The sequence below is a fragment of the Elephas maximus genome, chromosome 3 (genome assembly GCF_024166365.1).
Source record: "Elephas maximus indicus isolate mEleMax1 chromosome 3, mEleMax1 primary haplotype, whole genome shotgun sequence".
In the NCBI taxonomy this organism is placed as follows: Eukaryota; Metazoa; Chordata; class Mammalia; order Proboscidea; family Elephantidae; genus Elephas; species Elephas maximus.
In genome coordinates, this window is record NC_064821.1 from 206338572 (window position 1) to 206626929 (window position 288358).

Sequence of the window (288358 nt, forward strand, 5' to 3'; positions counted from 1 at the left end):
TGGAACCTCAGGTCCAAAGACACGCTCTGCTCTTGGCACTGCTTGGTGGTATGAGGCTCCCATGTCTCTCTTATCACATCTTTCCTTTATATCTCTAAAGAGATTGGTTTAACACACTATCCAATCTTGCAGACCTCATCAGTATGATTGCCAATAATCCAGCTTATAACTTCATAGTGATAGGATTTACAACACACAAGGAAATCACACCAGAAGATAAAATGGTACACAATCATACAGTCATACAAGGGAATCATGACCTAGTCAAGATGATAGATATTTTGTGGGGACACAATTCAATCTATGACATTCCACCATTTGGCCCACCAAAATTCATGCCCTTGCCACATGTAATACCTATTCAACCCATCATATCATAGCAGAAGTCTTAAATCAGCTCCAAGTCCAAAATGCAAAAATTCCTCTTCATCCGTGATATCCAGAATACAAGTTATCTGCTTCCAAAGTACAACGGCAGAACATGCACAACCTAGACATTTCCATTACAAACAGGAGAAATTGGAGAGAAAGAAGGCATAATGGGCACCAAGCACATTAGCAGAACACATTACATTAGCCCTAAAGTCTTGAAATAATCCTCTGTTCTCTGAGACAATTTACAAAATGGCCCTGCCCTCCAGACTCAAGGTATTGGCCACACTCCCCTGATTCTGAGTGGGGGCCCCTCGGCCCTGGGCTTCAGCTCCCGCTTCCAGGCCCACTGGGAGAGCAACTCTGCTCCCTCAGCTTTAGGCACACAATTCTCCTGGAACATCTGAGTGGCGACTCCACCCTTAGAAACACCAAAGGCCATGGCTCCACCCTTCGAGATCCCAGAGGTCAAGGCCATATCTTTTGAGGCTGAGGCAACTCGGCTTCCTGTGTTTCTTGTCTCTTCAGCTTCTGCTTCCCGGTTTCTTGGCCTCTTGGCCCCTGGGCTTCATGCCTGCATCTGCCCTGCTGGGGCAAGTGTTCCTAAGTTCAGTATCTCCACCGATAAGTGCCCGGAGGCACACGACTTTGCCAAGAAGCCTTCTGCACACAGGCACTCAGCTCTCTGGCTCTATGGGTCAGCAAGCCTAGCTCCACTGATAAGTGCCCAGAGGCACCTCACTCCACCAGGAAGCCTCCTGTGCACAGGCATTCAGCTCTCTCACTCTGTGGGTAGGCCCCAGCGCTATCTCGCGATGGTCTCCTGGTTCTGCTGCTGCCGGTTCTCTGTTGCTGCTGCTTCTCTTCTACTGCAGGTTCTCTACTGCCCTGGTTCCCTGCTGCTATCGCTCCTCTATTGATTCAGTTTCAAAACCACTTCCATATTTTAGGTATCTGTTACAGCAGCACCCCAATCCTGGTACCAAATTCTGTCTTAGTCATTTAGTGCTACTATAACAGAAATACCACAAGTGGATGGCTTTAACAAAGAGAAGTTTATTCTCTCACAGTCTAGTAGGCTACAAATCCAAATTCAGGGCGTCAGTTCCAGGGGAAGACTCTCTCTCTGTTAGCTCTGGAGGACGGTCCTAGTCATCCATCTTCCCTCAGTCTGGGGGCATCTCAGTGCAGGAACCTCAGGTCCAAAGGACATGCTCTGCTCTTGGCACTGCTTTCTTGGTGGTGAGAGGTTCCCATGTCTCTCTGCTAGCCTCTCTCTTTTATATCTCAAAAGAGATTGGCTTAAGACATTATTTAATCTTGTAGACCTCAATATGATTGCCACTAATCCAGCTTATTACTTCATGGTGGTAGGATTTACAACACAAAAGGAAATCACACCAGAAGATAAAAAGGTAGAAAATCATACAATCATAACAAAGGAATGGTGGCCTAGTCAGGTTGACGGATATTTTGTGGGGACACAATTCAATCCATGTTAGTTGTTGGTAGGTGCCGTCGAGTTGGTTCCAACTCATAGCAACCTTATGCACAAAAGAATGAAACACTGCCCGGTCCTGAGCCACCCCTACAATCATTGCTATGCTTGAGCTCATTGTTGTAGCCACTGTGTCAATTCACCTTGTTGAGAGTCTTTCTCTTTTCTGCTGACCCTGTACTCTACCAAGCATGATGTCCTTCTCCAGGGACTGATCCCTCCTAACAACATGTCCAAAGTATGTAAGACACAGTCTCGCCATCCTTTCTTCTAAGGAGCATTCTGGTTGTACTTCTTCTAAGACAGATTTGTTCGTTCTTTTGGCAGTCCATGATATATCCTACATTCTTCGCCAACACCACAATTCAGAGGTGTCAATTCTTCTTCAGTCTTCCTTATTCATTGTCCAGCTTTCACATGCATATGATGCAATTGAAAATACCACGGCTTGGGTCAGGTGCACCTTAGTCTTCAAGATGACATCTTTGCTTTTCAAAACATTAAAGAGGTTCTTTGCAGCAGATTTACCCAATGCAATGCGTCTTTTGATTTCTTGACTGCTGCTTCCATGGCTGTTGATTGTGGATCCAAGTAAAATGAAATCCTTGACAACTTCAATCTTTTCTCCGTTTATCATGATGTTGCTCATTCGTCCAGTTGTGAGGATTTTTGTTTTCCTTATGTTGACGTGCAATCCATACTGAAGGCTGTGGTCTTTGATCTTCATTAGTAAGTGCTTCAAATCCTCTTCACTTTCAGCAAGCAAGGTTGTGTCATCTGCATAACGCAGGTTGTTACTGAGTATTCCTCCAATCCTGATGCTCTGTTCTTCTTCATATACTTCAGCTTCTCAGATTATTTGCTCAGCATACAGACTGAATATGTATGGTGAAAGAATACAACCCTGATGCACACGTTTCCTGACTTTAAACCAATCAGTATCCCTTTGTTCTGTACAAACAACTGCCTCTTGATCTATGTAAAGGTTCCTCATGAGCACAATTAAGTGTTCTGGAATTCCCATTCTTTGCAATGTTACCCATAATTTGTTATGATCAACACAGTCAAATGCCTTTGCATAGTCAATAAAACACAGGTAAACATCCTTCTGGTATTCTCTGCTTTCACCCAGGATCCATCTGACATCAGCAATGATATCCCTGGTTCCATGATCTCTTCTGAAACCAGCCTGAATTTCTGGCAGTTCCCTGTGCATATACTGCTGCAGCCATTTTTGAATGATCTTCAGCAAAATTTTGCTCGCGTGCGATATTAATGATATTGTTCTATAATTTCCACATTCGGTTGGATCACCTTTCTTGGGAATAGGCATAAACATGGATCTCTTCCAGTCAGTTGGCCAGGAAGCTGTCTTCCGTATTTCCTGGCATAGGCAAGTGAGCACCTCCAGCGCTGCATCTGTTTGTTGAAATATCTCTATTGATATTCCATCAATTCCTGGAGCCTTGTTTTTCACCAGTGCCTTCAGAGCAGCTTGGACTTCTTCCTTCAGTACCATCAGTTCCTGATCATATGCCACCTCTTGAAATGGATGAACATCGACTAATTCTTTTTGATATAATGATTCCGTGTATTCCTTCCATCTTCTTTTGATGCTTCATGCATCGTTTTAATATTTTCCCCATGGAATCCTTCACTACTGCACCTCGAGGCTTGAATTTATTCTTCAATTCTTTCAGCTTGAGAAATGCCGAGCGTGTTCTTCCCTTTTGGTTTTCCATCTCCAGCTCTTTGTACATGTCATTATAATACTTTACTTTGTCTTCTTGAGAGGCCCTTTGAAATCTTCTGTTCAGTTCTTTTACTTCATCAATTCTTCCTTTTGCTTTAGCTGCTCGATGCTCAAGAGCAAGTTTCAGAGTCTCCTCTGACATCCATCTTGGTGTTTTCTTTCTTTCCTGTCTTTTCAGTGACCTCTTGCTTTCTTCATGGATGATGTCCTTGATGTCATTGCACAACTCATCTGGCCTTTGGTCACTAGTGTTCAATGAGTCAAATCTGTTCTTCAGATGGTCTCTAAATTCAGGTGGGAAATACTCAAAGTCATACTTTGGCTCTCATGGACTTGCTCAGATTTTCTTCAGTTTCAGCTTGAACTTGCATAGGAGCAATTGATGGTCTGTTCCACAATCGGCCCCTGGCCTTGTTCTGACTGATGATTTTGAGCTTTTCCATTGTCTCTTTCCACAGATGTAGTCAATTTGATTTCTGTGTATTCCATCTGGCAAGGTCCATGTGTATAGTAGCCATTTATGTTGGTGAAAGAAGGTATTTGCAATGAAGAAGTCATTGGTCTTGGAAAATTCTATCATTGGATCTCCAGCATTGTTTCTATCACCAAGGCCACATTTTCCAACTACTGATCCTTCTTCTTTGTTTCCAACTTTCGCATTCCAATTGCCAGTAATTATCACTGCATCTTGATTACATGTTCGATCAATTTTAGACTGCAGCAGCTGATAAAAATCTTCTATTCCTTCATCTTTGGCTCTAGTGGTTGGTGCGTAAATTTGAATAATAGTCGTATTAACTGGTCTTCCTTGTAGGCGTATGGATATTATCCTATCGCTGACAGCATTATACTTCAGGATAGATCTTGAAACATTCTTTTTGACGATGAATGCAATACCATTCCTCTTCAAGTTGTCATTCCCAGCATAGTAGACTATACGATTGTCCGATTCAAAATGGGCAATACCAGTCCATTTCAGCTCACTAATGCCTAGGATATCGATGTTTATGCTTTCCATTTCATTTTTGATGGTTTCCAGTTTTCCTAGATTCATACTTCGTACATTCTAGGTTCTGATTATTAATGGATGTTTGCAGCTGTTTCTTCTTATTTTGAGTCTTGCCACATCAACAAATGGAGGTCCCGAAAGCTTTACTCCATCCACGTCATTAAGGTCAACTCTACTTTGAGGAGGCAGCTCTTCCCCAGTCATCTTTTGAGTGCCTTCCAACATAGGGGGCTCATCTTCCAGCACTATATCAGACACTGTTCTGCTGTTATTCATAAGGTTTTCACTGGCTAATGCTTTTCAGAAGTAGACTGCTTGGTCCTTCTTCCTAGTCTGTCTTAGTCTGAAAGCTCAGCTGAAACCTGTCCTCCATGGGTATCTCTGCTGGTATCTGAATACCACTGGCATAGCTTCCAGCTTCACACTAACGCGCAAGCCCCCAGAGTACAACAAACTGACAGTCACATGGGGGTCAATCCATGACAGGTCCTTAATAAATGTTTGTTAAATGAGCAAATGAATAGTAATTCAAGACAATAAGGAGTGTTATAAAATTGGACTTTGAAATCACCACCCTGATAAAGATGGACCTTGAAACTAGCTAGTTATCTCTACTTGGAGGCTCTAATCTTTTTTCATTTCAACAGTTTTCCTGGCTACAGTAGTCATATTTTTAAAAATAAGTTTAATGTATAAATTTCAGGTAGCATAAAACAGCGTGTGGAAGTGTTCTAAAAGTTGTAGAACACTATACAACTGTAATAACAGTAATGTTCATAGCTTTGGGCGCCCTTCTTGTTTTTTTAAAATGAAATTCAGAGTCATCGACTTTGGGATTTGTTCTTAGAGCTATGATGCCAGGAAGTTGAAGACTATTGACCTCAACTGTTATCTGAGAGGGCAGAGTTATATAGAGACTGTTTTATTCCCCCCTCCCCTTTTTTATTGAGCTTTAGGTGAAAATTTACAGCTCAAGCTCATTTCTAGTGAAAAAACGTATACACATACTGTTTTGTGACATTAGTTGCAATCCCCACATTGTGATGGCACACTCCCCCTTTCCACCCCGGGTCCCCTGTGTCCATTCAACAAGTTCCGATCCCTTCCTGCCTTCTCATCCTGCCTCCAACCACTCATTTGGTCTCGTGTATCTGATTGAACAAAGAAGCACACTCCTCACATATATTATTTTTTTGTTTTATCACCCTATCTAATCTTTTTTTTTTTAAGAATGGGCTTCAGGAATGGTTTCAATTCAGAGCATCTGTGGGCCACAATTTTGGGGGCTCCTCCAGTCTCTGTCAGACCATTAAGTCTGGTATTTTTACGTGAATTTGAGTTCTGCTCCACACTTTTCTCCCACTCCATCAGGGACCCTGTTGTGTTCCCTGTCAGGGCGGTCATTGGTGGGAGCTGGGCATCATCTAGTTCTTCTGGTCCCAGGCCAGTGGAGTCTTTGGTTTATGCAGCCCTTTAGTCTCTTGGGAAACCCTGGTGGAATAGTGGTTAAGTGCTATGGCTGTTAACCAAAGTGTCAGCAGTTCAAATCCACCAGGCGCTCCTTGGAAACTCTATGGGGGCAGTTCTACTCTGTCCTGTAGGGTAACTATAAGTCGGAATTGACTGAATGGCAACAGGTTTGGTTTTTTAGTCTCTTGGGCTAATATTTTCCTTGCATCTTTGGTTTTCTTCATTCTCCTTTGCTCCAAATGGGATGGGAACAATTGATGCATCTTACATGGCCACTCGAAAGCTTATAAAACCCCAGACGCCACTCACCAAAGTGGGATGCAGAACATTTTCTTAATAAACTTTGTTATGCCAAATGACCTAGATGTTCCCTAAAAGTATGGTCCCCAGGCCCCAGTCCCAGCTACTCTGTCCCTCAAAATATTTCGATGTGTCCAGGAAAATTCTTAGCTTTTTCTATAGTCCACTTGTGCTGACATCCCCTGTATTGTGTGCTGTCCTTCCCTTCACCGAAGTTGATTGTTGCCTGTAATCTAGTTAGTGATTACACTCCCTCCTCACACTTATAACCTTCAAAAAATGCTTTTTTCTGTGTTTAAACCTTTTCTTGAGTTCTTATTATGGTGGTCTCATATGATATTTGTCCTTTTGTGACTAATTTCATTCAGCATAATGCACTCCAGATTCATCCTTGTTGTAAGATGTTTCACAGATTCATCATTGTTCTTTATCATTACAGAGTCTTTCATTTTGTGTATGACCATAATTTATTTATTCATTCATCTGTTGATGGGCATCTAGGTTGTTTCCATCTTTTTGCTATTGCGAATGATGCTACAATCAACATGGGTGTAGATGTCTATTCATATGACAGCTCTTATTTCTCTAGGATATATTCCTAGGAGTGGGATTTCTGGATCATATGGTACTCCTATTTCTAATTTTTTAAGGAAACATCAAAACATTTTCCAAAGTGGTTGTACCATTTTACATTCCCACCAGCAGTGCATAATTGTTCCAATCTCTCCACAACCTCTCCGACATTTGTTATTTTGTGTTTTTTGGACTAGTGCCAGCCTTGTTGGGGTGAGATGCTATCTCATTGTAGTTTTGATTTACATTTCTCTAATGGCTAATGATCATGAGCATTTTCTTCTGTGTCTGTTAGCTTACTGAATATCTTCTTTGGTGAAGTGTCTGTTCATATCCTTTTCCCATTTTTTAATTGCATTGTCTTTTTGTTGTTGAGGTGTTGCAGTATCTTGTAGATTTTAGAGATTAGACCCTTATCGGATATGTCATAAAAAATAGTCAAAATTTTTTTCCAAGTCTGTAGGTTCTCTTTTTACTCTTTTGGTGAAGTTTTTTGATAAGCATTTAAGTGTTTGATTTTTAGGAGCTCCCAGTTACCTAGTTTCTATTCTGGTGTTTGTGCATTGTTAGCTATGGTTTGTATAATATTTATGTTATGTGTTAGGACTTCTAGCATTGCCCCTATTTTTTCTTCCATGATCTTTATTGTTTTAAATTTTATGTTTAGGTCTTTGTTGAATTCTATTGGCTAGAATTTTGTTCAGGGTTTTTGCATCTATGTTCATGAGAGATATTGGTCTATACTTTTCTTTTTTTTGTGGTGTTTTTGGCTGATTTTGGTATCAGGATTATGCTGGCTTCATAGAATGAGTTTGAGAGCATTCCTTCCTTTTCTGTGTTCTGAAATACCCGTAATAGTAGTAGTAGTAGTCTTAACTCTTCTCTGAATGTTTGGTAGAATTCTCCAGTGAAGCTGTCCGGGCCAGGGCTTTTTTTCATTGGTAATTTTTTATTATTATTATGTCTTCAATCCTTTCTTTTATTATGGGTTTATTTAGTTTCTCTACCTTGGTTTGTGATAGTTTAGGTAGATAGTGTGTTTCTGGAAACTTGCTCCTTTCCTTTAGGTTTTCAAATTTGTTGGAGTACAGTTTTTCACAGTACTCCGTTATGATGCTTTTTATTTCAGTTGGGTCTGTTGTGATATCGCCCATCTCATTTCTTATTTGGGTTATTTGCTTCCTCTCTTGTTTTTCTTTTGTCACTTTGGCCAATGGTTTAGCAATTTTGTTTATCTTTTCCAAGAATCAACTTTTGGTCTTGTTGACTCTTTCAATTGTTTTTCTATTCTCTATTTCATTTATTTCTGTTCTAATCTTTACTATCTCCTTTCTTCTGGTGCCCAAGGGCTTCTTTTGCTGCTCTCTTTCTGTTTGTTTGAGTTGTAGTGTTAATGTTTTGATTTTGGCCTTTTCTTCTTTTTGGTTGTGTGCATTTATTGCTATAAATTGACCTCTAAGTACTGCTTTTGCTGTGTCCCAAAGATTCTGGTAAGATGTGTTTTCATTCTCATTTGATTCTATGAGTTTCTTTATTTCATCCTTGATTTCTTCTATAACCCAGCAGTTTTTGAGCAAGGTGTTGTTCAGTTTCCAATATCTGATTTTTTTCTTTGCTGTTTCTGTTGTCGATTTCTACTTTTATGACTTTATGGTCAGGAATGATGCTTTATAATATTTTGATTCTGTTATGTATTCTGTTAAGACTTACTTTGTGGCCTAAAATGTTGTCTGTTCTGGAGAATGTTCCACATGTGCTGTAAAAGAATGTGTACTAGGCTGCTGTTGAATGGAGTGTTCTGTATATGTCTATGAGGTCAAGTTGATTGATTGTGGCATTTAAATCTTCTGCGCCTTTATTGAGTTTCTAGATGGACTGTCCTTCACTGAAACTGGTGTGTTGAAGTCTCCTACTATTATTGTGGAACTGTCTATTTCTCTTTCAATGCTGTTAAAGTTTATTTTATGTATTTTGGAGCCCTGTCACTGGGTTCATATGTATTTATTATGGTTATGTCCTCCTGATGTATTGACCCTTTAATCATTACATAGTGTCCTTCTTTATCCTTTGTGGTAGATTTTGCTTTAAAGTCTATTTTGTCAGGGATTAATATTGCCACTCCTGCTCTTTTTCGATTGTTGTTTGCTTGATATATTTTTTCCATCCTTTGAGTTTTAGTCTGTTTGTGTTTTTGAATCAAAGGTGTGTCTCTTGTAGGCAGCATATAGAGGGATCACATTCTTTTTTAAATCCATTCTGTCATTCTTTGTGTCTTTCCTGCTGTTTTTAGTCCATTTGCATTCAGCATAATTATTGAGAGGTATGAGTTTACTGCTGTCATTTTAATATATTTTGTTATGTGTTGTTGACAGTTTCTTTGTTCCACTTAATGTTGTGTGTTGTCGTTTTTCTTTATGTATTTTCTTTTCATCTTTTTCATTATTGTTGATTTTGTGTTTGCTGAGTCTTTATGTTTTTCTTCTGTTTTATTTTGGTGGGTAGATTTGTTAGCTTCCTTTGTGATCACCTTAAAATTTACCTTTATTTTTCTAAGTTTAAACTGATCTTTTATTTCTTAACTTCCTCTCCATACAGAAGTTCTATGACTACACTACGTATTCCTTCTTTTTTGTTTCAACCTTGTCCTCATTTACATATTGATGTCTCTGTTTCCCTATTTTCAGGCTTGTAGCTTTGACTTGTTTTTCTGACTTCCCTATCTGGGTTGATAACTCGTTGTTCTGTCCTGTGTTCTAGTCTTGGGTTGTTGCCTGATATTGTTGGTTCTCTAACCAGAGGATTCCCTCTAATATTTCTTGTAATTTTGGTTTGATTTTTACAAATTATCTTAACTTCTGTTTATCTGGAAATGCCCTAATTTGACCATCATATTTGAGAGGCAGCTTTGCTGGATACATAATTCTTGGCTGGCCATTTCTTTTCCTTCATGGCTTTAAATATGTCATCCCATTGCCTTCTTGCTTGCATAGTTTCTGCTGAGTAGTCAGAGCTTAGTCGTATTGGTTCTCCTTTTAGGTGACTTTTCATTTATCCCAGCTGCTCTCAAGACTCTATCTTTGCCTTTGGTTTTGGCAAGTTTGATTATAATATGTCTTGGTGACTTTCTTTTGGGATCTACCTTATGTGGGATTCAATGAGCATCTTGGGTAGATATCTTCTTGTCTTTCATGATATCAGGAAAGTTTTTGGCCAGCAAACCTTTGACAATTCTGTCTGTGTTTTCTGTTATCTCCCCCTGTTCTGGTAGTCTGATCGCTGTAGATTTTTCCTCTTGGTAGTGTCCCACATAATGCTTAGGCTTTCTTCATTTTTTTTTTAATTCTTTTTTCTGATTTTTCCTTGAATAAATTGGTTTCAAGGGATTTATCTTCAATCTTACTAATTCTGACTTCCATTTCCTCAGTTCTCCTATGACCTTCTATTGAGTTGTCTAATTCTGAAATTTTATTGTTAATCTTTTGGATTTCTAGCTGCTGTCTCTCTGTTGTTTCTAGCAGCCTGTTACATGTGTCTTTATGTTCTTATATTGTTTTCCTGAATTCCTCTATTGCTTTGTCTGTGTGTTCCTTGGCTTGGTCTGAGTTTTGCCTGATCACCTTCCTGATCTCTTGGAGAGCTCTGTATATTAATCTTTTGAATCTTATCTCAAGTAATTCCATGACCTTATCTCCCTCTGGGAGGTTTCCTGGTTCTTTATTTTGGTTGCCTGCTGGAACCATCTTGACCTGCTTCTTTATGTGATTTGATATTGACTGTTGTCTCTGAGCCATCAATAAATTATTACAATTATTTGTTGTATGTTTGTTTTCTGTGTCCTAACTTTTTGTTTTGCTTTGTTTTGGTACACTCAAGTAGGCTGGGCAAGTGAGCTACTTTGGTTATTGGCATCTTTGAAGCTCTCATGTCCTGTCTCCAGGAGGTTAGGACAGCTACTAGGTGTGTGAGCGCAGGAGTCTTTTCACTTTTCTTGTGCAGGTGCAGTACAGGTGTCCATGTCATCAGTCACTGAGTGTGTGGTACAGTCTTACCTACAGTCCTAGATGGGCAGGGCTACATAGGGGTATTTTGAGCAGGCAGAGGTATCTGGCTGCAGTAGGAGGCTATGTGTGGAGAAAGCAAGGGACTGACAGCTCCCCCCAGATGCCTGTGTGGAGGACGTGTCCCTGTCTCCTAGAATGCATGGGGGGAGGTGGGTATTGCAGCTGGTCCTCAGGCCCCTGATGTGGGTGAGTGAGTGAGATCCCTGCTTAATGGGCAGGGCGGTGTCAAATGTCACAAATCTGCATCTTTCCCTCAGCTGCTACAGTTGAAAATAGGCTTCAGGTGTATGCTCTGTTGTTTTATGCTAATAAGGGCATGTGGTGTTGAATTGGCCCACACAGGTCTAGGTAGGGGTGAAGGGCATTCCAAGTCCGTGGACTCCTTATGCCAGTGGCTGGGCCAAGGGGCAGGGCCTCCCCACCCACCCACCCTGAGTTCCCAGCTTAGGGGCCATGGTGTTTTTTAAAAAGTTGCGAGACTGGTTTGGGCACGTATAGCCCTGAGTTCTGGCTTAGGGGGAGCGGCAGTTGTTGAATACTGCCAGACTGGTGTTGGAGTGGAGCAGGGTGGGGGAGTAAGTGAGGGGAAAGAGGCACTTCTCCACTGTGAAACTCTTGAAGGGGGAGGGATTATTTTGTCCCCACATGGTAGGTTATATGCTTTTACTTAACTTTTGCAGATCCAATGCTTCTTCCACTTGGTTCCAGAGGCTTGTGCGGACTCACCACTGCCCAGCCTCCTGAATGCTACTGCTTGCCCCAGCCCGCGTGCGTAAGTTGACCCAGCAAGCTGGGTGATAATAACCTTGCAACTAGCACTTCTTTGCTGCATTTGAGTTGTCTTTCCATCCCCGTGCCACTCATTTTGACTCATGAACTTTGTCTTTGATGATCAGGGCTCCTAGACTGTCATATATAATTGATTCACTTGTTTTTTTCAGGTCTTCATTGTAAGAGGGATGGCAGAAAGCATCTGACTATTCTGCCGTCTGGGCCTCACCTCTAGTTCTTTCTAATGTATAAAAGGTATATCAATAGTTGCATCAGTGTTTTTTCTAGAATCTAAGAGAATTTTGATTATTTGTGTGTATAGAACATGTATCAGGTAAAAACAAACTTAAAAAATTAAACAAGGACCTCTCTACTGTTTTTGCAACTTCTTGAGAGTCTATAGTATTTTAAAATAAGGTAGTTTAAAAAATTATACAGGAACAACTAACACAGCCTTGACCAGACTGAGCCCAGAACAACTAGATGGTGCCTGTCTACCACCACCAACTGCTCTGACAGGGATCACAATAGAGGGTCCTGGACAGAGCAGGAGAAAAATGTAACAAAATTCAAACTCACAAAAAAAGACCAGACTTACTGATCTGACAGAGACTGGAGAAACTCTGAAAGTATGGTCCCCAAGCACCCTTTTAACTCAGTACTGAAGTCACTCCCAAAGTTCACCCTTCAGCCAGAGATTAAAAAAACCCGTTGCCCTTGAGTTAATTCTGACTCATAGCAATTCTATAGGACAGAGTAGAATTGCCCCATAGGGTTTCCAAGGAGCTCCTGGTGGACTCGAACTGCCAACCTTTTTTTAATAGTTTTAGCCTTTAACCACTACGCCACCAGGGTTTCCAGCCAAAGATTAGACAGGTCTATAAAATGAACAATAACACACACGAGGAATGTGCTTCATAGTTCAATCATGTATACAAGACTAAGTGGGCACTCTGCCCCAAAATCAAAAATGAGAAGGCAGGAAATGACAGGAAAACTGGATGAATGGAAACAGGGGACCTGGGGTAGAGAAGAGGAGAATGTTGGTGCATTGTGGGGTTGGCAGCCAATGTCACAAAACAATTTGTGTAATAATTGCTTAATGAGAAACTAATTTGTTCTGTAAACTTTCACCTAAAGCACACACACATGCACAAAAATTAACAAATAGCTTGACCATTTCAGTGCTTAAAATATGAAAGAAAATTCTGTATCCCAGACTTTTTGATCATAAAGTGTAATTAAGATGATCCAGAATTTATTTACTATATTAACTATTTTTAGAATGTATGTGTGTGTGTGTGTGTACCTTCAAACCTGTGAATCCCCAAGAAAATTTCATCAGGACCACATGAACCACAGCCTACACAACCCCAAGACCAGAAGAACTAGATGGTACGTGGCTACCACTACCAACTGTTCTGACTGGGATCACAACAGAGGGTCCCAGACAGAGCAGAAGAAAAATTGTAGAACAAAAAATCAGATTCACAAAAAAGGTCAGACTTACTGGTCTGACAGCGACTGGAGGAATCCCTGAGACTGTGGCCCTAAGGCACCCTTCTGAATTGGAATTGAAGCTGTTCCCAGAGACCACATTTCAGCCAAACCATCAACAGCCCCATAAACTAAATAATAACACCTGAGAGGAATATGCTCTTTAGAACAAATCAATTATATGAGATCAAAAGGGCAACATTTGCTCAAAAGCAAAGATGAGAAGGGAGGAAAGGTAGAAAATCAGGGTGAAAGAAAACAGGGAAGCTAGGACAGAAATGGGGAAAGTGCTGACACATTGTGAGGAATAAAACCAGTGTCATGAAATACTTTATGTACAAACTATCTAATGGGAAACTAATTTGCTCTGTAAACTTTCACCTAATGCACAATAAAAAAATTAAAAAAAGAAAATTTCAAAAAAAAATTAAATTAGGAACACATACTCATTACAATAAAAACTTAAAAGTAATGATCTTTAGAAAGAAAATTAAAACAATCATTTCACCACTCAGAAAAGATGTTAATAACTATAGTATTATATTTTATTATATTATCTCATTTACTCCTCAAAATGATAATAGGAGGTAGTAACTTCTATCCCTGTATCACGGATGAAGCCGAGGTTTGTCAAGATTGAGTAAGGGCAGACAGTCAAGTAAGAGATAGAGCTGAATTTGTCCACATGGCTTAATTGTTTTCTCAGGACAGAATCCTACAAGTGGAATTGATAGATCTCAGGTTATTCATGTTTTTAAAGCTTTCGATACCAATTTGCAGGCAGCTTTTTTTACAATCAACCATATTGAGTATAGCTTACAATTAATAAAATGCACTCATTTCAAGCAGACAGTTCAATGAGTTTTGACAAAAGTATATACTCATGTAACCAGTGCCTCATTAAGGATGTGTAAGCAGTTTATTTTTTGTTATGACTATGTAAATATTAATCACCATTATGCCAACTAGTATGTTTTAAATATGGGTCCTTTCTTTCACAATTTTTGGTTTTTCCTGGAGTTCATAATTGCTTCTTATTTTCACTTGCCTAGTATTCTAGAAATACCTAACTAAGCCTTTCCACACCCTTCAGGAGCTCTGTAAAACAATGCTCAATATAATTCCCACAGGTCAAACCTGTTAGGTAAGCTATTTGTTCTGTTTCTGTTTTTTCCCTGTGATATTTGCATTGGAGCACCTTGACCTGCTCATCTACTCTACACTGGTTGCTCACTAGACAGTTGTTGTCCTAGGAAATCCCTTTGCTGTTATCCTAAGCACTCCTTTTATTTCTGCCCTGTGGTATTTCCTGCTTCCTGTCTTCCTCTTTCGTACTGTGTTCTCTTATTTTAACAGAACATGTCTTCTAGAAGTATCTTCCTGAGAAAGGCTACAGAAAAGGTAAATATTTTTAGATTAGCCTGACTGAAAATTTTTCATTCTGTCTTCACAAATGATTGATGATCTGGGTGGACGTAGGGAGTATAGAATTCTACGCTGAAAATAATTTTCACTTAGAATTTTGAAGGTTATACTCCATTCTCTTTTAGTTTTCAATATTGAAACGTCTGATGCATAGGCAGTTTTTAATCTGTCTTTTCCACAAAAATTTTTTCAGGACCTGCTTTGCATGGCACATTAATTAAAAAAAAGTTTAATTAGATATTGGGAAAATAACCTGAATTAGCCTAGAACATAGTAAGAACTCAATAAAGAGCTGATAGTCTAGCCATCCTCCAAAAGATAGTCTCAAATAATCCCTATCTCCTGGTAGTCACAGTTTTGTCCCTCTCATGCTGTGCCAGTGTTGGTATGTGAGCCCAATAAAATACAGCAGGAGTGATGGTGATGGTTCAAAATGGTTTCAGCAGTACATCAACATGTAACTGCCAGAAATTCAAGCCATATTCTAAAGAGGATGTGGAATAAGGGATATCATTGCTGATGTTAGATGGATCCTGGCTAAAAACAGAGAATACTAGAAAGATGTTACCTGTGTTTTATTGACTATGCAAAGGCAGTCAACCATGTGGATCACAAAAATTATAGATAACATTGCAAAAAATGGGAATTACAGAATGCTTAATTGTGCTCACGAGAGTCCTGTATTTAGATCAAGAGGGAGTTGTTCCAACAGAACAAGGGGATACTGTGTGCTTTAAAGTCAGGAAAGGTGAGCGTCAGGGTTGTATCCTTTCACCATACTTATTCAATCTGTATGCTGAGCAAATAATCTGAGAAGCTGGACTATATGAAGAAGAATGCAGCATCGGTATTGGAGGAAGACTCATTAACAACCTGCAATATATACTGATGACACAACCTTGCTTGCTGACAGTGAAGAGAACTTGAAGCATTTACTGATGAATATCAAAGACCACAGCCTTCAGTATGGATTCCACCTCAACATGAAGAAAACAAAAACTCTCACATCTGAACCTATAAGCAACATTATGACAAACAGAAAATATTGAAGTTGTAAAGGATTTCATTTTACTTGGATTCACAATCAACACCCATGGAAGCAGCAGTCAAGAAATCAAACAACACATTGCATTGGGCAAATCTGCTGCAAAAGATCTCTTGGAGTGTTAAAAAGCAAAGATGTCATGTTTGGGACTAAGATGCTCCTGACCCAAGCCATGATATTTTAATCGCCTCATATGCATGTGAAAGCCGGACAATGAGTAAGGAAGACCAAAGAAGAATCAATGTCTTTGAATCATGGTGTTGGCAAAGAATGTTAAATGTACCATGGACTGCCAGAAGAACAAACAGATCTGTCTTGGAAGAAGTACAGCCAGAATGCTCATTAGAAGTGGGGTTGGCAAGACTTTGTCTCACGTATTTTGGACATTTTATCAGGAAGGACCAATCACTGGAGAAGGACATCATGCTTGGTAGAGGAGAATGGTGCAGGACTGGGCAGTGTTTCATTTTGTTGTACATAGCATGAGAACTGACTTGACAGCACCTACATAACAACAATTATATATATATATGTGTGCGTGTGTGTGTGTGTATGTATGTATGTATCTGGAGGTGAAGGAGAGTAGCTGAAAGAAAGCGATTTTTCCCTGTGAAATAGGAGATATTCCCTATTGAACATGAGGAGAAAGAAAAGCACTGTAAACTTCAAATGGGAGATAAAGATTTGGAATATCATTTTTGGAAACTAAAAAAAGATTGCTAACTAAAAATTAGTAAAAAGGTTGTTGAGTAGAATTTACTTAAGAGTGGAGTAATGAATAGCTTTTTCTCCATCTTTACTCAGTGGCCTAGGAGAAGAGTAACCAGGTGTTTGAATTCCTCTATGGTTAAGGATTGATTGATGAGGCAGATGAAGAGGAACACAGGAAGGTTAAGGCCCTTGAGAGAGAGTTGTGGAATGATAACTATATTGGGTTTGGAAGAAAAGGACACTAGAGCAAAGAAAGAAGGATGGGAAAAATTAAGGTTCTGGAGGTTTCCAGGATGTGTGCATCAGTAGGCTTAGTGGAATATAGAGATGGAAGAGTTGGAAGGGCAATAGGGTATATTCAAATGAAATTTCTACAGTTAAGATTTTGGAGTTTAGGTGGTGATTACAGCAAGAGTGTGACAAGGGAATGAATTACTGGGGTGAACTGGAGGAATATCCAGGAATTATAAAGTGAATTGACAGGCTGTATCACGTTGTGAGGAGACCTGGTGGCAAACTGGTTAAGAGCTCAGCTGCCGATGAAAAAGTTGGCAGCTCGAATCCATCAGCTGCCCCTTGGAAACCCTATGGGGCAGTTCTACTCGGTCCTATAGGGTTGCTAAGAGTCAAGATTGAATCAATGCAGTGGGTATGATGTAGTGAAAAGAGCAAGGGCTAGCTCCAAATTTTGGCTCTTTCCACAAATAACAAATGAATTAAAAAAAATTCTTTGATGCTCTCAGCTTCTGTTTTGTTATTTGAAAAAGAAGAAAATGCCATAACTATCTGGCAGAGGCAATGGGGGAAGATATATGTAAAACATTTGGAAAATCGGGCTCAATAAGTAGTCGTGGTTGTTAGGTGCCATTAAGTCAGTTCTGAATCATAGCGACACTATGCGCGACAGAAGGAAACACTGCCCGGTCCTGCGCCATCTTTACAATCGTTGTTATGCCTGAGGCCATTTTTGCAGCCGCTGTGTCAGTCCATCTTGTTCAGGGTCTTCCTCTTTTCTGCTGACCGTGTACTTTACCAAGCATGATATCCTTCTCCAGGGATGATCCATCCTGACAACATGTCCAAAGTTTGTAAGATGCAGTCTTGCCATCCTTGCTTCTAAGGAGCATTTTGGTTGTACTTCTTCCAAGACAGATTTTTTTGTTCTTTTAGCAGTCCATGGTATATTCAATATTCTTCACCAACACCGCAACTCAAAGGCATCAATTCTTCCTCGGTCTTCCTCCGTATTCACTGTCCAGCTTTCACACGCATATGACGTGATCGAAAATACCATGGCTTGGGTAAGGCGAACCTTGGTCTTCAAGGTGACATCTTTGCTTTTCAACACTTTAATGAGGTTCTTTGCAGCAGATTTGCCCAACAACATTCGTCTTTTGATTTCTTGACTGCTAATTCTATGGGTGTTGATTGTGGATCCAAATAAAATGAAATCCTTGACAACTTAAAACTTTTCTCTGTTTACCATGATGTTGCTTATTGGCCCAATTGTGAGGATTTTTGTTTTCTTTATGTTGAGGTGTAACCCCTACTGAAGGCTGTAGTCTTTGATCTTCATTAGTAAGTGCTTCAAGTTCTCTTCACTTTCAGCTAGCAAGGTTGTGTCAGCTGCCTAATGCAGGTTGTTGATGAGTCTTCCTCCATTCGGGATGCCCTGTTCTTCTTCATATAGTCAAGCTTCTTGGATTTTTTGCTTAGCATAGTGATTGAATACATATGGTGAAAGGATACAACCCTGACGCACACCCTTCCTGATTTTAAGTCACTCCATATCCACTTGTTCCCACTGAACAGATCTATGTACGGTTTCCTCATGAGCACAATTAAGTGTTCTGGAATTCCCATTCTTTGCAGTGTTATCTGTAATTTGTTATGATCCACACAGTTGAATGCTTTTGCATAGTCAATAAAACACAGGTAAAACTCCTTCTGGTATTCTCTGCTTTCAGCCAGAATCCATCTGACATCAGCAATGATATCCCTGGTTCCACGTCCTTTTCTGAAACTCGCCTGAATTTCTGGCAGTTCCCTGTTGATATATTGCTGCAGCCTCTTGTGGTATTTCTGTTATAGCAGCACTAGATAATCAAGACCCTGTGTGTCCGTCAGCTTGTCATACTGTGGGGGCTTGTGTGTTGCTGTGATGCTGGAAGCTATGCCACTGGTATTCAGATACCAGCAGGGTCGCCCATGGAAGACAGGTTTCAGCTGAGCTTCTAAACTAAGACAGACTAGGAAGAAGGTCCCAGCATCTACTTCTGAAAAGAATTAGCCAGTGAAAACCTTATGAATAGCAGCAGAACATTGTCTGATATAGTGCTGGACGGCGAGCCCCCCAGGTTGGAAGGCACTCAAAAGACAACTGCGGAAGAGATGCCTCCTCAAAGTAGAGTCAACCTTAATGACATAGATAGAGTAAAGCTTTTGGGACCTTCATTTGTTGATGTGGCATGACTCAAAATGAGAAGAAACAGCTGCAAACATCCATTAATAATCAGAACCTGGAATGTATGAAGTACAAATCTAGGAAAATTGGAAATTGTCAAAAATGAAATGGAAGGCATAAACATTGATATCCTAGGCATTAGTGAGCTGAAATGGACTGGTATTGAACATTTTGAATCAGACAATCATATAGTCTACTATTCCAAGAATGACAGCTTGAAGAGGAATGGTGTTGCGTTTATTGTCAAAAAGAACATTTCAAGATCTATCCTGAAGTACAACGCTGTCAGTGATAGGATAATATCCATACGCCTACAAGGAAGACCAGTTAATAGGACTGTTATTCAAATTTCTGCACCAACCACTAAGGCCAAAGATGAAGAAATAGAAGATTTTTATCAGCTCCTATAGTGTGAAATTGATTGAACATTGTCTTAGTCATCTAGTCCTGCCATAACAGAAATACCACAAGTGGATGGCTTTAACAAAGAGAAATTTATTTTCTCACAGTCTAGTAGGTTACAAGTCTAAATTCAGCTCCAGGGGAAGGCTTTTTCTCCCTGTCAGCTCTGGAGGAAGGTCTTTGTCCTCAATCTTTCCCTGGTCAAGGAGCTTCTCAGGCACAAAGGACCCCAGGTCTGAAGGATGTACTCTGCTCCTGGTGCTGCTTTCTTGGTGGTACGAGTTCCCCCACTCCCTGCTTGCTTCCCTTTCCTTTTATCTCTTAAGAGATAAAAGGTGGTGCAGGCCACACCCCAGGGAAAATCCCTTTACACTGATCAAGGAGCAGACCTGTGTAAGGGTGGTGTTTACAACCCCACCCTACTCCTGTTAACATAAAATTACAATCACAAAATAGAGGACAACCATGCAATACTGGGAATCATGGCCTAACCAAGTTGACACATATTTTGGGGCGGACATAATTCAATCCATGACAAACATGCAATCAGGATGCATTAATAATTACTGGTGATTGGAATGCAAAGTTGGAAACGAAGAATGATCGGTGGTTGGAAAATATGGCCTTGGTGATAGAAACAATGCCAGAGATCGAATGATAGAATTTTCCAAGACCAACAGCTCCTTCATTGCAAATACCTTCTTTCACCAACACAAATGGTGATTATACACTTGGACCTCGCCAGATGGAACATACAGGAATCAAATCGACTGCATCTGTGGGAAGAGACAATGGAAAAGTTCAATATCATCAGTCAGAACAAGGCCAGGGGCCGATTATGGAACAGACCATCAATTGCTCATATGCAAGCTCAACCTGAAACAAGAAAATCAGAGCAAGTCCATGACAGCCAAAATACAACCTTGAGTATATCCTACCTGAATTTAGAGACCATCTCAAGAATAGATTTGATGCATTGAACACTAATGACCGAAGACCAGAGGAATTGTGGAATGACATCAAGGACATCATACATGAAGAAAGCAAGAGGTGATTGAAAAGATGGAAAAGAAAGAAAAGACCAAGATGGATGTCAAAGGAAACTCTGCAAACTTGCTCTCAAACATGAAGCAGCTAAAGCAAAAGGAAGAACTGATGAAGTAAAAGAACTGAACAGAAGATTTCAAAGAGTGGCTCGAGAAGACAAAGTAGAGTATTAGAACGACATGTGCAAATAGCTGGAGGTAGAAAACCAAAAGGGAAGAACACTCTCGGCATTTCTCAAGCTGAAAGAACTGAGGAAAAATTCAAGCCTCAAGTTGCAATGGTGAGGGATTCTATGGGGAAAGTATTAAACAACACAGGAAGCATCAAAAGAAGATGGAAGAAATATACAGACTCATTACACCAAAAAGAATTAGTCAACGTTCAACCATTTCAATAGGTAGCATATGATTGGGAACCGAAGGTACTAAAGGAAGAAGTCTAAGCTGCACTGAAGGCATTGGCAAAAAATAAGCCTCCAGGAATTGACGAAATATCATTGCTGATGTCAGACGGATCCTGGCTAGAAGCAAAGAATACCAAAAATACATTACCTGTGTTTTATTGACTATGCAATAAACTGTGTGGATCATAACAAATTATGGATAACATTGAGAAAAATGGAAATTCCAGAACACTTACTTAATTGTGCTCATGAGAAACCTGTATTTAGATCAAGAGGGGATTGTTCCAACAGAACAAGTGGATACCCAGTGGTTTAAAGTTAGGAAGGTGTGGGTCAGGGTTGTATCTTTTCACCATACTTATTCAATCTGTATGGTGGGCAAATACTCCGAGAATCTGGACTGTATGAGGAAGAACAAAGTATTAGGATTGGAGGGAGACTCATTAACAATCTACATTATGCAGATGACACAACCTTGCTTGCTGAAACTGAAGAGGACTTGAAAAACTTACTGATGAATATCAAAGAGTACAGTCTTCAGTATGGATTACATCTCTCTTTAAAGTGTTAAAAAATAAAGATGTCACTTTGGAGACTAGGGTGTGCTTGACCCAAGCAATGGTGTTCTCTTATGCATACGAAAGCTGGATAATGAATAAAGAAGACTGAAGAAGAATTGACACCTTTGAATTATGGTGTTGGTGAAGAATATTGAATATACCACGGACTGCCAAAAGAACCAACAAATCAGTCTTGGAAGAAGTACAGCCAGAATGCCCCTTAGAAGCAAGGATGGTGAGACTACATCTCTCCTACTTTGGACATGTTGTCAGGATGGGTCAGTCCCTGGAGAACGACATTATGCTTGGTGAAGTAGAGGGTCAGGGAAAAAGAGGAAGACCATCAATGAGATGAATTGACATAGTGCCTGTAACAATGGGCTCAAGCATAGAAATGATTGTGAGGATGGTGCAGGAGCAGGCAGTGTTTTGTTCTGTTGTACATAGGGTCACTATGAGTCAGAACCGATTTAATAGCACTTAGCAACAACACTTTCATAAAAAGGCAAGAATAGGTTTACACAGAGAAAGCAAAGTTCTTTGATGGTTACCAGAGAAGGGAGGGGAATCCCTTACTAGATAGTAGATATATGTTCATCCTGGTGAAGGGAAAAGCAATACACAATATGGGGGACGTCAGCACAATGTGACCAAGGTAAATGAAGACACTGAGAGGTACACAATAATAAAAGACAGCTACAGCAAATGCTAGAACATACACAATTCTGAAACAAAAATAATGACAACCAAAAATTTGTGTCTGGTTACATAGGTAGATATGTATGCTATATAGGTGTGGGAGGGCATATGGGGGTACATGCTTGTGCATATATAGGTATAGTTTTGGGCATACATATTTGTATGTGCTGCACATGTATTCATATATAAACAGAACACATAGTAGGCACAGTTATGGAAACTTCTTAGACGTGTCCAAACACCTGTACTTCTTCCAAAACAAATTTGTTTGTTCTTCTGGTAGACAATGGTATAGTCAATATTCTTCACCAACACCATAATTCAAAGGCATCAATTCTTCTGCGATCTTCCTTATTCCTTGTCTAGCTTTCACAGGTATATGAACCGGATGAAGACACCATGGCTTGGGTCAAGCGTACCTTAGTCCTCAAAGTGACATTTTTGGTTTTTAACGCTTTAAAGAGGTCTTTTGCAGCTCATTTGCCCAATGCAACGTGTTGTTTGATTTCTTGACAGCTGCTTCCATGGGCATTGATTATGGATCCATATAAAGTGAAATCCTTGACAACTTCAGTATTTTCTGTTTATCATAATGTTCCTTATTCATCCAGTTATGAGAATGTTTCTTTTCTTTATGTTGAGGTGTAATCGATACTGAAGGCTGTGGTCTTTGTTTTTATTGTATTTATTTATGTACTTTTTATTGTACTTTAGATGAAGGTTTACAGAACAAACTAGTTTCTTATTAAACTGTTAGCACACATATTGTTTTATGACATTGGTTAACAACACCACAACACATCAACACTATACCAGTCTGACAGAGGCCATGGTAGATGTTTATTAGACCTTTGGGCTAATCTTTCTCTTGTATCTTTAGTTTTCTTCATTATCCCTTGCTCCTGAAGGGGTGAGACCAGTGTTGTATCTTAGATGGCTGCTTATAGGCTTTTAAGACCCCAGATCCTAATCACCAAAGTAGAACGTAGAACATTTTCTTTATAAACTATGTTATGCCAAGTGACCTAGATATTCCCCAAGACCATGGTCCCCTCAGCTCTCAGCCCAGCAATTCGTACCCTCAGGGAGTTTGGATGTGTCTATGGAGCTTCTATGACCTTGCCTTGTACAAGTTGTGCTGGCTTCCCCAGTATTGTGTACTGTCTTACCCTTCATCAAAGTTACCACTTAACTATTGTCTATTTAGTGTTTTTCCACCCCCACTCCTCCCCTCCCTCATAACTAGCAAAAATTGTTTCTTTTTGTGTATAAACTTTTTCATGAGTTTTTACAGTAGTGGTCTCACACAATATTTGCCTTTTTGTGATTGACTTATTTCACTCAGCATACTGCCCTCCGGATTCATCCATGTTGTGAGATGCTTCACAGATTTCATCATTGTTCTTTATAGTTGAGTAGGTACCATAGCTTGTTTATCCACTCATCTGTTGATGAGCATCTAGATTGTTTCTATCTTTTTGCTATTGTGAACAATGCTGCAACGAACATGGGTGTGCATATGTCTATTCATGTAACGGCTCTTACTTCTCTAGAATACATTCCTAAGAGTGGGATTGCTGGGTCACATGCTATTTCTATGTCTAGCTTTCTAAGGAAACACCATTATCATTTTCCAAAATTGTTGTATCATTTTGCATTCCCACCAGCAGTGCATAAGAGTTCCAATCTCCTTGAAGTCCCTCCAACATTTGTTATTTCCTGTTTTTTTTTTTTTTTTTTTTTTTTGATTCGTGACAGTAATGCCAGGGTGAGATGGTACCTCATTGTGGTTTTAATTTGAATTTTTTTCTAATGGCCAGTGATCACAAGCATTTCCTCACGTGTCTGTTGGCCATTTGTCTTCTTTGGTAAAGTTTGTTTATTTCCTTTGCCCATTTGTTAATTGGATTATTTGTCTTTTTGTTGTAGAGGTGTCAGATTTTCTTATAGATTTTAGAGATTAGGCATTTGTCTGATTTGTAATAGCCAAAATATTTTTTTCCCAGTCCGTAGGTTCTCTTTTTACTCTTTTGGTACAGTCTTTTGATGAGCATAAGTGTTTAATTTCTAGAAGATCCCAATTATCTAGCTTATCTTCTGGAGTTTGTGTGTTGTTGGTTATGGTTTGTATCCTGTTAATGCCCTGTATTAGGACCTCTAGCATTGATACTACTTTTTCTTCTATAAACTTTACAATGTTGGGCTTTATATTTAGGTCTTTGATCCATTTTGAATTAGTTTTTATATATAGTGAGAGGTATGGGTCCTGTTTCATTTTTTTTTTGCAGATGGACATCCAGTTTTGCCTGCACCATTTGTTAAAAAGACTGTCTTTTCCCCATCTGATGGACTTTGGGCCCTTGTTGATGATCAGGTGACCATAGGTGGATGGATTTACATCTGGGTTCTCAATTCTGTTCCATTGGTCAATGTATCTGTCATTGTACCAGTTTCAGGCTGTTTTGACTACTGTAGCTGTATAGTATGTTCTGATGTCAGGAAGTGTGAGTCCTCCTACTTTATTCTTCTTCTTCAATAGTGCTTTACTTTTGGGGGCTTCTTCCCTTTCCATATAAAGTTAATGATGAGTTTTTCCATCTCTTTAAAGAATGTTGTTGGATAGCAAAAATATGGAAGCAACCAAGATACCCATCAATGGATGAATGGATAAATAAATTATGGTATATTCACACAATGGAATACAATGCATCAATAAAGAACAGTGAGAGGCGGGGCCAAGATGGCGGACTAGGTGGACGCTACCGCGGATTGCTCTTGCAACAAAGACTCGGAAAAACAAGTGAATCAATCACATACATAACAATCAACGAACTCTGAACAACAAACACAGACTTAGAGATGGAGAACGAACAAATATGGGCAGACAGCAATCGTTTTCAGAACCAGGAGCCAGCGTACCAGGCAGGTGACCTTCGGAGCCCGATTTGGGGCAGAGCCCGGGGGGCAGATGGCACAGACAAGGGGCCCAGCCCTAGCCCCTGAACTCATCCCGGGAGGGAGCCTAGCCAGTTGGCGCGGGCAGCGTAGTGGCGCAGCCGGTGGGAGAAGTCCCCGGGAGGCAGTGACTGATCTTGGAGCGGGGAGAGCAGCGTCCCAGCTGGGGAGCCGTCCCTCCGGGAGTTTGGCGGGGAGCAGGCGTGGCGCGAGCGTGGGGATCAGCTATATTTCCCTAAAGCGACCCGGGGGGGGGGGCCCAGACGTTGGTGCGTGCGACGCCCACCCAGTTCGCGCATGCGGCGTGGCGCACTGGAGGGAGAAGTCCCCGGGAGGAAGTGACTGGTCTTGGAGCGGGGAGAGCAGCGTCCCAGCCGGGGAGCCTTCCTGCTGGGATTTTGGCGGGCACGGGCGGGGCGTGAGTGCGGGGACCAGTTATACTCCCCTGAATTGACCCCGGGGGTGGGCCCAGTCGTTCGTGCAGGCGATGCCCACCCAGCTCGTGTGAGCGGAGCGGCGCGCCGGAGGGAGAAGTCCCCGAGAGGAAGTGACAGGTCTTGGAGCGGGGAGAGCAGCGTCCCAGCCGGGGAGCCGTCCCGCCGGGATTTGACGGGCTCGGGCGGAGCGTGAACGCGGGGATCAGCTCTATATTCTGAGGCGCTACACTCCTAGCTCTCTGATCCCTCCCCCACCCTCCCCAGGCGGCTCCATTAACATCCGAATACCCTGAGCCAGAGGGAGAATTCAGATAGGGATCTGACTGCATTTTTTCTTAGCTGATTACCTGGAAAAACTAGTTTCCCAGTGATGGCTCGGAGACAGCAGTCCATATCAAACCACATAAAGAAACAGACCATGACAGCTTCTCCAACCCCCCCAAACAAAAGAATCAAAATCTTTCCCAAATGAAGATACAATCCTGGAATTATCAGATACAGAGTATAAAAAACTAATTTACAGAATGCTTAAAGACATCACAAATGAAATTAGGCTAACTGCAGAAAAAGCCAAGGAACACACTGATAAAACTGTTGAAGAACTCAAAAAGATTATTCAAGAACATAGTGGAAAAATTAATAAGTTGCAAGAATCCATAGAGAGACAGCATGTAGAAATCCAAAAGATTAACAATAAAATTACAGAATTAGACAACGCAATAGAAAGTCAGAGGAGCAGACTCGAGCAATTAGAATGTAGACTGGGACTTCTGGAGGACCAGGGAATCAACACCAACATAGCTGAAAAAAAATCAGATAAAAGAATTCAAAAAAATGGAGAAACCCTAAGAATCATGTGGGACTCTATCAAGAAGGATAACTTGTGAGTGATTGGAGTCCCAGAACAGGGAGGGGGGACAGAAAACACAGAGAAAATAGTTGAAGAACTCCTGACACAAAACTTCCCTGACATCATGAAAGACGAAAGGATATCTATCCAAGATGCTCATCGAACCCCATTTAAGATTGATCCAAAAAGAAAAACACCAAGACATATTATCATCAAACTTGCCAAAACCAAAGACAAACAGAAAATTTTAAAAGCAGCCAGGGAGAAAAGAAAGGTTTCCTTCAAGGGAGAATCAATAAGAATAAGTTCAGACTACTCAGCAGAAACCATGCAGGCAAGAAGGGAATGGGACGACGTATACAGAGCACTGAACGAGAAAAACTGCCAACCAAGGATCATATATCCAGCAAAACTCTCTCTGAAATATGAAGGAGAAATTAAGATATTTACAGATAAACACAAGTTTAGAGAATTTGCAAAAACTAAACCAAGACTGCAAGAAATGCTAAAGGAGATTGTTTGGCCTGATGACCAATAATATCAGGTACCACCACAATACAAGGTCACAAAACAGAACGTCCTGATATCAACGCAACTCAAATAGGGAAAGCACAAAAACAAACAAATTAAGATTAATTCTAAAAAATCAATAAATAAACAAAATAATACACATAACAGGAAATCATGGAATTCAATAGATAAACGATCACAATAATCAAAAAGAGGGACTAAATATAGGAGGCATTGAACTGCCAGATGGAGAGTGATACAAGGCGATATAGAACGATACAAGTTAGGTTTTTACTTAGAAAAATAGGGGTAAATAATAAGGTAACCACAAAAAGGAATATCAATTCCATAACTCAAGAAAAAAGCCAAGAAAAACGTAACGACTCAACTAACATAAAGTTAAACATTATGAAAATGAGGATCTCACAATCTACTAAGAAAAACGTCTCAGCACAAAAAAGTAAGTGGAAAAATGAAATGGCCAACAACACACATGAAAAGGCATCAAAATGACAGCACTAAAAACTTATTTATCTATAATTACGCTGAATGTAAATGGACTTAATGCACCAATAAAGAGACAGAGAGTCACGGACTGGATAAAGAAACACGATCCATCTATATGCTGCCTACAAGAGACACACCTTAGACTTAGAGACACAAACAAACTAAAACTCAAAGGATGGAAAAAAATATATCAAGCAAACAATAAGCAAAAAAGGAGTAGCAATATTAATTTCTGACAAAATAGACTTTAGACTTAAATCCACCACAAAGGATAAAGAAGGACACTATATAATGATAAAAGGGACAATTGATCAGGAAGACATAACCATATTAAATATTTATGCACCCAATGACAGGGCTGTAAGATACATAAATCAAATTTTAACAGAATTGAAAAGTGAGATAGACACCTCCACATTTATAGTAGGAGACTTCAACACACCACTTTTGGAGAAGGAAAGGACATACAGTAAGAAGCTCAATAGAGACACGGAAGACCTACTTACAACAATCAACCAACTTGACCTCATTGACTTATACAGAACTCTCCACCCAACTGCTGCAAAATATACTTTTTTTTCTAGTGCACATGGAACATTCTCTAGAATAGACCACATATTAGGTCATAAAGCAAGCCTTAGCAGAATCCAAAACACTGAAATATTACAAAGCATCTTCTCTGACCATAAGGCCATAAAAGTGGAAATCAATAACAGAAAAACTAGGGAAAAGAAATCAAATACTTGGAAAATGAACAATACCCTCCTGAAAAAAGACTGGGTTATAGAAGACATCAAGGAGGGAATAAGGAAATTCTTAGAAAACAACGAGAATGAAAATACTTCCTATCAAAACCTCTGGGACAGAGCAAAAGCAGTGCTCAGAGGCCAATTTATATCGATAAATGCACACATACAAAAAGAAGAAAGAGCCAAAATCAGAGAACTGTCCCTACAACTTGAACAAATAGAAAGTGAGCAACAAAAGAACCCATCAGGCACCAGAAGAAAACAAATAATAAAAATTAGAGCTGAACTAAATGAATTAGAGAACAGAAAAACAATTGAAGGAATTAACGAAGCCAAAAGCTGGTTCTTTGAAAAAATTAACAAAATTGATAAACCATTGGCTAGACTGACTAAAGAAAAACAGGAAAGGAAACAAATAACCCGAATAAGAAACGAGATGGACCACATCACAACAGAGCCAAATGAAATTAAAAGAATCATTTCAGATTACTACGAAAAATTGTACTCTAACAAATTTGAAAACCTAGAAGAAATGGATAAATTCTTGGACAAACACTACCTACCTAAACTAACACATTCAGAAGTAGAACAACTAAATAGACCCATAACAAAAAAAGAGATTGAAACGGTAATCAGAAAACTTCCAACAAAAAAAAGTCCTGGCCCGGACGGCTTCACTGCAGAGTTCTACCAAACCTTCAGAGAAGACTTAACACCACTACTACTGAAGGTATTTCAAAGCATAGAAAATGACGGAATGCTACCCAACTCATTCTATGAAGCTACCATCTCCCTGATACCAAAGCCAGGTAAAGACATTACAAAAAAAGAAAATTATAGACCTATATCCCTCATGAACATAGATGCAAAAATCCTCAACAAAATTCTAGCCAATAGAATCCAACAACACATCAAAAAAATAATTCACCCTGATCAAGTGGGATTTATACCAGGTATGCAAGGCTGGTTTAATATCAGAAAAACCATTAATGTAATCCATCACATAAATAAAGCAAAAGATAAAAACCACATGATCTTATCAATAGATGCAGAAAAGGCATTTGACAAAGTTCAACACCCATTTATGATAAAAACTCTTACCAAAATAGGAATTGAAGGAAAATTCCTCAACATAATAAAGGGCATCGATGCAAAGCCAACAGCCAATATCACTCTAAATGGAGAGAACCTGAAAGCATTTCCCTTGAGAACGGGAACCAGACAAGGATGCCCTTTATCACCACTCTTATTCAACATCGTGCTTGAAGTCCTAGCCAGGGCAATTAGGCTAGACAAAGAAATAAAGGGTATCCAGACTGGCAAGGAGGAAGTAAAGCTATCACTATTTGCAGATGACATGATCGTATACATGGAAAACCCTAAGGAATCCTCCAGAAAACTTCTGAAACTAATAGAAGAGTTTGGCAGAGTCTCAGGTTATAAAATAAACATACAAAAATCACTTGGATTCCTCTACATCAACAAAAAGAACACCGAAGAGGAAATAACCAAATCAATACCATTCACAGTAGCCCCCAAGAAGATAAAATACTTAGGAATAAATCTTACCAAGGATGTAAAAGACCTATACAAAGAAAACTACAAAGCTCTGCTACAAGAAATTCAAAAGGACATACTTAAGTGGAAAAACATACCCTGCTCATGGACAGGAAGACTTAACATAGTAAAAATGTCTATTCTACCAGAAGCCATCTATACATATAACGCCCTTCCAATCCAAATTCCAATGTCATATTTTAAGGGGATAGAGAAACAAAATCACCAATTTCGTGTGGAAGGGAAAGAACCTCCGGATAAGCAAAGCATTACTGAAAAAGAAGAAGAAAGTGGGAGGCCTCACTCTACCTGATTTCAGAACCTATTATACAGCTACAGTAGTCAAAACAGCCTGGTACTGGTACAACAACAGGCACATAGACCAATGGAACAGAATTGAGAACCCAGATATAAATCCATCCATGTATGAGCAGCTGATATTTGACAAAGGACCAGTGTCAGTCAATTGGGGAAATGATAGTCTTTTTAACAAATGGTGCTGGCATAACTGGATATCCATTTGCAAAAGAATGAAACAGGACCCATACCTCACACCATGCACAAAAACTAACTCCAAGTGGATCAAAGACCTAAACATAAAGTCTAAAACGATAAAGATCATGGAAGAAAAAATAGGGACAACCCTAGGAGCCCTAATACAGGGCATAAACAGAATACAAAACATTACCAAAAATGATGAAGAGAAACCAGATAACTGGGAGCTCCTAAAAATCAAACACCTATGCTCATCTAAAGACTTAACCAAAAGAGTAAAAAGACCACCTACAGACTGGGAAAGAATATTCAGCTATGACATCTCAGACCAGCGCCTGATTTCTAAAATCTACATGATTCTGTCAAAACTCAACCACAAAAAGACAAACAACCCAATCAAGAAGTGGGCAAAGGATATGAACACACATTTCACTAAAGAAGATATTCAGGCAGCCAACAGATACATGAGAAAATGCTCCCGATCATTAGCCATTAGAGAAATGCAAATTAAAACTACGATGAGATTCCACCTCACACCAACTAGACTGGCATTAATCCAAAAAACACAAAATAATAAATGTTGGAGAGGCTGCGGAGAGATTGGAACTCTCATACACTGCTGGTGGGATTGTAAAATGGTACAACCACTTTGGAAATCCATTTGGCGTTATCTTAAACAGTTAGAAATAGAACTACCATACAACCCAGAAATCCCACTCCTCGGAATATACCCTAGAGATACAAGAGCCTTCACACAAACAGATATATGCACACCCATGTTTATTGTAGCTCTGTTTACAATAGCAAAAAGCTGGAAGCAACCAAGGTGTCCATCAACGGATGAATGGGTAAATAAATTGTGGTATATTCACACAATGGAATACTACGCATCGATAAAGAACAGTGACCAATCTCTGAAACATTTCATAACATGGAGGAATCTGGAAGGCATTATGCTGAGTGAAATGAGTCAGAGGCAAAAGGACAAATATTCTATAAGACCACTATTATAAGATCTTGAGAAATAGAAAAAACGGAGAAGAACACATACTTTTGTGGTTACGAAGGGGGGAGGGAGGGAGGGAGGGAGGGAGGGAGAGGGTTTTTTATTGATCAATCAGTAGATAAGAACTGCTTTGGGTGAAGGGAAAGACAACACTCAATACAAGGAAGGTCAGCCTAATTGGACTGGACTAAAAGCAAGGAGGTTTCCGGGATAAAATAAATGCTTCAAAGGTCAGCAGAGCAGGGGCTGGGGTCTGGGGAACATGGTTTGAGGGGACTTCTAAGTCAATGGGCAAAATAATTCTATTATGAAAACATTCTCCATCCCACTTTGAAATGTGGCGCCTGGGGTCCTAAATGCCAACAAGCGGCCATCTAAGATACATCAATTGGTCTCAACCCACCTGGAGCAAAGGCAAAGGAAGAACACCAAGGTCACACGACAACTAAGAACCCAAGAGACAGAAAGGGCCACATGAACCAGAGACCTACATTATCCTGAGACCAGAAGAACTAGTTGGTGCCCGGCCACAATCGATGTCTGCCCTGTCAGGGAGCACAACAGACAACTCCTGAGGGAGCAGGAGACCAATGGGATACAGACCCCAAATTCTCATTAAAAGACCGTACTTAATGGTATGACTGCGACTAGAGGAATCCCGGAGGCAATGCTCCCCAGACCTTCTGATGGCACAGGACAGGAACCAGCCCCGAAGACAACTCATCAGACATGAAAAGGACTGGTCAGCGGGGGGGAGAGAGATGCTGATGAAGAGTGAGCTAATTAAATCAGGTGGACACTGGAGAGTGTGTTGGCAACTCTTGACTGGAGGGGGGATGGGAAGATAGAGAGAGAGGGAAGATGGCAAAATTGGCATGAAACCAGAGACTGAAAGGGCTGACTCAATAGGGGGAGAGCAAGTGGGAGAAGGGAGTAAGATGTATGTAAACTTACATGTGACAGACTGATTGGAATGGTAAATGTTCACTTGAAGCTTAATAAAAATTAATTAAAAAAAAAAGAACAGTGACGAATCTGTGAAACATTTCATAACATGGAGGAATCTGGAAGGCATTATGCTGAGTGAAATTAGGAAGTTGCAAAAAAGGACAAATATTGTACAAGACCACTATTATAAGAACTCGAGAAATAGTTTAAACAAATAAGAAAATATTCTTTGATGGTTATGAGAGGGGTATTCACTAATTAGATAGTAGATAAGAACTACTTTAGGTGACGAGAAAGACAACATGCAATACAGGTGAGGTCAGCACAACTGTACTAAACCAAAAGCAAAGAAGTTTCCTGAATAAACTGAATGCTTCGAAGGCCAGTGTAGCAGGGACGGGGCTTTGGGGACCATGGTTTCAGGGGACATCTAACTCAATTGGCATAATAAAATCTATTAGGAAAACATTCTGCATCCCACTTTGGAGAGTGGTGTCTGGGGTCTTAAACACTAGCAAGTGGCCATCTAAGATGCATCCATTGGTCTCAAACGACGTGGACCAAAGGAGAATGAAGAACACCAAGGACACAAGGTAATTACGAGCCCAAGAGACAGAAAGGGGCACATAAACCAGAGACTACATCAACCTGAAACCAGAGGAGCTAGATGGTGCCTGGCTACAACCGATAACTGCCCTGACAGGGAACACAACAGAGAACCCCTGAGGAAGCAGGAGAGCAGTGGGATGCAGACCCCAAATTCCCACAAAAAGACCAGGCTTAATGGTCTGACTGAGACTAGAAGGACCCTGGTGGTCATGGTCACCAGACCTTCTGTTGGCCCAGGACAGGAACCTTTCCCAAAGCCAATTCTTCAGACAGGGATTGGACTGGACAACGGGTTGGAGAGGGATGCTGATGAGGAGTGAGCTTCTTGGATCAGGTGGACACTTGAGACTATGTTGGCATCTCCTCCCTGGAGGGGGGATGAGAGGGTAGAGGGGGTTAGAAGCTGGTGAAATGGACACGAAAAGAGAGAGTGGAGGGACGGAGCGTGCTGTCTCGTTAGGGGGAGAGCAATTGGGAGTTTGTAGCAAGGTGTCTATGAGTTTTTGTGTGAGAGACTGACTTGACTAGTAAACTTTCACTTAAAGCACAATAAAAAAAATTTTTTTAAAAGAACCTCTTTGGTATTCGGATCGGGATTGCATTTATTTGTAGATTGCTTTGGGTAGAACTGTCATTTTCACAATGTTGAGCCTACTTATCCATGAGCATGGTATGTTTTCCTGTTTATGTAGGTCTCTTGTGGTTTCTTGCAGTACTGTTTTGTAGGTTTTTTTTGTATAGGTCTTTTATATCCCTGGTTAGATTTATTCCTGAGTATTTTAATTTTTTAGAGGCTATTATAAACAGTATGGTTTTCCTGATTTCCTTTTCATCATTCTCTTTATTGGTGTATAAGAATCCAACTGATTTTTTATGCTTATCTTGTATCCTGCTACCCTGCTGAATCTTTCTATTAGTTCCAAGTAGGTTTGCTGTGGAGTCTTTTGGGTTTTCTATGTATAGTATCATAGCATCCACAAATAAGGGCAATTTAACTTCTTCATTACCGATTTGGATGCCCTTTATTTCTTTTTCTTGCCTTATTGCTCTAGCTATAACTTCCAGCAAAATGTTAAATGGAAGTGGTGATAAAGGACATCCTTGCTTTGTTCCTGTTCTCAAGGGGAATGTTTTCAGCGTCTCTCCATTAAGAATGATGTTGGCTGTTGGTTTTGCATAGATGCCCTTTGTTTTGTTGAGAAATTTCTCTCCTTTATCTATTTTATTGAGAGTTTTTATCAGGAATGGGTATTGGATTTTGTTAAATGCCTTTTCTGTGTCAACTGAGATGCTCATGTGATTATTTTCTTTCCTTTTATTTATGTGGTGGATTACGTTGATTGATTTTCTAATATTGAACCATCTTTGCATACCTGTTATGAATCTTGGTTGTGGTGTATTAATCTTTTGATATGATGTTGAATTCCATTGGCTAGAATTTTGTCGAGATTTTTTGCATCCGTATTCATGAGAGATATTAGTCTGTAATTTTCTTTTTTGTGGTGTCTTTGCCTGGTTTTAATATCAGGGTTATGCTGGCTTCATAGAGTGAATTCAGAACTATTGCTTCCTTTTCTATGTTCCGAAATAGTTTGAGTAGTACTGGTATAAGGTCTTCTCTGAGTGTTTGGTAGAATTCTCCAGTGAAGACATATGGGCCAGGGCCTTTTTTTTGCTGGGAGTTTTTTTTTCCTAACTTTTCAAACCCTTCTCTTGTTATGGGTCTGTTCAGACTTTCAACATCATTTTGCATTAGTTTGGGTAGGTAGCGTGTTTCTAAAAATTTGTCCGTTTGCTTTAGGTTTTCAAATTTCTTGGAGTTTTGCATAATACTCTCTTACGATGCTTTTTAGTCTGGTTGGATTTGTTGTAATGTCCCCCATTTCATTTCTTATTTGGGTTATTTGCATCCTCTCCTGTTTTTCTTTTGTCAGTTTGGCCAGTGGTTTGTTGATTTTGTTGATCTTTTCAAAGAACCCACTTTTGGTTTTGTTGACTCTTTCTGTTGTTTTTCTATTCTCTTTTTCATTTATTTCTGCTGTAATATTTATTTGTTCCTTTCTTCTGGTAGCTGTGGGCTTTTTTTTTTTTTTTTGGTTGTTTTCTTTCTATTTGTTCGAGTTGTGTAGCTAGTGTTTTGATTTTGTCCCTTTCTTCTTTTTTTTTAAATAATTTTTATTGTGCTTTAAGTAATTTACAAATCAAGTCAGTCTCTCACACAAAAACCCATACACACCTTGCTACACACTCCCAATTACTCTCCCCCTAGTAAGACAGTCTGCTCATTCCCTCCACTCTCTCTTTTCGTGTCCATTCCGCCAGCTTCTAACCCCCTCCACCCTCTCATGCACACCCATGTTTATTGCAGCACTGTTTACAATAGCAAAAAGCTGGAAGCAACCAAGGTGACCATCAATGGATGAATGGATAAATAAAATTATGGTATATTCACACAATGGAATACTACGCATTGATAAAGAACAGTGATGACTCCGTGAAACATTTCATAACATGGAGGAACCTGGAAGGCATTATGCTGAGTGAAATTAGTCAGTTGCAAAAGGACAAATATTGTATAAGACCACTCTCTCATCTCCCCTCCAGGGAGGAGATGCCAACATAGTCTCAAGTGTCCACCTGATCCAAGAAGCTCACTACTCACCAGCATCCCTCTCCAACCCACTGTCCTGTCCAATCCCTGTCTGAAGAGTTGGCTTCAGGAATGGTTCCTGTCCTGGGCTAACAGAAGGTCTGGCGACCATGACCACCAGGGTCCTTCTAGTCTCAGTCAGACCATGAAGTCTGGTATTTTTATAAGAATTTGGGGTCTGCATCCCACTGCTCTCCTGCTTCCTCAGGGGTTCTCTGTTGTGTTCCCTGTCAGGGCAGTCATCGGCTATAGCCAGGCACCATCTGGTTCTTCTGGTCTCAGCATGATGTAGCCTCTGGTTCATGGGGCTCTTTCTGTGTCTTGGCCTTGCAATCGCCTTGTGTCCTTGGTGTTCTTCATTCTCCTCTGATCCAGGTGGGTTGAGACCAATTGATGCATCTTAGATGGCTGCTTGCTAGCATTTAAGACCCCAGACGCCACACTTCAAAGTGGGATGCAGAATATTTTCTTAACAGATTTTATTATGCCAGTTGACTTAGTTGTCCCCTGAAACCATGGTCCCCAGACCTCTGCCCCTGCTACGCTGGCCTTCGAAGCATTCAGTTTATTCAGGAAACTTCTTTGCTTTTGGTTTAGTCCAATCGTGCTGACCTCCCATGTATTGTGTGCTGTCTTTCCCTTCACCTTGAGTAGCTCTTATCTACTATCTAACTAGTGAATGCCCCTCTCTCACCCTCCCTCCTTCCCCTCTCTCGTAACCACAAAAGAACGTTTTCTTCTCAGTTTAAACTATTTCTCAAGTTTTTATAATAGTGGTCTTATACAATATTTGTCCTTTTGCAACTGACTAATTTCACTCAGCATAATGCCTTCCAGGTTCCTCCATGTTATGAAATATTTCACAGAGTCATCACTGTTCTTTATCAATGCGTAGTATTCCATTGTGTGAATATACCATAATTTTATTTATCCATTCATCCATTGATGGTCACCTTGGTTGCTTCCAGCTTTTTGCTATTGTAAACAGTGCTGCAATAAACATGGGTGTGCATATATCTGTTCGTGTAAAGGCTCTTATTTCGCTAGGATATATTCCAAGGAGTGGGATAGCTGGATCGTATGGAAGTTCTATTTCTTGCTTTTTAAGGAAGCACCAAATCGATTTCCAAAGTGGTTGTACCATTTGACATTCCCACCAGCAGTGTATAAGTGTTCCAGTCTCTCCACAGCCTCTCCAACATTTATTCTTTTTTGTTTTTTGGATTAATGCCAGACTTGTTGGAGTGAGATGAAATCTCATTGTAGTTTTGATCTGCATTTCTCGAATGGCTAATGATTGTAAACATTTCCTCATATATCTATTAGCTACCTGAATGTCTTCTTTAGTGAAGCGTCTATTCATATCTTTTGGCTATTTTTTAATTGGGTTATTTGTCTTTTTGCAGTTGAGTTTTTGCAGTATCCTGTAGATTTTAGAGTTCAGGTGCTGATCAGAAATGTCATAGCTAAAACCTTTTTCCCAGTCTGTACATAGTCTTTTTACTCTTTCGGTGAAGTCTTTGGATGAGCATAGGTGTTTGATTTTTAGGAGCTCCCAGTTATCTAGTTTTTCTTCTACAATCTTTATAATGTTTTGTATACTGTTTATGCCATGTACTAGGGCTCTTAACGTTGTTCCTATTTTTTCTTCCATGATCTTTATCATTTCAGATTTTATATTTAGGTCTTTGATCCATTTTGAATTAGTTTTTGTGCATGGAGTGAGGTATGGGTCCTGTTTCATTTTTTTGCAGATGGATATCCAGTTATGCCAGGACCACTTGTTAAAAAGACTGTCTTTTCCCCATTTAACTGTTTTGGGGCCTTTGTCAAATATCAACTGCTCATCTGTGGATGGATTTATGTCTGGATTCTCAATTCTGTTCCATTGGTCCATGTATCTGTTGTGGTACCAGTACAAGGCTGTTCTAACTACTGTGGTGGTATAATAGGTTCTAAAATCAGGTAAAGTAAGGCCTCCCACTTTGTTCTTCTTTTTCAGTAATGCCTTATTTATCCGGGGTCTCTTTCCCTTCCATATGAAATTGGTGATTTGTTTCTCCATCTCATTAAAGAGTGTCCTTGGGATTTGGATCAGAATCGCATTAAATGTACAGATCGCTTTTGGTAGAACAGACGTTTCTATGATGTTAAGTGTTCCTATTCACGAGCAGGGTATGTTCTTCCACTTATATAAGTCTCTTTTGGTTTCTTGCAGAAGTGTACTGTACTTTTCTTTGTATAAGTCTTTTACATACCTGGTAAGACTTATTCCTAGGTATTTTATTTTCTCAGGGGCTACGGTAAATGGCATTGATTTGGTGATTTCCTCTTCGATGTTATTTTTGTTGTTGTAGAGGAATACAACTGATTTTTGTTTGTTTATCTTGTATCCCGATACTCTGCTGATCACTTCTATTGGTTTCAGTAGTTTTCTGGAGGATTCCTTAGGGTTTTCTGTGTATAAGACCATGTCATCTGCAAATAGAGATACTTTTACTTCTTCCTTGCCAATCTGGATGCCCTTTATTTCTTTATCTAGCCTAATTGCTCTGGTTAGGACTTCCAGCACAATGTTGAATAAGAGTGGTGATAAACGGCATCCTTGTCTGGTTCCCAATCTCAGTGGGGATGTTTTCAGGCTCTCTCCATTCACGGTGATGTTGGCTGTTGGCTTTGTATAAATGCCCTTTATTATGCTGAGAAATTTTCCTTGTATTCCTATTTTGCTGAGAGTTTTTATCATGATTGAGTGTTGAAATTTGTCAAATGCCTTTTCTGCATCAATTGATAAAATCATGTGAGTCTTGTCTTTTGTTTTATTTATGTGGTGGATTACATTAATTGTTTTTCTAATGTTGAACCATCCCTGCATACCTGCTTACTTGGTCATGATGAATTATTTTTTTGATATGTTGTTGAAGTCTATTGGCTAGAATTTTGTTGAGGATTTTTGCATCTACATTCATGAGGGATATAACAAATAGGTCTATGATTTTCTTTTCTTGTGGTGTCTTTACCTGGTTTTGGTATCAGGGATATGGTGGCTTCATAGAATGAGTTTGGTAATATTGCATCCTTTTCTATGCTCTGAAATACCTTTAGTAGTAGTGGTGTTAATTCTTCTCTGAAAGTTTGGTAGAACTCTGCAGTGAAGCTGTCTGGGCCAGGGCTTTGTTTTTTTGGGAGTTTTTTGACTACCTTTTCAATCTCTTCTTTTGTTATGGGTCTGTTTAGTTGTTCTACCTCTTCATTCAAAAACGGCTGCTGCAGTATATCCAAATGAAACTGTCAGAAATTCAGTCTGGTTTCAGAAGAGGACGTGGAACCGCAGATATCATTGCTGATGTCAAATGGATCCTGGCTGAAAGCAGAGAATACTAGAAGGATGTTTACCTGTGTTTTATTGACTATGCAAAGGCATTCAGCTGTGTGGATCATAACAAACTATGGATAACACTGCAAAGAATGGGAATTCCAGAACACTTAATTGTGCTCATGAGGAACCTTTATGTGGATCAAGAGGCAGTTGTTCAGACAGAACAAGGGGATACTGATTGGTTTAAAGTCAGGAAAGGTGTGCGTCAGGGTTCTATCCTTTCACCATACCTATTTCCTCTGTATGCTGAACAAATAATACGAGAAGCTGGACTATAGGAAGAAGAACACGGCTTCAGAATTGGAGGAAGACTCTAACAACCTGCGTTATGCAGATGACACAACCTTGCTTGCTGAAAGTGAAGAGGACTTGAAGCACTTACTAATGAAGATCAAAGACCACAGCCTTCAGTATGGATTATACCTCAACATAAAGAAAACAAAAATCCTCACAACTGGACCAATGAGCAACATCATAATAAACAGAGAAAGGATTGAAGTTGTCAAGGATTTCATTTTACTTGGATCCACAATCAACATCCATGGAAGCAGCAGTCAAGAAATCAAAAGACGCATTGCATTGGGCAAATCTGCTGCAAAGGACCTTTTCAAAGTGTTGAAGATCAAAGGTGTCACCCTGAGGACTAAGGTGCATCTGACCCAAGCCATGGTATTTTCAATCACATCATATGCATGTGGAAGCTGGGCAATGAATAAGGAAGACTGAAGAAGAGCTGACGTCTTTGAATTGTGGTGTTGGTGAAGAATATTGAATATACCATGAGGTGCCAAAAGAACGAACAAATCTGTCTTGGAAGAAGAGTGGCCAGAATGCTCCTTAGAGGCAAGGATGACGAGACTGCGTCTTACATACTTTGGACATGTTGTCAGGAGGGATCATTCCCTGGAGAAGGACGTTATGCTTGACAGAGCACAGGGTCAGAGGAAAAGAGGAAGACTCTCAATGAGGTGGATTGACACGGTGGCTGCAACAATGAGCTCAAGCATAACAACATTTGTGAGGACTGCGCAGGACCAGGCAGTGTTTCGTTCTGTTGTGCCTAGGGTCGCTATGAGTCGGAACTGACTCAATGGCACCTAACAACAACAAACAACACCTTTGTTTGTGTTAGTTTAGGTAGGTAGTGTGTTTCTAGGAATTCATCCATATCTTCTAGGTTTTCAAATTTGTTTGAGTATAGTTTTTCACAGTAATCTGATATGATTCCTTTAATTTCAGTTGGGTCTGTTGTAATATCATCTATTTTATTTCTTATTCGGGTTACTTGCTTCCTCTCCTGTTTTTCTTTTGTCAGTTTGGCCAGTGGTTTATCAATTTTGTTGATTTTTTCAAAAAAGCAGCTTTTGGTCTTGTTAATTCTTTCAATTGTTTTTCTGTTTTCTATTTCATTTAGTTGTGCTCTAATTTTTATTATTTGTTTTCTTCTGGTGCCTGTGGGTTTCTTTTGCTGCTCTCTTTCTATTTGTTCAAGTTGTAGGGATAATTCTTTGATTTTGGCCCTCTCTTCTTTTTGAATGTGTGCATTTATTGATATAAATTGGCCTCTGAGCACTGCTTTTGCTGTGTCCCAAAGGTTCTGATAGGAAGTGTTTTCATTCTCATTGGATTCTCTGAATTTCTTTAATCCATTCTTAATGTCTTCTATAATCCAGTCTTTTTTGAGCAGGGTATTGTTCACTTTCCAAGTGTTTGATTTCTTTTCCTGTTATTGATTTCTACTTTTATGGCCTTATGGTCAGAGAAGATGCTTTGTAATATTTCAGTGTTTTGGATTCTGCTAAGGCTTGCTTTATGACCTAATATGTGGTCTATTCTAGAGAATGTTCTATGTGCACTAGAAAAGAAAGTATAGTTCGTTGCTGTTGGGTGGAGTGTTCTGTATATGTCTACAAGGTCAGGTTGGTTGATTGTGGCATTTAGATCTTCCGTGTCTTTATTCAGCTTCTTTCTGGATGTCCTGTCCTTCACCAAAAGTGGTGTGTTAGTCTCGTACTCTTCTTGTGGAGCTGTCTAACTCACTTTTCAATGCTGATAGAGTTTGTTTTATGTATCTTGCAGCCCTGTCATTGGGTGCATAAATATTTAATATGGTTATATCTTCTTGGTGTATTGTCCCTTTAATTATTATATAGTGTCCTTATCCTTTCTGATGGATTTAACTTTAAAGTCTACTTTGTCAGAAATTAATATTGCCACTCCTGCTCTTTTTTGGTTGTTGTTTGCTTGATATATTTTTTTCCATCCTTTGAGTTTTAGTTTGTTTGTGTCTCTAAGTCTCAGGTGTGTCTCTTGTAGGCAGCATATAGATGGATCTTGTTTTTTAATCCATTCTACCACTCTCTGTCTGTTTATTGGTGCATTGAGTCCATTTACATTCAGGGTAATTATGGATAGGTATGAATTTAGTGCTTTCATTTTGATGTCTCTTTTTGTGTGTTGACAGTTTCTTTTTCCCATTTGATTTTATGTGCTGACTAGATTTTCTTCACATATTGTCCTTTCCTCATATTCATTGTTGTTGATTTTGTTTCTGCTGAGTCTGTATTTTTCCCTTGTATTTTATTTTGATGAGTAGGATAGTTTGTCTCCTTTGTGGTTACCTTATTATTTACCCCTATTTTTCTAAATTTAAAACTAACTTTTATTTCCTTGTATCACCGTATCTTCCTCTCCATATGGAAGGTGTATGATTACATTTCTTAGTGCCTCTTTATTATTTTAATGTTGTCTTCTTTATATAATAACATCGCCATTACCCTGTGTTGGGCTTTTTTATTTTAATCTTGCTTTGTTTTTCTGGATTTCCTTGTCTGGGTGGACTTCTGGTTGCATTGCCCAGTGTTCTAGTCTTGGGTTGATACCTGATATTATTGATTTTCTAACCAAAGAACTCCCTTTAGTATTTCTTGTAGTTTTGGTTTGGTTTTTACGAATTCCCTCAACTTGTGTTTATCTGGAAATGTCTTAATTTCACCTTCATATTTAAGAGACAGTTTTGATGGATATATGATTCTCGCCAGGCAATTTTTTCCCTTCAATTTTTTAAATATGTCATTCCATTGCCTTCTTGCCTGCATGGTTTCTGCTGAGTAGTCCAAGTTTATTCTTATTGGCTCTCCTTTGTAGGTGACTTTATGTTTATCCCTCGCAGCTCTTATAATTCTCTTTATCTTTGGTTTTGGCAAGTTTGATTATAATATGTCTTGGTGACTTTCTTTTAAGATCTACCTTATGTGGAGTTCGACGAGCATCTTGGATAGATATCTTCTCATCTTTCACAATATCAGGGAAGTTTTCTGCCAATAAATCTTCAACAATTTTCTCTGTATTTTCCATTATCCCTCCCTGTTCTGGTACTCCAATCACTTGTAGGTTATTTCTCTTGGGAGAGTCCAACATGATTCTTAAGGTTTCTTCATTTTTTTTAATTGTTTTATCTGATTTTTCTTCAAATATATTAGTGCTAAGTGATTTATTCTGAGTTCAGAAACTCTAGCTTCTACTTGCTCAATTCTGCCCCTCTGACTTTCTACTGAGTTATTTAATTCTGTAATTTTATTGTTAATCTTCTGAATTTCTGATTGCTGTCTGTGGATTTTTCCAGCTTATTAAACTTTTCATTATGTTCCTAAATAATCTTTCTAATTTCTTCAGTTGCTTTATCTGTGTGTTCCTTGGCTTGTTCTGAGTATTGCCTCTCTTCCTTTCTGATGTCTTGAAGGGTTCTGTATATTAAACTTTTGTATTCTGCATCTGGTAATTCCAGGAATGCACTTTCATCTAAAAGATCCCTGGAGTCTTTGTTTTGAGAGCCTGTTGAGGTGATCATGGTCTGTTTCTTTATGTGACTTGATATTGACTTTTGTGTCCGAGCCATCTATAAGTTATTGTATTAGTTTATGCTTGCTTACTGTGTTGTAGCTGCTTGCTTTGTTTTGTTTTGGTACACGCCTATGGGTTGCTTGAGTGAGCTAGCTTGATTATTTTTGCTTTTGGAGCTCTAGTGTCCTGTCCCCAGCTGGCTACAGCTGTTATCAGGTATATCAGTCTAGGAGTCCATTCAGTTTTCTTGTATGAATTCAGCTCAGGTTTCCAGGTAGCTGATAGCAAGTGTGTGGTACAGGCTCTGTCCTACAGTCTTGGAGGGGCAGGGGTGATTGGTGTATGTACCGGTATCTGATTGCAACAGTGGGTCATGCTCTGAACAAGGCAGGGGGCTGAGAACTGACCCCCAAGGGTCTCTGGAAAACACGTCTCTGTTCCCTAGAGTGTGCTGGTGGGTGGGTTCTGCAGAGGGACCATGGGCACCCAAAGTTTTTGGGTGTAAGGACTGGGAGGTATCAGTTATCTTCGGACCCCTGTCATGGGTGGCTGGGTGACCTGAGTGGAGCTAGCAGTCCTTAGGTCCCTGATGTGGGTAGGTAAGGACCTTGTTTAATAGGCAAAACAATGTCAAATGTCAAACACCCACATCTACACCGCACAGCTGAAATGGTTGGAGTTTGCTATCAAGGGCCTATTCTCCCAAAATAGGCCCACACACGTCCATGCAGAAGGGAAAAGTGCTCAAGGTCCATGGACAGTTTATGCCTGGACAGGAGCCACTTTTGTCCTGAGCTCCCCTGGTTAATGGAGCTAGCAAATTATCTTTTCCCCCCGTTGCAAATTTTTTCCTTCCCCAAGGTTGGGAGGATTGCTTTAGGTGCTCACCAGGGTCTATCTCAGGCCCAAGGAATCAGCTGCTGTAGCTGGCTTGGGGGTGGGGGGGAGGGTAAAATATATGTGAATACTTAGCTTTTGCCAAGAACACTGTTCTCCTCAGGTTCCGGAGGTGTGAGTGGGCTGCGTGGCTGGCTGCTTTTCCCTGAGGAAACTGCAGCCCAACGCTAGTACCAGCCCGCCACCGCTGCCGCCACAGCTCCGGGAATGGTGCCTGAGGGATCCCCATGATTCAGGTCTGGTAACTCCTCTCCACTTCTGATCGGCCTCTTCCTCCCCCTGCCCCTCAGTTCGTTGTCTAAGCTTGCCTTTGTTGCTCAGGGCTCCCAGCTTGTCACAAATATACTTGTTTCACTTGTTTTTTCAGGTCTTTGTTGTAAATAGGGTTCGATGGAAGCGTCTGTCTATTCCACCATCTTGGCTCTGCCTCCTCCCTTTCTTCTTTTTTGACATGTGCATCTATTGCTATAACTTGACGTCTAAGGACTGCCTTTGCTGCGTCCCAAAGGTTTTGGTATGACATGTTTTCATTCTCATTTGATTCTAGGAATTTTTTAATTTGATCTCTGATTTCTTCTGTTACCAAGCGGTTTTTAAGCAAGGTGTTATTCAGTTTCTATGTAGTTATTATTATTTTTTTTTCTTGCTCTTCCTCTTGTTGATTTCTACCTTGCTGGTGTTTTGATCAGAGAAGATACTTTGTATTATCTCAGTGTTTTCGATTTTGCTGAGGGTTGCTCTGTGGCCTAAATTGTGGTCTGTTCTGGAGAACATTCCATGTGCATTAGAAAAAAATATGTACTTTGCAGCTGGTGGGTGGAGTGTTCTATATATGTCTATGAGGTCAAGTTGGCTGATTTTGCCTTTAGCTCTTCTGTATCTTTGTTGAATTTCTTTCTTTCTATTCTTTCCTTTATAGAGAGTGGTGTGTTGCAGCCTTCTACTATTGTCATGGAAGTGTCAATTTCTCTTTTCAGTGTTGTTAGAGTTTGTTTTATTATTTTGGAACCCTTTCACTGGGTGCATAGATGTTTATTATGGTTATGTCTTCATGATGGATTGTCCCTTTAATCGTTATATAGTGCCCTTCTTTGTCTTTTATAGTGGATTTTGTTTTAAAGCCTATTTTATCTGAGATTAGTATTGCCACTCCTGCTCTATTTTGGTATGTTTCCTTGATGTGTTTTTTTCCATCCTTTGATTTTTAATAAATTTATGCTCTTGTTTCTAAGGTATGTCTCCTGTAGACAGCATATTGATGGATCTTGTTTTTTTTTTTTTTTCCATTCTGTCACTCTCTGTCTCTTTATGGGTGCATTTAGGCCATTTATATTCAGTGTAATTATTGATAGGTATGAATTTTTTTTTTTAATGAGTTTATTGCTGTCGTTTTGTAGTATTTTTTTGTGAAGCTGACATTTTCTTTGTTCCTCTTACCCTCCTGTACTGAATTCCTTTCATCTGTGGATTTTTTTTTTCATTTCTTTTGTTTTTGTAGATTTTGTGTTTACTGAGACTTTATGTTTTTCTTTTTTCTTTTGTTGAGTAGGTTTGTTAAGTTTCTTTGTGGTTACCTTGAAATTTACTCTTATTTTCCTAGGTTTGAACCAGTCTATTATTACTTGGTATCCACTCGCTTTCCTTTCCATTAGAAAGTTCTGTACCTACACCGTTTATTCCCTCTTTTATTGTTCTGACGTTGTTGTCATTTACAGGTTAATCTTTCTGGTTCCCTTTTGTAATTCTTTTGGTTTTGGATAGTCTTTGAGAGTTTGTTTCGTAGGTTGGTATCTGGCTGGTGCAATCTTGTGTCCTAGATTCAGGCTGTATTCTGATGTTGTTCGTTCTCAGACTGAAGGACTCCCTTTATAATTCTTGTAAATTTGGTTTGATTTTTACATATTTCCTTAATTTCTGTTTATCTGGAAATATCCTAATTTCACCAACGTATTTGAATAAGAGTTTTGCACGTTATATTATTCTTGGTTGGCATTTTCTTTCTTTCAAGATTTTTTGTATGTTATCCCATTGCCTTCTTGCCTACATTGTTTCTGCCAAATTATCGGAGTTTGATCTTGTTATTTCTCTTCTGAATGTGACTTTTCATTTTTCTCGAGCTGCTCTCAGAATTCTTTCTGTCTTTCTTTTTAGTGAGTGTAATTATGATATGCCTTGGCGATTTTCTTATATGGGGTTTGTTGAGCTTCTTGGATGGTCAGCTTTTCATCTTTCATGTTATTAGGGAAGTTTTCTGTCAGCGATTCTTCGGTGATTCTCTCCGTGTTTTCCATTTTCTCCCCCTGTTCTGGAACTCCGATCACTTGCAAATTTTTGCTTTTGATTGTATTCCACATAATTCTCAGTGTTTCTTCATTTTTCTTTGTTCTTTTTTCTGATTTTTCCTCCAATAGAGTTGTATTCAAGTGTTTGTCTTCAACGTCACCAATTCTGTCTTTCATTATTTCAAACCTGTTCCTCAGCCCTTCTTTGACCCTGTCCATTTCTGAAATCTTGTTGTTTATCTTTTGGATTCCTAGTTGTTATTTTTGTGTGATATCTAGCTGTGAATTCATTTTGGCATTTTGTTCCTGTATTATTTTCCCGAATTCTTCCTTTTTTTTTTGGTCTGTATTTTCCATGAATTTTTCTGCCTTTTCCACGAATTTGCCTATTTTTTCCTCATTTTTGTCTGCTTTTTGCTTCAACTCTTGGCTATCTCTGAATATTAGAGATCTGAATTCCCTGTCAGGTAGTTCTAGTGCCTTTTCTTCTACTGGAAATTCAGCTGGTGTTTTATTTTGGATGCCTACTGAAGCCATCTTGTCCTATTTTTTTTTTAGGTTTTGATATGTCTGCTGTCTTTGGGACATTCAGGAGTTGTTTTCCTCATTTACTGGTTGTAGATTTGTTTGTTTCATCCTGCTTTTTTGTTTTATTTCGTTATCTCTGAATAGGCAGGCTGTACATTCTTTGTTGTTTGCTCACCTGTGGGCACAATACTTTTTACCTCCTTGTCCAATGGGCAAGGCCATATGCTTGGCTATGCTGCCACAGGTATGTTCAGCTGAAGGCGAGGGGCTGGGATAGGTTGTTTATGGCATGCACTATGGGAAACAGGGTGGGCTGGGAATCAGTGCAGGGCAGGTTCCCATAGGCCGTGCTTGTGCTGCTCAGGGTTGTGATGTTCAGCTTACGATGCTGATAGGCAGGTAGGAGGGTAGAGGTTGTAATGTATGGAGCTAAGATGGGTATGGGAAAGAGGAGAGAGGGGATAGAGAGACAGGAGCCAAAAAAAAAAAAAAAAGTGCTAAGGGAGCTTGCTGTTTGAGTGGAGAGATAAGAAAGGGAGAAATGGAGGAAAACAAAAGAGGGGGGAAGGAAAATAATATAATAAATAAATAAATATTAGAAAAGAAAAGCCTCCAGGGTTCTCACTGGCGCAGCTGCAAAGCCCATGGAAGTGGCTCCCAGGCCATGCAGTACAGCCTGGCTAGAAAGGATACAGATGTCACTCAGAGCCCACTGATGTGCCTGTACAGACTGGGAAAGTGGCTCCCAAGCCACACAGTACAGCTCCACTAGAATGGGCTCCCACGCCTTGAACAGAAAAAGAAAACAAACAAGCAAAACAAACAAAGAAAGAAAAAAAAGCCCCAGGGATCCCACCAGTGTGGCAGCGGGCTGGGAAGCTGTTCCTCAGTGGAGCAGTGCTCCACAGTCTTTCAAGAAGAAGCTAAGATGGCACATGGAACTAGGTGTTCGAGAGAAAGGAGGGTGAGAGGCAGGGAAGAAACCAAAAGAAGCAGAAAAAATCAACATCAGCAACAAACAAATGGCACTCCAGGGGCCGGCCAGCATGGGTGGGGCAAATCCAAGCAGCAAGAGGCCAAAGCCAGTGTTTCTCATCCAAGAGACTGCAGCTGGAGGAAAGTAGAGGAGGCTGAGCTGCAGAGAGGAGAAGGATGGGTGTGGGAAAGTGCATATCGCTGGTTACCAGGTGCTCTGTCTCCTGCTGGGAGCTCCTGGAAGCTGCTTTCCCCTACTCCCTGCCCACCGATCTCTGATGCTGGTGAGGCGAATCCAAGAGGCAGGGACCTTGCACTTCCTGGCTGGCTGACCTACCGCAGCCAGCTATGAAGCAGGGGAGGTGGAACAGGTGGAACAGGTCTTTGCTGTGGAGGGACAGCATGGTGCTTCTGCATATAGTGTCATGTTGGCTGGAAGCCCTCAAGGCTGTTGTCTTTATCTTCATTAGTAAGTGCTTCAAGTCCTCTTCACTTTAAGCAAGCAAGGTTTTGTCCTCTGCATATCTTAAGTTGTTAATGAGTCTTCTTCTAAACCTGGTGCTACATTCTTCATATAGCCCAGCTTCTCCTTGGAATATTTGCACAGCATATGGATTGAATGAATAACTATGGTGAAAGGATACAACCCTGATGCACACCTTTCCTGACTTTAAACCATGCAGTATCCTCTTGTTCTGTTTGAAAGACTGCCTCTTGGTTTATGTACACGTTCCTCATGAGCACAATTAAGTGTTCTGGAATTCCCATTCTTTGCAATGTTATCCATAATTTGTTATGATCCACAGAGTTGGATGCCTTTGCATAGTCAATAAATCACAGGTAAACATCCTTCTGGTATTCTCTGCTTTCAGCCAGGATCCATCTAACATCAGCAAAGATATTCCTTGTTCCACGTCCTCTTCTGAACCTGGCTTGAATTTATAGCAGTTCCTTGTCAATGTACTGATACAGCCACTTTTGGGTGATTTTCAGCAAAATTTTGCTTGCATGTTATATTTATGATATTGTTTGATAATTTCCCCAGTTTGCCCTGGTGGAAGGTCCTTGTCAATCTTCCCTGGTTGAGGAGCTTCTCAGTGCAGGGATCCTGGGTCCAAAGGACATGCTCTGCTCCCAGCACTGCCTTCTTGGTGGTATGAGGTCTTCAAGTCTCTCTGCTTGCTTCTCTCTTTTATATCTCAAAAGAGATTGACTTAAAACACAACGTAATCTTGTAGATACTGCTGCTAATTCCACTTCATTAACATCATGGAGGCAGCATTTACAACACACAAGAAAATCACATCAGGTGACAAAATAGTGCACAATCACACAATACTGGGAATCATGGACTAGCCACATGAACGCACATATTTTGGGGGGACACAATTCAATCCATAAGAATTACTTAAAATTTTTTTTTTTATTTATAAGAAGGGAGGTAAGGTACTATAGACTGATGAAAGAAGTCTGAAAAGAAGAGAGGGTTTTTGAAATATAGAGGAAGTAGAATGGGTAACTAAGAGAATGTCAGCCCTAACTCTTGGAAACAGCAGCTGCTGCTTAAGAGAGTTGTTACTTACCGTGTATTATCAGATATATTCATATAATTGTATATTTCCTTCAAGTATATATTATAGATACATGCATGTGTATATGTGTGCGTGTGAATGTATGTCTATATCTATCCCTTTTATAAGAAAGCCAGGATTTTTAGTTAAAGTGGCAGGAGTATTCTAGGATAAGGTTGAGGATGTAGCAAAGTCTCTGCAAAGAATAGGGCCTGCAGAAGACTCAGTGGACAGAACTAAATGACAGAGGAAAGGTGAGCCAGGGAAGAAGAGGGACTGGACTGAATAGGCTGTAAGAGGAAAGACAATAGTGACGGGGCCAGCAGGATGAGGGAGGTAAGGGGGTTCAAAGACTCTCCAGGGAGACCCTCTGGGGTAGACCTGCACTCTTTCCTATTTTTAAGTGTGTCACCATGCCAAGGTCCCTGGGTTGCATAAATGGTTTGCACTTGACTAATGACCTGAAGGTTGGTGGTTCCAACCCACTCAGCAGCCATGGAGAAGAAAGGCCTGGCAGTCTACTTCCCTAAAGAAAACCATATGGAGCAGTTCTTCTCTGTAACTCATGGAGTCGCCATGAGTTCAAATTGACTCAAGGACGATGGTTTTTTGTTTTTGTCATGCCAAGGGGGAAACAAACCTCTTTTATTGTTTATTTGTTGTTTGTTTTTCATGGAAGTATACTGACAAACTTGAGGAGTGAAAAAAAAAAAAAAAGGAGAGTCTAGGAATGGGAAAATGTGATAATCCCTGTGTCTTCATGCTCAGCTATAGGGAGGCTTCTCTTGGCCACATTAAAGTACCCATTCGAGAATCTTCTCATTGTATGATCCCCTCTTCTCTGCCTCCCTTCCCCTACATAGTGGATAGGTGGCTCCAGAACAGAGCTCTTCATTCCCTCAAAGAGCCCCTCAAAAAAAAAAAAAAAAAAAAAAAACCCACTGCCGTCAAGTCCATTTCGACTCATAGTGACGCCACAGGGTTTCCAAGGTTGTAAATCTCTACGGAAGCAGACTGCCACATCTTTCTCCTGTTGAGTTGCTGGTGGTTTCGAACCGCCAACCTTTTGGTTGGCAGTCGATCACTTTAACCAATGCGCCACCAGGGTTCCAGGGCCAATTACCCCCACTAGGTGGCACCATCACGTAAGCAGTAGGTTGAGTGGGCAGCAAAGGAGTTTCAAGAATGAGATCCCGTATATTCAAATAAATATCACGTTTTTGAGATCTTTACCACCAAGGTACTTTTTTGGTGCCCAAAAGCTTGAGGCTAGGTATTTGGTCATAACGATAGGAAGAAATATTCCAGTACAAACCAAACCAAAAACCAAACCCGTTGCCATCAAGTCAATTCCGAGTCCTAGTGACCCTATAGGGCAGAGTAGAAGTGCCCCATAGGGTTTCCAAGGAGCTCCTGGTGGATCCAACTTTCTGACTTTTGGTTAGCAGCTGTAGCTGTCAGCCACTATGCCACCAGGGTTTCCATTCCAGCACCAGGTGGCAGCAAATAGCAAGATAAATAAGAGAGGCTGTCAAACCATAGAGCTCTTTTCTTTCTTGAATGGCCTCTCTAAATCATGGCCACACCCTTTTAACATTTGTAACCTATTCAAAAGCCATTTCTTCCTTTTTCAGGCTTGCAGAGCCTCAATTTTGTTCCAGTGTCTAACACCCCCCACACATGGCTCAGGTAAATCAAGACTAGACTAAGTCAACCAGGATATCTTACTCCCCTTGGCACTGACTGGTTTAGGGATAGGCATCTGACCCAGTTCTAGCCGATAAGCAGTGAAGAGGCTGGGCGTCTTCTGGGAAAAGATTTCTTAGCTCTTTTAAAAAAGAAAAGGCCAAATAAAGCAAAAAGCACTTTCTTTCTTTTTCCTGTCAGTTGAGAAGAGAGGTTTGCCTAAGCAAGGAAGAGGTTCTTGGAAGGGTTAGAGAAAAGGGAGGAAGAGTGTCTTTTTTTCAATGGGGGTGGGAGGCAGTGGAAAATAGAAAAATAAGTGGATGTTCCCTGCTGTGGCTAAGCTGCAGTGAGGGCCCCAGGCAGGTTCAGAACTGTGTCAGAGCAGTGGCTGTGTGGCCCTCTTCTCTCTCCTCCTTCCACCGTTTTCCTGGTCTCTCCTAAGGTGCATGGTGTGGAGAGGATGCTGCAAGGGCAAGGGTCCCAGGTAACCTCAGGACTGATTTCCTGGAGGCTAAGCAAGGACCCTGGCTCCATGGAGCTCTTCTTGCTTCTCCCCTTTCCAGCCTCTTGTAAGATGCACTGTGTGGAGGGAGCAGCCAGCGAGTGCACAGCTTTCTCCTGGGCTGGCAGCCTCTTAACTCAGCCCCAGCCATATAGTCCCAGGGACCCCATGGACCCAGATGCCGTACATCAGTTCAGTGACTTGCTTAAGCTATTCTTCAGCCTTTAAACAAATCTAAGTTCCTCTCATCTAAACATAACAGTCCCCTTCAACCCTATCCCCCTCTCCCTGTAGCTACAAACTTATAGCTCCTCTTCACTTCACAACCGGTAAACAGTAGACCTGCTGTCTACACTTGCTGTCTACTCCTTCAGCTTCCATTCACTTAACTCTCTGTAATCTGGCACCTCTCTACACCACTCTAATGAAACAGCTTTGGCTAAGGCTACTAATATGCTCCATGTTGCCAAATCCAATGGATGTTTTTCTAAATCTGTCATATTGACTTGTTTGTGGCATTTACACATTCATTCATTTAACAATTATTTATTTTTCTACTATGCACGCTTTAGGGTTGCTATGAGTCAGAATTGACTCTACGGCAATGGGTTTTGGGATGGACCAGCAGGAGCCCTGGTGATGTGGTGGTTAAAAGCTCGGCTGCTAACCAAAAAGTCTGCTAACCGAAAGGTCCACAGTCCAAATCCACTGGCTGCTCCATGGGAGAAAGATGTGGCAGTCTGCTTCTGTAAAGATTTACAGCCTTGGAAACAGTATGGGGCAGTTCTACTTTGTCCTATAAGGTCTCCATGAGTGGGAATTGACTTGACAGCAACAAGCTTGGTTTTTTGACACTCCAGGCATTGTTGTAAGCACTGAAAATATATTAATGAGGAAAACGTTTCCAGATCTCTGCCTTCACGAAGCTCACATTCTAGTGGGAAGTGACAGACAAAGTAAATTAATAAGAAAATTATATGGTACATCAGAAGGTGTTAAATTTTGTGGAGAAAAATAAAGCAACAAAAGTGATAGCGAATGCTAGAAGGATCTCAGTGTAGAGTGTTGCTGTTTTAAGTAAGTGGGCCAGATAGAGACTTCCTAAGATGATCTCTGAGCCAAGACCTAAAGGAGGTGACGGAGAGATCCACGCAGAAATCTCAGGAGAAGAGCTTTTCAGGAACCATAAGGGCAAAGGCCCTGGAGTGGAGTGTGTGTGGTGTGTTGGAAGAACAGCCAGGAAATTCTGTGTCAGGAGCAGAGTAAATGAAAGAGAATAATAAGGGATGCAGTCAGAGAGTAAGGAGAGGTTGTGGTGGGACAGGTGGACACATCTTATAGGATCTTGTAAAGGTCTTTGAAAAGACCTTGGGGTTTACTCTGAGTTGGGGAGCCAATGAGGGTTTTGAGCAGCAGAGTTACATGACCTGGCTTGCTTTTTAAAGGAATCACATGTTGCTGCCATGTTAAGAATAGAAGAGTAGAATCAGGGAAATCAGTTAGGATGCTAATGTAATAACCTAGGAGACAGGAGATGACAGATCCAGGTGGCAGTCTGGGTAGAGATGACAAGAAAAGTTAACCCAACAGAATTTGCTGACAGATTGGGTGTGGTGTTGAGAGAGAGAAAGTAGAATCAAGAGTGCCCAATTCTTAAAACTTGCCTCATCTTCAGCTCATAGCCTCCTTCGCTTCTAGGTTTTCTCCTTGATCTGTGTAGACATCTCTGCTTCTGTTCTTTAAATGATAATTTTCCCCAGGATTTGGTCTTCTTTCTTCACAATCTACAGATTCTCTTGGTGGATCACAACCAAACCTGTGACTTCAACTTTCACTTGTATTCTGATGACTCCCAAATACCTAACTCCATCTTTGATTTCCCTTCTGAGCCTCAGAAACATATAACCAGACCCTATTAGGCATTTCCACTTTGCTATCCCACAAGCTTCTTCTATTCATTTTGTCAAAAATTGGGTTCATGGTCTTTTCCCCAAAGTGTGCCTCTTCTCCTGTATTTCCTTCAGTGTACCTGAGAAGTCGAAAGGTAGTTTCAGTTTTAGGGATGGTTAGATCGAGGGACTCAAATAGTGTTGTCAAGGTACTCATTTTCTTTCTCTGATCTACATGTTTACTGGATTTATTCTCAGGTTCTTGCCATATTTCAGGAAAGTTGGCTGTGGTTCAAGCCTACCTGCCTGTTGTTGTTGTTGTTGTTGTTGATGTTGTTAGGTGACGTCAAGTCGGTTCCAAATCGTAGCAATCCCATGTACAACAGAACAAAACACTGCCCAGTACTGTGCCATCCTTGCAATCATTGTTATGCTTGAACTCATTGTTGCAGTCACTGTGTCAATTCACCTTGTTGATGTACTTCTCCAGAAACTGATCCCTCCTGACAACATGTTCAAAGTTTGTAAGAGGCAGTCTTGCCATTCTTGCTTCTAAGGAGCACTCTGGCTGCACTTCCAAGACAGACTTGTTCGTTCTTCTGGCAGTCCATGGTATATTCAATATTCTTCGCCAACACCACAACTCAAAGGCGTCAATTCTTCTTCAGTCTTCCTTATTCATTGTCCAGCTTTCACATGTATATGATGTGATTGAAAATCCCATGGCTTGGGTCAGGTGCACCTTAGTCTTCAAGGTGACATCTTTGCTTTTTAACACTCTAAAGAGGTCCTTTGCAGCAGATTTACCCAATGCAATGTGTCATCTGATTTCTTGACTGCTGCTTCCATGGCTGTTGATTGTGGATCCATGTGTCTGTCAGTTTGTTGTACTGTACAGGCTTGTGTGTTTCTGCAGTGCCGGAAGGAATGCCACTGGTATTCAGATACCAGCAGGGTCACCCATGGAGGACAGGTTTCAGCTGAGCTTCCAGACTAAGACAGACTAGGAAGAAGGACCCGGCAGTCTACTTCTGAAAAGCATTAGCCAGTGAAACATGCCTATTACTCATGATCAAAGAGGATGAGAGTCCCTCTCTTTCCTAGCAAGAGAAAGGATATCAACATATCAAATCTCAGAGTAGTTCCTGATTGGTTTTGTTCGGCTTATGTGCCCATTCTGTAACCCAATAACTGGGGCCAGGAGGATAGAGCACTCTAACTGGCTAGTCTTGGTTATATGTCCACCTTTTGGGAAAAAAAGATAATGTGACCGATAGCCCTCCAGGACCACATGGAATAGGGGAGGTATAGTTCCCTAAAGGAAAACCAGGGTACTGTTTTCAGATAAAGGACTTTGAGCAGACAAGAAAGAATAGCATAACCCCTGAGGGAGCAGGAGAGCAGTGGGATGCAGATCCCAGATTCTCATAAGACCAGACTTAATGGTCTGATTGAGACTAGAAGGACCCTGGTGGTCATGGCCCCCAGACCCTCTGTTGCCCCAGGACAGAAACCATTCCCGAAGCCAACTCTTCGGACATGGATTGGACTGGAAAATGGGTTGGAGAGGGATGTTGGTGAGGAGTGAGCTTCTTGGATCAGGTGGACACTTGAGACTATGTTGGCATCTCCTGCCTGAGGGGAGATGAGAGGGTCGAGGGGGTTAGAAGCTGGCAAAAAGGACACAAAAAGAGAGCATGGAGGGATAGAGCAGACTGTCTCATTAGGGGGAGAGTAATTGGGAGAGCGTAGCAGGGTATATATGGGTTTTTGTGTGAGAGACTAACTTGATTAGTAAACTTTCACTTAAAGCACAATAAAAATTATTAAAAAAAGAGTATATAAGCACAGGAAAAAAAAAAAAAAAAAAAGGCCATGAGGCAGAAAGGAGCATGATAACATTAAAGGAAAAAAAAAAAAAAAAGGAGGGAAAGAAAGAAAAGGCCAGGGTGGTGCAGCCAGGGAGCAGCGGTCAACAAGAGAGGTGAAGTTGGAGCGGTGGACCAAGGCGAGAGCCTGCAGGGCTCCAGCAGTCCTATTCGCAATCTTGGCACTAGTCAGAGGCTGCTTTATGGTATTAACTTTCCTAGACTGTGTTTTGTGTAGAGATCCTCCAAGTCAGGGACTATCATGGATTGAATTATATTCCCCCAAAAATGTGTGTATTAACTTGGTTAGGCCATGATTCCCAGTATTCTGTGGCTGTCCTCCATTTTGTGATTGTAATTTTATGTTAGAGAGGATTAGGGTCACATCCCTGATCCAATGTAAAAGGAGTTTCCCTGGGGTGTGGCTGGCACCACCTTTTACCTTGCAAGAGGTAAGGACAGAGAAGCTGGCAGAGAGTTGGCAGCCTCATACCATCAAGAAAGCAGCGCCTGGAGCAGAGGGCATCTTTTGGGCCTGAGCTTCCTGCGCTCAGATGCTCCCAGACCAAGGGAAGACTGATGACAAGGACATTCCTCCAGAGCTGACAGAGAGAGATAGCCTTCCCCCTGGACCTGGTGCCCTGAATTCGGACTTCTAGCCTACTGGACTGTGGGAAAATAAAATTCTCTTTGTTAAAGCCAAAAAAAAAAAAAAAAAGAATAGCAGAGATCCACTACAGTCACACTGGCATATTCTCTCACAGTATCTATACTTGTCATGGACTGAATTATGTCCCCCCAAAAGTATATCAATTTGGCTGGGCCGTGATTACCATTAGAGTATGGTTGTCTTCTATTTTGTGATTGTACTTTTATGTTAGAGAGGATTAGGGTGAGATTGTAACACCCTTACTAAGGTCACATCACAGATCCAATGTAAAGGGAGTTTCCCTGGAGTGTGGCCTGCACCCCCTTTTCTCTCTCAAGAGATAAAAGGAAAGGGAAAGCAAGCAGAGAGTTGGGGACGTCATACCACCAAGAAAGCAGTGCCGAGAGAAAAGCGCATCCTTTAGACCTGGGGTTCCTGTGCTAAGATGCTCCCAGACCAAGGAAAGACTGATGCATCACAAGGACCTTCTTCCAGAGCCAACAGACAGAGAAAGCCTTCCCCTGGAGCTGGTGCCCTGAATTCACACTTCTAGCCTACTCAATTGTGAGAAAATAAATTTTTCTTTGTCAAAGCCATTCCACTTGTGGTATTCTGTTATAGCAGCACTAGATAGCTAAGAGAATACTCTTTATTTACTTATTTTCTGTAATTATGTGTTCATTTGCCTGAGTATTTGTTTGACATCTATTTCCTCCACCAGACTAAAACTCCATGAAGGTGTAACTATGAATACTACAGTATCCCCTGGTTCATGGTAGGCACTTACTAAACATTTGATGAATAGATGAATATCCTCCTAACAGGCCCAAAGGCTTGCCTTTTTCTAATCTATGTCCACCTTACCACCATAATGGTCTTCTTAACATGTAAATCTGACAATATTACTTTCCAATCAATGGTGGAGATTGCAAGCTAAACCTCATAGTTTTTCAGGAATTGACCATTGTCTTGAGTAAGAGCAAGTAAACTGAGGCATTTGACTAAAGTAAAAATGGCTGCTTTAGGGTTTAGGGTCCTACTTCATCTTGCCTTCCTTTTAAAATATGCAAACCCCTGGAGGCAAAGCCAACATGGTGCTATAGACAGAAGCACCATGCCATCCCTCTGCAGCAAAGTCTCGAAAAACTAAGTACAACAGATACAAACATCAATCCTGGAACCCTAAGTGTCAAATAAAAAGATAAAGAACTTGATCCAGCCCTGAGTGGAATAAGAAACTGACAAAGAGCAGAGAATAAGAGAAGTTAAAGTGGTGACTTTGGCAAAGGGTCAAACAGTTCACAATACTGAGGAAGTCAGTACAACTTGACCAAGACAAAGTCATAGAAGCTTCATAGACACATCTGAGCTCCCTGAGGGCCTGAATTACTGGGCTGAGGGCTGGGGACCATGGTCTCAGGGGACCTCTAGCTCATTTGGCATAACATAGTTTATAAAGAAAATGTTCTACCTTCTACTTCGGTGAGTAGCATCTGGAATCTTAAAAGCTTGTGAGTGGCCACCTAAGACACTCCACTGGTCCCACACTGTCTGGAGCAAGGGAAAATGAAGAAACCAGAGACACAAAGGGAAGATTAGTCCAAAGGACTAATGGACCACAACTACCACAGCCTCCACCAGACAAAGTCCAGCACAACTAAATTGTGCCCAGCTACCACCACCAACAGATCTGACAGGATCACAAAAGGAGGTCCCAGGCAAAGGTGGAGAAAAATATAGAACAAAACTCAAACTCACACACACAAACAAAAAATACCAGACTTACTGGTCTGACAGACTGGAGAAACCCTGAGAGTAGAGCCCCCAGGCCCCCTTTTAACTCAGCACTGAAGTCACCCCTGAGGTTCACCCTTCAATCAAAGATTAGACAGGCCCATGTAACAAACGTTAATATCCGTAGCTCAACCTTTTATACAAGACTAAATGGACAAGCCAGCCTATGGGCAAGGACGAGAAGGCAGAAAGGGACAAGGAAGCTGGACGAATGCAAATGGAGAGCCCAAGGTCTAGAAGGGGAGAGTGTTGACATGTCGCAGGGTTGGCAACCAATGTCACAAAACAATGTGTGTATTAATTGTTTAATGAGAAACTAATTGACTCTATAAACCTTCATGTAAAGCACAATAAAAATAAATAAATAAATAAAAAGCAAACCCCTGACTTGATCTTTAAGGTCTGTAACTAAATGTAAACTAAAGAAAGTTTTTTTTTTTTTCCTCTTTTTTTCTGTGGTTAAGCTGAAAGAATAATCAAGACCATTCCAGAAACAATGCCTCAGGAAGAAGACCTTGATGCTGACTCTTGTCTGGGTCTCTTACTGGACAACTACTGACAAGAAAAATTTCATTTGAGCAACCTGTTTCTAATACGGAAATGTCCTGTAACCCCCCTCCTAGCCCCTGATTCTAGTAAACCCACCTTGTGTTGATCTAAGTTTGTAATGTCCAATCAAAATAGTGTACCTCAAGTTTTTTGTTTGCCATTTTGGAAGCATTTGTTCACTCTTAAATCAGACTTTTTCTGCAGTCTGGACTGTTATCAAACCTTCAATAAGTCTTCTCGCTTTACTTTAACAGAGTAAGTATTTATTATTCTTAGATAGTCTACCTACTAGCCTCATAGCCTGGCACTTCCCCAGGTATCCCCAATGCTCCAGCCATCTAAACTACTGGATTCTTGCCTTCTTAACTTTTGCATACATTATTCTTCCTGTCTATAATGTTTATCCTCCAACGTTTCCCTGTAGCCAACTCCAAAAAATCTTTCAGAATTTGATGCTTGTCACCTTTTCAGAAGTCTTTCTGGTGCTCGGTCTGTTAAATATCCTCTTCTGTGCCCCTATAATGTATTGTGTTCCTTTCTGTATACCAGAGTTTCTTGGTTCATTTAAATTTCTCCTCATCTAGACTATAATCTCCTTGAAGGCCAGGGTTTTGTTTTAGTGATTTTTGCTGACATGGTACCCAAAATCCTCCTCAAACAGAATCAATGGTTTCCTCCTGTGTATTTACCAGTGTTGCAGTATATACCACAATGTTGATGTTTATCTCCGTTGCCCTAGAGAACATTATGCATTATTAATCTCTATAATTTTTTTTTTTTTTTTGTATAGCCTGGTGCCGTTGAGTTGCTCTGACATGACTAAGGAGGATCATGATGGTGAGATGATATTCATATTGCCAGAACTCTAAAAGATTGAGGCATATCAGAGTTCCAGGGATTATGACTTCTATATCTGTGGTCATGTAATTTTTTTACAGTAGAGATAATAGTATTTTGTGTTATTTTGAAGTCTTTTGGGTGCTTTTTAATCTTTATTGTGCATCAATAAATCCTATCTACTGAGATAAGCAGGGGATGTGTTTTATTGTTTATTTTTTTTATTGACGGAGAAGATAAGATTTTTAATTAAATGGTGTGCCTTAAGTTATCCAGTAAATCTGGGTGAAACCAAGACTAAAAGGAAATGAAATTTGTTCATCCACAAGTCTGGCACTTTATCAGCAAGATTTCACTAGATAAAGCTAAAAGCTTTCAGACAAACGAACTTTAGAAAAATAATCTTCTGGCTCTAGCCTAGAGTCATTACAGATTGATGACTAAAGGGAGGAAAACAACAACAAATGGTCAAATAGTTGCTTAGTGCAAACAGAAGCAAAATAATTGGACATTTCACTATTCAACTGTTTTTAGCAAAGTCTCCTTATAATTTATGAAGTATCTTTATATACATTATTCTCATTTGATCTTTATAACAATGTTATGAGTATTCAGGTTACTGCAGAAATTATTGTCCTTTTATTGGATGAGGAAACCAAAGCTCACAGTAGCCAGTAGTTGTTTTTCAGCCCAGAATCCTACTCAATTCACGTTTGTATCCACAATGTCCTGGCACAGGATCATGCACAAAGATGGTGCTCTGTATGTGCTTGGTGAATGGGTGAATGAATGTATGCAATTTTATCCTGATACTGATGTCAGGTTCTTGGTGTTTTTCTGGTCTTCCTAGAAAATTTGCTGTTCTGATTTTTTTTCACTGGCTAACATAATGGAGTCAAAGTCTTAAACCCATCATACAGAAATATTGCCCCAAATTTGACTTCAGCTTAAATGCCTAATTCTTCAAGTTCCAAAGTGATCTTTCACTCTTCCTCTTCAGAATATCCACCCCCCCCAACTACCTGGTGGAACCCATTAACCAAAAAAAAAAAAAAAAAAAACCCTAACCTGTTGCCGTCAAGTCGATTCGGACTCACAGTGACCCTATATGACAGAGTAGAACTGCCCCATTTGGTTTCCAAGAAGAGCCTGGTGGATTCGAACTGCCGACCTTTTGGTCAGCAGTTGTAGCTGTTAACCAGTACGCCACCAGGGGTGAAACCCAGCAGTGGGTAGTAAATTAACTTGGGGGTTGTGATCAAAATTAAAAGGAAAAATAAAATATCAGAGTGCATATAATAAGTGTAAGTCTTTATTTCTGAAACTTCTACAACAGGGTTGGAATGATGAAATGTATTCCTTACCATGGGTTGTGGTCAAAAAGTTTGAATATTATCCTGCTTGAAAATGTAAAATTTTCTCTAGAATGGAACTGATGGTCTGTCACCATATTGATAGCCAACCAGGAGCGGCATAGCCGTTATCAAACAAAGCCTTAAATGACAGCACTGGGTGTGGCTCAACTGGGAGCTGCTCAGACCAAGGGGAACCTGCCCCTCCTGTCCCTTGTCCTGAAAGCTCTGGGTGTGGCTCAAACCATTCTTACCCAGTTTACTAGCCGAAAGAAAAAATTTATATGCCGAAGGAAAAAATTCAATTTGTTTTATTGCACCTGTGCACCACGATAACCTATGTAGTCCATAATGTTTGTATATACTTCCTTGTAAAAGTCAGTGTAAAAGGTTCTGCCTCCCTTTGTTTGGGGAGCTTGATTTGAGGTATACACCTCCTTGCTCCTTGCCTGTGGGCTTGCAATCAAGTGCCCTCCTCACTTTGGTGTGTCTTTATTGACAAGAAGCCGAACCTAGCAGGACCTGCTTTGGGTAAGAATATCAAGCAGGTTTCAGAGTTTTTCAACTTTCTTGACATGACCTCTATTTAAGATGAACTCTGCTCACAAATAGTTGGAATAATTATACACCTAAACATCATTTTTGTGTATTAGAAGGCCTTTGTTTTAAGAATTTCTTGAGCAGTCAGATGGGCCTTGGGTCCAAAAACAATTTTCTGAAATAAAAAATGTTTAGTCTCCATCTGCAGAAGGCCATTTAAAATATCATCTCGTGGTAGACTTATGTTCATCCTCTTCCTTGCTCATCTGGTGACAGCTGGGGAATCTTCTGATTTAACATTTCAAAAATTTTTTCTAAGATTCAATAAGTTTTGCTAATAAATAGCATTCAGTTGGTCAAAGAGGAATGTGAGGAAGTTTTGAAAAAATAGAACAGAGGCAGTGATAATCATTTAAATGATATTCTCTGGGGAGCTCTGATTTGTTTTACATGAGGACATTTTGCATACAAAGGGTCCAGATGGGTTTCAAGTTCAGCAATTTGACATGGTAGCCCCAATGGGTCAGTACTATTGGGTGCTGTGGTAGAAAGAGCATGGACCCTGGAACTTAAGATCTGGGTTTTTCCTGGTACTGCCACTTACTTGTATCCAATCTTGGCTAAATCACTTAAAATCTCAGAGCCTGTTTGGAGATAATAAAAAGATAGCTTATCTACCTCATACAATTGCTCTTTGAAGATCAAATGCTTTTACTATGGCAGGTATAATGTCAATTGCTTTATATAGTCCATGAAAAATATTATGTGGTAAGAAACCCCTTTATCTGACGTGACTGGAACCAGTAATTTGTACATTTATCTAAAAAGTCAAAGGGTGGAAATGTTACCAGGTGGAAACCCCAGGTTCTTGCTCGGCATGACTTGTATTGGCCAATAAACGAGAGACTGAGGTGGAAGAACAGAAAGGGAAACTTCACTGTGTGGTACGAGGAAATGGAGTCAGTTGGAGCTGCTGCTGCCATGGCTGTTAGCCAAGGGGGTGCAGGCAGATTACTTGGAAAGGGGTTGACAAGTAGGGAGATCATAAAAATCCCATCAGAAACAGTCTTAATCATGTTAAGTAGGCGCAATGGGGTTTACATATAACCTCCAAGCAAAAGCAGGGTTCAAATGCAAAGCTGGGGTAAGGGGAGAGGAAGCCTAACAAAGGGAACCAAACCCACTGCTGTCAACTCCGACTCATAGCGACCCTATAGGACAGAGTAGAATTGCCCTGTAGGGTTTCCAAGGAGCACCTGTGGGATTCAAACTGCCGACCTTTTGGTTAGCAGCCACAGCTCTTAACCACTACGCCACCAGGGTTTCCAGCAAAAGAAAACCAGATTTTTAAAAAATACAACATGTTGGGGAAGAAGCCAGGCAAAGAAAACATGATTTTTAATACAGCACTGTGGGGGCTCTGTCTCAGAATCATGAAATAATATGTACTCATTTTTATTTTAATCTAAAACATACAAATATATACCCATTCACTTCCGATGTAGGGCTAAGACTTTTTGCTTGAGTCTATTGATTGGAGTTTTTTTTCTGCATAAACTCAACCCAAAATGTGTCACTTCTGATGTCCAGTTTTGTTTCTTTAGAGTATGAACTAAAACACCGAGAAAGGATCTGAATGCTGAACTTTCTAAATTTTTATTACTTTTTTAGTCTCTGTTATTTCACCCATGTTTAAAAAAAAACAAAAACAAAAAAACCATTGCTGTCAATTCTGACTCATAGCAACCCTATAGGACACAGTAGAACTGTCTTATAGGGCTTCCAAGGAGCAGCTGGAGGATTCGAACTGCCGAACTTGTGATTAGCAGCCTGAGCTCTTAACCACTGCGCCACCAGGGCTCCACCCACGTTAGTTAACAGAAATTATTTTTAGCAACTTGTTTCTATTATTTCAAACCATTCAACTCAGTTTTCATAGAAATAACACTTTCCACATTCGTATCTTATTAATTTACACAATATTTATATAATTAGAACATTAGAATAACAAAAGAAGTGATGTTGTACAGTCCACTGATGGAAGCTGGGCATAGGCATGGCTGAGATCATTCAGTGTGCTGTGGGTAGGCCAACGTGCTTTTCAGAGGGGAGTCCTTTAAGTGTAAGTTAGATTAAACCCATTTTCAGATGAGGCAACTGAGGCTTAGAAAGTTAAGAGACTTGTTCATTTCTTATTAATTATTCATATATGAAGTGCTCAGACAGAGATACAGGGAGGGGAAACCTAATCCAGCCATTAAGCGTTACAGAACGTTTTCAGGAGGGGTGATGCTTGAGCTGGGTTAAGAATAGGAGAAAATCACACAAATAAGAAGAATATTTCAGGTAGAGAAAACAAAGGTAGCAAAATCCAAAAAGAATATGAAAAATGCAGAATTTGTTTAATAAAGCTTCTTGACTAAAGCTTAGGATGTATGGGGGTGGGGAAGGGTGGGAAAAGGTGGGGAAAGACTGGAGATCCAAATTGGGGTGATTTTGTGTGCTAAATCATTTAAATTTACTGAAAGGCTACTGGGAGCCGTGGGATGACTTGAGAGCGGCATCACAATCAGATTTATATTTCAGAAAGGTCATTGCCACAGCAGGACAAAGGATGGACTGCAATGCTACTGCAGAGAAATTAAGGGAACGCTTGGTGTTGGTGACATGGAGGCCACATGGAATTCTCTTCCCCCTGATCACCTCCCTTTAGCCAGCCTTTCTTCTTTAGTGGGAAAGAAGAAAGGGACGATGTCTTCATAGACAGCGTTCCTGCAATCCCTACTATTGGTTTAAAATAAGATAGAATTGTTTCTTGTAATATCCTGTACCCGCCTATCTTTCCACACATTATGTGCCTTATGAATGGGGTTACACCCATAAAAGAAGTATCATAAAGGGTGATTAAATGCCCATCTCTATGTAGGCTAATTGTGTTTTTGTGGGCTAGACTGGAAACCCATTAAAATACTACATACCATTTTTTTAAATGAAAAAGCAGCCCCTAAATATTAAAATCAAACAATGAACACAAATGTATATGAAGTTGGTGGCATAACTTCAAAAAAAGAAACTATTCCAGGTAGCTTGAAATCTCAATAATTTGACTGTGAACTTATAGTGGTATGTACCCTAAAGACAAAAAAACAAAACACCAAAAAACTTGAAACTGCAATCCTATTATTGGTGTACTGTTGGTGCTGATATTCTGAGACTTTGGGTATATATTAAGGGATTACAGTAATAAATAATTATGTCATATTCTATTATTCCTGGTTTTGAGAACTGGTTGGTATTCTTAGTATGGGCTAGACATAGATCAAAGAAATTAAAAAAAAACTCTGCGGCCTTGAATTTAAGCGGGTAGTAGTATAAATTCCTGATATGTTTTATCTTAAAAACACACATACAATGCCACCACCAACAAAGCACATTACGTACTAAAACAAACCAAACCCGTTGCTATCACGTCTTTCTCCCATGGAGTGGCCAGTGGATTCGGACCATACGGACCATGGGCCTTTCAGTTAGCAGACCTTTTGGTAAGCAGCTGAGCGCTTAACCACTGAGCCTAGAAACTGTGACTAAGTAGTCTCAACGAGCATCCTGAGAGCTCTGATTGCAGTTTCCAAATACCATTTCCCAGTAAAAGGAACCAGGCCTCCTCAGAGAAACTCTTACCTCCAGGTCAAGCAGGAAATGTACAAGTTGAGCAGGTGGGGTTACAGATGATCTAAGATTGGCTGCCAGTTGGTAACTGTTGAAGCTGGATGATGCGTACTGGGTGTTCTTTATACTATACTTTTTACTTTCATATATTTTCGAGATTTTTCCCTTCTAAAAAGTTTTTTTAAAACTCAAAAAGTAAGCAGTAAATTAAAACAAAATAAAAAACTGTAACTTAAGCGGAAGTAATTCAAAGAGAAAGTACACGGTACTTTTATTGAAGTGCGGCATTGAAATATGCAAAATAAAGTATCAGTATGTTGAAAAAAAATGATTATATACCAGTACGTGGCAAAATGCTTCTGATGTTGATGTAGGGAGGATCTGGTTACTCTATCAATCCACTGATATTTAGGCTTAACCTTACTGATCAGGTGTCTTCCCCTTCTCTTCTGAGTCATTTTTAAGTCTCTGACGCCAATGAAGAGGATGGCTTGCCCTAGTAGGACAGGGATCACTGCCTGGTCAAGGGCGTGTGAGCACCTATACACATTTGCTTTCCAGTTTCCAAACTGGCTTACCTTTTGGAATGCAATCTGTTAATAAGTTCAAGTTTACCTACATTTTTTAAAGTTTGCTCCTTTAGCACATGACCACAACCGGAGTAGCCTAATGTAGACATTAACAACACTTAGTTTTTTAAACTACAAAAGGTAAAGTCTGTGCCTTACGTAGGCAAAGGAGCCCAATCAAATGTTTGGAGAGATGTTCAGAGATCTCTCTGGCTTGAAATGTCATCTCCAATGATTCAGCGTTGGTCTGGATCTAGAGTGCCATCCAAATAACCAGTCTTGAAAAATGTTTAGGGTAGGTCATGTTTTAAAAACTGATTGTGAGGCTGCAATAGTCCTTAATATCTCCTTGAACTTAATCCCTGTGATGTGACAGGTTTATTTCTCCTGTAATATAGCCTTGCTATTGTGGCCTTTTAGGAACAGGGTGAACAGATGCTATCTCTCCTTCTTCCTTTCCCTTTTTACTTCTCCCTCTTATTCACTCTCTTCCATGGAAACACTTTTTAAAAATGAAAGCCTGGTCCATATGAAATCTACTTAGACAGCAATAGCTTCAAAGCTTCAGGGTACAGATGGTAGAGTAGGTTTAAGATTCATTATACATTCTCATTTTTACAAAAATGGTGGTGGAATTTTTAATGTGGTTCCTTCTCTTGGTATACTTTTAGATATTCCATCATTTTCGTCATCATTGTTATCACAAACTTCACTTTTTCATTATCATTCTTTTATTTATTGTTTTAGCTGGGGTAGTTGATGACACGGAGAAAGACAATTAGAAGTCAGCTCTATCCATTATCAGGCATCCTTTCTGATTAAAATAACCTCAAAATAAGGATTTCTGTTCCATTTTATCTGCTTTTAGTGAGCTTTTGCTGTGTTCCTACTCAAGTTGACTACTTTGAGGAAACAACAACAACAAAAAGACAAGGCTCCAACTTCAGAAAGCTCACAGGTAAGAGAAAAGATATATATATATATCACAGTCACAGTCACGTTTGTTGGGTGCCATTCTAACGATATCCAAAAAAATTTATACACACATGCACACACACACACTCAATCCTTGTTATTCCCAGACTCTGTATTTGCACATTTATTTGTAAACCTGAAATCAACACTCCTGGAGCTTTCACAGTCATTCACAGACATGCACATGCACAGAGCCATGAAAAACCTGAGTTGCCTGGTGCAAAGGCTGGTTTCATATTCATTAAATCAGTGTCCATGGGTACTTTATAGACCATAACTACCATGAATAATGAGAACTGACTATATGTATAAAAAACACAGTGTGTGAGAGCCTAAACTATATGGTTTTAGGCTGCTTGGGTTCAAATCCTGACTCTGCCACTTACTAGCAATATGATGTTGAACAAGTTACTTGACCCCTCTTGCCTCAGTTTCCTAACTGTTAAATGAGGGTATTGTGTTGTTGTTGTGTGCCACGGAATTGATCTGGACTCACAGCAACCCCATATGACAGAGTAGATCTGCCCCATAGAGTTTCCTAGGTTGTAGTATTTCCGGGAGCAGATTACCAGGTCTTTTCCCCTACGGAGCCACTGGTGGATTCAAACTGCTGACTTTTCCGTTAGCAGCCGAAAGCTAAACCACTGCACCACCAGACCAAAAAAAAAACCAAATGCAGTGCCGTCAAGTCGATTCTAACTCATAGCGACCCTATAGGACAGAGGAGAACTGCCCCATAGAGTTTCCAAGGAGCGCCTGGTGGATTCGAACTACCAACCCTTTGGTTCGCAGCCGTACCACTTAACCACTACGCCACCAGGGTTTCCCTGCACCACCAGAGCCTCTTCAAATGACAATAAGAACACTAATTCCTCACGTGGTTGTCATGAGATGTCTTAAACAAGATGACTATAAAACACTTACATTTATCCAAATATTTTATCAATTTCTGTGTTGACCATTTTTTCTTGTACCTGGGTGGTGGTTTTTTTTCCTTTCCCTGAAATATATCCTCTAATAATTTGATTATCTTAGTTTTTGTATGTCTGAAAATGTTTTTATTTTGTTCCCTATGCCATGGTTTTGCTATGTATAAAATCCCAGGTTGGTACTATTTTCTCTCAGCACTTTGAAGATAATACTGCACCATCTTCTAGTCTTCACTATTGCTGACAAGAAGTTTGCTATCAGTGTACTGGTTGTTCCTTTGTGTCTTTTCTTACTGGTAGATACCTACATGTATATGTTTATTGCCAGAGTTATCTACACAGGACTTCTAATTGCATTGATTATGGGGAGGATCATGGCATAAGTGTCTTCCTTCCTTACGAAGGAGCACGATAGGAACGGAAGGCCATCGTAGCTAAAAAGACTTTCCATAAAATAAATCACATGTAAATATAACCTTGCCTCCAGGGAGGACCTAAGTGTGCCCTCACAAGAATCCCATAGTCTGCATTAAGATATGAAAGGAACTGCTGAGGACCTTCATTTTTATACTCTCTCCTGTGAACTACTACTTTCTTTTGTACTCTTGCTTCCAAATTCCAATACCAGGACGACTCTGTATTTTGAGCAAATGAGGTGAGTACGATAGAACAGTCTATTAAATTTTTTTATTTTAGACCTTCCTGGCCAATGTCTACCCTTTTTTTTCAGATTGCTAAAAACATGTGGCAAAGTAAAACAAAACAGATCTCTCTTTTTAGATGAAGTAGTTAAAAATTTGGCCTCTATTAACTTCTAGTTATATATTTGGCTTGAAAAAAATCAAATACAACAAATAGCTCCAATTAACTATCTAAAGAACTAAATTTTTCCCTAGCTCTCTAAATGCTCAAGGAAAGCCAGCTTCCCTGGTAGCTGGCACACAGCACAGTCTTGTGGATCAGTCCCACAGAAAATATTTGTGTGAGCAGAACAAGAAAGGTGCCATTTGTTCTTCATTACACAAACATCACCTAAAGTTACCTAATCAACATGCTCATTAAAAAAAAAAAATTACCTGTGACCAAAAGCACAGTCATGTTTGTTGGGTGCCATTCTAAATCTAATCATATGCAAAAAGCTAGAAATGACTCAAAGCTAGAAAGTGGCCTGAGTGCTAAGGCTGCCTGTGGCTCTGGTTACAAAACAGTTGCCAGCCTGATGTGAGTATCTAACAAGAATGAAAGGAGATAAGTGGTTCTGCTTGATTTCAGGAGAACTTCCCAGAAGGAGGTGGAGGGCCAAGAAATCCACCTGCCTGCTTGGTGGCAGCTCGCGAAGGGGCAAGGCCAAGAATCTTCTGGATGTTCTGTGGAGAAAATGTAATAAGAATTGCGTCTTAACATGAGATACTGAGAAGTGTTTTAAATAGATCGCAAACAAAGTGACTGCATACAAATTAAACGTACCACTATGACCTGAAATAACCAGTGTTATTTTTATAAAAGCCTACAATGTTATAAGATCATAGATCAGCGAAAGCCTTCTTATCTGATGGGAATTTAGTCTACTAACCAAAGGAGCTGATTTCTGCAAGTGGAGAATCATAAAAAGAAAGTCTTTTACCTTAACATATATTCATTAGTCATTTCTTGTAGTAGGGCCCTTTTTTTTGAGTATGGGTGTTCTAGAGGGTATTAGTCATTACTGTACTGTCAACAACTTTCTGTTTCAATTGCCTTAAAGTGGTGAGAGAAATTAAGAGATCTGCAAAGCAACCGGGGTCTAGAATCCTCGTAGATTTTTATCATCCCCCGCCCCATCTTTTTCAGTTGTGTCACCCATATCTAATTCAACAGGATTTCTTTTTAGAAACTTACCTTCATTGAGTCTTTTCAAACTTACTTCTTATAAAACAACTATTTTTACACTCAGGTTTCATTAGTTAATATGCATTTAATAAAATTCATATAGATAAAACCCGTTGCCGTGGAGTCGATTTCGACTCATAGTGACCCTACAGGGCAGAGCAGAACAATGAGTAAAACCAGGATAAAAAGGATAAGGATAAACACAATGGACTCTTGAAAGGCAGTGACTCCACTGGTGGGAGCAGACAAGCACAGGCGTATTAAAGAGCAGTCCTGAGTGGAGTGTGGCATGGGGTCAATTGGTATGCTTCAAAGAGGGGAGGAGAGGGTTTATGAATGTGAAGAGGATAAGTAGAGATCAGTGGTTAAGAGTTTATACAGCATTTTAGAGATCATCTGATTCTTCCTGCTCAATTCCTTATTTTATATTTGAGGAAACTAAAATTTGGAAAAAGAAGATGGGTTGTCCAAAATTACAGCTAAATTAAGAATAGAGTCAGGATTAAAACACATGTGCTTTGATTCTTAATCTAAGGGTCTCTTACACAGTACCTCCTGTGAAAATTCTGGTCTTCAGAACAAACTCCATCCTGTGGTAGGCAGGTTAGCATGTATGCGTTCATTCACTCATTAGTTATTGAGTACCTGTTGTACAGGAGGCACTGGGAGCTACCCACACCCCACCCCCAGGCCTAGTCTTAAAGAATGATGATTGCTACAGACGTGAATGTGTATATTTCTGAGATAACTCTGTCAGAATATAATGGAACGTTTAAAGATGACAAATAGAACTTGAAGAATCATTTGTATTTACCATAAAGTATCATATATACATATTCATTGCATAATGCTACAGCTCATGCTTTACTTTGAAAAGAAATCTGAAAACAGGTTAAGAAGAAAAATCACCAAATGGGCAATACCTGCCCAAAAGCAAAGATGAGAGGCAGGAAGGGCCAGGAAACCTGGATGAATGGACACTGAGAACCAGGGTGGAAAGGGAAAGGGGAGAGTGCTGACACATTACAGGGATTGCAACCAATGTCACAAAACAACTTGTGTATAAATTTTTGAATGAGAAACTAATTTGCACTGTAAATTTTCACCTAAAGCACAATAAAATTAAAAAAAAAAAAGAAGAAGACTCGATAACTAGATCAGGGTTCCTCTCCTTAGTAAAGCTGGAGAAAGGTCTGAGTATATGTATTACTCATAAAAAAATACCTGCTTCATGTCCACCTCTAAAAAATCCACCACACAAAGCAATAAGAAGACCAAATGATATTTGCTTTATTTAATCAGTAAGTATTTACTGAGCATCTACAAGCTGGCATTATGAAAAGTTACTTTAAAGATAAAATTTGAAATGATAAGATATTACAGAATTAGCTGCTGATAAAAATATTTTCCACTTAGCAAATACAGTATTACAGTCTACACAAAATATACAAGGGCTCCTTGCTCTGTTATTCTGCAGAGACAGGGGTCAATTAAATGAGTCCTTATCCTTTTAGAGATAAAGTACCAGTACAAAAACTTCTGGTAGCCTTTAAATTACAGGTTTACTGTGATTTAAAGAAGACAACTGAAAGGAAAATGATAAATTGAAAATATTTTGAAGACACAAGGTAAGAGTGTTGATAGTTTCACTCACTAAATTAAAAACACACAAATGATCACTGCGTGCAAGTCACTGCTCTACAAGAGAATAATTCAAACAGCAGCAACAACAAAAAGCATTAAAACTGAGGCACTCTGGCAATGTAGCTTGTAGATGCTCAGTAAATACTCATTGATTAAATAAAGCAAATTGGAAACTAGTGAGATCATATTATTTGGTCTTCTTATTGCTTTGTGTGGTGGATTTTTTAGAGGTGGACACGAAGTAGCTTTTTTTAAATAAGTTTATTACATATACTCAATCATGGTCAGAGTTCGTGGAAATCCAGGCAGCTCTATACTTCGTTTTCTTGTGGCTCTTGCCACAGCTTCTGTGGGGGCACTAAATTAACCGTATCCATGTTACATTACTCCAGTATTAAAATACAAATACTTTGCACTTACTGCATGCAATCCTATCCTTTAGCGAAATTCTTAACAATCTGTTTAAATTCCTGTAGTCTTATAAATGAAGCCCAGGTCTTATGACCGTTTTTCTTCCACACAATTTTCCCCGGTTTCCTGTTAGTGAAACCTGTTCCTCTTAATGCCTAGTAGGAGCTATCAACGTTTACCAAAAACCAAAGATGAGAAGGCAAGGAGGGGCAGGAAAGCTAGATAAACTGAAACAGAACAAACAGAATGGAAATACGGAAATGCTGACATATTGCAAAACTTGTAACAAATATCACAATGTGTATAAAAATTGTTAAACGGGAATCTAATTTGCTGTGCAAACTTTCACCTAAAACACAATAAAATATTAAAAAAAAAATACATAGTAAGAGCTGATGGTCTTAAGATGCAAGAGACCTAGGAAAAAATGAAAGGCCACTATTCTCTCCACAGAATAACACCCTATATTTCTAAGCACTTTAAAGTTCCCAAATAGTTCTCAGGACTAGATACTAGTTCCCAATTATCCCCACTTGGGAGATGTGAAAGGTGAGGCAGAGAGTACAAGTCAGGACTCAACTCATAGTATAGTATTTCTCTATTAAACCACCCTTTGCAAGATCTTTATCTGTAAGAATCTCTAAAGCTTTGTCTTAGAGATGAAAATCTTACAGCAGAGCCTATAAGATACATCAAAATTATGAAGACTATGTGAGCATACCGTAGAAAAATACATATGTACTATTAAGTCAATAAATGTGCCCTCTCTCTGTATATATATGACTTATATGTGTGTGCATAAAGTATACATGCTAGACTCTATGAATGCACAGCAAAATAATAGCTGTATACCCTTTTCTCATTCCCTGCCTCCTTCAACTTTTTGAAATGTTGCTGAACAGGATACTTTAAAGAAAACTATTTCTGTGGGTGCTATCTCAAAGTGAAGGTCATAGCATGAAGCTTAAAGAAGAACAGTCATAGTTAATAGTCACTGAGTACTTATTCTGTGCTAGACTTTGTTCTAAGCACTTCACACATATGTTCTCATTTATATCTTCACAACAATTCAACGAAGCAGTTGCTATTATCATTATGCCCAGATAAAGAAAGGGAGATACCAGTGGTCACAAAATTCAGTAAATACTTACTGATTATGTTAACGGAGAGGAACAACTCAGAAAAGGAGGGTGAGAATGGTTGCATGACCCAAAGAATGTAATCAATGTCACTGAATTGTCTGTAGAAACTTGAATTGGTATATGTTTTGCTGTGTATATTCTCAACAACAAAATAAATAAAACTTGCAAAGTAAATAAATACTCACTGAGCACCCTGCTGTTCAGCAGGTACTGTGTATATATCACCTCCTTTATATCTTTCTATAACCTCATCCATTCAATCTGACCTGACTGGTTTCCTGCAGACTCTTAATTCTCTTCCTTGACGTCAATTTTTCCGGCCTTCTTAACTAGCAAAATTTAGTTCAGAAAGATGCATTTTGTTAGAAGACAGGACTTTTAGTATGTTATGAAGATGCCATGGAAGAAAACTTAACAGCACAAATGCAAAATGCTGTAAGATGTCAAAAGATTTTAGAAGAACATAAAAGAACTATTTTGAATTTTTGTCTGGCCTGTGTAATAGGGTAACATCTGAAAAGTGTATGTCAGAAGGGAAAAACAAAGGAAAAACATTTTCCCATAATTATGCCTTCTGTTGGCAAGAAACCCAGAGAAATACCACTACAGGATTTGCGTTCCTTCCTCTTTGGTAAAGGGTAAGAACTGGTGATCAAGAAAAGGAAGCTGTTGGTTGCTAACTGGATATTTTGGGACGACCCAGGTCACTGGCAATAAACACATTCTGCTGAACTTTATTTCTTAGTCATTTAGCAAAAATAACTTAGCCATGGCAACCGTCAATTTGCTCTCTGTTAGTTTCTCTGGCAGCTGGTAACCAGCCTTCACTTCCAATTAACCACAGTTTCTCATCAGATTCCCCTAACATCATCCTCACTGTACCCACAAAGGTGTGCATAAAATCTAACCACACCCAACAGTCTCTCTCAACATTCCTGAGGCTGTCATTACATCTGAATAAACTGTCTAGGAGAATGACTTAGAGACTAAATATTTACTGGGAAAAAAGGATAATGCAACACTGGTATACTTGACACGTCACTGGGTTCAAAAACCAAAAACCAAACCCAGTGCCGTCGAGTCGATTCCGACTCAAAGCAACCCTATAGGACAGAGTAGAACTGCCCTGTAGAGTTTCCAAGGAGCACCCGGCGAATTTGAACTGCCGACCCTTGGGTTAGCAGCTGTAGCACTTAACCACTATGCCACCAGGGTTTCCGTCACTGGGTTAGCAGTCAGAAAATTTAGGTTCCAGTACTGGCAAACTAAGCAATAAACAATAGGTAATGTCTTCACTTTACCAAATCTCAATTTCCTTACTCTTAAAAAAAGGGGAGGGAGTGGTGACTAGATGAGTAGTTTTCCTACTTAAGCCACAGAATTCTTTCTTTAAACAAAATCTGTGAAAGCCCAGTACAGAGAGAAGATAAAATAGGGTCGAGGACTTGAAGCTCCCTGGTAGGCCCTTCTTTTGCCCCTTCCTCCCCACCAAGGGCCACAGTTCCCCATGGCTCTAACATTCTAGGATTTATCTATGTTGTTACAAATCATATTGTAGACTTCAACACATATCTTGCAAAGTGAAAAGCAAGAGTATGAAAGGAGGATGGGAACGTCAAATCCGTACAAGGTAATGCCAGTTCCTCTGTAATAGTGAATATTTGTCATAGCTAGTCCAAAGATCTCCTTTGTACTGAAAGTGTTTTCTGCAGGCGTAAGAAGAGACGGTATCTCTTTTTTCCTCTCTCAAATTATGTCTCTTTCTCTTTAACCTATTTTATCTAATGAAAATTTCCCTAGACAGTCTCTTCTTTGAACATCAGTCATCAGAATATTGCGAATTTTAGTTTAATGGAGGAAAACTTGATTTTTTTTTTTTTAAATCTCACAACGGAGGACAGAACCTAGTCAGCACCATGTCTAAAACTCGGAATGAAACTGAAGTCTTACTGGCTTGAAGAACCAAGGACAGGGTTCAGGGCAACCATGTTGTTGTTGCTGTTGTTAGGTGCTATTGAGTGGATTCCACCTCACAGCGACCCTACAGGTCAGAGTAGAACTGTCCCATAGCATTTGCAAGGAGCAGCTGGTGGATTCCAACTCCTGACCTTTTGGTTAGCAGCCGAGCTCTTAACCGCTACACCACCAGGGCTCCATAACAGCTGAAAATTTAGGGAAAAAATTCTAGAAGAGAAAGAGCCAACAGAGGGGGAGCCCCAAATTCTGCATATAAGTTCAGCCCAAATTTCTGGCTGACCCTTAAGCTGTGCATGTGTGGGGTAGTCTCCAAGGAGCTCAGCTAAGATTAAAATAACAGATTTCAGCTGCTGCCTACCAAAAAGGAGACAGTTCAGAGTTTCAGCCCAGTCAAGTCAACTGCCGCTTAAACAAGACAAAACAAAACATCAACACTCTTCAAATAACAGAATCCAGAGACTCTACAATCTATCATTTACAATGTCCAGGGCACAATTCAAAATTACTAGATATACTGAGAAACAGGAAAAACGACTCATACTTAAAAGAACAAGCAACAGGTGGAAACCTAACCCGAGACGATTCAAATGTTAGAATTAGAAGATAAGGTTTTTAAAGCAGCTAAAAACTATCCCTAAACCCTTTGCTCTTGAGTCAATTCCAACTCATAGTGACCCTACAAGACAGAGTAGAGCTGCCCCATAGGGTTTCCATGGAGCAGCTGGTAGACTTGAACTGCCAACTTTTTAGTTAGCAGCCAAGCTCTTAATCACTGCACCACGAGAGTTCCCCTGGCAACATAGTGGTTAAATGCTACGGCTGCTAACCAAGAGATCAGCAGTTCAAATCCACCAGGCGCTCCTTGGAAACTCTGTGGGGCGGTTCTACTCTGTCCAATAGGGTCACTGTGAGTCAGAATCGACACTATGGCCACAGATTTGGTTTTTGGTTTTTTAAAAACTAACCCTGAGGACATAAAAGAAAATATGCTCATGATAAATGAATAGTTAGGAAATCTCAGCAGTGAAAAAGATACCCCCCCTCAAAAAACATGGAAATTCTGAAACTGAAAAATATCTGAAATAAAAATAAAATTTATTGGATGGACTTGGGGTTAACATAGATTAGAGATAATAGAAGAGTCAGTCAGCTTGAAGACAGATCAACAGTAATTGTCCTATCCAAAGAACAGAGAGAAAAAGATGTAAAAAAAAAAAATGAACAGAGCCTCAGTATCCTGCTGAAAAATACCAAAAAAAGACTAACATATATGTAATTGGAGTTCCAGAAGAAGGATGGAACAAAAAATAAGAAGAAGACACAACGGCTGAAATGTCCCCAAATTTAATGCAAACCACAAACCCTAAGCCAGACAATCTAAACATACAAATGCACACAAAAACTGTAAGCACGTCATAATCAAATTGCTGAAAACCAAGCTTAATGACAACATCTGAAAACAGCCAGAGAAAGCAACACATTGCCTACAGGGGTACAAAGATATAAAACACTTCTCATCAGAAAAAATGGAGACCAGAAGACAGTGGAAAGACATTTTAAAATGTTGTTGTCAGTTGCCACTGAGCCGATTCTGACTCACGGCGACCCCATGTGTGCAGAGCAGGACTGCTCCATAGGGTTTTCAAGGCTGTGACCTTCTGGAAGCAGATCGCCAGGCCTGTTGTCCGAGGCACCTTTGGGTGGGTTCAAACCACCAACCTTTCGGCTAATAGTCAAGCACTTAAGCGTTTGTGCCACCCAAGGATCCCTTAAAATGCTGAAAGGATTAAAAAAAATTAAAAAACAGCCAACACAGAATTCTGTATCAGATGAGCAAGTCCTTCAAGAATGAAGGTGAAAAGTGTTTTCAGATAAATGAAGATGAAGAGAGTGCATTACTACCACCCTTGTACTATGAGAATTGCTTTGGGGGAAAAAAAAATCACTTAATCCTGTGGTGTGAGGGACAGACATTAAGGCAGGCCTCCTCAGTGACATGCTCCGCCTCCTGGACTCGCCTCACCACACACTCGCATGCCTCCCTGTTTTCACTCATACTGCTTCCTATGCCCGGAACACTATGACAGGATTGGAAAATCACTACTCATCCTGAGAAACACAACTCAAATGGCCTTGCTCTATAAAATCTCAGAGCTAATTCCTGTGGCTACTGCGCTTCCGTAGCATGTTTTTGTTTTTTTTGTTGTTGTTGTTTGTTTTTTTTAACTCCTATAGCATTTGTCCATTCACACATACATTATGCTGCTGGTCTGTCTTCCCACCTCTGTATTCTCAGCCTTAGGAGCCCCTGGGTAGGGCAAATGGTTAACGTGCTCATCTACTAACGGAAAGGCTGGTGGTTTGAGTCACCTTGGAAGAAAGGCCTGGCGATCTATTTCTGAAAAAATCAGCCATTGAAAACCCTATGGAGCACAGTTCTACTCTGACACATGTGGGACTGCCATGATTTAGAATTGACTTGACAGCAAATGGTTTTATTCTCAGCATCAGAGAAGAGTTCCTGGCATCATATAAAGACTGGAATCAATCTTCAGCAATGACAGGGAACATTCTAAACAATACCTTAAACTCAGGTACTGAAACAATTCACAAAGATATCAGGTTAAGATGATGCCTGATAATCTGTTCTTTTCAATTTGGCTATGGATTTCTGAACCACGCGCATTCTGTAATTGATTTGCAGATAAAACACTACAAATGAAAACCTTTGTGGGTGAGTTACCCAAGCACTAATGAATTAAGCACTAAGCCTGAAATAAAGTGACATAAACTGATGACGAGATTCAGGAGATGGCAGGCATTTGGTCCTTCGCTCATTTTGAGGACTCCAAGATATGCCGTCACCAATATAAAACAGAACAAGTTTTCATACACTCAAATGGCATATGAAGATTCTTTGCCCTAGGAAAGCAAAAGTCCAAGAAAGAATAAAATGTACTTATTTTTTATCACTGTCACAAGCGCACATACCTACTGCAGGAGACAATGACGAGATTCCCGATACACTTGCAGATTATAACCACACACACAGAAAGTTATACATTAAGATGTGGTGACTAAGAAAAAAGGTAAGACAGTCTTTCATCCCCTTTTCCTCAGGAAGCACTAATTCTTCTTGCTTTCAAAGAAAAGAAAATCTATCCATAGCTTTTACGTTTGTGTAAATTTATAAGAATGGATCAGTTTTCCCTTTGCAGAGTACCCTTCACCATTTAACAGGTAAATCTGCTTGGGTTTTTGCTGAGATTAAAGCACTTTGTATAGAGATCGGCATTTACATAATCAACTACTGACTCATAATAACCATGACAAATAATGCTAGTCTCCTGGTAGTTGAAGAAATTTCTTTTTATTCTTCAATTCCATCACTACTCTGGACTAACTTGACAATTCTGGTGGAAGCTGGCAAACCACCATTTCTGTTGCTACAAATTCACACAAAGGGAACAGTTGTGATGTGAAGGTCAAGGCGGCTAATTAATATTAAGGAAGTAAACAAAAGTTAAGGAGAAAGATAAAATGAGGAAAGGTAGTTAGATTTATTTTAAGTTGATATGACTTATCACCGTAGTTCAATCTGTACAGAGAATCTCTGTTCTATCTTGGACTGGGGAATAAATATGAATTTTAAAAAAGACTCCGGAAGTGGAAGAGGGAAGGTTAATTGTTTTTTGTTTTTTTTTTTTAAGTGAGACCTTAAAAACAACTACTAACATTTCTGGGATCATTCTCATCTGATTATCATAATACAATGAGGTTTACACAATATCCCATTTTACCTTTGTAAAAACTGAGACGTAGGTTGTATGGCTTTCTCAAAGACACCTAGCCAGTAAGTAGCAACAAGATTCAAACCTACTATGTTTCCTCGACCTTATGATACATTCCTCCTCAGTCCCATCATTTTTACATTTCCAAAGTATGAGTATGTCTTACAATTATTGTATGACCAGTATAGTATTATTTCTACTTTTCCCTAAAAGCTCTTGAGTCAATAGTGGGTCATATATCCAATATGACATCCTAGAATTGGAAAAAATATATATAATAGAGGAAAACCAGACTCACAAATACTTATACAAATTAGCAATGTGTCATAAAATTGCCTTAGTTTGGGTTTAAAGTTTAAACCTTGCTTAATCTGCTTCTACTCGAAATGATTAGTATAACAGAAATAATTTTAAATGTACTTCTACACCTCCATATTTGATAATGATTTTAAGAAAGTGAAGCTATAGGTGGGAAAACTAAATTTTTTATTTCAAAAAAAACATAAGTTCCATGGGGGTAAGGACCATTATGTCAGTTTTGTTTACGACTATCTACCAAACACCCAGCACAAGGCTTGACTCACACATGCACTCAATTTTGTTGAACGAATAAATGAACAAATAGACAAGTCTATCAAAGAATTATTACTAACATGATAGTAAATTCTGTTCTGAAGAAAGGGGGAAAAAAAACCTGGTTAAAACAGATGGATACCCTTTATTCAACGTAAATTATATTTTCATCTAATAATAAAAAAAAAAAAGTCCATGTGCCACTGTACGACTCCCAATGATGGTGACCCCACGTAGGTCAGAGTGGAACTGTGCTTCACAGGGTTTACACTGGCTGGTTTTTTGGCAGTAAATTACCAGGTCTTTCTTCCTAGGTGGCCCTGAGTGGACGCGGACCTCCGGCCTTTTGGATGGCAGCTGAATGAGTGAACTGTTTGCACTACCCAGGGCCTCCTCATCATAATAAGGGGTATTATTATCATGAAGGCACAAGTGCTGATTGGCTTACTTACACCAACACTCACACTTAGTAAAAGAAGTGGATTCTGGCTGATACTATAGAGATGTTGTTAACTCGAATATGTAAATACAGCCGCAATCTTTTATAAATAAGATTTTAAAAACATAAACTATTCAGGACACCTGCCCAAAAAATTACCTATTCACTTCGGCAATTAAACTCTTGTCATTCTAAAGGTACTAATAACAGAAATGTTTTTCATTCTCCTAGTGCTATATTCTAAGATCTGCCCATTTAAACAAACAAGGCCACCTTCATTGTCAAAGGTAACCTGCATAAAATGTACATTATTTTTCATGTTTAGCATAAATTATTACCATAGTTGAACAAATCTATGGTTTTCAGTCACTGAAATAAAAACATGAGAAATTAGATTTCTCAGAATTAGGTTAGTATTACAGACCAACTTACATCCTTTAAAAAAAGGTCTCAAGCCAGTAGTGAATTGAAGCCTTAAGCTTAACAGCACTGGAATTACTAAATACAGGAAATCAGAAAGTTGGGCATGATAGAGGATTGGCTTGAGAACCCCTCAGGAAAGCTGCTATCATGGGCAGTCACTCCCTGTCCCACTTCTCCACATTCTTTTACTCTAAGGGTTTAGATTACACTGCCTAGCCCACCTTAGGGTCCTATTGTTAGATGCCCTAGAGTTGGCTCTGACTCAATGGACCTAATGCTTAATAAGAAGAAACATTGTTGCATCCTGAGCCATCTTCATGATTGTTGGTATATTTGAGTCCTCATGGCCCTCCAACATGCCAAAATACCTGATTATCTAAACAAGATGTGAAGAAAGAGGAAGTGCCCCAATTAAATACATGTTACTGTGATGTGAATAGATTGTCAGATTTCAAAGATGAGTTTAGGCAAGATAAGACTATGTACGGTCAAGGAGTGCTGATGGCACAGTGGTTAAAGCACTTGGCTGATAAACAAAAGGTCAGAGGTTTAAACCCAGCTGCTCCGCTGGAGAAAGATGTGGCTATCTGCTTCCATAAAGATTGTTATTGTTGTTAGGTGCCATCAAGTTAGCTCTGACTCATAGCAACCCTATGTACAATGAACGAAACACTGCCCAATCCTGCACCATCGTCACAATCATTATGTTTGAGCCCACTGTTGCAGCCACTGTGTCAATCCATCCACTGATTTTTCCTTGGTTCGTATTTTGTACATTCCACGTTCTGATTATTAATGGATATTTGCAGTTGTAATCTGTAAAGAATACAGTTTGCCCTATGGAGCAGTTCTACTCTGCTCTATGTGGGCACTATAGAGCAGAATCAACTTGATGACAACAGGTTTGGTTTTCTTTGGGTAAGGCTAAGGTCAATGAGGACAGAACTTCAGGGAAAATATTAGTCTACTAGTGACAGGGATTCATAGCATTCAAATAAAGCACATGAGCTTACTACATTGTTTTAACTACCTGGTTTCTTAACTCTTTGAAAACAGGGGTAGGCAACCTATGATCTCAAATGAATCTGATATTTTCCCCCCTAAAAATCACATAAGATTTTGCAAAGTACAAGACGGCAAAAAAATAGTAAATGAGGTACATCAGGATAAATTCCAAATGGATCCATGATTTAAATGTAAAAAATGAAACTGTAAAAGTACTAGAAGAAAACATGGATAAATTCCTTTTTTTATAACTTTGGAGTGGAGAAGACCTTTAACCATGACCCAAAATCCAAAGCCATAAGACTGATAAAAATTCAGTCAAGGAGAAAAAAAAGAGTGAACAAAATTTTACACGTAAAAATCATAAGTAAAGTAAATGAACAACAACGAATTGGAAAAATATTTGCAACTTACAGCACACACAGAGGGCTAATCTCCCTAAATAAGTAAAGAGCTAAACATTAAAAAAAAAAAAGCAAACAGTCCAATAAAAAAATAGGCAAGGACATTATCAACTGTGAAAAGAAAAGAAAAAAATAAAGCTCTTACAGGAAATAGAGATGTTCAATCCAAATGCAAATTAAAACCACAATGAGATATGAATTCTTACCTATCAGATTGCCAAAAATTGGCAAGTTTGACACTTGCCAATGGTGAGACTGGGGGAAATGTACACTCTTGTACGTTGCTCTCAGGAATAAAAAATGGCATAACCCCAATCGACAAATTTATATTTTGGTTTTGCATTAAGTGCTCACTATTTTTTTTTTTTTTTTTTTTTTATAGCCTACTATACACAGGTAGTTTTAGGTATATAAAGGCAATTATGTAACTGGAGGTGTGGCCAAGACGGTGGAGTAGTCAGACACTTCCAGTGATCCCTCTTACAACAAAGACCTGAAAAAACAAGTGAAACGATTATATTTATGACAAAGTAGGAGCCCTGAACATCAAAGGCAAAGTTAGAAAACAGGCTGAGTGACACGGGGAGGGAGAGATGGTTCAGAAGCAGAGCGGAGCTGCCGGATCTGAACTGCCGGGAACCCTCAGGCACCATTCCCAGGAGTGACTGCAGCGGGCTGATGGTAGCGTTCGGCTCCAGTTTCCTCAGGGAGAAACAGCCAGCTGCAGAGCCTACTTACACCTCTGGAAACAGAGAAGAATGGCGCTCTCGGAAAAACCTAACTTCTTGAGTATATCTTACTGTACCTCCATCCTCCAAGCTGGCTGCAGTGGCTGCCAATTTCCCTCGGCCTGAGCTAGGTCCTGCTGAGCGCCTGGAGCCATTCTCCGTGCCTTGGAGGAGCAATAAATTCATAACTGGGGGAAAAGATAATCTGCCAGCTCCACTAACCTGGAGAGCTCAGGACAGAAGCGGCTCTTGTCTACGCATAAACCATCCGTGGACTTTGAATACCTTTCCTCCTTGCATGGACCTGTGTGGGCCTATTTCAGAATAGGCCCTTGTTGGCAGACTGCAACTGTTTCAGCTGTGCAGTGGAGAGGTGGGTGTTTGATGTTTGACACCGCTTTGCCTATTAAACAGGGTCCTCATCTACCCACATCAGAGGCCTAAGGACTGGTAGCTCCACTCATGTCACCCAGCCACCTGCGACAGGGGTTCAAGGAAAACTGGTACCTCCCAGTCCTTACAACCAAAAGCATTGGGTGCCCACGGTCTGTCTGCAGAACCCACCCACCTGTGCACTCTAGGAAACAGAGATGTGCTTTCCTCACAGACACTCGGGGGATAGTTGTTAGTCCCCTGCCTTGTTCAGAGTGTGACCCCTGCCGCAACCAGATACCTGTACCTTCACCAATCACCCCTGCCCCTCTAAGACTGTACCACACACTTGATGACCAACTACCTGGACACCTGAGCTGAATCCATATAAGAAAAGTGAATTGACTCCTAGGCTCGTATACCTGATAACAGCTCTAGCCATCTGATGACAGGATGTTAGAGCTTCAAAGGCAAAAATAATCAAGCTAGCTCACTCAAGCAACCTATTCGGGCATATCAAAACAAAACAAAGCAAGAAGCTAGGATACAGTAAGCAAACATAAAATAAACTAATACAATAACTTATAGATGGATCGGAGACAACAGTCAATATCAAATCACATAAAGAAGCAGACCATGATCACTTCAACAAGCTCTCAAAACAGAGAATCAAGGTATCTTCTGGATGAAGGTGACTTCCTGGAATTACCAGATGCAGAAAACAAAAGATTAATATACAGAACTCTTCAAGACATCAGAAGTGAGATCAGGAAGGAGATCAGGCAATACGCAGAACAAGCCAAGGAACACACAGATAAAGCAGTTGAAGAAATTAAAAAGGTTATTCAAGAACATAATGAAAAATTTAATAAGCTGCAAGAATCTATAGAGAGACAGCAATCAGAAATTCAGAAGATTAAGACAATTATGTAACCACTACCTTAAAAGGGCTGGAGGGGAAAGGGGAAATAGACAGGATGAAAATAAACACTGGACAAAAACAAAAAACCCTGTAATGTAAGGTAGATCTGACCAATCATTATGGAAACTTGCTGAGTCATTTTATCCTGATCTCCCCATCACTCATGCTGCTTGTACAACCCAGAACAAAACAATTTCTTTATAGTCTCTTAAAATTACTTTATACTACAGTGTGTGTCTGAAACCAGGTGGCCTATTTTTTTTTTTTTTTTTGGTCTAAGGATGGCTGTAACAGGAAAATCATAGTACGGTCTATAATTTGAGTTTCTGACATCTTCATATTTTATTCCTGCTAATTTCAGACATCTACATACTCCCCTATCAGGTAGTCTAAGATCCTAAAAAGCAAATGAAACAAAATAATAACAACAAAAACAAAACATGGAGATAGTAGGCTAATGTGCATTTTGAAGAAAGCGTACATTGCATAGTAACTGTCATGGATTGAACCATGTCCCCGTAAAATATCTGTCACTTAGCTGGGCCATCAGTCCCAGTATTGTGCGACTGCCCACCCTTTTATGTGGTTTCCCTACATGTTGTAAATCCTATCACTGTGATGAAATGACATGGATTAGTGGCAGTTATATTGATGAGGTCTACAAGATTAGGTATTGTGTCTTAAGCCAATCTCTTTGAGATATAAAAAGAGAGAAGTGAGCAGAGGGACATGGGGACCTCATACCACCATGAAAGCAATGCTGGGGGCAGAGCACATCCTTTGGACCTGAGGTTCCTGCAGTGAGATGCTCCTAGACCAAGGGAAGACTGATGACAAGGACCTTCCTTCAGAGCCGACAGAGAGACAGAAAGCCTCTCCCTGGAGCCGGTGCCCTGAATTCGGACTTCTAGCCTACTGGACTGTGAGAGAATAAATTTCTCTTTGTTATAGCCATCCACTTTGTGGTATTTCTGTTATAGCAGCACTAGATGACTAAGACAGTAGCATTTCAAATGCTAGTATTTGTTCATAATCCTTGTGCATGTAAGTCAATAATTAGTGAGTAACAGGTACAGAAACAATTTGCAGCTAGCAAAATAAAAACTATAAAGGCAGGTCATTTCAGCAAAATTTTCAAGATTTTGAAAAACTTGTATAGAATTTAGGCAATAAAATTTGCTGCCCAAAATGACTATCATTAAGGTTGCTGTAGCAAGGTAGAAGCTAACCTAGATTTTGATCTGTATACCAAAAGAATAAATCCTGCAAACACAATAGTTTTACAATAGCTGGGAAATACTATTGCTCTTACGTACTTTCCTCTTAGTAATATCCGAGCATAGCACTCGACAACTGGAAATCAAAGGACTTGGTTTCCTCCTTGGCTGAAAACAAACATGCTGAATTGTTGTTTTTTGCTGCCGTCCTCCCCCTTTTTTTGTATTAAACAAGCATTTATTTCATACGGTTCCACCAATCTAGGCTCTGTGGATTCTCCTATTTTAACTTGACAGCATATATTTTATACTTTGGCTCTCAAGGGACAAGCACCTATGGCCTGCAAGCCAAATTTAGCCCACCACCAGTTTTTGTAAATAAAGCTTAATTGGAGCACGGCCACGTTCAACGGCTTACATACTGTCTCTGTCTCCTTTCACATGAAAACCACAACAGCAGAGTTGAGTAACTGATACTGTATGGCCCACAAAGCCTAAAATATTTTCTATCTGGACTGTGTTAGTTTTCTGTGGCTCCTATAACAGATTACCGCAAACTGGTAAAACAACAGAAATGTATTCTCTCACAGTTTTGGAGGCCAGAAGTCTGAAATCAAGATGTTGGCATGGACATGCTCACTCTGAAGCTTCCAGGGAAGAATCTTTCCGGGCCTCTTTCTAGCCTCTGGGGGATGCCGGCAACCCCTGGCTTGCAGATGTATCACTCCAATCTCTGCCCCATCATCACCTGCTGTTTTCACTGTGTATGTCTGCGTTTCTGTGTCCAAATCTCCCCCTTCTTATAAATCCAGTTATGTTGGATTTAGTAACCACCCTAATCCAGTATGACTGCTTCTTAACTTGATGACATCTGTAAAAACCCTATTTCCAAATAAGGTCACATTCTCATGTTCCAGGTAGACGTGAACTTTTGGGGGACAATCTTCACCCCAGTATGCAGACCCTTACAGGAGAAGTTTGCTGACACCCAGCGCAAATAAGCATTGCATTCCTGACAAAATTAACTCATAGACATACGCCTTATCACATCTTCTAAAATAACTGAAAGTAAAGACCAGATTGAGTGTTCTAAACGAAAATTCTTAATATTTAATTCATTTTCAAAAGTCTACAGTTTTGTTTTCTTTTTAAAATGCTACAGTTTTTCTACAAGACACTACTGCAAGAAACCAAAAGAGACCTACATAAGTGGAAAAACATACCTTACTCACGGACAGGAAGACTTAACATTGTAAAAATATCTATTCTACCAAAAGCCATCTATAGATTTAATGCAATTCCTATCAAAATTCCAATGACTTTTTTTTAATGAGATGGAGAAACAAATCACCAACTTCATCTGGAGGGGAAAGAGGCCCCGGATAAGTGAAGCATTACTGAAAAACAAGAACAAAGTGGGAGGCCTGACTTTACCTGATTTTAGAACCTATTATACTGCCACAGTAGTCAAAACAGCCTGGTATTGGTATTACAACAGATACATAGACCGATGGAACAGAACTGAGAATCCAGACATAAATCCATCCACATATGAGCAGGTGACATTTGACAAAGGCCCAAAGTCAGTTAAGTAGGGAAAAGACAGTGTTTTTACAAATGGTACTGGCATAACTAGATACCCATCTGCAAAAAAATGAAACAAGACCCATACCTCACACCATGCACAAAAACTAACTCATAATGGATCAAAGACCTAAATCTAAAATCTAAAATGATAAGATCATGGAAGAAAAAATAGGGGCAATGCAATTCTAAGAGCCCTAATACATGGCATAAACAGTATACAAAACAATACTAACAGTGCAGAAGAGAAACTAGACAACTGGGAGCTCCTAAAAATCAAACACCTATGCTCATCCAAAGGCTTCACCAAAAGAGTAAAAACATTACCTACAGACAGGGAAAAAGCTTTTAGCTATGACATTTCCGATCAGCATCTGATCTCTAAAATGTACATGATACTGCAAAAACTCAACCACAGAAAGACAAATAACCCAATTAAAAAATGGGCAAAGGATATGAACAGGCACTTCACTAAAGAAGACATTCAGGTAGCTAACAGATATGTAAAGAAATGTTCACAATCATTAGCCATTAGAGAAATGCAAATCGAAACTACAATGAGATTCCACCCCACTCCAAAAGGGCTGGCATTAATCCAAAAGACACAAAATAATAAATGTTGTTGAACTTGTGGAGAGACTGGAACACTGATACACTGCTGGTGGGAATGTAAAATGGTACAACCACTTTAGAAAGCAATTTGGCACTTCCTTAAAAAGCTAGAAATAGGAGTACCATACAATCCAGCAATCCCACTCCTTGGAATATATCCTAGAGAAATAAGAGCCTGTACACAAACAGATATATGCACACCCATGTTCACTGCAGCACTGTTTAAAATAACAAAAAGATGGAAGCAACCAAGGTGCCCATCAATGGATGAATGGATAAAATAAATTATGGTATATTCACACAACGGGATATTGCACGTTGATGAAGAACAATGATGAATCCATGAAACATTTCATAACATGGTGGAATCTGGAAGGTATTACGCTGAGTGAAATTAGTCATTTGCAAAAGGACAGATATTGTATAAGACGACTATTATAAGAACTTGAGAAATAGTTTAAACACAGAAGAGACTATTCTTTGACGGTTATGAGAGGAGGGAGGAAGGGAGGGAGGGAAAGGGTTTTCACTAATTAGATTGTAGATAAGAACTATTTTAGGTGAAGGGAAAGACAACACGCAGTACAGGAGAGGTCAGCACAACTGGACTAAACCAAAAGCAAAGAAGTTTCCTGAATAAACTGAATGCTTCGAAGGCCAGCATAGCAGGAGCAGGGGTTTGGGGACCATGGTTTCAGGGGACACCTAAGTCAATTGGCATAATAAAATCTATTAAGAAAACATTCTGCCAGGGATTGGACTGGACAATGAGATGGAGAGGGATGCTGGTAAGGAGTGAGCTTCTTGGATCAGGTAGACACTTGAGACTATGCTGGCATCTCCTGTCTGGAGGGGAGAGGAGAGGGTACAGGGGGTTAGAAGCTGGCGGAATGGACATGACAAGAGAGAGTGGAGGGAAGGAGCAGGCTGTCTCATTAGCAGGAGAGCTATTGGGAGTATGTATCAGGGTGTATATAAATTTTGTGTGCAAGACTGACTTGATCTGTAAACTTTCACTTAAAGCACAATAAAAATACATTAAAAAAAAGAAAGAAAAACATTCTGCATCCCACTTTGGAGAGTGGCATCTGGAGTCTTAAACGCTAGCAAGCAGCCACCTAAGATGCATCAATTGGTTTCAAGCCACCTGGAGCAAAGGAGAATGAAGAACACCAAAGACACAAGGCAATTATGAGCCCAAGAGGCAGAAAGGGCCACATAAAGCAGAGATTACATTAGCCTGAGACCAGAAGAACTAGATGGTGCCCAGCTACAACCGATGAGGGCACCAACAGGGAACACTACAAAGAACCCCTGAGGGAGCAGGAGAGCAGTGGGATGCAGACCCCAAAATTTTCGTAAAAAGACAAGACTTAATGGTCTGAGTGAGACTAGAAGGACCCCAGAGGTCATGGTCCCCAGACCTTCTGTTAATCCAAGGCAGGAACCATTCCCAAAGCCAACTCTTCAGACAGGGATTGGACTGGACTATGGGATAGAAAATGACACTGGGGAAGGATGAGCTTCTTGCATCAAGGAGACACATGAGACTATGTTGGTATCTCCTGTCTGAAGGGGAGATCAGAGGGTAGAGGGGGTCCGAAGTTGGCCATATGGACACAAAAAGAGAGAGTGGAGGGAAGGAGTGTGCTGTCTCATTAGGCGGAAAGCAATTAGGGAGTATATAGCAAAGTGTTTATAAATTTTTGTATGAGAATCGGACTCGATTTGTAAACTTTCACTTAAAGCACAATAAAAATTAAAAAGAAAAAAAACTCTACAGTTTTTGATGGTGATTTTTAAGTAGCAATATCCATGTAGCAATGCAAATAAGGCGTCTGAAACGACCACAGTGAGTCACCAAAAATACAGTAGTGAAATCTGCAGGTAATTAAAATATAACTTCTCTTTGTCACTTAATGTGAAATGTACACATTATTGTGTATATTTTTTTAACTTTTCTATCTAAGCCACAATTAAAAAATTTCCAATTTAAACAATCAAATTAAAGAGCAACATTTTATCGGGATCAGCAATCCTCTGTTAAACCAACAAAGAGATCTGTGTTGTCATTGTCCTGGTTTTCACTTTTGGAAAAACCAAAATGTTCCATGGCAGAGAATTTTCAACATGTTTAGGGGTAACACACACCTCAGCTACACCAGAGTACAGCTTCCTGCTGGACAGACTGACTCAGCTGCTCCACCAACACCTCAGCACGTCTAGTGAATCTATTCTTCTTTCTCCTTTTCCCAACCTCTTAATGAAACTATCCTCCACTTAGTCGCCAAAGCCAGAAACCTGGGAGTAACCTTCTCCTTCACGTTAAACCAATCATTAAGTTCTCCGGGTTTTACCTTCTATGTGTTTCTCAATTCTGTGCCCCCTTCATCTTCTCACTGCTGTTGTAGTTCAGAACATAATTATTTTTTTGCCGAGACTACTATGAATTGTCCTCTAACCGGTATTTCTGCACCCAGCCACGCCCTTTCTACGTCTACCCTTCACAATGCAGTAAGAGTCAGAAAATGATTCCTGGAAGCCTTGAAATATAGTTGCATTTAACAGGCAGACGGGGGAGTGGGCATTCTAGACAAAAGGAAGGGCATCAGCAAAAAGTGTACTTGGGTGAGTGTAATATGGAAACTGTCAGGCAGGCCAGAATGGCTGGCGCGCTGTTTGTGGGGATACGAAGAGAGGTAAGGTGGGAAAGTATGATGCAACGTGGGCTTAAAGATCTCCGTGAGCTTCAAACTATTACTCCATTTCCTACTGATTTTCACATGCCAAGTCAACCAAAAATCTGCTGCCATAGATAGTATTCAGAAGGGGGAAATAAAGACGACTCTGAAAGAATAATTTCTGTAACAAACAGTGAAAGAATTATGTTTACATTCTTTGTATGTGCAACATCCCCATTGCAATGCTTGCTGAATGGTAGTATTTCAGAAACTAAAGAATGCCCTGAAATATCAAGAGTTCTTGAGCCAGGGACTTTAATTAATCCCTTTCATTTTTAAAGTCCTATCTCGAAAGCCACTTCATCTCTAAGCCTTTCTGCCTGAACCTTTCCCTACTGACCTAGTGTTAGATCTCTCTCTTCTGGGCTCTCACAATTCTGTCCTTCTCCGGTAGCTCTTACTCTTTTTCACTGTGAAATGTCAGGTCATCATGTTGATCACCTGTAAATTCCATAGCCCAGGTTTTATCTCAACTGTGAATAATTTAAAATTGCCAACTTATCACACTTACTTGTGCCCTGAACTGCCAAAATGAACTGGTCTATAACAAAGAAGAAATGATACTGGGAAGAACAACCCACTCTTTTATAGCTTTAGGGAGTTGCACTGAAGAAGGAACCTGAGAGCTCTGAGAATAGGGTGTGGAAACCACGTTTGGTTTTATCACTATTTCCCATCCCTAAGGATCAGTTATGTAGACCTTTATACCTTTAAAGCAGTTTCCGGGTGATATACTGGAATTCTAAAGCAAGCAACTGACAGATCTCAGTAGCAGTGAGTAAATGCTTCCAGTACTACGGAAGTAAAAACTAATTTAGGATATGACAGCAGGAAGAATACACATAGTCAGCGGTGGATGTGGCCACTCACCTGCCGAATCGACATGGTACAGAGAATGTACAGGAAGATGAAGGAACAGTCTGTGGTGTCATCTCCCAGCAGGTTTCGATGAGACAGCCCTTGGATGTAGGAAAGGGGGGTGAAGGGAAGCTTTGCCACCACTCTACCATCAAATCTAAAAAGGAAAAAACAAATCATGTTATTTTTGGAAGACTGACAAGTTTCATGTTTCCAGAGAAGAATCTGGGACCGAAATAGAACTTAGTCTCTTGATCTCTGGAAAAAACAAAACAAAAAAAAGGGTAATGTGCTAAAAAGAGATCTAAAGTAAAAGGATGTAAGGAAGGGCCTAGACTATTCCCATCAATCTTTTTCTAAACTAGTGGTTCTCATTTTTCTTTAGTATCAGCACACCTTTACACTCTGAAAAATTTTGGGGGACCCTAAAGAGCTTGTTTATGTAAGTTTATCTATCTATATTTCCCATATTAGAAATTAAAAATAAATGTTAAAATATTAGTTCGTTTTTAAAAATCAGTGAGAAGACTGGCATGGTTTTGCATTTTTGCAAATCTCCTTGATGTTTAGCTTAATAGAAGCCAACTGAATTGTCACAGCTGCTTCAGCACTCAGTCTGCTGCAATATCACACACATCATGAAACCTCTGGGAAGCTCCACTGTATATTTATGACAGAAGGAGAGTAAAAAAGACAAATAATATCTTACAATTATTGTGAAAATAATTTTGACCTCAAAGACCTTCTGAAAGGGTCTCAAAGACCATCAACGTTCTCCAGAATACACTTTGAGAATTGTTCTTCTAAACCATGATATAAGACTTGAAGGATTCTTTTCCAAGTCCCAAAGACCCCAAATATATACATTAAACAGGATAAACATTTCTGAATAGGAGTTCATAGAATATATAGTGGCCATGAAAAAAACACATTATTAAACTGTATATACATTGTGATCTAAATTTTTCTAAATCAGAAAAACTAAGAAAAAAGCTGAAAGAAAATATGAATCAATGTTTATGTCGAAATGCCAGGGATATGAGCTTTTTAAATACCTCTCCATGAATTAGTTGTGTAATTAGACAATAATGAAAATTATAAAGTTAATGTAATTAAGGGCCCATAAAAAAAAACCATTGCTGTCGAGTCAATTCTGACTCACAGTGACCCTATAGGACACAGTAGAACTGCCCCATAGGGTTTCCAAGGAGCGCCTGGTGGATTTGAACTGCTGACCTTTTGGTTATGAGTAGTAGCACTTAACCACTATGCCAGTTAAGGGTAGGGATACTTATTTAAACTATAATATTACAGAGAAACATGACAGCATTAGCTGAATTATCAAAATAAAGTCTATAATTCCATTTAGAACAGTTCTAAGTCCCTCTTAGAAAAATACTTGGTATTTAGGATGCTCCCATAAGGGGAAGGGGAAAAGGTAAACAGCAATACATCTTTTTAAGGAAAAAAAAATGTGAATATCCAGATAAACTACTGTGGTTCTTCCAAGTTTCCTGTTTTGCTGTATGCCAAAGAATATTAAAAGACTGATTCTGACATCTTCTATATGTATAACTATCCATGTAATACTCTAACCGCCTGCGTAGTATATATTTACAGAGGGAAAGAGCTCAGTAAGGAGGGGACTTATATTTGACAAAAAAAACTTAAAGATCTGCTTGAGGTAAATACTGTCATTCTTTTCTACCAACTTCAAAAAAGCAAAAGTAATAATTTTTCCAGGAGGAAAATTATTTAAATTGATATACAATTAAATTGATATAAATTTTAATAATCATAAAAAAAGTATTAATTTGGCCATGTCTGACACATGGTACTCAATAATGGTAGCTATTTCTGCAATAACTTAAAAAAATATATTAAATAAAAAGACCCACTGCTGTCAAGTTAATTCCAGCTCATAGCGACCCTATAGGACAGGGTAGAACTGCCCCATAGAGTGTCCAAAGAACGCCTGGTGGATTCAAACTGTTGACCTTTTGGTTAGCAGCCATAGCACTTAACCACTACGCCACCACGGTTTCCATTACATAAAAGTACCCCAATATTTTCTGATCATATCCTGTATACAATATGCTGTTCTAGTCATGCCACTCTGATCATCCATCCGCCTGTAGAGTTAACCGTGAGGTAAATAGTCAAAGATGTTTATCCTTCCTTATCGCTAGCATGCACACCAAACATGATTATATAATCATTTTATTGCTTGTTATTTTCAACTAGAAACTGTAACCAAAAACCTCTTATATTCTGTCAGTTACTCAGTTATGTGAAACCAGATATCTGCTATGTATGAGACTTTAAACCAGCAACAAATATAAAAAAAAAAATCTTCCCAGAATTCTTACTTTTACTGAATTAATATTTTCCAGAGGACTAGAAGTTTGCCATATAAGGAATGGCTGAGAGAAGTGGTGCCTAGCCTAATAAAGAAAAGAGCTGGAAAGAGAAGGAGGAGAAACAAAGAGAAAGATAGTTTACTATACCTAGATTCTTTCTTGAAATGCTGTTGGGTACACTTATTCTCTGTAATTACAGAGGGCAGAACCACTACTAATGAGTAGCGGTACAGGGAGGCATATTTTGACCCAGTAAAAGGAATCACTTTCATACCCTAAAAGCTATTCAATAAAAGTACAAGTTATCTCAGAAACCATCAAGCTCCTCATTGCTGGGAACGAGGATGGCAGATTATCTGCTAGAAATATTATTGATAGAATTCCTGTAATGGGACAGAAGTTAACTGTTAAATGACTTTCCAGATCTCTTCCAGGGATCAACTCAAAAAGGCAGCCTAGTCAGACACACCATGCCATTCCTCGACAGCGAAGACCTGAGAAACAAAGTAAAATAGATTCAGATGACAACCTCAGAACCCTGAGCATCAAATGAAAGGATACAGAATTAGTACAAACACCGAATAGAAAAAGAAACTGAACAACAGCAGTGAACAAAGAGAGATACACAGAGGTGCTCTGCCAGACAGACCGGCACGGCGGGGGCGTTCTGAGACAAAGTCAGCACCAACCCTGGCTGAGGAGCACAGGAGGACAACATCACAGAACTCCCAACAGGAGACACAGAAACCGTGTTGACATACTTGGAGTGAAACAAGGTGAGCGGGATACGTGTTGTTGCTGTTAGGTGCCGTAGAGTCAGTCCTGACTCATAGCAACCCTGTGTACGACAGACCAAAACAATCCTCACAATCGCTGTTATGCTTGAGCCCACTGCTGCAGCCACTGTGTTAATCTATCTTGTTGAGGGTCTTCCTCTTTTTCGCTGACCTTCTACTCTACCAAACATAATGTCCTTCTCCAGGGACTCATCCCTCCTGACATGTCCAAAGTATGTAAGACGCAGTCTTGCCATCCTTGCTTTTAAGGAGCATTCTGGTTGTACTTCTTGCAAAATAGATTTGTTCTTTCTTTTGGCAGACCATGGTATATTCAATATTCTTTGCCAATACCACAATTCAAAACTGTCAATCTTCTTCAGTCTTCCTTATTCATTGTCCAGCTTTGGCATGCATATGAGGTGACTGAAAACACCATGGCTTGCGTCAGGCCCACCTTAGTCTTCAAGGTGACATCTTTGCTTTTTAACACTTTAAAGAGGTCCTTTGCAACAGATTTGCCCAATGCAACGCGTCTTTTGATTTCTTGGCTGCTGCTTCCATAGGTGTTGACTGTGGATCCAAGTAAAATGAAATCCTTGACAACTTCAATCTTTTCTCTGTTTATCATGATGTTGCTTATTGGTCCAGTTGTGAGGATTTTGGTTTTATGTTGAGGTGTAATCCATACTGAAAGCTCTGGTCTTTGATCTTCAATAAGTGCTTCAAGTCCTCTTCACTTTCAGCAAGCAAGGATGTGTCCTCTGCATAACGCAGGTTGTTAACAAGTCTTCTTCAATCCTGATGCCGTGTTCTTCTTCATACAGTCCAGCTTCCTGGATTATGGAGCAGGATATGAACTGGATCTAAAGAGCGGAAGTACAGGAAGGAGGACGAGAGCTTCAATGATCCCAGCATACACAGAGTAGGGAGGGAGCCAGGACCTAGAGACAGGGTGACTCTCCAGTGGCAGTACCTGACTGGTAGGCGGGTGGTGAGGACGGAACAATAAACAAACGTCCCTTTTTCTCTCTGCCTCCTTTTTCTCCCATCACTCCCCACTTGCTGCCTACTGCCATACCACTCAACCACCAGAGAAAGCATCTGCGAGACCCCTGGCTGGCCGTCTCTCCACCACCTCTCCACTGCCGAAAAGAGCACTTATGAGAGACCTCCTCCCCTCTCCCCGTCACTCACCCTGCCCCTCCCCTGCTAGAGGCAGTGCCTGGCAATCCCCGGTTGCCCACCCCACCACTCTGTCTCTCAGATACAATGACGAAATTAGGACATTCCCAGATAAACAGAAATTAAGGGAATTTGTAAAAACCAGACCTTCTTTACAAGAAATATTAAAGGGAGTCCTTTGGATAGAGAAAGACAGCAGACAACAATGTGAGAGTAAGCCATATGACTGGCATCATCAACATGCCTAACCAGACAGAGAAATCTCAAAAGTAAAATAAAGATACAGAACTGAAAACAGGGAATCAGAGATGTCAATCTGAAATCAACAACTTCGAAACAAAAAGGGGGAATGAATGGTGTAGTTACAGAACTTCCATATGGGGAGGAAGTCAAGAGGATATCTACAGATAACAGACTTTTAAAGCATAGAATGATAAAGGTAAACCACAAAGTAACCACAAAGAAAATTAACAAACCTACCCACCAAAATAAAGAAAATATAAAACTCAATAAACATAAAATCAACAAAAATGAAGCAAATGAAAGATAATTCCAATCCAAATTCCAAAAGCATTCTTTAACAAGATAGAAAAACTAATCACAAATTTTATATGAAAAGGAAAGAGGCCATGGGTAAGTAAAGCATTACTGAAGAAGAACAAAATAGAAGCCTCATGCTTCCTGATCTCAGAATCTAGAACACAGCCATGGCAGTCAAAACAGCTTGGTACTGGTACAGTAACAGACACATAGACCAATGGAACAGAACTGAAAACCCAGAAGTAAATCCATCTAGCTATGGACAGTTCATCTTTGACAAAGGTTCAAAGTCCATTAAATGGAGAAGAGACAGTCTCTTCAACAAATGGTGCCGGAAAAACTGGGTATCTGTAGAAAATATAACAGGACCCATACCTTACACCATACACAAAAACTAACTCAAAATGGATCGAAGGCCTAAATATAAAACCTACAACTATAAAGACCACGGAAGAAAAAACAGAGGCCAAACCTAGGGGCCCTAATACATGGCATAAATAGTATACCAACCATAACTAAAAATGCACAAACAGCAGAAGATAAGCTAGATGAATTGGGCCTTCTAAAAATAAAACACTTGTGCTCATCAAAAGACCTCTCCAAAAGACAAAACGAAAACCTATACACTGGGAAAAAATTTTTGGCTATGACATATCCAATAAAGGGCTAATCTCTAAAATTTATAGAAAATTTCAATCTCAACAATAAAAAGACAAAAAATCCAAATGAAAAACAGGCAAAGGACATAAACAGCCATTTCTCCAGAGAACAGGCAGCTAACAAACACGTGAAAAAATGCTCGCAATCATTAGACATTAGATAGATGCAAATTAAAACTACAATGAGATACCATCTCACCCGACATCAATGGCACTAACGAAAAAAACATAAAACAACAAATGCTGGTGAGGTTGTGGGGAGACTGGGGCTCTTATACACTGCTGGTGGGAATGCCACTATGGAAAACAATATGGCGTTTCCTTAATAAGCTAGAAATAGAAATACTGTATGATCCAGCAATCCCATTCCTAGATTATACCCGACAGAAATAAGAGCTGTGACAGGAATAGGCATAAGCACACCCATGTTCATTGCGCATTATTCACAATAGCAAAAAGATGGAAACAACGGAAGTGCCCATCAACGGAGGAACAAATAAACAAACTGTGATACAAACACACAATGGAATACTATGCAACGATAAAGTATAACAACAAATCTGCAATGCATCTCGGAACATGGACGAATTTGGAGAACATTATGTTGACTGAAACAAGCCAATCACAAAAGGACAAATATTGTAGGAGACTACTATTATAAAAAAAAACAAGAAAAGGTTTACACACAGAAAAAAAACATTCCTTGATGATTACCAGGGAAGGGAGGGTAAGTGAGAATAAATCACTAAAGAGACAGAAGACACGTGGGAATACTGGTGAAGGGAAAGGCAATACACTATACGGGGGAAGTCAGCTCAACATGATAAAGGCAAAAGGGAAGACACTGACAGGAACACAAGAACAATGGGCAACTACAGCAGTTGTTGAAACACAGACAATCCTGCAACAACAGCATTAACAAAAATAATTTACGAAGAGATACACAGGTAGAAGGAAACCCTGGTGGCACAGTGGTCAAGACCTACGGCTGCTAACCAAAAGGCTGGCATTTCGAATCCCCCAGGTGCTCCTTGGAAACCCTATGTGGCAGTTCTACTCTGTCCTGTAGGGTTGCTATGAGTCAGAATTGACTCAATGGCAGTGAGTTTGTTTTTTTTTTTTTTGAGACACAGGTAGATAGGTATGCTAAAGAGGCATGGGAAGATGTAAGGGAGCATACCAACCTGCAGATACAGGTTAAGTTGTGGATATCTCTACATACATATTGTAGATGTTGCATGTATACTAATACGGACAATAGAACACACAAGGGGCACCGTCATGGAAACTTTTTATGCCCAACCAAACAACTCCTGGGATGAAGATACTAGGTTTAAAGGCTAAGGACCATAGACTCAGGATATCTATGTCCACTGGCGTAACACAGTACATAAAAACAAAGTTCTACACTCCACCCAACAGCTGCAAAGTATACTTTTTTTTTCTAGTGCACATGGAACATTCTCTAGAATAGATCACATATTAGGTCATAAAACAAACCTTTGTAGGATCCAAAACATAGAAATATTACAATGCATCTTCTCAAACCATAGGCCATAAAAGTAGAAATCAATAACAGAAAAAGCAGGGAAAAGAAATCAAATACTTGAAACTGAACAATATCCTGCTCAGAAAAGACTGGGTTATAGAAGACATTAAGGAGGGAATAAAGAAATTCATAGAATGCAACGAGAAATGAAAACACTTCCTATCAAAACCTCTGGAACACAGCGAAAGCAGTGCCCAGAGGTCAATTTATTTCAATAAATGCACACATACATAAAGAAGGAAAAGCCAAAATCAGGGAACTGTCCCTACAACTTGAAGAAATAGAAACAGAGCAACAAAAGAATCCATCAGGCACCAGAAGAAAACAAATGATAAAAATTAGGGCAGAACTAAATGAATTAGAGAACAGAAAAACAATTGAAAGAATTGACAAGCCAAAAGCTGGTTCTTCGAAAAAATTAACAAAATTGATAACCCAGAGGCCAGATTGACTAAAGAAACATAGGAAACAAATAACCCGAATAAGAAATGAGATGGGCCGTATCACAACAGACCCAACTGAACTTAAAAGAATCATATCAGATTACTATGAAAAATTGTACTCTAACAAATTTGAAAACCTAGAAGAAATGGATGAATTCCTAGAAACACACTACCTACCTAAACTAACACAATCAGAAGTAGAACAACTAAATAGACCCATAACAAAAAAGAGATCGAAAAGGTAATCAAAAAACTCCCAATAAAAAAAAGCCCCAGCCCGGATGGCTCCACTGCAGAGTCCTACCAACCTTTCAGAGAAGAGTTAACATCACTACTACTAAAGGTATTTCAAAGCATAGAATAGGATGGAATACTCCCTAACTCATTCTATGAAGCCAGCATAACCCTGATACCAAAACTACCTAAAGACAGCACAAAAACAGAAAATTACAGACCTATATCCCTCATGAACATAGATGCAAAAATTCTCAACAAAATTCTAGTCAATAGAATTCAACAACATATCAAAAAAAATAATCCACCATGACCAAGTGGGATTTACACCAGGTATGCAAGGTTGGTTCAATATTAGAAAAACAATTAATGTAATCCTCCATATAAATAAAACAAAAGACAAAAAACTACATGATCTTATCAATTGATGCAGAAAAGGCATTTGACAAAGTCCAACACCCATTCATGATAAAAACTCTCAGCAAAATAGGAATAGAAGGAAAATTCCTCAACATAATAAAGGGGTTTGACAGCAGTGGGTTATACAAACCCAACAGCGAAATGGAGAGAGCCTGAAAGCATTTTCCTTAGGAGCAGAAACCAGACAAGGATGCCCTTTATAACCACTCTTATTCAACATTGTGCTGGAAGTCCTAGCCAGAGCAATTAGGCTAGATAAAGAAATAAAGGGCATCCAGGTTGGCAAGGAAGAAGTAAAATTATCTCTATTTGCAGACGACATGATCTTCTACACAGAAAACCCTAAGGAATCCTCAAGAAAACTACTGAAACTAATAGTTCAGCAGAGTATCAGGTTACTAGATAAACATACAAAAATCAGCTGGATTCCTCTACATCAACAAAAAGAACATCAACGAGGAAATCACCAAATCAATACCATTTGCAGTAGCCCCCAAGAAGATAAAGTACTCAGGAATAAATCTTACCAAAGATGTAAAAGACCGATACAAATACTGCAAGAAACCAAAAGGGACCTACGTAAGTGGAAAAACTTACTTTGCTCATGGATAGGAAGACTTAACATTGTAAAAATGTCTATTCTACCAAAAGCCATCTATATATACAATGCACTTCTGATCCAAATTCCAATGACATTTTTTAATGCGATGGAGAAACAAATCACCAACTTCATATGGAAGGGAAAGAAGCCCCGGAAAAGTAAAGCATTACTGAAAAAGAAGAACAAAGTGGGAGGCCTCACTCTACCTGATTTTAGAACCTATTATACTGCCCCACTAGTCAGAAGAGCCTGGTACTGGTACAACAACAGGCACATAGACCAATGGAACAGAATTGAGAATCCAGATATAAATCCTTCCTCATATGAGCAGCTGATATTTGACAAAGGCCCAGTGTCAGTTAATTGGGGAAAAGATAGTCTTTTTAACAAATGGTGCTGGCATAACTGGATATCCATTTGCAAAAAAATAAAACAGGACCCATACCTCACACCATGCACAAAAACTAACTCCAAGTGGATCAAAGACCTAAACATAAAGACTAAAATTATAAAGATCGTGGAAGAAAAAATAGGGACAATGCTAGGACCCTTAACACAAGGCATAAACAGAATACAAAACATTACTAAAAATGCAGAAGGGAAACCAGATAACTGGGAGCTCCTAAAAATCAAACACCTATGCTCATGTAAAGACTTCACCAAAAGAGTAAAAAGACCACCTACAGGCTGGGAAAAAATCTTCAGCTATTACATCTCCGACCAGTGCCTGATCTGTAAAATCTACGTGATTCTGCTAAAACTCAACCACAAAAAGACAAACAACCCAATTAAAAACTGGGCAAAGGATATGAACAGGCACTTCACTAAAGAAGACATTCAGGCAACTAACAGATACATGAGAAAATGCTCTCAATCATTAGCCATTAGAGAAATGCAAATTAAAACTACAATGAGATTCCATCTCACTCCAACAAGGCTGGCATTAATCCAAAATACACAATAAATGTTGGAGAGGCTGTGGAGACATTGGAACACTTATACACTGCTGGTGGGAATGTAAAATGGTACACCACTTTGGAAATTGATTTGGCGTTTCCTTAAAAAGCTAGAAATAAAACTACCATAGGACCCAGCAATCCCACCCCTCGGAATATATCCTAGAGAAATAAGAGCCTTTACATGAACAGATATATGCACACCCATGTTTATTGCAGCACTGTTTACAATAGCAAAAAGATGGAAGCAACCAAGGTGCCCATCAACGGATGAATGAATACCTAGATTATGGTATATTCACACAATGGAATACTACGCATCGATAAAGAGCAGTGAGGAATCTGTGAAACATTTCATAACATGGAGGAATCTGGAAGGCATTATGCTGAGTGAAATTAGCCAGTTGCAAAAGGACAAACACTGTATAAGACCACTATTACAAGAACTCGAGAAATAGTTTAAACTGAGAACACATTCTTTTGTGGCTATGAGAGGGAGGAGGTAGGGAAAGTGGGAGAGGGTATTTACTAACTAGATAGTAGATAAGAACTACTTTAGGTGAAGGGAAGGACAACAAACAATACAGGGGAGGTCAGCACAACTGGACTAAAGCAAAAGCAAAGAAGTTTCCTGAATAAACTGAATGCTTCAAAGGTCAGAAAAGCAGGGCAGGGGTTTTGGGACCATGGTTTCAGGGGACATCTAAGTCAATTGGCAAAATAAAATCTATTAAGAAAACATTCTGCATCCCACTTTGAAGTGTGGCATCTGGGGTCTTAAATGTTAGCAAGCGGCCATCTAAGATGCATCAATCAGTCTGAACCCATCTGGATCAAAAGAGAGTGAAGAACACCAAGGACACAAGGTAATTATGAGCCCAAAAGGCAGAAAAGGCTACATGAACTAGAGACTACGTCATCCTGAGACCAGAAGAACTAGATGGTGACCGGCCGCAACCGATGACTGCCCTGATAGGGAACACAACAGAGAACCCCTGAGGGAGCAGGAGAACAGTGGGATGCAGACCCCAAATTCCCATAAAAAGACCAGGATTAATGGCCTGACTGAGACTAGAAGGACCCCACGGTCATGGTTCCCAAACCTTCTGTAGGCCCAGGACAGGAACCGTTCCCGAAACCAACACATCAGACATGGATTGGACTGGACAATGGGTTGGAGAGAGATGCTGATGAGGGATGAGCTACTTGCATCAGGTGGACACTTGAGACTATGTTGGCATCTCCTGTCTGGAGGGGAGACAGGAGGGTAGAGGGGGTTAGGAGCTGGCAAAATGGTCACGGAAAGAGAGACTGGAAGGAGGGAGTGGGCTGTCTCATTAGGGGGAGAGTAAGTAGTAACGTGTATGTAAGTTTATATGTGAGAGACTGACTTGATTTGTAAACTTTCACTTAAAGCACAATAAAAATTATTTTAAAAAAAAGTTGTCCATCCTACTTTGGTGAGCAGCATCTAGGATCTTAAGAGCTTACAAGCAGCCATCTAAGATACAACCAGTGGCCTCTTCTTGTCTGGAGCAAATGAGAGTGAAGAAAACCAAAGACTCAAGGAGTAATTAATCCAAAAAACTAAGGGATCACGTGCGCCATAGCCTTCACAACCCCGAGACCAGAAGAACTAGATGGTGCTTGGCTACCACTACCGACCACTCAGACCAGGACCACAACAGAAGATTCCAGACAGAGTGGGAGAAAAATGTAGAACAAAAAATCTAATCCATAAAAAAAGACCAGATTTACTGGCCTGAGACTGGAGGAACCTCTGAGACTATGGCTCTACGACACCCGACTTGGAATCACAGCTGTTACTGGAAAACAGTTTCCAGTCAAGCAACAGACAGGCCATATAAAATAAACAATAACACCAAAAAAGAAGTGTGCTCTGTAGAACAATTACAGGAGACCAAAAGGTCATCATTTGCCTAAAACCAGACATTAAAAGGCAGGAAGGGGTAGGGAAACCGGAGGAAAGTAAAAGGGGAACTCAGGGTGGAAACACGGAGAGTGCTGACACAGTGTGGGGATTGCAAATGCTTTATGTACAATTTGTTGAATGCGAAACCAAGTTGCTCTGTAATCTTTCACCTAAACACAATAAAATATTAAAAAGCCTACAAATAAAAAACGAAGCAAACAAACAAACAAACAAAAAACCAAGGGAAAGCTTTTCTTACTGCCAATAGTTGTCTTTTACAAGAAGGTAAGCCTAATAATAAAATTCTTCATATCATTTTCCTTCTAAGATACTCCATTTGACTTTTATAGCAAGGAGAACTTATAGCATAAAACAAACAAAAAAAAACCATTGAATGATATTTTATCTTGTACTGATGAACTGTATAACTTATTTGTTGAGTACCTGTTATATCTTTAAGTCTGTTAAAAATCATATAGGACATACATTTTAAATAACAGCTATTGACATAGAGCTTTAGTAGATGGCAAATAAAACAAAAATACATAACGCACTGCAGAACACATGAGAGATGACCATTCAGTATTAAATGGTAATATACAGGTGATAAGTGCTACGAAAATTCAGAAAGGAATATACGGGGGCTCTGCTGACTAGGAAAGTAATTTTGTTCCCAACATTTTCTTGCATATAACTTTGAAATCTCAGTCCTCTACAAACTTCTTAAGTATTATAGTGGTGACATAAGCATTCTCTTCATGTCCTCCTTATCTTTATTGGTACCTTCTATTTTTCATCATTAAGTATTTAACCCTCCTCTGGTTGTTCTAATTCAATATAAATTAGAATTACAGGGGGGATGGAAGGGAGGGAAGGAGAAAGAGTGAGAGGGAGGGGATTTGGAAACAATGAGACAAAATTATTTGTCTGATGATATGCTTATCTATCTAGAAAATCAGAGAATCAAGTTAAAACCTACTAGAACCTATTATGGTGTTGGCGAAGAATATTGAATATGCCGTGAACTGCCAGAAGAATTAACAAGTCTGTCTCGGAAGAACTACAGCCAGAGTGCTCCTTGGAAACAAGGACGGTGAGACTCCATCTTATCAACTTTGGACATGTTATCTGGAGGGATCAGTCCCTAGAGAAAGACATCATGCTTGGTAAGGCAGAGCATTGGCGAAAAACAGCAAGACCCTCAATGAGATGGACTGACATGGTGGCTGCAACAGTGGGCTCAAATATAGGAATGGCTGTGAGGATGGCACAGAACCTGACATTCTGCTGTACACAGATTCCCTGTGAGTCTGAGCCAAATTGATGGCACTTAACAATAACAACAGCAGAAACCATAGGAGTTCAGCAAGATGGCCAGTTAGAAAATAAAATCACAAAAACTGATTATTTATATACCAACAGCAACAAGCTAGAAAAATAAAACATATGTAAGATTTATTTGGAAAAAAGTACATAAAAGTAGATTTAGCAGAAATACCATGTTCCTGGAGGGAAGATTAAGAATTATAAAGGTGACTAATAAACTCAAAATTAATGTATTAGGTGATTACGAGGGAAGGGAAGGATGGCAAGTGGAAGTCACTAACTAGATAGTAGACAAGTTAACTTTGGTGAAGGGAAAGACACACAATGTAGAGAAAGGCAACACAACTTGACCAAGGCAGTCATAGAAGCTTCTTAGACACATCCAAACACCTTGAGGGATCAAGTTACTGGGGCTGTGGGTTGGGGACCATGGCCTCAGAGGGCATGCTAGGTCAATCGGCATAAAGTAGTTCATAAAGAAAATTCTACATCTTACTTTGGTTCATAGTGTCTTGGGTCTTAAAAGCTTGTTAACCGTCATCTAAAATACAATTATTGGTCCCATCTTGTCCAGAGCAAAGGAGAATGAAGAAAACCAAGGACACAAGGAAAATATCAGTTGAAAGGACTAATGGACCACATAAGCCACAGCCACCACCAGCCTGAGTCCAGAGGAAATAGATGGTGCTTGGCTACCACCACCGACCGTTCTGACAGGGATCACAATAGAGGACACAGACAGAGCTGGGGAAAAAAGTAGAGCCAAATTAAAATTCATACAAAAAGACCAGACAGCAACTGGAGGAACGCCCAAGACTATGGCCCCCAGATGCCCGGCTAACTCAGAACTGAAGCCAGTCCTGAGTTCCACCTTTCAGCCAAAGATTAGACAGGCCTATAAAACAGTAACACATGTAGGGAACATGTTCAGTCAAGTATATGAGATCAAATGGGCAACACCTGCCCAAAAGCAAAGATGAGAAGGCAGGAAGGGAAAGGAAAACTGGACAAATGGACAGGGAGAATCCGGGGTGAAAAGGGGAAGGGTTTTGACACATTGCAGGGATTGTAATCAATGTCACAAAACAATTTGTGTAGGAATTTTTGAATGAAAAACTAATCTGTGCTGTAAACTTTCACCTAAAACACAATAAAATTTAAAAAATATACTAAGGTATAAATTTAACACAATTTCAATCAAAACTCCAAAGGGATAATTTTAAAGTGACACTTGACCGATTTTAAAATTCATGTGAAAAAATGTGTTTCCAAAACAGTGAATAGTGCACTAGAACAAAGTAATTTGTAGGTAGTGAAAAGAAAAAAAGCTTGAAAACGAGCTGGTACCAAAGCATGGAACGCCCTGAAAGTCAGGGTAAGAAGCTTGACTTAAGTCAGTAGTCAGAGACACATGGTGACAACAGCATGGACTTTAGAGTCAGCAAGTCATGGGTTAAATTCCACTCAACATCCACTAGCGTTGAGACCTCGGGCAAAGCAAATAACCGGAGTTTCACTGCCTTATCTTTAAAATAAGGATTATAATCCCTATTTCAGAGGGAGGTTAAGAGAACTAAAAGGATAACATATGTAAAACGTGCCCAGCCCTGTGACCATTCAATCAGTAGATGTTGTTCTGAGTAACAGGATTCTGAGGATGGTCAACTTAACAAAGTTGGAGAGACTGGAGAGGAGATATCAACAGAAAGGAGAGCAGTTAGGAGGCCACTGTAATACTCAAGTTAAACAAACGAACAAACAAAAACCCAAAGCAGTTGCCATAGAGATGATTCCAACTCATGGCAGCCCAATGTGCTGCCGAGTAGAACTGCGTTCCTCAGGTTCTCATGGCTGTGACCTTTCGGAAGCAGGTCACAAAGCCTTCCTTCCAAGGCATTTCTCGGTGGGTTCAAACCACCAACCTCATGGTTAGTAGCCGAGTTAGGTGCCGTCAAGTTGGTTCTGATTCATAGTAACGCCATGCACAACAGAACGAAACACTGCCCAGTCCCGTGCCATCCTTACAATCGTTGTTATGTTTGAGCTCATTGTTGCAGCCACTATGTCAATCCACCTCGTTGAGGGTCTTCCTCTTTTCCGCTGACCCTGTACTCTGCCAAGCATGATGTCCTTCTCCAGGGACTGATCCCTCCTGACAACATGTCCAAAGTATTTAAGACGCAGTCTCGCCATCCTTGCTTCTAAGGAGCATTCTGGTTGTACTTCTTCCAAGACAGATTTGTTGGTTCTTTTGGCAGTCCATGGTATACTCAATATTCTTCGCCAACACCACAATTCAAAGGCGTCAATTCTTCTTTGGTTTTCCTTATTCACTGTCCAGCTTTCACATGCATATGATGTTGTTGTTGTTAGATGACGTCAAATTGCTTTCAGCTTATACCAACCCCATGTGACAGACCAGAACTGCCTCATAGGGTTTTCTAGGCTATAATCTTTAAGAGAACAGATTGCCAGGGTCTTTCTCCCAAGAGGCTGCTGGGAGGGTTCGAACTGTCAACCCTTCCTTTCATAGCCAAACAATTACTAGAGGGGGAAAAAAGAAATGAGTGCTGGAATGAGGATGGAAGCTGGCACTAAGATGGACAAAATAGGGCATGGATATGCGGTTGGACGGATATGCGGGCGGAAGGATACACATACGCAGATGGCTGGCTGGCTGGCTGGATGGCTAGACATACAGAGGGAGATAGAATGAACAGGAACCGTTAACTGATGGAATAGGGAGTTGAAAGTATTAGAGGTAACTTAGTGCCTAGAATTAAATTTGGCATAGGGCAAATAATAAATGCTGAAAGAAAGGAACAAGGAGAGGGAGGGAAACAATAAAGGTTTCAATTGCAGGTGACTGAGAGAATTGAGTACACCCGAGAGACATAAATATAAGGGATGAGTGCTGCTTTGGCAGGGAACAAAATGGACTCCAAGAAAGTCCCAGTAATAACGTAAAGAAAAAGAACTTCTCAAGGCCCAGAGACAGGCTCTTCTCTGTTGCCAAGAAAATGAAAAGTAATTGGGAAGTGAGTTATTGTTACACAATCTCTCCCTTTTAAAGAGACCTCTATAATGGAGCGTCTACAAATTACAAACGCCCTATACATAGAAAAGAAGAGCAAATTTTCAACAAGTAAATCAATGTTGCCTACTCTAAGGCAATAAGCACCTTGAAGGGTTGGCCTGAGCAATTTTCTTTTACCTTTCACAATGTTGGGCACACACAAACATAAATGCATGCAGCCTTTTAAATGGAATAAACAAAAAATTAAATACTTGAAACTTATATAAATATTCACGTACCATAGTCAGAGAAAATTCAAAACTGGAACGGGAAAAAATCAAAGGATGAAAAGCAAACAAAAATGACTACTGACTCAAAGAGGGAAAAAATAAATAAATTATTATACTTCGTGGTTGTGTGATTCTATCATTTAAATAAAATATATTAGCTTCATTTGGTAACTAAACCACCTATGGATTCAAACCAAACTATGTGTTAAAATCTAGTTTTAACCACAGAAAAGTATCAGAGAATTGGCAAAATCTTCGAAAAATGTGAACATTCTCTCCTATCTGTGAATATGAACATAAGCCAAGATGATTCATTTCCATGTTTCACAACTTAGTTCACTAGGGTGAAAAACAAAAAAGGGTGAAGGAGCCCTAAAAATCTAGGTGCTTGGCCTAAGGAGAGGCTTCTGCCATAGATTTAGCCCTGACTCCATTTTTTTTTTTTTACTGCTTATTCTGAGCAGACTCTCAAAAGTCAGCTAGCTGAAATACCTCAGGGAGCCTGTAGGTTCCTTCCCTTCCTTTCACAGTGTGCTACCGGGACGGGTACTCACTCAGACTGCCCCCTCCAAAATCCATCAAAACAATGCTTAATGGATCTTGCAATTGTCTGGTGTCTATTAAATCATGATTTTATGAATATCAACCAATCAGAATTTTTTTTCCTTTTAAGTTCCTGGATTTTCCTACACTGGAGTACTTTTGTGAATTCTCACAAAGGCTGCCCGACCTGGATCTTTCTATTCCTTCGATAAATCTCTTTAATTTTAACAGAAGCTCCAGTTTGCTCTCTGACACAAGTCAAGACTTCTCCCTACTCATATCTAATGTCAATCCCCCCACCCATCGTTAAGGAGATCATAGCTGTGAAAATTAAATTTACCTTACTGACTTGCCAACATCTGCTGCCATCAAGTTGATTACGACTCTTAGTGACCCTACAGGACAGAGTAGAACTGCCCCATAGGGCTTTCAAGGAGCAGCTGGTGGATTCAAACTGCTGACCTTTTTTGGTTAGCAGTAGAGCTCTTAACCACTGCGTTACTAGGGCTAGGATGCATAATTTTGCATTATTTTTCCCAACACTGTTGGTGGATTAATAGGGGATTTAAACTGTCAAGATTTACTGCTAGGATTAAAAAAAAAAAAAAAAAAATTTTTTTTTTTTTTTGCTAGGATTGGTGCCACGACTAGCCTCTTATAATTGAAACTTTCGAGCTATCATGGACTAAAATAAAACTATATCCTAAGAGCTGGTAAAGACATTTTTATCAATTAGATGCTCATAAATTTGAGAGTTTGTTCGGTTCTACTGTAACTGGTTCACTAATATTTTCATAAAAGATCTTTGGCATCTTGGAAATCAGTAATTGCCATTTAAAATTTTTGATTCATGTTTCAAATATAGTCAAAGTCTTACTTCAGCACAGTACAGGTAATATGACTGAGGAAACAGGGCTGTGCACTTGTGCAGTAATGAATCGCTTTACAAAAAAAAACTTCACCTTTGTCCTTAGTTCCTAAGGGACAATTCTTGGACTCACCTGAGTGACTGAGGTGCCTTTATTTTCTAAAACCTCCAGGCCACACCTGAGGATTTGTGCTAATGATGAGGGGGCTGCCAGACCAGAAAGGCCACCTGGTAGTCCCGCAACAACCAACCTCAGGAGGCCTGATTTAACCTATCATGCATATACGATGAGACCTCAATCATGACTATGGTAATGAAGCCAATAAAAGCTCTGAACGCAGAGGCTGCGAGAGCATCCTGGTTGTCTGCCCTCTTTGAGACATGGAAGCTTTGCATTGGTTGTCATGCCCTCTGTGAGACATGGAAGCTTTGCATCGGTTGTCATGCCCTCTGTGAGACATGGAAGCTTTGCATCGGTTGTCATGCCCTCTGTGAGACATGGAGGCTTTGCATCGGTTGTCATGCCCTCTGTGAGACATAGAAGCTTTGCATCGGTTGTCATGCCCTCTGTGAGACATGGAAGCTTTGCATCGGTTGTCATGCCCTCTGTGAGACATGGAAGCTTTGCATCGGTTGTCATGCCCTCTGTGAGACATGGAGGCTTTGCATCGGTTGTCATGCCCTCTGTGAGACATGGAGGCTTTGCATCGGTTGTCATGCCCTCTGTGAGACATGGAAGCTTTGCATCGGTTGTCATGCCCTCTGTGAGACATGGAGGCTTTGCATCGGTTGTCATGCCCTCTGTGAGACATGGAGGCTTTGCATCGGTTGTCATGCCCTCTGTGAGACATGGAGGCTTTGCATCGGTTGTCATGCCCTCTGTGAGACATGGAGGCTTTGCATTGGTTGTCATGCCCTCTGTGAGACATGGAAGCTTTGCATTGGTTGTCATGCCCTCTGTGAGATATGGAAGTTCTGCATTGGTTGTCATGCCCTCTGTGAGATATGGAAGTTCTGCTTTGGCTTATGCCCTCTTTGAGACATGGAAGCTTTGCATTGGTTGTCATGCCCTCTTTGACATATGGGAGCTTTGCACTGGGAACCCTCCCAGGCCTTAACCACGTATCTCTTCCCTACGATGATCCTCATTTGTATCCTTTCACTATAATAAATCTGTAATCGTAAATACAGTATGTCCTGTGAGTTGTTCCAAAGAACCCAAAGGAGTAATGGGAGCCAGCAAGTGAAACGGAGGGGGTCCAGAGGAGGTCCCCAGGTAGGAAAATCCCAGATATGCAGCCAGCAGGCTAGAAGTAAGGGTGTCATGTGAACCCGAGTTTGCAGCTGGCGTCTGTATATATGGCAGTCTGAACGACAGTGTCCTTCTAACTTGTGAGCCCTGGTCTAGTTTCAGATCCCTATAGGGGCAGAGAGAGGGAGAACCTTGGGGTAGCTGGTGTCAGAGATGATTGACAAGTGGGAAAGTGGGGATTTGATTAATCTTCACATTCTGGGGATTGGATTTATGTTGATTCTTATCCATGAAGCACTTATAAATATTTTTATTCAGTCAACAAATACCTGTGCCAGGCCCTGAATCCTAAGGACATATAAATTACTACATATAAAGACTGTGAAAGACTTAGTCTATTAGAGGGAGACAAACATAAGTCTGGTAAAGAAGGAATCATGAAAAGTTTCGTAGAGGAAGTAAACCTTGATGTGAGTTTTAAATAGCAAAAAGAGATCCTATAGGACAGTGGAACTGCCCCATAGAGTTTCCAAAGAGCAGCTGGTGGATTCAAACTGCCAACCTTTTGGTTAGCAGCTGTAGCTTGCCATAGCTCTTAATCACTGTGCCACCAGGGCTCCAAAAGGGAGAAAGAAGGCTAGGAATATAGAAGTGTGCAATAAACTGGGGATGGAGTCAAGAAGAACACTTCAGCAAGAAATGAATCAGAATGCAGACAGGACAAACCTGTGGAATCATCTCCTCTATAAAGCCCTTCTTGGTATCTTCTCTAGGCCTTCGCCCAGCTGAAACCAACCTCTCATATAGTAGGCACTTCACAGGTGGTGAAAGAAAGAAATGCTGGGGGTAGGGGGAGAGGGCAGAGGGAGAGACAGGCAAAAAGAAAGGGGAAGGTGGAGGGGCGGAAGGGAATGAAATTCTGGTATGCGTGCGATGGTTCACGTTAGTTCTGGAAAGGTAATAAATGACTGTCATCCTTGGATATTTTCCCAACTTCTATCAAAAGTGGTTCCATAATTACTCAGATCAGCTATATGTTAGTTTAGACAATAGTAACTTACCTTATCATTAAACAAGATTATAGTTGTTAGGACTCTATTTTAAGAGTCAAAACATCCTTACATGACTACCTTCATTTTGAGGTAGCATGCCCATAAGCAACTTAAGAACAGAGGAAACGTATTATACTCTTTTTAGAGGCCCTATAATGCCTAAGCCTTTGCCTCATATATAAAATATCTCCAATATTAAAAGGGTGAAAAATTTATCATATAATTGTATTCTATCGAAATTAAATGTTCTTGATTTTGATAACTGTATTAGGGTTACAGAAGAGAATATCCTTGTTCTGAGGCGATACACACTGAAGTAATTATGGGCAAAGGGGCAGGGTGCCTAAGAAGTATGGGTTAAAAGGTCAGGATATGCTCCAATTATTCAGAAAAATACATAAATAATGTATATGAGTAAATAAATGATATATAGAGAGAGCAAGAGTAAGAAAGACAGTGAAACAAAGAAGTAAGCCAAGTTTGTTCCCAGCTTTTCACTGACTAGCTGTGTGACCTCAGGCAAGATATTCTGCAGATGATGGTGCCCGGATACCCTACCAACTGCTGTGACTGGGAACACAACAGAGAGTTCTGGACACAGTGGTAGAAAATTGTAGAACAAAAAATCAAATTCACTGAAAAGACCAGACTTACTGGTCTGACAGAGGTTGGAGGAACTCCTGAGATTATGGCCCTAAGATACTCTTCCAACCTGGAACTAAAGCCATTCCCAGAGACCACCTCCCAAACAAACAATAGACTAGCACAAACAATAACACCCGAGAGGAATGTACTCCTCAGAACAATTGATTATACGAGATCAAAAGGGCATTATCTGCCCAAAAGCGAAGATGAGAAGGCAGGAAGGGATAGAAAATCAGGACAAAAGAAAATGGGGGAATCAGGGCGGAAATGGGGAGAGTGCTGACACACTGTGGGGGATGAAATCAAAGTCACGAAATACTTTATACACAAACTATTGAATGAGAAACTAATTTGCTCTGTAAACTCCCCCCCCTCCACCCCACACACACAAAAATCAGGGAGGCTGGGAAAAAATAGAGGATAATCTGCAAATGAGAGAGAAAGCAAATGGGGCAAAATGTTGACAACTGTGAATGTGGACAATGGATATATGTACTATCCTTACAACTTTTCTATGAACTTTGAAATTATGGAAAATATTAACAAAAAAGTTAACTGCCCACATACACAGAGTAATAGTTAGGCAAAATAATCTAAAAATACTCACATGGAATTGAACATTCCCATTAGGGCAGTAAAACAAAAGCCAATTGCAAACATGGATTTCATTCGAACCTGTAAAGAGACCACAAATTGTCATTTTACACTAAACAAAAAAAAAACAAAAACTCCAGCTACTAAGACACACCCCCAAAAGTTTTGGTTTCATGTCATTTTTAAAAGGGCACCCTTTAGAAAAAAAGCTGTTTGTCAGCTAACCCACCCTCCACTCCAATACCTCTTCTCCTTGCCACCTCATAATATTGGGGATGCCATGTGACCTAATTCTGATCAATGAGTTTTACGTACAAGTACTGGATGGAGCTTCTGGGGGGGAAAAAAAAAATTAAGGGACAAGCTTGGATGGCATCCCCTTAGGACTTTTGCTCATTCTTCCTCTTGCCTGAAATGATGAATGTAACACCTGCAGGTGAGGCAGCCATCAGACAACCAAGAAGACAAAAGTCTTAAACTAAGGCTGGCAAAGCTCAGGTCCTTGATGGCATTAGTGGGCTGCTACACCAGCCCAGGACTGCCAACATGCGGACTTCTTGCATGAAAACAAGAAACCTTTGCCTGTTTAAGCCAGTATATCAGTCTTTAGGTATTCTGTTACTGGCAGCAAAATCCTTTCTTAGTTATATAAATTTCTTAATGTATAAATATATAAATTAACAAGAGATTATAAGGATATAAGATTAACAGTTGTTATCTCTGGATGGTGTGTTTATGGGCAATTTTTTATCTCTTCTTCCTTCTATAGCTTCCAAATTTGCTATGGCGAACACATATTAATGTTATTTTTTATAACATGCACTCTTATAATCTTAACAAGAATTTCAAGACCTCTGGGTGAGTGAAAGAGCTGTTGCACAGTTCAGACATCCTGTGTTAACTACACAGAAGTAGGAACTTAGTCGAGCAATGTTAATTAGCCTAGCTTTGTACCTTAGAAGGAGCCCTGGCAGTACAGCGGTTAAGAGCTATGGCTGCAAACCAAAAGGTCAGCAGTTTGAATCTACAAGCCGCTCCGTGAAAACGCTATGGGGCAGTTCTGCTCTGTCCTATAGGGGTCGCTATGAGTCGGAATGAACTCAACAGCAAGAGGTTTTTTTATACCTTAGAAAGACAAGCTTGACTGAACCCTATCTATAAATAATGAGTAATGAAATCATATTTCCTCACTCTTTGACATGTCCAACGCTCAGAACAAAACGCACTAATAAAAGCCACCTATAATATTCCAACTTCTGTGCTGAGGTTACACAGGTCAGCATAAAACCAAGGATTCAGTATTAATAAGGGAGAAAAAGAAAATAAACTACTTTGTTTAAAAACACAATAAGGAAACTATGCAAGAAATGTGTGAAGAGGATAAATTATGACCCCGAGACAACCTGAAGAGGCTATTTGTGTTATTAAAATGAAGTTTAAGAGAAGTAGCATATTTTTACTTCTGTGCAGTCCAGGAGCACTCATATATTATGCATGGCATACACAGACTACACACCTCTGAAGAGGTGAGTGCAACGCGCTTGATGCAAATCAGGGTCCTTTGCTGAAAATGTTAAGTGGTTCACCACAAAGTTATATTCGGGACTCTTACCATTGATAGATCTCTGTTGTTATTTTTCAGTTTCTCTTCTTGCCTCTCTGAAAAGAATTAATGAAATGCTTAATATACGCAGTACTGAGCACAGAGCAGGTGTTAAAGTGTCACTGACTGGTGATTACAAAAGCACTTCTGTCTTAATACCACTTAGTAAGATGAAGTGAAAACCTGGAATCTTGTGTGCTTTGTACTAAAAAAAAATTCAAATATACCAGAGCATCAAAATATTTCAATTTAAACAAATAAAAATCTGTAAAGTTTAATTGTGAAAAAAAGTGCCTCTGGTATTAAACACCTTAGCTCTCTAAGATACTTTTTATATCACACCAATGGAAATGGCCTATCAGTTGATCCTTAAATGTAAGGATATGACTGTATGTAGGTGTCTCAAATATTAAGTACCCAAGACTCCCAAGAGGGTTGTAATTCCCAGTCTCTTCCACATGTTATGTTGACATGTGATGAAAATGTGTTCTATACGTCCTTGGGGGTCTGGAAATTAAGAGTACCAGAGCCCTGGTGGCACAGTGGTTAAGAGCTCAGGCTGCTAGCCAAAAGGTCAGCAGTTTGAATCCACCAGTCTCACCTTGGAAACCCTATGGGGCAGTTCTACTCTGTCCTATAGGGGTTGTATGAGTCAGAATCGACTCGCTGGCAATGGGTTAAGTTGTTCACACAGGTACTTCATATTCAACATGTTCAAACCTAAAGCCATCTTCTCTTTCCTTCCCCACTCTAATCTAATCTGCTACTCCTCCAACAATTCCTCTCCAGATCAGAAATCTGGGCCTCTTCCTAGACTCATCCCTCTCTCTGTATCCTACAGCTAGCTAAATGTCATCACGTCCTGTTACATCTACCTCCTGCATACCTTTTGCATCTAGCTGGATTTTTCATAATGTGCCTAATGGTGCAAATGCCAAGGTGAAATACAGTAAAATAATTTTATGAAGTCCAAAATAATGTACCTTAGGTTTACAGAATTCTGATAGTCTGGCTTAATCCAAGAGTAAAATTTACCTGTCTGTCAGTTTGTCCTCCTGGGTGGCTTGCATATTGCTATGATACTGAAAGCTATGCTACCAGTATTTCAAACTCCAGGAGGGTCACCCATGGTGGACAGGTTTCAGCAGAGCCTCCAGACTAAGACAGGCTGGGAAGAAAGCCTGGCAACCTACTTCAGAAAATTAGCCAATGAAAGCCCCATGGATCACAGAAGAATACTGTTACTTTTTGGCTGCAGCATCAGGAGAGACCAACTGCTAGAGAAGGATGTCATGTTTGGTGAAGTGGAGGGCCGACAAAGGCAAGGGAAATTCTCAATGAAATGGAATGACACAGTGGCCACAACAATGGGCTCGAGCATGCCCGTGATCACGGGGATGGCATGGTACCAGGAAGCGTTTTCTTCTGCTGTACATGGGATTGTCATGAATCTGAGCTGACTCAATGGCAACTAATAACAACAATAAGAGAACAGATAGGTTGTGGGTCCTTCAAGCAACTCTTCATAAATATTATGTCTTGTGACTTCTGATAAGATTTTGATAAGTAACTCTTTATAAATGTCATTTCTTATAAGTTCTGGTGAAATGTTTTTTGGTGAGCAAGCAAGCAATCAATGTTGCATTCCATGTTAAGATAATTTGAATGAAGATATTTTGTACTGTCACTTTAAGGGCAGAGGGTAACCTGCCTTCCATTTTTATATCCTCCCTATCTTTTATAGCAAAGCTACTTTAAAGAGCTGTCCATATGCAATGCCTTCACTTCCTCCCCATGCATTATCTTAATCCATAGAATCTGGCTTCTGTCCCCATCATGTCACCGGAACTGTTTTTGCTAAAATCACTTAGGCATTTAACACCTACGCTCAGATCCTTCCTCCCTTATGAAATGCTCCCTTTAACTTCTCTAAAAAAAAACTTCTCTGGCAACACTTTTTCAGAGCTCCACTTCTTCAACTACCCGTTAAACTCCTGTGTTTCCCCAAGGCTCTCTCCATCTTCAACCCTCTGCTCTTCTTGCCCTATATGATCTCATTTACCCTGCTGACTCAATTACTACTCACAATCATATTATTCTAAAATCAATCTGTAGCCCTTATCTATCTGCCAGTTCCAAAACTGTATACCAAGTATTTCTACCCTACTGTCACACAGGTGGAGCCCTGGTGGCACAGTGGCTAAGAGCTCAGCTGCTAACCAAAAAGGTCAGTGTTTCAAATCCACCACCTGCTGCTTGGAAACTCTATGGGGCAGTTCTACTCTGTCCTACAGGTGTCGTTGTGAATCAGAATCGGCTCAGTAGCAATGGTTTTGGTTGGTCACACAGGTACTTCATATTCAACATGTTCAAACCTAAAGCCATCTTCTCTTTCCTTCCCCACTCTAATCTAATCTGCCACTCCTCCAACATTCCTCTCCAGATCAGAAATCTGGGCCTCTTCCTAGATTCATCCCTCTCTCCATACCCTACAGCTAAGTGTCATCAAGTCCTCTTGCTTCTACCTCCTGTATATCTTTTAAATTTGTACTGTATACTCCGTTCCCACTAACACTGACCAAATTCATGCCTGGGATACTTAAAGAGTGTCCTGACTTCCTTGCCTCCAGAACGGTCCCCACTCCAATTTATTCTCCAAATTATTCTCAGAATTATCTTCCTTAAACAAAATTTGTCAATTCTCAGCTAAATCCATTAGCGGTTGCCTGATGCATTCTGGATACCAGTTAAATTTCTCAGTTTAACTTATGAAGAACTTTATGGACTAAAACAATCAAACAAAAAAATCCAAACCCATTGCTATCAAGTTGGTTCCAAATCAAAATGACCCTGTAAAAAAGAGTAGAGCTGCCCCATAGAGTTCCAAGGCTGTAAATCTTTATGGAAGCTGATGCCTACGGAGTGGCAAGTGGGTTCAAACCTCTGACCTTTCAGTTAGCCAAGCACTTAATGACATATTTCTCTAGCCTCATCTGCCTGAAGTTTACACATACCTTTTGTCATATGAAACTATTTTACAATGCCTTTGTATATGCCTAGCCTTCTACCTAGAATGTACTTTAAAAATGGGGACTCAAGAGTCATAAATGATGAGGTTCAACTCTCATATCTATCACTGACTAGCTGGTTAGGGCTGACCTTGAGCAAGTTATCTAACTTAAGCCTCAATGTACTCATCTATAAAAATGGGATCATACTGTCTCTTCCACACATGACTTATGAAAACTTTAAAAATACGTAAAGTGCTTGGTATAGTACATGGTAAGTAATCAATAAATACAGACCAGTATTATTTTTTATTTACATTCTTAGCTAGCTAATTCACACTAAAGCTTCAAGATTCAGCTGAAGCACTACCTCTTCAAGGACACCTGATCCCCTAGGTCCATTTGGATATTCTTTTTCTCTCGTTTTATAAGACTCAGAATATCTCCCTATAAGTGTACTTATTACACTGCATAGTGATCATTTATTTTGTGCTCTGTTTTCCCTCTCTAGACAGAACGACTAGAAGTCAGAATCTTTTTCTCCTTTGTTTCTCCAGTGCCTAACAGTTACTGACACATACAGAATAGATGTACAATAACATCTTACCACAGAACTAAATGAATGGGTCATTTAAGAAAGTCTGACACCCCTGCGCTAAACTGAGAAACTTTAATGGAATACGCATTGCAACAGTTTAGCGTGGTGCAATTCTCCCCAGGGGTATAACAGCAGTGATCTTGGTATGACGACAACAGCAAAAAACCCAAACCCGTTGCCGCTGATTCTGAATCATAGCGACCCTACAGGACAGAGTAGAACTGCTTCATAGGGTTTCCAAGGCTGTAACCTTTATGGGAGCAGACTGCCACATCTTTCTCCCACAGAGTGGCTGGTGGGTTCAAACCGCTGACCTTTTGCTTAGCAGCCAAGTGCCTAACCACTGTGCCACCAGAGCTCCTACGATCTAGGAATAGAAACATATTTTCTAAAACAAATACATAATTTCATAATATTTTTCTGATTTCAGAATCATAAAGTAGTACAAAATATAAATGTAATTCATACCTACTTATTTACAAATAATCTTTTTGAAACAGAATTACTGAAATTCTAAATGACGCTGAAAAAACAAAAACATATGGTCATCATTTCTCAGACTTGATAAAAATTACTCAGTAGAAAATCTCCTACCCCTTGGTGGGTCCCCATTACTAGTCAGTATTCAGTAAGGAAGCCAGGGCAACAACAAGCATAAGGAACTCAAGGTTGACTAAAAATAATCTTCTCAGATGTGGAAAAGAATATACTTTACAAACTGCCAAGAACCCTCAGCCAAGTTCAATAGCCACAACTGTCAACAACATTTTACTAAAACTGAAAATTTCAAAGGTAAGAACAACAAAAAAAAGAGCAGCTGCTTGAACTTATCTACCTCACAAAGTGGCTGAGAGAATCAAGCGAGATAATGTATGCACGTGCTTTGTAAACCGTAAAATTATACAAATGTGGATTACCACTATTAACTTTTATTTTCATCATCTGAAAATTTATTTATTTTGAAGAAAACCTAAATTTTGTTCAGATCAATATCTCACCTCACCTATTTTCTTTTTCTGCTGCCGACCAGCTGACTCTGTTATCGTTTCCTTCTTCTTTTCCACTGTAAACAACATAGTAATATAGGAAAAATTAATTAAGCATTATGCTAAAAAAGCAAAGGATGCTTTACAGCTGCTGAACCAATGAAAGAAACTTAAAAGATATAATAAGCTGACTTTGATTATGGCCCTCATTAAGTCAAGTGGCCTGCTCCCAAACCTGCTGACAGTAAACGGTAGACAGGACAGTCAAAGACTAAAACCACAGTGTAAGCATTGGTAATCAAACACCATAAAGCACTGTATTAAGTCATAATCATAATCAAAGCTGAGATGATTTCCAGACCAGCAGCTGAGGATGGTTACCTCAGGTAGAGTCTAGGCACAATTTTCAAATTCTCTCAGGTTGCTATGGCTAATTGTAGTCCTTTCTCACATTTACTATGGAAGGTAAGAAGTCATTCATTCTGTCATCCGGGACCTAAATAACGGGTACTGTTCTAGATAGATAAAAAGATAGGACACGATCCTTGATCTCTAAAGACCAATCCAGTGAGGGCAGATAATCAAGTAACGATTATAGCATAGAAAAGTGGCAAGACAGACATATGCAAGGGGTAGGAGAATGAGGAGAGTAAAAAAAAAAGCTAAGACCAACGTTTCCTGATGCATTTCAATTACTATGACAATAGAGTAACAACGAGTTTTTGAAAAGGAATAGCGTGATGCTTTATTTTATATTTACTCTGTCTGGTCACCTGGGAATGGACTAGGAATAGATATGTCAAAAGCTGCCTTTACTTAGTATATTTACATTATATCTTCCCCATATTATCTTAATATAGTTACTTTGTGAGCAAAGAGTTCCACGCATATATTATTTCTAAGAGTTGCATTAAAGAGAATTGACAGGTAGGACTCTTTCACTTAATACATTAATTATGCTGCCTAAATTCTAAAAGTAAAACTGGTATTACTGCTTTGTTAAGAAGATATAAAATTCAATTTGACTCCCTTATTTCAAATAAAATATTAAAGAGCTGACTAAAAGTTATATGTGTGTGTGTGTGTATAGAGAAGATAAGTTTTAGAATGAACCTACTTGAGAGAGGTCATGGAAAGAAATTAAGTCAAATTCCATGACACTGTTCTAAAAATAATTTTCTTAATACAAAATACACAGGAAACATTGAATGTTTTACTTGTTATCACTATTATTAAGCAAAGAAAGAAAAATATTTCTTTCCTACCCCAGAAGGATTATAACATAACAAGTTGGCATTTAACAACGGCTACATAAAAAACAAAGGCAAAAAAAAAAAAAGAAAACTAAAGAATAGAAACATAAGATGATACCATGAACATTAACCTAGTCTTTTAGCAGGCTGGGTTTTTGAGACTAAATAAATATTTTCTAGGGATAAGATAAATTAATCTAATGTTTTTCAAACTTGATGAGATTGTGAAGAAACCCTTTAGGGTTGATATTTATTCACCAAAACCTCAATTCCATAACAAGAATTAGAGATGTCAGGGTTGACGAAAGTAAAACATGTCTACGATGAAACACATCATTGCCCATGACTTCCCACTGCTTCAAGCTGAATTCCACAGTTGTGTCAAAACAGTTTATAAACTACTCCAAAAGCTTTATCCTGTTTTACTATAAACAGAAATACCTTTATACTTCACAGTAACTTCTAGTTAATAAATTCTCTCAAATAACCTTGTTATAAGAATCAAGTTAGATACACTTTAATCTTTCTCATTTACTAAAGTGTTCTTTTATTAATCTATTTTATAGCAATAACACAATGAGAGAAGTCTTACCAATATTCAAAGCACACCTATAAGCCTAGAAACCACCTGAATCAACTAACTTGGGACCTTGTGAGAAAGCATATCTTTCAGCAGGACTGCTTTTTGGATGATACCACTATTTTCCAAATAATGACAAGGATCAGATCAGCAAGAGGAAAGAAAGCTAGATTCAATTCTGACTTAAACCCAGTTGTATTTTTTTGTGTTCATCAAAGATTCTACAGACTTCTCTTGCCTAGATCCATACCAAATTCTGAATACAGAATGTCAGAAAAGACTAATTATATGGGTTCAAGAGATCTCTTTAAAACGTTAAAAAGCAAAGATGTCACCTTGAGGACTAAAGTGCATCTGACACAAGCCGTGGTGTTTTCAATCGCCTCATATGCACGCAAAAGCTGGACAATGAATAAGGAAGACTAAAGAAGAACTGACGCCTTTGAACTGTGGTGCTGGCGAAGAATAATGAATATACCATGGACTGCCAAAAGAATGAACAAATCTGTCTTGGAAGAAGTACAACCAGAATGCTCCTTGGAAGCAAGAATGGCAAGACTAGGTCTCACATACTTTGGACATGTTGTCAGGAGGAATCAGTCCCTGGACAAGGACATCATGCCTGGTAAAGTAGAGGGTCAGCGAAAAAGAGGAAGACCCTCAACAAGATGGACTGACACAGTGGCTGCAACAATGGGCACAGCAACAATTGTGAGGATGGCACAGGACCAGGCAGTGTTTCATTTTGTTGTGCACAGGGTCACTATGAGTCGGAACTGACTCGACAGCACCTAGCAACAACAACAATAATATCTGGAATTAAAACTTCAGTGCATAGAGGGAATTCATCTTATATTCTTCCTTTTAAATATCCCCCATGCTAAATACAGTTTCCACTTGATTATCAATTCCTAGAAGATAGGATCTATGCCTATTCATTTTGTACTGCACTTATCACGGTAAATATTACATGTGTAATATAAATACAAGCAATCAATCATATTTGTCAACTGATCATATAAATGAAAATAGGACATACATATTGAGTGTAGATAGACTGCCTAAAGTAGAGAACGTAAGAACATAAAACATGCCATGAGTCATTCCAGTTATCACCAACCTACTTCACACTTATTTTCAAAGCATACTAAGCAATTATATTAAAAATTACAATTATGAAAACTTTGCCTGGCAACTATAGTACTTTGAATTTAGGTACAGAGGGAAAGAGACTTTTAATTTATTTCTACAATGCAGATAATTAAAGTCACTAATTATCTTTAATTAGTGGGACACTAAATAAGCCCAACATCTTGAGGGCAAATCCATGTTTATATAAATAATAAAGTCTAAGGATATTTAGCCAAATTTGAAGCTAAACTCGTTTTGTATTTTGTGAGACTATGCAATGATACCTGTGACATGAAGAAACTAGTATTTGCATGTCATTGCGTACTGGCTAATTAGCATATGATCACAGCAGAAAAACCTCACAAAACATATGCAATGTTACACTATAGACAACTTATTCTTCATTCAGTAAACTTCTATCAAGTATCTAATTTATACCAGGCACTTTGTTACAGTACAGTGGGAACACAATGGCCTTTCCCTCTTAGAAACTGCAGTTTAGTTAGAGAGACACTATTCTAATAATCATCATAATCATACCAAGGTGAAATTGCAATTATCACAAGTGATCTAAGGAGAGGCATATGGATAAATTAAAGTCTATGGCAGGAAGATAGGAGCCTATCTGGGAGGCTAGATAAGGCTTTGAGATCTGCAGAATGAGTAGCAGTTTACTAGGCAAAAGGAGAAGAGAAAATTATTCTAGAGAAGAGTAAATACAAGGCTCCACAGTAGAAAAAAGCAAGACCAATACAAGGGATGGAAAGAGAGCCTGAGGGACTAGACAACAGAGAGCAAGGGAGAGCATGATACAAGATGTGGGTAGAGAGGGAGGGAGGAGCCAGACCATACTGGGCATTGCAGGCCACATCTTTATCCTAAAAACAAGGGGAAGAAATTGAAGGGTTTTAAGAAGCGTAACTAGCATAATCAGATTTGTGTTTTGAGAAATTACTCTAGTTGTACTGTAGAGAGCAAATCTGAGTGAATGCAGGTAGGCAAGTGAGGAGGCTATTGCAGCAAATCAAATGAGACATGACAGAAGTTTGGACTCGGTGGTGATGGCAGAGATGGAGATGCGGAAAGATTTGAAAACTATTAAGGAGGCCAATAGTAACAGGGTGTGATAACAGACTGTTTATATGGAGTGAGAGAAGATTCAAATCAGCAAATATTTATTAGATCTCTACTCTGTGCCAGGAACTATTTTGGGTGCACGGGATAAATCAGAAGAAGAACCCTGAGCTTTCATTCTAGCAAGTGGAGATAAACAATAAGCAATAACACAATAATAAGTACATGATACAGCACATTAAAAGGTGATAAGAATTATAGGAGACCAGGAGTAGTAAATGGTAGAGGAGATGGGCAGGTCGCAGTTTTAAATAGGGTACTCAAGTTAAGTCTCGCTGAGGGGAGCTTTGAACTGATTTGAAGAAGGTAAGAGGGTTAGTCAAGCAGATATTGTAGGGAAAAAACATTGCGGGCAGACGGAACAGCCAGTAGAAAGGCCCTAGCACAAGAGTGTGGCTGGTGTGTGGTAACAAAAGCAATCAGACCAGTGTGAGTGGAACAGAGTGAGGAAGAAAGAACATCAGAGCAATAGGAAGAGGAAGCTTTGCAGGCCACTGTAAGGACTTTGGCTTTTCTTCTGAGTGAAAATGGGGCATCATCACAGGGTTTTGAGCAGAGGTGTGACATGATCTGATAGCCTTTTAAAAGGATTATTCTGCCTATTATCTTGAGAAAGGACTTCAGGGAGAAAGTGATACCTATTGGAGGGTACTGCAATAATTCAGGCAAAAAATGATGGTGGCTTAGACCACGATGGGTAACAGTGGAGATGGTGAAAATGGTCAAATTCTGTACATATTTCAAAAGTAACTCAACTGTATTTACGGACAGACAGGAGGCAGTTTGCGAGAGAAGAATCAAAGACAAGTACACAGGGATTGCAGCCTGAGCAATCAGAAGGGCAGAACTGCCATTGACTGAGATGAAGAAGGCTGCAGAGAAAGCTGGCTTGGAAGCGAGGAACAAGAGTTCAGTTTTGGACATGTTGGGCTTCAGATGTCTATTAGACATTCAAGTGGAGATAACAAATTGATAGTTGGATATTTGAGTCGTATATAGAGGAGAAAGAGGTAGAGATATAAATGTGTGGGTCACTGGCGAATAGCGTACATAAATGAATGCACCAAGACAGTGAGTACAGAGAAAAAAACCTAAAGTTTAGGTCACCCCAAAACAGGAGCTCAAGGAGAGCAGCCAACAAGGAAATTATAAAAGAATGACCAGTGAGATAAGAGGAAAACCAAGAGAGGGTGGTGTGCCCTGGAAGCCAAATGAAGAAAGTGTATCAAGGTTTCTGGCTGGCGTTACTGGAATCTTTAAGCTAACACTCACCAAAACAAGGAAATCCTGCAAGAAGATCTCATTCATGGAGGTGAAGATCACAAACTTGGTTTTAAATATGCTGAGGAGCATTATCAACATTGAGTAATAGAAGGAATGGAAAACTGTAATTTAAAAACTGAGTTTAGTCACTAATTCTTTGCTTGCCCTGAGAAGTCATTTAACCTTTCTGAGCCTCAATCTTCTTTTATAAATATAAATCTCCTTTTACAAATATAAATGTTTATATGATTACTACAAATGGCTCTTGTGTGAATCAAATGAGATGCTTTAATTAAGAAAATTTCAAATTCTTATGCAGACATACAGAAAAATCATAGAATACAGAAAGCCAAAGGAATTTTTAAAAGAAAAGGGTAATCATTACAAGGAATAAAAACAGTCAAAGCCAAATTGGGCCTAGGAAGAATCTTTCAAATTATACCCCTAACTACCCCTCTGATCAGCCCCTTCAGCTGTGTCCTGTGGAATTCCTGTTTTATTTCAAAAACAACAAGGTCTATTTCTTCTTAAATTTTTCTTCAAACACACCTTCAACCTCCTTAAACAACTGAAACTTGGCTTCTCCCTGAAGACACCACTTTTCTTGACATGGGTCATAAGGAACTGTCATTCTCCAAACACACTTTGTACGTTAAAATTTCCACATTTTTACTCATGCTATTTCTGTTGCCTGGAATTTCCTTCCCCCACCTCATTATTCAAATTCTAATGGTCCATGAAGGGCTACAAGACCATCTGCATGGTGAAAGCTTCCACGGTCCCTCACAAAGGAGTGGGATTTCTTCTTCAGAACCACTACAGCACAAAATATGTACTTCCCATGACACTTAATCCTTTTTAGTTTGTATTATATTTTTTTGCATACAAATCTTATATTTTTAAACGGACTTCAATTCGAATCTGATTCATCTCTGTATTCCTGTAAAGTTCTTTATCAAAGTTGGTGCTTCTAAAATATTTACGCTGAACATGCACTCAATAAGTTTGACATGTTGAAACCGTTTTTAAAGGATGTGGCCATACTCACATTTTTTACTCTGCTTTTCCACTTCTGCCTTCAGTCTCTTGTATTTGTCTGTCCTGTAAACCAGGACCCAAGTTATGCCTGAAAAATAAAAGTAACATGTTCACAGGGAACTATCTGGGACTGTCACGACAAACTGTTAACAGCGGTCACCGTTAGGGAAGGAGGGATATCAACTTTTTGCTTTATGTTTACCCGTTGTTAACTTTTTTCAAACGTAAAGACAACTGACTTCCAAACCAAAACAACTGTTAACATGATGTAAAGGTGTCTACACATACAGGGAAGTGAAACCTACCCACGACCAAAGAAATTAGGCACAATCAATTTCACACTACCCCTCCTGCTCCTGCTCAGGAGTTGCCCCGAGGTCCCCTGCAGTACAGTACATGAACTTCCCAAGCAAGAAAGGGACGCGACCTTACTTCCCCGGTGACACGAGGGTCCCCCGACCTAAGATCCTTCCCCCCGGGGAGGGACCGAACGTCAGAGAAGTAGCCGTTCTCACCCTCAGCGAGAAGAGCCGTACACACAGAGATAAAAACGATGAGCAGTGTGTCGGCGAACATGGTGCTCATCTTGCACCTCCGTCCCTGCACTCCCACCCGCGAGGAGGGAACCACTCTAGAGGCAGGAAAAGTGAAGCTAAACGACTTCCCTAGACCACCGAGTAGCACACCGACTCTGACAGCTTAGACACCCCACTTCCGCTTCCGGGGCACAGTGCCGGAAGCACTCGTTCCGAAGACTTGTGTGGCTGCCGCTTAGCTAGCGGAAACCAGCCCCCAGCATCTGGAGCGGAAGAACTGGCGCTGCGGCGTGATCTCGCGAACTTTGAAATTGAGCAACTGAGGGCGAGTTGGCGGCGACGGTGACATCTGCCGGTGGCATTTACTTGTGGTTTTGCTGCGTCGCGCCGCCTTGTCGGCCCCAGTCCAGTTATTTGGGCTGGTCTGGACTTCTGTCTCAGCCCCACTTCTGGGGCCGGTTCAGCCTAGGTTTGCCGTAGTAAAGTAGAAAGATAGACTTCCGCAAGCACGTCCTGAAGGCCTGAGTTAGGTACCAGGCCACCGACTTGGAGCTGGGGACGGGAAAAGGAAGTCATCGTGGACTGCTGGATTCTAGGAGCTCACGTCCTAGCGAAGCAGAGAATCTTGTACATGCGGTGTGATTAGGGTTTATGATAGAGGTATGAGCAGAATGCTGCGCTGGCACAGCTGAGAAAACACTTCACTGGTGGGAAGGAGGTGCTCAGAAAAAACTAATGAAAGGAATTGAAGCAGTGCCTTAGAGTAGGAGTGACTTAGGAGAAAGAAAAGAAGGACTTTCCAGACAAAGAGGAAGGCAAAAACACGGACGCTTGTGTAATAAGCAGTGAGTGGTGCGTCTAGAGAAGAGGCCGGAAACCCAAATGCCCACAGTAGTGAGATAATGTAAGTGACGTCCCCTGTGGTGTAGTTCCCTGCACGCTGGGGGTCGCTATGAGTCGGAATCCACTCCGACGGTCCCTAACAATTTCATCTGAAAGGAGCAGTTGATATCCAAGTCCAACCAATTTCCCTGGGGGAATGAGCACTCAGTTTTGAGATGTTCCCATTTTTCAAGAAAATCCAGAAATCCAGATTTTTATATGAACATTCACATTATAACCATTCGAACTTTAAAATACTGCGTAGGCTAAAGAAAACGTGTCAGTCAGCAGCTTAGTTTGAGCCTATATAGTTTTCAGCCTTTTCAAACTGCTTGTGTGTGTGTGTATGTATATATGTTAGCCAGCTGAGCTGTATCCCCTTAACTTGTATTTTCTATCATTGGTTCCTTTCTCTTAAGCTCCATTATGCTTTATGTGTAGTTCTGTGACACTACTTTGGACTGCTTGTAGTTATATGTGTTTCTTATCTCCTCTAGACATAGCAGAGACTCTGTCTTCTTTTAATAGCCATTGTGGAACTTTTATATGTCAGGAACAGTGGTAGGCGCTCTGGGGTCTAAGAGGGTGATTAAGGTACTATTCCTGACTTCCAAGATTCCCCATGCAGTTTCTACATTATAATGTATAATAAAGTGGTATTCAGAGAATGCTATGGGAGGACAGATAAGGAAAGATTGCTTCTTCCTGGAGGAGTTAGGAAGGCTTCACAAAGATCAGAGTTCAGCTGGACCTTAATTTGAGTAGAAGTTCAGGCAAGTCTAGGTTTTTATTCAACTTTGTATCACCCAAGGTAAATGTTGAGATACAATAGGAGTCAGACCTTTGAAGGCAGACCTGATTTTGAATTCTAGCTCTGTGACTTAATTGATAGCAATCTTTGAGCATATTTAACATCTTTGAGCCTCAGTTTTGTAGTCTGTAAAATGGTGATAATAACACCAGCTGCATAAAACTGTTGTGAAGATTAAATGAGAGAGCATATTTTAAGGCATATAACACCACGACTGGCACAATTCTTCAGATCCAAGATGCTATTGATTGTAAAATGCACCTTTATTTTATATACTGCTGCTAAAAAAAAAGGAAAAACAAAACAACAACAAAAAAAAAACGCTAATTAAATCACAACACACCATTGATTGTAAGATACATTCCGTTCAGAGATGTTAAAATCTGGAAAATAGAAAGTCTTAGAATGAGTGAAATACAGTAATAAAAATCATTTCAGTTATTTGTGTATAAATATTGTCTATTACCAGGAACTATGTAGCATAACATTTTGTTCTTTAGGGCAATGAAGTCATCATCCTATGTCCATCGATGAAGAACATTGCTAGGAGCAAGTTCAGTTAACATCTCCTTTTCTACCTTCCACCAGTTTTCTTTATCATATTTCCAACTTTTTCTAAGCTCTTAGCGTACTATCCAATTTTTAGATTTCAGAGTTTTCCCACGAAGACCACTCTCCCAAAGCTGTCTGTCCTGCCTCAATCTCTAGAACTACTGTAAGGCTTTTGTTCAGTGACTTCCTTTTATTTTTCTGTAGGGTGGGATTCACTATTTCTTGGACTTAGATCTTCCTCCTTAGTTTATACTTTATTTATGCTGTTCTGTGTTCTCAAGTAATTTCCAGTGAAAGGTGAGTGAGAGCTAAACTTTCAATGTTCTCACATTGTTAATATAAATAATAATAATACTGTTTAAACAAATGTTTAGTATTAGGCTAGGTATTATAAGGAAACCCTGGTGGCGTAGTGGTTAAGTGCTATGGCTGCTAACCAAAAGGTCGGCAGTTCAGATCTGCCAGGCGCTCCTCGGAAACTCTATGGGGCAGTTCTACTCAGCCCTGTAGGGTCTCTATGAGTTGGAATCGACTCGATGGCAGTGAGTTTCGTTTTTTGTTTTTTGGTTCAGGCACTGTAAAAGATGGTAAGAAAAATTTAAATCCCTGTTTATACTCTAAGGTGTGAAAAGATGGGCTTTAAGTTTGAATCCTAGTCCCGCTACTTGTGAGCTGTATTGCTTTAGCAAGTGATTTAATTTCTCTGAGCCTCTTCTTTTTTTTTCTAACCTGTACTGTTTATATAAAAACACCTACCTTCCAGGATTGTTGTTGTTCTGTGCCATCAAGTCGATTCCAACTCAGCAACCCCATGTGAGTGAGTAGAACTGCCCTGGGGGCGGGGGGGTAGGTTGGTGGTACTTTTTACAGAAGCAGATCCCCAGGCTATAGTTTTTACAGAGCCACGGGGTGGGTTTGAGCTGCCAACTTTTCAGTAAACAGCTGAGCACTTAACCATTGCAACACCAGGGATCATCCTGAGGTTTATCTAGGGTTAAGAACAATGATCTGGAGTCACGCTACCTGTGTTCAAATCTCAGCTTCACCACTCAACTAAATGTGTAATTTTAGGCAAATTACTTCATAGTACCGGGCCTTGGTTTTCTTGAATGTAAAATGGCATAATAATAGAATACCTTTAAGACCAAAAAGGTTGGGGTTTTTTTTTTTTTTTAAAGATTAAGTATGCAAAGTGTTTAGAGTGGTACCTAGTCCATGGTAAGGCATAAGTGTTACATCGAGACCACCTGGTCTTCATGGGGAAAACTTTGAAATGTAACTATTACTGTGATTGGTTTTAATAAACCACTAAGTACATAAGCCTTTAACTAATTTTCTTCTCAGGCTATTAATTTTCCCGGTCATCTTATTCTTTTCAATAACTTTAGTTACCGTCTATCTACCGATCATGTGCAGAATAGCATCTGTAGCCCAAGTCTCTTTCCTGAGGTTCAGACCTACTAGCTAACTGCCAGTTGGGCATTTCCATTTGGATATACTAAACTGAACCCATCTTGTTCTTTTCCCTAAATTCCAGTCTTCTTCCCTTTTTCTCTGAATGATTAGCACCACCCTCTACCAGGTTTTCCAAGCCAGAAATAAATGAACTAAAGTAACTGTCCTCAATAACTCCCTCTCCTTCATCCCACACTACCAGTGACCAAGTGTGATAAATTCCACCTCCTTTATGGCTCTTTTTTTCCACATGTTTCGATCCCTTCTTATAGACTTTAGTTCAGATCACCATTGTCTTCACTTGCATTACAGCCTTCTAAATGGTCTTCAGTTTTATACCCAACTCTTTCTCCTCCAGGCCGTTCTTCTCATGTAACCATAGTGATCTTTCTCAATTACGAAGATCACTGGTTATGGAGAATTAAGATGAGGAAGGAGTTCAGGGCAGCTCCCAGGTTTTTATCTTGGATACCTGAATAGACTCACATTAGAGAAAACAGGAAGAGACGTTTTTAGGGAAGATGATTTTTTACCCCCACTAGGCTAGCAGGACTAGATGAAAACCTTTAGAAGCCATAAGCACTGAAAAAGTTATAATGCCCCTTTCCAAACTTTAATTAAAAATAAAACTGACTCTAAAGTAAATTATGAGTTTAATTTTTGTTTTTGAAATAATTTATGGTGGTAACATACACATAACATTTGCTCTCTCAACCATTTTTACTTGTGTAATTCAGTGACATTAGTTATGTTAATCACATTGTGCAACCATAACCACTAGCCATTTCCAGATTTTTTCATCACCACTAACAAAGTCGGTACCCCTTAAGCAATACCTCCCCACTTCCCCTCCCACCCACGCCTTGTAACCACTAATGAACTTTGATCTATATGCATTTCCTCATCCTGGATATTTCATATCCCAGCCTCAGTGCCGTCGAGTCAATTCCGACTCATAGCGACCGTATAGGACTCATATAAGTGGGATCATACCATATTTGTCCTGAAGAGCCCTGTTGGTACAATGGTTAAAGCGCTTGGCTGCTAACCAAAAGGTCTGCTGTTGGAACCCACCAGCCGCTCTGAGGGAGAAAGATGTGGTAGTCCCCTTCTGTAAAGCTTACAGCCTTGAAAACCCTATGGGGCAGTTCTGCTCTGTCCTGTGCGGTCACTATGAGTGAGAGCCAGCTAGACAGCAGTGGGTTTGGTTGCTATGAGTTGGAATCGACTCAACAGCACTGGGTTTCTGACTTATTTCATTCAGTATAATGTTTTCAAGGTTGATCCATGTCGTAGTATAGTCAGAATGTCATTTCTATTCATGGCTGAATAATATTCCATTATATGTATATACTTTTTAAAAAATCCATTCATCTCTTGATGAATAGACTGAACGCTTGGGTAGTTTCCACCTTTTGGCTATTGTAAATAATGTTGCAATGAATACTGGCATACAAATATCTAAGTCCCTGCTTTCAAGAGTTTTGGATATATACCTGGGAGTGGAATCATTGAGCCATATGCTAATTTTATGTTTCACTCTTGAGGAATGAAGTATCGTATTTTTACAAATAATGTTTTCTTTCTGTGTATGTATGTGTGTGTGTATGCCCCAAGTACATGGTTAATCTGAGTGTTGAGTAACCTAGCACAGTTCTTGAGGTCAGATATTGTATCTTTTTCATTGTGTCCCTAGCTTTTGGAACATAGCCCGGGAGAGAGAAGCTGCTGAATATATATTTATTGAATGAATGCTATTGTTAGAAAAGTTTGTAAGTTGGAGGAAAATCTTAGAAGAAGTAAGGATCTTAGTTTGGGCCTTGAAGAAAAGTAAAATTTAGAGGCAGAAGAAACAGTGATTGAAAGCCTTGAGTTGGGAATGATAAAGCAGTAGGATATGGGAGCTGGTGGGTAGTGGAATCAACCAAAATGGCTGACAAGGATACTATGTGTTCAGTAGAAATAGGATTGACTAGATATGGTGAGGAGCCTTGGTGGTGCAGTGGTTAAGCGTTTGGCTGCCAACCAAAAGGTGGGCAGTTCGAATCCACCAGCTGCTCCTTGGAAACCCTATGGAGCAGCTCTACTCTGTCCGGTAGGGTCACACTGTGAGTCGGAATTGACTTGATGGCAACTGGTTAGGTTTGGTGAATCGAATTATATCTCTAAAGCGTCCATGACTGAACTTCAGGAGATCCATAAATCTCCTAATCCTCCTCCTGTGTGTGAAACTTCGTATGGGCATTTTTTTCTAAGTCAAGGCTTCATAGTTTTCATTAAATTCTCAAAGGAATCTATAAACAAATAAAGGTTAAGAATCATTTATGTTGTGCATTCGAGAGACTGATAGAATGGCTTAAGCTTGATGACCTAGCCAGTTTGTCCTCAAAAATTTCCTACTATAGTACCCCTTAGGAGCAGAAGAGAGGAAATGGGAGCCCTGAGAGCTGTAGATGGAGTCTGAACCCTGGGACTTCAAGTTTCATATTTATCCTAACATCAAAGGTGACTTTTGCCTTAAAAAAAAAAAGGGACTGGTAATTAACGCTTCCCCTTTAGGACAGTGGTGGTTATGTTTTTCTTTCTTCTTTTAAAAAATAACCTTTACTAGGCTAAGGAAGTTCTATTCCTAACTTACCAAGATTTTTTAACATAAATTTACATGAAATTTTATCAAATGCTGTCTTAGTTATCTAGTGCTGCTATAACAGAAATACCACAAGTGGATGGCTTTAACAAACAAAAGTTTATTCTCTCACAGTTTAGCAGGCTAGAAGTATAAATTCAGGGTGCCAGTTCCAGGAGAAGGCTTTCTCCCTCTGTTTGCTCTGGGAGAAGGTCTTTATCATCAGTCTTCCCGGTCTAGGAGTTTCTCAGCGCAGAGACTCAGGGACCAAAAGACATTCTCCGATTCCAGCGCTTCTTTCTTGGTGGCATGAAGTCCCTCTCTTCTCTGTTCTATTTTCTCTCTTTTATCTCAAAAGAGAGTGTCTCAAAACACAACCTTAAGGATGCTTCTTAGCAGGCCGCATTCTGGGATCCCATGAATGTTGCCTATTCTCCGGATACACACACTTACACACCCACACAACCTAATCTGGCACACCAACTTAATAGGTACCTGAGCCTTTTATGCCCTCAGCAGTCAATTTCTCCCACTTCTTGGGACTCTTCTAAGGCCTTACCTGGGAATTACAGTCTAATCCTGTAGGCTGAATCCTTTGTCATTAACATAATACCTCTAGTACTGCCTCATTTATATCATAGAGGTTAGGATTTACAACACACCGGGTAATCATATCAGATCAAAACACAGAGGACAACCAGACAATACTGGGAATCATGGCCTAGACAAGTTGACACATACTGAGACAGAGCCTGCACAGTGCTGTATTTTTCACCTGGCTTCTTCCCCTACAGTGTTGTATTGAAAAATCATTTCCTTTGCTGGGCTCCCTCCGACACCCCCACTCTAGCTTTGCATTTGAATCCTGCTTTTGCTTGGAGGTTATTTGTAAACCCGATTGTGGCTGCATAGTATGATTAAGAATGTTGCTGACATAAGTTGTATGAACTCCTTACTTTTAAACCCCTTTAAAAGTACTTGCCAGCCTGCCCTTGGTGAGCAGTCTTGGCAGCAGCAGCTCTGACTGACTCCATTTCCTTGTAGAATGAAATGAAGGTGCCTTTCTTGTTATCCCACCTTGGTCTCGTTTACTGGCCAATACAAGTCATGCTGAGCACGAACCTGGTGTTTCTACCTGGTAGAGTTTCTGGTGAGCCAGCCAGGAGCCATCTGCTCAGTTCCTGAGGTAGATCAGAAAACAGACTGGCCCCAATGTCTGGCGTCCCCAGGAGATTTCTCCTGGAGACATCGGAGTAGCTCTGAAAACTGGTCCCCTCTGAGACCCAAACGATGCTCTGTGAGAGACACGAAATATACCTGGGCTGTTTGGTAAGCGCATAGGTTAGTTCTTAGAAGAGTCCGGAGAAGCGGGAGAAATTGACCACTGAGGGCATTAGGAATCTGAGGTTATTTGGTAAGTGACAGGGTAATTCCCAGGTGAGGCCTTAGAAGAGTCCCAAGAAGCAGGAAGAATTGACCGCTGAGGGTAAGTTGGTGCACCGGATTAGACTGTGTGAGTATATAAGTGTGTGTATCCAGAGAAGGGGGAACATTCAAGGGATCCCAGAATGCGGCCTGCTAAGATGCATCTTTAAGAACTGGGAACAGAGACTCAGACAGACGTGGCTCAGGCAGCATCCTTGTCCCTGTCCTACTTTTGCCTCTTTAAATATATGCCAAATAAAACCTTCCTTTTGATTTACTAAACTTTGTGGTGTTTTTACCCTACAAGAGTTAATGGTGTAGTTGGTGCAGGGATCCTAAAACCACGAATCCAGTCGACCTCGAGGAGACCTGGACTGCGGAGCAGAAGCTGGCAAAAAGAGAGGTCCTATGTTATGGACCTAAGTATTCGCACTCCACGCCCCTTCAGCATCGCACGGTGAGCGGTTTCAGAAAATGAGCCTTTGCTTGTTCTCTTTCTCATGTTTTCTTAAGTTTTGTTTGGCATATTTGTTTGAAAAACTGGTTGATTGATTAAAGAGAATCTTTCTTAGATTTTTGCTTGATCGTTTAAGAGTGATACCTAGTAACTCTTGGTGAGCTGCAGTTTAGGTCTGGATTTCGGTGTTTGAAACATTAAAGAGGTAATTCTATTTTCAAAGAGCTCTGAGCCACTATCAGCTGCAAAAATACAGGCACGGTCTGACCAGTAGAAGCCATAAGGATGGTCGCCGGCACTCATTATGAGCATTAAAGATTCCCGTGACGGGATAAGGTGGTCGTGAGACAGGCTAGAGCACTAGGCTGCCTGCCACCCACAAGTAAACACTCGTGCAATGAAGGTACACATTGGACTAAGCGAAACACTGTCCAAACCCCGTGGCATTCCTCGTTATGTTTCTTTTTGTGGCTCAGAGAAAACCTGGAAAATAGTGCTCTATTTTGCCAATTTGCAGGGGGAGGTGGCAATTCCCAACCTGTTTTGGCAAATTCTCAGAGAAAGGTGTCAGCTCCTGAGCTGTGTTATGAAATTTGCAGGGAGAAGTGGCAGCTCCTGACCTGGTTTATAAAATTCTCAGGGAGAAGCAGTAGCTCCGTACCTGTTTTATGATATGGTTTCTCAATAAAAAAATCACAATAATATTCCTCCATCTGACACTCTGGCAAGTTAATAAGTTTTATCTAAAACCTGTTATTTCCATTGAATTGAGTTGATCTTACCAAAATTGCTATATACACTTTAGAAACTAGACTTTCCATATCCTTATTTTATGTGATATTGTTTGGTGAATTTATGTGGTCTTTCTGTCTTGTTTTGTTCTGAGAGCTTGCTTCTGATCTAGAGTGTTGTGTCCAAGTTTCTGTCTTGTATCAGGTTAGAGACTATGGCTGAGAATTGCTGTTTTTTGGTAGGCCTGTCTTGGGACCTCATTTCTTTCCTCATCCAAGAAAATCTGTCTTCTGTCAGTCTTATGGTGTAGGTTTTTAGTAGCTACACTGAAGAACTTTGTTTAAGTCAGTCTTAAAAGCAAAGCCTGTCTAAGTAAGTTAAGCTAGATGTTATATGAAATGTGTTATGTGAAGAAAAAAAATAATTTTGTCTTAAAGCAAAACCAGAAGTTCCAGAGTAGATAAAAAAGAGACAAAGGACAAGCCTAAGGGGAGAAAAAAAAAAAGGCTAGCTAAGAATTGGTGGGTTCATTTACAAAATCCCTAAAGAGCATTGATGTTTACTGGGTAGATAGCCTTTCAAAATGCCTGGATCAATTTAAACATATGTAAATAAATCAGAATGGCCTAATCGTGTCTTCTAACATGAGTCAAAAATAGGGGGACGGGGCAACATCAAGCCTCCTAGGTCCCCAGTCTCTAAGGTCATATAGCTTCAGAAAGCTTACTGTAGTTATCAGAAATTGGGTGGATCCCAATCATAAGAGAACTAAAAACAAGTTCTGTCTATTGCTAGGGGAACTTTAAGATGCCAAAAAATAGAAATCACAATGAGATATACCTGAAATGGCCTGGGAAAGTGTTTCCAACCCTGGTCGGACACTTAAGGTTTTATCCATATCAGTGAGTTGGTCAGTAGAGCAGAGACTTTGTGATTTCCAAAGTCAGCTGATAAAATCTTTAAGGGCTAAAATTAGATTGGGAAAATACGAGAAATAATAAAAGTTAAATGAAAACTTAGAATGTTTAAACAGACTTTCTTTCAACGACAATTATGTTTTATAGTATACAGGCTTAAAATAATTTCTAAGGCCTTTAAGGTAACTTACTGATGTTAAATTGAGTTGATTTATATTTTTCATAATTTAAGCTTATGTACTTTTGCTTTTTATGCCACAAAAGGATATATATGCATACAAACATATATGTGTCTACTAATGAGTCTGTTCATTTTTGCCATTAAAAAAAAATGTTCTATAAGAGATATGCAACAAAGACAACATTTAAGAGGTTCATTAAAAAGAAATTTATTCGATATGATCAAAAGGGAAACCCTGGTGGCGTAGTGGTTAAGTACTACGGCTGCTAACCAAAGGGTTGGCAGTTCGAATCTGCCAGGCACTCCTTGGAAACTCTATGGGGCAGTTCTGCTCTGACCTTTAGGGTCACTGTGAGTCGGAATCGACTCGACGGCACTGGATTTGGTTTGTTTTTTTTTTAATAGTCAAAAGTTTTATCTGTCTGACTAAAGTTTAATGGTTTAATTTATGAGATTTTTAGGAGCTTTAACTTTAAATGAAATATAAAAGAATTGGGTTTCTTGCTGTTAAAATAACAAAATTTTCTTTGATTTCTGAGTTGAAGGGTTAATTTATTTTTTGTGCCATCTGCTTTGAAGGCAAAGGCTTGGCATCTCATTAGAATAAGATTCCTGAGTCACTGTATGGCTTTTAGAAAAAAAGCTGAAGTTTTTTACTTTAAGATCTCTGGTTAAATAACTTACAGTAGTGTTTCATGGTGACCTATAATAAACTCCTGACAACTCTGAAACTTCTTGGAAAGCCACAAAAAACTTTTATGAAGGAAAAGTACTAGAAAGTCTTATTTAATAAATTACATCAAACATGTTGTCAAAATCAGGAGAAACGTCTGATTCTCTTTGGGTTAAAATTTTTATGTTAGTATTTCCTCCTGTGTTTTTGCCTAATATTGGACAGCAAATGCGTATGTCAGAATTTTATCATTATTTCTTAACTGCTAACTTGGTCGCAACCTTATCAAAGCCATTGGTTTGACTGGGAATTCACATCACTTACCTATGAAGTTTTCTTTTATTACTATTCAGGTATTTAAAGATTTGATAATCTTGCTATATTCTTGGCACAGCCTGACTATGTGGTATCGTGTCTCAAGATTATTATGTATTATATCTGAAGCTCTTTAAAAATACAGTTAATGGTTGTATTTAGAACTATTTTTATCTGAGTTGTTTTTAACTGATTTTATTTGGCCTTTATGTTATGCTTGCGGAAACCCTGGTAGCGTATCGACGGCAGTGGGGTGGGCGGGTGTTATGCTTGCAATTAATTTCTATCAGGCCTTTCACTATAAGAATACTATTTTTATAAGTTAATCATGGCCATGTTAAGTTTTGTCATCTGCAGATAAGTTTTTCCTTTGCTGATTTGATGAAAACTTTTGACCAAAATAAACCAACAAAAAGATAGACTATATTGGACTAGTGAAAAATACTGTGACTAGACTGAATAAAATTTCCAGAACTTGTATGCAGAAACTGACGGGTTCATAGACTGTGGCTAATCCAGAATCACATGGAACAGAAATTAACTACAGAAGACTGAGTAAATGAAAGGAAACTTTGGATTTTATTTGGGAGTATTGCTGATGTTTTAAGGTCCTACTTTCTGGGTATGAGAAACCGTTTTCCTTTCTCCTAAATTATTTAACAATGGGTTTAGATATTATAACTCTTGAATTAGAGGTTCTTTTCTCCTAAAAATGGTTTTATGATACTTCTGCTTCTGAGAAAGTGACCCATGACTTAATAGGTAAACCAAGGAGGGACAGCTTGTCCTCGAGAAGAACACATAGTATGCTTTAAACAAATTAACTGAAGACCTCCAACAGAAGAGGTCCATCCTATATTATGTTGTTAATCATGTATTCTCTAATGAAAAACTGGTTGTCACATGTGAAATTTTTTTACGTGTTCTGTTTCTCTAGCCCTTTCCAACTGACAGTGAGTTTACATGGGCAGTCCCTTGTTTAGATTCCTGGTGAATGCATGGGTAACACACTTTGAAAATTTTAAGTTTGCCTTTAGATATTCATAATAATGATGGTAGTAAATATTGAAAAGGTAATGTTAAATTGTTATATATTATAAATTGAGAGTCAAAAAGAAACCCATTGGTCCAACACTCAGGGTGTGGTTGATAGCTTTAATTCCAAGTTATGGGATGGTTAAATTAGAGAAATCTCTAAGATATTTGTCAGTCATTTTGGGACAAATAGATGAAGTTGCTAATGAGATAAAAACACAATAGAATCTCTGACCTCATTAACCAAGGTGACATGAGATAACAAAATACCCTTAGATTTTTTTATTAGCCCAAGAAAGTGTAGTCTGTGCTATAACAAATACCTCTTGTTACTTTTAGATAAATAACACAGCAAAAGTAGAACAAGGTATGCATAGAATTAGACAGCAAGCTACTTGGTTACACACTGTAACACCCTTACAAACACTAGATTGATTTGGCTGGTTACCATTGGGAATAAGTACATGGGCCAGATCACTACTGCATGGGATAGTAATGGTTTTAGTCTGCATCTTGATAGTATTGGGCATAATAAAACTTATCTTCGATTGTCTTACACACTTAAAAAAAGCCTCGGGCTAAAATATTGATGTACACTGAGTCTGCTCACTTCGGCAATGCCATCGTTGGGAACATCGCTCTTACGTAAGACCCTGGTGAAGAACCAGATGGTAAACCAGCACTGTGAGTTTAAAGAGCCTGCCGTGGCCACCATCTAAGGGTTCAGCTAAGTCCAGGTATTAATATCTCCAATCTGCAATCAAAAGAATAAGAGATAATATTAGAGCCATTTTTCCCTGTCCTCAAACATAAAATGTGACCCAGCTAGAACTGGACGCAAAGAGACTCATAAAGACACATCAGCTGAGCCCTGAGGTAGAAAGACAATAGCTAAGACAATCTGGAAAAAAAAAAAAAAAAAGAACCTTTTAGAAAGACGTTCACATAAACAGGGCATAAAAACCACTCTTTTTCTTTTAATATTTGGTAAATGATTATAAACCAATAGCCACAATCAAAGGCCTAGGTCCGGTATTTGCCCCTCCCCAAAAACACGCCAGACAGTTCCAAGCTGGGCTGTAATTCAAAATGGACACTGGTCTTAAATGACCAATGTCTAAAAAGAAATGGGAGGAGTGAGACAGAGCCTCCACAGTGCTGTAGTCTTTACCTGGCCTCCTCCCCTAAAGTGTTGTATTGAAACATCCTTTCCTTTCCTGCGTTCCCTCTCCCTCCCCACCCCCCAGCTTTGCATTTGAACCCTGCTTTTTTTTTTTTTTTTTTGGCTTGAAGGTTGTATGTAAACCCCACTGGGGCTTCGTAGTGTGGTTAAGAATGTTACTGATACAACTCGTATGAACTCCCTACTTGGAAACTCCTTTAAAAGTAGCTTGCGTTCCCCGCCTTGGTAAGCAGTCTTGGCAGCAGCAGATCTGACTGACTCCGTTTTCTTGTACAACGAAATAAAGGTGCCTTTCCTGTTCTTCCACCTTGGTCTCAAGTTCATTGGCTAACACGAGTCACGCTGAGCAGGAACTTGGGGTTCCTGCCCAGTAACAATATCATGGGGGATACGGTTCAATCCATGACAAATGCTTTTTGCTTTTTCTGTACTATTAAATATTCATAGTTTTTTTTTCCCTTCTTTAATCCGTTAATGTGATTGTATTTCTGTATTTTCTAACATGAATCCATCCTTGTATTTGTAGTGTAAACATTCCTCGATCATGGTACATTATCTTTATGATAGACTATTGAAAACCGGAACCAGGATACTTGTACAAGTGTTTTTATGAGCACACCCTTTACTACCATAACCTGAAACCAACCCAAATGCCCATCAGCAGGCAGAGGAATAAACAAATGAATTGGGATGTATTTACACAGCAATTTAAATGAATATCTTACAGTTAAATGCCGTAATATGGATGAACCCTAGCAATATGATATTGCCTGAAAAAAGGAAGTTGTTAAAGATCGTGGACAGCATGTTATAGACTTTTTATAATGTTATTAACACTTAAAGCCCCCTAAAACACTCTTTTTGGAGTGCATATGATATGAAAAGGGAAGGCTAGGGAGCAATGATTTAGATAGCATTCAGAACCCAAAACCAAACCTGTTGCTGTCGAGCAGATTCCGACTCATAGCGACCCTATAGCATTACACTGAATGAAAAGAGGATGGGTGATAAAGTGGAGGACCAAGAGGTGAATGTAAATTATTATTAATGTTTTAGTTTTCATATTGGTGGTGACTTCATGGATACTGCATGAAATGAATGAATGAGCACTTGAGGGCCTTTGATACACCAATGAGGAAATGTGTTGTAGACAAAGAGTAATGATGAACCCCATTCTCTGTGTCTGAGCTCGGAACTTCTCTTCTTTTTGCATTCAACTCTAGCGTAACTCTTTGACTTAATCTAAAAGTAAGGGGCAGAAAGAGTAGGGGGATTGATGTTTTAAATTACTTGCCATCAAGTAAAATCAGTACTCTGGGAAAAGTGTCATATTTCTCCTAAGTCTTCAAGCACCCCCTGACTGATGGCCACTTTTAGTTTTGGAAGACTGCTGACAGTGGGAAGTCACTGAAGTATCTTGAGCTTCGATGGGATTTTGCAAAATAAGCAGTATTAAAAAAAAAAAAAAATCTCTGGCAGTGCTTGTGTATTACATAGGATAGATACATTTGAGAGGGAGATTACCATCAGAAAAGTCAACTAACAGGCTTGTCACCGAGATGCAGTTTTCAAGTGAGGAAGTCCTAAACTAAGTAAGTGGTATCAACAGAAATGGAGATTAAAGAGCAAAACCAAGTACATTTTGAAGGATTAATAGTAGTTTTTAGGCTTAAATAAGAAGAGTTGAATAAGAAGAATACATAAGTAATTCCAAGGTTTCTACCAGGGCATTTCTAGGTTTTATGAGTCCTGAAGATTATACAATTCTGGAAGCTTTGTTTAAGAAAATCACCTCCCGTCTGTCAGTTTGTTCATGCTGTGGTGGCTTGTGTATTGCTATGATACTGGAAGCTATGTCACCAGTATTTCAAATACCAACATGGTCACCTATGGTGGACAGGTTTCAGCAGAGTTTCCAGACTAAGACAGACCAGGAGGAAAGGCCTGATGCTCTGCTTTCAAAAATTAGCCAGTGAAAACCCTATGGATCACAACATAATATTGTCCATCATAGTGCTAGAAGATGAGCCCCCTAGGTTGGAAGCTGCGCAAAATACACAGTGGTCACAACAATGGACCGAAGCATACTAACCATTTTGAAGATGGCTCAGGGCCGGGCAATGTTTTGTTCTGCTGTACATGGGTTCTGCATGAGTTGGAGTCAACTCAATGGCAGCTAACAACTTTTAAGAAAAAGAGTGTAGAATCACTAGTCAAAATAAGATATAAAAGTAAGTATTTATTTAGAAGGGGCCAGGGCAAGTAGAAGTAAAGGGCAAGTAACGGGGAAAGATGTGGCAGTCTGCTCCAGTAAAGAGTTACAGCCTGGGAAACCCTATGGGGCAATTCTACTCTGTCCTGTAGGGTCGGTATGAGTTGGAATTGATTTTGATGGCAATGGGTTTGGTTTTTTAGGGCAAGTAAGAAACTCCAAAGCTTAAGTTCCATCAGCTTCACAGTAAATCTGCCTCTGAATTGTATGTAACCTGATACAGTAACAAACCTGGCAAAGAGTGGTCGGGGAAGGCAGCCTTTTCATAGGAGAGGAAAATATAAACTTCAAGCAAGATTTTGTTGAAGATCATTCAAAAGTGGCTGCAGCAGTATATCAACAGGGAACTGCCAGAATTCAGGCCGGATTCAGAAGAGGACATGGAACCAGAAATATCATCGCTGATGTCAGATGGACCCTGGCTGAAAGCAGAGAATACCAGAAGGATGTTTAGCTGTCTGTTATTGACTGTGCAAAGGCATTCGACTGTGTGGATCATAACAGATTATGGATAACATTGCGAAGAATGGGAATTCCGGAACACATAATTGTATTCGTGAGGAACCCGTACATACATCAAGAGGAAGTTGTTCGAACAGAACAAAGGGATACTGAGTAGTTGCAAGTCAGGAAAGGTATGCATCGGGGTTGTATTCTTTCACCATACCTATTTAATCTGTATACTGAGCAAATAATATGAGCAGCTTGACTCTGTGAAGAAGAATGGGGCATCAGAATTGGAGGAAGGCTCATTAACAACCTGTGTTATGCAGATGACACAACCTTGCTTGCTGAAAGTGAAGAGGACTTACTGATGAAGATCAAAGACCGCAGCCTTCTGCATGGATTACATCTCAACATAAAGAAAACAAAAATCCTCACAACTGGACCAATAAGCCACATCATGATAATGGAGAAAAGATTGAAGCTATCAAGGATTTCATTTTACTTGGATCCACAGTCAACACCCATGGAAGCAGCAGTCAGAAATCAAAACATGCATTGCATTGGGCAACTCTGCTGCAAAAGACCTCTTCAAAGTGTTGAAAAGCAAAGATGTCACCTTGAAGACTAAGGTGCACCTGATCCAAGCCATGGTATTTTCAATGGCATCATATGCATGTGAAAGGAGGAAAATGAATAAGGAAGACTGAGGAAGAATTGACACCTTTGAATTGCGGTGTTGGCGAAGAATATTGAATATGCCATGGACTGCCAAAAGAACGAACAAATCTGTCTTAGAAGAAGTACAACCAGAATGTTCCTTAGAAGCAAGGATGGCGAGACTGTGTCTTACATACTTTGGACATGTTGTCAGGAGGGATGAGTCCCTGGAGAAGGACTTCATGCTTGATAAAGTAGAGGGTCAGCAGAAATAAGGAAGACCCTCAAAGAGATGGACTGACACAGTGGCTGCAACAGTGGGCTAAAGCATAACAGTTGTAAGAATGGCACAGGACCGGGTAGCGTTTCGTTCTGTGGTACATAGGGTTGATATAAGTCAGAACCAACTCAACGGCACGTAACAGCAACACGATGTTAGAAGGGGCCTTGGAAAATACTTGAAAATCTAAACAAATACACATTCCTTTACTCATGTGGAGTCTGGCAGTGATATTAGAAGCCTAAAATCTGAGATGAGTTTGAATGCCACATTGTCACTCTTACTCAGTGTTCCCACGGTATATTGCAGGCCAGTAATCCGCTTTTCTTCACTATTTAGACTCTTACCCTTCACCTTAGTGATTCACTGTACTGCCAAAAAGACATAAATGCCATAACTTCACGTCCCTGGCTCTAGACCTTTTCAGGAGCTCAGTCTCAAGTTGACCTTGTACACCTAACACAGGGCCTGTTCTATCATGGATGCTCAAAAATATTTGGAAAAGGGATGAAATAGAGGTTCTGCCTAGAAAAGCACTCCAGTGAAGTAAATACATTTTTAACTTTCCAGCGCTGTGGTACAGACCACTTACTCATTCCCAGGCAGAGGGGAGCTGCTCTGCACAGGGCTAGCCTTTCACTCACTTCAATATGATTCTCACCCATTTTTCTGTGGTCTGTTTTCATGTTCTCTCTCGAACCCCATGTAAACAATTCATTCCACAGGCTCTAAACATGGAGAGAGTTCAGCTGGTTATTTCAGGTAAAACCTCCTGATGTGACCATACCCTAGTGATCTTGCATCCATCTGAGGTCTGATTTTTAAAGTTCAGAAATGAGTATGTGGATTCACCTGAGGGTGACCTGCCTCCTTGAAGTGTGATTGACAGCAAGTGACTTTATCCCTGCCGTCTAGACTAGAGCTTGCCATGTGCTCACTAAATATTTGATAAATTAATAACTAAAGAAAGATGCAATATAATGAAAGTTATTTGGGGTCAGCAGATAATTTAGTATAGCTTTATCATAAGACTTAAAAAGCTGAGAAAATTAGTAGGACTTTGAATTGCAGATGAAGCCACGTCTAAACTATTCAGAAACAGTGGGAGTGGGGACTCTGAAGATTTTAGAGCAAAAATTAAAAAAATGACCTGATCAAAGTGGTGCCTCAGGAAAGTGCATTTGGCAGCACAATCCCAGATGGATGCAGATTAGTTAAGAGACTTTCACCGGAGCCTAGGCACAAAGAAATCAGAACTAGGGTGCTGTCACTGAAAAGAAAGATGAATACCAGAGAAACAAGGAAAGTAATTCATAGGACTAATTTGATATAACTTGGAAAATTGAGAAAGGAGAGAAATGGTGAAAATTATTCTGGTGTTTCTAGCCTGGCTGATGTGAGGATGGATCTGTATGGAAAACCATGTTATACAAACTCAGCCTGGTCTTACGTGCTCTTTGCCATTGGAACTCCAGGTTCTAGCACTGTCCCAGTATCGCCCTGGCACTAGCCTGATGCTTGTCTGGTGCTGACGTTTTTATTCCACGTGGTAGAAGAGGGTAAGCAATCATGTGCCCAGTCCAAATGGCAGAGAAAGAAAAAGAAATGTTCGCACAGAATATCCATTTTCATGATACTGGCCGTCTTATTCTCCAGGCTTCCATTTCCTCGGTTCAGGACCTGCTACACCTCCCACCGAGGGGTTCTTAGAGTGTTTATGTTATGTTTTGGGATCTGGCAACATCCTGCTTGCTTCTATGGCATCTTCACAGCTGGGTTCCAAGAGGCAGCCCACAGCCCATAAGTTTGCCATCTCATCCCTGAAAGGGTCAATTTTGAAAGATACTTTCCTTTTGAATCCTCTTCCTTTCCGGTAATTTCCTTGTGAAATAGCTTATGCCACTACCCTTGCCAATTTTCTCTTCTTCAGCTTTAACTCCTCTACTTCCACATCACCCTTCTCTTTGTCAGTGGCTTTGCTTGTGATTTGAGCAGTAACCACTGCACCACCAGGGCTCCGTAGTAAGCCTTATATGAGTTAATGCCTGTGAAGCGTTCCCGCTGCAGGTAGAGGTGATGACTTAATCCTTTGTCTGCCACTGTTTACCACGATACCACGTCACATAGCATTACAGTTGCTAAGTTGTTTATGTCCGTATATTTCCTAAGAGTCTGTGACTCCTAAACCCAAACCAAACCCGCTGCCACTGAGTCGATTCCAACTTATAGTGACCCTATAGGACAGAGTAGAACTGCCCCATAGAGTTTCCAAGGAGCGTCTGGCAGATTTGAACTGCCGACCTCTTGGTTATCAGCCGTAGCACTTAACCACTATGCCACCAGGGTTTCCAGTGTGACTCCTAGAAAGTAGAAATGGTTTCCAATTCATCGATTTAATTAACTGAGTAAGTGAAGGAATGAATGAATGGATAGCTCCTTCATCTTTTCCTTGTTACAGTAATATATCTCAAGAGTATCTACTCAACCTTCCTCAGAAGTCATTTCTTCTAGGCCCTGAAACAACTTTGTCCTTTTAATTTAAAATGAATTTTTTGAATGTACTGAGAGGTCCTCCAAGATGCAGTGTTAAGTGATAAAATGCAGTACATTCTTTAAACAGGATTTAAACAGTGTTTAAATTGAATTTTTATAAGCAAATGCTTATTTCTAGGCTTGCGTTGTGATACGAGAGGAATGATTTTTGTCTTCATCCATCAGTTCAACAAATGTATGTGGTTGCAGGACTACTATAAGCAGGGTGCCGTTAGGCTCTAAAATGGACGCGAAGGTTAATAAAGTGACCTGTAGCATTTGGTACTTTTTTTTTTTGAAGTGAGGAGAGTATTATACATACACACATTCATAGGTATATGTATGTATGCATATGTGTTATATCTGTGTGTATATGTATATATGTATGTATGTGTGTGGTGCAGCAGTTAAGAGCTCAGCTGCTAACCAAAAGGTCAGTGGTTCAAATCCATCAGCTGCTCCTTGGAAACCCTATGGCGTAGTTCTCCTCTGTCCTATAGGGTTGCTATGAGTCAGAGTATATGTATATGTCTGAATATACACACACACATATATGTTATGTTCATAAACTATCGAAGGATATGTGAGAAATCAGTAAGAGTGACTGCCTCTGGAGAGGAACACTGGGAAACACGGGAAAGATTGACCTTTTTACTATATACTCTTCAGTGCTGGTTAATTTTTTAGCTTGTGCATATATTACCTATTTAAAAATATTATACATTTCTGAAATTTTACATTACAATTTTTTTTCTTTTACCATTTCTGAAACTTAATAACTAGTAACCAGAAAGACTGGAATGATGTTGCAAGATTATGAATTCAAGTTAGATAAGTATTCAGATACGGGTTTATTACATGCATATGTAGAAGCATTTTATAAGAGTTTAGAAATATGTTTTCTATGCCTTCATCTACCCAGAAGCTTACGTGTTGCACCTTTCAAGTTGGCCTAAGGATTAGAGGTAAATAAAAATGGGATAAGATTTAACAGTTACACTTTTTGTTTTTTCTAAATAATTTCCATACTTCTTATCATGTAATTTGGGTTTTTTTTTTTGTTAGAACCTTGCATCTCTGGCCACACCAATTTAATTTCTGTGACTCTTCATACCTTTGCATGTTTAACCTAAAAATAGGCTGAATTATCCCAAATTAAAAGAACTGTATATAATTTAAGATTGCTTTCTAAAATATAACAAGCTGTCAGTCCCCTACCCACCGTTGGGTCAGACTGTTGTACTTAAGACCCCCGACTCTGGGCTGCCTGAGGCCTCTGGCAGCAGAAGTCCTTGCCCCTCCAGTGAGCCCATCTGGAAATACACCGAATGATGGCTTCTTGGGAGCAGGTCTCTGCCAATGACTGACAGGGCTGGTTTCTAAATACCTGGCTCGTCTCCCAGGTGGGATAGCACTGAGGCCCATATCTACACTGACTTTTGGAGTTCAGCTACCCACAGTAATAAGTGGCTTAATAAATTGGTGGCCTTCCATTCCCTGTTCTACTTTCCGGCAACCCTACTGGTATTTTCTGGAGTCACCTCTCAAACTGTTTGCAGTCAAATCCTTATCTCAAGGTCTGGTTCTGGGGAAACCCAAACTAAGGCATAGTGGCTTAAGTCATGTGGGATATTAGAGTCCCGGGTGCTTTTAGAGTTGTATAATAACTTAAGGAAACCCTGGTGGCGTAGTGGTTAAGTGCTACGGCTGCTACCCAAAAGGTCAGTGGTTCATATCTGCCAGGCGCTCCTTGGAAACTCTATCGGGCAGTTCTACTCCGTCCTGTAGGGTCGCTATGAGTCAGAACCGACTCGATGGCAGTAGGTTTGGTTTTTTTTGTAATAACTTAAAAGCCTTAAAGATTGCTTATTCTGATTACCCCACTGTGTTTAAAAAAAAAAGATTGTGTTTAAACTGAATTTTTATAAGCAAGTGCTTATTTCTAGGCTTGCATTATAATATGAGGGGAGTGATTTTTGTCTTCATCCATCAGTTCAACAAATTTATATGGTTGCAGGACTACTATAAGCAGGGTGCCCTTTTTGGCTCTAAAGTGGACACAAAGATTAATGAGATGACCTGTTGCCCTGAAAGCATTTATAGGCTAGTGTTGAGAATAAAATTCTGCAAGGCAGTATGCTCAGAGGTGCAAACAAAATACTGTAGGTGGTCTAAGGAGGAAAAATACATGCAGTTAAGAATCATGAAGGAAGTAACATAAATGTCAATTTCAAATAGGTGGCGATGAAACGAAGGCCCTCTGACAATCATGGGAAGCAGCATGAGCCCAGATGCAGGGGAGCACTGGTGTGTGTAGGAAATGGTAAGAGTGACCCAGTTGGGCTGGAGTGCTTGTATGTCTAAGGAAGTTGTTTTTAGGTGCCATTGAGTTGATTTATAGTGACACTATGTACCACAGAAGGGAACACTGTTCAGTCCTGCGCATCCTTACAATCATTGTTATGCTTGAGCCCATTGTTGCAGCCACTGTGTCAGTCCATCTCATTGAAGGTCTTCCTCTTTTCCGCTGACCCTGTACCTTAAGAAGTATGACGTCCTTCTCCAGGGACTGATACCGTCTGATAGTGTGTCCAAAGTGGATCCAAGTAAAATGAAATCCTTGACAACTTGAATCTTTTCTCCATTTATCATGCTGTGGCTTATTGGTCCAGTTGTGGGGATTTTTGTTTTCTTTATGTTGAGGTGTAATCCATTCTGAAGGCTGTGGTCTTTGACCCTCCTCAGTAAGTGCTTCAAGTCTTCTTCACTTTCAGCAAGCAAAGTTGTGTCATCTGCATAAAGCAGGTTGTTAATAAGTCTTCCTCAAATCCTGATGCCCTGTTCCTCTTCATATAGTCCAGCATCTTGGATTATTTGCTCAGCATATAGATTGAATAGGTATGGTGAAGGGATATAACCCTGACACACACCCTTCCTGACTTTAAACCATGCAGTATCCCCTTGTTCTGCCTCTTGATCTATGTAAAGATTGCTCATGAGCACAATTGAGTGTTCTGGAATTCCCATTCTTCACAATGTTATCTGTAATTTGTTATGATCCACACAGTTGAATGCCTTTGCATAGTGAATAAAACACAGGTAAACATCCTTCTGATATTCTCTGCTTTTAGCCAGGATCCATCTGACAGCATTGTCTGATACAGTGCCGGGAAATGAGCCTCCACAGGTTGGAAGGCACTCAAAAGATGATGTCTGAGGAAGTAGTTAAAGATAAAGCTGGAAAGGCTTAAATGCCAAACTATGTAGTTCGTTCTTAATTTACTAGGCTTTGAAGGCAATCAGAGCCTTCAAAAAAGAGTCAGGCTGGAAAGCTTGAAATTCTCTTAATCAATACTCCTTAATTTGAATAGATATCTTCTAATATTCTTCTGTGTAAATATGGATTTTGGGATGTACAACTAAGTTTTCTTAAAGGAGAATACTGAAAAATAAGCAAGGAAAAGGTTTTAAGGGACCATATATACTCTTGCACACTGCTGGTCGAAGCCTGAGTTTAAACTTAAAAGCAATTCAGCAAGATGTGTCAGGGGCCTTAATAATGTGCATACCCTTTGATCTAAAAAAAAAAGAAATAATCAGACAGATGGGCCAAGAAGTATATTTAAGGATGGTTTTATATCCTTACCTAATTAAAAAAGCAGAATACCTAAATGTTAAAAAAGAGGACTGGTTAAATATAATAAATATATTGTATGAATATATTCATTGGCAATTATGTGTTACTACAACCTTTCCTTCTTAGTGCAATCTCTTAACTCTAGGGGCTTGTCTAATGAGACTGTGGGTAAAAAGAGCCTCTTCTATTTTTTAAGCATAGAAAAACCATCTAGAATATTGAGCCATAAAGAAAAAAAAGAAAACAGTTGCCTTGGAGTCAATTCTGACCCAGAGCGACCCTAGAGGACAGAGTAGAACTCCCCCATAGGATTTCCAAGGAGCTGCTGGTGGGTTTGAACTGCTGACCTTTTGGTTAGCAGTCATATCACTTAACCACTGTGCCACCAGGGTAATTTTTAGATCTTGCATAGGACGGCATATGTTTATTAGACTGTTAAATAAATAATAAATAGGGCCAGGGGTGAGAATGCGTCACACAATAAGGGTTGTGATTATCCCAAATCTGTGTAGTTGAAGTTCGTTAAGAAAATAAAAGAAATGAGAAGAAGCATCTAGGAGGTTATACACTAAAATGTTAACAGCAGTTGCCTCTGACTGGGGACCTTAAGGGTGATTATATCGGTTTATTTTCTTTTTACTCAGAGTTTCTAATTTGTCTATAATTCTTTATGATTTTTATAATAGAGAAATAATACAAGTCAAAACTATAAAATTTAAGATGAGAAAACTACTCAACAATAACAAGGAAACCTTCCTCTCAAATACACAAAAGACCATTGTATGTGCTGGCCAATTACGTTCCTTGGCAGGGAACGCATCGCACTGATTCATGGGGCGCTCCACGTAGACTACTGCCGAGACGTTCCTGTGAACAATGCATAAGTTATATGTGTTGGGTTTGACTCACTTCACCTATGCCAGGACACTTCTCTACAATACCTGGAGAAAATGCAGGGTTGTTTATCACCTACTGTAGGAAAGGAAAGAAGCAGTTCCCCAAAAAGGAAAGAAGCAGTTCCCCAACTACTAGGAATTATAAATCCATTTGACAAATAGTTTCTTTAATTGCAAGGTGTTATTTATATGGAGCCCTGGTGGTGCACTGATTGAGAGTTGGGCTGCTAACCAAAAGGTAGGCAGTTTGAATGCACCAGGCGCTCCTTGGGAACCGTACAGGGCAGTTCTGCTCTGTCCTATTGGGTCACTATGACTCAGGCTTGACAGCAACAGGTTATTTATAGAGAAGTTCTTGAATGTACCTACATTTTTAGGGAAAGGAGAATTTCTAAATGTTACTACATAGTTTAATTATTTTATTATTATTATTAGTTTAATTATTTTAAGTAAAGGAGAGCTGTAGGTATAACTTATTTAAATTTTTGCAAGTTTCAAATAACCAAGCCAAAGTTTATTTTAAAAAGTTGAACTTGCTCTGTGACTTGGTTAGATATCTCGCTATATACTCACTAGTACTTTCCATAGCATGAATTTTATTGTCATTGCTTGTTCAAATGCCTTCCTTTCTTTCTGAATTGTAAGCTCAATAAGAGTAGCAGTGATATTGGTCCTACTGGTGCATAATAGGGACTTAGTATTTAATAAGGTCCTTTGCAGCACATTTGCCCAGTGCAATGCATCTTTTGGTCTCTTGACTGCTGCTTCCATGGTGGTGGTACGTAGGGTCGCTATGGGTCAGAACCAACTCAACGGCACATAACAATGTTTAATGAAAGGATGTATAAATGCATGAAAGGATAGAGATCTGATTTAGAGATAGGAAGTAAAGGGTAAAGGTTTTTCAAAAGCACAACACTTGATGGGGAAATGTATATTACATTTAAGATTTGAGATTTTAAGGTGAAACATTTTTGTTTGCTGTTGTTAGGTGCTGTAGAGTTGGTTGTGACTCATAGCATCCCTGTGTACAACAGAATGAAACACTGTCCAGTCCTGCACCGTGCTCACGATCATTGTTATGCTTGAGCTCATTGTTACAGCCACTGTGTCACTCCATCTTGTTGGGGGGCTACCCTGTACTTTACCAAGCATCATGTCTTTCTCCAGGGACTGATCCCTCCTGACAACATGTCCGAAGTATGTAGGACACTGTCTCATCATCCCTGCTTCTAAGGAGCATTCTGGCTGTACTTCTTCCAAGACAGATTTGTTCATTCTTTTGGCAGTCTGTGGTATATTCAGCATTCTTCACCAAAACCACAATTCAAAGGTGTCGGTTCTCCTTTGGTCTTCCTTATGCAACGTCCAGGTTTCACATGCATATGATGTGATTGAAAATACCATGGCTTGGGTCAGGGGCACCTTAGTCCTCAAGGTGACAGCTTTGCTTTTCAACAATTTAAAGAGGTCCTTTATAGCAGATTTGCCCAATGCAATGCGTCCTTTGATTTCTTGACTGCTGCTTCCATAGCTGTTGATTGTGGATCCAAATAAAATGAAATCCTCGACAACTTCAATCTTTTCTCCATTTATCATAATATGGCTTATTGGTCCAGTTGTGAGGATTTTTGTTTTCTTTTTGTTGAGGTGTAATCCATACTGAAGGCTATGGTCTTTGAACTTCCTCAGTAAGTGCTTCAAGTCCTCTTCACTTCCAGTAAGCAAAGTTGTGTCATCTGCATAAGGCAGGTTGTTAATGAGTCTTCCCCCAATCCTGATGCCATGTTCTTTTTCATATAGTCCAGCTTCTCAGATTATTTGCTCAGCATACGGATTGAAGAGGTATGGTGAAAGAGTACAGCCATGTTGCATGCTTTTCCTGACTGTAAACCACACAGTATACCCTTGTTCTGTTCATATAACTGCCTCTCGATCTATGTACCAGTTCATCACGCGCACAATTGTTTTGGAATTCGTATTCTTTGTGATGTTATCCATAATTTGTTACGATCCACACAGTCGAATGCCTTTGCACAGTCAATAAAACACTAGTGAACATCTTTCTGGTATTCTCTGCTTTCAGTCAGGATCCATCTGACATCAGCAGTGATATCCCTGGCTTCACGTCCTCTTCTGAATCCAGCTAGAATTTCTGACAGTTTCCTGTTAATGTACTGCTGCGGCCGCTTTTGAATCATCTTCAACAAAATTTTACTTGCGAATGATATTAATATTGTTCGATAATTTTTGCATTTGGTTGGATCACCTTTCTTTGGAATCCGTTTGTAGTTGACACCAACTCCAGTAAAGAAACCTTAGGGGTCAGTGAGTTTATGTTAATGAAGGAGGAACAACTCAGAGAAGGAGGGTGAGAATGGTTGCACAACTCAAAGAATATAATCAGTGTCACTAAATTGTACATGCAGAAAATGTTGAATTGGTATATGTTTTGCTGTGCATATTCTCAACAACAACAAAGTCAATAAAAGAAGAAAAAAATGCTAAGCTAAAAGCATACTATTAAAAGTTCCTATCATAAGAATATAGAGGAAAGTGCAGATAAGCTACCATGTTATATAAATTTAGAACTGGGAGGGGCCTTAGGACATCTAAAAGTCTGTCCTCCATTTTATAAACAAATAAGTTAAAGCCAATGCAATTTAAGTAACTTATAGGTCACATTTATGGCAGTTTTGGGGTTTTTTTTTGTTTTGTTTTAATAGGTCACATAGTTAATTACTGACAGAAACAAACCTTGAGATAAGTCTCCTGACTTACTGGTTTAGTGCCCACCTTAATGGTGGACTTGGGTGATAAATCAGAGAGCTGTGACAGACAGGAGGAGAAGGGAATTGATATTTATTTAACAGCTACTAAGAAAGGCCTTGCAACCTGCTGCTGTAACGATTCCAGCCAAGAAAACCCCACTGAGCAGTTCTACTCTGTAACACATGGAGGCGCCATGAGTCAGAATCAACTAGAGGACAATGATTTTTTTTTTCCCCAATGTGACAATACATATTCATTAGTTTCACAACCATGCAACCAGGCAGGTATCATTTAACTGTTGAAGAAACTGAGGATTATAGAAAATAAGTAACTTGTCAAAGGCTACAAAATAATAAAACAAGGATGTAATATACGGTGGTTTTCCGACTAGAACTACTTAATGTTCTTTTCACTAGATCAATGATTCTCAGGCTTTAGAGGGCACCAGAATCACCTAGAAGGCTTATAAAATACAGGTTGTTGGACTCCATTCACAGGGTGTTGGGGTCACTATTTCTAGTGTGGGGACCAAGAATTTGTGCTCCCAGCTGTTGCCGTTGCCGCTGGCCTGGAGACTGCACTGTACTGTGCTGCCCAATGGTATCTGAGAGCGTGATTAAGATAGATGTTAAAGTAGGTTAATATCACCCGATCATCTTTTCAGAGTAGTGCAGGTAGCCCCCGACTGATGGACGGGGTTCAAACGACTTTGTCATAAGTTGGTTCTGATCTAAGTCAAATAGCTCATTTCTTTTTAATTTTCATTATTATTGGCTTTTATTATCAGTGTCTTTATAACTCCTATCTTTATTTGTCTTTGTGGATTGGAAATATTATGCATAAACTTACAGATAAATTTAAATATATATACACATAAAAAATATACAAATCATAAAAATTTACTCTGACGCCGAAGAAGAGTTGGCGGGCACTGGCATTTTGTCAGTTGCGGTAATAACTCCACTTTGTGGAGGTTCTGGATGATTGGAGCATCTCTGGGAATGGGGGATCGCGCTTCTAGTCAGTAAATTAGAGTTGTCTGTGGTGCTATGAGTTGGAATTGACTCAACGGCACGGGGTTTGGTTTGTTTTTTGGTTTTTTGTGGTGCTTTTCTTTTTTTCTTCATATACTTTGTGGTAACATCTCATTGCTTCTCAAATCTGCCTACTGACTTTAGCAAAGTGATCAGTGTTTGGGTCCATGATTTCATGCAACGGAAGCCGCTGATTTAGTTTAGAAAAAACTCCAGCTAATCCTTTCCCTGTAAAATCTGTTGACAGCATCTCTCCTTCCTCTTCCTAATTATTTTTCTTCAGCATTTCTTTCCTCTTCAAAATCCATTAAGTCCTGATCTGACAATTCCCCTTCTTCATGACTTATGAGCTATTCCACATTGGCGATATCAAGTTCTAAATTCAGCATTTTTACCATATGGATGGTTTTCCACCAGTCTCTACCATCATATTATTCTGATCAAATGCTTGAAATGTGTTCACATAACTCAGCAATTTTTTACATCTCCCCTGCATGCATTTTCCTGTATCTTCCCCCCAGGAATAAGTTGTAAACTGGGGACTACCTGTACTTGTAATCTGTCAGAGTATTTACTGAATGATGAAAGGTGGGCAGTAGTTAGAAAGGCAATCCGGAGACTTACATGCTTCAGAGACACACTGGAGTGTGATGACATCTATTTTTCTGGCTTGGAAAAGAGATAAGCAAATAGAGAATAGACCATGGTGCATAAAGCACCTAGAGGTAGAACATTTCGGATGGAGAGGTAGAATGCAGCGTTCCTTGTCCAGTTCAGAACGATGGCTCCTGAAGCAGAGAAAGGAGGCAGACCAAGGACTGTCCGTGTCAATGCCTTGTTGTTCTTTGGCTGCAGCCGCAGTTGCATACTGATGCTGCCTTCATCCCAAATGTGAACTGGGCCAGAACTTAATCAGACTGAAATCTGTATAAAGTAACCCACGTGGCACAGAAGCAAAAGAAATTATCACAGAGACTGAGAAAATGTATTTCCTTGAATCAGCTCTAACTGAATCTTATTAAACACATTTGATTTTTTTTTTTTCTTAGTGGGAGGGGAAGAGGACAGCTCAAAATCAATTCAGAATCTGCAGTGTGATTGCTACAGTATGCTTGCATGTGATTTGAACATCCCTAGCTCTGGGATTTGGTCACCAGGCTCCCAAGAGAGAATGACACAGCACAGGGAATAGCGTAGGCAGCTTGTCTTGCTTTGTAGAGAGCAGAGATGTGAAAGTCCTTGTTGAGGTCACCTTAATAATTTAAATGAACACGGGCAGCTTCTTTATATGTAGGTAAGCCAGCCACAGGGATGGGTAGGAGGAAGGAAAGGAGTAAAATGAAAAATAAGGAGTGTCATCTGCTAAAAAGACATTACCTTTAACAGAGTGCTTTTGATTTTTTCTGAGCATTTTTATGTATGGAGGTCAAATATTATTTATTATTAAACAAGGTATAGATAACTTTAATAAGGTAGCTCATTAAATGAGTTAGCTCAACTGGTTAATTGACACACTAGGACTAGATATAGACAGTTATTCTCGGACAGAAAAACAAAACATTCAGACATAAGAGTCGTAACCAACTAAATAACCTTCCCATCCAAAATGGTGAAAATGAGGTCCGTTTGTTGGTGCTTTTCTGCCTCTTCCATATGAATTCATTTGTTCATTCATTCATTCAACAAACCTATACTGAATGCTCCCTACTTGCCAGGCATTCTGCTCAGTGGGCCTTGGGAATGTGGAACTGACACATGATGTCTCTTCATTCATTCAGCAAATGCCGATTGAGGGCCTACTATGGGCCAGAAACAGACCTAGGTGCGGGGGATATAGTAATAATAATAAAGAAAGCAAGAAATACATGATCCAGTTCAGAAAAAGCCACTCTAAACTAACAAAGAAGGGGGAAATAAATACTATAATAAAAATGTTGTGATGGCTAGAGGGATGGACCGATGCATAGATGTGTGATAAAGCAAGTAGAAAACCAAAACCTAACCCATTGCTGTCGATTCCAACTCATAGTGACCCTAAAGGACAGAGTAGAACTGCCCCATAGGGTTTCCAAAGAGCAGTTGGTGGATTTGAACTGCCGACCTTTTGGTTAGCAGCTAAGCACTTAACCAGTACACCACCAGGGCTCCTTAAAACTAGTACAATGTTTCAAGCAGAATCTAGGTGGTGGGTATATGGGTGTTTACCATAAAATCTTTAAATGTTGTGTTTGAAATTTTTATGATAAAATATTGTAGATAAAAAGTTATAGGAGTGTTAAGCATCAAGGATTAAATTATGTCCCCCCAAAAATGTGTGTATCAATTTGGCTGGGCCATGGTTCCCAGTATTGTGTGGTTATCCTCCATTTTGTGATTGTAATTTTATGTTAAAGAGGATTAGGGTGGGATTGTAACACCCTTACTAAGGCCACAGCCCTGATCCAATGTAAAGGGAGTTTCCCTGGGCTGTGACCTGCACCACCTTTTATCTCATAAGAGATACAAAGAAAGAGACGGAAGCAAAGAGCTGGGGACCTCACACTGCCAAGAAAGAAGCACCAGGAGCAGAGCGCCTCCTTTAGACCCAGGCTTCCTGCGCAGAGAAACTCCTAGTCCAGGAGAAGATTGACAAGAAAGACCTTCTTCTAGCGCCAACAGAGACAGAAAGCTTTCCCTGGAACTGACACCCTGAATTTGGACTTGTAACCTACTAGACTGTGAGAGAATAAGCTTCTCTTTGTTAAAGCCATCCAGTTGTGGTGTTTCTGTTATAGCAGCACTGGGTGACTAAGACATTAAGGAAGGTGGGGAGCTGGGAAAAGTTCATGGAGAATGTGGCTACCTACCTAGTATTCCTATTCCCTTAACTAGAGTCCCAAGGTGATACAAATGGTTAATAAACTCAGCTGCTAACCAAAAGGTTGGAGGTTCAAGTCCACCTAGAGGCACCTATGAAGAAAGGCCTGGTGATCTACTTCCGAACAAGCAGCCATTGAAAACCCTGTGGAGCACAGTTCTACTCTGACACATGAGTCCGAGTCAATTATACGGCAACTGGAAGAAAAAAAAAAAAAACCTTAACTCTATGAGGCCATGAAGCCCCACATTCCAATAAGCCCTATCTTGGGCTATAAAGAGTTCTGCAAAAGTCCTTGAGGATTTAAGTGGGGAAAAGACTGTTGGCAAAGTGGGGGCAACTCAAGGACAAGCTTCTGTCCTCCAGCCATTTGGTAAAGCACCCTCCTAGATAACCTCTCCCAACTGCCTGTCTCTGGGCACCAGGTAGCTGCTCTCCATCTTAGTGTCCTGCCTGAGCTTCTGTGGAGTTTGGTTTTGGATGGCTACACGAAATACTTCAAAAGTGAAAAGAACGTTTGCGTTTCCTGAGACTCTTACATTTCTTTAGTAATTTTTTTTCACAATTACTGTGAATTTATGGTAATGTATTAAGTTTTTAAAAGAGAATGCTATTGACTTTAGTTCTCTTTTTAGGTCTGGGATCCCATCAGCTCATTGGTACCAGTCTCAGGTTCACAGGATTGGAGGCGGGGAGTTATTAGTTTAGGCCTGCCTCTCTCTCTGCCCCAACAAGACATCCATTTCCAGTTTTAGCCCTCTAGAGGCCTTTTCTTTTCAAACATTTATATAGGGTCTACACTATGCCAAGCGCTATCCTAAGAGCTTTACATATAATAAATCATTTAATCCTGACAACAATTCTAGGATGCAGTTACCATTATTATTCCCATTTAACAGATGAGAAAACTGAGGCACAGGGAAATTCAGTAATTTGCTCATGGAGCTGAATGTGAATGCAGAAATCTGGCAGCAGAGGTGGAGGCTGCTGTTAGTCACTAGAGATACTGCGGATACTACCTTTCTAATTGCCAGTCTTTGGAAAACCAGTCAAGTTAAAAGGTATTAGTGGGTCAAGATGCGTTGTGTTATTTTAATGCTCCCACAAACACACAGGAACCTCCTGAGGTAACCACCGTGGTTTGGAAGGGCGGTTGATTTTCAGCGGCAGGGCACCCTTCAGATAAAACCCAAAAAACCCCGCAAAATTACCCCGCTTTAGGGAATCACAGGAGGAAAGGCCGGCTAAGGGAGATGGGACTTGGGGTTTTCCAAGACAGGAAATGTCTAAAGCCAGCGACTGACATTATTTTGGCATAAAGGGAGGGGTAAAAAAAATCTCATTTTCTGAAATGATCAGTTTTCAGCCTGGATATCGGGTAAACGGCATTAACTCTTTGCGTCACCATAATTTTCCAAGCTTGTTCTAATTTTGCTTCCCAAACGTGGGGCATTTGCCCATTATTTGATCTGCCTATTAATAGCTTCAAGCTTTCTCCCTCCCTCACCCCTTTTTTGAGATAGATGGTAGCCTACCAAATTAAACACAAAAAGGATGTTTCGCTTCCCTTGGGTCCGCCTAAGGTCGTCAGGGGAAGGGTTAATCGGCCGGGTGGGGAGCAGGGAAGGCCGGGCTCACACCTTTCCCGGAGCCCTGGGGTGGCGTGGGCCGGGGAGGGGCGGAGGCTAGGGCCAGACGCCTCGCCGCCTCCGCCTCGGCGAATAGCAGCACGCTGCCCGCCCGGATTGGAGCAGCAGCATCACGCTGACCTCTGCCTGGGATGTAAACCCGGCTGGCCGCTGCGGGGAGAGGAAAGCGCTCGGCTCCTCTGAGAAAGCCAGCCCCACCACAGGGCTCGGAGCAGCTCGCAGGGAGCGGCGGCCACTCGACCCCGGCAGCGCTCAGCGGCGGCCGCGGGAAGCGGAGGGCGGCTGACGGGGGCGCGGGCGGGGAGCGTGCTGCTGTGCGCACAGGCTGCGGAAGGGGGGCGGCGCGAGCCATGGCCGGAGACAGCGAGCAGACGCTGCAGAACCACCAGCAGCCCAACGGTGGCGAGCCCTTCCTAATCGGCGTCAGCGGGGGCACCGCGAGCGGCAAGGTACGGCGCGGCCCGGGCGCGGGGTCCCCTGGCCGGCCTGGCGGTGGCGGCGGTGGCGCATGTGGCGGGGGCGGGCGCCGGCCGAGGCAGTTGCTGCAGTCACCGCGTGGCCGGCGCGGCTCTCCACTCCCCGCCGCGCTCCGGCGCGAAGTCCCCCAGCGCATCCTCTGGGCGCTGCGGCGAGGGGCGGGCGGGGACTCGGGAAGCCGAGGATCCCGGGGTGCGCCGGCCACCGATCACGTGGCGGGCGGGCTCGCTCCCCCTTTTTGTCCAGCGGCGTTAAGTCTGGCCGGGGTCCTATGGGGGAGGGGCAGGAAAGCGGCTGCTTATTGTTTCGCAAGTCCGAGCCTGGGGACCAGGGCTTTAAGCAGAATCTCCAGTGAGCCCCCGATGCAGACAGCCCCAGCCCCCACCCCTGCACCGATGTGCTGCTAGCTCGGTGGCGTGGCATGGCCCGGTGCTGAGAGCGGAGCAAGCCGGGAAGCCCCGCCGGGAGGGCTGCGAGGGCGGCGGGAATCCACGAGGCGGCGGCCGGGGGGAGGGAGCCGCACCTGGCCTGGACGCGGGGACTGGGGTATTGCAGAGGGCTCCGGATGGAAACCAAGTAGATGCAGGGAAATTATAATAGTAGCAGCTTGTGGTTTTCTATGGTTTTAAGAAGAAACGTGTTCGGCTGCAATGAGAAAGTTGTCCTGGCCCCATGCCCTTCAGTCTCCCGGGCATACGCGCCACGTACCCACGTAAAGGGGTCGCCCTATGGGTGTCTGACACCCCTGGAAACATGTTTTCTTTGTTTTATCTGTAAGGCAAGGAGAGAGAGGGAAGTGACTTCCTAGCTTTACCGCAGGTGGAGAAGGGTGGAGTCTTCCCAGATGGTTCTTTTTTTGCTCCCCTAACTGCCTTTAAGATGTGGCTACTTGTTTCCTCTACCGTTTACCAGCCTCCAACTTCATTTGGAGCCAGGGCTCCTCAGGGGAGCTGCATGTTGGGTTTTGTGAGGCAGGATGATGCCTCCAAGAGCTGGGGCGAGGCAGAGCAGGAAGGCTGCTTGGCGCCATGAGAAGCGAGCCACGAGGTTTGCGCTCCCGAGGTGACTCCTCGTAGCCCCTCCTCCATTTTGGTTTTTCATTTTCCCTCCAGACCTGGACTACTTGGGCGCAAGGGGCGCAGGCACCGACTCTGTGGAACTTATTTATAGACCAAGTTTGGTCCCTGGGTCCCAGGGCTCGGGTTTTGTGCCTCCCTTTAGGTCCTTGAAGTTTATGGTGCGTTTTCCCCTGGCTGCATGAATTTTTTTTTAACTTTCATATGTGACTAAATGTCTAGTAATTCAAAGCAAATCCGTGGTACCATCTCCTTCAGGAAGCTTTGCTTGTTTTTAGAATTAATCTTGCCCTCCTATTTTCCATAGCATATTCCTATTGGATGGGACCTTTTGTTGTTTCATGGCTGGAGCTCCAGCACTCCTAACACGATACCGGGCATATAGTTGGGGCTCAAATATTAACTGATGATCTGAGGTCTAGTCCTACAATAGGGAAGGAGACAGACAGAAACAAAATTACTTTGGTATTCAAATAATTTAGTAACTACAGAGGTGAGAATTGAGACCCTAAATAGGGAAATGACTCCGATATTTTTATTTTTGTATGTTTCCCAGTCATTACCTGTTCTCAGTGTTGGTAATTAGTATAATAAGATGTGTTACTTAGGTAAGATGTCAAGCGGCAGCGAGTAGCTAACCATTATGGGAGCAACTCCGCTGTCCTTATTTCTCGTGAGCCCTGGTGGTGCAGTGGTTAAGTGCTTGGCTGGTAACCCAGAGGTCGGTGGTTTGAACCTACCAGCCAGCCGCTCCAAGGGAGCAAGATGTGGCAGTGTCTTCTGTAAAGATTGCAGCCTTAGAAACCCTGTGAGACAGTTCTGCTGTGCCCTATAGTGTCCTATAAGTCCTTGGCATTGGGTTTGGTTTTTTTTGGTCCCCATTTCTCACCAAGGAGAGAAAGGTTCTGGAAACTCCCAACAGTCTGTTTTCAGGCATGTTGTACATTTTGGGCAAATGACAAATAGTTTGTCATTGTTTAAAATTATAAATTTTTTTGATTAAAAGTCCAAAGGAGCACTGGACTTTCAAAATCCATGTTGTAATCAGTTTGCTGCAATTATATCTTGATTCTGTTATTTGGGAGTCCCCAGATGGTACAAATGGTTTAATGCAGGGCTTCAAATGGATTTGTTGAGGTTTGAACCCCTGCTGATAATTTGCATTTCTAACATTTCCCTGCTCAGAATTTGAATTTCTAACATGCACCTAGGAAGTTATACATAAGAATCACTTTGGGGATCTTGTTAAAACATAGTTTCTGATTTAGTATACCTGGGGTGGAAATGCAAATTCTCAGCAGGGGTTGGAACCAGTTCAAAGTCCTGGTTTAGTGTGCTTGACTGTTAACTGAAAAGTTGGAGATTCAAGTCTACCCCGAGGCTTCTTGGAAGAAAGGCCTGCCAATCTACCTCTGAAAAATCAGCCATTGAAAGCCCTACCGAGTACCTTTCTGCCCGGGCACGCATGGGTTTGCGTGACTCGTAATTGACAGGATGGGAACCGGTTTTCTATTATTCCAGTCCTTGTTGACTTTAAAGAAGTGAAAGATTTTTTTTTTTGCAATGGTCAGCATCAGCAAACTGGACCTCATTTGGAAGTCTCAAGCCTGAACATTGTGATACAGTAGGGTGTGGAAGCAAGTTAGACATCTTGGTTGGTACTCCGCTCCTGGGTATGTTATGTACTTATTAAAGGAATTTGGAAGAAAACAAAGACCAAAGAGGATCATAAAAGACAATTTAAGAGCTAGAAGGAACTTCAGAGCCTCTAAAGCCCAATACTTAGGTTGTATTGAGAAAAATGCAGCCTGAGTTAATAATGTATTCAGGTCAGGTATTTGCTGGCCATTCCAGGGCTGGAACCAGTGCTGCTCTATCTGGTATTGACCGAAACGTGACTGCCATGGGTGGCTTGGAAAGGGCTATGGCACAAATGTTGGTTTTCAGAAGTGCTTGACCTGAAAGGAAATGGAAATGCAGATTTCAGAGTGCAGATCTATATACTGTAGCCCAACAGTATATAGATCTTTATTGTTTTCTCCCCTCATCTCTTCCTCTGTAAAACAACCACCACAAAAACCTAAAAACCCAGTCTCCCAGTCGAACTCCTTTGAGGGCTATGTGGACTGTTCTTGTGTGGGTTCTAGTTTGTCACAATGTTGTGGTTGCACTGAGTACAAGTATTGTATCTCAGACTAAATTGTTTTGGTGTGGTAGAAGGCAAGAAGAGTGCTTGCAACTTGATACAGCACATTTTAAGTTTGATTCATAAATGAAGATGAATTAGAACTTCAGAGTAAGCTTTGCTGGGCTGATAGGACAGGTCATTGTTCAAAACTCATCTTAGAATTGTGGTGGGTTGAGAAAGTTGTCCTGATTTTGTTAAGAGCCAGTTTCTCATATTTCATCCTGAAGATAGCATGATCCAGAGATAGCAGGAAGTAGCACTGGAAGGAAAAAAATCGGTTCAAAATTCTGTGCCTGCATCCCCATGACTTTTGAGTGCTATTCATTATTGCTGTTACTGCCCTTGTAAACCCTGGTGGCGTAGTGGTTAAGAGCTACCAGAAGGTACCAGAAGGTCGGTAGTTCAGATCCACCCGGCGCTCCTTGAAAACTAGATGGGGTAGTTCTGCTCTGTCCTGTAGGGTCACTCTGAGTTGGAATTGACTCCACAGCAGTGGTTTTGGTTACTGCCCTTTAGACCTCTTCATTGGCCGAAACGCTGATGGTGTAGTAGTTAAGAGGTATGGCTGCTAACCAAAAGGTTGGCAATTCAAATCCCCCAGGCGCTCCTTGGAAACCCTATGGGCAGTTCTACTCTGTCGGGTCGCTATGAGCCGGAATTGACTCGAAGGCAACAGGTTTGGTTTTTTGTTTTTTATAGCTGGGTTTACTTTCCTGCTCCTTAATGCTGCCACCAGAGTGGTCTTCCTTAGGTTCGTCTCTGACTGTCACTCCTCTGTTTGGAAACCTTCCATGACTCCCATTGCTCATAGAGTCAAGGTCAAATACTAAAGCATAGCACAAATTCCCTTGGCCCCCAAATGCCCCAAATTTCATTTCTCTACCTGTCTCCCTCGATACCTCCCTCCCTGTCTTAGTTTCTTAGTGCTGCTGTAACAGAAATACCACAAGTGGATGGCTTTAAAGAACAAAAATTTGTTTTCTCACAGTTCTAGGAACAGAAAGTCCAAATCAGATTCCGTCCTTGTCAGTAGCCCTGGACGTGCCTTGGCTCTTGGCAGCTCTCACATGGCATTTGTCTTCCTCAGTATGTGCTCACATGTCTGTGTGTCTGTGGTGTTCTTTGTATAACTCAGAAGTGATTAGGTTTAGGATCCACCCTACACTGACATGACCATCAGTTGATTACATCACACTGTGTTATGGAAGGTGATTAGATTAAATCGCACCCACAGGTGTAGGGGTTAGGACTCCAACACACATTTTGGAGGAACACAACTCAATCCATAGCACTCCCTCACATCTAAGCGCATCTTATTGAACGTTGCTTTAACTTACACACTTTTGCTCATGGTCATGTTTGGAATGGCCTGTAGACCTTTTAAGGCTCCACTCTGCTAATAGTTCCTCCAGGAAGCTTTGTTATCCATCTCCTTAGTCAGAATTATTTTCTCTCTCTTCTGCTTCCATAGAATTACCACGTTTTGCCTTGTACTGTGGTTGTTTGTGACTGCTTCTGCATTAGAATATAAATTCTATAAGAACATCTTATTTTTTTGTGCCTTAATGCTCATTATAGTGTTTGGTACACTGCTGGTGTTTGGTGCTTGTTGATCTGAGGTAAGCAGAACATAATTTATAATACCTTCTTTTTATTTTTTAATTCATAAAACTATTTAAATTAGGATTTGAAGCCATATTCAACCATGTTATTCAGGTTGCATTGACTAAATGAGCAGTCCTTCCAGCCCCAATACATTGGCTGGTGGCTGGTCCTTAAACAGGGCCGCTGTGAGTTGGAATCGACTCGTCAGCAACGGGCAGGGTAGGGGTAAGCATATTTATTTGTTGAATAGTTGTGCAGATGACTATACTTAGTGCTGGGGTTGAGGGGAAATCAGGATATAAGGAAATATGAGAAAAGATATCTGTCTTTAGTGTTTAGTTATAACCGATTTTCTTGTCCATTAAGCCAGTTTATCACTAAAGCATTTGATTACCTTCCCCCTTTGAGGTCTGCCGGACAAGCATCATCCCTGTTTTATAGATGGAAGATAAGGTTATAGATGAAAAATGAGGTGAGGAGAACTTTTGACTTGCCTAAGCTCACGTAGCTAGAAAGTGATAGAACCGGGATCGGAGTCTAGATTTTTTTCATCTCTAAATCTATCCCTGTTTTGAACTTTCTCCCACAAGCAATGACCACTTCTTCCAGGTATTTTTAGGGAGGTTGGAGTGACTGTGTGTGAATAATATGGGGCAAGAGAGGAAACTGCAACCCCCTCAGAGGTGTGGGCTGTCGCTTCAGCTCAGCTTGATCATGAGTCAGCTTGTGCTTTTGGTGTGCTGTGGAATGTGCCCTGGACCCACATCTCCTTGGCTCCCATTCTCCTGTTCCCTGGAACCTCAGCAGCCTTCCCCATCCGGGATAGATCACTCATTCCACACCCTCCTATCAGTTGCCTCTGCAGCCTAGGAGGGGCCTGGCCCTGTCTCTTTCTCAGAACTGACGTTGCTGGCTTTCCACTACGCCGCTAGCTGCTGTCCGCCAGGCCCCGTGTAATCTGGCCCTGCTGAGCTCCTGTCACTCTTCCCATTGCTCTCTCTATCCAGCCGCTCGGCCGCTAGACATGCCATGTTTTCTTTGCCCCTGCTCAGGGATCCCCGCATTTGCTGTTTGCTCAGTCTGAAATGCTCACGGCACTGGAGCCCAGCACAATCCTGAAAGAATGAAGAAGACTCAGCAGCAGGCCCGTCTCCCAGTCTCCAGTGCCTCTCCTGCTGCTGCTTTTCCTCAGGCCGTGGCTGCGGTTAGCTGCCTCCTTCTTTATTCCCTGTGTGTCTTTGAAGTGTTGTGTTTTCTGATGCTCACTCTGTCTTGTGGTCAGCTAACTCCGGCTCACTCGAGAGCATTGGCTTAGGTGCTCTGCCTATTGTCATTACTTTTTTGTCGGTTCTTGTGTTTAGCAGCTTCTGTGAAGGAGACAGATTGTGTTTGGGAATCTTACTGCTGAAGAAATGACCTTTTTACTGATGGCTTCTGAGATGGTGCTATTTGAACTGCTCGATGTCACTAAATCTTTTAGATCTGTCTCAAATTTTTAAATCAATAAAGTCTTCAGTGTACACCTAATATGTATTATAAAAGGATGAAAAAGTGAAATAATCACTTATAAATTGGGATTTTTTTATTAAAGGTATAAAACTTGATTATCACAAGAATATTTTAAATTTGTGATTAAGGAATGTTTTATTTTTTTTTAATCTTATTTAATATTTGGTGCTGTTATAGTCTTGGTAATAATACGAGACTGAAGGTCCAGTTCTCAGTTTAGTCTTTTGAATCTTGATTTAATGACTGTCATTTGTAAAAGCCACCCTATAAAAAGATCCAAATAGAAGATACACACCCTTTGCAGTGCCGACTAAGTCACTGTTTTCCCGTCCACCAATTAAGCAATGGCTTTTGTTAAAAATCAGCTAGAACATTTTCATCTTCTTTGTTATCAATCAGTTGTTATTGCAACAAGTAGATTCAAACCCCCCTGAAAATCCTCACTTGGAATATTTTACAACAGGTTAGAAATTTCAGTTTACAAGTTTCTGAAAATGCAGAAGTTTTCCAGATATATCCTCAGAAGACTGGAAATCTTACACCGGTGTTCATTGCAGCATTATTCGTATTCATTATTCACAATCCACCTTTTGAATGCATAATAAAATGTGTGGTGTGTTCGTACAATGAAATATTACTCAGCTATAAAGAGAAATGAAGCCCTGATACATGCTATGACATGGATAAACCTTGAACACACTATGCTGAGTGAAGTAGGTCAGGCACAAAAGGAGAAATACTGCATGACCCCACTTATATAAAATACTTAGAATAGGCAAATGCATAGAGACAAAAGTGTATTTGTGGTTACCAGGAACTGGGAGGAGAGAAAAATGGAGTTATTAGTTAAGGGATACTCATAACGACCCTATAGGACAGAGTGGAACTACCCTATAGGATTTCCAGGGAACAGCTGGTAGATTCAAACTGCCAACCTTTTGGTTAGCAGTCATAGCTCTTAACCACTGCGCCATCAGGGCTCTGAATCTCTGTTAAGGGTAATAAAAAACATTTGAAAATGGGTAGTGGTGATGGTTACAGAACATGACGAGTGTAATTAATGTCACTGAACTGTACACTTAAGGATGAATAAAATGGCAAATGTTTTGTTACATATATTTATGACAGTTAAAAACAAGTGTAGGGGCTTCATAACTGTACGTATAGTTTTTGGCAACAACGCTGCTTACAAATGGAAACATTTTGAAATATCTTTTTTAGTAGATAATTTGAGTTGAGTTGATAATTTGATAAGTGTTAATTTCCTTTCGATTCTGTATAAAACAGCACGTCAAAACTTTTATTTTTGAAAGTAAAATATTTCATATGGATAAGCAGTTGTGTAAAATTTACATGATAATAAAAAAGTCTTTCTTAAAAAACAAAATAAAAGGTGGAATAGTTGTGAGGTATTAATAAAAAATACTGATTAACATTCAGTTCCCACAGAGAAAGCCAGAGTATTTTTTATAATTTGTTTGTTGCTGAGGATATACAGAGCAGAACATACACCAGCACAAGTTTCTATATGGACAATTCAATGAAATTGGTTACATTCTTCAAGTTATGCAACCATTCTCACCCTCTTTTTCAAATTGTTCTCCTCCGTTAACGTAAACTCACTTCCCCCTAAGCTTCCTATCCAGGCCTTCGAGTCGCTGTTGTCAGTTTGATCCCATATCGCATTGCCGTTAAGTAGACGTTGACACAGACGTTGACTCACAGCGACCTGTAGGGTTGCTATGAGCTAGAATCTACCTGACAGCCACGTTTTTTTTTTTTTACTCCCCATGAAGTTGCAGAAAAAGTATTGGGGTGTCTCTGGGAACCCCTCACAGTTCCTGTAGTAACCTTGGGTACCCAATGGGACAGACGGCTGGCGATACCTTTTCTTCCTGTCCGACATGGTCACTTCACTTTGGTAGAGTGTTCAATTTCACAATAAAATAGAGATAGAAGGTTCTGCCATGTGCCGTTTGTGTGACTTATAGCATTTCCCTGAAGGGCTTTTGTAAAAATTTTACCTGGTATATAAATGATGAAAATGGTTAAAGGTTGGTGGTTCAGACACAGCCAGAGGCACCTTGGAACACTGGCCTGGCTATCAGCTTCTGATAGGTCACAGCCTTGAAAACCCTATGGAGCGATTCTACTCTGCACACATGAGGTCACCATGAGTGAGAGTCAACTCAGCTAACAATGGCTGTTGAAGTAGAGTCATACTTCTTTTTTGCTTTTTCAGTCCATTTTACTTAATGCTATCTGGTCTGACACTTTGGCCATCTTTTCTCCCAGCTGACTGGCACGGAGCGAGGGCCATGTTGGCGGATCTTGGCAAACACGCCCTAGGCTTTGTAAACCCTGCCCTTGACCATCCTCTAAAGTCCAGAATTCTGCTGCTGTCCCTCAGGTTGCCGCCTTGTTGATAGTGGAGGATGAGAACTGTCTTTGCCCTGTGCAGGCTTGTAGCCTTGCTCAGGCTGGGTAGAGAGCTTGGGGTAGGATGCGGATCTGGGAAGAGTGCTGACCCGTGAATTTTGGACTGTTGTCTTCAAATGTGTTTGCACTCAGAAACCTCTAAGAGGATTTTCAAGAATTCTTTATCCTGTCATTGCGTATTTTAAAGTTGACTTCAATTTTTTCATGACATGAATAAAGGATGTAGTTTCTGATATATTGTAAATATTGACGTTGTAAAATAGTACTGTTTCATTACTCTTTGAAATGTATCCAGTGGGCTCTAAATATTGCAGTGGCTTGACCTGCTGTCATCCATTAAACAATACACAAGCTCTTACTCGAGTCAGAAATGTTCGCTTTTCCTTTTTCCTCCCTGAAAGCTTATTTTAATCCCACGTCCCCCCAAATGTTATTTATTTTTATGCTTGAAAATGTTTTATTGATCATTCTTTTATATACTTCTGCAGCAAAAATATGTATATAAGTTGAAATGATTGTATTTCTTGTTCTCCTAAAGTGTTAATTTCTTCTGGATTGTTTTAGTATCATTAGTTCAAAATTAATATAAGACAAATATATATGTTTACTTGATTAAATGTGCTTTACTTTTTATGTGGTGTTTAACATAATTATGACTTAATTGGGAAATGAAATCTGTCTTAGCTTAAGAGAGAAGCACAAAGACATTTTTTCTGGACAACAGACTTTGGCATTTTAAGACCAAAGGAACAATTTTACAAATAAATATATTTTTTGGTAAGAAAAGAAGGAATTTTGTTGGAAAGCATCTTGATGAGAAAGATGGAGCTTCGCCCTTCCCCAGTCATTTCATGGATCTTGGATGTGCTAGAGTAAGATTTTCATTTGTGTACATCTGTGCTTTGAGAAGCCCTGCTGACATATGTAAGTAGATGGGCATGGAAGAACTTCGTTATATTAAGGCCATTCCATTTTTACCTTCCAAATTATATGTCAGAACTTATGTAGTGATCTATCACCAAATTATTTTTATGAACCAACCAGCTTGCTATTCACTTCCTTTAATTCTGTCAAAAGGAGAAAACTGGAAACCACCAGACTTGTAAAAAGATTTGTTTCCCAGTTATTGAGTATCAGTACCAGTATGCATTTGTCTATGTCATGTAAGTGGGATCATACAATATCTGGCCATCTGTAAACTATTTCTGATTACCTACGAGAGATGAGGTAGCGTTCCACAGCTCTAGGGCCTACCGAGACCTGTATGACTCTAGGAACTTAAGCTTGTGTAGGAGATACATAAATAGGGAAATAAAGCCTCCATGTGCCTAGCAAAATCCTACTGGTCCTTTAGATCATAAATGGCCTCCTCGGAAGCTCCCTAAGCCTCCTTCCTTGCCCCTGAAAGAAAAGGTCCATGTCTTCATTCATTTGTACGTTTAGTGGATATTTCTTGATTACTTACAATGTGCCAGGCACGCTCTGTTAGGTCCTGGGAGTACAATAGTGCGTTAGATAAGCCCTTGACCTGGAGCTTACATGTCTAGATCTAACTTACCTTCCTTGGCCTGGTGTCTAACATAGTATCAGGCCACATACCAGAAAACCTGTGACCATTGAGTCAATTTGGACTCATAGCAACTATATAGGACAGAGTGGAGTCCTGGTGGGGCAGCAGTTCAGTGATGTGGCTGTTAACTAAAAGGTCAGTAATTCGAATCCACTAGCTGCTCTTTGGAAACCCTATGGTTTCTACTCTACTCTAGGGTCACTATGGGTTGGAATCAACTTGATGGCAATGGTTTCTTTTTTTTTTTTAAGGCAGACTAGGACTGCCCCATAGGGTTTCCAAGGGGCGGCTGGTGGATTTGAGCTGCTGCCCTTTTGGTTAGCAGCCAAGCTCTTCACCACTGCGCCACTAGGGCTCCTTAGACCGCACAAACCAAGCCTGTCACCGTTGAGTCAATTCCGATTCATAGCGACCCTATAGGACAGAGCAGAAGTGCCCCATAGGGCTTCCAATGAGCAGCTGGTGGATTTGAACTGCCGACCTTTTGGTTAGCAGCTGACCTTTTAACCACTTCACCACCAGGGCTCCAATAAATGTGTCAGACTGGGCTAAATATACTCCCTTTTCTGTTCCCTCATAGCATTTACCCTAATGTATCCTGGTCAGCTGTTGAAACCTCTGACTTCTAGATTTCAGAATCCTGGAATACGGGTTATACAGCTTCATATCCCTTGTGTGTTTCACAGGGAGGGCTTCAGTCTGTCTGTTAAAGGAGTGATAAATGCCAAGTAAGTGGTACCGTCACAGGTCAAGAGGAGTTGGAAGGTGTTAATGGCTGTGGGAAAGCTTTTATTGCTAAAAAAAAAAAAAACACCAATAATCTAGTTCCTAAATCCCATTAAAGCTACTGATTGGTTTTCTTACTTTCTGTAACATTTGACAGTGACCATTGCCTCTGGGAAACTTTTCCTGGTTTCCCCACACTTGGCTGGCTTTCTTTCTGTTTCTCTTACTGATTCTTAGTCCCTTCTGTGGGTTCTTCTCTGCCTGTGAACGTTGTCATGCCTCAGAGTCCCTTCCTTGGTTCCCTGGCTTTCTCCTTCTCCATTAACCTTATCTTTCTTTCACTTGCTGATGACTCTCAGGTCAGTTCGTTCCCACCCTGAGTCCTTTCCTGGGCTTCTTTCCCGTTTATTCAGCTGTCTCCTGGGCATTTCCACTTGAGGTTTTTGACCTGAATTTATCTAAAACTAGACTCTAAGTAACAACCTTCCCCTTCCCCAGGCACATACCTGCTGCAGTCCGGTATTTTCTCTACACAGATGTACAGGCCAGGAACCTTGCAGCCACCTTTCCTTAGCTCCCACATCATCCAGGCTCCTTCCTGGGCCCGCCAGTTCTACTTTCTGAATTTCTCTTGAGTCTGCTTGCTTCTCTCTCTCTCCCTGCATCCACCATTTCTTGCCTGGATAACTCTCCAGTGACCAAGTACCTGGCCGACAATCTGGACCTCCTCCAGAATATTGCTGCCGGAGAGATCTTTTTTAAAAAGGCAGCTCTGATCAAGCCTGTTCTCCCTTCAGATTCTTCAGTGGCTCTCTTCTTCAGTCTTGCTGTCTACATTGTCTCAGCTGAGCTCTGAAGCCACTCCCTATACCTATCCTTTTCCACCCTAACTGGCAGCCAGAGCGCTCGCCTCCACGCCTTCGCACATGCTGTTGCTTCTGCTTGACATGCTCTTCCACCTACCCCCTTTCGTCTGGGCTGCTTTTACTCATCCTTCAAAACCACTGCAATCTGTGTTTTTCTTCTTCTAGCTCCCTGTGCTGTTTCCTTGTTTGTCTGAGTTTTAAGGTCAGTGTCTTACCTGGAGTCCCTGGGTAGTACAAAATGGTTAATGCCTTTGACTACAAACCTAAAGGTTGGAGGTTCGAGTTTGTTAAGAGTTGCCTCAGAAGAAAGGCATGGCCGTCTACTTCCATAAAAGAAGTCATTGAGAATCCTGTGGAGCGCAGTAGTTCTCCTCTGACACACATGGGGTCACCAGTAAGGCCGAATTGATTCAAGGGTAGCTTTTTTTTGTTTGTTTTACTGTATTCAGGGTGTGGTGAAATGAGTTCCTTTATACGGCCTTTCACCTTGGTTCTTTGGAAAAACCGCTTGAGAGCTTTTTCCCCTAAACCCTGAGGGATCAGTTATTTTGCCCGAGTTTGCTATCCCTCAGGGTTTGTTAACTTTTGTCCAGGTTGATTGACATTTGGTACTTTTTGTCTGGCCCAGGGCTGCAACCTGCCCTGTCATTGATATGTATCTTGCAAGGAATGGTCAATAGACTATGCAAATGAAGAGAGTGTGGCCTGCTGAAAGGGGATTAGTGAGTTTGTGCCCCCCGCTGTGGCTTGAAATTGACAAAACCAAAACAGTTGCCATCAAGTGGATTCCACTCTATAGGACAGAGTAGAACTGCTGTCCCATAGGGTTTCCAAGGAGCAGCTGGTGGATTCAAAACCGCTGACCTTTTGGTTAACAGCCAAGCTCTTAACCACTGTGCCACCAGGGAATTTGTTTATATATGCAGTCAACCTGACAGAGGTTTTGGAAAGAAGTAGAAAGAAGCAGCAGCAGAGAGGAGGCAAGGAACCTCCTAAAAGCGCTGCAGCATGGGTCAAGGGCTGTAACACTGAAGGGAGCGACAGACCCGGTAGGGGCCGGCCCTGCAGCAGAGTTGGTGGTGATGGCAGAAGCTTGCTACTAGGAATGCAGCTAAGAGAGCTGACAAAGCTTCTACACTGGCTGTGAGCTGGACCAGTTAGCAGTGGAGAGGCTGAAGGAAGAGAGGCCTGTCCTGCGGGGGCCGAGAGGAGTTTTGCACCGCTGAGAGGTGGCATGCAGGACTGAGAGAGGGCCTGCTTGATTGCACAGCAGAGGGGAGCTGAGAGAATTGTCCTGCGCTGAAGGGATGTGCAGGGCGGAGGCTTTCAGACTTCGCCTACATGCTTCCTGGTCCTGGTCCCGAGTTGTACCCTGTTACTTCCTTAATTAACACTTAACCGTAAGTATAGTTCATGAATTCTGTGACGCGTTGCAGAATTGGTAGAGGCTTTAGCTAGGTGGGGAAACCCTGGTGGTATAGTGGTTAAGTGCTGCGGCTGCGAACCAAAGGGTTGGCAGTTCGAATCCACCAGGCGCTCCTTGGAAACTCTGTGGGGTGGTTCTACTCTGTCCCATAGGGTCGCTATGAGTCGGAATCGACTCGACGGCACTGGGTTTGGGTTTTTTTGTTTTTTTTTTTTGGTTTAGCTAGGTGGGGAGCTTGGAGTCACCACTGATGACCTGTAGATATATGTTGCTATGAGTTGGAATCAACTCAGTGGCAGAGGGTTTGGTTTTGGTTTTAGGTATATGTCAGCATTTTTTCTTTTTTTGTTTTATATATATATACATATATGAACCAACACTTTACTGTCGAGTCAATTCCGACTCAGAGCGGCCCCATAGGACAGAGTAGAACTACTCAATAGAGTTTCCAGGGGGCACCTGGAACTGTCACCCTTTTGTCTAGCAGCCATAGCTCTTAGCCGCTGTACCACCAGGATTTCTTGTTTGTGTGTGTGTATATATATACATATATATATAGCAAAACATTTGCCAATTCAGCAGCTTTCACATGTACAGTTGAGGGACATTGATTATGTTCATCATGTTGGGCAATCATCATCACCGCCTGTTTCCAAATGATTCCACCGTCGTTCAACTCAGTGCCTCCTAAGCAGTGGCTCTCTCCCCCTCCCTCACACCTGGCAACTGCTAATAACTTTTGTTCTCTGTATATTTGCCAATTTCATATAAGTGCAATCATATAATATTCGTCCTTTTTTGGCTTATTTCACTCAGCATGATGTTTTCAAGGTTCATCCATGTTGTGGCATGCATCCGGACTTCATTTTTGATGAATATTTCTGAGTAGTGTGCAGTCGTATGGATATACCACATTTCGTTTATCCGTTCTTCTGTTGATGGACCTTTAGGTCACTCCCACCTTCGGGCTGTTGCGAGTAGTGCTGCAGTGAACATTGGTGTACAGGTTTGCGTTCCTGCTTTTAATTCTTTTGAGCGTATACCTAGGATTGGAGTTGTTGGGTAATACGGTAAATCTATGTTTAACATTTTGAGGAACTGCAAAACGGTTTTCCCCAGTGGCTATACCATTTTGCATTACTGCCAGCAGTGGATGAGGGTTCTGATTTTTCCACATCTTTCTGATGCCCTTTTTTTTTTTTTAATTGAACTTTAGATGAAGGTTTATAGAACAAACCAGTTTCTCATCAGTTAGTACACACATTGTTGTGTGATGTTGGTTAACAACCACACGACATGTCAACACTTACCCTTCTCAACCCTGGGTTCCCTGTTACCAGCTTTCCTCTTGCCTCCTACTTTCCAGTCCCCACCCCAGGGCTAGTCTTGTTTTGTTCCATGGGCCTATTCAATCTTTGACTGAAGGGTGAACCTCAGAGTGACCTCATTACTGAGCTGAAAGGGTGTCCGGGGTCCATACTCTCAGGGTTTCTCCAGTCTCTGTCAGGCCAGCAAGTCTGGTCTTTCTTTTTGGATTTCTCCACACCTTTGACGATACCTATTATTTCCCGTTTTTCCGATCATAGCCATTGTAGTGAGTGTGTAAGCTTTAGATGCTAGCTGCCCATCATTTGTGGATAGAGAGCCTTAATCACTTTGAGAAAATATGGCCCATCACAGGAAAGCATAGAGATGGGACTGTCTATTTGGATATGGAACAAAATAAGCCCAATGTGGAAAAAGGCAAGTTAATATGATTATTGTTATTGTTCAGTGCTGTTGAGCTGATTTCAACTCATAGCAACACCATGTAACAGAGTAGAACTGCCTTATAGGGTTTTCTTGGCTGTAATCTTTATGGTAGCAGATTGCCAGTCTTTCTCCTGTGAGCCCCTGGGTGGATTTGAACCATCAACTTTTCAGTTAGCAGCTGAGCGTTTAACTGTTGTGCCACCAGGACTTCTATTAATATCATTATGAAATGCAAATAAGGAAAGCTCTCTGCCTGGTGCAAATGGTTACACACCACCCAGAGGCACCTTGGAAGACAGACGGCCCTAGCAATCTGCCTCCATAAGGTCACAGCCTTGAAAACCCTATGGAGCAGTTCTAATATGCTCACATGGGGTTGCCATGAGTCGGAATTGACTAACAACAGTTGGATGTGGAACAAAATGAGCCCAGTGTGGGAAAAGGCAAATTAATATGATTGTGGAATGCAAAAAAGAATGATGGTAGGAAAGACCAAAGGCTTCTTGAAAGTGTGGTTAACAAAAGAATTAGGTAGATTCTTATAGCTGGAATGTCAATATTGGTTTACTTGGTACAATGTACTTTGGGTGGCAGGAGGGGAAAGAGGATAAGGAAAAAGGGGGAGTTGTGGTTTTGTGGATCAGATGTTTACCAGTGAAGCAGATGGAGGAGTTTAGTGAAGTACTTCTGATGGGAGAATCCACACTGAAGGCAGAACTTTGTGTAATACATGGCGAAGTGGTGGTTCTGGATCCGGGAGGGAGCAGGGGAAACCCAGAACCAAAGCAAAGGAATAGTCTTGAAGTGATCCTCTCAGGGACTTTCTGGCTTCTGAAGTGTAGACTGGAGGGAGGCAGGGCAAGTAGGGGTGGGGAGGTGAAGAAGTGAGATGGAGAAGCCCTTCCCTCTCGAGGTAGCCACTGCTCGGGTACTGATGACGGTTTTACACAAAACGGTGAGATCTAACATGAGAGAAACATGAAATTAATTTCTGCTCAAAACAGTTTCTTTCCCCCCATCTTTGCCCGTACATTTTTTGTATTGAGAGTAAGTGACCCATTTGGGAGGGTGATTGTAGTGGGGGAATCTGGAAGACCTGTGAAAACTGGAAAAGCTAGCTTTAGACTAGGTCAGTGTATCTCTTGGAATGAGTAGCTGAAGTTTTTTTTTGTTCAAATTTTTTCTTCCTTTTTCGCTCTCAGTGCATTGCATAACTTGTCACAGTTTTGATTCAGCCTTTACCAGGTGTTGCTGAGTACCTGCCAGCAAGTCTTGAACCTCCATCTTCTGTGTAAAGGAGATACAGTTAATAACACCCATTATAGGTAGTCCCCAACTTAGGACAGGGTTCTCTTGTAAATCAGTTCAGGCATAAGTCGAATGCCTTTTTTTTTGTTTTTTAGTTTTCATGATTATTGCCTTTTATTATCACTATGTTTATAAATCTGATCTTCGTCTCTGGGGGTTACAGGTATATTTTAGTACATACATACATACACAAAAAAATACGCATTAAAAAAACTCACAGTGTGAAGTGCATTGGAACTCAGGACTACCTGACTAAGACACTGATAGGATTAACAGGTAAGAGATTTGGTTGGTGTGATCCAGAAATAGTATGGTATACTGAAGAGTCTTCCTCGTGTGTGAGATGAGGGGATTGGATTAGATGGCTTTGGAAGTTTCTTCCAGATCAGAACCTGTGCCTTTGGGAAGGCAGATACAAGATTCTGTTCTCCTGTTATCTGTAGCTCATCCGTGTACTTGGGTATCTCTAAGATCATATCCCCCAGGGGTAGCAGGAGTCAGATATGATGTTAGAGTTGGCATCGTGATTTTTCCTTTTTATGGTTTATCCTTTGTCTCTTGACCTCACCTACAAGCTCGCAGATGCTCAGCCTCTTTCCTTAGTTTCTTTTTTTAATTTTTTTAAAATTGCGGTGAAAATATACACCCAACAATTTCTACATGTATAATTCAGTGAGATTCATGACATTCTTCAAGTCGTATAACTATTATTGCTATCCTTTTCCAAATTATTCTACCACCATTAACATAAAGTGTGCCTCCTAAGTAAACCCCCCCTTTCCAACCCCTCCCACACCTGGTAACCACTAATAATTTTTGGTTTCTATATTTGCTTATTTTATGTGAGTGAGATTATATAGTCCTTGTCCTTTAGTGACTGACTTCTGCTCAGCATAATGTTTTCGAGGTTCATCCATGTTGGGGCATGCCTCAGAAGAACTTCATCTCTCTTTATGACTGAGTACTAATTCCACTGTTCGTATACACCTCATTTTGTTTATTCTTTCATCTGTTGAAGGACATTGAGGTTGTTTGCACCCTTTTAGTTTCTGTTTTGAATGTTTAGAAACCTACTTTTCATGTGTTCCTCTTTTCCTGGGTCTGGGTGTGATTCTCGGTACCCTCAGAGCCCAGCCCAGGTCCCTTAGTACATCTGACTTAGTGCGAACATTCTGAAGGGACCTCTTATCAGTGATGGGCAGTAAAGGGAGAAAAAGAGTGAAGTGGGTAAAAGCTGCTGCTATTGCTTTGTGTACTCCTTCCTCCTCCAGGTATTTAAAAAGCCAGCCGCCTTACAGGGTAGCCTGAAGCAGCTTGTGATCTTTTAAAGGCTTGTAGAGGGAGACCCGTATTTTCTGTCCACCAGCTCCCATCGCCTGGCACCTGTGCTGATGAAGCCTTTCTCCTGGCCTTGGGAAAGGGGGAGGCATGTTAGGTAGGTATGTTCATTTTGTGGGTTGCGGTCGAGTAGATTCCAATTCATAGCGACCCTATAGGACAGTAGAACTGCCCCATGGGGTTTCTGAGGAATGGCTGGTGGATTTGAATTGCCGACCTTTTGTTTAGCAACTGAGCTCTTAACCACTGTACAACCAGCGGATAGGATGGACAAAGAATGGATGGATATGTGGATAAGCTGGGCTGGGAAACAGGTGGCACGGGAAATGTTGCCACAGCTCTGTGGAAGTGACTGGGATTGTATAGAATTAGTGAATAGTCAGCCCTCTCTCATAGATCAAAGAGAAGTCTCCCTTTTAAACATCATTGTTCCCAAGGCTGTCCCCCTTCCAGTGTCCTGGCTCTGGTTCCTTTCTTTTAACTTGCCTCTTTTGTTGTGTGTTATTTGTCGGTTGAGTATCAGGGTCCTCATCCTCCCTCCCTGTGAGTTCTGAGGGGCTGTCTTCCAGCAGGGTTTCCCAGGATCATATGGGTCAGAACAGACTATAAAACTGGACTGTCAGGAAGAACCAGCCTACTGAGGTGGTCTTTCCCAGACTTAATCAGAGACTGGGGGAAAACGAGAAATGGAAGCTGGGGAGCAACTCATCGCAGAGCAGATCAACTCAGTGACTTCATTCTCTCCATTAACAAAATGTGTCTTTGCTAATAGTACTTTGTTGTTGGGTACCATCGAGTCAGTTCTGACTCATAGCAACCCCGGGTAACAGCAGAACTGCCCCAATAAGGTTCTGTAGGCTGGAATCTTTACAGGAGCAGATCACCAGGTCTTTTTTCCATAGAGGTGCTAGATAGGTTCGAACTGCCAACCTTTTGGTTAGCAGCCCAGCACTTAACCGCTGTGCCGCCAGGGCTGCCTTCATCTCCATTATTTTAATGTCCACATACATTTAAAAAAGGAAAGGAGAGAGGTATTTCCCTATTGCATTTCCCATTTTTAACTTTTCAGGCATATTTATGAGTTTCGTCCTCATAGAAACTAAATAAAACATGCCAACTATACCAAATATTTATTTTTTAAAAAGTTGGCCAAGTATTACATCTTCTTGCTATATTCAGTGACTTCACTCTCACCCTTCTTCTTCAACCAGGTGTTTGCAGAAAGGATCTTTATAAAAGGAATTTTGGACATCCGAGTTCTTTGCTTATTAACCTCCATGCCTTCCTCTTTCTGAATGTCACCCTGCCCTTGGTCAGAATATGCTTCACAGATACTGTCTCCTCTCCTCTGCTTTCCCTCCTCCCCTTGGTGCTTATTACCAGGGAAAAGAATGGAAGGCGTTTGTTTTGGGTTTCTGGTGTTAGCCAGATTTATGTACGAGCAATACCCTGCAACTTTTTTCTTTCTTATCTCCATGCCATAGTTGTGCCTCCATTTTTCAGTATTTCTCAACTGGTGACAAGTGAGTTATCTTTTTGGGAACTCTTAAATTTTCAGAACAGGCTCTGGAAGAACTCTCAGGGTTGTTAGAATATCATTCATGGGGACAGTTGTCTTTGGTCATTGAATGTAGAGATGTCTTATCTTTCCAAGTTTTTTCCTTAGGAGCCTTAGATCTTTGACCAGTCTTCTCAACTAGTGCTGTCTAGTCAGAGTTCCATGTTCTCTGGGAAGTCTGAAAGCTGAAGGGCCATATATATCTCCCTTAGATTTGGAGTTCAGGCTGAGAGAATGCTTGTTGAGGGTTCCTGAGGGAGAGGGTAAGAAGCACTCAATTAGCGTCTAGCAGGAGAATCTAGAATAATTTCCCCCTGGCTTCTCATTTAGTTGGGGCAGAAGGTGGGAGCGTGGTAGTGGGGTTGAGAGCGTTTGCACCATCAAATAAGGTGGCTCTGCCTCCCAGAATACCCTGTGTGCTGCTTCACCTGCCATTGCTGGAAGTCTGTGTGGTATTTGGGGTGCTACAACATGGAGGAGTGGGGAACAAATGGTGTCAGGTCCTTGGACGTTGGTTAACTTTTGTGCTGGTGATTCCCAGGTATCTTATGGGAAAGTAAACTTTGGTGCCTGGTTTCCCTGGAGGACCTGATTGATTTCTCAAATGCTACAGAGAACTGACAGGTGGTGGAAGGCCCCGTTATCAACCCAATATCCTGTTAGCATGTGGGCTGTTCATTGAACCATGCCCCCTTCCCCAGCCTTGTTTCTTAGACTGTATCATTGCTAACTTAGCCTCCTTTAAAATAGAAAAAAAATTTTTTTGAATCTCTTTAGTTTTTTAAAGTTCTGTGTTTGATTTCCCATGTTTATGGCCTGATTTTCTTGTGTTTTTTACCTCAGTCCTTCACTCTGAACCAGCTCCCCAATCTCCCCACTTACCTCATAACTTTCCATATCTTTTCTATAAATACTTGCTTACATTTTTTTTTCCAGTCCTCGAACTCTTTCTTTATCCTGCCTTTTATTTTTATCTACGTAACTATTTTTGCTGTTGTCGAATTGATTCTGAGTCATGGTGACTCCAAATGAGCAGAGTAGAAGTGCTCCATAGGATTTTCAAAGCTGTGACTTTGCAGAAGCAGAGCCTGTCTTCCAAGGCGCCTCTGGGTGCTAGAACCACCAGCCTTTTGGCTAGTAGTAGTTGGGTGCTTCACTGTTTACGCCACCCAGGGACTGGAATTCTTTCCTTTATACTTCTGTTTTTCCTACTGATCCCCAAGGCTTACCGAACTGTACTTGAGGAGAAGATAATTGAGAAGATTTCACAATTTACTGGGTTAGAAAAATTAACAAAACTCTTTTACGAAAGTGTAATTGGTAATTTGCTATATACCTTGCACACAGGGGCACTGAAAAGAGAAGGAATAGAATCTATGAAATCGCTCACCCTGGCAAAAAATACCTTTGCCACCTCGCCAGCTTGGACAGTAGCTGGTGCAAACTGTTTGCAGGCCTAGGCTTTTTTTCTCCTTGTTCTAAACCATTCCTACCCTGGAGGTATAGACACTTGTAAAGTGAATGAAAAGGACATTCTTTAGAATGATGTAGCTCAGAAAGGACAGGTGCAGCTAGCTCTCTTCAGGACTTCTTTCCAGGGGTAGGAGGCCTTAGTGGGTGAAGGTTATTTGCAAAGCGAAGTCACCTTCTTAATTCGTTCCACAAACACCTATCCCTGATCTCCATTTATTATGCCTCAAAGATGTTCTAAAATAAGACACTTATAGGAATAGATTCTATTTCCCTGCATCCTGTTTTCAGAACGGAGTCCCCAGGTGGCACAGATGGTTAAGTGCTCAACTACTCACCGAAAGGTTGGCAGTTTGAACCTACCCAGAGTCACGTCGGAAGACAGGCTTGGCCATCTGCTCCCGAAAGTCTCGACATCGAAAACGTTATGGAGCAGTTGTACTCTCTGCCCACGTGGGGTTGCTATGAGTCGGAATCAACGCAATCGCAACTGGTCTTTTTGTTTGTTTGTTTGTTCCAGAACTGCTCATGACCATTTATCAACATTTCACGAGAAGGAGATTCTACTGGGGTAGGAAATAGGACAGTTTTTATATATTTTTGGTCACTTCTCAGTTTTTAGATTTTTGTCTTGCAGGCTCCTTCTCTCTAACCGGGCCCCAGCGTCTGTCAGCGGAATTGCGCGTTCTGGGGTTTTAAACTGTTGATGTCTGCACACACAAAGGGCGGTAGAATAGGTGGTGCTCGAGCGGTGCTTTGGGGTGATCTGCTGGAAGTGCCTGTGTCTGCGTAGTGTGTAGTAGCAGGCACCACTTCGTAATGTAGAGCTGGAGGTTCCAGGAGTGCGGGTGGGTACAGGGCGGGGACCGAGAGCTTGTGCATCACAGAGCCAGCTGCTGGAGTGGAGACTTGGAACTCTGTTTCCTTGACCAGAAATGGCATGGAGCACTGGGAAGACTTGCAGAGTAAATACGGAAGGCTGGGTCTGTGCTCTGCTCAGCTTCTGTATGCCCTGGTGCGGGCTGACTAACCTCGGTGATTCTTGTTTCTGTAAACAGGAAGGGGATTTGCCTTGCCTCTGGCGCCCAGGTGTTGTAAGAATGAAATGTGAATATAGGTATGAAAATATCTTCATAAAGAGCTCTCCATGATAAAGTGTAGGCACATGTCTACCAGAGTACACAGTATTATATATTTCAGGTGTTAGGTGTATTTTGTTTGTTGACTTTTTTTATTTAAAGTTGTTTCTCCTAAGCAATTTGTAGTAGTTTTTAAAGGTATTATGCGGGCCTCCCTCTTTCCCTCCCTCCGTCCCTATCTTTAACCACTCTACTTTTTGTTCTTCCTCTTAACTTCTTAGTTTGACATTCCTGTGTTTGTTTATACTGCAACTAGCCAGAGGGGTATCCCTTAAGAAAAGATAACTGGACTGATGTCAGTGACTCAGCTGAGGAATTATGACAAATATTCTACCAATTGCTTGTGTTTAGTTTGCCAGGAGGGGATTTAACTGTTAACCTTCCTAACTCTTAGGCCTTGGGCTTACCTAGTGAGACCTGAAAAGCTTTAATAGATAAATTAATTGGAAGACACTTCGAGAGTTAACGTCACTTCTTTGACCACTACAGATTTCAACTAGGACAAGTATTCAGAGCCTGAGAATTAAGGGTGTGTGTTAAACAGAACCCCCATAGGCTCTAGGGTTTTCTTTTTACCTGTTGGCAACATGCAGACATAGATGATACTCAGAAGTTAGTCATACACACGCCTCTGGCTTCCTTCTCTGCGGAAAGAACGTTTAAGGGGTCTGGGGAAGCTTTTGATTTCTAAGAGGGCGGTAACAGTTACTGGAGTTCTCTCACACCTGTTATCTCAAGTGATCCTCAAGTCCACAACAGTCTTGAAGATGATAAAGCTAAGGCTCAGAAGTAAAAGTGCCTCCCCCAAGCTCATACAGCTAGTAAATGTTACAGCCAGTACTCGAACCCTATTCTCTCCAAATCCTTTCTGTTAAGTTCCCCAGGGCCCATCAAAGCAATGGGCACCTGTGGTTGAAAGTATCATCTAGTCATTTATTCAGGGAGCATTGAGCACCTATTGTGTCCCTAGTACCTGGCCTGTGAAGATGAGTAAGGCAATAGAGGAAGACAGATAACTGATATAACCAATGACAGTGCATGATATGGAGTGCAGAGTGTCTTGGGAACACCCATGAGGGAGGCATAGCTAGTTGGGGTGGGAAGTTGGAGAAGGCAGAGCAGAAGAGGTGATAACTGAGTTAGAGTTCCAGGATGAGCCGGGGTTAGCCAGCTTGGAGAGGGGGATAGAAGGTGTCTTAGGCTGGATTTTCTAGAGAAGAAAAACCAGAACCAAACCCATTGCCATCAAGTTGATTCCGATGCATAGTGACCGTATAAGACAGAATAGAACTGCCCCATAGAGTTTCCAAGGAGTGCCTGGTAGATTTGAACTGCCAACCTTTTGGTTAGCAGCTATAGCACTTAACCGCTATGCTAACTATTTCTAACTATATATATATATATATATATACATATATACATATATATAAATATGTAGAGAGATTTATTTCGAGGAAATGGCCCACACGGTTGTAGAGGATGGCAAGTCCTAATCCGTGGGTAAGGCTGGCGACTTCTCCTGACTCAGTAGCTGCAGGACCTGATGAACCCAAGGCTGGCAAATCAGAGAGCAGGCTGCTGGCTCACAGGCTGTGAGGGCTAACTCAAGTCCCAAGAAGCAGAGGTAAGATGATGACATGTAGCATGCAGGACCCAGAGCAAACAAGTGAGTATTGCCAGAACGTACATACATGTATTGGATGTAGGCCACACCCCTGAGGAAACTCCCCTTATTCATTGGCTGATCACATCAGATCACATCATGGTAGATGACTACATCATTACATGACTGCCAAATTACATCATTACATAACTACCAAACCGCTGAGAATCATGGCCCAGCCAAGTTGACACACAACCTTAACCACCACAGGAGGAATGCAGCACTTGAGTCAGTAATGTGGTCACAACAGGACATAGCAGGACTGAGAGGAAACAGCAGCTTGAGACCAGCTTGACTGCCCTGTGTTCTAAGCCAAGGCAGCTGCTTGATGTCCATAACCACTGTACACCACATGTCCTTCATCTGCTGCTCTGGTTTTAATCTGACTGTCTATGTCCCCCCACCCTCACCCCCTCCAGTTGCCTTTCTTTCTCCTTTTTACACCTCTCAGCTTTTGCCTTAGACCATCAGTGTCAGCTTTACACGTCAAAGGGTTAGGTGCTCTCACCAGTTCTAGGAGAGACTTCCCTAGGTCTGTATCTGCTGGAGGGATTGAGAGAGTGGTAGAGGAGTTGGAGGATCTTGGCATCTAGAATTAGCACGCTGAGAAAGTGGAGGAGGTAAATGTGGTAGTAGCATTGGAAATGGGTTCATTGCACCTGGACCAGATGAAAAAAAGCTCAGAGTATGTCAGGTGGGTGTATGAGGTAGGCCTGTGAGGCACCACCAGGTTTTCTTTTTTAATGTTGTAGCTGTCGTGTGAGGTGCACATAAAGTTTGATAGCTTCTTGTGAGGCGCAAGGTGTTGGTTCTCTACTGCAGAGGAGGGAGGCTTATAGAGCTTAAATGATCATCCAGCGTTGCTCAGTCAGTGAGGGATGGTACCAAGGGTTCGTGTGTGGGTCTGCCACCCCTTCCTCTGCACCCTGCCTGTATAGATGAATCTGTTAGTAGTGCTTTGGGTGTCACGCAGAGTGACTGTGTTTCCCAACCAGACTCCTTGGCAGCCTTGCCTACATTTGCTTGATTTGCTGACAGATGAACAAGCAAGCAGCCAGGTGCTCGTATAAGCCTGGGAACCTATCCCTGGAGAGAGTGGCCAAGTCCAGGAAGGCTATGCCAGGGCTTGCAGCACAGTATCTGGACATGTTGCAGAATCTGCTGAGCCAGCAGCACCCGCATTATATCCATTCTGTAGGGTGTAGGGGTGGCCCCTACGCTGACTTCCTGCCTGGAGCTCATCTCTCAGCCCAAGAGAGGCCCAGTTGGAAGAGGAGAATTTCAGCAACTTCACCACGTGCACCACAGCAACTTTCCCTTCTCTTCCCCACCTCTGAGAAGATGTTCACAGTGGCCAGGCCTGAGACCCTTCTTGCAAGAATAAAGCTTCATTGGGAAGAGATGAGGGCCAGTAGGAGTGGCCCAGCATTCTGGCTGTCCACAAAGCTTTTCTCTATATTCACTATTCTGAGACCCTCAGGGATTGTTTGGGTAGCAGCCAGCATCTTGAAAGGGCTGGGTGTAGATCGGCATCTGTTAGAAAAATCCCGCTGCTGGATAAATCCTGCTGCAGGGGTTGCTTTTTTGTCACTCCAGTACACTTAATAGCCATGTGTTTTGAAGAATGAAAAAGATAAGACAGTTTACTAAGTTACAGTATTTATCACCCAGGGAATTGAGGGCTATAATTAAATCTGTACAAAAAGGCCATGCTTTCTTTTCATCAGTACTTTGAACTTCCTGGGGCACTTCCAAGTGGATGCCATCCTCCCTTGCTGAGGAGGCTCCTGGCTGCTTGAAAGAGCAGAATTTGACACCAATTGCTTCCCCTGCGTTTTCTGGATGCTTAGAAAATGTGCCCCTCTGTCTAGTCCAGAGCTACCACCTTCCTCCTGGGTTAGAGGTGTACTCAGCACTGCCCGCCCCGTCTTTGGCTGCTGTGGGAATTGTTTAACCTCAGCTGAACCTGCTGTGGTCTCTTACTCTCCGTGTTACATGTGTTCCACCTCTCAGTGAAGTGTGTTCTGCCCTCTGTTCTCAGATCCCCAAACCTTCCCCTGCATTTCAAACCTAAATAGCACCCTGTCAAAAAGATCCAAAAAAAAAAAAAAACAACAAACTTGTTACCATCGAGTTGATTCCAACTCGTAGCGACCCTACAGGACAGAGTAGAACTGCCCCATAGTGTTTCCAGGGAGCGCTAGGTGAATTCGAACTGCCGACCTTTTGGTTAGCAGCCGTAGCACTTAACCACTATGCCATCAGGGTTTCCATCGATAAGATCGTTTGGGTTGAAAGTGAAACTATGCAGGCCCGTGCCCTTTCCAGGGTCAACTTCTTAGTTTTTCTTTTTACTCACTTTTATACCCCTTCTTCCTCAGAGTTGACTCTTAAGGCCGCATACTACCACCTTCTTCTCTATCAAAGTCTTCCTGCTTTCCACTGCGGATAAAAGGAGGAGGGGACTGTGACCACAGGACTCCAGCTGCCTACCTCTCTGTGGAGACACACGGTGTTCATACAGAGTAAACTCTTCATCTCATCCATTGTCTATTCACTGTTTTTTTTACTCCCTTGTTTTGTTGGTATCCTTGAAACTGTGATGGTGAGCTCCAAGAGAGCAGGGATGATGCCTGCGTGATTTGCCTGGAACGCCTGATACATTACCAGGTATGCGGAAGTGCTCAAAACTGCTTGTTTAACAGAAAAAGAAAAAAAGTAACTTGTCAAATATGATTTGTCATAGTGGTGGTAAAGCTAATTAGCTATGATTTTTATATTATTGAATGTTTACTACATGGTTGTAGGGTAGGTCTTTCCCACCTGGTCATCTAAGACTGAAAGGTTAGCCCTTTGTCTGAGGTCACACTGCAGATAGTAGTGGCCACTTGTGGATTCAAACACAGGTCATTGTGACTCAAGCCTCTACCTTCTCTTCATTGCAACTTGACATCCTTGTCATACCACTTTGATAGTTTTGGTAAATTATTTTATCGTTGTCAGTAAACTGGTAATAATAGGTTGGTCTTTGTAAGGTGGGGAATTGACTCGATGGTGGTAGGTTTGGTTTGGTTTCGTGAGACAGAAGCGGTTCTGATGGAGGCCTGCATAGTTTTTTCTTCTTTAATGATTCTTCCTTGAAAGTCCTTGCTTATTGAAAAGAAAGTCGTAAAGTCCTCCTGTAGCCCTAAGTAGACATCCTTACTAAATACCTGGCTAGAAACATTGAGATCCCGTGGTTTGCAGTCTCCATCATTCACTTCACTCATTCATGACCTCTTAATCACTGGCTTTCTGTCCTTCTGAGTAGTTTCAGATGGTAAGTCTCTGGGCTCTAGAGTGGCTTCCCCGGCCACATTACAGAACACTTATTGAAGAACTAGGTGGCTTCTCCTGTCACATTATAGAATGCTCATTGAAGAGCTAGGTGGCTTCTCCTGCCACATGACAGAACACTCAGTGAAGAGCTGAGCTTCCCGTGCGAGGCAACCAGGGCTGAGACAGTGCCACATCCATGATCTGAACACTGCCACAGGGCCGTAGCCTGTCCAGCTCATCACTGACCAGGGTCTTGGTGCATGAGGTAAAGATGGATGGAGATGACTGGCAGTATGAGGCTCACTGGTGTACAGACCCCATCTGCTGAAAACCTCGAAGTGAGCGGTGTTTCAGATAGTCCCTTTAATTTTTAGTACTTGGGAAAACTTTAGAGAGTAATTATTAAAGTATACCAAGCACTCTTTTGCTTCTTTAAGGGGACCCAGTGAATGGACTGTCTGCAGTCAGTCCTGTATCAGCTTTTTCTTCTTTGACAGTATGATCGGGCATGTCTGCTGGCTCCTGGCGGTGAGACTGTGTCTGCTGAGTTTAGAGCCAGCCAGGTGGAGTCTAGTTTCAGCTCACAGGCCCTATGTCATTACTGAGTCAATTTGACAAGACACTTAACTCTTAATTTCCTCTTGTAAATAAGAATAAAAAAAGCGCCTGACCCACAAGCACTCACCAAATTTAGTACCTTTCCTTTTTCTGGTATAACCTGAAAGAGCAGCTTGTTAGACTTTTGTGTAAAAATCAAAAGTAGTTGTTAGGCGCTGTCGAATCGGCTCCAACTTGTGTGACCTTGTACATAACAGAAGAAAACATTGCCTGATCCTGCGCCATTTTCATGATCATTGTATGTCTGAGTTTTTTCGTTGTGGCTGTTATGTCAGTCCATTTCATTGAGGGCTTCCCTTGTTTTCGCTGACCCTCTGCCAAACGCGATGCCCTTTTTTTAGCAACTGGTCTTTCCTGCTGATGTGTCCAACGTAAGCGAGCTTCTAAGGAGCATTTTGGTTGTATTGCTGCTAAGACTGGTTTGTTCATTCTCCTGGCAGCCCACGGTATACTGAGTCTTCTTCACCAGCATCACAGTTCGAATGCATCAGTTCTTCTTTGGTCTTCCTTTTTCATTGTCCAGCTTTTGCATGGATATGAGGTGATTGAAGAGACCATGGCTAGGGTCAAGTGGGAAACCCTGGTGGCGTAGTGGTTTAAGTGGTCTGGCTGCTCACCAAAGGGGTCGGCAGTTCAAATCTGCCAGGTGCTCCTTGGAAACTCTATGGGGCAGTTCTACTCTGTCCTTTAGGGTCGCTATGAGTCGGAATCAACTCGATGGCACTGGGTTTGGTTTTGGTTTAGGGTTAGGTGTACCTTAAGTAACCAATTGAGGATCTTCCTGTGTATAAAAAGCCAAACTTTATTTAAACCAGAGACTTTGACTAGAGTTTGGCTTAGAGATCATTTTTACGGTCTGATTTCAACTGCTCTTAACCAGACCCAGAATATAGGAAACATGTCATTATGTGTGAGCCTAGGGCCCAGGGGAAAAAAAAGGGCAGCTATTCTGATATCCTTCTAAAGTCAGGGGACACTGACTCCTATGTTAGGTGCCTGGGGATGCTAGAGGTCTGCTTTGCAGATCGATTCCTGTAGGGATTTGCGTACTCAAGGACTCGTCCCTGGGGACACAGAGAAAATTAGTAGGGCAGACAAGCTTAGAGTAGAAATGTCTGGAGGGATTGGAGAGGTTGTATGCTGGAAGACAAGCCACTTGGGCCATTTTCTTGAATAGCATGAAGGAAAAAAAGCTTCAGTTTTAACTGGTGTTCTTTTTTACTTCAATTTTGGAATTGCAGCAGTATTTTCTCCTTTTTTAAACAGGTATCAGTATTTCATCAGTAGTGTGGGTTAACTAGGCGCTAGAAGTTATGCTGGGAACTCACTTGTTTGTGTGGAAAGTGTTCTAGGTTTGACTAACTAGACAATAGATAAGTGGTAACTTTGGTGAAGGGTAAGACAGGACATAATGCTGGGGAAGCCAGCACAGCTTGACCAAGGCAAAGTCATAGAAGCTTCATAGACACATCCAAACTCCCTGAGGGGCCAAATTACTGTGTTGAGGGGTGTGGACCATGGTCTCATGGGACATCTAGCTCAACTGGCATAACACAGTTTATAAAGAAAATGTTTTATATCCTATTTGGGTGAGTAGCGTCTGGGGTCTTAAAAGGCTTGTGAATGGCCATCTAAGATACTCCACTGGTTCCACCCTGCCTGGAGCAAGGGAGAATGAAGAAAACTAAAGACGAAAGATTAGTCCAGAGGACTAATGGACCACAACTACCAGGCTGAGTCCAGCACAACTAGATAGTGCCCAGCTACCACCACTGAGTGCTGACAGGGATCACAATAGATGGTTCCGAACAGAGCTGGAGAAATTGTAGAACAAGATTCAGACTCAGAAGAAAAGACCAGATTTACTGGTCTGACAGAGACTGGAGAAAATGCGAGAGTATGGCCCTTGGACACCGTTTTAACTCAGTACTGAAGTCTCTCATGAAGTTCACCCTTGAGCCAAAGATTAGACAGGCCCATAAAACAATAATACATGAAGCTCAACCTTGTATACAAGACTAAATGGGCATACCAGCTCAAGGGCAAGGACAGACGGCAGGAGGGGACAGAAAGCTGAGCAAATGGAAATGGGGAACCCGAGGTTGAGAAGGGGAGAGTGTTGACATGTCGTGGGGTTGGCAACCAGTGCCATAAAACAATATGTGTATTGTTTTATAAGAAACTAAGTTGCTCTGTAAACCTTCATTTAAAGCACAATAAAAAAGTAAAAGTGTTCCTCGTTTGCACAGCCAGTGAACATTCTGGTGGCAATGTGTGCGTAAGTTGGAGACTGCCCATAGGGCGTTTCATAAAGGAGGAAATGCTCTTTAAAGCTGGGAGTTTCCGCTGGTTAAGGGAAGGTATCCTTGGAACCATATGTTAAAAGAGTGTTGGACTTGACCTTAGTTGAGCTTGAATAACCTGGAGTAAGGTGTTCTAGATATGGGATATGAGTAATGGCATTTTAGAGATCATTTTGTGGTCCCTGATTGCTGGTGTACGGGCTGGTTTGGTCTGTGGTGAAGGTTAAACAACAATAAAAAGCCCAAACCTGTTGGCTGTTGAGTGGATTCCGACTCATGGCGATCCTTATAGGATAGAGTAGAAGTGCCCTGTAGGATTTCCAAGGCTGTAAATCTTTATGGAAGAAGACTGCCACATCTTTCTCCCACGGAACAGCGGGTGGGTTTGAACCATAGGTTAGAACCAAGCCCTTTAACCCCACTGTACCACCTTTGTTCCTTGTGATGAAGCTTAGGGTTTCTAAAATATAAATAGAAGGCATATATGGTGTATAAAACTACATTGTGTATTTGTTAAATATGCCAATCACTTTACAAGTGTTATTAAAAATCATCTATTTTTTAAAAATAGTTCTTGCCTTCTTTTTCCAACAACCGGGTAAGTGACCCCACATATCAGGGTACTGGATCTGCTTGCTGCCCTGCGTATTTTTTGACTTTTGTAGTAGTCAGACTCAGAATGCCAAGTGAGGATAGGAAACTGTCTTAGTTATCTAGTGCTGCTATAGTGGAAATACCACAACTGGATGGCTTTAACAAAGAGAAATTTATTCTCTCACAGTTTGGGAGGCTAGAAGTCTGAATTCAGGATGCAGGCTCTAGGGGAAGACATCCCTCTGTCAGTTCTGGGGGAACGAAGTCACTTCAGCTTCTGGTTCTTGGAGATCTCCATGTGGCTTGGCATCTATCTTCCCCATCTCTGCTGCCTAATCTGCTGGTATACATCTTAAAAGAGTTTGACTCAAGACACATCCTTCACTAGTCCTGCCTCATTAACATAACAAAGACAACCCAGTCCCAAATGGATTATAACCACAGGCATAGAGGTTAGAATTTACAGCACATATTTGGGGAGGACATAATTCAATCCATAACAGAAACAATAAAATTTTTCCATCTCTGCCTGAGTGCTACTTATCCTAATGATAATGGATTTTGAAACATCACTAGAGGACACAGCTTTTCTTCTTAGCAGCCATGTCAAGGACTGGAAATAAGACTGATTTTTAAAATTGCCATTTTAGAAATAAATGGTGTTTTGTTAATTTTATGGGTTGGACCTCTTCCTGTCTGAGCCTTATTCTTGGGTATAAATAAAATAATTAGAATAGTATAAGGAAGAAAACAATAATTTGTACTTCCATCACCCAGATATAAACAGTGATAATGCCGTTATCACTTTCCGTAAATTATTTTATTAATATTTTTGTGTATAATGGAGACTCTATATATAGTTTTTTTTTTTCATTTAAAGTAACCTGAAGATTTTCTCGTATTATGAAATAGTCTTTGCACACATGCCTTTAGGTGACTGCGTGTATAACATTACACCATATGTGCGATGTACTGATTTATTGAACTAACTGCTGCCTGCCCCATTGTTGACTATGTAGGTTGTTTTCAACTTTTTTTTTTTTTTTTGCAGTGATGAAGGTTTTCATTAAAAAAGTATTGTATTCCTCTTTAAATATTTCCTCAGGATAAATTTTTAGAAGTGGAGTTGAAAGGATGAGCATTTTCCATACTCTTTATTTTCTGTGCTGCTGGAAATGGAGTGGTAACCAGTGTGGGGAGAGAGAGGAAGAAAAGGTGGAGTGGGGAGCAAAGCTCAGCCAGGAAGTGATCTTCTGAATGTTCCTGGAAGAAGAGTATGTGCTTTTAGCATATACCGGGAAGTAAAGAGCTCTTCAGAGCCTGCCTCAAAGCTGGTAACTAGTAATGCAGGTGTAAAAATGGCATGGTGGGGCATCTCACCTCCTCTAACTTCACAAGGGGGAAGGACAGTCAAGATCAACAGCTCGAAGCTGATTCCTACGAAGCAGAGGTCAGACATGTCTCCATCTTCCAAACTTTTTATCGATGTTGACATCAGCCCGCCCTCCTACAGCACTCTACTTCTCTGCTGAGTTCCGTAATTCATTCCATTGGCCACACAGAACTCACAAAGCATACTTAGAGTTTTGGGGTTTATTAGAGAGGTAACAGGTTACAATTCAGGATACAGTTCTTTGATCAGTACAGCCTCTTCTCAGCCATGCCCATGGGCATGCCTCGCTGACCCTCGATCCATCCTCTGCCCTGCTTGGGCAAGTGCTACAAGCTTTTGAGCTCCACTGATAAGTGCCCAGAGGCACCCCACTCCACCAGTAAGCCTTGGCCCAGAGGCGCTTAGCTATATAGCTCAGTGGGTCGGCAAGCCTAGCTCCACTGACAAGTGTCCAGAGGCAACCCACTCTGCCAGCAAGCCTCCTGCCTGTGGACACTCAGGTCTCTCGCTCTGTGGGCTGGGAAGCCTACCATACCATCTCCTGGTTATCTCCTGGTTCTGCTGCTGGTTCTCTGCTTCGCTTGCCACTGCTTCTGGCCGTCTTGTGCTGTCACTGGTGTTACAGCTCTCTTTTGTCTCCTGGGTCTAGGAGGTTCTCGGCACAGGGGCCCCACCCTGGGTCCAAAGGACACACTCTGCTTCTGTCTCTTCTTTCTTGGTGGTACTGAAATCTCCCCTTTCTGCCTCCGATATGGCTCACTTTAAGCCTAGCACAATGGGAAAACTGACCAAGCCCCTCATTAGGGTTCCATACACCTTATTTGCATGGCACCACCCCCAGAAGGGAAACCCTGGTGGCGTAGTGGTTAAGTGCTACAGCCGCTAAACAAAAGGTCTGCAATTTGGATTTACCAGGTGCTCCTTGGAAACGCTACGGGGCAGTTCTACTCTGTTCTGTAGGGTCGCTGTGAGTCAGAATTGACTCGCCGGCAGTGGGTAATGGTTTTTACCCCCACAAGGTGTCATACTCCTTATTTGCATTATTAGCAAGCTGTTCCAGCACCTTGGTGGGGCACAAGTGCCTTATTTGCATAGTTCCACCTAATCCTTTGGTGGGAATTCCAAGACCATGACGAGAACGGCCATATAAAAGCGATCCATTGCACCACACAGGTTATTGATTTTTTAATTATTTATTAATGAGTGAATATAACCATCGAGAAGAGGGTTATATGACAAGTTTCACTCATCCTCCCCTTCCACCCCCCACCATAGTTTCAAATGCTACTTTTGAGCAGTCTAAACCTGGAAGACATTTTGGTTTTGAGATCTCTACCTGAGAAATGTCACTTAGGTTCAACATACTACCTTTATTGGGGGTGTGACACTGGGCTAGGTGGTGAGGTTAGTAAGATAGGATTCCTGCCTAGAGATTAGATAATTTAGTGTTGGAGAGGGCAGTAGTTCTACAAGCAGGTAATTCTTAATGTAATACGAAGGAAGATGCTTAGCTGCTATTCACAGGCGTTACTGGGCCACAGTCTCTGGCAAGAGGGGTTCGGTTCGAATGATATGGGGGGAAGGTACAAGCCTCTTGCTTCCCTGTGGAAAGACTGCACATCACTGGAAGCTTCCTGAAGGGGACTTTTCCTGTGTAGTTTTCTAGGATCTGCAGGAGCCATTTCAGGTGAGATGGAGGAGGGAGATTATCAAGGTCAGATTAGAAACACATGGTATTTGCTGTGCTGCTCAATTTTCTCTCTTTAGCTATATAGTTGGATAAACCAAAAAAAACCTGTTGCCATTGAGTCGATTCCAACTCACAGCGACCCCATAGCACAGAGTAGAATTGCCCCATGGGGTTTCTAAGGAACTGCTGAAGGATTTGAACTGCTGACCTTTTGGTTAGCAGCCTTAGCTTTTAACCACTACACACCAGGGCTCCAGATATGGCTGGATAGCTATATATTTTATAGAAGGCTTATTTGAGCTAAAATCTCCATTACTTTTGAGTTTATGTATTTTGGGGGGGGGGGGTTGTCCTTTTTTTTTAGCTCTTTGTCGTGGAAGGGAGACAGGATTTCATCTTAACGTTCCACGTGGGTGTTTTAAAGAAAAATAGCTTTAAAAATGTCCTTCATCTATGATGCACTCCAAATTTGCTGCACATTTCTGCTCTTAAAGCCTGGCTCCTTAGAATGTGTACAGCTGTGGGCCACAGCGTGCTCGCTTTCCTGACGTGTTCCAGAAGGACACAGCTGCAGGTTTTTCTGTAGTTCTTTGTGTATGCACAGGAAGTTCCTCACAGCCAGCTCTTTTAGATCTCACTTCCTTTCCGTTCTTTGCCCTCTGTGCTCCCTGAGTGCCTGACCCATCAATTCTAGGTTCAAAGAGCTATTGGATTGGTGCCCTCTTGTGGTCCTTTGATCTAGTTGGCATCTTGGATATTTAAGACAAAGAAAGGGTGAAAGGGCCACTGCGCAGTAAAGAAGGCATGAAATTGAGAAGAGCACGTAGAGGATTTTATTAAAAACCTGTGAGTGAAAAGTCCTTTCTAAATATAACATGTGAAAAACATTAGAGGATTAATAAACTTAACTACATAAAAATAAAAATTTACTTTAGGAAACATCATTTTAAAGTAAAAGGATGGTTAACTGGAAAGACTGTAATACCTGTGTGAAAGTACCAGTAAAAAAAACCCAAAAAACCAAACCCGCTGCTGTCAAGTCGATTGCGACTCATAGTGACCCTATAGGACAGAGTAGAACTGCCCCACAGAGTTTCCAAGGAGCGCCTGGCGGATTCGAACTGCCGACCTTTTCATTACCAGCCATAGCACTTAACCACTATGCCACCAAGTTTTCCGATAGGACCAGTGCTCTTTAATAAATAAAGAGCTTTTATAAACCAATAAGAAAAGACCAATAACTTAATGAAGAAATGGGCAAAGGACATCAACAGACAGGTTTTAGAAGGACTTTTGGGCGTATAAAAGGTATCCACCCTGACTCAAAAGAGAAAGGCAAAATAAACAGATCAAAAAGTTAGATATTGTTAAGGAGATAAGCGTGTTGACCACATTTATCTCTGGGTGATAGGATTTAGTCATTTGTCTCTTTGTTTAATTTTTTTTCATGCATCATTTTTTTATAATGAGAAAAGGCCACCCTTTTCCATCAAAGTCTTTGCACCTTCTTTTTCCTCTACTCCTACAACTCCCAATGCTGAAACTCTTCCTTCCATAGGACCCTCTTGGACCAGAATCACTAAAACCGCCATATTCCTGACCTCTTTGAATATTCCTTTATCTTTTTTTCCTACCAAGAACTTGTTCTCTTCATTTCCATTTTCCCAGCAGCCAGCCCTCAGGGGGAAACTTTCTTCCTTATCCTTTTTACCTTTGGACCTGGGGGTGGGGTTGAAGGAGCTTGCTCTCCTTATCGTTACTTTCAGATCCTTCTCCTTCCCTCCCAGCTTTGAATCTCAGATCTTCAGAATGTAAGACCCACTACCCCTCCTTATAACAGCTCTGTTAGCTCCTGAGCATTCTGCTTTACTTCTCCAGATTTTACCTCCTGTTTTTAATTTTTGGGATTTTCATTGTAAACATTTGTGATCTGTTTGAGCCACTAACGCAACCCTAAAGCTTATTATTACCAATAACTACAGTCCTTCCATAGCCTCAATTTCATGCATTCTGTTCCCTGAGCACAATCCTTCTTTCTAGCTTTCCAGTTTACTTCTAATATCTCTATTTAATTAAAAAAAAAAAAAAGATGGGGAAAGTGGCAGCGTGAATTCTGTCATTACATTTCTGTAATGACAGTGGTTCTCAAAGTCTCCTTGCTTGAGTCACCTAGGGCCGTTGTTCCTCTGCAGTTTTCTGGGCCCTGCCTGCTTCTTGACTAAATGCTTCATGATTTGATTGTATAGAAAAATGTCATCCGCAAAAGAATTGCTTTCTTCTTCACTATACATTGTTTAATGGAGGATTTTACCAGCCAGCTGAATGGCATTGGAGTTGTTTGGCAGAAATGGGTTTAGAGGAGAGGGTACTGGCCCTTGCTGGTGGCTGTGGTATGAACACTGAATATATAACGAACACTGAATATGTAAGGAGGCGGATGCTTCTGGCAGTCCATGATATATTCAATATTCTTCACCAGTACAGTAATTCAGAGGCATCAGTTTTTCTTCAGTCTTATTCATTTTCCAGCTTTCGCGTAAGGCACCTTAGAGAAGAGAATTAATTTTTATTGGACATCTATTTTGTGCTAGGCACTATCTTATGCAGACTACCCCGTTAACACTTATTATGCCTTTGTGGAATGAGTAGCACCCACAGGTAACGATAAGGATACCTAGGTTCTAAGAAGCTGAGTTGCCTCAGTTATAACTGGCATGGTAGAGTCAGGGATCAGACCAGCTCCTGTGTTCCTAGCCTGGCTCTGAAGCACCCATATTTTGCCTTTTGGGACTTTTTTGGTAGATGGGTTGTTTTTGTCCGTTTTGCTTGCCTTTTTTTTCCCCCTTATCCATCTTGCTCAGAAGTTTATTGAGTATTTCTGTGAAAACTCAAAAGTGCTATGAAATGACAGTTTTGCCCATCTGCAGCCTGATGATCACGACTCATTTAGAAGACCCCAAGTCACACCACTGAATCTGGAAGCAACTTTTCAGGTACCACAGAAAGTTTCCTAAGTCCAGTGGTCAGTTTTACTTTTGTGTGTGTGTGACTATTTAAGAACAGTTATTTTAAGACAGCTGTATATATATCATAAAATTGACCCATTTATGGTATACGATTCAATGATTTTTAGTGTATCACAAATATGTGCAACCATTACCACGGTCAATTTTCAAACATTTTCATCACCTCAAGAAGAAACCCTGTATTCTTTATCTATCACCCACGTATCTTGTCTCCCCCAGCCCTAAGCAGTCTACTTTCTGTCTCTATACATTCCCTGTTGTGGACTTCCATGTGAATGGGATCATTTCATGTGTGATCTTTTGTAACTGGCTTCATTTCACTCAGCAAAATGTTCCCAAGGTTCATTCATGTTGTAGCATGTATCAGTACTCCATTCCTTTTTATGGGTGAATAATATTTCATTGCAGAGCTATGCCACATTTTGTCTATCCATTTATCTGTTGATGGACATTTTGCGTTCTTTCTACTTTTCGACTATTGTGAATACTGCTGCAGTAAACATTCATGTACAGGTTTCTCTGTGGATATATATTTTCATTTCTCTTGGGTATATACCTAGGAGTGGAATTGTTGGGTCACATAACTCTAGATGGAGTCCCTGGGTAGTGCAGATGGTTAAGTGCCCAACTATTATCTGAAAGGTTGGTGGTTTGAACTCACCCAGAGGCACCTTAGAAGACTTGCCCTGGTGATCTTTCAAAAGGTCACAGCCTTGAAAACCCTGTGGAGCGGCTCCGCTGTGCACATATGGGGTGGGGGTGGGGGTGATCCATGAGTCGGAATTGACTTTAGGGCAACTAACAACAGCAACAAAGGATGTTTAATCATTTGAGGAAATGCCAGAGTGTTTTCCACAAGTGTCTGGATCAGTGTACCAGGGTTGTGATTTCTTTACATCCTCGGAACACTTGTGATGTAACTTTTTGATTTTAGCCATCCTTGGGGGGGTGAAGTGGTATGTTATTGTGGTTTAGATCTGCATTTTCTCTGAGAACTAGTGATGTCAAACATCTTATGTGCGCATTGCACATTTGTGCATCTCCTTTGGAGAAATGTCTGTTCAGATCCTTTGCCCGTTTTTTAATTGGGTTGCCTTCTTATTGATAAATTACTAGTAATTTATCAATTATTATTGGATTGTAAGAGTTCTTCATAATTCTCGATGCATGTCTGTTATCAGATACTTGATTGACAGTTTCTCCTTTTCTCTGGGTTGTCTTTCGCTTTCTCGATGGTGTCCTCTGAAGCACAAAAGTTTTTAATTTTGATGAAGTCCAATTTATTTATTTCTTTTGTTGCCCCTGCTTTTGTTATCATATCTAAGAATTTTTTGCTGAATCCAAGGTAGTGAAGATTTACCCCTATGTTTTCTCCTGCAATTTTACTGTTTAGTTGAAGTCTAAAAGTTAGTTGAGTCTGTTTAACATGTACAGTAGTTATTAACTGGAATATTTGATGAGGTGGACACTCCTATATGCTGGATAGCAGCAGTTTAGTATTAGAGCATACAAAACACAACAGGAAAAACTCTCTAGGAAGTAGTTGTAAAATGAAATGATGTATCTTCATGACATATATCCTTGGAGAGAAGGAAAAAAATCTATGTTCAGAAATATGCGTAAACACAAGTTAAAAGAAAATGCTCGTATCCGCTGTGACTTAAAAAAAGGGAAATTGAACTGTGCATCAAGAAATGACAAGAGTATTAATTCCTAGGGCTGCTGAAACAAATTACCACAAACCCTGTGTCTTAACACAGCAGAAGTTTATTCTCTCACGGTTCGGTAGGCCTGAAGCCTGAAATCACGGTGTTGCCAGTATTGGTTCTTTCTGGAAGCTCTGAGGAAGAATCTCTTCAGTTCGTTGCACCTAACTGCGGGTGGCTCAGGCAGCCTTTGGTGTTCCTTGGCTTGTAAACACATCTTTACATGGCTTTCCGCTGTGTCTCTCTGTGCCTCCTAATGAGGACATTGTTGTTGGATTTAGCGTCCACCCTAATCCAGGAAGATCTTGCCTCAAGATCCTCACCTTAATTACCTGTGCAGAGACCCTTATTCCAAATAAGGTCGCACCTGAGGTTCTGGGGGTTAGGACCTAGACATATCTCTTTTGGGGCCACAATTTAACCCACCATGGTTGTTGTGTGGCCCCCAAAATCCATGTCTGTTCCATATACAGAATACAGTCACCCTATCCCAATTAATTATTAAGTAACAATGGTTTATGAGGAAAAAAGAATTATGAAAGGTGAGAGGTTGAATGTCTGGAATTTAAAAAAGACCGTCTCTAGATAGTAAAAGACAATTGTTATTTCTGGATGTGGGAAATATAACATCAAATTTGGGTGAAGTGTGCACAACTTGACCTGGGTGGATGATGTCACTAGCAAGTACGCAAGAAAAAAGGATATTTTTGTTAAATGCTGTGATATATACTCATATATATGTATATGTATATAGGGTCGCTATGAGTTGGAATTGACTCGACAGCACTGGGTCTGGTTTTGGTTTTTGCTGTGATATATTCAACTATGTAACAGCAACTAAAAAAATAGGAGTGTGGTAACGTGTGTGTATGTATGCATGCAAGTGTATAGATGTGCATACGTGTGTATGTGCAGTTGTATATATATTTAAGTGTATGCATCCATATATACTTGTATATAGAATAAAGCACATGGGGGCACAAACACTTCTTAGACTTAACCAAACACCTTGCAGGATTGGTTTATGGGGTCTGAAGGCTTAGGACTAAAGTTTTGTGGGACAGCCCAGTCAATTGGCATAATAGTAGTGTATAAAGTTTATGTTCTACATCCTAGCTTTGTGAGTAGCATCTGGGGTCTTAAAAGCTTGTGATACAATTATTGGTTTCTACACATCTGGAGTAAAAGAGAAAGAAGGAAACCAAAGACTCAGGGTAGAAACTAGTCCACAGGACTTAGTCTACATGAACCATGACCTCATCTCTCCTGAGACCAGAAGAACTAGATGGTGCCTGGCTATCACTGCTAACCATTATGATCATGAACACAATAGGTGGGTCCTGGTAGAATGGAAGCAAAATGTGGAAGAGAACTTAGATTTTTAGAAAGTCTAGAATTGCTGGACTGGTCAAGACTGGAGGACTCTCTGAGACTATCGCACTGGGATACTTTTTAAACTTTGAACCAAAACTATTCCATGAGGTCATCTTTTAGCTAAATAACAGATTGGCTCCTAAAGTAAACAATATCTTTTTTAAATATTATACTTTAAAAGATTGTCTATATGAGCCCCGATGGTCAACATTTTCTTGAAAGCAAAGAGGAGAAGGCAAGGGGGGCAGGGAAATTAGATTACTGGAAATAGAACAACCAGGATGGAAATAATGAGAAAGTTGACACACTGTGAAAAAGATAACCAATGTCACTGAACAACTCGTGTAGAAATTGTTAAATGGAAACCCAATTTGCTATGTAAACTTTCACTGAAAACAATAAGATATTTGGATTAAAAAAACAAAAGACCAAACAGCAGAAGGTGGATGGTCATTGATTTTTTATTTTAGTTGAACTTTTTATTTTGCAATAATTGTTGATTCACATGCAGTTGTAAGAAATAATAGAGAGGTTCTATATACCCTTTACTCACTTCCTCCCTATGAAAATGTCTTACAAAACTAGTACAGTATCACTGCAGGATACTGACGTTGATATAGTGACGACACAGAACATTTGCATCACCAGGATCCCTCATGTTGCCCTTTAGTAATAGCCATCCCTACCTCCTCTCACCACCACCATCTCCTCTGGTCCCTGTTCCCTGTTAACCTGTTTTTCATTTCTGTAATTTTGTTGTGTGTGTGTGTATGTGTGTATATGTATATATATCAGAATCATATACTGTGTGACCTCTTGGAAGTGGCTTTTTTCACTTAGCATATTTTCTGGAGATTCATCCAGGTTATTGTGTGTGGCAGTAGTTCCTTTTTATTGCTGAGTAGCTTCCCATGGGGCCCTGATGGTGCAGTGGTTAAGTGCTATGGCTGCTAACCAAAAGGTCAGCAGTTTGAATCCACCAGCCGCTCCTTAGAAAACCTTTTTGTCCTATAGGGTCGCTATGAGTTGGAATTGACTCGACAGCAATGGTTTTGTTTTTTTCTTTTTGGTTTTTTGGTACCAGTTTTTGTATGAACTTCAGTTTTCATTTCTCTAGGATGAATGCCCAAGAGTACAATTGCAAAACTCTGGTGGTGTAGTGGTTAAGTGCTACAGCCAGCTGCTAACCAAAGGGTGGGCAGTTCAAATCCACCAGGAGCTCCTTGGAAACTATGGGGCAGGTCTGCGCTGTCCTATAGGGTTGCTATGAGTCAGAATCGACTCAATGGCAGTGGGTTTGGTGTTTTTGGCTTATGATAGCACATGTGTAGTTTTGTAAGGAACTCCCAAACTGCTTTCTGGAGCTGCTGTACTGTTTACGTTCCCACCAGCAGTGCATGAGTGATCTAGTTTCTCCACATCCTCACCGGTGTTTGGTGTTTTCACTTCAGCCATTCTGACAGGTATATAGTAATATCTCATTGTGTTTTTTTTTTTATTAACTTTTATTAAGCTTCAAGTGAACGTTTACAAATCCAATCAGTCTGTCACATATAAGTTTACATACATCTTACTCCGTACTCCCACTTGCTCTCCCCTTTTTGAGTCCGCCCTTTCAGTCTCTCCTTTTTCCTCACTGTGGTTTTAATTCACATTTTCTTAATGGCAACTGAAAAACTGAACATCTTTTCATGTGTTTATTTACCATCCTCTGATGAAATGTTATGTCTTTTGCCCATTTTCTATTTGGGTGGTTTGTTTATTTTACTGTTCATTGGCTGTATATATTCTAGCTATCAGTCCTTTGTCAGATATGTGTCTTGCAGATATTTTCCCCCAGCCTGTAGCTCGCCTTTTCATCCTCTTAAGACGGCGTTTCACAGATCAGGTTTTAATTTTGATGGAAGTCCAGTTTATTAACTGTAGTTGGGCATTAGACATCGGTACCAGAAGAGACTAAAAGAGGACTTAAAAAAAGAAGAGAAAGTCTTTTGATAACCAGATATTTTGTCTTTTGGTTTTCTGCAGCTTGGATAAGGACTCCTGGAAAAGAAGAGTTAACTAATGTAAACTTTGTACGACAGAGCAAGGCTGTGCGATCAAGTCCACATTAATATTTACCCGATATGTGGCCTTCAGTTTGGGAAGGTTCAGCAGAGGATCCAGCTGGCACAGTGTGCTCTCCTTTATCCACTCGCTTTTAAAAACAGACAGAAAACATCGACTTTATTTTTGTGCCTCTTACCCAAGACATCAAGCTCTAGGCTGTTATTTCTGTGATGGGCACGATATTCCTGTTCAGTAAGTCAGACTGTAGCTGGTGGGTGGGTTTTGGTGTGCCTCCTAGGACAAGGGGCTCAGTTTGCTGGATCCTTCCACTTACCTCACAGCCCTCCAGCAAAACGGGAAGGAAATAGACCCAACCCCACCCTCGCCCACAAGACAGAAATGAATTGACCCTCCAGCAGGCCCCTGTTCCTTTTTTTTGGAGAGGGGTTCGTAAGCAGCAAATTCACCAAAGCTAGCAGTAAGCCTAGATTGATTCACTTTTCTTCCTTTTTTCGGTGTATGTGTGTGTGGGGTGCCTTTGTGCTTGTCTTGCGGAGAATACGAAGAGAAGTATCCACAGATTCCATATCCAGGCCCAATCAACAAGAGGAGGCTGAAATTAATTGTTGTTTTCTACTGAAGAATTTTAATTCAGTTGTGAGGCCTACGTACGTGTTCACCTGAATACCAGGCACAGTCCTGTCTTGATGTTTGCTTTCATGTGGTGGCAGCTTTTAACCAGGCTGCAGGTGAACTTATAACTTGGCTGCGCTTGAGGGGTGTGGGCATCCCTATCCCCGTACGACGATTTTTGTTTTGGCCCGATTTACCTTGAGTTTTTCCCCCTCATATTTACCCGCACCTTGTACATGGTTGTAGGTTGTAGTCATAATATACATGCCAACTTGTATTCTCTCACATATTTATTCATGTTACTGATAAAACTGAGTTTGTTATGGTCAGAGGGCAGGAATGTTGTTAGGATTCTTACTTTGTACTGTTTTTGAAAAAAGAGTTCTGCTAGTTGATAACAACAGCCAGTGTGAGTGTCCCTGTTCAGATGTGGTGAGAGTCTGTTCATTTCTGTCCCGCACACCTGTCCTGGGTTCCCCCGTTTCCCAGAGTACCTGCCTCAGCCACCTTAAGCACGTACTTAGACGCCATTTTCTACCAAGAGCATATTGCAGTGGATTACGAGCGAATTGTTGTCTTGCTCTTTTCCTAGTAAAATACTTCTCAGAAAAATTAACTTCCAAGCCTCTGCTCTCAGGGCCCGCAGAAGGAGTGAATTACAGAGCCTTGCTGAGTCGTTCTGCTCCTGGCAGCACCTGTATGTTCGGTTTAAACATTGCTGACATCACACCTCTGTTTATTTTTAGGGTTGTGCGGCTCTCGGAGAGATAGAGGTTTCCATCTGATTATGTGGCAGGGAAAGGGTTAGCGGTTAAGAGCATGTGTTCGGAAGCTGGCCTGCTTGCCTCTGAAGACTGGCCCAGCTGCTTACTAGCTGTATGATCTTGGGGCACGTCACTTAATCTGCCTCTTGGTGCCTCAGTTTCGTCCTGTGTGAAATAAGGTAATAGAGTTGGTTTGAGGATTAAATGAGGTAGCAGTGGGTGTTATATGTGAGGTGGCATATGGTATGCTTGTAAGTGTTACCTGTTGTTCACTGCCTCTGTGGTTATTCTGAACCAGTTTAATTCCATGACTTAGCGCTTTTTAGAAGTTTCTCGTAAGTGCTGGAGACTCTAGCCAAACACGCAATTTTATGAACCCAGATGTGGATTTCAAAAGTATCTTGGCAATTTACCTGTAAATTCTGGGAACGTGTTTCTGTTGATCAACTGGAATATTTCTCAGATGCGATCAAATACTTGGATTTTTCTAGGCTGGACAACTTTTGCAGCACTCACATAAGGATCAGGAATTAAAAGTGGAAACTTCTGTTGTGGGGAATTTTCCATCGAGTACTATCTATGGAAAACCTGGTGCCTTAGTTAGGTTAATAGCTACTGCTGCTAACCAAAAGGTCGGCAGTTCAAATCCAGCAGGCGCTCCTTGGAACTGTATGGGGTAGTTCTACTCTGTCCTATAGGGTCGGTATGAGTCAGAATCGACTCGGTGGCAGCGGGTTTGTTTGTTTTTACACTATCTATAGTCCTTTGGGTTTTTCCCTTCTAGGTCTTGCTTCCTCCATGGGGAGCTTGACCTGCAGCTCAAGCAAGTGCCAAAAGATGGGGAGGGATGTTTAACTCTGGTCTGATGCCTTTGGGTCCACATGTAGAGGCCACCAGGTAGCAGAGAGCAGAGAGAGGCACTCAGTGGTCTGAGGTCACTGAGCCGGGCAAATGCTCCTCCCCACCCGTTCAAATTCGTATGGCAATCAGTTGGCAGATTAGTTGCTTGTGGCCTCTGTGATGAATAAGGTAGCCTTTGGCCCAAGAAATGAGGATATCCCCAGCCTTCATAGAGCATTTGCATCGAGAGTCTTACAGTGAGGTATGCTGGGTATGTGGGCGTTAACATCAGTATTAGTTGAAAGTGACAGAAAAGCTCAACTAGCAGGGTTTATAAAAGATAATTTACCCCACTCTCATTCCTGTCTCAGCTCCGTGAACTCAGGTTCCTTTTATTTAGCTACTCTACTACCTTTAGCATGATGTGGGTGCTGCAAGGTGGCTGCTTGAGCACCGGCCATCAAGTCTTCATTCCAGCCAAGAGGAAGGAGGAAGAGTCAAAAGAGGGGGCAGTTATCCTTTAAGGAGGTTCCAGGAAGCTAACACTTAACACCTGCTTATCTCATTGGCAGAACTTAGCATGGTCACAATTAGCTGGGAGAGAGAGTCATTTGCCTAGCTAAAACTCAGGGACTCTTACGCTGAGGAAGAAGGGGAGAACTGAGATTGGGGTACACAACTAGCTGTCTCTGCCCAAGGCTCTTAGGTACTTTGGGATGAGATCCTTGGGAAAGTAACCTAAGTCAAGACTGAGCAGGGCCAATTATATCTTTGGAATTCTGGGTGCGAAGAAAAAAGACTTTTTAAGACATTTCCTGTGATAATCTGTTGCACAAACGTTTGCGTGAGCCCTTAGCTGCCAAGTCTGCCGGGCTCTGGGGATAAAAGCTGGGGTTATTGGGTTGACCTGTGGCTACTTTTTGGTACCCAACCAACCAGCTGCTGCAGAGTCTGTTCTGACTCATGGCAACTCCATGTGTATCAGCAGAACCGTGCTCCTCAGGGTGCTCAGTGGCAGAGGCTAGGAAGTAGATCATCAGACCTTTCTTTTGAGGAGCCTTGGTGGACTTGATCCACCAGCCTTTTGGTTACCAACGAGTGCATTAATTATTTGCACCACACAGGGACTCCTTTTTGGCATCTAAGACCCTTATATTACATAGCAATTTAGTGCATTTCTCATTTAGATACCTGTGTGAGTGTGTGGTGGTGGTGATGGTCAATTGTAGCTGGAACCCACTCAGCAATGAATGGGCCTGGGGCCATCTATAACTCCAAGATGAGGTGGCCTTGCAGATATTCCCAGGGAAGGATTTGAGTGACAGCTCCTTATTGATGCCACCCACTCAGTCTGTTTGATTGAGAGTCGAGTCAGCAGGTTTGAGCTTCCTTCTCAGTTTCACCTAGGTTTGGTTTTCTCATGCATGTAAACTAGAGCTTCTGAGCCTTGTGGGAACAACCCCTGCCCCCAAAGGAATGATGTAATGTCTGGGGGCCGTGGTGGTTTCCCCTAGATAGGCACCATATAAATTAGTGGTGTGCTTATTATTTAATGTCAGGGACAAGGAAAACCTCTGTCAAGTGTAATTGATGTGACTTGTGCACAGTCCCAGAGGGAAGGAGCTAGATGGGGTTTCCTGCCTAAAGCGGCTAAGCGTTTGGCCTTCTAGCACTGTTAGCTGCTGGCGCCTTGAGAGTTCAGAGCAGGTGTTACATGAAGTCTGCAACCCATTCTGAAGAGTGGGGAGGAAGTGAGAATCAAGAGACTCCTCACCTGGAGCTAAGGAGTCCTGGTGGTGCAGAGATGAAGTGCTTGGCTGCTAACTGAAAGGTTAGTGGTTGGAGCTCGCCAGCTGCTGCTCGGGAGAACGGTGTGGAAGTCTGTTTCCATAAAGATTACAGCCTTGGAAACCCAGTGGGACAGTTTTACCCTGTCCGATACGGTTGCTGCATGGTTCAGAGCTCCAAACCTGTTTGTTCCAGTTCAAACGGCTGCTGAGAATTTCCATTTCTAACAAGTTCTCAGGGGAGACTAATGCTGCTGATTAGGGACCAATTCTGAGAACCACTAGGAGAGCCTTGGTTCTCAAAATTTATTCTACGTAAGAATTATCTGGGGATCTTGTTAAATCAGATTCTGATTCAGTATATCTGGGGATGGAAGTGCAAATCACCTGCAGGGGGTTGAACTGGAATGAGTCGGTTCGAAGCCCCAGTTTGGTTTTTTTGGGTCTCACTTGGAGCTGCTTAGCTATTTAAGCTCCAGGCTGTGTAGTTGCCAGGTTTTCGCCCATCGGAGGAGTCCTCTCTCTGATGTTGAAGCAGCTCACTCAGGGGGTGACAGTTTGATAGAATCCTGAAACACTGGGCAGCATGGCTTAGTCTTTACCCTTCTGTAAGCTTGCACATGGGAAACACCATCTCATTGCCCTAAGGATATGCCCAGCCCAAAGGAAACCTCCTGAGGGCCAAGTTATGCTGCCCTGAGCTGTCCAGCCCTGTGCTCTGCCCAAGTTCCGAGAGGTTTAGTGTTGGTAGTGGGGATATATGACCAAGAGGCTGGTTGGTTGGTTGGCTCACTCATTCAGCAGTATTGGAATTGGAAAAGAGGGTCTTAGGATTAAACCCAAAAGATATACACCACCTTCCCTGAGAAAATGATTTTAGAGAAGTAATACTTTCTATAGCAATGTATGACCTCGACAGCTGCCGCTTTGGAAACTGCCAGCTGGAGGGCATGTTGATTAGATGTTGAGTGCCCTGGGGACTTCCTGAATGGGAAGTGTCTCCGAGAAACCAGCTTTCATTGTTCAGCACATCTGGTGGACTGGACTTTATTGTGAAATAGAATGTTGGCATGTTCTCAGAATTCCAGCACTCAGAGGAATCCCAAAGCCGTTGTAAATTGCTCTCCTTCACCATGGATGTTTGTGAGATTTAATCCTATAGGTTTTTCTTAAAAGGATTCTCTGGGCCCCATACTTACTAATTCCTAACAGCTGGGCTCTTTTGAACATAATCCAGATTTAGAGTCCAGACACTTACAGTAGGTTGTATTGTGTATGGTTTTTGGTTGTTTACTCTTAGCTTTCTTTTTGATACACAAATCCCTTGCTTGCCTTTAGTTACATGAGATTCTATGAAATTTAATATAAATGTTGGCTTTCAGTGATGCAGTGAGACAAAACAGTTTTTCTAACCAGTCCCCTCCCTGCTTCCCTTCGGCTATCATTGTTCTCTGGAAGTGGAGTAAATTTATGGGTAACACTGGGGCTGATACCATAGCTTCTTCAGCTGGGTACAGCGAAAAGAACTGTGCGTTTGGAGTCGCTGGAGCTGGTTGGCAGTTTTAAGCCCTGGAGAAGAGCTTGGGTGGAGACTCAGCTCTGTGACTTTGACCGAGTCGTCTAACTTGGTTGATTGTCTGAGTTTCAATTTCCGTATGAAAAAATAAAATAACATCTTCTGTAGAATTAAGTAAGATAATGTCTTCAAAATGCTACACAAGGGAAGAAATTTTAAGTCACCTTCATTGGTCTTCAGTATGATTTGCTTTAGTGACCTGGTATTAACTTTCTGTTCAGACAAGAACCCACTGTCCCAGCAAGCTATTTCCTTCCGCCTCCCCCACACTCTCAAAGATGTGCTAGAAGTGGCCGGATATATTCTGGGTACACTGCAGTAAATACGAGAAGAAGACGGAAGAAGAATTGTTGCCTTTGAATTGTGGTGTTGGAGAAGAATATTGAATATACCATGGACTACCAAAACAATGAACAAATCTGTCTTGGAAGAAGTGCTACCAGAATGCTCCTTAGAGGCAAGGATGGCAAGACTACATCTCCCATACTTTGGATGTGTTATCAGGAGGGATCAGCCCCTGGAGAAGAACATCGTGCTTGGTAAAGTAGATGGTCAGCAAAAAGGAGGAAGACCCTCAGCAAGATGGATTGACGCAGCAGCTGCAACAATGGCCTCAAGCATAACAATTGCGAGGATGGCACAAGACTGTGCAGTGTTTTGTTCTGTTGTACATGGGGTCGATATGAGTTGGAACCGACTCAATGGCACCTAACAACAACAACATGGACAACTAAATTTAGCTCCCGCTCCAGCAGGCAGTGTCAGTTTGCCTGTGGGGTGGGCGGTGCAACAGGTAAGGGGGTGGGCTTTGGGCTTGGACTGCTTGGGTTAGAATCCTGGCTCCAGTGCCCTGTGCCCTGGACAAGTCATTTAACCTCTCAGACTCAGTGTTCACCATCTGTAGAGTGAGAATAACACCCATCATAGAAGGCTGTACTAAATAAATGAGATTATTTAAAGTGTGGCGTTCTTCCTAGCACATACAAAGACAAGACACTGCTCATTAAATGTAGGCTGTTGTTACAATTATTATTTTAAATTTTACCTTACCATAGCAATTGGCACTGCTTCCTATTTTTAGCATTCAGTAGAATCAAGATTTTCTGCCTTCACAAACTCATTATTTCCTTTCTCAAGGGAACAAGATGACACCTTGCAAACCCCTTTCCTTCTTTAGAAGAGGGCAGGGTTGGGGAAAGAGAAACACCTAAATGAAAGTGAAGGAGATGAAGAGGGAGGGTAGTAAGTAAGGAAAAGACCATCCGCTCATGGCAGAATGAAGCTCCTTCCTTCCTCCCTCCCTCCCTCCCTCCATCCCTTCTTTCTGTCCTCCCTCCCTTCCTCTCTCCCATATAAAATTTCAAGCCTACACAAAAGTAGAGAGAACAGTATAATGAACTTCTGTGTACTCATCACCCAGGTCCAGTAGTTATCAAGATTTTTTCAGGGCTCATCTCTTTGAGGGACCAAGAGAAAGAAAATAACAGAGAAATCTAGGGTGATCTGGAGACAGGTGCTTCCTTGCTTATTCATACAGTGGTATTTATCTCCTGAGCGATAAAGAGATTATCCTGTCTTGAAACCTTTTTATATCGTTCGGTTGAGGAAAAGAGAAATCAGGATTGTACAGTGTTAAAAGCGAACCAAATCAGTTTGTGTCAAAGTTGATCCCGACTCATGGCAACTCTGTGTGTGTCAGAGTAGAACTCTACTCCGTAGGATTTTCTTTTTTTATTTTGTTGCTGTTGTTAAGAATATACACAACAAAATGTACCAGTTCAACAATTTCTACATGTACAATTTAGGGACATAGATTTTATTCTTCAAGTTGTGCAACCATTTTCACACTCCTTTTCTGAGTGTTTCCCCCGTTGACATAATCTTAATGCCCTCTAAGGTTCCTGTCTAATCTTTAGAGTTGCCGTTGTCACTTTGATCCCATGTAGATAGTTTTTAAAAGAGCATACTGCTCAAGGCAGACCTTTTTTATTAGTTAAGCTAAACTATTTTTTGGTTTTAAGAAGACTTCAGGAGATATTTTTGGTTTAAGGTTTAAAGATCTCAGGGCAATAGTTTCAGGGGTTCATCCACCTTCCATGGCTCCAGGAAATCTGGATTCCATGAGAATTTGAAATTCAGTTCTGCATTTTTCCCCTTTTTATCAGGATTCTTCTATGGACTCTTTGATCAAAATGTTCAGTAATGGTAGCCAGGCACCATCCAGTTCTTCTGGTCTCATGACAAAGGAGGCAGTTGTTCATGGAGGCAGTTAACCACGCATTCCATATCCTCCTCCTATTCCAGACTCTCCTTCTTCCTTTGTTTCAGGTAAATAGAAACCAGTTGTGTCTTGAATGGCTGCTTATAAGCGTTTTAAGACGCCAGGCACTACGCATTGAACTAGGAGGTAGAACAGAAACATTGAACATGTTATTAGGCCAGTTAACTGGGATATCCCATGAAACCATGACCTTAAACCTCCAAATCAAGGAACCAAATCCAATGAGATGTTTGGTTGTACATAAGCAACCTCAGCAGCTACTCTTTGTTGTTGTTGTAAATATATCTGTCACACGGCTTTTGCCAATTCATCGTTTCACAGGTGTACAACTTATTGACAGCAATTATAGTAATCGACTATGCAACCCTACCCTTAACACATTTTCTCCATAGGATTTTCAGTGGCAGATTTTTCAGAAGTAGATTGCCAGGCCTTTCTCCCAAGGTGCCTCTGGGTGGACTCAAACCACAACCCTTCCAATTAGCAGTAGGGCATGTTAACTGTTTACACCACCCAGGGACTCTGTTCAGTTTTATGAACGTCATTTAACTCTGCTTCCTCATCCATGAAGGATAACCTTTGTGATCTCCACTGGTGGCTGTAATGGAGCACTTGGAATAAGGCCTGACACCTAGTAAGTAATCACTAAAAAGTTAGCAGTTGTTGTTGTCGGTGGTGTGTTTGCTCAAAGGAAGGGTCACAAGCAGGACCCTAAAAACACGGAACCGAGACGTGCAGCTGTGACCAACAAAACAGCCTTACTTTCTCCTTCATGGAGAATTGTGATGAGCACTGTTGCTGTTATTGGTTGCCGTCAAGTGGATCGTGATTCATCGCGACCTCATGTGACAGTGTAGAATTGCCCCATAGGCTGTAATCTTTACGGGACCAGATGAACAGATCTTTCTCTCGCAGAGCTGCTGGTGGGTTTGAACCACTAACCCTTCAGTTATCAGCCAGGTGCCTATCTGATGTGCTACGGTGGCTCTTTGTGATGAGCCTTAAGTTTGTAGAATTGCACCCACTATATATCTAGTAACCCGATGTTATTGGCCATAACACAGCCTCTGTCCTAGATTGTGTCTGGGTTAAGGGAAATTATTGGTTATCTGCTAAACTAGGCAACATATTTTTTTCCCCAAATTTCCACCTATTTTGGTGGTAGTGGGATTACTTTTACTTAAATTGATGACATTTATGTAAAAAATATTTGATAGGTTTTAACTGTAAATAAAAACCACCATGACTTTAGAAGAACCATGTAGTTTTATATACATCTGGCTTCATGAAAACGTGGACCTTTCTTTCATTTTCATTCTTCGGACGTTTAGAAGGAATTCTATCTACTACTAGAGGTAACAGGTGTAGACTTTGCCCTCCTACAGCCTTAGGATGTGGTGGGGAAGGGGAACCTTAACCCATTGCTGTCATTAATTCTGACTCATAGCAACCCTAGAGGACAGAGTAGAACTGCCCCATAGTGTTTCCAGGGAGCAGCTGGTGGATTTGAACTACCAACCTTTTGGTTAGAAGCCAAGCTCTTAACCACTGTGCCAACAGGGCTCCTAGGACGTGAAAAGTAGATGGAAATTAGGAAAAGGAAACTATGGGTCTACAGGTTTTTAAAAATTAGTTTATAATAGCATGAACCGGAAAACCAAACCTACTGCCATCAAGTCGATTGTGACTCAAAGTGACCCCATACGACAGAGTAGAACTGCCCCACAGGGTTTCCAAGGAGTGCCTGGTGGATTCGAAGTGCTGACCTTTTGTTTAGCAGTCATGGCTCTTAACCACTGTGCCACCAGGGTTTCCATAATAGCACAGAGCCTTTGATTTTGTTGTAGCGTTTTTATTTTTGACTCTAGTCTGATTTATGTGCAAGTTTTACCTTCTTGTGATTTTATTATTTTATCAGCAACTCCAAAAATCCTAAGTCATTTTAAATGCTTTTGTGTATTCACATGCAAAAATGTTATGAAAAGAAAACAAAGTAAACTGTCTTCAAATATCAACAGCCGAGTCAAAATCTTACAGTTCTTTGAGGACCCTTATTTGGTCGTGTGTCACAACTTGTACAGCAGAGCATGTTGTGCAAAGCAGTCCAATTCGTGTTGACTAGTACAGCAGGAACAACCAGTTTTCCTTACGCTCAAATCAAGTACACAGCTTTAACAGTTTTTTGGTTTTCCCCTGTTAAATCCGGTTGTTAAAATAAGTTCAAGTGTAAGGTTCCTAAGGTTGAGTCCAAGAAACCTCTAAATAACGTTAATTTTTTCATGTCTTATAACTAGGTCAACCAGTTCTATAAGCAGACTTCTAGCTTCTAGAGTGTTTGTAATTTACACCTTAAAATTCATCTTTGTATCAACTGAGAGGAAGAAATGAGTTACTTGGTAAATACAACCCTTTTCTTCACTACCTCATTTCTTTTGAATTTACTTATTTTTATAATTCTCTTTACAAAGAGTCTGTGTTACTGGAGAGAAAAACAGGCAGATAAACATATTACAGACAGCATAACACAAAGCACCTAGGTTTGGGTTCCTTTGGAACTGCTTTCCCCAGTCAGTTGGGATGCCCTTTGTTTTAAGTGTTGACGTTTTTGTCCCATGTCTCTGAGAATCCAAAAATGGTGGCATACATTTGTGAAAAGGCTTACCGTAAGGGTGAAGAGGAAGCCTGCCCTTCCTACAGAGTAAAAAGTAAGCAACACAGCGAAAGCCAGATGTTGGTCTACGGCTGACCAGCTGAGCTCTCAGGCTGTGGCTTTGGGTTCTGTTGACATAAAGAGAAGTTCAGGAGCCAAGGAGTGTCCCATGGCTGTACAAAAAAAAAAAAAAAACACACCGGTTGCCCTCGAGTAGATTCCGACTCATAGCAACCGTATAGGACAGAGTAGAACTGCCCCATAGAGTTTCCAAAGAGCACCTGGTGGATTCGAACTGCTGACATTTTGGTTAGGAGCTGTAGCACTTAACCACTACGCCAACCACTATGCCATCAGGGTTTCCATGGCTGTACAGTCATGTCTTTATTATCCAGAGACCCAGTGGCCCATCAGCACTTCACCAACATGTCCCTGTTGTACCAGGGCACAAGGAGGGCAGAATAAATTAAATCTAGGTTACCTTTTATTAGTGGCTTTGGGAAAGGTTTTTATGGAAGAGGAAGTAGAATTTACTGCCCCCTCAGCTGCCAGTCACTACAGATACATGCGAGGAAGGGACTTGCGGGTCCTTTAGGCTCCCTCTTAGCAGGTGGATCCTTCTCCTTTAGCTTTGTAATTCATTATCAAAATGGCAGTCTTTGGGCTCTTCCAAAAGGCCCTTGCTCGAGGGGGGTCTGCGTTGGTCCAGCACCCTGGACTTGCTTTCTTTCACATGCGCTCCCTTTCTCTTATTCCTTGGTGCTCTCTTCTGTCCTTATAGTCTTCCGTTTGTGCCAAGATTGTGCAGCTCCTGGGTCAGAATGAGGTTGACTGTCGCCAGAAGCAGGTGGTTATCCTGAGCCAGGATAGCTTCTACCGTGTCCTCACTCCAGAGCAGAAGGCCAAAGCCCTGAAGGGCCAGTTCAACTTTGATCACCCGGGTGAGTGGGGGATCCGAAGGGGTGTGTGTGCGTGCGTGCGTGCGTGCGTGCGTGCGTGCGTGCGTGCGTGCGTGCGTGCGTGCGTGTGTAGGGTAACTTTGATCTGTTCATGATCTGTCCCTGGGACTGTGTCCTCTTATAAAATGAGGGACCATTAATGACTTTGCAGGGTCATTATGGGCTCGTATGAAAGAAAGAATTCTGAAACGCTTTGTGTTGCGTTTGGTTCATCGAATGCTAAATCAATCTGTCTGAGTAAGGGTGACGCTGTATGATCTTTTTACTCATGGTGGGCCATGACACGGGATAGAACACATGCAGGCTGTTTCTGCCTCTGCTGTGTTACCGAAGCAGCCTGTGGGATGCCCCCACGCCCACCCCACTTGTGTGTGCACCCAGCATGTGTGTTAGTCTCACTGATTAGCAGAAAGGGAGATGGGAGGGTCTGTGGTGGCTGCCAGGATAGGTTTTGCTCTGACAGTCCCAGAATAGCTCACTCTGCTTTAGTAGATTTGTGGTTTGGGTTTCTTATAATTTGTTGAAATCAAAACTTCTCAGTATGGGCTTATCACCTGGCTTTAGTCATGAGTATGGGGGTCCCTGTGGTGCAGACGGTTAGCAAGTTCAACTGATAACCAAAAAATTAGAAGTTTCAGTCCACCCAGAGGTGCCTTTGAAGAAAGGCCTGATCTACTTCTGAAAAGTCAGCCACTGAAAACGCCGTGGAGCACAGTTCTACTCTGACACACACGGGTTTGCCGTGAGTCAGGATCAGCTGCAGGGGAACTGTGTTTTTTTTTTTTTTTTTTTCAGTTTTAAGTACAATGCCCAGGACAACAGCTGAGCTTAGAGTGGAGGAGAGAGATGTCTGAGGCCAAGGATGGCAGTGTAAAAGGAGAAAAAAGAGTTCAGTGTATCAGAACTGACTCCTGAATTCCATTCTGGGACACAGGGACTTTTCTTTCTGCATTGGGCAGACATCTGTCTTTGAGGGATGTCCTCCAGGTTTCACGGTGGGATTGCGAGAATTCCCCGTGCATGACTGCAGGAGAGGTCATTTTAAAATTATGAAGCATATTAACTGCTTGGTTTCCTTCAGATGCCTTTGATAATGAACTCATCTTCAAAACACTCAAAGAAATCACAGAAGGGAAAACGGTCCAGATTCCCGTGTACGATTTTGTCACCCATTCCCGGTAAGTGAGTTGTTGGGGGCCCAGGATTGCTACCCTTTGCTCCCCCGAGGCCCCAGGTGCTCTAAGACCCCTGCCCTCATTTCCTGCCTGGTACCCTCTCGGCCTGCCTCTGAAAGGGCAGGGACAGCGGCATGCACTGTGGGCGTGCTCGGGTTGAGGAGGTCATCCAGGAACTTCCTGGAACAGTGTGGTCATCACGTTCCATTAACTGGAGGTTCATGAATTTGGGCTTGGATGAGGGACTGATCATTTGTTCTGATCTGCGTCCTTGAGCTGTGGTTCCTGGAATAAGACGGAAGGGGGCAGGGTTAGAGGAAGGGCAGGAAGACAACAAAGAAGACTGTTCTTTCTGCTCCTGGTTTACTCACAGTGGGATGGTGTGGAGAGGTCTGAAGCCTCTGAGGTCACCATAGACTCTGATCTCAGGATCAGTCTTCCAGAAAGCATATTTACCTCAGTCAAATCAATTGGCTTTCCCCAGTGAAGCCTCTCATTTGATGGCCCTGTTTAGGAGTAGAGGAGTGGCTCGACCTCTGTTTTCGTTCCCTCTGAGTGGTGGGAATAGGCTTCTGAAGGACTGCCATTCCTGCTGGCCAGGCTCTCGAGGCCCTAGACTATCGAGCCCCCTTCTGAGCTGTGTAGAACTCCTAGCTTACTCTTGGTTTTAATATTACATCTTTTGGGACTTCCCAGCCAGACTCTAAACTCCTAAGTGGTATTTTGTACCAAGTGTGATGCCTTGCATTTTCTTGGCCGGTGGTTGCTCAGTAAATGTTGTATTTAGCTCTGGCGTGTTTCTCCTACAGGTTTCTGTTCTTCCTTCCTTATCCCTTAATTTCACTCTTATGAGTATAATTTTTTTTTTTTTAATGGGAAATTAAATCTCATATTTCCTCTATTAGCAAGTGTGTCTATTAGTTTCCGTTAGTTTTATCTCCTGGTCTGCCTTTAACACAATGCGCTGCACATCTCTCTCTCTCATGAGCCAGATTTAGTCAGAGGGAGGTGATGAGAGGACGCTCGTCATATGGAGTGGGGCTATTTGCTTCCTCACCTTCATTCCTCACCTGCATCTTCGGAAGTACTTCTTTTATGGGCCAGACTCTACTGTGCTGGAAAGTCAAGGAACAAGATACCATACATCACTCCTTCAGTATCAGTCTATTTTCCTAACCAAACCACTACACGTATTGCAGAAGTGGAAGTAACGTGAACATGGAGGGGCTGGGAGAGTGACTCTGGAAGGCTGCAGCCAGATAATCCGAGAAAATAGTTCCCACTAACTCCAGCCTCAGGCGCTTGGTGGGGCTCAGGCAGGCACTGGAGCAGGAAGAGCTAGAATTCTTGGAAAAGCCCAAGAAGCTACAACATCTGGGCCTGCAGCCTTCGAGTTGGGAGCTTGTGGCGTGATTTGCAGAGTTTCCTTGTCTGGCTATTAGGATCTTCTGAAAATTTGGGGGTTATTTTCGCTAGCATCTTCCAAATCTCTCACAAGCTCTTCTCATCAGCAAAATACCCTGGAGCTGTATAGGGAAAGTGGTTCTGGGAAGTGCAGTTTCTGGCTTCAAGAGGGGAGTGTGGTGGTGTCAAGTTGATGAGAGATGGTCCAGCCTACCATCTCCCAGGGAACTCATAGTCCAGGGTGGAACACCAACTGAAGAACTACAGTGAAGCATGGTAATTAAAGTGAGTTACACAGAGGAGGAAGGGATGGCTGGCAGATTTAGAGCAGGCTTCATAGAGGAGGCAGTATTTGAGCTGTGTATTGTTAAGCATAAGATGTTGTTAGGGAAAGGACTTTCCGAGGTAATGGGTAGGAGGGCATTTGAGGAATAGGCATGGACAAGCTTGGTGGGGGATTGCAGTCGTTTAGGTATAGAGGGACGGGGTCCTGGTATGTGGGGGAGTGGCAGGAGACGGAGGTATCTGGGGAGGCAGGCAGGCCTCTCACGTCATCAAGGGCTGTGGAAGTCAGGACCAGGTGCACACATATTTGTGGTTGGGAGCCACAAGTGGCTGTCTGTGTAGGAGAGGAGAGATCATTCTGGGATGTCACTTAGGAGGCTTTGGATTCACCCAGGTGAGAGATGGGTAAGGGCCTGAGGTAACGCTGGAAGTGAGGGTGGTGGGCGGGAGTCGGGCCTGAGCCGGGTGGAGCTGAGGAAAGATGTGGTGAAGGGAGTACCTTATGCAGCATGAGTTCCATGGAGTTATGTATTAATCAGAAAAAACCCCAGCAGAATTCCCACTAGAGAGATGCTTCACTTTTTTTTTTCCTCGTTTCTCTTACACCTTATATTTCAAAACCTTATTCATTAGTGGCATATGGAAATTTGGCCGATCACCCTAGATCATAGCACCCCCTACCCCACACATACACAACACACTCGCTCTCTGAAGGGCCTCTTGTTTGACACTCGTCTGTTCAGGGTTAACTGATCCCACCCCACAGATTGTTGGGTGGAGACTGGGAACACAGAAGACGCCCCCTCACTCAATCATCCATTTCTATTCTTCCCCTTCTCATCAGCCAAATGAGAAGGCTGGACTAAATTCTCTCAAATGCCCCCGCCAGCTCATGCAGGTTTCTTCTTTGGACTTCCAGCCAGACTCTAAACTCCTAAGTACTATGTGTGGTTCCTTGCAAATTCTGGACTAGTAGTTGTTCAGTCGATGTTGTTTTTAGATCCGAGTTGTTTTGAAAGTTTCTCCCACCTACACCTCCATGTGGACTTGGGAAATAAGGCATTCCAACTTCTTGGAGCACCAACAACACAGAAGGCAGCTGTGTTCTCCTTCCTTTCCCAGGAGGCACTTCTGTGGAGTTGGAAAACCACTGGCTCCGTTTTAGTATTTATCAGTTGGGCATGCTGACAAACGTTTGATGTAACGTCAGTACACGTGCACCTAGCACAGCCACTGTCTGTGGTGTGTGTTTGAAATGGAGCCTTAGGGACCTCACAGTACATTCTCTGTGTTTCCCAATGGAGCCTTCTACTGTCGCCTTAGCCCACAAGGAGTTGCTTAAAGTGGCTCATTTCACTCACTCATTGATCCTTTTTTTCCTATCCATTTGCCTTTTGAAGTCTCCCAACTTAGTGCCTTATCCTAAACCACAGTGGGCACCCTGTTTTCTGGCAGCTGACGTTCCTCTAGACCAGTGATTCTTAGCCCTGGCTGATCATTAGGAATACCTGGGGAGCTTCTAAAAAAATACTGCTGTTCTGGCTCCACCCTAGACTAATTAAATCAGAACTGCTGAGGTGCAGGTCGAGATGTATGTCTTAAAAAGCTCCCAGGTGACTCTGATATCCATCCAGAGCAACACCATTCTGGATAGTTCCAGGGAGTTTCCTAATCTCACCCAGTCTTTTTCTCCTGTCTCCCACACTCCGTATTCTGCTACCTTGATGGTACCCCAGCAGTGCCTGCCTTAGAATTTAGATACCAACCCAGAATCCAAGCTAATAAGAAGTCACAAGTGTTTGTGGGAGAGGAGGAAGTCTGAATGGAATCCTCTTTTGTTGGCAGCTGCTTCTGTTGAGTTCCTTGTGTCGGCACAGATAAACTTGTTGTCCTAAGGAACTTGAAAAAACATTGTTTTCATTGGTGTTTTATCCAACAAATGTTTGGTGGTCTGCTAGTCAGGGAGAGCAGTAAACCCTGCAGTGGTAATTGTTACCTCCCTTCCAGTGAGTTTTGAGCAAGAGACATTGGGTGATGTGTAGGTGGTTATAGGACAGAATCAAAGGATAACAATACAGGTAGTCTCCGACCTGTGGCATATTCTTGGGACCATCCATGGTTCCTTATTTTTTGTGGATCTTATCATTAGTAATACATACTATATACAGTGTTACAGCATGTAATTTGCTGATGTTATCATTCTCAGATATAATATTTCCAACCCCGAAAGACAAAGATGGGATTTTATAAAGACACTGATAATAAAAGGCAATAATAATGAAAACTTAAAAAGAAACCCCCAAGGTATTCAGAACCAACTTATGACAGAGTAGTTGTGGGAACAGAACCCATCATAAGTCTGGGGATGGAACCCTACCATAAGTCAGCGACTACCTGTGCCATGAAGGGTGGAGGCAGGGCAGAGCTGGACCATGCAGGCACCATCTGTGAGAGGCCCTGCACTTATCCATTTTAGCAACATTTCACCCTCTTGGCTTTTAAAAATTTTAATTTTATTGTAAAATGTTTATAGCAAAAAAAAAAAATTGCCATTTTAGTCATTTTTATAGCTCAGCAACATTAATTACTTTCACTGTGTTGTGTCTCCATCACCATTGTCCATTTCCAAAAGGTTTACTTCCAGCAGAAACTCAGTGCCCTTTAGCAGTAACTCCCCTCCCTCCCTCCTCTTGTCCCTGGTAGCCACTAATAAACTTTTTTCTCAGCATTTGCCTCTTCTAGATATTTTATGTGAGGTGGTATCATACAGTGTCTGTCCTTTTGTGTCTGACTTACTGCCCTCAGCCTGTTTTCAGGGTTCACCCATGTTATAGCACATATCAGGACTTCATTTTTCTTTAATGACTGAGCAATATTCCATTGTATGTATGTTCTACACTTTGTTTATCCATTCATCTGTTGATGGACGCTTGGGTAGTTCCTACCTTTTGGCTATTACGAAAAATGCTGCAGTGAACCTTGATGACAAGTTACTGTTTGAGTCCCTGCTTCCAGGTATGTTGGGTAGGTAGATACCCAGGAGTGGAATTGCTGGGTCTTACTCTTGGAATCGGCTCAGCGGCACTGGGTTTGGTCTTTTTTTTTTTTTGGACTCCTCCCTGCCTTTTGAAAAGTCATGTTTACATCAGTATCTGCCTTATACTTCCCACCCCGAGGGAAGGGAAGGTGGATGAGGCAGTGTATAGCCCTGTTTTATGGATAAGAAAGAGGAGCCCTAGGGAGCTTAGGGTGGTAGAGCCAGACCAGACACCACTCTAGATTCCTTACTTCCTTTGAAATGCCTTCTTGTCTTTATCCTCTTTTGTGGAAACTCCCTTTCCTCTCTCGTCTCTCTCCCTCCCTCCCTCCTTTCTTCCCAGGGCTGGATAAGGAGGTAAGCATGTTGAGAGAAAACTAAGTGTTTTTGAAGTGCAGATCAGAACAGTGTTAGGTTCCATAGATGCCAAGTATGAGGGCATTCCTGGAGACACCCTTGGAGAAAAAAAGAAATTATATCTGCTTTTGTGTATCTGTGTTCTTCATTCAGCAGCAGGCTTTTTATTCCAAGGAGAAGGATGTCTGCCCTCTGTTTCTGCTTTTTGGTGAAAGCTTAGAAGACTCTGGTTGTGAAGGAGACCCTTGCCACCACTTTGGGTGACATGTAGGTGGCATGTCACTTTGCCCTTTTTGGGTCTTCAGTGGTGGTTCGAAGGCTTTGTCAGGTTGTGTTAATGAAACCCTCTCATACTGCTTTCAGCCTGTGGGAAAAGGGGTGTGTGGGAGGTTGGACGTGGAGAAAGGAGCTGCAGCAGAGAGTGGCACTTGAGTCAGCCTCATGCTCTGTTCTCATCTCCCTTGCTAGCCCTTGCCTGGCTTGGCCTGTCACCTCTTCTGTGCTTTGCAGGAAGGAGGAAACAGTGACTGTCTACCCTGCGGATGTTGTGCTCTTCGAGGGGATCTTGGCCTTCTACTCCCAGGAGGTACGAGACCTGTTCCAGATGAAGCTCTTTGTGGATACAGACGCGGACACCCGGCTCTCCCGCAGAGGTACGTTCTAAACATCTCAGGTGGCCCTGTTGTCAGCTACCCCGGGGTCAGGGGAGCCGAGGCTTGCATGCCTCCCTCATGTCTGAAGCCTGTGCCTGCCCTGAGGCTGCTGCCTGGCTGCCCCGCACGGCCTGTACGCCCCGCAGAGCTGAGTTGCGTCAGTGCTACCCCAGGGTGTCATGCTGCCCAAACGCTTGGTGACACTCAGTGACATCTGAGACAGGATTAGTCACTTTACTCTTTTGGATAATGAAAGGGTTATCCAGAGGTCACTGAGATGAAATAAGAAGTTGACGTTCTGGTTTTGCCGGGAAAAAGTTTTGATTAACTGTTCAGTTCCTTATGAATTTTCCACAAGGGCATCGGAATCAAGATGGGAAATCACCTGAGGACATTTGGGGCAAGAATACCCCCTGCCTAGGGTGCTGGGCAGCCCCTCCCAGTGCCTCCTTTTCTGGGCCTTTATCATCCGGAAAGCTTTATGGAGGTGTTGTCATTCTTTCCAGCCAACTCAGGAGCCTAGTCGGTCGTTCCCTCTGCTGGCCTTCTTAAACGTGTGCTGCAGTGACAATGCAGATGCTTACCAGTTGGGGGCTGAGTCTGGGGTTAACTCTAGAGGTCGTCGAGCAGAGAATTGGCTTCTGCTAGGAGAAGAGGCTTCACAGAGGAAGTGGGTTGGTTCTTAGATGTGGTCAGGTAGACTGATGACATAGATACCTAAGTAGGTGAACAGTGCAGATCTAGACAGTCAGTGGCCTGCTCCAAGAGCAGTGGTGGCTGGAGCTTAGAGAGGGTTGTTCAGAGAGACACTAGAAAAAAACTTGGGGACTGGGGGCTGAAGACTTTGAGTTGGTTCCCTGTAGATGATGTGAGCTATCAAAGGACTTTAAGCACAGGAAGTGAAATGACCACTGCGCTGTGTTGGAAGATGATCCTGACAGAGGAAATGTAGGTGAAGGCTGCAGTGGGGGAGGTGTTTGAAGACTGTTCTGGACTAGAGTAGAACTCTCATCCTTTGGGAGGGGGGGCGCGGGAGGGGAATGAAGGGGTGGAGTGAAATGAGAAAGGTATTGGCAGTAAGAATTGACAGGGCCCAGCAAGGGTGGTCTGGGGGTGGGGGTATTGGCTGAAGAGAGGAATGAAAGGGTGATCAAGGTTTTGAGTCCTTATTATATGGATGAGGGAGTAGACACAGGGAATGACAGTGATAGTGCCTAGCCACAGAGTAAATGATTGGCAGATTCAAGTTTCGTAAGTTCCAGCCCAGAGCCTGTGAAATTCTCTTCTTGGTTCATGAAGTAACTGTAGTTTTTCTATTTCGGTCCTGTTATTACAAGAACTGATGGAACTGGTAGGATATGAACAAGTTCCTGTGTGCTGCCCTTCTAAGTAGTGTACAGTCCATACTCTGTGTTTTTTGATCCCAAACGGGGTGGGGGAGGGGTAGTGTTGTATAGTGGAAAAAAGTATTGGAATGGGAATTGAAATTTAAAACAAAATCCATTGCCATGGAGTCAATTCTTATTGCAACCTTAAAGGGCAGAGTAGAACTGCCCCGTAGGGTTTCCAAGGCAGTAAGTCTTTACGGAAACAGACTGCCATGTCTTTCTCCTGCGGAGAGGCTGGTGGGTTTGAACCACCAATCTTTCGGTGAGCAGCCGAGCACTTAACCACTGCACCACAGTACTCCCAGAATGGGAATTGGGAGGCCTGTATTCTAGTCCCAGCAGACCTTTGAGCTAGCTTGGTGACTTTGTGACCTCCCCAGGCTTGGGTTTCTTTATGGGTAATGTGGGGAAGACAAGCCTGCTTTCCTAGTGCCATGGCTTCGGCTGGACAGAGTTCCCTGGTCTGTTTTGATAGATAATTGAGCCGGCCACAACCCATGCTTCTGCCCCAGCCCGGATCTGTCACCTGAATCCACAATCACCAGTCTCGACTTGCCGAGCAGCTTGGTGTCCAGAAGACGTTGTCAAAATTGGGAGGCAGCCTGATATAATGCAAAAAACAGAGCATATGGAGTCAGGTGGGCGGGGCTTAAGTCATGGTTTCATCACTTACCGGCTTTGGGCAAATTATGTTTTAACCTCTTGATTGTTGTTACGGGCTGTTGATTTTCCAATTTATAGTGACCCCATGTGACAGAGTAGAACTGCCCCGTAGGGTTTTCTGGACTGCCATCTTTATGAGAGCAGATTGCCAGGTCTTCCTCCTGCGGAGCTGGTGGGCGGATTTGAACTGTTAACTGTTAGCACTTAACCATTGTGCCATCAGGGCTCCTTTTACCTCATTAAATAATAATTACGCTAAAAGTGATTAATGATTTAGTACCTCTGGAATAGGTGTGAAAGTCTTGTGGGTAAAATGCCCGACAGTGTGGTGGCAGGTAGGAGATCATCGATAAATGATAATTGATAATTACAGATTTATTAAGAGCATGGTAGATACTGAGGGTCAGAAATCCGCTTCCCCCGAGGTGATAAATGCTGTTCTGTTTCTTGTCAGAACCTCTGAGTGAGATTATCACCTTGAAGACTGGGACTCCCTCCAGTCATGTGAGGAACCAGTGGTACCTGGGTTGGTAATAGTCTAGCAGGTGGTGCCAGAGTCCCAGGGGATGCAGTAATGCTCAGGGGAGGCCGTGCAGGAGTGGATGCAAGATGCTGCCCAGGAAATTAGAACCAAGTTTTGAGTAGTAGTACTTGGAAATGGAAACCCTGGTTGCGTAGTGGTTAGTAGCTACAGCTGCTAACCAAAAGGTTGGCAGTTCAAATTCACCAGGTGCTTGTTGGAAACCATATGGGCCAGTTCTACTCTGTCCTATAAGGGTCACCATGAGTCAGGATTGACTTGACAGCAGTGGGTTTTTTTTTTGTTTAACTTGGAAATAAACTGCTTCTTGGTCCCTAATTCAAGTCGATAATCATGATGTAGATTAAACTAAAAATTCTCCGTCCCTTTCTTGAACCGGGATCCTTCTGCGAAGTTGGGGAGATACGTGAGGTAATTGTGGCCTCTTTGGTGGTTTCTTAGGCTCAGTTATGCAACCCTTCCTGCCCTGATGCTGCCTTGGACATAGGCTGCTACTTTCTCATTTCACATCTGTGTCTTTACATGTCACCCACTGAGAAGTCACCTTCCTGGTAGACGATGGAACTTCTCCAAATGCTATTTCTATAAACGCATTCTGTCCCCACATAGGACAAAAAGCACGCATAGCATGTGCTTTGTGGGGGTGGTGGTGGCGGTGGCATAGGGTGAGGGGAAGAGAAGGGTTAGTCAGGAGCTGCTATTACACATGAAGACATTCCAGGAGACTTCAGGTAGGTAGCTCCATAATTCTGTCCATCTATTTGCCATACTCTCCTGGACATTTGACCCTCAAAGTCCAAGTTGCAGCTCACGTGGGAAAAATCTGTCTCGGAGGGATGAGGCCCTGGAGAGACTTACCCTGCCCTTGGGGGATCCCTGTGCTTCTCAGAACTGATTTCCAGCAGTGCGTGCCTTCTCCTTCCCTCTGTGTGTGTTAGTCACCCTAACTCACACTTACGTACATAGGCAGGTGAGGAACAGGGGTGAAGTAGGACGACTCAGGACTGCTGACACCTATTCTCTCTCTGCCATAAATCTGTCTGCCTAGTTCACATAGAATTAGGACTGCGGCAGCTCTGCAGGGATATTTACTATAGGGTGGTGAGTTTCCTCACCTAATTTCTAAAGCAAATTGACTTAACCACTGAGGATTTCTCTTTATTTCTGGTCCTTCTAAATTTTATTCTCAGCTTTGGCTAACCAGAAAGAGCATGGCTGGATTTGGACAGGCCGAAACAGAAGGCCAGGCGGATAATGTGTGTAGACTTGTAGCTTCCTGCCCTTTACCCCATCCTGTGGAAGGGCCTGTGCTGGCCAAGCAAATGTGCTGGGGGCAGATGGATGATAGTAGAGCTGATTTAACTCCCTGGAGTTTGCAGTTTGTGCCAAGACCTTGTTCTGACTCAGTCACTGGCTTGACCCTGTTTCCTGACTGGCCTTGAGGAACAGGCTATATTCTATAGGGGACTGGCTGGCTCCATGTAGTCCTTTGCTCAAGGAGGGAGTCCCAGTCTGTTCAAGGTGATAACTCTGTCAAAGGCTCTTGGGGATCAGAGGTGGGTGCTGCCCTTTTTTTTTTTTTTAATCTTAATTATGCATTTGTTCTTTTTTAAAAAATTTTGTTGCTGTTGTTGAGAATACATACAGCAAAACATACCAATTCAGCAGTTTCTGCGTATACCATTTATGGCTATCGATTACACCCTTTAAGTTGTGCAACCATTCTCACCCTTCTTTTCTGAGTGCTTCCGCCATTAACACAACCTTACTGCCCCCTAAGGTTCCTGTCTAATCTTTCAAGTTGGTGTTGTCAATCTGATCCCATGTAGATAGTTCTTAAAAGAGCATAATGCTCAAGGCAGACGTTTTTTACTTGTTAAGCTAAACTTTTTTTTTTTTTTTTTTGGTTTTAAGACTTCAGGGGATATTTTTGGTTTAAGGTTTAAAGATTATCTCAGGGCAATAGTTTCAGGGGTTCACCCACCCTCTATTGCCCCAGAAAGCGTGGAGTCCATGAGAATTTGAGATTCCCTTCTGTTTTTTACCCCTTTTTAGTAGGTTTCTTCTGTGGGTTCTGATCAAAATGTTCAGTAATGGTAGTTGGGCACAATCCGGTTCTTTGGTCTCAGGGCCACTGATTACCTTCTTCAGCTGCAAAGGAGGCAGTTGTTCTTGGAAGCAATTAGCCACACATTCCATATCCTCCTCCTGTTTCTGACTGTCCTTCCTCTCTTGCTTCAGGTAAATAGAGACCAATTGTTGTACCTTAATTGGCCGCTTATAAACTTTGAAGACCCCAGGCATTATGCATTAAACCAGGAGATAGAACAGAGGCACTAAACACATTATTAGGCCAGTTAACTGGGATGTCCCATGAAACCACGACCCTAAACCTCCAAACCAAGGGACCAAATCCCATGAGGTGTTTCGTTGTACATAAGCAGCCTCAGCAGCTACTCTTTGTTGTTGTTGTAAATATATCTATTACACAACTTTTGCCAGTTCAGCTTTTTACAGGTTTATAACTTACTGACGGAAACCCTGGTGGCGTAGTGGTTAAGTGCTACGGCTGCCAACCAAAAGGTCAGCAGTTCAAATCTGCCAGGCGCTCCTTGGAAACTCTATGGGGCAGTTCTACTCTGTCCTGTAGGGTCGCTATGAGTCAGAAGCGACTCAACGGGACTGGGTTTGGTTTGGGTTAACTTACTGACAGCATTGCAATAATCAGCTGTGAACTCTACCCTTAGTTAACACAATATTTCCATCACCATTAACTCCCCCTTTTCCCACTCCTTCACACCCCTGGTAACCACTAATAAATTTTGTTCTCTATACATCTGTCTTTTTTTTAATTATTATTTAAATGAGGTCATACAAAATTTGTCTTTTTGTGATTGACTTATTTATCCATTTATTTGTTGATGAGCATTTAGGTTGTTTCCTCCTTTTGGCTGTTGCAAATAGTGCTGCAATGAACATTGGTGTACAAATCTTTACTTTCAAGTATTTTCGGCGTATACCTAGGAGTGGAATTGGTAGGCCATATGGTGGTTCTGTTTTTAGTTTTTTTTGAGGAACCGCCACATTGTTTTCCACAATGGTTGTATCATTTTGCATTCCCACCAGCAATGGGTAAGTGTCCAATTTCTCCACGTCCTCACCAACATTTGTTTTCTGGTTTTTTGTTTGTTTGTTTGTTTTTAATCTTATCCATACTAAATAAAAAAAAACAACCAAGCTCGTTGCCATTGAGTCAATTCTGACTCATAGGGACCCTAGTGGGAGTGAAATGGTATCTTGTGATTTTGATTTGCATCTCTCTGACAGCTAACGACTTTGAGCATCTTTTCATGTCTTTGGTGGCCATTGGAATGTCCTCTTCGGTGAAACGTTTATTCAAGTCTTTTGCCCATTTTATGATTTGGTTGTCTTTTTGTTGGTAAGTCGTTGAAGTTTTATATATATTTTGGTTATTAAGTTCTTGCTGGATATATGGTTTCTGAAGATATTCTCCTAGTCGGTAGCTTGTCTTTTAACTTTTTTGGAAAAGTCTTTTGATGAACAACAGTTTTTACTATTTGTAAGGTCCCATTTATTTATTTTGTCTATTGCTGTAAGTGCTTTTACTAAATAATCCATTGTTAAAAGCTAGGCTTGACAGTGTTGCCCCTGCTTTTTCTTTTAAGAATTTATGGTTTTAGTTTTTACATTTAGTTCCTTTTAATCCATTTTGAATTTGTTTTTGTATGTGGTGTGAGGTATGGATCCTGTTCCATTTTTCTGCATGTGGAAATTCAGTTTTCCCAGCACTGTTTTTTAGAAGAGACTTTTCTTTCCCCATCGAATGGACTTAGCAGGGTTGTCAACAATCAGTTGCTCATAGATGTGTGGGTATATTTCTGGACTCTGAATTCTGTTCCATTGGCGTGTGTGTCTATTGTTAAGCCAGTACTAGGTCGATTTTTGTTTGTTTTTAAACAGAAAGCATTGTTAGACCAGGCTGTTTGGATTACTGTAGCTGTATAGCACGTTTTAAAGTCAGGAAGCGTGAGTCTTCTTACTTTGTTCTTCTGTTTCAACATTGCTTTAGCTGTTCGGGGCCTCTTGCCATTCCATATAAAGTTGAGGATTGGTTTTTCTATTTCCGTAAAGAAGTCTGTTGGAATTTTGATTGGGATTGCATCGAATTTATAGACCGCATTGGGTAGTGCAGTTGTCCCTTGGTATCCGTGAGGGATTGGTTCCAGGAACCCTGCGAATACCAAAATCTATGGATGCTCAAGCCCCTTCTATAAAATGGCATAGTATTTGCATATAACTTACACAATATTCCCGTATACTTAAAAACATCTCTAGATTACTTATAATACCTAATACAACATAAATGCTATGTAAATAGTTGTTATGCTGTATTGTTTAGGGAATAATGACAAGACGGTAGGTGAACAATCCTAAAACAGTGAGTGCTGGACAGAGACTGAGGATCTATGAAGTGGTGGGAGGCTACAGCAGGGTATGCCTACACATCATTTCATTCGTGTGGATTCAGCTTAGTGCTTTCTGCACAGCAAATTCAAGTTTTCCTTTTTGAAACTTTTTTTTTTCCTCTCGACTATTTTCTTTTGATTCGTGATTGCTTGAATTTGTGGATGCAGAACCTGTGGATTGGGAGGGCCAACAGCATCGACATGTTAACAACATTAAGTCTTCCAATCCATGAATATGGAACATCTTTCCAAGTCTTCTTTAATCTCTTTCAGCAGTGTTTTATAGTTTTCATTGTATAAGCCATTTTTGGATTTTTTTTTAAGCCATTCATGTCCCTGGTTAGATTTATTCCTAGGTATTTTATTCTCTTAGATGCTGTTATAAATGGAATTGCTACCCTCGTTTCCCTTTCAGATTTCTCATTGCTGGTGTATAGAAGCCCAAACTAGTTTTGTTTGTTGACCTTGTACCCTGCAACTTTGCTAAATTCCTCTGTTAGCTCTGGAAGTTTTCTTGTGGACACTGGGATTTTTTATGTCTAGGATCATATTGTCTGTGAATAGAGATAAGTTCACTTCTTTTCCAATCTGGATATCTTTTATTTTTCTTGTCTTATTGCTCTGGCTAGAACTTCCTAATACAATATTGAATAGAAATGGTGAGAGCAGGCACCCTTGTCTTATTCCCCATTTCAGGGGGAAAGCTCTCAGTCTTTCTCCATTAAGTGTAATGTTGGCTGTTGGCTTTTCATATATGCCCTGAATCATATTGAGGAATTTCCCTTCTGTCATGGATTGAATGTCCTCCCCAAAATATGTGTCAGCTTGGTTAGGCCATGATTCCCAGTATTGTGTTGTTGTCCTCCATTTTGTGATTTTAATTTTATGTTGGAATGAATCCCACTTGGTCATGGCGTATGACTCTTTTAATATGCTGTTGGATGGGCAGTGCCTTTTGGTTTTTATGTTCTCAACATCTGTTTTCTGTTTCCTTTTCCAGGGTGGGCAGTGTAGTATGATTCCTCTTCATACCTTCCCTATTTTTCCTTCTTTTTCTGATGTCTTTCCATGTGTTTCTACCCTTCTGCCACTCTCCCACTGTGCCCCAATCTTTCAGCTGCTCTTCACGACTCCCTCTTCTTCTCCTCACTGTCCCCTCTCAGCTGAGTCTGCTCCGTTGACCTAAGTTCATGGTTTCTGCCCAGCCTGGGCTGGTCTGCTTCTAAAACTTCCTCAGGTCCTGTTGCCATTGTAATAATCCTCATGGAAACTCATGTTTATTGGATATGGGCTATGTGCCAGCTACTGTGCTAAAGCGATTTATGTGGATGTCCCTGTATTTTTCTATTACTGTCCCTATTGTTTTTTTAATAATATTTTTGTTGTTGAAAGTATACACAGCAAAACATAAATACCAATCGAACTCTTTCTACATGTACAATCCATTGATTACGTTCTTAACGTTGTGCAGCCATTCTCACCTTTTCCAAATTATTCCTCCATCATTAACATAAGCTCACTGCCCCCCCCCCCCATAGCTTCCTATCTAACCTTTCGAGGTGGCGTGCTGTCAGTTTGGTCCCATATGGACAGTTATTTACGAGAGCATGATGCTCAAGGCAGTGTTGTCCATATTATACAGTTAAGGAAACAGATTGAGAGAAGTGAAGGCACTTGTCCAGGATCACAAACTGTGTAGTTAGTGGGCTCAGGACTCAAACTCAGGTCAGTCTGACCCTGTGGCCCATGCCCACTAAATGGTAGAGTAAAATGGCTACAGAGCAGATTCACGGTGACTCATCTCCTTTGCCTGCTTTCTCTGTGAACATTTTCTCATCTTCAGTGATATAATAGATGAAGCTGCCCAGTCTGGCAAGATACAGGGAGCTGAAGGCCTGGGCTCAGGGTGGTAGGAGAGCCCTGTGAAAGACATTTGTGTGGGTGTGGGTGTGGGTGTGTGCGTGTGCGCGCACGGGGGCGAGTGTGTGTTGGGAGAATGAAAAAGGTTCCTACAGTGCTAAAGCCTTCAGCAGTTCTGTGAAAAGCATATCTTGTGAAACAAACCCAGCATCGGATGTTCACAGGGCTTTTTAAGAAAAAGCTGCCAGAAGTTCGAGCCCGTGTTTATTTTTTCCCAGCTGTGATACTCTTTTGCTCTGGTTTCCTTTTCTCTTTTGACTTTATCTGGAGACGTGTGAAGAACTGGAGGCCACCCTCGATGTGTGTTTTGGCCAGGCTGAACTCATTAACTACGAATGCCTGTGCCAGAACTCTGAGGGCTTGCGGGGTGAGCCACGTGGCAGCTCTCCGTGGCTCCTGGCCTGAGCCTCCCTGGCGGAACTGCCGGGGACTCAGTCTGGGAGTGCTGGGCGAGCCCGTTTTCTGACTGGAGAAGGCCCTGCTGCTGGCCTGGGCGGGCAGTCAGGAGGCACTGTGGGGCAAATCTTGACACGTTAGAGACCAGCCTAATGTTCTGTTGTGAAAAAAACTCTTTTTAAGTTGAGGTGCTGGAATAAAAGTCAGGTGGTGGTAACATTATTATCTGACTCTTGGAATGTGGACTTCCGGACCGTTTTCTAGCCTTCTGATCTTCCAGGCTTAATGTCAGCCTGGATCATAACCATGACACCCTTCTTATCTCCCTCCTTCCCTGCACCCATGCATGTGTGTGTATGAAAACCCAGACTTATTTAGAGATGTTTTTTCCAGAAATGTTCACAAGTATTACCTATATTTGTTTACACCCCCACACCTGAGCCTGTTACCTGAGAAATGGTTGAGGAGCTGAGGGGCCATCACAGATGATTGTAGATGGATATGATACCATTTTGAGGTAAAGGGAATAAGATTTAGCAGCCTCTGATAATAAGATTTAAAGTGACAAGTGTAATGGAGGAGCTGTTTTGATTGAGACTGTCCTGCCAAACACACAGAAGCTCCCATATCTTCTCTGAGGCTCAGAAAGGTTGGTTTATAGTGGCAGAGCCAGGATTTCAGGCCCTTAGGCGATCAGCCTCTTTTTCTATTTTTTGACAAAATAATAAGGAAAAAAATGTTTTGTGAAAGTTCCTAAGTAAAACTGACTGGGAGGAAGAAAGTAGAAAAAGGTGAATATGGTTAATCTGGGCTTCTTCACAGTCCCAACCCACAGTTCCTAAAACATGGTATTCTAATCTCTAAGTGATTTTCAGTTTGCAAAGCTGTGTGCTTATGTAGGTAGGCAGGAATCGCTAACCATAACTGGATCCTCTCCCTCCCCTCCCCACACCCCATAGGGGCTGGAGTGTGGGTGGGATACAAGAAGGGTGAGTTTGCATATCAGCATTAGGTGGCTGGATTTCAGACCGCAGGCAGGTAAGTATGCGTTAGGGGGACAGTATCCAGGTGAGCAAAGGAGAAAGTCTAGCAATGTCACGCTTGGGCCAGGAAGCCACAGTGCCTCAGGGCCAGACTTCCACGTCCTGTTACAATGGACTTGCCAGGACTGGCCTGCTTTATTTGTTGTTCACACTGAAATCTTGTTTGGGTTAAATGTTGCTTGGAACAGGAAGGCTGTTGGCCTCAGCTGGCAGCCTTTTGTTTCAGAGAGCAGTTTGTTGTAGCAAAATTAAGATGTAAAAACGTAACTTGTTTTTTCCGAAGCTGCCGTTGACCTGCACTTGGTCGAGTCTCTCAGGAACCCGACTTGTGAATCACCCGGAGTGACTGTGGAGCTGCGTAATGCGAGTGAGAGCCCGCTCTGCTGCAGGAGGGGCCGGCGCATGTAGGCTCATGGACCACTTACTTGGATTCTTGTTTTTCCTTCTCTTATAGTATTGAGGGACATCAGCGAAAGAGGGAGGGACCTTGAGCAGATTTTATCTCAGTACATTACGTTCGTCAAGCCCGCCTTTGAGGAATTCTGCTTGCCAGTGAGTTGTGCTCCTGATTTTTTTTTTTTTGGTCACCCAAATTTTAAATTCCATGACACAAATGAAGGTATGTAAATTGACAGAGCTCCCCAGATTGAATCTCGCTCCTCTCGCAGTGATCCTTTATCTGGAAATCCTGAGAAAAGGTAGCCTTTGGCATTTTGTCTGCCACTCTGGTCTCTGGAAGCTCTATCCTGCCATTCTTGCTTGGGGTAACCCTTTAGGATCCTGCCAGACCTTAGGTTAGTTATGATTCCCAGTCCAGGTCTACCCTTCTCTCTTGGTGGGATCATGATGTGGTGTGAGACCCCTTCGTGGGGGTGTGTCATGTCTAAGGTTAGTTAGTACTCAGCCTTTTGATCTTCAGAAGGTCTGTGATGGTTAAGTGCTAGTGCAGGGTTCTGCCACAGGGTGGTCCTTGCTTTGGCCCCTGTCTTAAGTTTCCATTGTGAGGAGTTGTTCCAATCTGGAATAAGCTTCCCTACCTCCTCCCTGGCACAGACTCACCTGTCCTCCCTGTGGCAACTGGGAGTTCTCGAGTGAGGGGCCTTTTGGAGAAGGAAGGAAAGGAAGAAGGGGGCATTCTCAGTGTTTAGCGAATCAGTCCAGGAAACACCCTCTGCATCCTGGGGCAAGACAGAAAAGGGAATGTTGAGGGCAGCCTCCAGAGACAAGAGGGAGGGGCGGTGTGGCAGGGTTCTGGTAGAGGAACATGGCAGGTGGTGGGGATGGCCTAGTCTTGGAAGGAGATGTATTAACTCCGGAGAATCCTGCACTTGTGTCACCATGTCTTCTCCAGTTTGGCCAAACCACTGCCTAATTCCCTAATGAGTGATTATCAAGCTCTTAGAGGGGGAGAAGGAGGGACTGAGACTTAGCCTGGTCTTGGAGATCCGTCTTTTGGGAGTCTGGAATCTGAGGGCATTGAGACTAGGTTTAGAGTGAAGCTGAGAATAGGGCTTTCTCTCTTTATCCTAATAATTATCTTTCTTATCTCTTGGAAAAATGTGGTCCCCAAATGTCTTTGTTTCTTTCAGCTAGTTAGTAGGTTTTGCTTCAAACCAGGCTTGATTTTTGTTTCAGACCAGGGACAGGTGGACTTTCCGAGTCAGCCTGAGTAACCTTGATGACCCATTCTTTCCCCTGGAGGGATCAGGTAACATTAGGTTTCTGGAGAAGATAAAGAGGGGACTGAGGAGCCTGAAATTCTGTGTACCCATCTGAGGACCTCTCCTGCTCTGTTAAACTTAATAATAAAAACATAAAGTAAACTTACTATTGAGCAAAAATTATAGTTAAATCCCAGTTCTCTGCTGTTTGGCTTAGTTGTGATGAAGCTTAAAATTCTGGATGTTTTCTGGATTGTGTCTACTTAACAAGGAGCCCTGGTGGTGCAGGTGGTTAGGTGCTCAGCTGCTAACTGAAAGGTCAGCAGTTCAAACCCACCAGCTGCTCCATGGGAGAAAGGTTTGGCAGTCTGCTTCTGTAAAAGATTTACAGCCTTGGAAATCTATAGGGCAGCTCTACTCTGTCCTACAGGGTTGCTGTGAGTCAGAAACGACTCGATGGCGATGGGTTTTTTTTTTTTTTTTGAGTTTTGGTCTGCTTTACACTTCCCACTGCCCACCTGCTCTGAGCTCAGGGAAGACCACCTCATTGCTATGTAAACTCTGAACTTGGACCACATAAATTGTCTGCTTGGTTCGAGTTGAGTGTGGGTCTGATACCACTGCATTTCAGCAGTTTGAGCGTGGAAGTAGCACACTTATGTCTGTTTACTGCAGGCATTGTCTGTGTTATACACGGGGACGCAGTTATTTATCGGATGGCCCACAAAATCTCAGCAAATTAAAAAAATACATGTTTTTAACTACTGTGGGCTTACTTTTTTAATAGTGTAATAACAAAGCCAGTGAAAATACTAGTCATAGGAATTATTTCTCTGGGTTCACCGTTGTGCTAAGTCAGAATCGACTCGAACAGCCACAGGTTTCGGGTTCCCCTTGTGCTAGGAATGAAATCAGGCTGTGTGTAGAAGACCAAGGTGAACTGTGCACCCTCCTCCCCCTGATTATTGATGAAAAATATACATAACAGAAAATGTACCAATTTAACCATTTTGGTGTGTACTGTTCAGTGTGAGCCCCTTTTAAGTTTGGGTTTCTCTAATTCATATTTTTCGTAGTGGTGAAGAGATAATTAACTGTATGCTTGGTTTCAAAGCGCATGCTCTCTCTGCAGGCTATATTAAGTTGAAAGTGTGCCAAATGTTCACAATTGTAAGCGTATTAGAACTCACGAAAAAACTAATTTCTTATAATTTAGATAAAGCGAATGAAAATCCACAGTAGATTGAATTATAAATTGGGTTTGAATTAATCACTCAATCTGGACCACTTTCCCTCAGCCACATGATCAGTAAATCTTCATTTATTACATGGTTTTCTACCCTGCTCCCTTTCTCACACCCGCAGTTCAACTAAAGAAAGCACTTCATTAATTTCTACATGCCTTCACCATGAAGTCGTAAATAGTATTATATTTGAGGCCTTAAGCCATCGCCTGCTGCAGACAATAGCAGGAAGGCTGGCCCCTTCCCCATATTCCCATAATGAGGGGTGTGGGTCAGTTTATCCCTGAACTGCCCTGTTAATATGTTGTAAACATCTTTCTCCACAGACAAAACAGTATGCTGATGTGATTATTCCTAGAGGTGCGGATAACCTAGGTGAGTCCGGAGGGGTGTCACCCTGTGGGGACATGACTTCTACCCTTTGTCAGTTATATTTGGGAACAGTCTGGCTGGGAACAGGCCCATGTGCATATACCTGTTGGTGCACAGGGGCAGACGTGAACTTGGACTTGTCTAGCAGGAAGAGGCTGTCTCTGCTGTCGCTCCCTAATGATAAAACTTGGATGCCTTGCATCGGAGGCCGTCCTTTGCAAAAGTAGATTTCCTACTTTATCTAATTTAGAATGACCTGCCAGCAAAGCAACTAGTTACCGTCGAGTGGACTCTGAATCATGGCAACCCCCATGCGTGTCAGCATAGGACTGTGTTCCCTAGGGTTTCCAGTGACTGATTTTTCAGAAATAGATCGCCAGGCCTTTCTTCCACCTCTGGGTGGACTCAAACCACCAACCTTTCAGTTAGTAGTTGAGTGCATGAACTGTTTGCACCACCCAGGGACCCGGTCAGCAAAGTAGGCATCCTGCAGGTCACTACTATATTATGTACGTGTTTTGGCTTGTTTGGGAAGTATGCGTGTCTCTGGATTAGGCATAGTAGGGCAGAACTGATCGGTAAGATAGGACCTTGTCTTCCCATTCTTTTTAAATCATTTTTCCTCCATTAAAAATAAAAGCTTATTCTTCCTGAAGTGTTGAGGAGTAAGTCACAGAGATGAATTCTTCCGAATATATTTCTTAAGAACAAGGGCATTCTCATTCATAATCATAGTATAGCCATCAAATTTAGGAAGCTTTACATTGATAGAATATCATTATCTAATATACTGTCCATATTCAAGTTTTGCCAGTTGCCTCAGTACTGTTCTTCCTAGCAACCTTCCCCGAATCTGAGCTCTGACCCTGGATTACACACTGCATTGAGTTGTCCTATCTGTTCAGTCTCCTTTAACCTGGAAATGTTCCTCTGCCTTTCCTGTCTTACATGACACTGGCGTTTTTAAAGAGTACAGGCCCGTTTTGTAGCATGACCCTCAGTCTGGGTTTGACCTTTTCTTCCCTGTCATTGGGCTCAATTTATGCAACCTGGAGGAATACCACAGAAGAGACCCTGTGTTGTGTTCTTTACTGTGTGTCACATCAGGAGACACTTAACATCAGTTATTAACAGTTATTGGTTATGTGTTAACTTGGGCCACCTGGTTGAGGTGTGTAATTTATTTCTCGTGTTAATAAATGAAATGAGAGCCCCAATTTACTCTTCTTTGGAGATAAGGGTCTTCTCTGGGGTTAGCTCTATCTTAGAATGTTGTTGTTAGATGCCGTCAAGTCGATTTAACTCATGGTGACCCTTATGTGACAGGGTAGAACTGCCCCGTAAAGGTTTCCTAGGCTGTAATCTTTAAGAGCAGATGGCCAGGTCTTTTTCCCACCGAGCCTCTGGGTGAGTCCGAAATGCCAATCTTTAGGTTAGCAGTTGAGCGCTTAACTGTTGTGCCACCAGGGCTCCATCATAAATAGGAAACTGAGAGGTCCCCTAGTGGAGGGGTCTTATAGCTAACTGGTGGTGTCAAAACCATGCCTGCTTATCCTGTCTGGAGAATTTGGGCTGATTGCTTTACCCAGTGGTGACTCTGCTCATCTCATAGGGAGCCCATTCTCTGAGGCTTACCCTGTGCTAGGTGTTTTCTGTCTACTCCTTAGAGCCCTCCTAGAAGGGAGGTAGTATCAGTCCCAAGGGAGGTGCTAGGAGGGTGAGTGACTTGCCTAGGGCTAAGCCAGTAAGTGGCAGAGTGAGTTAACTGGGAGAGCCTGGGAAAGCCTCTTGTGCTGTGTGCCCTTCTACCCAAGCAGACGCCCCTGCTCACAGCCCCACATGTGCCCACAGTGGCCATCAACCTCATTGTGTAACACTCTGCTCGTCTCTGCCCACAGTGGCCATCAACCTCATTGTGCAGCACATTCAGGACATCCTGAATGGCGGGCTCTCCAAACGGCAGACCAACGGCTACATCAACGGCTACACCCCTTCACGCAAGAGGCAGGCATCCGAGTCCAGCAGCCGGCCGCACTGACCCCTGCCTCCCTCGGCCCCCCGGCCCCATCTCGAGACAGGAGGAGGGGACAGGAGGCACCGTTGAACTGTACATATCATTTACCTATGACATGACCGTATTTAAGAAAACACCATGGAGATGAAATGCCTTGATCTTTTTTTTTTTTTTTTTTCTTTTGTACTTTGAAACGGCAAAATGAAACAGAATTTGACCCTGAGCTTAAATGACAAACTGTGCCAACTACTACTGGTGATGCCTAATTATGAATCGAACGTGTAACCAGTTATAAATACATATATATATATATAAAAGGATCTATTTTTGTGTAAATGTACAAAATAATGTAAAGCTGTTTGCCGTAAGTATTTTGCAGGAGGGCCTGTTTGGGGACTGGAGAAATGGGGAAATGGCCTGTGGTGTTCCTGGTGGGGCTTATGGCATATGGCCCCGAGCACCTGTGGAACTCTGGTGGGATGTAAAACCCTGGATTGCCGCCCCTGTCAAATGCTACCACCCTCTTGGAGCTGGACCTTAACGATATGACAATGAGAAATACTCTGTCTTTTTTGAGTTGAAATTAGGCAAGACTTCAACTCAAAAACCAAACTCAGGGAAGAGGCCCACTGAGGAGAACAAGTCCTGTGCATTTTCTTCCTGCCCTGCCCTGTCCTGCCCCCTGGCTGCTTGGATGGCTCATGACTCCTCCTTTACTTGCCATTTCTCAGTCTCTCCAAGAAGCCAGCGCTGCCTATTCTTCCTTCCCTTCCCGGACTTTTTGAGATTACCTCCTGATCGAAACCCAGAAGGAGGGAATAGAACCGAGCCTGCTGTAGTGTCTAAGAGAGCTCTGCTTCCTTCTGCCTGCCAGGAAAGTAATGAATCAGATTCCTCGGGATGTTTCCTGTCAGGCTAAATACATGCAGCCCCTTGGAGGCTGAGCTATGGTTGTGGACCTCTGGTCAGCCTCCACAGGAGAGCTCTGTCTGTGCAGAGGGAGTAATAGCTTTTATTCACCGGAACCTGGCGATCCGCTCACTGTGAGATGAGGGGCATGTGTGCCTTTGATCAGGGGTTTTCACTCACAGCATCACAGCCAGGGTGATTCTCCTATTTACAGCACTGTTGAATGAAGACAGCGGCTGCTGGGCGTCAGGGTTAGCAGGAGATAGCCTTTAAGTCAGATGTAAAGAAGTTGGAGTTGTGGATTGAAAACATTCGGGGTAGGAGAATCCCAGCTTCCCTGAGGGCTTCCACTTGGTGGAAACCTTCTCTGGAACAAATGCAGATTACTGACTGACTCTTGGTGGAGGGGTAAAGGAGGTAGGGGAAAGCTGGGCTAGCCCGATGAAGTGTGATTATCAAGTCATTAGCCTCAGTTTTTCTCCGCAGAAGAGCCAGAGCATATTCATTTGAGTGTTGTCCATCCCAGGGCTTGGTAGGCGCTGCTCTCAGTTACTCCATTGTGGCTGCCATTGCCTAAAACATCCTGGGGTTTCCTCCCCCCGGATTGCTTCCAGAGCCCATTTGAACCACACAAGTAAATCTGTCTCCATCACTCTCTGATCACACTGAATATTTCCCTGACTCTGCATTGTCCCTTTTTATTCTCCTTTTCTGGAAGCAATTTGACTGTAAATCTATTTTGCTGTTTCAAGAGGTGACACCTGGCCCCTGACAGCTTTGCCATTCAGGAGGCTGTGCTGCAGGCTCTGGAGGGAGTTCCCGATGGCAGCAGCAGCCTGGCTGGAGTAAGGGAGGGCTCCCAAGGTGCTTGCTCATGGGGGTGGGTAGTTCTGGGATTCATATTTAAGGATCAGTCTATTATCTTTGTGGTCATTGCCTTGTAGAGTTCTGAGATGAAGAGTAGATAGGCCTGGGTTGGGATCCTGAGGACACAGGGCCCACTGCCTTGAGGGGCCTGTCTGTACCCCGGGTGAAGTCTGTCTCTGTCTGCAAGAGCCTTGGCCTTTCTGTGGGTAGCATGTTCAACTTTACTTGAAGCTCCCAGGTGCCAAACCATTTAGTGCCTTGGCTGTCTATCCCACTGCCTTGTAAGATGGATTCTTCTCATCTCTGAGCCTGTATTTACTTAGCTGCTTCCTCATCTACCTGTGGTGTTGGGACCAAGCCTTCAGCATCTCCGAGCAGGCCACTCGTAGCTTGGAAACAGCTGTAGGGCTGCCGTGCCTCATACAACAGTCACCAAACCTTGGTGGTTTGGTGTGGGGCACTGGGCAGTACTCGCCGGGCATCAGGCAGGGCTGTCGACAGCTTCTTCAGCTCTGTGACACACTGCATCTGGGGCAGGGAAGAATGGAGGCTCCACTCCAGCATCTAGTCAACTGAGTATCTGAACTTGAGCTTCCTGTATGAGAAATCCTGGCCTTCTCTGGTATCTTAAGAAACACTGGATTTCAGGTTCCACTGGATTATTAGACTAGAAACTCCATATCAGATACTCTTTACCATTCAAGGAGGGGACAGATGACCAGGGTGGGGTACTCTTGGTCATCTGTACATGGGAGTCCCTTGGCTTCAGAGCCACTCAACAGTGCTTGCTTTTCCCTCCCTTCTCAGGCATTGTCCATGGATCAACTGTTGAGGAAACAAGCATCTGGGTTGTCATGGAAGGCCTGGCCTCACACTCTTTCACCTTAGTGGAGCTTCTGTCTGACCCAGGTTTCTTATTCTTGGTCAGCCTGAAGCCAGGATGAGTAGAGAGATGGGGGCCTGTGTGAGGAGGATGCACATGATGGATGGACAGGGCAGGCCCTCAAAGAGGCAATGGTTATAGAACGGAATCTCAATAGGGCAGGGGAAGGTGGCAGGGGTGCCAAATCTGGAAAGGTCTCCAGTTCACCTTTTCTCAGAACTAACCCAGTTGCCTCTGCAGTCAGCTTCTGGTCTTCGCTGTTGAGTGATCATGTGAATGTTGGCATTCTGCCTCGCCTGGGCTTGGGACTGAATACTTGTCTCCCTGCCCTGGGTGGGTTTCCAGTGTCTCACTAGGCCACTAGGTCAGGCTGGGGCTTGTGTGTTCCACTGAGAGGTTGGGAAGCAGGAGGGACTTGAGCCTGATTGGCTTGCCTGTTCCCTCCCTTACTGCCCTAGTACAACCTCCTGGATTAGCAAGCTTGACCTGCAAAATGGCCAGGGCTGTTGGAGGGCAGTAGCCTGTTTCAGGGAAGTATTTTCCTCTGCTCGGAGTTGCCCACTTGCCTGTCAGCAATTCCAGTACCAAGGTATTGGGCTGGTTTTGGTGGAGAGTAGTGTAGATTCGGAGACCCTGGGTGGCGAAAACTATTTGTCCGCTAACTGAAAGGTTGGCAGTTGGAGTCCACCCAGAGGCATTTTGTAGAACAGGCCTGGTGATAGACTTCTAAAAGATCAGCCATTGAAAACCCTGTGGAGCACAGTTCTGCTACACAGAGCATTGCTAGGAGCCAGAATCGACTTGACTGCAACCAGTTTTTTTTTTTTTTTTTTTTTTAATCATGGGCTCTGGGTTACAGAAAACTGCTTCTGGGAAGTCGTGATGGGGTGCTCTCTACCATCCTTGTCCTTTACGCTTTCCTCAGGCTGGAGTAGGGAAACACCCTTGGTGTCAGGCAAAATGGGAGATAACAGGTTGGGGTGAATCTGGAGCTCAGAGTCCCCTTTACTCTTTGTCTCTGGGCCTTCTGCTCTCCTTGGTACCAGGGAACTGGTACTAAAGACCAGCTTTTCTCTTGCTCTTAGAGGCAGTTGGTGCCCTGCCAATGCTGCCTCAGGAACAGGGCGAGTTGCTAAATAAAAACTTTTTGTTCCCATTTCAGATGCTTGCTCCCCCCTTCCCCCTTTTTTTTTTCCACTGCTCTTGCCTTTCCTGTTAGTAGTTACAAAAATGACCACCTATTATGTACTTTCCTATAAATAAAGACAACAAAAAAGATACAGCTCTTGCCTCCTTTGTGGTGCTTAGGCACGAACAGCGATGGAGGGTGGCTGACTAAGGGCTGAAGGAAGCATGGTGCTTAGCGGTTGTGGTGTATACACGTTTACATAACCTGCTGTGCTTACGCGTCACCATCCTGAGGTGCATGTGGGGTGTACCCAGATCTTAACTGGGCTCACTTGCTGAGAAGATTAGAGGACTTCCATTTCTCCTCATTAAGCTGAAAGCTCGTGCCAAGATTTCTGGGACCTAGGTTACCCGCCACTGGAGATTTTTAAAAGACTGTCTTTTGTGCTCTGTTTTGTTTTTAGCATCCTAGACCCCAGCAGAGTCTCTGAGTGTTGCAAACAATTAATACACTTGGTAGACAACCAGAAGGTTGTAGGTTTGTGCTATAACAAATACCACAAGTGGGTGGCTTTAACAAATTTATTCTCTCACAGCCTAGGAGGCTAGAAGTCCGAATTCAGGGTATCAGCTCCAGGGAAAGTCTTTCTCTGTTGGCTCTAGGGGAAGGTCCTCGTCATCAATCTTCCCCTGGGTCTAGGATTTTCTCAGTGCAGGGGCCCTGGGTCCAAAGGACACATTCCACTCTGTTCTTGGTGGTTGGAGGTCCCTCTCCTCTCTGCTCGATTCTCTCTTTTGTATCTCAAAAGAGATTGACTCGGGATACAACCACCTACTTCTACAGATTGAGTCCTGCCTCATTAACATCATAGAGGTTACAATTTACAACACATAGGATAATCACATCGGATCACAAAATGGACAACCACACAATACTGAGAATCATGCCCTAGGCAAGCTGACACATTTTGGGGGGGACACAATTCATAACAGTTTGAGTCAGGGCTTCAAACCAGTTCGTTCTGGTTCAAACCCCTGCTGAGAATTTGCATTTCTGCCCCCCATGGGCTGCTTCTAGTCAATTCCAACTGCCCCATAGAGTTTCCAAGGAGCGCCTGCTGGATTCGAACTGCTGACCTTTTGGTTAGTAGCCGAAGCACTTAACCACTATGCCACCAGGGTTTCCATTTCCACCCCAGGTATACTAAACCAGAATCTACATTTTATCAAGATTCCTCAGGTGATTTTTATGTATAATAAATTTTGAGAACCATTGCTGTAGTAGTGGTGTTCTCAGAATTGGTCCCTAAACAACAGTATTAGCATCGCCTGGGAACTTGTTAGAAATGCAAATTCTCAGTAGGTTTGAACTGGAATGAGCTGGTTGGAAGCCCTGGTTTGAGTCCACCCAGAGATGACTCAGAAGAAAAGCTTGGCAATCTACTTAAAAAAAAAAAAAAAAAAACTCAGTCACTGAAAAATCCCATGGAGCTGACACATGGGGTTGCCATGAGTCAGCTCAGTGACAACTGGTTAGGTTAGTTGTCTCTATAAGAGCTGACATCTATGTCTGTCATCTTCTAGCAGATGAAGACGCTGTGAGTCAGAGTGAGTGACCTGCCTGATGTCACCCAGTAGTGGTGCAAACTGGTGCAGCTTCACTGTGGTCATTTTTCTCTCTGCTCTTACACCTTCCCTACCCCATGTGGGCCACCTCTGGAACTCGATGCTTTGCTTGGAACTCAGTTCCATTCTCAGAACTCGGTTCTGCTCCTTTCTAACAGGAGGGATGGTAATGCAGGCCAGTGAGCCCCTTCAGCCAACCTGCTTTATCTTCCCATCCTTTTGTCACAACATCCTTCTGAGCCAACCTCTGCCCTACAGCTAGAAGGAGACACCTGTTTGACCATACTGCTTTAATCAGACCATCAGGGCAGATTAAAAGAAACCTGTTAGGAACCGCTTCAAGGTTTTAAATAACAGGGGTAGAGAAGGCAACCTGGAAAAGTCAGCTTTGAGAGATGGATTTTTGTCATCACCTCAGCACCAGCTGAGGCATGTTCATTGTTAGGTGCCTTTGAGTTGGTTCCGACTCATAGCGACCCTTTGTACAACTGAACGAAATACTGCCACATCCTCACAGTCCTTGTTATTCTGGAGCCCACCTTTGTAGCCACCGCGTCAGTCCATCCCGTTGAGGGTCTCTTTTTTGCTGACCGTCTGCCAAGCATGATGTCCTTCTCCAGGGACTGACCCCTCTGATAAGATGTCCAAAGTACACGAGACCAAGTGTTGCCATCCTTGCTTCTAAGGAGCATTCTGGCTGTAGCATTCTTCCAAGACAGATTTGTTCGTTCTTTTGGCAGCCCATGGTACATTCGATATTCTTTGCCAACACCATAATTCAAAGGCATCAATTCTAAAGTCTTCCTTATTCATTGTCCAGTTTTCACATGCATATGACGCAACTGAAAACACCATGGCTTGTGTCAGGCATGCCTTAGTCCCCAAAGTGACATCTTTGCTTTTCAACACTTTACAGAGGTCTTTTGCAGCAAATGTGCCCAATGCAATAAGTTGATTTCTTGATTGCTGCTTCCACGGACGTTGATTCTATATCAAAGTAAAATGAAATCCTTGACAACTTCAATCTTTTCTCTGTTTATCATGTTGCTTATTGGTTCGGTGGTGAGGATTTCTGAGGGATGTTTAGGAATCTATTTTAAAGCAGAGTTTAACTACATCATTTTCTAAAACCCAAAATGAAATAAACCTACCTGTTAAATCTTGGGGTATGCCTATATATATGCTTATATTCCATATATATATATTATGCTGCAGATAATTAAAAAATGGTTGTAGCAGTACCTCAACAGGGAACTGCCAGAAGTTTGAGCAGGATTCAGAAGAGGACGTGGAACCAGGGATATCACTGCCAATGTCAGATGGATCCTGGCTGAAAGCAGAGAATACCAGAAGGATGTTTACCTGTGTTTTATTGACTAGGCAAAGGCATTCGACTCTGTGGGTCATAACAAATTATGGATAACATTGTGAAGAATGGGAATTCCAGAACACTTAATTGGGCTCATGAGGAGTCTGTACATAGATCAAGAGGCAGTCATTCGAACGGAACAGGAGAATACTGCGTGGTTTAAAATCGGGAAACGCATGCATTCAGCTATTGTGAATAATGCTGCAATGAAATAAATGTACAAGTGTCTGTTGGTGTTGCTACTTTCAGGTCTCTTGGACATACACATAGTAGTGGAATTACTGGGTCATGTGGTAGTTCTGTGTTTAACTTTTTGAGGAGCCACCAAACTGTTTTCCACAGTGCCCGTACTATTTTGCATTTGCACCAGAAATAGATACCAAACCAAACCCGTTGCCATCAAGTTGATTCCGACTCATAGCAACCCTATAGGACAGGGTCGAACTGCCCCATAGGGTTTCTAAGGCTGTAAATTTTTATGGAAGCAGACTGCCACATCTTTCACCCGTGGAGCAGCTGGAGGGTTCTAACTGCCGACCTTTCAGTTAGATGAGTGCTTTAACCACCACTGAGCCAGCAGGGCTTCATGTAGAAATAGATAAGGGTTCCAGTTTCTCCACATCGTCACCAATATTTGTTATTTTCAACTTTTTAAAAAAGTCTTAGCCATCCTAGTAGGGGTGAAGTGAGTAGCTCATTGTGGTTTTGTTTTGCATCTCTAATATTGAGCATTTCTATTTATTTATTTTGCTTTAGGTGAAAGTTTACAAATCAAGTCAGTCTTACATACAAAAAGTTGTACACACCTTGCTATGTACTCCTAGCTGCTCTCCTAATGAGACAGCACACTCCTCCTCTCCACCCTATGTTCCCCGTGTCCATTCAACCAGCTCCTGTCCCCTTCTTCCTTCTCATGTTGCCACCAGACAGGAGTTGCCCACAGTCTCCTGTGTCTACTTGAGCTAAGAAGCTCACTCCTCACTAGTATCATTGTCTGTCTTATAGTCCAGTCCAATCCCTGTCTGGAGAATTGGGTTCGGGAATGGTTCCTGTCTTGGGCTAACAAGGGGTCTGGGGACCATGACCAGGGTTCCTCCAGTCTGAGTCAGACCATTAAGCGTGGTCTTTTTATGAGCATTTGAGATGTGTTTGTTGGCCATTTGCATATCCTGTTTGGTGAAATGTCTGTTCTAGTTTTGGGCCCATTTTTCTATTGGGTTGCTTGACTTTGTTAAGTTGTAGAAGTTTTATATATTTTTTGGATATTAGACCCTTGCCAGACCTGTGTACCTAATTAACTGAATGGGGGTAAGGGATGGGAGAAGATGAAATTGCGCCCTACACCAACTCATATTCATGAAACCAAACCTATGCTTGGTGTTACCCTTTTATACTGAGCATTTGTTTGGACTACAGTAGTGCCCGCGAGGTGCTGGTCAGAGTGAAAATGGCAGGTGGTTCAATGCAGTGTTTATAGAGTCCTGATTGTGTTCCAGTCTAGGAATGGCCAGCATCATCTCTCTCTAAATGGCTCCTGTGTCACTGTCTTAGTTATTTAGTGCTGCTATAACAGAATTATAATACCACAAGTGGATGCCTTTAACAAAGAGAAATTTATTTTATCACAGTCTAGTAGGTTAAGTGCTATGGCTGCTAACCAAGAGGTCAGCAGTTCAAATCCGCCAGGCACTCCTTGGAAACTCTATGGGGCAGTTCTACTCTGTCCTATAGGGTCGCTATGAGTCGGAATCGACTCAACAGCTGTGGGCTAGAAGTCCCCATTCAGGGTGTCAGCTCTAGGGGAAGTCTTTCTTGCCTCTGGAGGAAGGTCTTTGTTATTACTCTTCCCTTGGACTAGGAGCCTTCTCCACACAGGAACCCCAGGTCCAAAGGACACACTGTGCTCCCAGTGCTGCTTTCTTGGTGGTATGAGGTCCCCTCATCTCTGCTGGCTTCCCTTTCCTTTTATCTCTTGTAAGATAAAAGGCGGTACAGGCCACACCCCAGGGAAGCTTGTGACCTGAGCAAGGGTGTTACACCCCACCCTAATCCTTTTCAACATAATCCAATCTTGCCTCATTAACCACAGGTGGAGATTAGGATTTACAACATATAGGAAAATTATATCAATCACAAAATGGAGGACAGCCACACAATACCGGAAATCATGGCCTAACCAAGTTGACACATATTTTTGGAGAACACGATTCAATCCATGACAGTCAACAAGGGGTTGTAGCTGAAAAAGCCCAGGATTCTCTCCCAAGATTCCTCTTTATCACTTCTATATACAGTTCCTGAAATTTCCAACTTTCATTGTAATATTAAATTAGGACTTTTCCAGCCTTTAACACACTTTCACGTTGCTTCATTTTATCTTTATAACAGCACTGCAAAGTATGTAGGGAATGTGATCATACTCCAGTTTTACTGAGGAAGAAACTGATTTAAGCCAACTTATTTTAGCTACGAAGTTATGAGTTGCCCGACTAAGTCTGCCATCTGGCGGTGGGACTAAGATCTCAACAGAATGTTTGCCTTAGGTTGCTTATCTGATGCCATTTTTTGGCTACCATGGTTTCTAATAGTTGTCGGAGTGCCCCTAAAAGTCTAACCACTGATACGGTTGCTTTTAGGTTTTTTTTTTTTTTCCTTCCTGGAAAATATTAAAGTCTTCACTAGGGCTGATAGGAGCTGACCCTCTTGGTTTCTCTATTGCTGCAACCTATTGCAATTCCTGCAAGCACTGCTCTCATCTGGGAAGGAATCCTGACTGGTCTACTGGTGCCAGGCTCACTTCAACATAATCACTGGGAAGCCTGTTAAAAACATGACTGTGACCCATTCCTATTCCTGGATATTTGGGTTCTGGAAGTTTAGGGAGGCAATCTTTTAAAACAAACTGTACAGGTAAATCAGATGCATAGGCAGGGTTGGAAAACTGGGGCCTGTTATATTTTATCATGTAGTCCATTAAAATCTGTGGTGTTCACGGGGCTTGGGGTCCCAACTCTCCCTGTAATGTCCTGTGTGCTGCTTTGGGCTCTCCCCTGCCTGGAAAGAGGGTTTTGAGGCTGTTCTCAAACCCAGTGAAATCCTGCACTGCTCACTGGCGTCAGATCCCAGGAGTGCACTGGGCTGTGGCCTCAGGAACGCTCCTTGGCAAAAGATGTCTGTCTGCTGGGCAAGCGTTTAGAGGTCATCTAGTCCAGTGGCATTCAAGCATGTTTTCAGCAAGGAGCCTGTTTTCATCAAGGAGCCATTTGCAAAACCCTTCCTGGAGCCTCAATGTAGAAAACAGATCAAAACAGCCATTGTGGTTAAAGCTGGCAAAGGTGGAGGTGGGGGTGGAGGTGGCTGGGGACACTATTCCCTGGGCAGGAACAGGAATTTCTGACTCATGAGGGAACGGCCAAGGTTCTGCCAGTGCAGTAGGCAGAAGGGCCAGTGTGCCAAAGGGGCCGGTGCCAGGCCAGGAACCAGGCCTACACCTATAGGCGGATAAGGAGGAGGGGGCACAGGTGGAGATAGGAGACTGACGGGATACGAGTTACTCTCTGAGTCTGGAAAGATCGAGGGCTTCCTGTATCCCATTTTTTTCCCTGCTGCCTGCACCATTAACTTGCACTGTTTTTATAGGTTCTTATTCTGCCAGAGAGGCAAATGTGCATGTTGATTTCATCCCATTTTCCTTCTGTTTCGCAAAACAGATCTAACTGTAAGTGACACAAACTCAGGCCACATTTCACCGGACTCCAACTGGGTTCTCTTTCTCCATAGGCTCATAGCTAAAAAAGGGGTACATTCGGGGCCCATGTTTCACTCACACACACACACACACTTACTCAGAGGTTTTTATTTTGCCAGAGAGACTTCCCTCTCTTTTGTCATAGTTAAGACTCGCGTGCACACACACACAGACGTACACTCAGAAACAGAACCTGAACTTAACCAAAGTCAACAACCAAAAACTAGGTTGCCCACTCTCTGCCGTTGGCTAGGGGGAGTGGTAGGACAAGATAACGAGGATGATCTTGGTGGGGCTTCAATCCCCCCAACCGGGATGTCTTAGGCCTACTCGATCCTCCAGATACCTCCACACCTCAGAACCAAGCAGTGGCGCAGTGATGAGGATAACCTTAGCAGGGCTTCAATCCCCCCAGTGGAAATGTTTTAGTCCTACCTTAATCCTGCAGATACCTCCCCACCTCAGAACCAGAACCACAACCTCAGAGTAAACGAGGATGATATGAGTAGGGCTTCAATCCACCCTAATGGGGATGTCTTAGTCCTACTTCAATCCTCCAGATACCTCCCCACCTCCAATCCCAAGCACGTACACTTAACAAGAGAAATTCTTATGGCACTTACCTACTGGACGTCCATTCCAGAGTTAGTTTCTAATTCTCAAAGTAAAAGCGCATCAGTCCAGTTACCACCTTGGTCGCCATTAGCAGGTCCATCCAATCCTCCCAATCAAGAGGCTCAGTGCACCCTGAGGGTTGGTGGAGTTGCCGTTAGCAATTGAGGGGGTACTGGGCCTCGGAAGGAGGCCTCCCACGTTGGGTCCCAAAATTGTTACCAAACCCTGAAAAGCAGGCCTTTTTCCAGGCGTTCAGACGTACCAATTAACTGGACACCAGTCTTAGAGAAAGTAACTTTATTGCAAGCGCAGAGCAAGGAGCCCGAAGGAAATTTCTCAGATCAGGCTCCTCAAGCTACGGGAAAGCAGGGTTATTATGTGATATGAGAAGCAAGATGGCGGCCGCGAATGCGTCCTGGGTAGGGAAAACTACAGAAGACGGCCAGGAAACAAGAGATGATGCGGACCTTGTAAGATTTCTGCTTTGAAATAGGGTCTGGGTGATGACTTTTCTTCTGATCTGTTTCTCCTGTAGCGGCCTCCTCTGTTGAGGTCAATTAGAAGTTACAGCTGGCCCTTCTGTGCATGCAGGGCAGGCCAAATCTGATTTGGACTAGTTTAAGGACTAATAGAAATTTACTGGCATTAGTGAGGTCAGGTTGCAATGGGAGGCTGTGGACATGCAGTCCATAAAAATAGAATGGGTGTCTCAATTGACCTGGCAGGTGCTGCCCTTGGTTGAGTAGCATGCTGTGGGCTCAAGTTGGATGTGGAATTCACATAGAAAGGCAGAGTTTGTGGGTGTGTTCCTGGTGATTGCTGAGGACATGAAATGGTGGAGGCCAGATTGTGATCTCCAGACTCAGAAGAGGCATCTCGAGGGTCTTCCTCTGTTTTGCTGACCCTCTACTTCACCAAGCTTGGTGTTCTTCTCCAGGGACCATTCCCTTCTGATAACATGTCCAAAACATGTGAGACGTAGTCTTGCCATCCTTGATTCTAAGGAGCTTTCTGGTTGTACTTCTTTCAAGATTGATTTCTTTGTTCTTTTGTCAGTCCGTGGTATGTTCAGTATTCTTTGGCAACACCAGAATTTAAAGGCATCAATTCTCCTTCGGTCTTCCTTATTCATCGTCCAGCTTTCGCGTGCATGTGATGCAGCTGAAAATACCATGGCTTGGGTCAGGCGCACCTTAGTCTTCAAGGTGACATCTTTGCTTTTCAACACTTCATTATTATCTTTTCAAAATTTTTATTGTGCTTTAGGTGGAAGTTTACAAATCAAGTCAGTCTCTTATACAAAAATTTATATACACCTTGCTATAGACTCCTAGTTGCTCTCCCCCTAATGAGGCGGCACACTCCTCCCCACCCTCTATTTTCGTCTCCGTTCTGCCAGCTTCTGACCCCCTCTACCCTCTCATCTCCCCTCCAGACAGGAGCAGCCCACATAGTCTCGTGTCTACTTGATCCAAAAAGCTCACTCTTCACCAGCATCATTTTCTATCCCATAGTCCAGTCCAATCCCTGTCAGAAGAGTTGGCTTTGGGAATGGTTCCTGTCTTGGGCTAACAGAAGGTCTGGAGACCATGACCTCTTGGGTTCTTCTAGTCTCAGTCAGCAAAAAGACCATTAAGTCTGGTCTTTTTACGAGAATTTGAGATCTGCATCCCACTGCTCTCCTGCTCCCTCAGGGGTTCTCTGTTGTGTTCCCTGTCAGGGCAGTCAGGGCACCATTTAGTTCTTCTGGTTTCAGGCTAATGTAGTCTCTGGTTTATGTGGCCCTTTCTGTCTCTTGGGCTCATAATTACCTTGTGTCTTTGGTGTTCTTCATTCTCCTTTGCTCCAGGTGAGTTGAGATCAATTGATGCATCTTAGATGGCCACTTGCTAGCGTTTAAATCCCCAGAAGCCACTCTCCAAAGTGGGATGCAGAATGTTTTCTTAACAGATTTTATTATGCCAATTGACTTAGATGTCCCCTGAAACCATGGTCCCCAAACCTCTACCCCTGCTTCGCTGGCCTTCGAAGTGTTCTGTTTATTCAGGAAACTGCTTTTGGTTTGGTCCATTTGTGCTGACCTCTCCTGTACTGTGTGTTGTCTTTCCCTTCACCTAAAATAGTTGTTATCTACTATCTAATTAGTGAAAACCCTTCTCCCTCCCTCCTTCCCCACTCTCATAACCATCAAAGAATAGTTTCTTCTCTATTTAAACTGTTTTTTGAGTTCTTCTAATACTGGTCTCAAACAATATTTGTCCTTTTGCAGCTGGCTAATTTCACTCAACATAACACCTTCCAGATTCCTCCATGTTATGAAATGTTTCACAGATTCATCATTGTTCTTTATTGATGTGTAGTATTCCATTGTGTGAATATATCATAATTTATCCATTCATCTGTTGATGGGCACCTTGGTTGCTTCCACCTTTTTGCTATTGTAAACAGTGCTGCATTGAACATGGGTGTGCATATATGTGTTCATGTAATGGCTCTTATTTCTCTAGGGTATATTCCAAGGAGTGGTATTGCTGAATATGGTAGTTCTATTTCCAGTTTTTAAAGGAAGTGCCAAATCGATTTCCAAAGTGGTTGTACCATTTTACATTCCCGCCAGCAGTGTATAAGTGTTCCAATCTCTCCACAACCTCTCCAACATTTATTATTTTGTGTTTTTTGGATTAATGCCAGCCTTGTTGGAGTGAGATGGAATCTCATTGTAGTTTCGATTTGCATTTCTCTAATGGCTAATGATTGTGAGCATTTCCTCATGTATCTGTTAGCTACCTGAATGTCTTCTTTAGTGAAGTGTCTGTTCATATCCTTTGCCTATTTTTAAATTGGGTTATTTGTCTTTTTGTAGTTGAGCTTTAGCAGTATCATGTAGATTTTAGAGATCGGACGCTGATGGGAAATGTCATAGCTAAAAACTTTTTCCCAGTGTGTAGGTAATCTTTTTAGTCTTTTGGTGAAATCTTTGAATGAGCATTGGATGAGCAGAGGAGTTTGGTTTTTAGGAGCTCCCAGTTATCTAGTTTCTCCTCTGCATTGTTAGTAATGTTTTATATACCGTTTATGCCATCTATTAGGGCTCCTAATATTGTCCCTATTTTTTCTTCCATGATCTTTATTGTTTTAGATTTTATATTAAGGTCTTTGATCCATTTCGAGTTAGTTTTTGGGCATGGTGTGCGGAATGGGTCTTGTTTCATTTTTTTTGCAGATCGATATCCAGTTAATGCCAGCACCATTTGTTAAATGGACTGTTTTCCCCATTTAACTGACTTTGGGCCTTTGTCAAATGTCAGCTGCTCATACGTGGAAGGATTCGTGTCTGGATTTTCAATTTAGTTCCATTGGTCTATGTACCTGTTGTTGTACCAGTACCAGGCTGTTTTGACTACTGTGGCGGTATAATACATTCTAAAATCAGATAGAGTGAGGCCTCCCACTTTGTTGTTGTTTTTCAGTAATGCTTTACTTATTCGGAGCCTCTTTCCCTTCCATATGAAGTTGGTGATTTGTTTCTCCATCTCACTAAAAAATGTCATTGGAAATTGGATTGGAATTGCATTGTATCTATGGATAGCTTTTGGTAGAACGGACATTTTTACAATGTTGAGTCTTCTATCCATGAGCAAGGTATGTTTTTCTACTTAGTAGGTCTCTCTTGATTTCTTACAGTAGGGTCTTGTAGTTTTCTTTGTATAGGTCTTTTACGTCTCTGGTAAGATTTTTCCTAAGTATTTTATCTTCTTGGGGGCTACTGTAAATGGTATCGATTTGGTGATTTCCTCTTTGATGTTATTTTTGTTAGTGTAAGGAATCCAACTGACTTTTGTATGTTTATCTTGTATACTGATAACTCTGCTGAACTATTAGTTTCGGTAGTTTTCTTGAGGATTCTTTAGGGTTTTCTGTGTAGAAAATCATGTCATCTGCAAATGGACATAATTTTACTTCTTCCTTACCAATCTGGATGCCCTTTATTTCATTATTTAGCCTAATTGCTGTGGCTAGGACCTCCAGCACAATGTTGAATAAGAGTGGTGATGAAGGGCATCCTTGTCTGGTTCCTGATCTCAAGGGGAATGTTTTCGGAATCTTTCCATTTAGGGTGATGTTGGCTGTTGGCTTTGTATAAATGCCCTTTATTATGCTGAGGAATTTTCCTTCTATTCCTATTTTGCTGTGAGTTTTTATCATGAAGGAAACTCTGGTGGTGTATTGGTTAAGAGCTATGGCTGCTAACCAAAATGTTGGCAATTTGAATCCACCAGGCACTCCTTGGAAACCCTATGGGGGGCAGTTCTACTCTGTCTTACAGGGTTGCTATTAATTGGAATTAACTCCACGGGTTTGGGGTTTTTTTTTTTTGGTTTTATCACACATGGGTGTTGAACTTTGTCAAATGCATTTTCTGCATCAGTCAATAAGATCATGTGGTTCTTGTCTTTTGTTTTATTTATATAACGGATTACATTTATAGTTTTTCTAGTGTTGAACCATTGCATACCTGGTATGAATCCTACTTGGTCATGGTGAGTAATTTTTTTGATACGTTTTTGAATTCTATTGGCTAGGATTTTGTTGAAGATTTTGCATCCAAGTTCATGAGGGATATAGGTCTGTAATATATATATATATATATATATATATGTATATATATATATATATATATAGTAATATTCTTTTTTCATGGTGTCTTTACCTGGTTTTGGTATCAGGGATATGCTGGCTTCATGAGTTTGGGAGTATTCTATCCTTTTCTATGCTCCGAAATACCTTTAGTAGTAGTGGTGTTAACTCTTCTCTGAAAGTTTGGTAGAACTTTGCAGTGAAGCCATCTGGGCCAGTGGTTTTTTTTGTTGTTGTTGCAAGTTTTTTGATTAGCTTTTCAATCTCTTGTTTTGTTATGGGTTTATTTCATTGTTCTACCTATGTTTGTGTTAGGTAGGTACTGTGTTTCTAGAAATTCATTCATTTCTTCTAGGTTTTCAAATTTGTTAAAGTACAATTTTCCATAGTAATCTGATATGGTTCTTTTAATTTCAGTCTATTGTAATATCGCCCCTCTCATTTCTTATTTGGGTTATTTGCTTCCTCTCCTGTTTTTCTTTTGTCAGTTTAGCCAGTGGTTTATCAATTTTGTTAATTTTTTCAAAGAACCAGCTTCTGGTCTTGTTAAACCTCTCAGTTGTTTTTCATTTACTTCTGCTCTAGTTTTTATTATTTGCTTTCTTCTGGTGCCTGAGGGTGTCTTTTGTTGCCCTCTTTCTATTTGTTCAAGCTGTATGGATCATTCTTTGATTTCAGCCCTTCTTTTTTGAATGTGTGCATTTATTGATATAAGTTGACCTCTGAGCACTGCTTTAGCTGAGTCCCAAAGGTTCTGATAGGAAGTGTTTTCATTCTTGTTGGATTCTATGAATTTCTTTATTCCATCCTTCATGTCTTCTGTAACTCAGCCGTTTTTGAGCAGGGTATTGTTCAGTTTCCAAGTTTTTGATTTCTTTTCCCTGCTTTTTCTGTTGGTTGATTTCCACTTTTATGGCCTTCTGGTCAGAGAAGATGCTTTGTAATATTTTGATGTTTTGGATTCTTCTAAGGCTTGCTTCGTAACATAATATGTGGTCTCTTCTAGAGAATGTTCTATGTGGGCTGTAAAAGAAAGTATACTTGGCTGCTGTTTGCTGGAGTTTTCTGTATATGTCTATGAGGTGACGTTGGTTGATTGTGGCATTTAGATCTTCCGTGTCTTATTGAGCTTCTTTCTGGATGTTCTGTCCTTCACCAAAAGTGGCGTGTTGCTTTTCAATGCTTTAAAGAGGTTCTTTGCAGCTGATTTGCCCAATAAAATATGCCTTTTGATTTCTTGACTGCTGATTCCATTGGTGTTGATTTTGGAGCCAAGTAAAATGAAATCCTTGACAACTTCAATCTTTTCTCCATTTATCATGATGTGGCTTATTGGTTCATTTGTGAGGATTTTTGTTTTCTTTATGTTGAGGCGTAAGGCATACTGCAGGCTGTGGTCTTTGATCTCCATCAGTAAGTGCTTCAAGTCCTCTTCAGTTTCAGCAGTGTTTCATATATATATATGTGTGTGTGTGTGTATATGACCTTGAGTTTATCCTACCCCTCTCTCTGGGTGTGCTGCATTCCAGTGGCCAAAGCCAGAAGTGGCTGCTAAGTCTCATAGGCCAAGAAGTGCCCAGAGGAGTCTCCTAGGGTGGCCATGGGCTCTCCTGTGGGCTCAATACCTCTGAACATGCCCCATTGGAATCTCCACCCACTGACTCCAGAGGCTGTCTCCAAGGTAATGGTAAACAGGCCTTATCCCTAACCATCAGGCAGTATCCTGGCCTGCCTACACTTACCCAGCCCTCTGAGGTGACCTGGAATAAAGCCTACCAAGTCCCATGTGTAATCACCTGGGACTTCAAGCATCGGAGAAATTCCCTGAGGCAGAACCCAGTCAAGGTCAACATGAGCCTCCATATCTAGAGACCCTTGGCACTGCTGTCAAGTGCTACAATGGTCACATCAAGACTTGGATAATGGGTGGAGGTGAAATCGGAGTGATAAGAAGAGAAACGTAGCTGGAGTGCACACATTCATCAGAGCGCAGGCCAAAGACCAGGGATGGTGCCAGAATTTGTAATGCCCCACAGCCACCCAGACCTGGGGCTCAAGGCTCCCTCCTACACATTACACTGGTCATCCATATCCTCATAGCAACACTGCTCAGGCCTCCAGGGGCACAGGATTTCTGACCATGACTTCCAAGAGCTCACACACAGGCAGGGTGCCATGGGAGGCTGTGGACAGATGGCGAAAAAAGATGAACGCATGTTTCACATGACTTGGTCAGTCCTGCCCTTGACTGAGCAGCCTGGTGTGGATTCTAGCTGTATACAGCATTCATCTAGAAGGGCAGAGTTTGTGGGTATGTGCCAGGTGCATACTGCAAAGATGAAATGATGGAGGCCAGATTTTCACCTCAGGACCCAGGAAGTGCCTCCCACGGGCGTGTGTGAATTTTTTCTGACTGGTGCGCTTGAAGGGGTTTCTGGGATTAAAGCCTCAGCAGAAGGAGCAAATGCTGGAAGGGGCTTCATCTGTGCACAAGCCCCACCAGGCCAGGATCCTCCCTCTGGTGTCCTGGGATTCCTCCTTGCCTTTTCCATCTGATAAAGTGCCACTGGACTATTTACAAAGAGTCCTAGTGTTCCACTTCCAGCTCCCGTTTCAGACTCCAGACCCTGAAGAACAACCGGATGGACGATCTACTGTTCTCATCCCATGGGGAGCCAATACTGCCAGAGGCCCTCCCCCTTCTGGTACTATGCTCTACTGCTCTTTTTGTTGTAATATTTCTCAGGAGTACAATTAACTGATATTGCACAACTGACACAGAGAGAAAGAGAGGGAGAGGATACAGGCTGAATGGACAAATTGCCTACTGACATCCTCAAGTAGAAAAGAGATACATGGCCTATTCACCTAGGGCCATGAACCTGTCGACATCAGGGGGTCCCCTTTGCAAAGCTATCTCTCTGGATGTGCTGAATTTCAGTGGCCGTAGCCAGAAGTATCTGCTAAGTCTCATAGGCCAAAAAGGGGCCCAGAGGAATTGCCCAGGCTGGCCATGGGCTCTCCTATGTGCTCAATACCTCTGATCCTGCTCCATAGGAAGTTTCACCAACTGATTCCAGAGGCTGTCTCCATGATGGTGGTAAACAAGCTTTAGAAACACCACTAGGCAGGATACTGACCTGCCTGCCCTCACCGAGACCTCTTTGGTGACCTAGAATAAATTCTACCAAGGCCCTTCTGGGACTTCAAGCATTGGAGAAATTCCCTGTGGCAGAAGCCAGCCAAGGTCATCATGAGCATCCATATCTAGAGACCCTTGGCACTGCTGTCAAGTGCTACAGTGGTCACATGCAGACTCAGATAATGGGTGGAGATGGAATCAAAGTGATGGGAAGAGAAATGTAGCTGGAGTGCACACATTCACCAGAGCAGAGGCCAAAGACCAGGGGCAGTGCCAGAAGTCAGAAAGCCCCATAGTCAGCCGGACCTGGGGCTAAAGGCTCTCTCCTGCACATGTTAGACTGGTCATCCATATCAAGATTCGTCAGGCCTCTAGCTGCACAGGATTTCAGACTGTGACTTCCAGGAGCTCACACATAGTTTGTATAGGAGGCTGTGGAGAAGCAGACAGCAAAAAAAGACAAATGGGTGTTTTACTTGACTTGGCCAGTCCTGCTCTTGACTGAGTGGCCTGCTGTGGGCTTTAGGTGTACGTGGTATTCATCTAGAAAGGCAGAGTTTGTTGGTGCATGTGTAGTGCATGCTAAGGTTCTGGTGGCTAGATGCTGGCCTGGAGATTGGGAGAGGCCTCTTGCCGGTAGGTGTGAATTTTTTTGCCTAATCCACATGCAGGGGTTTCTGGGAACAAAGTCTCAGCAGAAGGAGCAGGCACTGGAAGTGCTCCCATCTACACACGTGCTCCACTAGGACAGGATTCACCACTGGTGCCTGGGCTTGCTCTTTGTCTTTCCCACCTGATGAAGAGCCACTGGACTATTTACAAAGAGACCTAGGGATCCACTGCCAGCTTTTCCATCTCTTTCCAGACATTGAAGGCCAACCAGATGGGCAGTCTAGTGTTCTCTGCTCATAGGCAACCTATTCCGCCAGAGGCATTCCCCCTTCCAGCTCTAGGTTCTCCTGCTCTCCTTGTTGTGATAAATCTCAGGACTACAAGTAACCGATATCACACAACTTAGAGAGAGAGTGAGAGAGAACAGAGGCTGAATAGGGGCCACTTGCATACTGACATCCTCAAGTAAATGGAAAAGAGTTACATGCCCTACTCACCCAGGACCGTAAATCTGTCAACATCAGGGCCCCCCCCGCAAAGCCATCTCTCTGGGTGTGCTGAATTTCAGTGGCCGGAGGCAGAAGTGGCTGCTAAGTCTCATAGGCCAAAAAGAAGGGCCCAGAGGAATCACCCAGGCTGGTCATGGGGTCTTCTGTAGACTCCATACCTCTGCCATCACTGCATCAGAATCCCTGTTCACTGATTCCAGAGGCTGTCTCCATGGTGATGGTAAACAAGCCTTAGCAACTCCCACCAGACAGAACCCTGACCTGCCTGCCCCCACACAGACCTCTGCAGTGACCTGGAATAAAGTCTACCAAAGCCCATGTGTAATCATGTGGGACTTCAAGCATTGGAGAAATTCCCGGGGGGCAGAAGCCAGCCAAGGTCAGCCTGAGCCTCCATATCTAGAGACTCTTGACACTGCAGTCAAGTGCTTCAATGGTTACATCCAGACTTAGATAATGGGTGGAGGTGAAATTGGTGTGATAAGAAGAGAAATGTAGCTGGAGTACACACATTCACTGGAAACATAGGCCGACGACCAGGGGGAGGGCACACAAGGTTTCCTTGGCAAAACTAAAGTACTTTTGCCACCCTGTACTTGAGTGGGAGAAACTCTGTATGTTTTCACCTTCAGAGAATGTAAAAGGCACATTCAATACCTGATAGCCCAAACTTCCAATTGAAAGCATCTAAAACCCTGACAGCTTAAGATACTTGAATGGGAGAAATTTTACATTCTTTTCCCAGTAATGGTACCAATTGCCAATCTGACACAAAGGGTCCTTGTCTTTTCCCTGAGTGAGAAACATGCAAAAGACAAACTTTATCTTCAGCAAGCTTTATTTTGCTTGAGTCAAGCAAAAGGAGTCAGCGGGGATCTAAGCCTCTCTAAAAGACTGACTCGAAAAGGGAAGTAAGGCTAGGGCTTATATGGGTTTGGTGGAGACAATAGAGTAATGAATACTAAGTGGGCTTCTTTCAAGGGGTGGGTACTTCTCAGAATGGCGGTGCATGTTAATTAGGTTGCAGGCACATCTGGAATCCAAGATGGAACCTGCTGATATTCAAGATGAAGTGCTCTCAGCAGCCCTTGGCATCACTTATTATGGGATATAGCTCAAGCACACTTGATCTTCGGCACTATGTCACCATCTTTGGAGGGCTAAGGAAGGTTAAACGGTAGTCATGCTTTGTTCTTCTACACATGAGGAGCCTGTAAAGGAGGAGGGGACTAGAAAACCATTAAGAAGGAGATAGTAATTCATGGGTTGTTTCAATCTTATGTTGGCAGGGTGGGTTCCTGTTTACCCAGCTTCTAGATGGTGATCTTTTAAAAGCTCTTTTGTTCCACCAGCACAGTTAACGGGTCTGTCTCACAACAGAGTGTGGTTCCTGTTTACTCAACTTCTAGATGATAATCTTTTAACAGCTCTTTTGTTCAGCCACCAGCACATTTAACCCTGTCTCAGTAAGAGAATGTACAAGAAATGTCCTCAGGTATGTATGCACATGTTTTTTTTGGAAACAGAATAAAACCCTCTGTCTTAGTCATCTAGTGCTGCTATAACAGAAATGCCACAAGTGGCTGGCTTTAACAAAGAGAAATGTATTTCTTCACAGTAAAGTAGGCTGAAAGTCCAAATTCAGGGTGTCACCTCCAGGGGACAGCTTTCTCTCTCTGTTGGCTCTGGAGGAAGATTCCTTGTCTTCAAACTTCCCCTGGTCTAGGAGCTTCTCAGGTGCAGGGACCCTGGGTTCAAAGGACATGCTCTGCTCCTGGTGCTGCTTTCTTGGTGGTATGAGGTCCCCAATTCCCTGCTTGCTTCCCTTTCCTTTTATCTCTTGAGAGAGAAAAGGTGGTGCAGGCCACACCCCAGGGGAACTCCCATTACTTTGGATCAGGAATGTGGCCTGAGGAAGGGTGTTACATCCCACCCTAATCCTCTTTAACCATAGGCAGAGATTATTATTTATAACACATAGGAAAATCACAAAATGGAGGACAACCATACATGGCATAAATAAGTTGACACATATTTTAGGAGGACACAATTCAATCCGTTACACCCTCTGATCTAATCAACTAGAATGTGATAACTTTTTTGGTTACTCATTCATGCAGTGAATTGGGAATATTCAGACTCTAGGAACACAAGGTTTACGTAGCACGATTACATTATTTTTGTCATCCTGTGCTTGAATGGGAGAATACTCTGCCTTGTTTACTCCTTTGGAGAATGTAAAAGACAAACTCATGACCTGGTAACCCAAGGTTCTTATTGAAAACAGCTAAAACCCCGGAAGCTTCACATACTTGAAAGGGAGAAACTTTACATTCTTTTCACATTCAGAGACTGTATAAGAAACATTCTCAGAAGTGCACAGTGTTTTTTAATAACAGATAATACACTCTGATCTAAGCGACTAGATGAGAGAAACTGTGTTTTGGTTACTCTTTCATGCAGTGAATTGGCAACATGCACATTCTTGTAACACAAGGTTTCCGTACCAAAACTAAAGTGCCTTTGCCGCGTTCTACTTGAGTGGGTGAAATTTTTGTTTTCTCTGTCAGAGAATGTAGAAGTCTCATTCAACTTGTGTTAAAACAAACTTCCTATCAAGAGCATCTAAAATTCTGGTGCCTTAATGTACTCGAATGAGAGAAACTACATTTTTTTCCCAGTAAGAGAGTGTATAAGAAATGTTCTCAGGCATGAGCACACAAGTTTTTTAAAAAGCAGATAAAACCCTCTGATCTAATCAATTAGAACAAGAAAGTGTTACTGTAGTTTCTCATTCACGTTCCAGTAACACAAGGTTTACATAGCACAAGTACCTTGCATTTGCCATCATATGTTTCAACCAGAGAATACTCTGTATTTTTTCTCCTTCACAATGTGGAAAGCACATTCATGTCTCGTTAACCCAAAGTTCTTATTGAAGACATCTGACACCCTGGAAGCTTCACACACTTGAAAGGGAGAAACTTTACATTATTTTCCCATTTAGAGAATGTATAACAAATGTTATTAGAAGTGTATGCACAGTGTTTTAACAGCAGATAAAACACTCTGATGTAATCAACTAGAATGAGAGAAACTGTATTTTGGTTACTTGTTCATGCAGTGAATTGGGATCATTCATGTTCTAGTAACACAAGATTTCCTTAGCAAAACAAAAGTGATTTTGCCACCCTGTATTTGAGCAGGAGAAACTCTGTGTTGTTTTCTACAACAGAAAATGTGAAATGCACATGGAACCCCTGTTAACCCAAACATCCTATTGAAAGCATCTAAACCCCAGTGGTTTAATGTACTGGAATGGAAGAAACATTAAATTCTTTCCCCAATAAGAGAACGTATGAGAAATATTCTAAATCATGCATGTGCATGTTTTCTTAATAAAGATAAGAGCGATTCTGACTCATAACGACCCTATAGGACAGAGTAGAACTGCCCAGTAGAGTCTCCAAGGAGTGCCTCTGGATTTGAACTGCTGACCTTTTGGTTAGCAGTTGTAGCACTTAACCACTACACCACAAGGGTTTCCAAGATTTACTTAGGACAACTATATTGCTTTTTCTGACCTGTGCTTGAATGAGAGAATACTCTTCATTGTTTTCTTCAAAGAATGTGAAATGCACATTCATGTCCCTGTAATCCAAAATTTGTATTGAAAACATTTAAAACTCTGGAAGCTGCATGTACTTGAAAGGAAGAACCTTTACAATCTTTTCCCACTCAGAGAATATAAACCTTCCTTGACATGTATGCACATGCTTTTTAACAACAGGTAAAATACTCTGATCTAATCAACTAGACTGAGAAACTATTTGGTTACTCTTTCATGTGGTAAATTGGTCACATGTAAGGTTTTCTTAGCAAATCAAAATTACTTTTGAAGCTCTGTACCTCAGCGGGAGAAACTCTACATTGTTTTCTCTTTCAGATGATATGAAATGCACATTCATTTTCCCTTAACCCAAACTTCCTGTTGAAAGCATCTAAAACTCTGGTGGCCTAAGGTACTTGAATGTGAGAAACTATATTTTTTTTCCCAGTAAGAGAACGTGTAAAAAAAATTTCTGAAGAATGTATTCACATGTTTTTAAAAAACACATTAAAAACCTTTGATGTAATCAACTAGAATGTAATAAACTGTTTCTCAGTTTACTATTCCATGCAATGAATTGGGAACATTCATGTTCCAGTAACACAAAATTTACTTAGCACTACTACATTGCTTTTCTTCTTCAGAGAATGTGAAAGGCACGTTCTTGTCCTGATAATCCAAAGGCCATATTGAAAACGTCTAAACCCCTAGAAGCTTCACATAGTTGAAAGGGAGAAACTTTACATTCTTTTCCCATCCTGATAATGGAGTGTGTATGCACAGTGTTGTTTTGCAAACAGATTAAAAAAAACTCTGATATAATAAACAAGAATGAGAGAAGCTGTATTTTGGTTACTCTTTCATGCAATGAATTGGGGACATGCATGTTGTTGTAACACAAGGTTTCCTTAGCAAAACTAAAGTGCTTTTGCCACCCTGTACTTGAAGTTCTGCATTGTTTTCTCCTTCAGAGAATGTGAAAGGCATTTTCAACTCCCGTTAACTGAAGCTTCCTATTGAAAGCATTTGAAACCCTGGTGGCTTAATGTATTTCAATGGGAGAAACTTTACATTCTTCTCCCGGTGAGAGAATGTGGAAGTAATATTTTCAGAAATTTTAAAAACAGGTAAAATCCTCTGATCTAATCAACTAGAATGTGAGAAACTGTATTTTGGTTACCCTTTCATGCAGTGAATTGGGAACATTCACGTTCTAGTAACAGAAGGTTTACTTAGCACAACTACATTGTTTTTGCCATCCTGGGCTTTAACAGGATAATACTCTGCATTGTTTTGTCCATCAGAGAATGTGAAAGTCACATGCATATCCCAGGAATCTAAAGTTCCTACTGAAAACATCGAAAACCTTGGAAGCTTCACGTACTTGAAAGGGGATAACTTTACATTCCTTTCCCATTCAGAGAATGTAGAAGTAGCATTCTCAGATGTGTAAGCACAATGTTTTGTTTTTTAACAACACATAAAACACTCTCATCTCATCAACTAGAATGAGAGAAATTGTATTTTGATTACTGTTTCATGTAGTGAATTGAGAACACGCATGTTCTTGTAACATAAAGTTTACTTAGCAAAATGAAAGTGCTTTTGCTGCTGTCTACTTGAGCAGGGGAAACTCTTTATTGTTTTCCCCTTAAGACAATATGAAAGGGACATTCATCTTCCATTAACCCAATCTTCCTATTGAAAGCACCTATAATCCTGGTGACTTAAAGTTCTTAAATGAGGGAGAAGCTTTAGATTCTTTTCCCAGCAAGAGAATATGTAATATTCTCAGGCATGTACAAGCATGTTTTTTAAAAACAGATAAAATCCTCTGATCTAATCAACTAAAATGAGAGAAAATGTATTTTGGATTCTCTTTTGTGCAGTGAATTGGGAACATTCACATTCTATTAGCACAACATTTACTTAGCACAGCTACACTGCTTTTGGCTTCCTGTGCTTGAACTCAAAAATACTCTGCATTGTTTTCCCCTTCAGAGAATGTAAAAGACATATTCATGTCCCAGTAATCCAAAGTTCCTGTTGAAAACAGTAAATCTCTGGAAGATTCATGTACTTGAAAGGGAGAAACTCTAATTCTTTTCCCATTCAGAGAATGCATAAGTGAGTTCTTGAACATGTAAGCATGGTGTTTTTTTTTTTTAACAACACATTAAACACTCTGATCTAATCAACTAGAATGAAAGGAACTATTTTGGTTACTGTTTCATGCAGTGAATTGGGAACATGCATGTTCTTGTTACAGAAGGTTTCCTTAGCAAAATGAAAGATTTTTCTGCCGTGTACTTGAGCAGGATAAAGTCTGCATTGTTTTCTCCTTTAGAGAATGTGAAAGGCGCATTTGACACCCATTCACCGGAACTTCCTATTGAATGAATCTGAAACCCTGGTGGCTTAAAGTACTTGAATGAAACTTTACATTCTTTTCCCGGTAAGAGAATATGTTTAAGTAATGTTTTCAGGCATGTATGAACTTGTTTTTTAAAGACAGATAAAATCCTCTGATCTAAGAAACTACAATGAGAGAGAATGTGTTTTGGATTCTCTTCCATGCAGTGAATTCAGAACATTCAGGTTCTAGTAACAGAAGGTTTACTTAGCACAACTACATTGCTTTTGCTGTCCTGTGCTTGACTGGGAGAATATTCTGCACTGTTTTCCCTTCAGAGAATGTGAAAGACACATTCATATCCCTGAAATAAGAAGTTCTTATTAAGATAACCTAAAACCCTAGAAGCTTCATGTTCTTGAAAGGGGGAAACTATATTTTTTCCCACTCAGAGAATGTATAAGATACCTTCTCAGACATGTATGGACAGTCTTTTTAAACAACAGGTAAAACATTGTGATCTAATCAACTACGATGTGAGAAACTGTATTTTGGTTACTCTTTCAGGCAGTGAATTGGGAACATGAAAGCTCTTGTAGCACAAAGTTTCCTTAGCAAAACAAAAGTGTTTCTACTGAGACTTCCAGCCAACATGGCACCATAGACAGAAGCACCATGCCGTCCTTCCACAGCAAAGACCCGAAAAACTAAGCAAAATGGAGACAAATGTCAGTCCTGGAACCTGATGTGTCAAATGAAGAGATAAAGAACTCAGGCAAGCACTGTGGAATAAGAAGTTGACAGAAGACAGTGAGGAGAGGTGCATCTGTCAGAGATTAGTGGACAGAGAGCACGGGAAAGCAGCTTCATGGAGCATGCAGGAGGAGATAGAGCTCCTGGTAACAAGCAATACACGTTTTCCTACCCCCATCCTCCCCCCGCTGCTCTACCCCTGCGCTTCCTGGCTGACAGCAGTGACTCAGCTGGCTGGGAAGTGCAACAGCCATGCTGCTTGGATTCTCCCCATCCACATTGGAGATTGGGGACAGGGAGGACAGGAAAGCAGCTTCACAAAGTTCCCAGCAGGGGACAGAGCTCCCAATAACCAATGATATACACTTTCCTAACCCACACCCTTCTTTCTCCCTCCTGCCTCCTCTGATTCCTGCAGGCTGCAGTCTTATGGCCCGGAGGCAACTGCTTCAGTCCCAGGCTGCTTGAATTCACTCTGCCCACACTGGCTGGGTCCCTGATGCCATTGGTGTGTTGCTTTTTTCCATTTCTTTTAGTTTCTTCTGTGCCTCCCAGCACCTCCCCCTCCTTTCTCTCGAACACCTGGCTCCGTGTGTCATCTTCCTCTTGAAAGGCTGTGAAGTACCGTTCATCTGAGGAACCACTCCCCTGGCCCATGACAGCATGCTGGTGGGATCCCTGGGGCTATTCTTGTTTTTTGCTTTGTTCTGATTTTCCTTGTTCTGTTCATTTGTTTTCTTATTCTTTTCATGGCGTGGGAGCCCCTTCTAGCTGGGCTGCATTGCATGGCTTAGGAGCCACTCCCCCAATCTGTGCAGCTGCATAGGTGGGACCCCTGGGGCATTTCTTTTTTCTTTTATTCTCTTTTTTCCTTTCTGTCTTTCTTCATTTCTCAGTTCTCGTCTCTCTATACTTACCTTCTTTTCCTATCTCCTGAATACCTGGCACTGTGTGACATCTATACCACTTCTAGCCAGGCTATATTGCACAGCCTGGGAGCAACTTCTCCAGTTTTTACAGGGGCACCAGTGGGACCTCTGGGGGCTTTTCTTTCTATTTTTTCTCCCAAATTTTTGTTTATTGTTTTCTTTTTCTCTACTTTTTTTTTCCTTTTTGTTTTTCTCCATTTCTCAGTTTCTCATCTCTCCACTCCAATGGCAAGCTCCCTTGGCATTCTTTTTTTTATTTTTTTGGCTCTTTTATTTCTTTCCTCTTTCCCATGCCCATATTAGCTCCATGCATCACAACCTTCCCCCTCCTTTCTGCCTACCTGTACTGATCACTGAACATCACACCCCTGAGCAGCACAGGCACAGCTTACCATAACCTGCCCAGCACTGATTCCTGGCCCACTGTGTCAGCCTTAGTACATGCCAAAAACAAGCTACCCCAGCTCCTTCCCTTCAGCTGAACCTTCCCTGAGGCACCATAGCAGAGTGACTGGCCCTGCCCTTCGGACAAGGAGGTGAAAAGTATCATGGTCACAGACAACTAAACAACAAAGTACCCGCAGCCCACCTGCTCAGACATAACCAAGTAAAACAATCAACAAATGAAGAAAATAACTACTGAATGTCCTGAAGACAGCAGACAATATCAAAACATTAAAAAAAAAAAAAAAAGTCAGAATGGTTCTAGTAGGCATCCAAAATAAGAGATCAGATGACTTTCCAGTAGAAGAAAAGGCAGGGAATTCAAATCTCTAATATTCAGAGCTATCCAAGAGTTGAAGCAAAACAAACAAAAATGAGGAAAAAATAGACAAATTCGTGGAAAAGGCAGGCAAATTCATGGAAAATAAAGACAAAAAATGGGAGATTTCAGGAAAACAATACAGGAAAAAGGCCAAAATAAATTCACAACTGGAAATCATACAAAATCAACAATAAGAAATCCAAAAGACAAACAACAAGACTTCAGAAATGGACAGTGTCATAGAATGGCTGAGAAGCAGGTTTGAAATGATGGTAGACAGGATCAGCAAAACTGAAGACAAACACTTGGATACAACTGAGGAAAAATCAGAAGAAAGAATTTAAAAAAAAGAAGAAACCCTGAGAGTTATGTGGGATACAGTCAAAAGCAAAAATTTGCTAGTGATTAGAGTTCCAGAACAGAGGGAGAAACTGGAAAACACAGAGAGGATTTTTGAAGAATTGCTGCCAGGAAGCTTCTCTAATATTATGAAAGCTGAAAATCTGACCATCCAGGAAGCTCAATGAACCCCCATATAGGATAGACCCCAAAAGAAAATCATCAAGGAATATCATAATCACATGCACTAAAAGACAAAGAAAAAATCCAGAGAGCAGTTCGAGAAAAACAAAAAGCCACATACAGAGGAGAAACGATGACTAAGCTCAGACTATTTGGTAGAAAACATACAGGCAAGAAGGCAATGAGATGACATATATAAAACTACAAAAGAAAAAAATTGCCAACCAAGAATAATATATCCTGCAAAACTCTCATTCAAATATGATGGTGAAATTACAACATTTCTAGATAAACAAATTAAGGGACTATGTAAAAACCAAACCAAAATTACAAGAATTATTAAAGGGAGTCCTTTGGTCTGAGAACAAACAATATCAGACCACAGCCTGAACCTAGGATACAAGATTGTACCAGCCAGATACTAACCTAGGAAATGAACTTTCAAGGACTATCCAAAACCAAAAGAATTACAATAGGGAACCACAGAGGCTAATCATAAATGACAACATCACAACAATAAGAGAGGGAATAAACGTGTAGGTATAGAACTTTCCAAAGGAGAGGAACTCAAACCTAGGAAGATAAGGATAAATTTCAAGGTAACCACAAAGAAAGTTAACAAACCTACTCATCAAAATAATGAAGAAAAACATAAAGTCTTAATAAAAATAAAATCTACAAAAAAGATGAAAAGGAAATCTACAAACAAAAGGAATTCAGCACAGGAGAGTAAGAGGAACAAAGATGTCAACAATACTAATCTCAGGTAAAACAGACTTTAAAACAAAATCCACCATAAAAGACAAAGAAAGGCATTATATAATGATTAATGGGATGATCTTTCATGAAGACTTAACCATAATAAATGTCTATGCACTCAATGACAGGGCTCCAAAATACATAAAATAAACTCTAATACTGAAAAGAGAAATTGATGGTTCCACAATAATAGCAGGAGACATCAATGCACCACTCTCGGTAAAGAACAGAACTTCTAGAAAGAAACTCAGCAAAGATACAGAAGAGCTAAAGAGCAAAATCAGCCAACTTGACCTCATAGACATACATAGAACACCCCACCCAACAGCTGCAAAGTATTAATTCTTCTCCAATGCTCATGGTACGTTCTCCAGAATAGATCACATCGTAGGCCACAGAGCAACCCTCAACAAACTCCAAAACACTGAGATAATACAATGCTTCTTCTCTGATCACAATGCCATCAAAGTAGGAATTAACAACAGGAAGAGCAAGGGAAAAAAATCAATTACATGGAAACTGAATAACACCCTGCTTAAAAACCACTGGGTAAAAGAAGGAATCAAAAAATTCCTAGAATCAAATAAGAATGAAAACTCATCATACCAAAACCTTTGGGACACAGCAAAGGCAGTGCTCAGAGGTCAATTTATAGCAATAGATGCACACATCAAAAAAGACGAAAGAGACAAAATCAAAACTTTAGCTACACAACTTGAAAAATAGAGAACAGCAAAAGGAGCCCATAGCCATCAAAAGAAAGGAAATAAAAATGATCTGAGCAGAAATAAATGAAATAGATAATAGAAAAATAATAGAAAGAACCAACAAAAGCAAAAGTTTGTCCTTTGAAAGTAACAACAAAATCGACAACCACCTGCCAAATTGGCAAAAGAAAAACATGATAGGATGCAAATAACCCAAAAAAGAAATGAAATGGGGGACATTACAACACACCCAACTGAAATAAAAAGGATCATAACAGAGTATTATGAAAAACTATACTCCAAAAAAATTGAAAACCTAGAGGAAATGGACAAATTTCTAGAAACACTACCTACCCAAACTAACACAAAACGATGTTCAAAATCTGAACAGACCCATAACAAAAGAAGAGATTGAAAAGATAATAAAGAAAATTCCCCCCCCCCAAAAGCCTTGGTCCAGATGGCTTCATTGGAGAGTTCTACCATTCAGAGAAGATCTTATACCTGTACTACTCAAACTATTTCAGAACATAGGAAAGGAAGCAATACTTCCAAACTCATCTTATGAAGGCAGCATGACTCTGATACCAAAACGAGACAAAAACACCACAAAATAAGAGAATTACAGACCAATATCTCTCATGAATAGTGATGCCGAAATTCTCAACAAAATTCTAACCAACAGAATTCAGCATCATATCAAAAAAAAAAAAAAAAAATACACCACGACCAAGTAGGATTCATACGAGGTATGCAAGGATGGTTCTACATTAGGATATCAATCAACGTGATCCACCGCACAAATAAAAGGAAAGAAAAGAATCACATGATCATCTCAATCAACACAGAAAAGGCATTCGACAAAGTCCAATAACCGTTCTTAATAAAAACTCTCAATAAAATAGAAGGGAAATTTCTCAACATAATAAAGGACATCTATGCAAAACTAACTGCCAACATCATTTTTAATAGAGAGAGGCTGAAAACATTCCCCTTAAGAACAGGAGCAAGACAAGGAAGCCCTTTATCAAGTCTCCTATTTAACATTGTGCTGGAACTTCTACCTAGAACAATAAGGCGAGAAAAAGAAATAAAGAGCATCCAAATTGGTAATGAAGTTAAACTCTCTCCCTATTTGCAGATGATACTATACATAGAAAATCTAAAAGACTCCATGAGAAAACTATGGAAACTAATAGATTCAGCAGAGTACCAGGATAAAAGATAAACGTAGAAAAATCAGTTGGATTCCTACACACCAACAAAGAGAATGATGAAAAGGAAATGAGGAAAACAATACCATTTATAAAACCCTGTATAAAAATAAAATACTTAGGAATAAATATAATCAGGGATGTAAAGGACCTACACAAAGAAAACTACAAAGCACCACTGCAAGGAACCAAAAGAGATCTACATAAATGGAAAAACACACCACGTTCATAGACTCAACATTGTGAAAATGACTATTCTACCCGGAACAATTTACAAATACAATGCAATCCTGATCCAAATACCAACAACATTCTTTAAAGTGATGGAAAGAACTTATCATTAACTTTATGGAAACGGAAGAAGCCCCAGATAAGTAAAGCACTATTGAAGAGGAAGAATAAAGTAGGAGGACCCACCCTATCTGACTTCTGAACCTACTGTACAGCTACGGTAGTCAAAATAGCCTGGTACTGGTACAACCATAGACACATTGACCAATGGAATAGAATTGAGAACCTAGATGTAAATCCATCTACCTATGGTCACCTGATCTTCGACAAGGCCGAAAGTCCATCAAATGGGGAAAAGACAGTCTTTTTGACAAATGATGCTGGCAAAACTGGATGTACATCTGCGAAAAAGTGAAACAGGATCCATACCACACACCATATACAAAAACTAACTCAAAATGGATCAAAGACCTAAGTATAAAGCCAAAAACTATGAAGTTCATAGAAGAAAAGCTAGGATCAACACTAGAGGCCCTAATACATGGCATTAACAAGATACAAACCACAACCAACAATGCACAAACTCCAGAAGATAAGCTGGATAGCTGGGATCTTCTAAAAATTAAACACTTATGCTCATCAAAAGACTTCACCAAAAGAGTAAAAAGAGAACCTATAGACTGGGGGAAAAAATTGACTATTACAGTTCAGACAAAGGTCTAATCTCTAAAATCTAGAAGAAAATCCAACACCTCTACAACAAAAAGATAAGCAATTCAATTAAAAAATGGGCAAAGGAAGTGAACAGACACTTCACCGAAGAAGATATTCAAGCTACCAAGAGACACATGAGGAAATGCTTGTGATCACTGGCCATTAGAGAAATGCAAATCAAAACCGCAATGAGATGCCATCTCACCCCGACATTACTGGCACAAATAAAACAGGAAATAACAAATGTTGGAGAGGCTACAGGGAGATCAAAACTCTTCTGCACTGTTGGTGGGAATGCAAAATAATACAACCATCTTGGAAAATGATATGGTGCTTCCTTAGAAAGCTAGAAATAGAAATACCATATGATCCAGCAATCCCACTCCCAGGAATATATCCTAAAGAAATGAGTCATCACATGAATAGACATATGCACACCCATGTTCATTGCAGCATTGTTTAGAATAGCAAAAAGATGGAAACAACCTAGATGCCCATCAATAGATGAATGGATAGACAAACTGGTATGTACACACAATACAATGATAAAGAACAATGATGAATCTGTGAAGCATCTCAACATGGATGAATGTGGGGAGCATTATGCTGAGTGAAATAAGTTAATCACAAAGGGATAAATATTGTATGAGACCACTACTCTAAAAACTCATGAAAAGTTTACATACAAAAAGAAACAATCTTTGATGGTTTCAAGGATGGGGAGGTGCGGAAGGAAAAAACACTAAATAGTAGATAAATGGTAACTTTGGTGAAGGGTAATACAGTACACAATACTGGGAAAGCCAGAACATCTTGTACAAGGCAAGGCCATGGAAACTCCATAGACACATCCAAACTCCCTCAGTAACCTAATTGTTGGGCTGAGGGTTGTGGGAACAAGGGTCTCAGGGACGATCTGACTCAATTAACATAACATAGTTTACAAAGAGAATATTCTACATTATACCTTTGTGAGTAGCATCTGGGGTCTTCGGAGCCTGTGAGTGGCCATCTAGGACACTCCACTGGCCTCACCCCTTCAGGAGCAAGAAAGAATGAAGAAAACTAAAGACACAAGGGAAAGATTAGTCCAAAGGACTAACGGACATCTACCACGGCCTCCACCAGACTGAGTCCAGTACAACTAGATGATTCCTGGCTACCACCACTGTGTGCTCTGACAGGGATCACAAAAGAGGGTCCCAGACAGAGCTGGAGAAAAATGTAGGACAAAATTCTAACTCAAAAAAAACAGACCAGACTTACTGGCCTGATAGAGACTGGAGAAACCCTGAGAGTATGGCCCGTGGACACCCCTTCAGCTCAGTTATGAAGTCACTCCTGAGCTTTGCCCTTTAGACAAAGATTGGACAGGCCCATAAAATCAAAGGATACTAAAGGGGCACACCAACCCAGGGGCAATAGGGAACCCAAGATTGAGAAGGAGAGTGTTGTCATGTTGTGGGATTGTTATCCAATGTCATAAAACAGTATGTGTACTAACTGTTTAGTGAGAATCTAGTTCTGTAAACCATTTAAGTACAAAAAAAACCATTTTTTTTTTTTAAAGAAAAAAATGTTTTTACTGCCCTGTACTTGGGCAGGAGAAACTGCAATGTTTTCTTCTTCAGAGAATGTGAAATGCACATTAAAGTCCCATGAACCCAAACTTCGTATTGAAAGCATCTAAATCTCCAGTGGCTTTACTTACTAGAATGCGAGAAACTTTACATTTTTTTCCCAGTAAGAGAATGTATGAGAAATGTTCTCAGGCGTGTTCCCACATGTTTTAAAAAATAGATAAAACCCTCTGATCTAATTGACTACTCTCAGGGTTTCTCCGGTCTCTATCAGGCCAGTAAGTCTGGTCTGTTTTTTTGAGTTAGAATTTTGTTCTACATTTTTCTCCAGCTCTGTCTGGGACCCTCTTTTGTGATCGCTGTCAGAGCACACAGTGGTGGTAGCCAGGCACCATCTAGCTGCACTGGACTCAGTCTGGTGGAGGCTGTGGTAGATGTCCATTAGTCCATTAGCTGTATTTTAAATTCTTTCTCATGCAATTAATTGAGAACGTTCACATTGTTCTAACACAAGGTTTACACAGAACAACTACATTGCTTTTGCTGTACTGTGTGTGAATTGGAGAATACTCTGCATTGTTTTCTCCTTCAGAGAATATACAGGCGCATTCATGTTTTGGTAATTTAATGTTCCTATTAAAAATGTCTGAAACCTTAAAAGTTTTATGCAATTGAATAGGAGAAATTTTACATTTTTTTCACATTCAGAGATTGTGAAAGAAACCTTGGATGTGTATACACAGTTTTTTTTTTTTTTTTTTAAACAACAGATACAACACTCTCATCTAATGAACTGGAATGGGAGAAAATGTATTTTGGTTACTCTTTCTTCATGTGAATTGGAAACAGGCACATTTTTCTAACACAAGGTTTCCTTAGCAAAACTAAGTGCTTTTGCTGTCCTCTACTTGAGTTGGAGAAACTCTTTTTTGTTTTCTCCTTCAGACAATATGAAAAGCACATTCAATTCTAGTTAAACAAAAATTTCTGTTGAAAGCATCTAAAACTCTTGTGACCTAACGTACTTGAATGGGAGAAACTTTAGTTTTTTTTCCCAGTAATAGAATGTATAAGAAATGTTCTTAGGCATGTATGCACATTTTTTTATAAACAGAAAAAACCCTCTGATGTAATCAACTAGATTGAGAGACACTGTGTTTTGGATATTTTATGCAGTGAACTGGGAATATTCACGTTCTAGCAAGCAAGCTTTACTTAGCATAACTACGTTGCTTTTGCCATTCTGTGCTTGAATGGTAAAATACTCATTATTTTCTCATTCAGGGAATGTGAAAGGCACGTTTATAGCCCAGAAATCCAAAATTCCTATTGAAAACATCTAGAATCCTAGAAGCTTCAATATTTCAAATGGAGAAACTTTCCTTTCTTTTCTTAGTAAGAGAATATATAAGAAGTATTGTAGGCATGTATGCACATGTTTTTAAAAACAGATAAAACCCTCTGATCTTATCAACTAGAATGTGAAAAGCTATTTTGGTTATTTTTTCATGCAATGAATTGGGAACATTCACGTTCTAGCAACAGAAGGTTTACTTAGCACGTATACATTGCTTTTGCTGTTCTGTGCTTGAAAGGGAAAATACTCTGCATTATTTTCTTCTTCAGAGGATGTGAAAGGCACACTCATGTCACGGTAATCCAAAGTTTGTATTGAAAACATCTAAAACCTTAGAAACTTCACATACTTGAAAGGGAGAAATTTTACATTCTCTTTTCCCATTAAGAGAATGTATAAGAAACATTCTCAGACCTGCACACACAGTGTATTTTAACAAGTAAAACACTCTAATCAGTGAAACTGTACTTTGGTTTCTTTTTCATGCGTGAATTGTCAACATTCAAGCCCTAGTAGCACAAGTTTACTTAGCAAAACAAAAATAGTTTTTCCACCCTACACTTGAGCAGAAGAAATTGCATTGTTTTCTCCTTCAGGAAATGTGAAAGGCATATTCAACTCTTGTCAACCTAAAATTCCTGTTGATAACATAAGGTCTGATGGGTTCATGTACTTAAAAGGGAGAAAGTTTACATTCTTTTCCCATTCAGAGAATGTATCAGAAAAGTTCTAGGGTACGTATGCGCAGCGTTTTTGAAAAACAGATAAAACCCTTTGACTTAACCAGCTAAAATAAGAGAAACTATTTTGGTTTCTCGTTCAAGATGTAAATTGGGAAATGCACGTTCTTGTCACACAAGATTCACTTTATTTTGGTTTCTCGTTCAAGATGTAAATTGGGAAATGCACGTTCTTGTCACACAAGATTCACTTACCACAACTACATTGCTATTGCCTTCCCATACGTGAAAGGGTGAAACTCTGCATTGTTCTCTCACTCAGAGATTGTGTAGGGCACATTCATATTCGAGTAACATAAAACACATATTGAGAACATCTAAAACCCTGGAAGGTTCACATACTTGAAAGGGAGAACTTCACATTCTTTTTTCATTTAGAGAATGTATAAGTAATTTTTTGGACATATATACACAGTTTGTTTTTTTTTAACAATAGATAAAACACTCTGATCTAATCAACTAGAATGAGAGATACTGTATTTTGGCTACTCTTATGCAGCGAATTGGGAACATGCATGTTTTTGTAACACAAGTTTTCTTTAGCAAAACTAAATTTTTTTGTTGCCCTGTATTTGAAAGGGAGAAACACTGCATTGTTTCCTCCTTCAAAGAATATGAAAGGCATATTCAACTCTTCTTAACCCTATCTTCCTACTGAAAGCATTAAAACCAAGGTGGCTTAATGTACTTGAATGGGAGAAACTTTATATTCTTTTCCCAGTAAGATCATGTATAATAAATATTCTCAGGTATGTGCTCACATGTTTTTTAAAAACAGAATATTCACTCTGATCTAATCAACTAGAATGAAAGAAACTGTATTTTGTTTTTTCTTACATGTAGTGAATCGGGAACATTCACATTCTAGTAACAAAAGGTTTGCTTAGCAAAGTATATCGCTTTTGCTGTTTGATACTTGAACACAAGAAACTCTGCATTGTTTTCTCCTTCAGAGAATGTGAAGGGCACACTGAAGTCCCTTTAACTAAAACTTCCTATTGAAAACATCTAAAAACCTGGTGGATTAACATACTTGGAGGGGAGAAATTTTACATTCTTTTCCCATACACAGAATGTATAGCATTCTCAGGGAAGTAAGCATGTGTTTTTAAAAAATTAGATTAAAACTCTGAAATAATCAACTATACTGAGATAAACTGGATTTTGGTTTCTCTTTCATGCAATATTTTGGGAACATGCACATCTTGGTAACACAAGGTTTACTTAGCAAAACTACATCTCTTGTAGTGTTCTGTACTTGAGCGGGAGAAACTCATCATTGTTTTCAGAGAATGTCAAAGGCATCTTCAACTCCCATGAACCCAGCTTCTTATTGAAATCATCCAAAATCTTGGCAGCTTAATGTGTTTGAGAGGGAAAATCTACATTATTTTCCCAGTAAGAAAATGTATAAGAAATGCCCTTGGACATGCATTTAAGTGTTTTTAAAAAATAGATTTTCATGGGTTGATTTATTCCCCCCCCCCAAAGTGTATCAACTTGGTTAGGCCATGATTCCCAGTATTCTGTGGTTGTCCTTCATTTTGTGAATGTAATTTTATGTTAAAAGAATTAGTGTGGGATTGTAACACCACCCTTACCCAGATCATATCCCTGATCCAAAGTAAAGGGAGTTTCTCTAGGGTGTGGCCTGCACCACCTTTTATAAAAGGAAAGAGAAGCATGCAGAGAGTTGGGGGCCTCATACCACCAGGAAAGCAGCACCAGGAGTAAAGCGCACCCTTTGGACATGGAGTCCCTGCACCTAAGAAACTGCTTGACCAGGGAAAGATTGAGTACACGGACCTTCCTCCAGAGCCAACACAGAGAGAAAGACTTCCCCTGGAGCCAACACCCAGAATTTGGACTTGTAATCTACTAGACTGTGAGAAAATAAATTTCTCTTTGTTAAAGCCATCCACTGTGGTATTTCTGTTATGGAAGCACTAGATGACTAACACATAGATAAAACTATCTGATCTAATCAACTAGAATGACAGAAACTGTGTTTTGGTTTCTCTCATGCAGTGATTTGGGAACATTCACATTCTATAACACAAGGTTTACATAGCACTATTACCTTGCTTTTGCCATTCTGTGCTTGAACAGGGCAATAATCTGCATTGTTTTCTCCTTCAGAGAATGTAAAACCCTCTTATCTAATCAACTAGAATAAGAGCAGCTGAATTTTGGATTCTCTTTCATGGATTCAATTGGGAACATTTATGTTCTAGTAACACAAGGTTTACATAGCACAACTGCATTGCTCTTGACGTCCTGTGCTTGAACATGAGAATACTCTTCATTGTTTTCTCCTTTAGGGAGAGCGAAAGGCATATTTATGTCCCGGTAACCCAAAACTCCTATTGAAAACATGTAAAGCCATGGAAGCTCCTCATATTTGAAAGGAAGAAACTTTGTTAGTTTTCCATTCAGATAATTTATAAGAAACATTCTCTGACGTGTACTCACAGTGTTTTTTAACAACAGATAAAACCCCCTTATCCCATCAACTAGAATGCAAGAAAGTGCATTGTGGTTACTCTTTAAGCAGTGAATTGGGAACACACACATTCTTGTAATACAAGGTTTCCTCAGAAAACAAAAGTGCTTTTACAGCCTTGTAGTTGAGCAGGAGAAACTCTGCATTGTTTTCTTGTTCAGACGATGTCAGAGGCATAGTCAACGCCAGTGAACCTAAACTTCCTATTGAAAACGTCTAAAACTCTGGTGGCATAATGTGCTTGAATAGGAGAAACTGCACATTCTTTTCCCAGTAAGAGAATGTATCAGAAGTGTTCTTGAACGCGTACTCAGTTTTTTTTTTTTTTTAACAACAGATAAAACCCTCTGATCTAATCAACTAGAATGCGAGAAATTATTTTAGTAACTCTTTCATGCAGTGAATTGGGAACATTCACATACTAGTAACACAAGGTTTACATAGCACAACTGCATTGCTTTTGTCATCCTTTGCTTGAACTGGAGAATACTCTGCGTTGTTTTCCACTTCAGAGAATGTGAAAGGCACATTCATGGTCTGGTAATGCAAAGTTCTTACGGAAAACATCTAAAACCCTGGTTCCTTCATGTGCCTGAAAGTTAGAAAATTTACATTATTGTTCCATTCAGAGATTTTAAAGAAAACTTCTAGGACATGTACACATAGTGTTTTTTTTTAACAACAGATAAAATACTCTGATCTAACTAACTACTATGAGACACACTGTATTTTTGTTACTCTTTCATGCCATTAATTGGCTACATACACATTATTGTAACACAAGGTTTCCTTATCAAAATGAAAGAGCTTTTGCCGCCCTGTACTTGAGCTGCAGAAACCTTAAATTGTTTTCTTCTTCGGAGAATGTGAAAGGAACATCGAACTCCTGTTAACCCAAACTTTGCATTGAAAGTATCTAAAACCCAGCAGCTTAATGTACTTCAGTGGGAGAAAATTTACATTCTTTTCCCAGTAAGAGAATGTATAGGAAATGTATACAGGCAAGTATGCACATGTGTTTTAGAGAGTAGATAGAACCCTCTAATCTAATCAACTAGGATGTAAGAAATTGTGTTTTGTTTACTCTTTCTTGCAGTGAATTAAGAACATTCACGTTCTAGAAACACGAGGTTTAGTGTCGTGCAGCCAGATTGGTTTTTCCGTCCTGGGCTTGAGGGGAGAAAAGTCTGCATTGTTTTCTGCTTCAGAGATTGTGAAAGGCATATTCATGTCCTGTTAACCCAAAGTTTGTATTGAAAACATCTAATACCCTAGAAGCTTCACGTACTCGAAAGGGAGAAACTTTACATTCTTTTCACGTTCAGAGAATATACAAAATATCATATGTGTTTGCACAGTGTTATTTAACGACAGATAAAAATCTCTGATCTAATCAACTAAAATGAGAGAAACTGTACTTTGGTTATTTCCTCATGCAGTGAATTGGGAACACACTCGCTCTTTAACACAAGTTTTCCTGAGCAAAATGAAAGAGCTTTTGCTGGCCTATACTTGAGCAGGAGAAACTCTGCACTGTATTCTCCTTCAGAGAATGTGAAAGTCACATTCAACGTCCATTAAAACAAACTTCCTATTGAAAGCAACTAAAACCCTAGCAGTTTCACATACTTGAAAAGGAGAAATTTTACATTCTTTTCCAATTCAGAGAATGTATAAGAAACCTCAGAAGTGTACACACAGTGTTTTTTTTTTTTTTAAACAACAGATAAAACACTCTGATCTAATCAAGTAGACTGAGAGAAACTCTCTTTTGATTACTTTCATGCAGTGAATTGGGAACTCATAAGTTTTTGTAACACAAGGATTCCTTCTCAAAACTATACTATTTTGATGCTTGTACTTGAGCAGGGAAGACTCTGCATTGTTTTTTCCTTCAGACAAGGTGAAGGGTACTTTCAAGTTCATTTAACCTAAACTTCCAATTGAAAGAAACTAAAACCCTGACAGCTAAACGTACTTCAATGGGAAAAACTTTATATCCTTTTCTCAGAGAATGTATAAGAAATGTTCACAAGCATGTATGCACACTTTTGTAACAACAGATAAAACCCCCTGATCTACTCAACTAGAATGAGAAAAACTGTATTTTGGTTACTCTTTCATGCAGCTAATTGGGAACATTCATGTTCTAGTAACACAAGGTTTACTTTAGCACAACTACGTTGCTTTTGTCATCCTGTGCTTGAACAGGAGAAAACTCTGCATTGTTTTCTCTTTCAGAAAATGTAAAAGCCACATTCATGTCCCGGTTATCCAAAATACATACTGAAAATATCTAAAACCCTGGAAGCTTCACATATTTGAAAGGGAGAAATTTACATTCTTTTCTCAGTAAGAGAATGTACAAGAAATGTTCTCAGGTATGTACACACATTTTTTTTTTAAATTAATTTTTATTAAGCTTCAAGTGAACATTTACCATTCCAATCAGTCTGTCACATGTAGGTTTACATACATCTTACTCCCTTCTCCCACTTGCTCTCCCCCTATTGAGTCAGCCCTTTCAGTCTCTCGTTTCGTGCCAATTTTGCCATCTTCCCTCTCTCTCTATCTTCCCATCCCCCCTCCAGTCAAGAGTTGCCAACACACTCTCCAGTGTCCACCTGATTTAATTAGCTCACTCTTCATCAGCCTCTCTCTCCCCCTCCGCTGACCAGTCCTTTTCATGCCTGATGAGTTGTCTTCGGGGATGGTTCCTGTCCAATGCCATCAGAAGTTCTGGGGAGCATTGTCTCTGGGATTCCTCTAGTCGCAGTCATACAATTAGGTATGGTCTTTTTATGAGAATTTGGGGTCTGTATCCCATTGGTCTCCTGCTCCCTCAGGAGTTGTCTGTTGTGCTCCCTGACAGGGCAGACATCGATTGTGGCCAGGCACCAACTAGTTCTTCTGGTCTCAGGATAATGTAGGTCTCTGGTTCATGTGGCCCTTTCTGTCTCTTGGGTTCTTAGTTGTGATGTGACCTTGGTGTTCTTCCTTTGCCTTTGCTCCAGGTGGGTTGAGACCAATTGATGTATCTTAGATGGCCGCTTGTTGGCATTCAGGACCCCAGGCGCCACAATTCAAAGTGGGATGCAGAATGTTTTCATAATAGAATTATTTTGCCCATTGACTTAGAAGTCCCCTCAAACCAAGTTCCCCAGACCCCAGCCCCTGCTCCGCTGACCTTTGAAGCTTTCATTTTATCCCGGAAACCTCTTTGCTTTTAGTCCAGTCCAATTAGGCTGACCTTCCTTGTATTGAGTGTTGTCTTTCCCTTCACCCAAAGCAGTTCTTATCTACTGATTGATCAATAAAAAACCCCTCCCTCCCTCCCTCCCCCCTTTGTAACCACAAAAGTATGTGTTCTTCTCCGTTTTTTCTATTTCTCAAGATCTTATAATAGTGGTCTTATAGAATATTTGTCCTTTTGCCTCTGACTCATTTCGCTCAGCATAATGCCTTCCAGATTCCTCCATGTTCTGAAATGTTTCAGAGATTCGTCACTGTTCTTCATCGATGCGTAGTATTCCATTGTGTGAATATACCACAATTTATTTACCCATTCATCCATTGATGGACATCTTGGTTGCTTCCAGCTTTTTGCTATTGTAAACAGAGCTGCAATAAACATGGGTGTGCATATATCTGTTTGTGTGAAGGCTCTTGTATCTCTAGGGTATATTCCGAGGAGTGGGATTTCTGGGTTGTATGGTAGTTCTATTTCTAACTGTTTAAGATAACGCCAGATGGATTTCCAAAGTGGTTGTACCATTTTACAATCCCACCAGCAGTGTATGAGAGTTCCAATCTCTCCGCAGCCTCTCCAACATTTATTATTTTGTGTTTTTTGGATTAATGCCAGTCTAGTTGGTGTGAGATGGAATCTCATCCTAGTTTTAATTTGCATTTCTCTAATGGCTAATGATCGGGAGCATTTTCTCATGTATCTGTTGGCTGCCTGAATATCTTCTTTAGTGAAATGTGTGTTCATATCCTTTGCCCACTTCTTGATTGCGTTGTTTGTCTTTTTGTGGTTGAGTCTTGACAGAATCATGTAGATTTTAGAGATCAGGCGCTGGTCTGAGATGTGATAGCTGAATATTCTTTCCCAGTCTGTAGGTGGTCTTTTTACTCTTTTGGTGAAGTCTTTAGATGAGCATAGGTGTTTGATTTTTAGGAGCTCCCAGTTATCTGGTTTCTCTTCATCATTTTTGGTAATGTTTTGTATTCTGTTTATGCCCTGTATTAGGGCTCCTAGGGTTGTCCCTATTTTTTCTTCCATGATCTTTATCGTTTTAGTCTTTATGTTTAGGTCTTTGATCCACTTGGAGTTAGTTTTTGTGCATGGTGTGAGGTATGGGTCCTGTTTCATTCTTTTGCAAATGGATATCCAGTTATGCCAGCACCATTTGTTAAAAAGACTATCATTTCCCCAATTGACTGACACTGGTCCTTTGTCAAATATCAGCTGCTCATACGTGGATGGATTTATATCTGGGTTCTCAATTCTGTTCCATTGGTCTATGTGCCTGTTGTTGTACCAGTACCAGGCTGTTTTGACTACTGTAGCTGTATAATAGGTTCTGAAATCAGGTAGAGTGAGGCCTCCCACTTTCTTCTTCTTTTTCAGTAATGCTTTGCTTATCCAGGGGTTCTTTCCCTTCCATTTGAAATTAGTGATTTGTTTCTCTATCCCCTTAAAATATGACGTTGGTATTTGGATTGGAAGTGCGTTATATGTATAGATGGCTTTTGGTAGAATAGACATTTTTACTATGTTAAGTCTTCCTATCCATGAGCAGGGTATGTTTTTCCACTTAAGTATGTCCTTTTGAATTTCTTGTAGCAGAGTTTTATAGTTTTCTTTGTATAGGTCTTTTACATCCTTGGTAAGATTTATTCCTAAGTATTTTATCTTCTTGGGGGCTACTGTGAATGGTATTGATTTGGTTATTTCCTCTTCGGTGTTCTTTTTGTTGACGTAGAGGAATCCAAGTGATTTTTGTATGTTTATCTTATAACCTGAGACTCTTCCAAACTCTTCTATTAGTTTCAGTAGTTTTCTGGAGGATTCCTTAGGGTTTTCCATGTATACGATCATGTCATCTGCAAATAGTGATAGCTTTACTTCCTCCTTGCCAGTCTGGATACCCTTTATTTCTTTGTCTAGCCTAATTGCCCTGGCTAGGACTTCCAGCACGATGTTGAATAAGAGCGGTGATAAAGGGCATCCTTGTCTGGTTCCCGTTCTCAAGGGAAATGCTTTCAGGTTCTCTCCATTTAGAGTGATATTGGCTGTTGGCTTTGCATAGATGCCCTTTTTTATGTTGAGGAATTTTCCTTCAATTCCTATTTTGGTAAGAGTTTTTATCATAAATGGGTGTTGAACTTTGTCAAATGCCTTTTCTGCATCTATTGATAAGATCATGTGGTTTTTATCTTTTGTTTTATTTATGTGATAGATTACATTAATGGTTTTTCTGATATTAAACCAGCCTTGCATACCTGGTATAAATCCCACTTGATCAGGGTGAATTATTTTTTTGACGTGTTGTTGGATTCTATTGGCTAGAATTTTGTTGAGGATTTTTGCATCTATGTTCATGAGGGATATAGGTCTAAAATTTTCTTTTTTTGTAATGTCTTTACCTGGTTTTGGTATCAGGGAGATGGTAGCTTCATAGAATGAGTTGGGTAGTATTCCGTCTTTTTCTATGCTTTGAAATACCTTCAGGAGTAATGGTGTTAAGTCTTCTCTGAAGGTTTGGTAGAAATCTGCAGTGAAGCAGTCCGGGCCAGGACTTTTTTTTGTTGGAAGTTTTTTGATTACCGTTTCAATCTCTTTTTTTGTTATGGGTCTATTTAGTTGTTCTACTTCTGAATGTGTTAGTTTAGGTAGGTAGTATTTTTCCAAGAATTTATCCATTTCTTCTAGGTTTTCAAATTTGTTAGAGTACAATTTTTCGTAGTAATCTGAAATGATTCTTTTAATTTCATTTGGTTCTGTTGCGATGTGGTCCATCTCGTTTCTTATTCGGGTTATTTGTTTCCTTTCCTGTATTTCTTTAGTCAGTCTAGCCAATGGTTTATCAATTTTGTTAATTTTTTCAAAGAACCAGCTTTTGGCTTTGTTAATTCTTTCAGTTGTTTTTCTGTTCTCTAATTCATTTAGTTCAGCTCTAATTTTTATTATTTGTTTTCTTCTGGTGCCTGATGGGTTCTTTTGTTGCTCACTTTCTATTTGTTCAAGTTGTAGGGACACTTCTCTGATTTTGGCTCTTTCTTCTTTTTGTATGTGTGCATTTATCGATATAAATTGGCCTCTGAGCACTGCTTTTGCTGTGTCCCAGAGGTTTTGATAGGAAGTATTTTCATTCTCGTTGCTTTCTAAGAATTTCCTTATTCCCTCCTTGATGTCTTCTATAACCCAGTCTTTTTTCAGGAGGGTATTGTTCATTTTCCAAGTATTTGATTTCTTTTCCCTAGTTTTTCTGTTATTGATTTCTAGCTTCAGTGCCTTGTGGTCTGAGAAGATGCTTTGTAATATTTTGATGTTTTGGATTCTGCAAAGATTTGTTTTATGACCTAATATGTGGTCTATTCTAGAGAATGTTCCATGTGCACTAGAAAAAAAAGTATATTTTGCAGCAGTTGGGTGGAGAGTTCTGTATAAGTCAATGAGGTCCAATTGGTCTTCTATTGTAAGTAGGTCTTCCGTGTGTCTATTGAGCTTCTTACTGGATGTCCTGTCCTTCTCCGAAAGTGGTGTGTTGAAGTCTCCTACTATAAATGTGGAGGTGTCTATCTCACTTTTCAATTCTGTTAAAATTTGATTTATGTATCTTGCAGCCCTGTCATTGGGTGCATAAATATTTAATATGGTTATGTCTTCCTGATCAATTGTCCCTTTTATCATTATATAGTGTCCTTCTTTATCCTTTTTGGCGGATTTAAGTCTAAAGTCTATTTTGTCAGAAATTAATATTGCTACTCCTCTTCTTTTTTGCTTATTATTTGCTTGATATATTTTTTTCCATCCTTTGAGTTTTAGTTTGTTTGTATCTCTAAGTCTAAGGTGTGTTTCTTGTAGGCAGCATATAGATGGATCGTGTTTCTTTATCCAGTCCGTGACTCTCTGTCTCTTTATTGGTGCATTTAGTCAATTTACATTCAGCGTAATTATAGATAAATAAGTTTTTAGTGCTGTCATTTTGATGCCTTTTCATGTGTGTTGTTGGCCATTTCATTTTTCCACTTACTTTTTTGTGCTGAGATGTTTTTCTTAGTAGATTGTGAGATCCTCATTTTCATAATGTTTAACTTTATGTTAGTTGAGTCGTTACGTTTTTCTTGGCTTTTTTCTTGAGTTATGGAGTTGATATTCCTTTTTGTGGTTACCTTATTATTTACCCCTATTTTTCTAAGTAAAAACCTAACTTGTATCCTTCTATTTCGCCTTGTATCACTCTCCATCTGGCAGTTCAATGCCTCCTATATTTAGTCCCTCTTTTTGATTATTGTGATCGTTTATCTATTGATTTCCATGATTTCCTGTTATGTGTATTATTTTGTTTATTTATTGATTTTTTAGAATTAATCTTAATTTGTTTGTTTTTCTGCTTTCCCTATTTGAGTTGCGTTGATATCAGGACGTTCTGTTTTGTGACCTTGTATTGTGGTGGTACCTGATATTATTGGTCATCAGGCCAAACAATCTCCTTTAGCATTTCTTGCAGTCTTGGTTTAGTTTTTGCAAATTCTCTAAACTTGAGTTTATCTGTAAATATCTTAATTTCTCCTTCATATTTCAGAGAGAGTTTTGCTGGATATATGATCCTTGGTTGGCAGTTTTTCTCCTTCAGTGCTCTGTATATGTCGTCCCATTCCCTTCTTGCCTGCATGGTTTCTGCTGAGTAGTCTGAACTTATTCTTATTGATTCTCCCTTGAAGGAAACCTTTCTTTTCTCCCTGGCTGCTTTTAAAATTTTCTGTTTTTCTTTGGTTTTGGCAAGTTTGATGATAATATGTCTTGGTGTTTTTCTTTTTGGATCAATCTTAAATGGGGTTCGATGAGCATCTTGGATAGATATCCTTTCGTCTTTCATGATGTCAGGGAACTTTTGTGTCAGGAGTTCTTCAACTATTTTCTCTGTGTTTTCTGTCCCCCCTCCCTGTTCTGGGACTCCAATCACTCGCAAGTTATCCTTCTTGATAGAGTCCCACATGATTCTTAGGGTATCTTCATGTTTTTTAATTCTTTTATCTGATTTTTTTTTCAGCTATGTTGGTGTTGATTCCCTGGTCCTCCAGATGTCCCAGTCTGCATTCTAATTGCTCGAGTCTGCTCCTCTGACTTCCTATCGCGTTGTCTAATTCTGTAATTTTATTGTTAATCTTTTGGATTTCTACATGCTGTCTGTCTATGGATTCTTGCAACTTATTAATTTTTCCACTATGTTCTTGAATAATCTTTTTGAGTTCTTCAACAGTTTTATCAGTGTGTTCCTTGGCTTTTTTTGCAGTTTGCGTTATTTCGTTTGTGATGTCTTGAAGCATTCTGTAAATTAGTTTTTTATATTCTGTATCTGATAATTCCAGGATTGTATCTTCATTTGGGAAAGATTTTGATTCTTTTGTTTGGGGTTTGGAGAAGCTGTCATGGTCTGCTTCTTTATGTGGTTTGATATGGACTGCTGTCTCTGAGCCATCACTGGGAAACTAGATTTTCCAGGTAATCAGCTAAGAAAAAATGCAGTCAGATCCCTATCTGAATTCTCCCTCTGGCTCAGGGTATTCGGATGTTAATGGGGCCGCCTGGGGAGGGTGGGGGAGGGATCAGAGAGCTAGGAGTGTAGCACCACAGAATATAGAGCTGAACACCGCGTTCACGCTCCGCCCCCGTCCGCCAAAATCCCGGCGGGACGGCTACACACATGTTTTTAAAAAACAGATGAAACCCTCTGATCTAATCAACTAGAATGCGAGAAACTGTATTTAGGTTATTTTTCCATCAGTGAATTGGGAGCATTTACATTCTAGGAACACAAGTTTTACTTGGCACACTTACATTGCTTTTGATTCTGGTGCTTGAACGTGAGAATACTCTGCATTGTTTTCTCTTTCAGAGAATGTAAATGGTACATTCATGTCCTGATAATGCAAAGTTCTATTGAAAATATCTAAAACCCTGGAAGTTTCACATACTTGAAAGGGAGAAAGTTTACATTCTTTTCCATTCAGAGATTGTGTAAGAAACCTTTTCAGATGTGTACGCACAGTGTTTTTTAGCAACAGATGAAACACTCCGATCTAATCAACTAGTCTGAGTGAAATTGAATTTTGGTTACTCTCTCATGCAGTGAATTTTGAATGTGCTCGTTTTTGTAACACAAATTTTCCTTAGAAAATTAAAATACTTTTGCCACTGTATACTTGAGCAGGAGAAACTCTGCATTGTTTTCTCCTTCAGAGGATGTAAAAGGCAGATTCAACTCCCATTAACCCAAACTTCCTACTGAAGGGATATAAAACCCTGACGGCTTAATGTACTTCAGTGGGAAAAATTTTACATTCTTTTTTCAGTAAGAGAATATATAAGAAATATTTATAGGCATGTAGGCACATGTTGTATAAAAACAAATAAAACCCATTGATCTAATCAACTAGAATGTGAGGAACTGTATTTTGGTTACTCTTTCATGCAGTGAATTGGGAACATTCACGTTCTAGAAACACAAGGTTTACTTAGCACAACTATAGTGATTTTTACCTCCTGTGCTTGAATGGGAGAATATTCTGCATTTTTATTTCTTTCAGAGAATGTGAAAGGCAAATTCATGTCCCAGTAATCCAAAGTTCGTATTGAAAACATCGAAAACCCTGAAAGATTCATGAACTTGAAAGAGGTACTTTACTGACTTTTCCCGTTCAGAGAATGTGTAAGAAATATTCTCAGACCTGTACAGTCAGTGTTTTTTCTTAACAACAGATAAAACACTCTGCTGTAATCCACTAGGGTGAGAGAAACTGTATTTTGGTTACTCCTTTATGCACTGAATTGGGAATATGAGCATTCTCATAACACAAGATTTCCTTAGCAAAACTAAAGTGCTTTTACCGTCCTGTATTTGAGAGGGAGAAAGTCTGCAATGTTTTCTTCTTCACAGAATGTGAAAAGTACATTCAACTCCATTTAAGTCAAACTTCCTATTGAAAACATTAAAATCCTCGTGCCTTAAAGCAGTTGAATGGGAGAAACTTTACATTCTTTTCCAAGTAAGAGAATGTATAAGAAACCTTCTCAGGCATATACACAGGTTTTTTAAAAAATATATAAAAACCTCTGATTTAATCAACTACAATGTGAGAAACTGTATTTGGGTTACTCTTTCATGCAGTGAGATAGTAACATTCATGTTCTAATAACACAAGGTTTACTTAGCACAACTACATTGTTTTTCCATCTTTCATGCAGTGAACTTAGAACATTCAAGTTCTAGTAACACAAGGTATACTTAGCACAACTATACTGCTTTTGCCATCCTGTGCTTAAATGGGAGAACACTCTGCATTGTTTTCTCCTGCAGAGAATATGAAAGGCACATTCATGTCCCAGTAATCCAAAGTTTATATTGAAAACATCTACAACTCTGGAAACTTCACATGCTTGAATGGGAGAAAGTGTACATTCTTTAACCAGAAAGAGAATGTATAGAAGTGTTCTCAGACATATATGCATGTGTTTTTAAAAAGCAGATAAAACCCTCTGATCTAATCAGCTAGAAGGAGAGAAACTGTATTTTGGTTTCTCTTTTGTGCAGTGAACTTGGAACATTCAAGTTCTAGTAACACAAGGTATACTTAGCACAACTATATTGCTTTTGCCATCCTGTGCTTGAATGGGAGAACACTTTGCATTGTTTTCTCCTTCAGAGAATGTGAAAGGCACATTCAAGTCCTGTTAACTTAAACTTTTTATTGAAAGCATCTAAAACCCTGGTGGCTTAACGTACTTGAATGAGAGAAACTTAAAAATTTTTTCCCATTCATAGAACGTATAGGAGAGCTTCTCAGATGTGTACACAGTGTATTTTAACAACAGATAAAACACTCTGATCTATTCAACTGGAATCTGAACAGTTCTTATACATTCTCTTACTGGAAAAAGAATGTGAAGTTTCTCCTAATCAAGTATGTTAAGCTGCCAGGGCTTTAGATGCTTTAAAGAGGAAGTTTGGGTTAACGGGACTTGAATGTGCCTTTTACATTCTCTGGAGAAGGAAACAATGCAGTATTTCTCCAGCTGTAGTACAGGGTGGCAAAAACACTTATTTTTGCCAAGGAAACTTTGTGTTACCAGAATCTTGGTGTTCCCAATTCACTGCATGAAAGAGTGACCAAAATACAGTTTCTGTCATTCTAGCTGATTAGATCAGAGTGTTTTATCTATTGTTAAAAAACACTGAGTGTACATGTCTGAGAACTTTTCTTATACATTCTTGGAATGGGAAAAGAATGTAAAGTTTCTCCCTTTCAAGCATGTGAAGCCTCCAGGGTTTTAGATGTTTTAAATATGTACCCTGTGTTGCCAGGATGTGATCGTGCCTTACAGAATCTTTGAATGAAGAAAACAAGCACAGGTTCTCCTGTTCAAGTATAGGACAGCAATAGCAATACAGATTTGCTAAGGAAACCTTGTGTTAAGAGAACGTGCATTTTCTGAATTCATTGCGTAAAAGGGAAACCAAAATACACTTTTTCTCATTCTAATTGATTAAATCAGAGGATTTTATCTGTTTTTCAAAAACATTGTGCCTATACACCCAGGAATGTGTCTTATACATTCTCTGAATGAGAGAACAACATAAAGTTTCTCCAATTCAAGTACATTAAGCTGCCAGGATTTTAGAGGCTTTCAAGAGGAAGTCTGCCACATCCCATGTGTATTATCTGGACCTTAAAAGTTAGGGCCATTGCCTCGAGTAAGTGAAAAAGAAGTACCTGGCTTGTTCACCCAATGCCTTGAACCTCTTGACATCAAGGGGTTCCCTGTGAGAACCTTTCCCCTGGGTATGCTGAATTTCTATGGCCACAGTCAGAAGTGCCTGCTAAGTCTCATAGGCAAGCAAGAGGGGACCCGGGGAATTGGCCAGGCTGGCCAGATCCCTCCTATTGGCTCAATACTTCTGACCCGGCCCCATCAGAATCTCCACCCATTGTTTCTGGGGTCTGTCTCCATGGTGATGGTAAACAAGCCTTGGCCTCACCCATCCACCATCAGCCTGGCCTACCTACCTCCACTCAGACCTCTGAGGTGGTCAAGAATAAAGTTCACTACGGCCCACATGTTTATCATCTGGGACTTTAAGCACTGGGACCATTAACTGGGGCAGAAGAGAGCCAAGGTCAGCTTGAGCATCAATATCTAGAGACCTGTGGGACTGCCGTCATTGCTACAATGTTCACCTCCAAACTCAGATAATGGGTAGAGGCAGAATCAGATTGTTGGGAAGAGAAATGTAGCTGGAGTGCACATAGTCAACAGGAGCACAGGCTGAAGACCAGGGACGGTGCCAGGAGTCATAGACCCCCCTAGCCAGTCAGACTGGGGAGCAAGGCTCCAGTCTGCGGATGGAAAAAATGATGATCCATATCCCCACATCAGCACCTCTCAGCCCTCCAGGGGCACAGGTTTTCTGGCCTTGGCTTCTAGGAGCTCACACATATGCAGTGTGCCATATTAGGCTTCAAACAAGCAGACAGCAAAAAATGCAAATGGGCATGACACTTGATGTTGCCAGTCCTGCCTTTGTCTGAGTGGTATGCTGTGACTCCTGTGTGAATATGGCATTTATCTAGGAAGGCAGAGTTCATGGGCGAACTCCAGGTGTATGCTGAGAATATGAAATGATGGAGACCAGATATTATCTCCAGAGGCAAAAGAGGTCTCTCACAGGTATGTGTGATTTTTTTCTGCCTAGGCCACGTGGAGCAGTTTCTGGATACAAAGTATCAGTGCATGGAGCAGTCACTGGAGTGGCTCCCATCTGCACACAAGCTCCACCTGTCCAGGGTATACACCTTCCTGGAGTGTCTCTTCCCCATCAGGCTCCAGACCCTGAAGACTATCCACATGGACTACCTACCACTCTCTGCCCATGGGCAACCAATACCACCAGAGTCATTCCTCCTTCCAGCTCTAAGCTCTATCTCTCCTGCTCTCCTTTTTGTGATATTTCAGGAGTACAAACACACAAGAAGAGAGAGAGAATAGACGGTGCCTGGGGCCTTGCCTATCCATGTCCTTGAGTAAGTGGAAAAGAGGTATCTGGTCTGCTAACCCAGTGCCTTGAACCTGTCAATATCAGGGGCTAGCCTCTGTGAAGCTTTTCCCTGGGCATGCTGAATTCCTGTGGCCAGAGCCAGAAGTAGCTACTAAGTCTCATATGCCAACAAGAGGGGCCCTGGGGAATCAGCCAGGGTGGCCAGATCTATTATTGGCTCGATACTTCTGACCAGGTCCCATTGGGAGCTCCACTCACTGTTTCTAGAGGCTGTTTCCATGGTGATGGTAAACAAGCCTTAGCTCCAGCCACTCACTATTAACCTGGCCTGCTTATCCTCACTCTGACCTCTGAGTTGATCAGGAATAAAATTTGCCATGAGGCCATTTCCTGGGGTAGAAGACAGCTAAGGTCAGCCTGAGCATCAATATCTAGAGACCTGTGGCACTGCTGTCACTGCTACAATGGTCACTTCCAAACTTAGATAACAGGTGGAGGCAGAATCAGAGTGATGGGAAGAGAAATGTAGCTGGAGTGCACACATTCACAGGAGCACAGGCCAAAGACAAGGGATGGTACCAGGATTTGTAGAGCCCCATTACAGGCAGACTGGGGCCCAAAGCTCCCTATTGCACATGGGACACTGGTCATCCATATACCCACATCAATACTCCTAAGGTCTCTAGGGGCACAGGATTTCCATCCCTGGCTTCCAGGAGTTCACAGGTATGCAGTGTGCCAGGCTAGGCTGTGGACAAACATTTGGCAAAAAAGTGCAAATGGGGGTTTCACTTACGTTGCCAGCCCTGCCCTATGGTTGAGTGGCATGCTGTATGTCCTAGGTGGGTGCACACCAGGTTCATGCTGAGAAGAGGAAATGGTGGAGGCCAGATTGTGATCTCCAGACTCAGGAGAGGCCTCTTATGGGTATGTGTGAATTTTTTCTGCCTAGGCCAGTTGGAGGGGTTTCTGGATACAAAGTATCAGCCAAAGGAGCAGTTGCTGGAGTGGCTCCCTTCTGCACACAAGCTCTACCTCCCAGGACCTCCCCTCCCGGACATCAGTCTCCAGACTTTGAAGACCATCCAGATGGGCTACCTAACATTCTCTGCCCATGGGCAACCAATACCTCCAGAGTCGTTCCTCCTTCCAGCTCTAGGCTGTCTCTGTCCTTCTCTCTTTGTGATATTTCTCAGGAGTATAATTAAGAGATGTCACAGAACTGACAAAGAGAGAGAGAATAGATGCTGAGCGGGTATACCTTGCCTGCTGACCTCCTTGAGCGAGTGGAAAAGCGGTACCCGGCCCACTCATCCAGTGCCTTGAATCTCTTGACATCAGGGGCTCCCCTCTGTGAAGCGTTTAACTGGGCATGCTGAATTCTGGTGGCCACAGCCAGAAGTAGCTGCTGAGTGTGGTAGGCCAACAAGAAGGTCCGTGGGGAATCAGCCAGACTGGCCAGATCTCTCTGATTGGCTCAATACTTCTGACCTGGCCCCACTGTGGCCTCCGCCCACTGTTTCCTGAGGCTGTCTCCATGGTGATGGTAAAGAAACTTTAGCCCTGCCCACCCACCATTAACCTGGCCTGCCTACTGTCAGCCAGACCGCTAAGTGGATCAGGAATACAGTGCTCCAAGGCCCACGTGTAAACATCTGGGTTCTTAAGCATTGGGGCCATTGCCTGGGGCAGAAGAGAGCCAAGGTCAGCTTGAGCCTTGATATCTAGAGACCTGTGGCACTGCTGTCACTGCTACAATGGCATCTCCAAACTTAGATAATGGGTGGAGGCAGAATCAGAGTAACGGGAGAAGAAATGTAGCTGGAGTGCACACATTCACGGGAGCACAGGCCAAAGACCAGGGATGGTGCCAGGAATTGTAGAGCCCCATAGTCAGCCAGTCTAGGGCCCAAGGCTTCCTCCTACACCTGGGACACTGGTCATCCATATCCCCACATCAACACTCCTCAGGCCTCCAGGGGCACAAGTTTCCTGACCCTAGCTTCCAGGACCTCACACATATGCAGTGTGCCAGGCTAGGCTGTGGACAAGCAGACGGCAAAAAAATGCAAACAGGTATTTCGCTTGACGTTGCCAATCCTGCCCCTGGCTGCGTGGCATGCTGTGGGACCTAGGTGAATGTGGCATTCATCTAGAAAGGCAGAGTTTATGGGTGCACGCCAGGGGTGTGCTGAGATGAAATGATGGAGACCCAGATTGTGATCTCCAGACTCAGGAGAGACGTCTCATGGGTAGATGTGAATTTTTTCTGCCTAGTCCCACCTAACAGTATCCTGGCCTGCCTAGCCTCACACAGACCTCTGAGGTGACCTGGAATAAAGTCCACCACTGCCCATGTATAATCACTTGGGACTTCAAGCATTGGAGAAATTCCCTAGGGCAAAACACAAACTCAGCCTGAGCCTTAATACCTAGGACCCTAGGCACTGCTGTCAAGTACTTTAATGGTCATATACAGGCATAGATAATGGGTGGAAGAGCAATGCTAGTAATGGGAAGAGAAATGTAGTTGGAGTGAACACATTAATGGGAGCACAGGCCAAAGAACAGGGATGATGCCAAAAGTCGCAAAGCCCCATAGCCAGCCAGACATGGGACTCAGGCCTCCCTCCTGCACATGTGACACTGGACATCCATATCCCCATACCAACATTCCTCAGGCCTCCAGGGGCACAAGATATCCAGCCATGACTTCCAGGAGCTCACACATAGGCAGCGTGCCATGGTGTTACCGAACCTGGAGAGGTGGGTCCTTGTCTGAAACGCTCAGACTGGCCAATTATCTGGACACTGGTTGTCTTAGTCATTTAGTGCTGCTATAATAGAAATACCACAAGTCGATGGCTTTAACAAAGAGAAGTTTATTTCCTCACAGTGAAGTAGGCTAAGAGTCCAAATTCAGGGCATCAGTTCCAGGGGAAGGCTTTCTTTCTCTGTTGGCCTTCTCATCAATCTTCCCCCAGACTAGGAGCTTCTCTGCACAGGGACCCCAGGTCCAAGAGAAGCACTCTGCTCCCGGCACTGCTTTCTTGGTGGTATGAGGTCCCCCGTCTCTCTGCTGACCTGTGTCTTTTATATCTCAAGAGATTGCCTCAAGACACAATCCAATCTTGTAGATTGAGCCCTCCCTCACTAACATAACTGTCACCCATTCTCCCTCATTAACACCACAGAGGCAGAGTTTACAACATATAGGAAAATCACTCAATACTGGGAATCCAGGCCCAGCCATACTGATGCACACATTTTTTGGAGGACATGATTCAATCCATGACACCATTCTTTGAGAAGGAGAAAGTAGCGTTATTGCAATGAGCAAAGAGCCAGGAAGAAGTTCCTCAGATCTGGCTACCCAAGCTATGGGGAAGCAGGGTTTGTATGTGATTTGGGCAGCAAAATGGCAGCCACACAGGTGTTCTGGGGAGGGAAAACTCTAGAAAGTGGCCAGGAAACAGGAGGTGATGTGGTTCTTGTCAGAAATCTGCTTCAAAATACGGCCCGGGTGATGATTTTCCTTCTGATTCATTCGTCCTGTTGCTGCGTTCTTTGTTGAAGTCAATTAATGGTCACAGCTGGCCCTGCTGCGCATGTGGAGCAGGTCAAATCTGGTTTGGGCTAGTTTAAGGACTAATAGAACTTTACTGGCATTAGTAATGTCAGGTTACAATCCTCACTTGAGTTGTAGCAACTCCTTAAATTTAATGGATAAGGGTTGGTGACTCAACTGGCTACTTCCTTCTGACATGGTGTGGAGTGTTTAGGGACCTAGGAACAGACAGGGAATGATTAGCTCCTGGGGGTAGTAGGCAAAGAAGACTTAAGGTGGAAAAGGGTTATTTTTCTATAGGCTGTTTCTTAAAGAGTAGTCTTAAGTCTTCTAGTGGCTCTCCCACTCTGGTTTGGGAGGTTTGGCTGTCTTTGTAGTCTGCACTTTGGTGACCCATTCCTCTAGGGGAAGCGTTTAAAGGCATATCTGGAT

The 288358-nt window shown here is 41.3% G+C and overlaps 2 protein-coding genes and 2 long non-coding RNA genes across 4 annotated transcripts; 3 read left to right on the top strand and 1 right to left on the bottom strand.

Moving 5' to 3' along the window:
• The first annotated feature begins 14672 nt into the window (after positions 1–14672).
• On the top strand, positions 14673–65665 carry LOC126073910 (uncharacterized). The gene is made up of 4 exons (XR_007516874.1): positions 14673–14705; positions 57661–58000; positions 58536–58582; positions 65581–65665. It is a non-coding gene; the product is annotated as an uncharacterized LOC126073910 (long non-coding RNA).
• A 1623-nt stretch (positions 65666–67288) lies between these two features.
• Positions 67289–123908, bottom strand: TMCO1 (transmembrane and coiled-coil domains 1). The gene is made up of 7 exons (XM_049881120.1): positions 123680–123908; positions 123175–123252; positions 116783–116842; positions 112183–112229; positions 110584–110651; positions 89341–89485; positions 67289–67983 (listed from the first exon to the last, which is right to left on the bottom strand). Exons 1-7 carry the CDS (start codon positions 123747–123749, stop codon positions 67885–67887), a joined length of 567 nt encoding a protein of 188 aa, XP_049737077.1. The 5' UTR covers positions 123750–123908; the 3' UTR covers positions 67289–67884.
• Positions 123909–124612: 704 nt separating this feature from the next.
• On the top strand, positions 124613–150141 carry LOC126073912 (uncharacterized). The gene is made up of 3 exons (XR_007516875.1): positions 124613–131908; positions 145371–145455; positions 149752–150141. It is a non-coding gene; the product is annotated as an uncharacterized LOC126073912 (long non-coding RNA).
• Positions 150142–155981: 5840 nt separating this feature from the next.
• UCK2 (uridine-cytidine kinase 2) lies at positions 155982–232608 on the top strand. The gene is made up of 7 exons (XM_049881121.1): positions 155982–156426; positions 209471–209630; positions 210730–210826; positions 216417–216559; positions 227452–227549; positions 230229–230277; positions 232173–232608. The coding sequence occupies exons 1-7, from the start codon at positions 156328–156330 to the stop codon at positions 232310–232312; spliced, it is 786 nt and encodes a 261-aa protein (XP_049737078.1). The 5' UTR covers positions 155982–156327; the 3' UTR covers positions 232313–232608.
• Positions 232609–288358: the final 55750 nt, after the last annotated feature.

Coding starts and splice junctions, on each gene's coding strand:
- TMCO1 (XM_049881120.1), bottom strand. CDS start 123,749: ATGAGCACCATGTTCGCCGACACACTGCTCATCGTTTTTATCTCTGTG. Junction 116,843..123,174: donor GGAAAAGCAGAGTAAAAAAT/GTGAGTATGGCC, acceptor TGTTGTTTACAG/TGGAAAAGAAGAAGGAAACG. Junction 89,486..110,583: donor ATGGGAATGTTCAATTCCAT/GTGAGTATTTTT, acceptor TTTCCTTTTTAG/ATTTGATGGTAGAGTGGTGG.
- UCK2 (XM_049881121.1), top strand. CDS start 156,328: ATGGCCGGAGACAGCGAGCAGACGCTGCAGAACCACCAGCAGCCCAAC. Junction 156,427..209,470: donor GGGGCACCGCGAGCGGCAAG/GTACGGCGCGGC, acceptor CTGTCCTTATAG/TCTTCCGTTTGTGCCAAGAT. Junction 209,631..210,729: donor GTTCAACTTTGATCACCCGG/GTGAGTGGGGGA, acceptor GGTTTCCTTCAG/ATGCCTTTGATAATGAACTC.